General features: G+C 38.8%; 18 protein-coding genes, 3 long non-coding RNA genes, 1 other non-coding gene and 1 pseudogene across 47 annotated transcripts; 13 read left to right on the top strand and 10 right to left on the bottom strand.

Moving 5' to 3' along the window:
• The first annotated feature begins 2850 nt into the window (after positions 1–2850).
• Positions 2851–2929, top strand: LOC133727569 (small nucleolar RNA J33). The gene has a single exon (XR_009855251.1). It is a non-coding gene; the product is annotated as a small nucleolar RNA J33 (small nucleolar RNA).
• Positions 2930–15263: 12334 nt separating this feature from the next.
• Positions 15264–16355, top strand: LOC133715464 (F-box protein SKIP23-like). Its single transcript, XM_062141977.1, has one exon. The coding sequence runs from the start codon at positions 15348–15350 to the stop codon at positions 16245–16247; it is 900 nt and encodes a 299-aa protein (XP_061997961.1). The 5' UTR covers positions 15264–15347; the 3' UTR covers positions 16248–16355.
• Positions 16356–16939: 584 nt separating this feature from the next.
• Positions 16940–24306, bottom strand: LOC133715398 (uncharacterized). The gene is made up of 23 exons (XM_062141885.1): positions 24092–24306; positions 22072–22202; positions 21897–21981; positions 21735–21788; positions 21536–21627; positions 21340–21443; positions 21165–21237; positions 20702–21080; positions 20295–20621; positions 19992–20195; positions 19778–19873; positions 19626–19683; positions 19383–19507; positions 19047–19293; positions 18852–18958; positions 18659–18777; positions 18438–18561; positions 18288–18346; positions 18070–18166; positions 17776–17965; positions 17583–17684; positions 17381–17499; positions 16940–17258 (listed from the first exon to the last, which is right to left on the bottom strand). The coding sequence occupies exons 1-23, from the start codon at positions 24128–24130 to the stop codon at positions 17094–17096; spliced, it is 3096 nt and encodes a 1031-aa protein (XP_061997869.1). The 5' UTR covers positions 24131–24306; the 3' UTR covers positions 16940–17093.
• A 240-nt stretch (positions 24307–24546) lies between these two features.
• LOC133715395 (DNA (cytosine-5)-methyltransferase 1-like) lies at positions 24547–30293 on the bottom strand. The gene is made up of 3 exons (XM_062141883.1): positions 29953–30293; positions 26490–29401; positions 24547–26392 (listed from the first exon to the last, which is right to left on the bottom strand). The coding sequence occupies exons 1-3, from the start codon at positions 30044–30046 to the stop codon at positions 24695–24697; spliced, it is 4704 nt and encodes a 1567-aa protein (XP_061997867.1). The 5' UTR covers positions 30047–30293; the 3' UTR covers positions 24547–24694.
• Positions 30294–33614: 3321 nt separating this feature from the next.
• Positions 33615–38854, top strand: LOC133715404 (uncharacterized). 2 transcript variants are annotated; one of them, XM_062141900.1, is made up of 6 exons: positions 33615–33905; positions 34430–34646; positions 34959–35035; positions 35577–37292; positions 37395–37563; positions 37911–38854. In XM_062141900.1, exons 2-6 carry the CDS (start codon positions 34565–34567, stop codon positions 38540–38542), a joined length of 2676 nt encoding a protein of 891 aa, XP_061997884.1. In that variant the 5' UTR covers positions 33615–33905; positions 34430–34564; the 3' UTR covers positions 38543–38854. The 2 variants fall into 2 exon arrangements, with proteins under 2 accessions (XP_061997884.1, XP_061997876.1); XM_062141892.1 differs by having other exon boundaries at positions 33615–34081.
• A 2422-nt stretch (positions 38855–41276) lies between these two features.
• On the top strand, positions 41277–43939 carry LOC133715386 (WUSCHEL-related homeobox 8). The gene is made up of 3 exons (XM_062141875.1): positions 41277–41631; positions 42598–43137; positions 43597–43939. The coding sequence occupies exons 1-3, from the start codon at positions 41430–41432 to the stop codon at positions 43677–43679; spliced, it is 825 nt and encodes a 274-aa protein (XP_061997859.1). The 5' UTR covers positions 41277–41429; the 3' UTR covers positions 43680–43939.
• Positions 43940–46047: 2108 nt separating this feature from the next.
• On the top strand, positions 46048–49806 carry LOC133715339 (uncharacterized). Of its 8 annotated transcripts, XM_062141834.1 has the most exons (8): positions 46048–46277; positions 46538–46693; positions 47635–47735; positions 47867–48091; positions 48517–48598; positions 48712–48766; positions 48929–49067; positions 49284–49806. In XM_062141834.1, the coding sequence occupies exons 4-8, from the start codon at positions 47915–47917 to the stop codon at positions 49383–49385; spliced, it is 555 nt and encodes a 184-aa protein (XP_061997818.1). In that variant the 5' UTR covers positions 46048–46277; positions 46538–46693; positions 47635–47735; positions 47867–47914; the 3' UTR covers positions 49386–49806. The 8 variants fall into 8 exon arrangements, with proteins under 8 accessions (XP_061997818.1, XP_061997795.1, XP_061997810.1 ...); XM_062141811.1 differs by lacking the exon at positions 47635–47735; XM_062141826.1 differs by lacking the exon at positions 47635–47735 and having other exon boundaries at positions 46538–46764.
• Positions 49807–50501: 695 nt separating this feature from the next.
• Positions 50502–58222, bottom strand: LOC133715322 (DNA mismatch repair protein MLH3). 4 transcript variants are annotated; one of them, XM_062141781.1, is made up of 26 exons: positions 58064–58222; positions 57809–57941; positions 57681–57732; positions 57540–57587; positions 57258–57412; positions 57102–57159; positions 56825–56882; positions 56599–56691; positions 56343–56508; positions 56228–56243; positions 55897–56117; positions 55681–55750; positions 55446–55529; positions 53827–55329; positions 53654–53747; positions 53468–53562; positions 53270–53340; positions 52948–53145; positions 52481–52525; positions 52313–52372; positions 52127–52233; positions 51725–51773; positions 51456–51515; positions 51275–51347; positions 51010–51095; positions 50502–50912 (listed from the first exon to the last, which is right to left on the bottom strand). In XM_062141781.1, exons 2-26 carry the CDS (start codon positions 57932–57934, stop codon positions 50733–50735), a joined length of 3768 nt encoding a protein of 1255 aa, XP_061997765.1. In that variant the 5' UTR covers positions 57935–57941; positions 58064–58222; the 3' UTR covers positions 50502–50732. The 4 variants fall into 4 exon arrangements, with proteins under 4 accessions (XP_061997765.1, XP_061997783.1, XP_061997773.1 ...); XM_062141799.1 differs by having other exon boundaries at positions 51725–51752; XM_062141789.1 differs by having other exon boundaries at positions 55446–55526.
• Positions 58223–59233: 1011 nt separating this feature from the next.
• Positions 59234–61480, top strand: LOC133715313 (uncharacterized). 2 transcript variants are annotated; one of them, XM_062141760.1, is made up of 2 exons: positions 59234–59392; positions 60087–61480. In XM_062141760.1, exon 2 carries the CDS (start codon positions 60158–60160, stop codon positions 61286–61288), a length of 1131 nt encoding a protein of 376 aa, XP_061997744.1. In that variant the 5' UTR covers positions 59234–59392; positions 60087–60157; the 3' UTR covers positions 61289–61480. The 2 variants fall into 2 exon arrangements, with proteins under 2 accessions (XP_061997744.1, XP_061997753.1); XM_062141769.1 differs by lacking the exon at positions 59234–59392 and adding an exon at positions 59414–59571.
• Positions 61481–64718: 3238 nt separating this feature from the next.
• Positions 64719–68079, bottom strand: LOC133715305 (uncharacterized). The gene is made up of 4 exons (XM_062141752.1): positions 67302–68079; positions 65804–66589; positions 65455–65502; positions 64719–65372 (listed from the first exon to the last, which is right to left on the bottom strand). Exons 1-4 carry the CDS (start codon positions 67482–67484, stop codon positions 65124–65126), a joined length of 1266 nt encoding a protein of 421 aa, XP_061997736.1. The 5' UTR covers positions 67485–68079; the 3' UTR covers positions 64719–65123.
• A 7073-nt stretch (positions 68080–75152) lies between these two features.
• Positions 75153–75653, top strand: LOC133726071 (uncharacterized). Its single transcript, XR_009854638.1, has 3 exons — positions 75153–75265; positions 75362–75468; positions 75572–75653. It is a non-coding gene; the product is annotated as an uncharacterized LOC133726071 (long non-coding RNA).
• A 2189-nt stretch (positions 75654–77842) lies between these two features.
• On the bottom strand, positions 77843–79023 carry LOC133706839 (uncharacterized). Its single transcript, XR_009844744.1, has 3 exons — positions 78894–79023; positions 78759–78799; positions 77843–78063 (listed from the first exon to the last, which is right to left on the bottom strand). It is a non-coding gene; the product is annotated as an uncharacterized LOC133706839 (long non-coding RNA).
• A 5893-nt stretch (positions 79024–84916) lies between these two features.
• Positions 84917–86609, bottom strand: LOC133715297 (amino acid transporter AVT3B-like). Its single transcript, XM_062141742.1, has one exon. The coding sequence runs from the start codon at positions 86338–86340 to the stop codon at positions 85069–85071; it is 1272 nt and encodes a 423-aa protein (XP_061997726.1). The 5' UTR covers positions 86341–86609; the 3' UTR covers positions 84917–85068.
• A 1652-nt stretch (positions 86610–88261) lies between these two features.
• LOC133715287 (large ribosomal subunit protein uL11m) lies at positions 88262–88954 on the bottom strand. The gene has a single exon (XM_062141731.1). The coding sequence runs from the start codon at positions 88901–88903 to the stop codon at positions 88436–88438; it is 468 nt and encodes a 155-aa protein (XP_061997715.1). The 5' UTR covers positions 88904–88954; the 3' UTR covers positions 88262–88435.
• A 363-nt stretch (positions 88955–89317) lies between these two features.
• LOC133715279 (probable protein phosphatase 2C 47) lies at positions 89318–92643 on the bottom strand. 2 transcript variants are annotated; one of them, XM_062141727.1, is made up of 5 exons: positions 92621–92643; positions 91253–91771; positions 90630–90824; positions 90283–90488; positions 89318–90116 (listed from the first exon to the last, which is right to left on the bottom strand). In XM_062141727.1, the coding sequence occupies exons 2-5, from the start codon at positions 91475–91477 to the stop codon at positions 89561–89563; spliced, it is 1182 nt and encodes a 393-aa protein (XP_061997711.1). In that variant the 5' UTR covers positions 91478–91771; positions 92621–92643; the 3' UTR covers positions 89318–89560. The 2 variants fall into 2 exon arrangements, with proteins under 2 accessions (XP_061997711.1, XP_061997703.1); XM_062141719.1 differs by lacking the exon at positions 92621–92643 and adding an exon at positions 91939–92178.
• Positions 92644–93043: 400 nt separating this feature from the next.
• On the top strand, positions 93044–95697 carry LOC133727219 (uncharacterized). 2 transcript variants are annotated; one of them, XM_062154832.1, is made up of 3 exons: positions 93044–93375; positions 94370–94427; positions 94531–95697. In XM_062154832.1, the coding sequence occupies exons 1-3, from the start codon at positions 93188–93190 to the stop codon at positions 94594–94596; spliced, it is 312 nt and encodes a 103-aa protein (XP_062010816.1). In that variant the 5' UTR covers positions 93044–93187; the 3' UTR covers positions 94597–95697. The 2 variants fall into 2 exon arrangements, 1 of the variants encoding a protein (XP_062010816.1); XR_009855055.1 differs by lacking the exon at positions 93044–93375 and adding an exon at positions 93512–93631 and having other exon boundaries at positions 94531–94892.
• Positions 95698–105894: 10197 nt separating this feature from the next.
• Positions 105895–111709, top strand: LOC133715264 (glutamate receptor 3.6-like). Of its 3 annotated transcripts, none has more exons than XM_062141716.1 (8): positions 105895–106049; positions 106487–106726; positions 106829–107104; positions 107194–108551; positions 108629–108906; positions 109011–109042; positions 109267–109673; positions 111069–111709. In XM_062141716.1, exons 3-8 carry the CDS (start codon positions 106840–106842, stop codon positions 111495–111497), a joined length of 2769 nt encoding a protein of 922 aa, XP_061997700.1. In that variant the 5' UTR covers positions 105895–106049; positions 106487–106726; positions 106829–106839; the 3' UTR covers positions 111498–111709. The 3 variants fall into 3 exon arrangements, with proteins under 3 accessions (XP_061997700.1, XP_061997692.1, XP_061997684.1); XM_062141708.1 differs by having other exon boundaries at positions 105895–106110; XM_062141700.1 differs by having other exon boundaries at positions 105895–106343.
• A 4358-nt stretch (positions 111710–116067) lies between these two features.
• LOC133727156 (uncharacterized) lies at positions 116068–121315 on the top strand. Of its 2 annotated transcripts, XR_009855039.1 has the most exons (4): positions 116068–116191; positions 116295–116989; positions 117108–117140; positions 117226–121315. It is a non-coding gene; the product is annotated as an uncharacterized LOC133727156 (long non-coding RNA). The 2 variants fall into 2 exon arrangements; XR_009855038.1 differs by having other exon boundaries at positions 116295–117140.
• Positions 121316–142315: 21000 nt separating this feature from the next.
• On the top strand, positions 142316–147850 carry LOC133715247 (glutamate receptor 3.6-like). Of its 3 annotated transcripts, none has more exons than XM_062141688.1 (9): positions 142316–142582; positions 142794–142885; positions 143163–143646; positions 143747–144022; positions 144104–145461; positions 145538–145815; positions 145926–145957; positions 146191–146597; positions 147183–147850. In XM_062141688.1, the coding sequence occupies exons 4-9, from the start codon at positions 143758–143760 to the stop codon at positions 147612–147614; spliced, it is 2772 nt and encodes a 923-aa protein (XP_061997672.1). In that variant the 5' UTR covers positions 142316–142582; positions 142794–142885; positions 143163–143646; positions 143747–143757; the 3' UTR covers positions 147615–147850. The 3 variants fall into 3 exon arrangements, with proteins under 3 accessions (XP_061997672.1, XP_061997664.1, XP_061997655.1); XM_062141680.1 differs by having other exon boundaries at positions 143155–143646; XM_062141671.1 differs by having other exon boundaries at positions 142794–143646.
• Positions 147851–154622: 6772 nt separating this feature from the next.
• LOC133715217 (glutamate receptor 3.6-like) lies at positions 154623–159298 on the top strand. 5 transcript variants are annotated; one of them, XM_062141653.1, is made up of 8 exons: positions 154764–154846; positions 155008–155058; positions 155442–155794; positions 155993–157332; positions 157421–157701; positions 157862–157893; positions 157988–158397; positions 158570–159298. In XM_062141653.1, the coding sequence occupies exons 3-8, from the start codon at positions 155512–155514 to the stop codon at positions 159050–159052; spliced, it is 2829 nt and encodes a 942-aa protein (XP_061997637.1). In that variant the 5' UTR covers positions 154764–154846; positions 155008–155058; positions 155442–155511; the 3' UTR covers positions 159053–159298. The 5 variants fall into 5 exon arrangements, with proteins under 5 accessions (XP_061997644.1, XP_061997629.1, XP_061997637.1 ...); XM_062141660.1 differs by lacking the exons at positions 154764–154846; positions 155008–155058 and adding an exon at positions 154623–154727; XM_062141645.1 differs by lacking the exon at positions 155008–155058 and having other exon boundaries at positions 154707–154846.
• Positions 159299–191787: 32489 nt separating this feature from the next.
• LOC133715205 (glutamate receptor 3.6-like) lies at positions 191788–203205 on the top strand. 2 transcript variants are annotated; one of them, XM_062141617.1, is made up of 7 exons: positions 191788–191805; positions 199347–199699; positions 199899–201238; positions 201324–201604; positions 201760–201791; positions 201886–202295; positions 202468–203205. In XM_062141617.1, exons 2-7 carry the CDS (start codon positions 199417–199419, stop codon positions 202948–202950), a joined length of 2829 nt encoding a protein of 942 aa, XP_061997601.1. In that variant the 5' UTR covers positions 191788–191805; positions 199347–199416; the 3' UTR covers positions 202951–203205. The 2 variants fall into 2 exon arrangements, with proteins under 2 accessions (XP_061997601.1, XP_061997595.1); XM_062141611.1 differs by lacking the exon at positions 191788–191805 and adding an exon at positions 191918–192044.
• Positions 203206–213384: 10179 nt separating this feature from the next.
• LOC133715187 (serine/threonine-protein kinase/endoribonuclease IRE1a) lies at positions 213385–217588 on the bottom strand. Of its 2 annotated transcripts, none has more exons than XM_062141583.1 (7): positions 217292–217587; positions 216988–217192; positions 215366–216663; positions 215108–215279; positions 214688–214935; positions 213978–214281; positions 213385–213695 (listed from the first exon to the last, which is right to left on the bottom strand). In XM_062141583.1, exons 1-7 carry the CDS (start codon positions 217474–217476, stop codon positions 213534–213536), a joined length of 2574 nt encoding a protein of 857 aa, XP_061997567.1. In that variant the 5' UTR covers positions 217477–217587; the 3' UTR covers positions 213385–213533. The 2 variants fall into 2 exon arrangements, with proteins under 2 accessions (XP_061997567.1, XP_061997574.1); XM_062141590.1 differs by having other exon boundaries at positions 213649–213752; positions 217292–217588.
• Positions 217589–221892: 4304 nt separating this feature from the next.
• Positions 221893–223922, bottom strand: LOC133715178 (peroxiredoxin-2F, mitochondrial-like; annotated as a pseudogene).
• Between the last annotated feature and the right edge of the window lie 1835 nt (positions 223923–225757).

The following is a 225757-nucleotide window of genomic DNA, read 5'->3' as shown; positions in this document are numbered from 1 at the left end:
TCTAATACACTGTGTGGCTCATACAATTGTGTTCATTTTGGTCTTGAACAATTCTAGATTCATGAGAGTTTTAGAGAACTAAGTAATATCATACTCATAGAAGCGACCTAATTCTGCTCTCATATAGTTGATCACTAATTAGCCAGATTTCTTTTAATAACAAGATATTAGTATCATTAAATGTAATAATATACCCTTATTACAGCTGCAGAAAACACACATTGATCTTAGGAATGAGTTAGTTGTGAGTTCAACTAATTGAACCAAACCCAACCAGTTTGCCTGTTGAACTTAGACCAAGGAATCTCCAATCAACTAAGTTAGGTTTTTGTTGGGTTGATTCATTGTAGGTTGGCTTTAGCCCATTCCCCTCGATCATCAACTATCTCTCTAGTCTAACTTTTAAATAATTGGATCCATGTTACTCGGTTGATTATGAACTTATAGAAACAAATTCCAATTGAGATTAGTCGTTTATTTGAAATTTGACATTTATGTTGAGAGTTACTAGTAGTGTTGTTTAAATTGAAGACACTATATTAAGCACCCTCACATTTGAAAAGGGAATCCTTGGATTTTTGCAATGTAAATTAGATAGTAAGGTATTTCCATAGTTCTCCTCAATTAGGAGTGACTATTTGTGAAATAAATTTTGTATCGCTCTTCATGCACTTCTCCAACTTCGAGTATGTCTTTAGTCATTTTGAAGCATTCCTCAAACGTTTTTTATTACTTGGTTGAATATCCTCCTCTTACCATCAGAGTTTGTAAAATAAAAAACCAAACGATGCCTTATTTTATTGATGATCAAATAGATTTTTTTTCTTCTTCAGAAAGTGCAGCCTTAAGGGGTGTGCTACTCTTTTTAATAAGGGCATTTGAATTTATTATTCACCAATTTATGAATAAATGCTCTTTCTAATATAAAAAAGTCAGCATTAAGGGTTGATAAAGATTTTACATCAAAAGGAGTGATCGAAAATATCTAACGATTGAAATGATAAAGGATTTTGGAGTTGGAGTTTTGGACTTTTATAGAACTCATCATCAACTAGTCCTAATCGATCTTGATGCAAAAATGATGAAGCGTGACAAAGGAGGAGAGCTTGCTTTAATAGCATTTGTCATTTTACATAAGGAGTTTGGAGATTCCGGAATTTTTGTTGAGGAAGGAGATTCCCGGATTGAAGCTTTGAAAGTTACCACATATTATACATATATATTGAATGTCGTACGTCTTTGAAAAGTGGCACGCATTGTAAGACCTTATTGAACTAGACATCAACACTTTCTGCAAATTGACATTGTGAGGAGTTTTAGAGTTTCAGTTTGTAACATCAGAGTATTTAATAAAGCTTGTAATCGAAAATAGTTTTATTAATGCAGTCTGTTTTTGAATTTGAATTCAAACATGTATGGTTATTTAGATTAATCCATTCAGATAAACATAAGGAAGTTATAAGGCAGTTGCTTAATGGAAGGAACTGCCACAACAGTTTTTCTGATATAAGGAGGATTACAACGTCCTCATTTGATCCCTGCTAGAACACCAAACCTCAAACAAAATTTTGTCCCATTAACAATCTGAGATTGAGGGTGCATCTAGGAGAAGCATCAATGGATTCTGGAACTACATCCAGTTAGTATCATATACTTTTATCAGTTTTGTTTTCTAGATATAATGTTCAATATGCAGCAGATTCTTGATTCATGTTGTTCTAGAATTACAATCTTATATTTGGCATAGCCTTGTTAATAATCAAGTATTTAGATGTTCAGAAATAAATTGCATTCTAACAATTGGTATCAGAGCCTACTATGCTCAAATTAAGATTGTTAAGATATTCATGTTTCGGTTCAAGTCTCATGATCACATCTTACATATTGCTACATAACAGTTTCATGTTCTGGAATCCTTACTGTAATTCAAATTTGTTCGATTAATGCATAAATGTTGCTTATATATGTTCAATTTGTGATTTTCAATTACACTACAAGATTGATAAAATCATCATGCTTTATTTATGATACATATCTCTGCAAGTTGATTAGATGGTGTATTACAATATTCCTGAATATGTGTTTGACAGAATATAATTTCAGAAATCGCTGCATATATGATCACAACATAGTATGCTGCCAAAGTAGCCATGTATTCATGATTATATGCAAACTGAAGTGTTTTCTGGATCATGATTATGCATATATATATATCCTGCCATCAAAATGGTTGTTATGTAAATGCATAAACTGATTCATTTATCAACAGAAAACAAAAGACTAACTTATACTTAAAATTAATTTGATTCTAGTTTCCAAAGAAATTAGTATTCAAACATTTGGCTATTTGAGTAGCATATACATGTCATTAGACATTCATATGATATCAAAGAAAAGTGTGTCACAAATGACACCAAAATTCTTGAAAATACCATAGTCTGCTGATCAATGTATTTGCACTTCATTAAAATGTTGTTCAAAATTTGAATTAACATTTGGGACATATATTTCTAGTGCATAATTTCAGTTTTACAGCACTAGTATGACTGACTTAGATTGAATTGCATACAGCCATGCATTTTCTTATAAGTATCAATCAGATTCAGTTGCTCAATGAATTGAACTTAAGAAATAGAAAGGTGGAGTTGAACTGCATCTAAGAATCCAAGATTTTGATCATATGTTGAGGGAGGAACCACCTGCAAAATTAATTGTAAATAAAGCAGATGCAAGAGTCTAACATGGAGAGGATGCGTCGAGAAGGAATAGGCAATGATGATGAGATACGGACAACGATGTTGAGGGAACTCAGGCTTTGGGCATCTTAAAGAGGGCATACACTTACTCGAACTGTAAAGGGGATGATATATTATTTTTGAGCTCTTAAGATGTTGGTTTTCTGGATTCTGCATTAGAGATGGACATTCGGGAAGGTTCACAAGAAATTGGTTCTATGATGCGAGACATTGGTTTGGACGGTTTGACCTCGGAGAGGTCACATTCTTCCAGGAGTTTAAGTAGAACAAGCAGTTGTGTGAAATCATTGTACAAAGGTCATGAAGTTGGAACTGCTTTGATGAAATATATATATATATATATATATATATATATATATATATATATATATATGTATATGATTGCATGCCAGATATATGGAAAACAAAAGGCAAAGAAAGATCTCCATGCTGATGAAATTTTATATCTGATGAAAACTAAGGAAGCACTTCGAATTGCCTATATTGATGAGGTTTCAACTGGCACGAATGAGAAGGAATATTATTCTGTTCTTGTCAAAAAGTATGATAATTAATTAGAGAAAGTAGTTGAATTCTATTGCATTAAGTTGCCTAGTCCCTTAAAGCTCGGAGAGGGAAAACCAGAGAATCAAAATCATGATATTATGTTCAATCCTGTTGATATGAACCAAGACAATAACTTTGAGGAGGCATGCAAAATGCAGAATCTATTGGAAGAATACAGGCACTATCATGGTATCCGGAAGCTTACGATCTTGGGAGTTAGGGAGCATGTCTTTACTGGTTTTGTTTCACACTTGCTTGGTTTATGTCAGGTCAGGAAACAAGTTGTCATCTTAGGACAGCAGGTGTTGGTAAATCCTTTGAAAGTTCGAATGCATTATGGTCATCCAGATGTCTTTGATTGATTTTGGTTCTTGAATTGAGGTGGCATCAGTAAAACTTTCAGGGTGATTAACATCAGTGAAGACATTTTTGCTGGCTTTAATTGTACTTATTTGCATGGAGGCAACGTCACCCACCATGAATACATCCAATATTTGGACTATCTCAACTAGTGCATATTTTATTGAACATTCAGAAAAGTCAAAAATTTCAAATTCTGCAGTTCAGAACGAGGGATAAGAATTTTTAGAACTCATAGAGCAACTTGTTATAATGAGATGTTCGACCAAAGTGAAATAGAAGAAAAAAAAAAAAGAAGTTCAAGAGCAGAACATACAAACCAGAGTTTAGAAGAAATGAAATGTCTCACAGTAGCCCAACTTTTGTGAAGAGAGATGATCGATAGATGAAATTGTTTGAGCAACTGTGCAGCGAGCTATGCGCTCTAAAAGTGGCCTCTTGATATTAAGAACAAGTGATATGTCTTTTGCAAGAAGATATTTCTGAGCATCTCAAGAAATAGATTTCTCCACCAGAAGGATCAGGGTGGCGTGCTTCGATCTTTGCTACTGTCATCTTTAAATGGTCCATCTCCTGCTGTAAAAGAGTATCAAAACTTGACAATAGGTTAGAAACTCGCTGGTACTCAAGACCACCACCAAGAATCATGAACCGAGGTTTCTCCATTTGAGATGAAGAGAAGTTTTTACTCTTCGCATAAGCACTCAATGAAGGTAAGAATGAAGCTACAACACTTCCTCCTGGGCACTTCCACGAGCATAATATTTCAGCAGCAAGCCAGGATCGAGTCGGCTTTTCATTTGTTGCTTCCACAAAGAGAGGGAGAGTATATCTAACATAACCCCCAACAGCTCTATCAATCCCAATTTCTGATATCATCTTGTCAATAAATGAAATTAACTTGCAGTGGCCAAAGTCTTGGATAAAAAAATCCTTGGCAATTATTCCCTCTGGCCTGCAAAAATTATGAACTATCAACAAAGGCCATCTATCACCTCAGCAGAGAAGTTGGTCCAGCAGATTTTGTTCCTTATAGGGACCCTGAGAGAGACAGTCCAGAATTTCAAGCTGATTATATTGTGTGAAGTACTATCAGGTAATGTATCTTCTTTAGTCGATCAGTCAGTCATTTATGAAGTCATCATTTGATATCTATCATTTGAATAAAATTAAGTTTCAACATTTGGTTGCTGTATAGGTAGAACATGTACATATGCAAAACCATGTACATATAAAGAGCCTGATACTGATATACTAAATCAGTGAATATGTACATATGCAGAAAAACTTGATACTGATATGCCAAATCAGTAAGTTAATACAGCTCTTTATCTAGTTGAAATTAATTTTGGATCAAACATGTTTTACAAATCGATTACTGTAAATAAAGTAAACATGTACAAGATCATACTTGAGGTAGTTTCATGTAATTTTACTTGCTGCATTGTGATCATAGAAGACTAGTGATTTTCCAATTCATTGTAATCTTCTGTAGTTCAATGCAGTTTAGCAAAATTGTCAGGACTTTGAAAAACAGATGATGTCCTTGAACTCTTGTGCACACTTAAGAAAACAACTCAACAATGTAAGTTGATTTTGTATGATATCTAGTTCAGTGGGAGATTGTAAGACCTTATTGAACTAGACATCAACACTTTCTGCAAATTGACATTGTGAGGAGTTTTAGAGTTTCAGTTTGTAACATCAGAGTATTTAATAAAGCTTGTAATCGAAAATAGTTTTATTAATGCAGTCTGTTTTTGAATTTGAATTCAAACATGTATGGTTATTTAGATTAATCCATTCAGATAAACATAAGGAAGTTATAAGGCAGTTGCTTAATGGAAGGAACTGCCACAACAGTTTTTCTGATATAAGGAGGATTACAACGTCCTCATTTGATCCCTGCTAGAACACCAAACCTCAAACAAAATTGTCCCATTAACAATCTGAGATTGAGGGTGCATCTAGGAGAAGCATCAATGGATTCTGGAACTACATCCTGTTAGTATCATATACTTTTATCAGTTTTGTTTTCTAGATATAATGTTCAATATGCAGCAGATTCTTGATTCATGTTGTTCTAGAATTACAATCTTATATTTGGCATAGCCTTGTTAATAATCAAGTATTTAGATGTTCAGAAATAAATTGCATTCTAACACGCATGTCATAGTTTTCAAACTTAAAGAGTTAAGACCGTCAAAGAGTGAGAGTGAGAACAACCAACCATAGTTACGAAGAATTAATTATTTGGTTCTGAATTTGCAGAGTGATTCACCATGAATATAGCCTTGCTTCTGCTTTTTTCGGTTTTCTGTAATGGTTCTCATTCTAGTGGACTCATTACTAATGTCACTACAAGACCTGATGTATTGAACATTGGTTCGATGTTCACTTTCGATTCTATCAATGGGAAAATCGCAATACTTGTAATAACACTTGCGGTTGAAGTTATCAATTCCAATGATCCCAACATTCTCAATGGCACGAAGCTCTCACTCAAAATGCATAACACCAAATCGAGTGACATCCTCGGTCAGAATCGTTGAAGGTTGAAAAATCTTCAGTGTTTCAACTTGTCATGTATTAGAATGACTGCATTTTTAACTTCTCATGTTTTGTTTGCAGCTTTGCAGTTTATGGAGAGCACCGTGTCATATGATAAGCATTGGCAAAGGAAGCAGGCCAGGAGTTCCCTTACGTTACAAGGCAACAGAAACCAAAACTTTACTCTAGGTATCCGATTGTGAAAGAAACACCCTGTTAAAACAACAACTTCTGAATCGCCCATTACGACCAAACTTGAATATAAGATGGGAAAGGAAAAAAGGGGATCAGCATCACCCCTCACCCTATCCTGGACCTTTATGCGAATCTTGAATAAATTTTGGTAATGGTGTTTGGTTAAAGATGATAGACTATTTGGTCAGAATGCAATTGCAGTGAATTTTCCACAACTATTTGGAAGGCTTCTCTACTACCAAGTTTGGTGGGATATGACTAAACAACATCATCATTTTTCTCGTTTTCTTTGGTTCAATGATGAAGTGACACGTGTCCTTTAGGTATTTTGTTTCTTTATATTTTACTAGCCTCTTGACACGCACGCTGTGCGTGCCATTTGGCGGTTTATTTTTGAAAATTTATGAAAATAGATAAAGATTGAAAAACAAAAAAGAAAATAAATGGATAGTGGGTAGTTATTTTCAGTTTTATGGCTAGTATCAATTTCACCCTCTCATGATGAAAATATTGTTATTCTTCATATTAATAAACTATGGGCATTACAGATACTTCAAAAATATAATCATTCTCTACAGAATTGGCTTAATTAATAAAGATATATATAAAAAAAAGAATCACGTTGCCTAGTTTGATGAAGAGGCTTCCTACCTCCAAAGACGTCTGCATACCCCCCCCCCCCCCCCCCCCGCCCCTTTCTGTTCTGACTTCTGAATAAGCATCATCTTCGTCCTCCTTTGCGTTTTTCTGTTCTGTTCTGAATATCAGTCACTTGCCACTTTTCGTGATCAATCTAAATAATGAGGCCCCAGGTCTTTGATGATATATCGGGTAAGCAATACTCTATCAATTTCAATTTGTACCAAAAGTTTTAAAATTTCTTACTGTGATTTCAGATTGAAGAAAAGTTGAACACGTCAAGAATTTATCTCCTTGGGTTTGTTATTCATCGAGTTTCAATTACAATTTCTCAGAACCCTAATCCCCAATTTCCATCCTCCTTCATAAAGCTTCATACTTTTGATACGCTCAAAGCAAGCGCATAATTTAACCCTGAAAACATCGTTAGTAGTATAAGCAAATAGGGATCGTTCTATTCCGGGGATTGAGGGTACACCTGTCATTGTCAAACAATTAAACAATTTAAAATTAAAACAAAGTATAATATTCACACATATACATCACTATTTACGAATTCAAAGGGGAGTTTTTGGTTTTGGTTTTCGAAAAATAAACTAAGTTAAGAAAACAAATAAAACATAAGTAAACGAATGGAATGAGAAAACAAAGATCAAAACCGAAAATCATGATTAAAATCGATTCAAACTCTAACATTGTTCATCAAAGTCATGCAAGAGAAGTTGATCATGTGAAACGTTAAAAGCAAACAATTTCCCATATTTTACTTTTCAATGCTAATTAATCTAAGTGAAAGCACAAAGACTAATCCTATCAAACATGCATTCAAGCCCTAGAAAGCTAGTCAATCATAACATGTTCAACGCAATAAGCATCTAGAAAGGCTATCAACTCAAGTGTGCAACTTAGTATGAAAAAGTCCACCTAATTGCAATTCTCTTTGATTAAATCCGATTTTTGCACAAAACCTTTACTACTTTTCGATTTAAGAACACAAAACCAAAAAGTTGATTCATGTTCTTAAATTCGTAGCACCAATCATATAAAAACCCTAAAAGTTTCGAACCATTTAAGATTAAAATACAAAAGATATCTATCATGCAAATTTAATCAAACACTCACACAAAAGCAACAATGAATCGCAATATATGAATCTGAAAATTCTCAATTAATCATAAAAATTCCAGAAATAATACTTTGTTCAAACATATATGTCAACTAGTTCATAACCAACGAAATTCAAAGCAAAGGTTACAAAGGAGAATCGGATTACACCGTGGATGAAGATGAGATGGATGATTCACGTTGTGGATTCTTGAAACTCGAAAGCAAGCTTCAAGGATGGCTATGGATGGAAGTGCTCACGGCTTCTCTTCTTCTTCTTTGGCCTTGCTTGAACTCGTGGAGATGACTAAACTTGAAACTAGAGGATGGAAAGGAAAATGGAAAGGAAATGGAGAGACAAAGAAGATGGAATGGATGAAGGAATGTTTTTAGAGTGAGAGGAGAAGGTGTTTATATAGGGAAGAAAAAGAAGAGTGAAATGATAAATGGAAGAAAAATAATGAAAGTGGTTTGTAAAATATGGAAAAGATGGAGTAATGATGAAATGAAAGCAAGGCATGAAGGTGCAGAAGTATGGAAGTGATGATGATCTATTGGAGCAGAAAAATATATCCAAGGAAAAAGAGAAAAGCATCTAGCTTTCTTCATGTGGGTAGGAAACATGAACATGTGGTGTTGAGCTGTTTTTAGATCAGTTTCTGCCCCTTTATTCCTTCAATTATTTCTCCAACAGGACTTCAGATTTGGCTCTTTCCTTCTACATATGAAATGATCTACCATGAGTGTAGATCATCCTGACAAATTTTCAGAGCTTTATTCCATGCGGTTGGGCTGAAAATGCTGCTGGACCTCTTACAGGTCCAGTTTTCCAGTTTTGCTTCTGTAGAAAATTGGACTGATTGTTTGAAGGCCTTCCACTCAAAACTAGCTCTGGTACTCTTCATCAGAAATGATCCTTAGGATGTCTAGAATGGATCTGGAAAGTTTCAGCTCATTTGGAGTTCATTTGGTCAGGCGGCCGCTCCTTCTTCCTTGCTTGGCTTGGTTTCTCCTAGCCGGAGTAGGAAAATGTGTAAAATTGACCTTTTAGTACATTTCCATTTTTCTCCATCATTTATAGGTAATTATGGACCTAATGCTCATTTCATCATCATCTACTCCAATGTACCTAAAAAAATAGAAATTAAGTTAAAAATCGATTCGTTAAGGAATTAACTAAGCAAAATGTGAGGAATTAACTATTAAAATACCACATTAAAATGCTCCTATCAACTTTCTCTCAATCCCTGTAATTGAAACTCATCTCTTAGATCCCTAATCCCCAATTTCCATCCTCCTCCATAAAGCTTCATACTTTCTCTCAAACCCTGTAATTGAAACTCATCTCTCAGATCCCTAATCCCCAATTTCCATCCTCCTTAATAAAGCTTCATGCTTTCTCTCAATCCATGTTTCCCAAATCGAGGCCTACTCCTCCTCCTTTGTTCATCTGTAATTGAATTTGAAACTCAACTCTGAGATCCCTAATCCCCCAATTTTCATCCTCTCCAATAAAGCTTCATACTTGCTCTCCTCCTCAATAGATATTCAAAATTTGAGACCTCAATCCTTATTTCCAATAAAGCTTCAAACTTTTCCTCAATCCATAGTCCCCAAATCTAGGCCTCATTAATAAACATTCAAAAATAGAGTTTAATGTTTGCTCAGAAAAAAAAAAAAAAAAAAAAAATATTAACAAAGCTCTGTGATCTTCAGTCTTCAGACACCATCGTTACTTCAGTCTTCAGGCTCCTTCATTACTTCAGCTTCAGACTCCGTCGTTACCTTCTGGACCATCGACATTATCATTATCAACAATTGACAAGTCAATTGAATCATCGAAGTGGAAATAGTTATATATCTGTTGCTGAATAAATGGAATCAGTGCTTGCTGCAGCTCTGGAGGCAGCGAGGAGGCAAGAGCCGGGCTGGTTGAAGAGGAGGGGAGGGCCGGGTCGGTTGAAGTCTGCTGAATGAATGCTTGTTGTTCTGATGGAGGCAGCGAGGAGGGGAGAACCTGGCCTGTTGAAGTCTGCTGAATGATGGCTTGCTTCTGGTGGAGGCAGCGAGGAGGGGAGAACCGGGCCTGTTGAAGTCTGCTGAATGAATGCTTGCTGTTCTGGTGGAGGCAGCGAGGAGGCAAGAGTCGGATCAGTTGTAGAGGAGGTGAGAGAAGTCTGCTGACCATGGTAACTCTTGCCTCGGCTGAGCTCATACAGTTTAAAGACTGCAGCCATCACGGTATCTCTTTCGACTGTGTACCTGTCTAAAACCCATTTGTGCTGGCAGTCTCAATTGCGCGCATAGCGGAAATGTTTTTTGAATCCAATGACCTGGTTAGTATCTCCTGTGATTACTGTCTGAAATCCAATTCCTCATCGGAGTTTTTTGACCAAAGAAGTACAGCTCACTCTTCTCTTCACTGTAGCCATAAGTACCTGCAAACAAGTATACTTGTTAACTATGATGCACGGAAACGCGAAAATGGCCGCGTTTCCCGTATCGAAACGGGAAACGGGTCGGAAACGCTTGGAAACGCGTATCCGGATTTGGAAACGGTTTGGATACATCCGTATCCAATGCGGAAACTCCAGAAGTAAATAAATCGGAAACGTGGGGTAATATTGACTTTTTACTCTACAAAAATTGAAAAAAAAAAAAAAAATCGGATCGAGATAGGTCGCGTCTCTCAGCCAAGCATCCTCGTCTCTCTCGTCTCTCTTCTGCAAAAACCCAGATCGAGATTGTTTCTCACTTTCTCTTCTGCAAAAACGAGACCCGAGACCCAGATCAAGACCAAGACCCGGATCAAGACCCAGATCGAGCTTCTCCTCTTCGGGCGTTTCTCTTCGAGCGTTTCTCTCCGGGCTTCTCCTCTCCGGGGTTTCTCGTTTCTCAGCGGGGGTGGCTTCTCCTCTTCGGTCGTTCCTTCAGCTTCTCCTCTTCGGTCGTTCCTTCGGCTTCTCCTCCGCTGAGCAACTCTTCCGCTAGCCACAATAGTCCGCCAAGGTTGTCCTCTTCGTTTGCTCACTTGTGCTGACTAGCCGGATGCACACAGCCAAACCACCAAACGCAGCCATCTTCTTGATTGCAATCTACCTCTGTCTCACTGGGCACCTGCAATTAGCCCATTATGAACACCCAACATGCCTTCGATCTTCAAACTACAGCCTCCCTTAAATACCACGTATCAAGCACATATATAATATATGTCCATGCACAACTACATCTTTTTCATCCATGATATAGTTACACGTGCCCAGCACATTTATTCAATGGCACATGCAAAGGACACCTAGCTTATTCTATTCTTCTGTCAACACATAGGCTTCTCCTCTTTTTTTCTAATTTTATATATATATATATATATATATATATATATATATATATATATATATATATTTAATTGACGTTTCCTTCACGTTTCCGTTTCCTATTATATTTAAGATTTGCCGTTTCCACGTTTCCGATCGTATTGTATCCGGAAACTCGTACCCGTTTCGGTGCTTCTTAGCTTGTTACCATATTACTTCATAGTTCATATAGTGTTATACTTGATCAAACTTAAAACTGCCTAGGATGATTTGAATTATTGTGAACTTTGGTTGAATAACAAGAATCATTATCAAGTATTAATAAAACTAGCACATGCATTCCAGAATTAAAACCTATTGAAAGTGGACCACATGGTTCTCCCTCACACTTGCTCACACTTTTACCTAACAGAATGATGTGCAATTATGTGATAAAAGCATAGCTGGTTTAGAATCTGTATAAGGAGAAGCTATAAATATTGCATGAACTTTCATGTCTAGCTTAGTAGGTCTGTTATTGACTCCACACAACTAATACAAAACTTTGCAAAAATTCAAAATCCACTTTGCTCTATATATTTTGTCTTTATTATTATGTCGGTGGTGAGATAAATCGAATAAAATGTTTTTAGAATCCAGTTTTGGTACATAATAAAATGGAGCCAGAAATTTGTACCAGCATGTTTGAATTACTACTTAGCATCCGTAAGTTGCTAGTTGGAAATTAAAACCTATAATCTTAGTAGTGCTTTGCATTACTCTATTAATCCTTTTAGATATGAGGCATAGAACATGGTCACCAATCAACCTAAATGATTATGCTGCAGGTCAATTCACACTCAAGACAAGGATTTCAATAAAAGAAATGGGTCGATTCTCAAAGAAGTCTCGTCACAATCAAGATATTCCCGACGATGCTCGATAGACTCAATAGACAACGATTCCAATAAAAAAATGGGTCGATTCTTCTAGATCTATAAAAAAACGGCGTCAATTCGCCACTCAATTGTCAAATTAGGATACAGTAGCTTACTTGCGATAGATTGTGGGGTTTGGATAAACAGATCCACCCCGTCATCGATGATTTCATTCATCGGAAGAGGAATCCCCTGAACCTTCATGGACAGGAACCAAAGGTCCAAAGGATTCTAGAATCCGATGGTCGAAAGGGGTACCAGGAGGGTGGGAAAGCCAGTTGATCAGCTGCAGCCATGGAAGAGTTCGGACAAGGTTTCAGTAGGAGATGAGGGAAATGTGTATTTGTTGGATTTGTTGGCTTATATATTAAGCCTCTTATTTTCTTAAATTGTGAATGTTTTATTTTATTTTTTATTTTTTTAACTAATCTAAAACCCTAGTTACTAACATGATAATTTTTTTAACTTTAATTTCCGCACGCACCTTCTAAGTGACTTTCAAAAACCGCGTATTATTATTATTATTATTATCTTCAGTGACCTTGTCATTGTCATGATTTTGCACTTCTTACTAAAGCAAGAATAATAAGCGCGAGATAGTGAACCCAAACAAGTGGAGACTCCATTTCAAGCTCAATGCCCTAATATTGAGCCTAAAAAGAATGCCTGAAAGATGTGGTGAGCGCAAAACACCGTATAGCCTAAACCGTACTCGTGCCGCGATAAACTTGTGAAAGCCCGGCGCACACTCATATTGTCTCCTTGTGACTACATGCCTACTCAACCAAACGCTAACTGCTACCTACATTATTTTTAATTCACATTTTCACACTATGCCAAAGTGTTCTGCATACCTAAGCACATGTGAGGCTAAAATGGGACTTTACGTGTGAGTTTTTCACATTTTGTTCATTTTTCCTACCGATTATTTCATGCATTGAGGGTCAATAAATTACTATATAAAAAAAATGCTTTACTTAGGGCCAGTAAAGTTTATATTGGGGCAGTTAAATTTATTGAGGATAAGAAAAGTGAATAGTGTTTATCATGTGTTAATGAATCTTTTTGGGGGGTTAACAGTTAAGACGGAAAATAAATATCCATCATGTCCATTTAAATGATCTGATGATGACGAACAAAAAAAAAAAAAAATTAACATGTGATTGGGAATAAAATCTACTGTTTTATCATTTTGGTCCTTCTGACTCAAGTTGTTAACCTGTGCAAATGAAAATTGTCACGCCGCCAAATTCAAGGCCAATACTGTACTGAAATATGGCTCGTGAATTTGTGACGTGAGTCAAAAAAAATAAATCTTCAAAAGGTGAAAGAAATCAAAATTACGTCTGAATAGTACTTTTATTAGAAAACTAAATCATTAATATATTTACAAAACCAAAGTTAAGCAAAATTCAAATCAGTACACGTATTTGCTAGAAATAGTAGTAGAAAAATATTCTTTTATTTAGTAGGTTCATCCCATTTCCCCAAGCATCTACTCGTTACCTGAAAACAAGAAAGTGTAGCATCATGAGCAACACAAACCCAATAAGTACATAACTTACATTCTTATATTAATGTGTCTTATAAGAAATCAAATTTGAACAACCAAGTAAAAATGTACTGGAACCATTTATAGTTTATACCAATTCTTAAATATGTATATGTATACACACAACACACACATATATTCATCTCCGTAAATGTTTATGAGACTAGTAATAAATTGCATAGTCACATCTCTTTATCGAATCGACAAATATTACAGCATTAGTAGGTGAAATAACCTCAAAACAATTAATGTATGCTCAATTCTCTTTTCACTTAACACCCTAAGATATTAATAAGGGGAAATGATCATTTACCCAATTTCAGCTTGAAAATTGCCCACTTGCTCCACTAACAGTTTTTAACCCCATTTACCCAAAACACTCTAAATGGATTATTTCCCTAATACCCAATTAATTCTTTTTTAATTCTTTTTATTTATTTTTGGGACTTTTTTGCCCTCTCCTTCTTTCTCACTTAGAGAGAAGTCATCATCCACTACAATAACAAATTGGCAATTAAATCAGAAAATCCAGAGAAAGATATTCAGAAGGATTTTCTTGTTTCCACAGTCAAAATATGCGCTTCACTGTTTCAGGCAGTTTATTAGCAGATTGGATCTCCTTGTGATGTTTTAGGATTTATTTACTCTTTTCGTTTGTAAGACTATAAAAAATGTTATTTTATCTAGATCTTGGGTGCACTAAACACAAGTTATAATTTATCTTTTTCGGTTAAATAATTCAATAATGGCTCAATAACCAATTTTCTATCCTACTTTTTCACAGCTTACCAATTTGACACGACATTTTATTTAAGTCAATTTGATATTCAAGGTTTTCAAAACTAGCCAAATTACTACTCTTTCGTCAAATTTGTTTTGATTTGTCCATTCCTCCATTCAATTATTTTGAAAAGGCTACCAAATTGCTAATTTTACAAATTTAAGAAAGCAAATTGATTAATTTTGAAAGCCTAGATTAGCACATTTGACGAAATGGTAGCAAATTTGCAAAAATAAAACCTAGCCTAGTAAATTAACACTAGGGAGAAACCTACAATAGCAAATTGGCAATTTTCATCAGAAAATCTAGAGAAATATATTCAGAAAAGGATTTTCTTGCTTCTCTAAATTCATATATCCATCAATCTTCACCAAGGTGAAGAACCAGCGATGGCGGATAGAGATCTCCCAGACGAGCTGATAGAGATGATCAGAAAGCACCTTGACCTTGGAACCAACATCTATGTTACTCAGTTCCGTGCCGTCTGTCAATATTGGCGATCTTCTATCCCTTCTCTCAATCCACGCGAGCCACCACCTCAAGACCCTCTATTACCCTCTAGATTTTACATAAGGTCTGGATCTTTTACCACCATCAAGCGTAGCGTAGTCTATCATATTGCACCTCCTACTCATGACAATGATGCTAATGAAAGGAAACGGCCGGGGCTGGTTGATTCGATTGGATGCAGAACAAAAGTTACGTCCTCCATTATCGTGGAGTAATGGAGGTTTGGAGAAGCCGAGGGTAATAAACACAGTAGACTTTGGCGTACTTGAAGTGGCAAAACCTTATCTCTTGGCAAGTAATTACGACAAGAATTACCACAAGCTGGCTCTTTCCTTAAATCTCGACGTCTTCCCTGCAGTCATGCTGGTTAGGGATGGAGTTTTATACCTCGGAAAGTGGTCTGGTGGTGGTGTTGACGTTAAAGAATATTCCGTCCAACTCTCCCCGTCGAATCCTGATGATGATGATGATCCCTCATGCAGCAAAACAATTAAAGCTAATGATTATGATGATGTTATTTTTTATCATGGAAAGTTTTGTTCAGTCTCTCAGTCTGGGAAAGTTGCAGCGATGGATTCTTCCTTTAAGTGGAAAGTGATTGCGTTTCCAGTATCTACTTCAATGTGGTGGAAGAAGGAGAAGAAGAAGAACTTGGTCGAATCTCTCGGGGAGCTGCTTTTAGTCGAAAGACATGGTTCTACTTTTGTTGCAAAACATTGTTCTGTGGAAGATATGCTCAAGACTGAAGTCAAGTTCAAGGTTTACAAGTTGGATGGAGTTCGGAAGCAATGGGTTGAGATGAAGGGTTCGGATTTGGATGATCGAATATTGTTTGTGGGGGAAGACTGCTGCTTTTCAGTCTCTGCTCGAGACTTCCCGGGATGCCAAGGGAATTGCATATATTTTTCTTATGAAGTTTGGGGTAAGAATGTCATCTCTAGTAGAATTGGAGTGTTCAACTTGGATGTTGGGAGGGCGTCGCCACTAGAAGCCAGTGCTAACATCTTTCTGCCACCCCCATAAGATCTAGTAACTGAATGATGATCAGACACTGCTACTTTTGAGCTTGCAATTCAAAATCTTAAAAGTTGATATATATGTAGTTTGGTACTAATGTCTTCCTATATATTATAGTTCATTGCTGTTTAATTTGTTAGCCGTCATATATTCGAAGTACGTCTTTAATTTCTTACTGGCGTAAGTGTGGGAAGGTTATTCAGGGTTGTTGTTTTGGCACTAACTAGCATATTTTGAAGACGAATGTACAATTCAATCAGTACATGATTAATTCTAAAATGGATCGTAGTGTACTGAAAAAGTGAAAAGTAGGACTGATTCTTGGGTGCAAATCTCTGCATGCTTGTGTTTAAAAGAGGATGAGTACTAGGACAAATCCATGGTTGGTCACCCATGCTGAACCAAAATTCTCTTGACCATAAGCTGATGATTCGTAAAGCATGGTTTTTAGAATATGTTCCAATTGATCGAAGAATTTTTATTTTTTTTACTTTGAAAAATTATAAGAAAGATTTACATTGTGATTTTTAAGTTCCTTCAGTTTGAAATTTTTTTTAAAAAATTGTTAATTGAAGGTGAAAATTTTTTGGCGAGAAGAACAGTGTGTGTATAACCCATTTAAACCATTTTGATGTAATCGTTTTTCTTTTCAGTTAGAAACGAAGAAGAAAAAAATCACTTTTGTGAGCAAGCTATAATGAGGAACTGATATCAGCTCTATTACTGTTGTTTTTCTAATTTACATTCAAACCAGAAAAGAAAATGTAAGAACTTAGTGTCTTCACCAGAAACAAATGAAATGAATAAGAGTACGTAATATAATTTGAAATCGAAACGCTCCTTGTATGGTGATTATGAGGCTCGTCTATCCTGTTCAGTTCGTAACACTTGTTTTGCCAAGGATGAAAATGATCTAGCTGTGTCTTGCATCTCTGTAGTTCTCAAGTTTATCCCCTGCAACTTTCTTGTATTCTCCTGAAGCTTACTTTCTGCTATTTTAGCAGCATTTGTTGTCTCCTGCAGCCAAAAGCAAATGATGCAGTTTTAATAATAAAAGCATTCGAATATTATTCCTATTGGCTAATAACTAGTAAAAAATGTGCAATTAGTAAAGATATGTGTATATATATTGTTCTTACAGCAGACGAAAATCCGTATCTTCTCTTAATTTCATCAACAGAGCCAACCTTCTCATCCGGTTGCTCTTCCTTCGGGGGATTTTTCTCATTCTTAGACTTCATTTGTTTCAGTACTTTACCTGCAGATTGGAAAAAAGTTTAACTAAGAAACTTTGAAGATACTGATGATGACTTCATATTGATCTACGTGGTTTTAACTGACCTTTAAAGGCCATAAACTTGCTTGCCAGTTTTTCCTTATTAAGAGCTGCCAACATATTCTGCTCTTTCGGTTTTTCTCCAGGAATGTCAATCTCGATATCATCTTCAAAAAAAAAAAAATTAGTTCTATGTAAACATGGATTATCTCACAACTCCATTCATATTGAAATGACACACTTTTATGTTTAGAATACCTATATCTAACTGATCATCATCTTCACCCATGGCCTGGTTGTCTGTGTTCTCAGCATCAAATTGGAAATTAGCAGTCGAAAAGATTTTTGAAAGTTCTTCAATACTTTCTTTAGTATCTTCATTTTCCATCTCAGGGACATTCTTCCCTTTACTTCCCACAATATCTTTAAGAACAGAACTAAACATACCCTGCCAAGAAAATAAATTTAAATACTTGTGCAATTTTTCATTCTACAACAAATAGGTTGTGTAGACAGATGAAATCATGTGATCATCATTACCATACATAATACCTTTTTCTTTTCCTTTTGAATGATGCGTCCTGATGTAAGCTCTTCTTGTGAAACCATCAGATCTTTCTGGTACGTCAAGTTGAAAGAGTCTAAAAGCCTTGAATGAGGAAAGACACTGAAAAGTAAGAAAACTATGGCCTAGAAGAGCTTTCCTTTACAAATTACAATAGGAATTAGTCACTAAAAATCATTATAGAAACTTTCAAATATACATTTACCTAAAGCTTTGCTTCTGGAGTGAGAGAGAGAAGAGAAAGATTTCCTGATCACTGTTCACCTGTGCAAGGATGAGAAAATCATATGATTAAGATTTTTCTAAACCACCCCTCAAGCAACTGTTATGAAAAGGTTGGAATCTAATACTATACCATAACAAGTTCTCCTTCGGATGAAGAGCATATCGAATTGCCAGCATGTGAATTTAGTTTTGATGTGGAGTATGTGAAGCCCCTTATTGAAGTCTCCTTTATCAAAGATAAGTCATGCAAGGACCTAACATTTCATAGACAGGTTTTTAGGATATGTAATTTACTTGTGAATATATTCAAATAAAGAAAAAGAAAAAAAAAAGACTATGACATGTCACCACCTTATCTCAATTTTTCCAGTTGTAAAAACGAGTATAAGGCCAACATGAGAGGTGTAGAATGTCGATGCCCAGCAACAAGATGATTGAAATTTCTTCTTGTATATTACCTTCTTAACTCCCTGAGTTGAAAGAAAGAAATATAAGAGGACATAATCAGATTTGTAGTGCCTACATAAGATGAAGTACTAATTACCTGCATGACATGTGTAAAGGAATATATGTATGCTGCTTTTTCGGAACATAGCAATAGCAAAGACTGCTTTTGCATGGCATCCTCAACACTACTCCCTTTGCTGGAGTCTAGACCATTAATACATTTAAAAGAAAATTTCTGTGAGATTGTTTAATGTTGTCAAAATGACAAGATTCCATCCTGAGAAAAACTTACCCAAGATCTGCATAAAAAGTGCTCTAGTGGGTTTCTTGGGATGAACCAGACTAGTGCTCAATGTGTTTCCATTATCACTATCAAGAGCCAAAACAGATGAGTCCTCTGTTGCAACAGCTAAGACATTCTTGTCGAAACCATGAAAACTGCAGGTTTCAAACTGCAGAGAGATGATGCCGGTAGAAATTTCACTTGCAATGTGGCTTTTATATAATAGAGTGGGCCCTTCTATATCAATAACTGAAACCTGTGAGGAGAAGATATTCACAATCAATTAAGGGGAATAGGAGAAGACTGGTTGAGAAAGGAAATGATCACATTAGATACTAAGCTTACATGTCCTTGACTAGATCCCACAGCAAGATGTCTTGAGCTGTGATTTATATTCAGAGAAAGTACAGAACCATCAACCTTCATTAGTCTAATGCTTTGAACAATATCGTTTCCTTTCTTTGTACTTCCTGCGAAGAAGTATGTAAAAATCTTAAGACCATTTGTAATGTACTTCACTGAAGTAATAATGCAAGAAAATTTCAAGTTTTAAGGCAATGGCCTAGCAGTTGAACCAGTTTATTATACCTTGAAAGAAACTGCTGAAATTCGCATACGGTTCAGGTTTAAATCTAAAGATCCGAACCTGTAGTTCATAAATATATTAGAAACACCACACACTATCCTGAATGCAATACAATGATAATAATTCAACAAATCGAACAGAGCTGGCACTTCACCGTTCCACTTTGATCTCCAGAAACAAGAAGTCGAGAGTTTCCATCAAAAAACAAAGCTGTGAGTGCTATACCACTTAAAGAGAGATCTTCTTCACTCTGCATTTTGTTTTGAAGGGGAGGAGAATATAAGAATAGTCTTACTTAGTTGCGGCATTGACAAAGGTTACTGGCAGTTCAAAAACAACAAACGTTTCATAAATTGCAAGCATATTACCTGCTGCTTCAATGATAAAATGGGTACTAAAAGTGGCGATGACAAATCCCAAAAATTTATGCCTCCGTCACCATGTCCAGTTATGTAAAGATTTTTAACTTTCGAAAAGCCACCAAAACGGGCTGCATTTAAGTGACTTCCATCCTTTGGTTTTGTCTCGAAAGAAAGGAGAGATGGAATGCTTTTGGCCAGGAGAAGGTATTCCTATATAAAATCATAGAAATCAAATTATCACATTAACTTAAAATACTAGTAATGAACTGTAAGAAAGAATGTAATTTGGTATATAATTATATATATTACCTCGTCTGTAGAAGTTGACATGTTGGTATCATCTGTGATAAATTTTGATACAGTAATGCTTGAATCAACAAATGGAATCTTCACCATGACTTCCTTCGGCAACGAGGCTGGTGACTTAGATTGGCTCTGTAGAAGATACTTTTCAATTGAGCAATCATCATAGGCATAAAGATGTCCTGAATTACCAAGCACAAGAAAGCACTCTTGTTTATGTTTGCTTTGCTCGCTAAAGGTTGAAGAAATAATCTCCATGTCGATGCAAGGCTCAGGCAACTGAAGTCCTAATCTAATAGTGCGGACTTCAGTATGCTCATTCAACAGGATTACCTGCCTCATCAAAATCAAAATTTCAAAGTTCCGTTCAGTTATAACAGTGACACATTTCGGTAGTGATAATGTTAAAGTACCTGCAACAAGTTCGATGACACAATGTCAGATGCGCCCATAACATATATTCGACTTGCCTTCCCTTCTGCATAAATCCATCTCAATGATGCTATAGGAATTTTGTCCAACTTGTATCCAAGATTGAGTTTACATATTGGACTACTTTGCGTGCTACATTCCGATGGATTTGGGTTCGAAGGAATGCTCCAGATGAAAATCTCTCCGTTGTTGTACCCAACAACAACTTTACTCCCAAAAGGACATGCCCAGCATACAGAAGTGACTTTCTTTGTTTCATGCTGAAGTGATTGCAATGCATTTACACCAGCTGTGAATATGGATTTACTTTCTCTAATGTCCCATAACGCTATGAGACCATCTCTAAATATTACAAGAACCCTGGATTGCAACATGAGAACTAAGTAAAACCAAAATCTTGTAATGCCAATCATGAAATAGGCCAACAAGGTTTAAAGATACTACCTCCTACTTTCAGCTGTTGGCTGAGGCATTATGTGCATCACTGCAGTGTCGCCTGCAACTTCAGTCGAATTCCCTGATGAGAGCATTGATCAAGTAAGAACTGTCAACGAAAAGGATAAGAAGAGGACAGTATCTATGTAATCATAGAGTAAAATTGTATAGGAAGGCATCTGACCATGAGAAGCTGAATAAGGTATACTGTATTTCATTTGTAATATATGACATGATTCTTGCTCAAGCTTCAGAACTGAAACATTCCCAACAGAATCTCCAACATACCTGCCAAAATAGTTGTCTACCACATATAGTTACTTGCAGTAATGAACTCATTTCTCTATTTAATCTGCAGTTTGAAACTTACACACACTTACATGTAGAGACTCTGTTGCATGACCGTGAAGGAGGTAATATCTTCATGAAAAGCATGTACATGAGCCAATAGGTTCTGTTCCAAGTCCCAAACCTAAGTACAGACATAGCCAGGCAGTAAATTACTAAATTTCGACCATTCACTTGTCAAACATAAAAATAAAAATAAATAAGAATGTGAAACATAGTAGAGCAACTTACCTCAATGTGGTTCTTGGAATTTACATTTAGAAGTATACCTTGATTCTCCACAAACTGTAGATATCAAGAAGAAATATCTTTCATTAGGTCGACAGTATAACCACAGAAAAGGGGTGGGAATTGAAGAAAGCAACGTATAAACGATATAATATCATACAAAACCTGTAAGAACTTGCTTGGTACTGCATTGATAGACTCAAGTAGCACTTGAGTATTATCTTTACCAAATAACTTAATCCGGCCATCCCTGAGAATGATAAAAGGAGCATCATATATATTATGCTAGTCGACGAACACTACCATTAGTTCAATTTGAATATGCAAGAAATGGACTCACTTAGTGGAAACTGCAAGTATTTTTTGGATGGAGTCATAAGCCAAAGTGTTAGATCCTGAAGGTACTCCATTGTGGAATACTACACGCGGGTCTATATCACTACCTTTTAGACCATCAGAACTTCCTCCAGGCTACAATTGGATAAACAAACAATGTCTGTAACATTCTAAACCTAGCTGCATTTATAATAAAATTAAAATTCAGAATATTACATGCCTGGAAAAAAAAAAAAGAAAAAAAAATCCTGATTACCGGTTCCTTTTTTTTTTTTTTTTTTTTTTTTTTTTTTTTAAGGAATATTTTTCTGGTTTTTTTCAGTATCTAGCTGAGTCCTCTAAAAAAGACACAGCAAGTTAGCCAGAAGAAGCATATATGCTGTTGACTTTTACCAATTGGTTGACCTAGGGACAGGTGTAACAATGTTAGGCAACAACTCCTTAGTGGGCCCTGGACAAAGAAAAGCAAGACGCGTGGGCTCATGTTTAAATTTTGAAATGGGCCGGGCCCGCCAAATCTCATTGTAGATAAGTAACATGAATCCACCGGCCATCACATGGAAATTTTCTGACCGATATTTATTATTTTCTTTCCTATGACTATGAGCGTTGACTATAAATCCCCATCAATATCACTGAACAAATTTTAAACACAATAAGTTTAGCTACTAAGAAAAATGGGTCCCAACACATTAAGTTTATCTTGTTTTTCATTTTTCGTTTTGTTTTCTTGTCAATTTATTAACCCCTTTGGCTTTATGTATTGGTTTTTCTTTTTCTTTTTCTTTTTTCAACTTATCAAGCCTCACTAATCACAAACTGCCCCTTTTTTTTTCGTTAATGCTTGTACGTGGCAGCTATTTGCATGGGAATGATGTGTTAAAAACACCTTTAAAAATTCTTCTCAAAAAAAAAAAAACAGCTTTAAAAAATGTTTAAAGGGGCTTAGCTTAATCAAAGGTGAGACTTGACACCTACGTTTGAATTGAAAGCATTTTAAACAAATCAAAATGTGAGGTTTGCTAGGTCCCTTAAGCTTGTACGATGAACAGGTCAAAAGAAAAGAGAATGATATCAAAGACGAGTAAACCCTATGGACTAAAAGACTTTCTATTATCATAAAATCAAAATCTGAAGATGTCATACTATAACCGTTTTTTCATCAATCTTGACTCCCGATTCAATATTTAGATCATACAGAGATGTTCCCCTGGTCAGCAGCTAACCAGGGATTTTATGGTCAATCACCGTCCGATTGAAATCAGACGGTTGACAACTCTCTAACTTTTTAAAAGATGAAAGCTGTCAACCGTCCGATTTCAATCGGACGGTGATTGACCATGAAATCCCTGGTCAGCAGCTGACCAGGGGAACATGACTCTTAGATCATATTCAATTAAATGTATTGGGTAAACGAATTTTTCTACTGTACAATACAAAATTAGTAACATTCTCATCTACCAAATACAATATAGGATTATTTGCTGTCCTTTTCTGGAAAATGCAAACGCATACACCAAATCCAGTCGCACAATTGCGTGTTCATAATGCAAACTACTATTTAATTTGGTCCCATTCCTGAAAATATCGAATCTGGCAACTTTAATTAGATTGTTTTATTATTCCAAACCACTCGGTCTAATCATACAAACCACTACACCACCCACTGATCTTATAAAGCTAGCAAATACAGTAGACAACATAGGGGTACCACTACAGATGTACTGTGTATGATACCTTTGCCAAAGCTCCGATTTTGGTAAAGTCTTCTATGAATTAGAATCAAAATGATTGAAAAAAAATTAGGAATAACGTGCATCCCTGACATGCTATTATCTTAATCACCAATTTAATTCAGCATTATTACCTTTTTTTCCGACAAAAATTGTCGAAGAATTTGATCAAATCAAAGTAAAAATAGTCGGAAAAATAACCCCATTGATCTTCTCGATCTTTCACAGATGGATTGTGCAGTTTTTTTGCAGAAACAGAGAGCAGAACAGAGAAGGTGATGAGTGACTTACCTTCTTGGAAGCCTTCTCCACAAGCTTTCTCACAAACATGGTCGATGGGAGCGAACTCGGACTCAGAATCGGAGACTCGAAATCAAATCCAAGAAGAAGAAGAGGCCAAGATTTGTGCTTTGAGATACCCGACGAGGCAAAGAGAGCAAGAGAGAGAGAGAGAGAGAGAGAGAGAGAGAGAGTGAGAGAAAATGTGAAAGAAAGCCGTTGATTTCCGTTTTTGTGTTGAAGCAATGAGACAAGTTTAGTAGTTTTAAACTGACCCTCACGGTCCGGATCCCGGGACGCGGGGACACGTGGAGCGTGATTAGGCGAGTCCCATAACATTGCTCAGAAGGAAAATATTTGACCCACATGTTGACTTTGCTTTCACTCAAATGACGAAATTGACCCCTCGACACGTGGCATGAGATGACGTCATAGTAAAAATAGAAGAAAAAGAAAATGATAGTGTATGAGAATGTAATACTTCTGTGTATAATAATATGAATGTTGAAATGAAGTCTACAGGAAGTACACGAAGAAAAGTAAAAGCACAACAAAGAGAATGGGGATTTGCTTTAAGAGCAGCTAAATGAAGCAAGCAGTATGAAACCTCTGCAGCTACTCTTGTGAAGAAGAGCTCTTGCTGTCGACTGCTTCCTTGAGTTTTCGGCCGAGAGCATAAGCCAGAGTTGGAGGGACAGCGTTTCCAATCTGCCTGTGCTTGTGGAGAGTGTTGCCATAAAACTGGTAGCTATCGGGAAAGCCTTGAGAACGAGCGCATTCTCTAACTGTTATAATCCTGTCCTGGTCGGGATGGAAGCACATTCCCACCTTGCCCATTGGCTGAGGATCAGTGACGGAGGTTGGGAAGTTGCCTTCCCAGTCCAACCTTCCGAACAGGCCCTTCCACTGGTTGTGGCGTTTGGCGGTGTTGGGCAGGCACCATGGTATCAAGTCGACTACTTGACCAGTAGAGAGCGTCACTTTTTCCTCTGGAAGGTCCTTCCAGTCTGCACCAGGCCTCTTGGGAATCCTCTTGCACCGAATGAGGTTCAGCTCGTTCATTTCTTTTGAAATGTGATCAGTCAAAACAGCCATGTTCCCTCTGATTTTCTTCTGGAACCATGAGACAGGGTCACTTTCATACTCCAGATTGACCTTGGATGCTCCATTGCCTACAGCTGGGAGATCGCCGATTGTGTCTCTTACCGTTATGGGTCGGAAAGGGGCTCCGCTTGCAGTACTCCGAACAGCAGCATAATATGAATTACTGGATAAATTGATCTTCAACTCTGGCACACCAAAAACATGCATTGGCTCTGGCCATTCGGGAAGAATCTCATCTGGTGCAGCTGCCCAAATAAATGCTCGCTTTCGGGACTGGGAAACCCCGTAAGCTCCAGCTTCCAGAATACCAAACCTCACCTGATAACCCATCTCAAGAAGCGAAGCCAGAGTCAGACGGAATGTCTGTCCTTTATTAAAAGACACAAAGTTCCTCACATTCTCCAGGAGGAAGTATTTTGGCCGAAAGTAATCAGCAAAGGATAAGAAAGCCAATATCATTTCACACTGGACTTTACTCCACGTGCTGGTATTGAATCTATTCATACCAGAAAAACCCTGGCATGGAGGGCCTCCATTAATAAAGTCTACTTGCCCTGGCAAGGGCAGATCATTTTTCACCTTATCGTCTAGTGATGCAGCTAAATCATTGGCATCACTGGTTGAGATGCAATCATCCACATCTCCACATTTGTCCATGACAGCCTTCAAGATGACATTGCAATTATTGATGAACACCTTGGACTCAGGATGGTTGAGTTGGAAAGCCTGTCCAGCCGGCTCTTCATACTCGATTGCCCACTTGGTTACTGAGACACCAGCCTGATGCAACCCCTCCGATAAGCCACCACATCCAGCAAATATGTCCAAAGTGGCTAAGCGTTTGTGGTCAGAATCATCCCTCTGTTTCTGAACTTCTGGAACATCTTCTCCTTCTTTACACTTGCCCTTTCTCTTTCTAGATTCAGGATCACCACCTACTGTTGAGTACTTTACCCTGATGTTAGCCGGCAACTGCTTAATAGACCCGTTAGAAGGATCATATAGATGCTCACAGAAGAATATATGCTGAAACAATGCAGGAGCATTGCATTCTGGAAGATCACTCCTCTTTCTGACTTCACATTTTCCTTCTATGCTATCAACAGGCAAAATATGTAGTTCTTCACTGTAGTAGACCTCTCTAATATCAGAGCAGTATGCTTTCTCAACCGAAATGTCCTCTGGTCTGAAAAATCTTCGAACTTTAACCTGGGTTAACCATGGACTATATTACATTAAAAAAACTGCATTTAAAGAAAGGAAAACATTGAATAATAACACACTAACTGAGAAAATGGTGTCTAACCTGGGTAGACTTCATTTCAGATTGTTTAGATCCCTTTGCAGTAATTATCCCCAGCACTTGGCACACAACAAAAGGTTTCAACCCCAAATTCCGTCCAGCCTTGAAAAGTTCAGTTTCAATCGTTTGCACAGAAAACTGGTAGGGGCTTATGTAGACATAATCATGAACTGAGTACTCATCTCCACTGTATATAAAACCAGTCTTTGATGAATTCACTTCAAAGACTTCTTTGGCCTTCTCATCTTCATTGACTTTGCAAGAGTGGCAGAAGCCAGAGCCCAGACCAATAGTATGACGAGAAAGACTAAAGAAAGCACCTTGCTCAGGGCAATACAAGCTTCTACAGTAATATTCAGTCGGCAATCCTTTCTTCTTCCTCTCTTCTGCTCTTGCTCTATCAATTCTATTAGCATCAGCATTCTCCTTCCTATATTGATGCCCCCATGGCATTGACTTGACACCCACAACAACTGTCTGTTTCACATCCTTTAATGCCAAGTTTATGCACTCATTTGTCAAGAATAGCTCCCTCTCATTAGCAGTGTTTCCAAGAACAGTATCAGATCCTCGCTGCATCATTCTGCCATGGAACATTTTTTCTCCATCTGATGATTCATACATGTATTCTACAAAATAGATAACAGGAATTTCATCTGAACCATCAACTTCCACCAAAACAGCCCCACCCACAGAAATCTCTTCTCCACGAAGAACAGCATGCTTGTAGAGAGCTTCACCAGAACATGTTTTTCCCAAAGGCTCCTCATCCCACAAAATCTTCTTGCTGCTGGAGCATGGTTTAATTTTTCTTAAAATTGGAGAAGGCCTTTGGGCTTTTTCCATTACTGATGAATTCTCTTCTGCATCATCCTCTTCTATGTCCTCTTGGGCCTCTTCTTCAACTTCTTCCTCTTCTATTTTTTCACAAGTTGCTCCCGGGCTTGAATCTTCAGGAGAGTAATTTGAATAGTAGTCCCCCCAGATCCTGTTAATCAGCTTCGTTGTTGTAGCCTGCATCGTCTTCCTCTTGGATACCACAGGTCCCATCGATGCCCTTGGGTTCAAATTTGATTCACTCTTCTGTAAAATCTTCTTATTTACTACCCATTTAGTATGGTGCCTCTTCTCCATTTTGTCTCGAAGACCATGAACAAATGGACAATTTTTAATCTTCACATCTGGAAATTCTGTAAACAGCTGAAATATTATAGGTCCATGTACAACCACATATCTCTCAACAGATGCTGGATCAGAAGAAATGTAACCACCATCATTCTTAGGTAACTCTGACAATCTTTTAATGACATCTGCAAAAGAGAGCCGTGCTACCCGACTTTCTGCCTTAAGCATTGTGATTATACTTCTCCCAACCCTTGCTGTTTTCAGTATTGGTTCATACCACAAAGCATACTGCTTTGATGGCTTGCCAAGTCTGTACCAGGCCAGTTCTGTTCGAATTGATACTGAAATCATTGAAGCTCCCCATTCTATCACCCATTCCTTTATGGAACTCAAGTAAACTGGCATGCCATAAGCATCCTGTGCTACTGGTGCTATTGAACCACTTGAAGAAGACTGGATACTGTCAGCATCGAGATCAAACCCACAGCTTCCATCATCTTCACTCATAACCCCAGAACCAAAAATTGTAACATCAATATCAGCACAAGCCTTCATTGGAAGAAGCTCCAGTGAAATCAGTCTCGAGTCTGAATTGTATAGACACCAGTTGTGAAGCATGTGTGTGGGAAGATCACCATCCTCACCGTCGACCACTATAAATTCATCTGTCTCTTCAATAGCAGTCTTATAATAGGCAGGTAAAGGATAATCATTAGCAATTTCATCTTCATTAATTTTGATGTAGAATTTCTTGGACGTGGAGGCAGCAACCTGACGTTTTCTTTGTTTCATAGACTTGAAGTATTCTTCTTCTTGAAATAGTCTAGCCAACTTGGCATCTTCATCTTCCTCAGCTTCAACAATGGATGAACCATTCCGTCCATCTCCGATATCTGAAGCAATCTTTAATGTACCACTTGAAGCTGCTGGTTTTGAGGGCACATAATATCCATGCTTTATACACTCCTCTCTGAGGGCAGCGAGAACAGGCAGCTGTGCCAATATTCGATCATTCCTAGTTGATGACTCCTCCAAACCTTCCAATTGATTATAGATAAACACACCTTGAGATAGGATAAATTCTTTGATAGAAGCACTGCCATCATAGAACTTGTTTCCACTCATTGATCGAGCGATGCCAGCAAGTAATTCATCAAGACTGCAGTCAGAGTTGCATTTTGACAGTACTTTGTAGACCTCTATGCAAGCACGCGCCTTCTCACAGAAATTATCATAGTGTTTCTTGTAGCTGCTTGCAGGTTTAACACACCAATAATCAGCAACATCAGTTGTAAGCCATATTATTGGATATCCCTCATCATAACCAGAGATGTCCCATGCTTCTATTCGGCCAAAACCTTCACATTTGATACCCCTGTCCTTGACTTTGCCCTTGTCAGAACTTTCATTAAAAGGCAATAGAGTGCCAGTAATAAACAGATCACCATGTTGCACCATCTCAAGTGGCTGTGCAATACCATCTTCATTATGCAAGATAAACTGAGTCAGTCTTCTGTTTGGCTTGTCATCATCTGGATCCTGTCCACAAGTCAAGCCTACGGCAAGACTTTCATCTGACACAATCTGTTCCTCCTTGCTTGCGATGAAATCAGACTTTTCAGAAAGACGAACAGACCTCTCCTTAAAGTCTTTACATGCAGCAGCACGCTTGGGCATTTTGCGGGACTGGGATTGCTCTTCACCGCTCGGAGGCGAATTTCGCTTCTTACCTCTACCACTGGTAGGCGCTTCCTTTTGGGAAGCTTTTTTACCCTTCTTTTTTGTCATTCCTATCGCATAATCTCAGGAAATTAGGCAAACAATTAACAAAGTAAAGATAACTATGATTCTAATTCAACTCCCACACATAAAGCATCAACGTACTTTCATCCAATTCAACGTATGACTCCTCTAAATAGGTTAATGAAATGGACAGAATTCAAGACAAACCAAGATTTAACCAAACAAATCCATGAGAATTCAGGTAATTCGAAAGAGGACTTTCAAATCCTCATAGAGAAAGGACATCATTAATTTAAAAACGATAACCGTTAATCCATAATCACATATTCATAATCCAATAAAACAGCACTCGAAATACTCAACCCGAAAACCCACTAACCCAAAGCTCATCATAACAAAACAACAATTCCACAGCAAAATAAAAGCATAACCAAAACCTACAGATCCCTAATCACAAACTCATACTAGTCAAAACCCGATCACCATTATCCAAGTTCATAATTCCACAAGTGAAAACAACAACCAAATCCCTAATTCAAGAAATTCACAACACCATATTAGATCGAACACATAATGAGACTGAGGGGATCCGGATTACCTGAGGAAGACGAAGAAGAGGTCGATTTGGGCTCGTTTTTGGGTGCGGTGGTCTTCGAAACAGCGGCGGCTTCTGCGGCCGCGGCGGATCCCATTTCTTTCCAAATCGGCAGCGAAACCCTAGAAATGGGGGTTGGTGGTGTCGGAGTGAGACGATGAGACTGTGGGCTCTTGGACTTTGTCTCTCTATCTCTATTTATTGTGGTTTTCAATGACACGTATAGGCGGGAAATCCTTATTTTCGGACAAGTATTGGCGCCCGTTGCAAAATTTGCTAGGAGGGAATGCCTTTGATTTTCAGTTCAAAGATTTCAAGATTTCATTTTTTGAAATTGTTTCAAAATTTCATTTCTAAGATTTTCCTTTTTCCTTTTCCCTTTTTGTTGTTGTTTGACTGAATTTGTTGGTGGGAGAAGAGAAAAAAAATAATAATAAATAAAGATCACGCCGGTCTTTTCTGCTTAGTGTATTGAGTTTGACGCGATATTTGTATCAATTTTGTTTGTAATGATCATCATAAAGTTTAGTATTTGCAACTTATCAAGAGATGATTGAATTTGTGAGTTTTTTAACCGTCTGCGATGCAAGAGAATATGTCAATAAAAACTCAGAAATAGTCTCTGGTTTTTCAGAGCATCTCCGGCAAGATCTTAAATGAGGAATAACTAATTTTAACGAATTTTTAAAAATTAAAGTAGAGCCAATATGGAAAGCCGAGGATGTGGTTTAGCCAATACACAATGGGCAAATGTCCATACATATGCAAAACATAGATCCAATTTGTATATTATTCTCAACTAATGTGGAAAGTGACAAAAATGAGCTCCACCCAATATAGAAGATGATGAACTTCAATCGCGATATGGAATGTGATAAATGGGGTTTAGTATGTCGTCTATGATACATTTATAAATACGAGTCCATATAAAAAATGTTCAAGTGTTCAAATCGATCATTTAAAGAATTTTCCATAATAATATTATTTAACTCTAGATTGATATTTTACGCACAAGAATTTCTTATAAAGAATTCAAACCGTTAGTTTTTAAATTTTCAAATTCATATCTCAATCATAATACACTCAAACTTTAATCTTGTCAAAAGACGTGCATGTCATTAAAATTACTACTACAAAACACTATAAACCAGCAGGTAAAACTAGCTAGAAACTGATTCGACTTATTCTCAAGATGATCTACGATTGTATGAAGCCAGTCTAGCAAGACTGCAAAAGTCAGGAAGCTAGTTTATCATTGATGTACCAATACGGGTAGACCGTAGACTAACAAATTGGAGACGGTCAATCTGTATTGGGTTGCATACATTGGCCCATTATAACACCTATGTATCATTACTCGGCCCACAACCTGAGGCTCAACAACAACTGAACCTGTAATTACCGGGCCTTGGGTTTGCATGACCCGGCCGGCCGTAATCATAAACAAAGCTGTGACAGAAAACCCGACCCCACTGTCCTTCCACCACCCGTACAACTGGATCTGTGCCGTCTGAGTGGCCCAGTTCCGGCAGCAGAAAGGTACCACACCATAATAATAGCCTTCCCGGACTTTAGTACCCAACACGTGCCCCGAATCCCAATCCGCCAGGTGGGTCTGGTTTGAAAGCTGCCCTAGAACCTTTGGTCCCTCCAAAAAGCTATAATGGAGTTCATCATCACGAACAGATGGAGCTAGCTAGGGTTTAGCTTTGGAGCACATGACAGAGCGTTCTGGGCATCATTGTGAATGGAAGGGTATGGCATTGGGAAACCCGGCTGAGACTGCCCCACTTAATTAGGTTAGCTAAACCATGATCGAATGAGTTGTACGGGATAGGGTTTATGAACTTTTGAGATTTGCTTTTACATGGGTGCAGAAAAATAGGTTATCTTGTTGTTTGATAATTTTGTCATGTGGGTCGTAAACGGTCCAGGGAGAATTCTGCACACTGTCACTGTGTGTTAAAGGAATCAAGGACTGTGTTTTTCTCCCAGAGAGGACATGCGTATAGAACAAGGTCATCAACTCGATCGTGTCTATTTGTAACCCTCAATCTATTACAATTTGAACATCACCCTGATTGACGGACTTGACATATAGATGAGACGTGTGAAAAAGAAGTAAAAGAAAGAACAATTTTTAAGCACGTTCGAACTAAATATTTTATCCAAGATGTAACTTTCAAAAATTATTGAACGTGGCAATATAACTATCCGAAAGTGACCACAAAATATAAAACACGAAAAACCTACAAGACACCAATAATGTCACGCACAAGTCGCAACTTCTTTTCACCAATTCAACAATACGTATAGAAAAATTCATCTCATGATGGAAACGATAGAACCCTTGCCAAAAAGTCCCAACAAGCAGCTCTTCGTGAATCATCACGGACCCGAATCCTCACGGATTCGAATTGCATTGGAAGCGTGTGTAGACTTCGGCGCACCTGTGTGCTGTAGAGGGCAGCGAAGAAGAAAGATATAAAAATGGAGGGAGGCACACAACTTCTTCTTGTTGTTGATGACTTGATGGTTGATCCTAACTTGATAAGGCGCCAAATGGAGGTGTCGTGCGCAAAAGCAACTGTCATTGAGCTGTTCGTTACGTGCTACTACAAACCTTACAACCAATCACCATCCATTCTCTTTATTTTAATTTTATTGGATCATGACCATATAATATTCACTTCCATTTTTATTTATTTTTTATTTTAGTACCCAATGACCAACGGTGACCATTTGGAACAACCAAATAAGTAATAAATTACAAAGAAGGGAGAAAAGAAATAATATATTGAATTGAAGAAACCGATCCACCTTCCATTCTGTTGGGATTTTTTCCTAAACATTCTATTGGGCATCAAGCCTAAGTATTATATACATTGATATTTCCTCAGCAATAATCCTGCAAGAGACTTGGTCACTATTGGTAATAACTAATAAGTAGGACAACTTAATAATTGCCACATTCAATTTTGTAGCAATTATTAAGAGGACACCTATGATAAAGTTGAGCAATAGAATAGATAGGATACAGACACATGGTTAACGTGTAATTAGGAGTGCCTTTTATTTTGGAGGTGTCTATCTAGGAAGTTTGACTAGTTCTGAAGGGCGCATTTGAGATGTTGTTTTGTTTCATGTAAACTTCAAAGGAATGCTTGATGCAAATTTGCTGAATTGACGCACAAAATACCGCTACGTTTCTAATCGTACAACTTTTTTTTTTTTTTTTTTTTTTTAATTTATTTTAAAAGAGGATCAAAGGGTTTCACTCTTGCCCTTATGGTAACTCGAACACATGACTTCGTACATAGGTAGTGGGTGTTTCTAATCGTACAACTATTCACATTGATATCATGATTATGTGTTTAGCAATGTTAAAAAAAATACTGAAAGCAAAGTACAAACTCACTTTGCCACAAAGTTTAATTTTATCAAAGATAAAACATAAATTGTACATAATCAAGATTTGAGAATCTCATGATAATGACCAAATGTTCTTAAAGTTGATAACTTTTCTGGCTTTCAGTCATTTTCTCTAATGATATGAGTTGAAGTTTTGGTTAGTTATTTTCATCTTGCAGTAGATTTTGAATGAAAAGCAAGTAAGAAAAGATCTGTGGAATAAAGAGAGTAGAGTAGGAGTGGGAGGAGATGGAAGCCTTGGCTCCAGGGTCGTGTATTCTTTCCAGGCCATACCAAAAGCGGCAGTAGCTTTCTGTGTTCCACATTTATTATTGAAGATATTTTTATCATTATTCTATTCAACGATCCAATCGTACTCAAATTCCTTGTAGCTTTGAAATCTCTCTCATTCATTCACTTAACTTTATCTCCATCCTTAACCTACCTCATCATCCCATAATTGAGTTTGAAACTGACACTCTTGGTTGGCTCCTCTGAAACTAACCCAGAAGACAGTGAGATAAAAAGCTTAAAGCTTTTCTTGGGTTAGTCAGGCTTTTCTGTTTACTTTTATTCATTGCATTCTTCTCAGAGTTTGAAAATGTTACTGGGTTTTGAGTTCGATGAGATTCTGTTTGTGGGTTTAGTCAAACTGAATTGGTTTGGTTGCTAAGAAACAAGATCAGGAACACAGTGAGATAAAGCTCCAAGCTTTTTTTGGGTTAGTCAGAATTTTTTGTTTACTTTCTTTTTTCCATTGCATTTTACTTTTAATCCTTCTCAAAATTCAAAACAGTTTCTGGGTTTTGTAACTTGATGAATTCTGTTTATGGGGTTAGGCAAACTGAATTGGTTGGTGGGGAATTCACAACAAATCAATGACTTTGTTTGCTGGATTGGCCCCTCAATCTTTTGGTTTGTAGTCTGCTTTTTGTTATGCAAAAGAAAGAACTCATGTGGTGGACCATGTTTGTTGGAAATGTAAATTATTGAGTAGGTGTGCTAGATACTCATTGTCTAATGTGTTCTGCTCATCAAACTGAATTCTGGGCTTGCTTTGGTTTTGCAGGTTAAATTCGATTACGCGAGTTGTCGGAGAATTGTTTTGGTGGATGAAGGACATTTAGATTGGGTACTTGATGGGATAAAGAGACATAAAGCAGTGCATAGGGAATGATATCCTTCTGGTAGATCCCGGGACTGCATGGGAGGCTTATTGCACCTTTTTGATTTCAATCAGGGCAGCATGGCCAGGAAGCTTTTTCTGCATAAGAAACATGATGGTGGTGAGTTCTATTGTTCTTTCAATACAACATGAAATACTGAAAGTCCGGTTTGGGGTCCGATAATTGATTGGATATGATTTATATCTGAAATGGGAAAAACTACTGGTTATAGTTATAGAGATTTCTTGGTTGGATCAGAAAATAAATTTGTATTGATTTGTATTTTGACAAATCTGTACCTATTAATCATGGAGGTCTTAATATGGACACAGTGATTGTCTTTTAGAGAAATCATTGCTGGAATAGGTTTTAATCTTTATCAGGAGGAATGTGAATAACTTGATATAGTAAGATGTTTTGAACACCTTGCAGGCCTTGATGCTCCACGAAATAGCTTGGAGCTGCAAATAGAGACTTCTCAGAGCTATAATGATGTGGGAGATTTGCCGGTAATGTGTCTTCATATGCTTTATTGTAGCTTATCATGTGGCTTAGAGTGATTTGATTCTGTGGAGGCTCATTCTTGTGAATCTTCCAAATCCTCAAAAAATGTGATACATGGTGCATTGTGAGTCTTGGGTGTGAAGCTTTACATATTTTTGAATCAGGACTATTTTGGTTTGTCAACCTCGTCAAACTCCTGCTACTTGATTTGGTAAAAACAGTTCTGTCTTAAGGACGGACTTTATGTTTGTTTTCATTGTCTGGGTGCATATATTTAATCTGATTGTTTCTTGCAAATGCATCATGCATCTTCCCTTATTAATTTAACCTTTTTCCTTACTGTGTTTTCTTCTACTAAATCGGGTCATGTCAGACTTTCTGAGAAAAATTCAGGCCAAAAGATGACTTTTTGAATAAAGTTTCAATTCCAGATACTTACTCCCACTATTAATTAGTATATCCCTCTGTAAAATTTTGGTCATAGTGCTCCCTCTCTGTAGTCACATTTGATTAGATTTTTGTGCTGATCTTTGGTAGTTGTATCAGGTGAAAGAAGTTGGTCCCAAAAAGAATTATCCACTTGAAAGTTCAATGAAGAAATTGATCAATGAGGAAATATCCAAACGCTCAAGTACCAGACACACTGGACCAAGCATTGTGGCACGGCTTATGGGGATGGATATGTTGCCAATGGATACAAAATCAGCAGTTCAGCCAATTGAGGACAAACATGAATATAGGAGAACGAAGTCTTCAAAGAAGGAAATGAATGGAAGGAGCTCAGTTGATCGCGTCTCTTCCAACTCAAATTCCTCCAGAGAGTTAGATCTTGATTCCTTTTATCAAAATAATGGCACAAAGGACACTGGATGGAGTGAAGATCAGAAAATTGGAAAACCAAGGCGTGAAGAACATCCTCAAGAGGAGGAACTACAGAAGTTCAAGAAAGAATTTGAAGCATGGCAAGCTGCCAGGTTTAGGGAATGTTCAAGGATTGTCGAAAATGACAACAATCAAGGTGAGTTGCTTGCTCAAGAGCACCTCAACAAGGAAAAGACGGCAGTTTCTGCAAAATCCAAGCAAACAACAATTGAGAAGACTATGGAAAGAATAGATCACACAGTAAAAGAAATCTCACATGGAAGAGGTGTTTCGTCACATCGTGTAGATACAATGGATTTATTCCCACCTGAGTACACGAGATCTTTATCTTCAAAAAGCAGAACCAAGAGCTTAGACTTTGAGCAATCCTCCCTGATGAATTCCAGGAAGAGAGTGAACATATCTTCTGCTCCTACTAGGATAGTTATCTTAAAACCTGGTCCTGATAGCTTTTGCAACCATGAAGAGACTTGGATCAATTCCCCAAGCACTTCAGAGCAGAGGGGTAGTATAGAAGATTTTCTTGAGGAGGTGAAGGATCGACTGAGATGTGAACTCCAAGGGAAGGTGCATAAAAGGGGTTCAGTTGTCCGAGGAAGTGGAATTGAGACCCCATTTAGTGAACAGCCATCAGATCCAAAGCAAATTGCTCGTCACATTGCAAACCAGGTCAGAGAAAGTGTGACTAGGGATCTTGGAGTGAATTTGCTTCGATCAGAATCAACAAGATCATACAGAAGTGAAATTCAATATAATGGAGCAGGTTCCCCAGAATTCATACATAGAGATACTAGAAGATTCCTGTTAGAGAGACTAAGAAATGTTTCAGAAAGAGAGACAGAACTTAATTCTCCTGTATTAACTTCTGGCAGCTATAGGTCATCTGCACTAGACTATGAGAGGGTCAGATTAAAACAGGTGGGACATACTTTGGAAGCTCAAAAAGATATGAGTTTCTGGGGAAGAGGAATGGTGAAAGATGACCATGTAAAAACCAGATCATTCAGGCATGGACCAGATGACGATAAGTTGCTCGATCGAGAGTTGTCCCCTAGAAATCTCGTTAGGTCCTTATCTGCCCCAGTATCCGGAACATCATTTGGGAAGCTTCTTCTGGAGAACCGCCACATTTTGACTGGTGCTCACATTCAGAGGAAGCATGAAGCCATTGAACATGTGTCCTTGGATATGAAGAGTCAGAAGAAAGAAAGGTTTAATTTCAAAGAAAAGGTTTCCAATTTCAAATACAGTTTTACTCTTAGGGGCAGACTGTTTGGAAAAAGAATTCAATCAGCAACTGAATCACGTCGTACTGAACGTTACCCTATGAATGACATCAGGAGTGGCCCAACAGTTATTACCAACTCTAGAGAGAGACATGTAAGAGATACATTTATTTTCCCTATGATGTTTACTTATTATTCTAGGATTCAATAGGCTCAATTAGTTTCTTAATGTCATTATCTTCTGTTCTGGTCTTAGGATAATTTCACCGAGGTGCCTCCTAGTCCTGCATCTGTGTGCAGCACTGCTCAGGACGATTTCTGCAGGACAGCTGATTGTCTTAGTCCAATATCAACTCCAAATGCAACTCCAAGAGAAGATAGACTTGTGCCACAGGCATTCAGAGACATCAGCGATAATCTAAGTGGTACGAGTGTTTCTTTCTACACATTTTTGGTTCTGATATGACAAATTTGGCGGTCGGTATGAATGTGACACATGCTTATTGACAGTACTCCGAGTTTATTTAGCGCACGCTTGCGTTTGTGTGTGGTGTGTATGTTTAATCTGCCTGTGTTTATGCATGGGTGCTCCATGCATGACTGTTACGGTATTAATGTGTCCCTATTCTGATAAGATGCATCTGGTTCCAATGTAACACTTCTAAGATCAACCAGGTTAACATATTTGGCCATCCTTATCAAATCAAGAGATAACTAATATGCTTTTCTATGTAACACTTGAGATGTGAATCATCTTCTATTGATTTTACAGAACTGAGAAGGCAACTGAATCAACTCGAGTCTGATGAGCCGGATGATGCATCTGTTGAACAGGAAGTGATTGAATCTGAAATGTCTGGACTAGACAACCCGGCAGAGGTTTACATACGAGATTTGCTTGTTGCTTCTGGTCTGTATGATGGATCATTTGAGAAATACTTTTCGAGATGGGACACGTTTGGGAAGCCCATCAGCCTCTCCGTGTTCAAAGAAGTGGAGGAATCTTATAAAAAGCTGGCCAATGATCACGATAGCTCAACCAAAGATCACAATGGGAAGGCAAATCACAAGTTGCTACTTGATTTGTTGAACGAAGCTCTTTCAACTGTTCTTGGACCTCCATTAAACATTTCTAAATTCAGAAGAAAAGCTATCAACTCCTCTGACCTGCCACCTTTACGTGGTAAGAAGCTGTTGGATTCTGTTTGGGAGAGTATATGTCATTATCTATACCCTCCAAACGATAGACACTATCACTCCCTCGATGAAATAGTTTCCCGGGATCTGGGATCCTCACCGTGGTCGGAACTGGTGGAGGAAGACATTAATGTTCTCGGAAGAGAGATTGAAACTCTGATTATGAGAGATCTTGTTACAGAAGTTTTGGATGATGTGAAGTTTTGATGGAGTGCAAGGTTGAAACTTTTTTTTTCAGTATTAGGAAGAGTGGCGTATATAATGAAATGAAAGAAAGTAAATACAAGATGTACATGGGTATCCAAAACTCTGGATTTCCCATGTTTGTTTGATATAGCTGAGACTTGAGAGTGTGCATGTATATATGTTCATCTGCGTGGTTTGCTGATATAGATAGGAAATGGGTTTGATTAGTTGAAGTTATACATAGTGTACATTTGGTACATGTATTTTACTTTTCCACTTTTGACAGTAAAAAAGAATTCTTCCCCAATATATTGGGGCAGTTGGTTTGTTTCACTGATAATTGACAGTAGAGTTTCCTATAGTTTTAACAAGAAGCAGAGAATTGAGTTGTCTATTGCTTCCACAGTTGCTTGTTTAGGGTCTTTGTATCATTTCTAGCTTTTCTTCTTCTTTTTTGGATCATCTTAGCTAGGAGTTAAAATCCAAGATTCGAAAATGGCATGCAATATTCAAATGATTGAAATTCTGAAGAAAAAAAAATATTTGGATTAACTTTATATGTGAGATACACAATAAATGATGAGTGATCTTAAAATTTACTTCCGTGAAATTTTAATATTCTGAAATACTGTAGAACTTTCGATGAATTGCCTAATAAACCAATCATCGTCAAGTTTCAACCAGCATGCTAAACTCAAGTTTCACACTGCTCCCTCTCAGATCGTTTAGGTCATGGTTGAAAATGAGTCAACCAATTTGGGCCCAAACATTGTACAAATTTGGCACCAATAACATAGTTTTCATTGTGGATAGCCTCAATTTTTTGACTCGGTGGTAGCGGTGGAGGTGGAGGTGCACATGTCATGTCCCCCTTATGAATCGAATTGTCACATTAACAATTCAAATAGTGTGACATTTAGCCCTAATCACGTACCATGATCATTTCCACGCCTTCAAGTCCAATTGCGTGTACCAAACTCAAGAAACCCATTTCATCAATCACATTCTCTAAGTCAAGATTATAGGTCACAAAGCAATAGAAGACATGAACCCCCACAATGCATGCATTTGGTCCCAAACCCAATTTTATGAAACAAAAAAGGAGGCATCAAATATCAAACCACGGATTATGTCCCAAATACACTTCATCTTGAAATTTCCCCTTCATAAAATTTGCCATGTCACACATGAATTTGTTGTTCACATGCATATGTGACAAAAACACAGAATATATATAAGTTTGACAGGCAAAATTTGCACAAAGATTCTTGGTAGTTACTTACTTTATAAGTAAGTTAATTAGTTGGACTATTTCAGCAAATATATAAACACATTTGAATATAAAATATTTGAGGGTTCTAGCTAAGTCCAAGAAAAGGTACAAAGTTAATGTGCAAGTACAGTATAAGTGCTTTGTTTCCAAAACATCCAGTTTCTCTGACAGAAAAGAAGTCAGGTAATGTAAGGAAGTGGCAGTTGGCAGTTGCTGCTCTGGTGCTCCAAGGCCAATTCTTAGGTGCGGGTAGCCGCACCACGTGTACGGTGCGGCTGCCCAATCAAATTTAAGAAATTTTTGTCTTTGTTCCGAAATTGTCCCTGATTTTTAAATGTGAAATACCCAAAATACCCCTGATAGGGGAATGATTGGCCTGCCGCACCACGTGGCGGTGCGGCTGCCCCACGCAAGAATCACTCGTGCTCCAAACCAATCTAATCTAATCTATTCAATCTGAACCAGAGTTGTGTCATTGTCAGAGGTCGGGTACACTCTATTCCTTACTCTGTTGCCATTGATAATCGATCATGGTACAATCATGTGCGTCTGGTGTTTTTGGGAACTGAGAAATAATGTGGGAGGATAAATTCTCCATTTTTCGAGAAGGAGAAATACTAACAACAAATTCCTTATTTATTAATTTGATCGAAACTCAAATATTCTTTTTTATCGTATAACAACAGCAAACAATAAACGATTTTGAGAATTGAATTTATGATCTTCTATTTTGAAAAGAAACATAAGTTCAATTGAAGACAAACGCATTCTCGGATAACATTTTTTGAAAAGTTCAATTCTCTAAACGCATTCTTTGATAACAATTGAAGATAGAGAGTATCACTATCCAAAGAGATTATAGGATCATTTTGTGTAAAATGTACTTGCTAGTTATGTGCTTGACCTTGAGAAAAAAAAACAAGTGGAAAGATTTTTGGCTGTCTAATTATTGAGCCACCCACACCATCAACATTGAGTGAAGGATAACCTATTAATAATGCAGTCTGCCTGATAAGGAACCCTAATAAATTCCTAGATGTCAATGTACAACCAATTAACTCCTAAACTAATTCTAAAGAAAAAATGTTATCAGAGAATTAAACTAATGATCCTATAATCTCTTTGGATAATGATACTCTCTATCTTCTTGATCTCCTTCTATTTTCACAGCCGTAATATCTTGGTTACAATTAATACCGGTTACAATTAATACTTAGTAGGATTTTAGTACCTTAAAGAGAAAGTAATCTTCACTCAAAGATCTCTCAAAGATAAGATCTTTGAAAATGACACATCTTATTAATGTTACCAACTTACCATGACCCAAAGATCCTTATTCAACAAAAGAAAGAAAAAGAAAAAGAAAGAGAAAGAGAAAAAAAAAAAAAAAAAAAAAGAGAAGAAAGGGAAGGTAGGGAATGGTATAGCAACCTCACAGGGGAATACTACCACTAACCAAATTCCAATTTATTCATTCAATAAGTCTTTGGTCTTTTCTACAATTTCTCTGCCTCTTTGTCTGTTTGTTTACTTTCTAGTCATCATTGTCCTAGTAATTCTTGCTTTCTTTACCCTCTGGTCTTTGCGCTTGCAAAGACTCTGAGACTGGAAACAGAAAGAAAGAAAGAGAGGATTATGATGGAGTGGGATAAGCAGCACCAGCAAAAAGAGCAAGAGATTGAAGGGAATGGGAATGGGAATGGAGGAGTAGGGTTTGTGAAGGTTATGACTGATGAGCAATTGGAGACTCTCAGAAAGCAAATTGCTGTTTATGCTACCATTTGCGAGCAACTTGTGGAGATGCATAAGAACCTCACTGCCCAGCAAGATCTTGCAGGTTCGTTTTTCTCTTCAATTTTTGGTTAAACTTTGAAGTGCTTGTGGTTGCATTTGGTAGAGATGAACTCAAATGGGTTGATTGATTGGTTTTCTGTGATGGGTTTTTTTTCTCTCAAATTGTTCTAGTCCTTTTTTCTTCTATCATTTTTGTTGAAGTTTGGAACTTTACTCTTTGCGAGTGGTTGCATTTAGTGGAAATGAAATTCACATGGCTTCATTTATTGGTTTTCTGTGCTGGGTTGTTCTCTGTTTTCCAAAAGGAGGAAAAATCAGTTTCTTTTTTGATAGTTTCTCCCAATTGTTTTGTTTTGGTTTGAATTTCATGTGATACCCTCCTTTGAGACTTGAAGGTTGAGGCTTTTGTCTGTTTCTCAGCTTCATTGGTCTCACTTGGGGGGTAATCTTTGTTAACATTGATCTGTATTCTCATTGGGTTGTTGAAAAGCCGCTAATATGATAGGTTGTTTTTTGGGTTCCTTAATGACGTTTTATGAGTAAAATTCCAGTGAGACTATGTATATTAGTTCATTCTCATCCGAATTGATCAACCTTTTGTTTTAAAAGCAACCATTACCAATGAATGGAGAGAGTATTTGTTTTGTCAATTGAATTTTGGATATGGGTTTGAACTCCTTCTCTCCCTTTTAATTGGGTTTATACACACATTCTGAAAGGTTTTGTTTTGATTTCAGATCAGTTGGTCATTCCTTCAGCCAATTTGTGGTTGCTTTTCCTTGGAAGGAAGAACAAACACAATAGCTTTACTAAGCATACATGGGTTAGGAAGCTATTTTCATTTTGATTAGCTCTTTCTAAACGAAACTGATCTCAAAGTCCATTAATTCTACTGATGACATTAATAAGATACCAAATGTGAATTTGCTTTTACTAACTTTTAGTTACTTGTATGTGTAAAGACGCCATATTTTCTTTGAACAAAACTTGTGCACTTTCTCTCTTTCAGGAGTCAGGATGGGTAATCTGTACTGTGATCCACTGATGACATCTATTGGCCACAAAATCACCGCCAGACAGCGGTGGACTCCAACACCGGTGCAGCTACAGATTCTGGAGCAATTGTTCGATCAAGGGAATGGAACTCCAAGCAAACAAAAGATCAAGGAGATAACCTCTGAACTGAGCCAGCACGGTCAAATTTCTGAAACCAATGTTTACAATTGGTTCCAGAATAGGCGTGCTCGATCAAAGAGGAAGCAACAGAATGCAACATCCAACAATGCTGAATCAGAAGTGGAGACTGAAGTTGACTCTCCCAAGGACAAGAAAAAAGGACCTCTGGATCAACTGTTACAGTCCCAACAGAACACATCAGCTCAAAGGGCTGAAGACTTGTGCTTTCAGAACCCTGAGATGAGTTCTGACCTGCATTTCTTGGATCCACAGGGCATTAAAGAAGACAAAATGTTTGCATCCAGCAGCGATTTAAGGCCTTCCAGAGGTTTAGGCCCTATGTCATACTATGATGAAGTGCTCTCAAGCTCAAGTAAGTTACTATATAACATCATACACAGAAATTTCTCAGAGTTTCTGCTGTAAATATCATATACTTGACTGATCTGAACAATGCCTTACTATTATTAATTGGGGCTCATCTGTTACATTTCTTTGTGTACGGTCAATCTTCTGCTGAAGTAACGGCCATTCTGATACTTCTAAATTTCATTCTTTCCTAACGTCAACTTGTTCAATAGCCAATACCCTTTACACATTTCGTAGGGAAGTAGATACCTACTTTTTTTTTCTCTGCACAAAAGTATATATTAACTCCTTTTCAAAAAAAAAAAAAAAAGTATATATTAACTCATTTAATACCCTTCAATACATCTTGTAATCGAGTATATATCTACTTTTTGTGATTCTGCACAGAAAGTAGCGTATCTATTATAATTTTGCCATTGTTTCCATATGGGTTTTTATTTACCTCCAAACTTCATTTTTGTAGGAGGAAATGAGCTGATGACAGGAAAGATGGAAGTGGGAGGGAGCTATAATCTTTTCCAGCAGGCAGAAGACTACAGCATGTGACAAGTTATATTTTTTTATGAAGAGAGAGCCCTGATTGAGTTTGATGTTTGGTTATGCCTAACCTTAGCAGAGTTATGGCTCCATCTGAGTTGGAGGGTAGATAGATATAGTGTTATATAGCATGGGGGATATATGAGAATTTGCCATTTGGGTTTTGTGTTTTGACTGATCTGTCTTTAGGTGCCTTTTGCTTTTGTTAACAGAAATAATATGTACTGAAGTATTTGAGTCTATTTTGATGGTATCTTTGTTAGCAAGAAAAGGTTCAAGTATTACATTTACATTTGCATCTAGGAATCAAATTACGGGAAACTTTGGTTTTAAAAAAAGTGTTCCATCAATCATTGCATTCACTAGCATGAGTTGTTGGCGCAATTATGAAAAGGTCACAAGTAGTGACTTATATGATTCATTTGCTGTGATTTTGTTGATTTCAAAGGTAAAATGTGACTGCCTTTGGACCCCTCTGGTTGGTTGCTAGTGCAGCATTCTTGATAAATGATTGAAAGGCTTTGTACTATGTGTTTATGTTCATTCAAATTCCTAAACGTGGTAAAAGGTATATTTTCTTGATTCACATTGTAAAACATTAAACACCTTAACATGTGTAAGTTCTAATTCATTTTTGAGTTTCCTTTTCTTAAGCTCAATCCAAGAGTGCGGTGGCCCCAAGACTTCTTACCTTCCAAATAGACCGGCTAAATAACTTGTTATATTTTTATGTTGGTTAATCAACTTGTACTATGCAATCAATCACTCGTTATTGATAAGTTATAAATGACGTAAACATGGATATTATGTGCTACAAATTAAGACGACAATTACAAGTTCACAACGAATTAGAAGTCAAAATCTCAAACCGAATTTAATTACACTTTATTACCCCAAGCTCTTTTCACTTTTTTGGACTGTTTGATTAGTTCATTAAACCATCAAAACCCAACTTTTGCCAACTCTATTTACTTTAATATTATTATTTAGGGTCCTTGACCAAAAGCACCAAAATGAACAAAAATTATCCCACTTACCCCAGCAACAGATTTTTAATCCCACTTACCCAATTTAAAATGAAAAGACAAAATTGCCCTCAGCCTAATTAATAAATTACTGACATGCCACACTGTCTCTCAAGCACGATATTCTCTCTCTCTCTCTCTCGGCTTTCTCTCTCTCCCCCGGTCGCCCTTCATCGACGACGTTGTCACCGGCGGTCTCTGCAGGCACGATATTCTCTCTCTCTCTCTCTCTCTCTCTCTCTCTCTCTCTCTCTCTCTCTCGGCGTTCTCTCTCTCCCCCCGTCGCCCTTCATCGACGACGTTGTCACCGGCACGGCTTCCCGGAGATCTGGCATGGAGGCACCAAAACCAAACTGTGGCCTCGCTCGGCTACGGACTGTCGCACCGGATCTTCAAGGCTTCGGCGACATCGACCTGTCCAGATGCACTTGCCTTCATGTGGTGGGAGATCTCATCGCCGGCGACCAGGAGAAGGTGTTCGTGGCCAGCTTCCACCTCCGCCGGACTATCTGCCGGACTCGGACCAGACTCGAGTGATTTGGTCCAGCTGCTGCGTGGGTGCCCAGAGCATTTCTCTGGGTGCTGAAATCAACTTCTTCTTCTTTTTTTTTTTTTTTTTTTTTTTCTTTTTGTAAACTTAGGGCATAAATCCGAGAAGGAAATAGAGAGAGACATCTATTGGGGGCAGAATTCTGGCGATCGAAAGTTATATTGGGGGGCAATAGACGTCTATTGGGGAGCAATACATGGCTGATAGAGGTCTATTGGGGGGCAATACATGGCTGATAGTCATCTATTGGGGGGCAATACATGGCTGATAGTCATTTATTGGGGGGCAATACATGGCTGAATAGTCACCTATTAGGGGCAATAGACGTCTATTAGGGGGCAATAGATGTCTATTGGGTGCAAAAAAACTTTCCGGTGAGATTTTCAACAAATTCCGGTGGGCGGTAGCCGGTGACCGTTGACCGGAATCCGGTGAAAGTTGACCGGAATCCGGCGAAAGTTGGCCGGAATCCGGCGGCCGGTGACCGGAATCCGGCGAAAGTTGGCCGGAATCCGGCGGCCGGTGACCGGCTCCGGCGAAGTCTCCTATGGTTTCTCTCTCTTCCATTTTCACTCTCTCTCTCTCTCTCTCTAAGTAACAAAGAGGTTGGGGGTAGAATGGTATTAAAAAAAAATTAAAAACAAAAAAAAAATCTTAATGGGGTAAGAGAGAATTAAAAAAACTTAATGGGGTTAGTGGGAAAAAAATCCCTAGAAATGGGGTAAATGGACAAAAACCCTATTATTTAATGTAATTTGTATTATGTAAAAGAGAATTATTACATAGTTACTATACAAAAAAAATGAAACGCAACAGAGTGAACCAAACTGGTTGTGCTCGATCACAAGAGACACCGTGGCGCAAACCCTAATCACGACGACGACCACCTTCGTTGGTTCTGGCTGCTCATTACTCTCACACACTCTGCAATTGAATTGGGTCTTGCAGAAAACAGAGGAAGACGACCAAGATTCGAGAAGCTTGAGGGGCTTCATCGATCGCCGTTGAGCTCGAACCAGGTCTCCGTCTCAGGTATTTTTATATTTAGGGCACACCATGCATTTCAATTCAATCTCAATTAACCCGTTTGATTTGGGATTGCAAAATAAAATCCGAGCCAAGCTTACATTTTTACCGATTATGGAATTTGGGTTCGTGTTTGATTTTTAATTGGTTCATGGAAATGTGGAAAAAATCAATACTTTATATGTTAGAAATGCTTATATGATTGCTCAGTTGTAGAATTATGGCTAAAGCATTGTAATTTGGGGCTCAGTAGCAATTTTTGGTAGCTTGAAATCAAGCTTTGCAGTGTTTAGCTTGAAATCAAGCTCAAGCCCAACTCGCCAACTCGATTGGAGACTTGGAGGTCTCCCGACTCGGCAAGAGTGCAAGGCTAGAACCAGCAACCCATCTCCGGTCTCCGTGCTCCGCGCCTCTGCCTCCAGGTATCTCACCATCTCCGTCTTCTTCTCCTCCTCTGCGACGGCCGACGCTCCTCCAGTCCTCCTCTTGATCTGTAAATAATCAATTTCCAATCAGTAAATAATAGATTTCCATTTTATCTTGTTGGTTTTTAACTAAGGTAATGCCGTAATGGTATAGTTGAAAACTTGAAATGGGTAATGGGTTCGATTTCGGATTTGCATTTGATGTTGATGGGACAGTCAAAAGACTCAAAATGATATATAATTGCAATGCTGTTTGCAATTAGGATAGGATGCTTGTGTTTTGCTGTGAATCTGATAGCATAATTGATACCAATCTGATAGCATGTTTGTGTTTTAGGCATCCAAATGACCAAATTATAAACTCTAGTTGTTCTATTACTCAAACAGGAATTTGATAGCTTCTTTGACTCATAATGCATATTCAAAACCGGCCAGTTCAAAAGAAGTTGGCCAAAAATCTAAATAGTTTTTACTTCAGTTTGGGGATAGACAAAAAAATATATATTATTATTCTTCACCATTACATTTTCTAAAATGATACCTTTTTTCTTCCCCCCCCCCCCTCTCAAATTGATCTTTTCCTGTACATTAATCTCAAGAGGAACAAAACCACCAACCCGAAGTTTATCTTCCCTTCTTTTAAGTCTTTCTCTGTAATCTTTTACTTGCATAAAGCAATCATGTAGCTGCAGATAATAAAACAACATGCATTAACTTTAGGCAATGTTCCAGAGAGTTTACTATCTAGCAATCTGATCGAAAACACCTTGGACAACTGCATCTTCTGGTGTGAAGTGTTCTTGTTTGCATTTACCAATGCATCCTCCAGCTTCTGTCCCAGTGAGACTAAATTATACCTTTGGTTTTACGTCATATTAGGTCTAGGCATCCAAATGACCAAATTATAAACTGTAGTTGTTTCAATTTGTTTTGCACAGGTTGTTAAATTGGTTCTGTTACATTTGATTAAATTGGGGGTTTAGATTGTCCACCATAATCTTTTTTTCTCCCTTCGTTAAGAAGTTCAAGCCCCACCAAGGTTGTAATCCTGGATCCGCCCCTGAACATAGATAAGCCCTTTTCATGTTGAAGCTAATGTATAGTATATAATCTTGAATCAGAGTCCTTCCCTTTTGTAGTTGTAGTGATTGGTTGTTTTGTGAAATGCAGATGAAGGTATAAGGAAACAAATATATATGACATTCTGAGTTTGGGGGAATGGTGGGTTCTTGTATAAGTAATTTGAGATATACATACATACATGGCTCCAAATGGCCTAACGAGGCGGTTGACGTGCACCAAATCATTGTTAAAAAGAGTGGTGCAAAGGGTTTCTTAGTCTACTTCTTTGCTCTCATTATTCTAGCAAACGCCTTCCATCTTTTCTTAGTTAAGGTATGCCTTATTTCCTCGTATTTTACATATTTTTGTGTAAGGCTTTTTATTTGACTCTGCTGTTTAGATCTTTATTCCTGAGGTCTTACTTTGTATAGCCTACCAATTATGTGGTCAACATCAAGCTTAAGCTCAGGAGTGTAGGAACATGAATTAGTTTAGTGAGAGTAACTTATTGTTGCTATTTCCCATTGTACAGTTTCCTATTGTTTTATTGGAAAAACTTGTTCTTCAAAGAAATTTATGTCACGTATGCTGGTTTTATTAGAATGAATACAGTATCTGAAATTACAGTACAATATGCAGAAACCAGTAAACTTTTGTGGTATACCAGTGTTCTAAAGTTCCATTGTACATGTGTATGTATATATTGTTTTTGAAGTATAACTGACACCATCTTGACATGATGAACTTACAAACAACAGGGAGGTTCAGTTATCATTCTTTTATGGAGTTTCCTTTTAGATGCATTCCTTGTAAAGTTGCTTTGGAAGAGTGTTACAAAAGGTAAATTTGCGGGGCTTTTGGTTATTTGAACTGGTACTGGTGTGTTTTTGCAATTACAAGAAGGTTTGCTATATCATGTCATGTTTTCACCTCATCTAGTGTATTAATGACAGAGTCCGTTGTGGTTATGCCAGCCTTTGGAGTTCAACTTGAAACTCATTATAAGAGGTAGCTTTTTATACAATGTTTGTTAGTTACATTCTATATACGAGTTCAATTTGGTGGAACTGCATACTTAATAGTAGTAATATTAACTTAATATCAAGTTTATAACTCTGTATAATCAGAGATGCTTTCCTAATTGTCTTTTTTTCATTTTCCTCCATATAGTGGAAGAGTTTCTCGTCGCTTTGTTCCTATTGACAAGATTTTGAAACCTGTGCTACTAGAATGTGTGACTCCTGTTACTTGTTACTGGAGCCTGTCTTTCATTGTACATGGAGAAGCGGATTTGGTGCTAGTTTTTAAGGTACGCTACATATTCTTAGAAACTTTAAGAAGCTATTAGGAGGCATAAATGTGATGAAACTGCAGATATAAGTTCTAGGGAACTAACTAATGGAAGGTGATTATGAACTTAGAAAAATAATAGTATGTGAAAAATTGTGATTGACTAAAGGACCTATCCTTTTCTTTTAGGTTCATTCATTTTATTTGGCTTGTGAAAGTTGAATTCATTTTCCAGGAATTACGTCCCCCTATGAAAATGTTGGCCCCCATCTGGAAGGCCTTGTGTGCTGCTACTGGTAGTAAAGAAAGCTTAGACACATGTAAGGAAGATGGATGATGAAGATCATCAAGTTTGCATTCGAAGTTTGGTGCGCTCAAGCAACTAGAACAATCTATAGATCAATTAGCTCCCTAAGATTCCAACCGGTACAACTTCTATTTCCAGTCAGCAGATGAGGAGGATGATCGAAGAGATTGTGATTTGTACAAGACTAGAGGCGACTCCTTTTTTCAATCAGTTACAGAAGTCACACTGTACAATTTGCTGATCTGATCTAATTGTAGGTGAAATCAATGTAAATTCAAGTTTTGGTAATGCCACACTGGGGCATAGCAATCTAAACAGTGCTCGAGTTAATCTCATTTTTGAACCGGAAACTGTTCCCCCATCTCTTCTGTCTTTTGTTTCTTTCGCTGTCGTTATAACTCGAGTACTTTACTGATGCTACTTGCTCTATGGATGACTCAGTTGCATTAGACATTCTTACTTGGTAGATCTGCTAAATGATTTCTTAGTTTTGTATGTTAAGGTGCTATAACTGAAAAAAAAAAAAAAAAAAAAAAAAAGAATAACATGATTAAAATGGAAACAGAGCAGGTTAAACCAGATTGGTAATGAGCATGTGATCTGTCTCATTCACATAATTGGTAAATCGCATATTAATTTACTCTAAACAGTGGTTGGTAAGCTGTGATTACTGATTAACACTGGGATCAAAGTCATAAGCGGAACTTCACAATTGGTCGGTAACATATAGTTTTCTTTTTTTCCTTTGCAACGAAATTTCGTCGGCAACATTGCTCCGTTTTTTTTTTTTTTTTTTAAAATTCCAAAATGATCTTTTTTTTTTTTGGACCCAAAATGATCTTTATCGATGGAATTTTGTCAGCAAAAGTCTTCTTTCCTATTTTCAAAAAATATAAATGCAAATATAAAAATATAAACATCGCCCAGTACCACTAGACCAAAAGTCTCCTCTTTGTAAGTGGGAGGTTGTGAGTTCGACTCACAAAAGACTAGTTGTTAATATGATAAAAAAAAATTTTAAAAAATAAACATCTGAAAATTATTCTTATTTTCGACAAAAAGGAAAATTGCAACCGACGAAAGGCATAATAGGCAGATTGAAATCCTGGTTTATCAAATGCATGCCTTGACAGTTGACACCAAAGATAGAATAACCACGCACCATCAACTGTACTGATGATTAGGTCATTTGATTTAAAACCGCCCATTACCGGAAACTATACATGATCAACAATCGCTATTGTTTTTCTTATTTATTTGTTCGGAAGGAAGCTATACATTTGGTACAAAAAAAATGTGAGCAGCAAGTGAACGTGTCCATTGTAGACATGTAGGGACATTACAATTTTGAAAGAACGCTGGAAGATTCTCATCATTCTAGCTTGTAGCCGAGTTTAAACGTTGTTCTGCACGTGCAAGACTAAGCTCATGTCGATGTAACCCATGCCACACCTGATCTGCACCATTGTTCTGATTCAAAGATGCAATCTTAGCTATTTGCTTGTGCAACGCTTCCAAATTTACTAGTGGGGCAGTTGTTGGTCGACCATGAGCACACTTCAAAACAAATCAAGTTGTTTTAGAATTCAGAATATAATAAGCCTGCCTCTTTCTCTCTCTTTGACATGTCTAGTAGCCTGAAAAGATGACTTACTTGGAAACACAATGAGGTCTGCTTTAGCTCATCAACGATGAGGGAACACTCTGAAGGTAGCAAGGAATCCCCAAACATAATTGCACCTGAGCAAGAAAAGCAAGGAAAACGCTTGAAGAAGAATGAAAGAAAACCATTTACATACAAATTACCAATGTAAATGTACGCTAAATGGTTCAGATAATTTACAATATGATTAAGCCCGGCTTAAAATTCATAATCCCAATCATTGAACAAAACTGAGAGTACGAGATTTGCCATTTACCTCTACATGCTTTAGAATTTAGGATTCGAAGAACAGATGGTGGCATTGTTGATGATCCATCTGTATCAGAGAGCTAAAGATCGAACAGAAAGCTGTGTCATTATGAGGGGAATACACGGATACAAAATAAGAGGAAAAAAGAAAAACTATAAAAAGAGGCAGTGCTGTATATATGTATTACCTGCTGAAGAAATTCCATAAGATCTACATCAGATAAATTGACACCTAAGATGCAGGGAACCTGAATGTCATTTATACAACAGATTATATTAATAACTTTTGGAGGCAGCTTCATTATAGTATTTAAAGTGACTGATTTCACAATAATTTTCAACCAATGACTGTGTGTTAAACAAAACAATAGAGATAGGTTAATGATCCTACTTCGCCAGGTTTGAGCTCAAAGAGGGTGAATGGAAAAATTAAAGAAGACAAGGGATGGTAATTCACCGCAATAAGTGTGATGACGGTTGGCTGCCTGTGAAGGATATTCAAATTCCTGTTAAATGTCAATTGCAATAAAATCAGGCTAACAGAAGTTCTCTCAGAAAATAATGTAAAATATGTAGAGTTGATCTATAACAAGTCTCCAAATTATCATCATTTTGCAAGGCCATGCATGGAACAACAAAATCAACTAAAAGGAGCAATTAAGTTAGACGAGTTTATCATCTTCTATGGTGTCAAACAACAGTAAGAATATGCCAGACACTAGTTCAGGCCCTGAACCACAAATCAGCAATAAAGAAGTCTAGCAAGTAATTGTGTTAATGTTCATAATGCTGGATGCTGACACCAATATCAAATTGACAAATTCTTTGATAAGTATACCAGGCAGGACAAGTAAAGTACCTCTTGAAAGACCCTGAATCTTGAGCACGTATGTTGCAGCGCCAACCCCACTCTTCTATTGTTTTAGCATAATTATGCAGTAACTGGTAACCAATCTCTGGCAGCACCTGTATATAATAATAAGAACCAAAGGGTCATTAGAAGTTAGCCATTGAAACTTTAAGGAGCATAAAATACACAACATACCAGCTCTTGTTCAAAATCCAGAAAAGTAACGGTCTTTGCTTCTCCATCTCCAGACAAAACCTACGTATTCAACTAATTGAGTAAGCCACAAAAAAAAAAAAAAAAAAAAAAACACACACACACACACGTGTATCATTTCCAAGAGATCTAACAGAAAAAAATTGAGACCTTGTGACGCAGCTCCTCCAATCGGATCCTTTCATCTGCAGCATGCTGTAGAAAAAAAGTTTCTGCCGAAGTCAGAACTCTGCCTGCACTTTTGTGCTTGTGAGCATCACTAGTTTGAAGGTGTCTCGATCAGTATGTGAATGCAAGTTTGTTTCTTTAACAGCTGCATGTACTAGTATATATACACGTGGGAATCTACTTGCAAGACTGACAGTTCTATCTTATTGTGATAAAATTTTTGAGCAAGTAAGATATCCTATAAACTTCTATCCAATTTCTTACTCTCATTCTCTGTTAAGGCCACTTTTCGGAGACTAAAACTATTCGATTAGATGCATGAAAGCTCTATTGTAACCTTGTAATCTATAAGTGAAGTGAACTGCTTCCCTTGGTAACAAGAAACTTACTGATGTGCTTTCTAAAGCATAATCCCATTCAAACTTGAAAAAGATATCCAAGAGACGGACCTGGTCAATAACAGCAAGTGTTTGGCCGGCCATGACTGGAATAAATTTCTTATCCACCTGCTGAAGAACTCTGCAATGCTTGAGACAGTTCTTATTGAGAGATTCAGGAACTAATGAGTCAGCAGCAAGATGCAAGAATCCGGAAGATATGTCAAGTATATCATTTCCATCTTGAACACCGTGCATTTTACTTGTGCTCTGCATCACATATTATATTCACAATTATAAGTAGATTGAAAGAATCCAACTTTATAATTTTTGGCAAGATGGTACAGCAATTAACTCATGTTTTGTATCAGACCTTCAAAAACATATTACTTACTGTAATTTGGGGACAACAATTCCGCCATTTGGTCCCGCAATTCAGCGAATCTTGATTCATGAATATAATTTCTGAAAATGACTAGGATTAGGGCCAACATTTGACCACTAAATGCTAAAGATGTAATCTTATAATAACCAATGAGCCCAAGCTCAATCAAATGTTGATTACACTTCTTAAATAAGGAAAATAAGATACCCTTAATTGGAGCTGTGGCTTGAACCTCAGACCTTTTAGATTGTTCAAACATTTCCAATTTTTGCATCTTGCTTGCACCAGCGTTAATATCTGGTCTAAAAGAAAATTTGGTAAAGTTGGAATTAAAGTCTGCCCCTTGAAAGCAAATATAGTATGAGTGGTACAAAATACTTGAAGGTCAAGTACCTGGTGTCTAACAATAAATCCTCCACAGAAGTTGTCTTCAAATTTTGATGACTACCATTAGGAGGTTGACAGAGATCCTTCACTGTGCCAGCTTCTGCACATTAAGAAGTGTATTAGCTAGCTGGCATCTGCATAAGCTGCCAATTCTGAAAGGGCAACTCACATCACAATACCTGGATAAGTAGCTGAATCATGGAAGGTTTGTGCATCATGTTTGCCTGCTGTTGTCGCAGGATGATTTAAAGTGAAGTACTTCTTCTTGCTTCTAGGAAATGGTGGAGCTGAGTGGCTTCGTATCAATCTTCTGTTTAAAACACGACTCTTGAGACAATCCTGATATTTTGACTGCTCCTCATGTCTATTATGCATGTCAATACAAATGTTATCTTTGCTGCGTGAATGCCAACTTAACCAATCTGTCTCATAAGCTAATTTACCTCGGCGTCCAGTAGAAAACTCTCTATCTATATTGTCTTGGTGAAGGAATTTTCTAGAACCAGCATTGTCATTATAACCTAGTCCACAGTCTATATCTGTAATGCAGTGTTCTTTGATCTTTGACACTATATCCAATCCAAAGCTGCATTCAAATTCTTCAGCATCAACAAAATATTTGTCAGTATTTCTCTTATCATATTTATATCTGTAATGCCCTTCAACTGAATCTTCATTAGAGAAAGGTTCAAAATCCATATAGGTACTTTGGGATGACGGATTGGATGTCACAGAGTACCATTCAGTTTTTAAGGTCTGATTGCACGAACCAATATACTCTTCACTCATGTCTAAACTTGCCTCATCTAAACGGCCCTTACAGGATGGAATTGAATTCAAACTAGCTCTTGACAGAGGGTCAAACTCTGCAAACGGGTCAAAATTTGATCTAACTCTGGGATAGGGCTGAGCACTAGAAACCATCCCTGGGGATGAAGTCATTGACGAGATATCTGGAACTTCTACACTGTTATACGAACCACTCCGAATTCTCTTGCTGCCGCCATCAATTTCTGAAAAGTCTACAGTGTTGTAAGACCCATCCTGCATTCTCTTGCTCCCAAAGTAATCATTTTGACATTTAATCCCACTTTCTGTAAGCAAATCCCTCTCAGATGGAAGCCTTCCTCGGGAGGAACAACTATTGAGGAAAGGTTGTCTTAAATCACAGGTGACCTCTACATTGCTACTGAAATCATGATGTGATACTCCAGTATCTGCTGAACCCTTGCTAACACTAGCACAGAGTTTAAAGGGCTGATCTTGCCATGCTGAGGTAAACATATTATCTTCCAAATTACTGGATCTTTTGGCAGCAGAGTAGCCACTATCCATCATATAATCTTCATCAGGTGAAAAATTGATATCAGACATCCAACTATGATTTTCCCTCTTCAGAGTTGTTGCGACCATACATTTAGCAAGATTCTGATCCCGTGGTTGAAATGAATAGTCAGTATCATGACGAAAATCAATCTCACTATCTCGATCTTTGAAGCCTTTGACATCATCAGTATTTTCATGCAAGTAGTCAAATGGAATTCTGATATATTTCCTCTGAGATACATCGCTGCCCTCTTTACTTAGAATCTTCATAATGTCAGGAGAAGTCTCAAGATCTTGTATCCTGCTCCTCTTTTTCCTTATTGGAGACATTTCTGACAAATCTACATCCAGCAAACCTAGCATTTTTAAAGAGGAAAGAAAAAAGGATATAAGCCAAGGGAAAGTGAACCAAGATAGTCAGATTCAATTCACACCGTTATCAAATGAAAATGTGACAAAACCTATTTCTTACTTTCATCTACAGATACAGTGTTGTCACGTTCCTCCCACATTTGACCTTCTCTTCGTATATCAGCTCCATGACAAACAGATTCTACTAGAAATGTAATAGAGGTTAATACCTCTCTATGCCACCAAACATATTATATATATATATATATATATATATATATATATATATATATATATATAAAAGAAAGGAAAAAGAGAGTGAAGCTCCCAGCTAGAAGCCACAGATAAAGGCATACCATAGGATATCTTTTCCTTCCAGAAGCTTTGAATGGCCTTATCAATAAAGTTGAGTACAGGACCCCAATCCTGGCCAAAAAAATCATTGAGAAATAAGTATATTATCTTTTAAACACTAAACCTCTTGTCTACACATTTACAGTAACCCCTGTATTTGACTTGCAGACTATATATGACCTGCATAGCAAGATTTAATGTCAAATAAGAAAAATTACCTTGAACTCAGCATATGTCTTCGATGGTTCAAAGTTTAAATCATAGAATGATTGGGGACAACTTAAATTCAAGACATAAACTGGGAATGCTTGAGGTCTACTTCTCTTCCTGTTGCGGGATCCAACAACAGCTGTCCCTGGGTCCCAGCATTCGAAGCTAGAGGCCAATTGATTAAGCAATTTGTGAATTGGTCCTTTGCAAATGAACCGTGAATTAATATCTGTACTGGTGAAGGACAAAAACAAAAGAAAAAAATATAGATCCTCTCAGAACAAAAGATCCCCCTATTGACAACATTGTTTATAAATAAAAATGAGCAGAGAAGGATACAGAAATATTGGATGGCCTGCCAAAAAAAAAAATGTTTGGAAAATTAGAACAAGGATACTCATAATAGTGGAAGTAGATAGTTAATCACCTAAACAATTAATACCAATCTTCCTACCTTAATGGCGAGACTATTGCAAGGAGTAGATATGTATCCAGAAAGCTCTAATTTGCCATCACTTATGTTCAATTCGTGAAGTGCATCAGAGACCTCGCTCCCAAAAGCACTTTCCAATAATGTCATGGGAGAAGGAGAAGGAATGGTACGAAGAAGCTCATCCTCACTACACAGAGTCAAATATGTAAATCAAAAAAGAAATAAATAAATAACAGCAACCACAAATTCTTCACCTAGAAATTATGTTAGAAGGCACCTCTCCACATCAACAACTTTGAAGGAAACCATTGAGTGCACCAGTGCGATCCTGTGTACACATTTCTTGACAGTGTCCAATACCTTCTTCGGGCTTCCAGAATGCAAGTCACAAAGCAGTTTAAGTCAGTTTCATTCATTGCATGATCTTGTTTCAGGCAGTTGAGAGAAAATCTTGTATATAGTTATAAACCAGATAAAAAGTTAAAATGATCCAAGAGTGGAACCTGGATCGCATGCACTTCCTCCGAACTGGTTGATTGTAAAACAAATCACGAACAACAACTGCAAGCAGAAGCAGGTGATTAAACAACTTATTCCAGATAGAATTAGTGGAAAGACATTGTGAACAAGCATTTATTAGGGCATAATGTAATGGAATTCACCAATAAAAGGTTGTTTTATGATTAGCTTAGCGGAAATCCATTTTCGTAAACCAAGATGTAATAACGAACAACTTCACAAGCTCAACTGAAGACAACAGGAATCATGACAGGTCCCTACCTGTTGTGCCGACATCCTTCCTATCATCATCTACCCCAAGATACAAACATTTGAAGCCCTGAGAAAAATAGAGGAAAGTCAACCTGAGCCAAGCCTACATTAAAGCAAAGAAATTCTGTTACAAACAGAAAACCCAGAACAGTAACGAAACCACACCTTCATCACTTTGCGATACCCATTTGGCCTCCCAGAAGCTTTCGTTACAACTTCAAGCAGTGCCACATCAGAAATCGAAGCCAGTGCTTCCCCTCTGGAACCAAAGCTCACACTTGCAGCATCAGGCTCAGTAAATTGTTCAAACTTTGACGTGGCTGCTCACACATTAAATATAGCATCTTATGAACAACAACCAAATCCACACAACATAATGTAAACTAGGCTCACACTGCCACTCAGTCAGTTACTACCCAGAATTACAAGAGAAAACGAGAAATTTACCATATCTTTCTCCCAACAACACCAATCCATCACGAGTAATCCCACATCCTACAAGTAAAAACAAGATTAAATGCACATAATTAAGCTATGAAAACTGAAACCAAGTTAGATTTTAACCCAATTGAGACAATTAGTACTGACCATCATCAACTACTTTCACATAACAAGTCCCAATTCCTACGAAAACTGACACCTGCAACAACAAAATTAACATTTTACCAAACTAATCAACTCTTTTACCATTAACCAAAACCCCCAAAAGTTACTACCTTTCTTGCGCCAGCGTCCAAGCTATTAAAGACGAGCTCCTCCACAACCCTAGCCACGTCATACAGAATCACCCCAGACCGAATCGAGCTCCGAACTGCCTCCGGCAACCGCTTCAAGCTCCTCATCGGAACCCTAAAAATCAAACCCAAAAAGATTTCACCTTCTTCAAAATCCCAAAATTCCGCGGCAAACCAATCAAAGAAAACGTCTTTAGTCAAAACGCATCGGCGAATCGAAATGGGTCTTTCGCTCACCTGCGAATTCGATTTAGGGCTCTTCGGCTTAGGCTTAGGCTTAGGGTTTAGGGGGGCTTAGCTGAAAACGACGACGTTTGAGCGGTTCAGAGCTCCGGTTTTCAAAAAGGGGAGAGAGAGAAAAAAGGGCGGTTAGAGTTTCTCAGTCTGGTCTGTACTAATAACTGGGGGGAAGTTTTTTAACTGCCACCGTTTGTTGTGAGGTTTGATAAACTCACAACGCGCGGTCCAAGGGTGAGTTACAGGTGGAAGGCCGTGATTGGGCGGTGCTTTGGAACCCTCACACGTCGTGGCGGAGCCGCTTTTTATCTTTCCTGAGATCTGATTGGTCGCTGAAGCAACTTGTCCAAATTCCCCGCGGGGTAAAGTAAATTTTAAGTCGTTATCCGTTTCGCTTGATGACGCGGATTATGGAGAGAGAGCCATCAGCCATGTCCTAATGTCCTTTCTTGGTCTATTTTTTTTATCCAAATAGGATGTCTTCCTTCCCTAAATTACCAATCTACCCATGCCAATTTTTCATACTTAGGGCTGATCTCATCCCAACCTTCGGCTATAGTAAAAAGGTTTAGGGTCAAACAAGCTTAGGATGATTGTATTGAGGATCTGATTCAGCTGTAAAACATGTTTCATTAAATACGCAAGAAATATCACTAGCCAACAAGTTAGTTCGTTGATTTCAGATGATACGTAGACCTGATTACATTTGTCGTCTGACTCTGAAACAGAATCTAAAACTGAATATACGAGTAATTATGTAGTTCGTTAGTAAGACGGTTTGCGTCAAACAATCCAAAATGATCATTCAATTGCACCCAATCTTGAACCATCACATACTATAAAAACAAACGTACTAAAATGTGAACAATTATTAGAAACTTTTGCATGCCCTACATGATCTACATCCAACTAAACTCTAAACCCCATATTTATTTCTTCAATGTCCAAGTTAGTTAAACAATTCCCATTTCTAAAATAAGAAGAAAATACATGCACATCCATAAATAAATCAAAATTTGGAAAAAAAAAATTCAAAAGGATTGTAATGCCATGGTAAAAAAAAAAAAGGGAGGGGGGGGTGTAAAAGATTAAATTTTATATGGGATTTGGGGTTCTAGAACCAGAACCAGAACCAATCGAAATTCTTTCCGACACAGAAAAAAAAAAAAAAAAAAGGAAAAAAAAATATAAAAATACAAACAACAAACTCCATCTTCCATTTCTCACCACCCTGATTTTTTTCTGTTCTCTCTTCTTCCCCTGAAACCCTAATTCACACTTGTCCGTGTGTATCTCGGGCTGTCCAAATTTCCCACCCTAAAGGATCAGGTAAGTTTCCCTCTTGCCATCTCTCCTCTGTTTTGATCGCTCTGTCAAAATTTTCCGAAATGACGGTTAAACTTCAGCAATGATTTGTGGGAATTGCGGTCAATTTTTGAGTGTCTGGGATTGCGGATTGGTGCTGATTCTGATTCATTGAATTCTCGGCTGCGGCCGATCTTTGTTTGGTGGGTTAATTTGGGTTGGAATTTGAATTGTGTTCTGTAATTTCCGATGCTTGAGATTCAGCTGTGTTTGGATTTCTGTTTGTTGCAATTCAGTTGATTTGGTGGATGTTGGTGTGAATTTGTTTGCTTTTCGGAAAGTTTTCAAGGGTTTGGATAAGGGGAGATAATTTGTGGTTTTGTGATGTTGGTTGGTTTTGTTAGTATAAAGATCGAGAAAGGAGAAAGGAAACTCAGTTTAGTTATGTGATTACTAGGGATTTAGTTAGGTTATTGGTTTTTAGAGTTAGCCGAAATCAAAGGCGTCCAAAACCTAGATTTGGAGTAAGCATAAGCATCTGTCTTTGTTGATCTGATTGACAATGGTTTTGAATTGATTTTGGATTTGGATTTGGATTTACCGATTTAGTATGTGGATTTTTTTTTTTTTTTCTAGGGCTTTCCTAATCAGTTATATATTTCATTTCTTGTGTGAATGAAAACCTGATGCTAAAGGTTTAATTGTTACTGTTATGTAGATGGAATGGTCATTTTCTCTGTGTGGAGAGTGATTGTCATTTCGGTGTAGTTCTTTTTCGGAAGCAGACCTATGGAGGGTAACTTATGTGATGTCAACCATTTGGATGCTGATGTCCTTTTACCTCCGAGAAAGCGTCTGCTTGCTGGGTTGAAGAAACAGAGTCCGGAGGGTGATAGTAGTTCATGGCTGTCTCTAGTGTCAGCAACAGCTTCGGCTTCGGCTTCTGCTTCTTCTTCTTCATCGCCTTCTTCAAGTGAACTCAACACACGTTTAAACAGAATATTGACTTCTCATGATCCTAATCTTTCACCCGAGGAGTTGGTAGAGGTCTCAAAATCGGCTGCTACTGCTGCAGTTAAGGCTGCAGAAGATGCGAGAGCTGCAGCTGAAGAGAAAGCTGCAATAGCTGCAAAGGCAGTGGCCGCAGCCAAGAGTGCTTTAGATTTGGTTGCCTCTTTCTCGGACGAAATAGCCAGCAAGGAGAAACACCTGAAAAAGAACAAGCTCAAGAAACATGTCCCAGTTCAGCTCTTGTACAAAAAATATCAGCCAATTGAGAATTTTAAGAAAGATGAAGAGTTGGCCCGGAAGTTGCATAGAGCTATTAATAGCTCACCACGAATCTCAAAGAATCCATCAGGTTCTGACTCTAAGGGTCACAAACACAAGAAGCCTAAAATCTCACAGAGTTCTGAGGTAGCTAGGGTTTCCAATGGAAGTACAGTATTGGATCAAGACCCTGCATCTGCTTGCAATGGTCATGCTGCGGCAGGTAAGCTCGATTTTGAAGACACCATCCTTGACATGTACAAAAATAAAGCAGCTGAAAAAGCATATAGAAATGATAAATCTGGTCGATCGGAGATGGATAATGGGGAAGCAGAATCAAGTCAAACAAAAGAGAAAAATTGGGACGATATGCCTACTAGTGGTAAAAAAAGGGGCCGAGTGAAGCTAAAAAAGTTGCCTTTAAGTGTTTGCACTTTTAGGGATCAGACAAATCCTAAAGAAGATGTGGGTGCAAGAAGCTCCCCACTAACTGATATGAACATGGGAAATCCGACTGCTGGAAACAAGCCTTTGTTTCCTGCGGAGTCTTCTGCTGATAGTATGCTGCCTATTGAGCCCACACCGGTGTGGAAATGCCAGGAGTTCAAGGCACCTGCATGTGTGAAGCAAAATAAAGTCATGCAATCATGATGTTGAAATAAAATTGTGGCAACAGGTGAGATAGGATTGGATAGCTGAGGTAGGATTCATCATGTTCTTCACTTATAGAAACGGCTTGTTTCGTTTTTATCTTTCTTCTTCTTCTTTTTTTGTGCTTATTTTGGCTTTGTTGTAATCAACTTGAACTGACTACATGTAAATTTAGATGTTACATTTCTTGCATCCCATTCGTGCTTTACAGTCCGAATTTTCCCGGAGCTCTTTTGACAGCAGAGCTTGAATTGAGGTAATAGGGATGCATTCATTTGGGTAGTGTTTGTTGATATGTTGCAAACAATAATTTCTGCGCTTGTGCTGATGATGATGATGATGATGATGATAGATGTAATAACAATGTCAATTTCCTTGGTAAATCATATTCTTTCGCAAATTTTGTTCTTCACTCTCAGATTCTCATTCGCATTGAAGTTCTTTAAATTCTTCTGGTATGAGATAATGATGGTTCACTGGTTATATAATTGAGCCAATCCATGAATTAATAATAAGCAGCCGATCTTGGAGATCTTGCCGGCAATAAAAAGCTGCATCAATGATTGTCCTTCCTTAACACACTATGATTGAGCTGTTTATTCAGAGATCTACAATTCTACATCATGGTTCAGTCGTATGAAACTGGAATTGATCTGCTGTAATTGTTTGGCCTTATGCTCTTGTCAGTACACATGCTAAAGTTTATTTGTTTCGCGTTTCCGAATCTTTAACTGAAATTCATTCGAGTAAAGAAACGGACTTTATCATGTTTCGGAGCATATGATATGATGCTTTTTTTTTTTTTTTTTTTGGCAAAGCATATGATATGATGCTTGAAACCAAAAATGAGATGAATAAGAAATGCCGGCTCTTTATTTTCTGGGATTAAAGTAAGAGGTGCAACAGTCATTGGGATCTGCGCTGGGAGCAAATCTTAATTGAAAATTACAGAAGGCAGCCGAGAATGTGGTGTAAAGTAAATACGCGTCGTCTCCGTAAACTACGATGAGTTTGGTCGGTAATTAATTATTTATGGTCCATGGATCACCCCCGTCTAGTTGTTATCATTTACTTTTGGCATGTAGCTTTTTCCATGTAGCTATATGAGTTTACCATATGCTCGATATTACTTTAATTTTTAATCGAAAGTCAAAAAAATATAATATAGAGAATATAATAAAGATGTCGGATTTGCTAGAGAATTGAGATTCTATATCATAACACCAGGGTTACTTAATCGACCTGATTTACTACATAACAATTATAGTCCTTAAAAGACGAAGTATTGCTATACAATAGCACTGAAACTCTGGAGTCGAGAGTCGTTAAATTAGTCACTAATTTTTATAGTCTTCATTCAATAAGTTAATCCAACGGCTCACGGTCCGAAATTTCAATATTTCAAAACACAAAAATTATAGGGAAAATGTTCGTTTACCCAAATTTGAGCTACATTAACCCCACTTACCCAAACATCTTATGAGATTTCCTACTTACCCAATAAATTACATATTTTTTGCCGTAATACCTAATTAAGTATTTTCTATTGTTTTTTATTTATTTGTAGGACAATTTTGTCCTCTCCTTCTTTGTCACTTAGAGAGAGAGAAGCCATCGAAAACTTCGTCGGACTCTGGTGACCGGCCACCAGATTTCTGTGATAGGAGACCGGAATCCCCCGATAGGCCGCCGGATTCCCGCGACCAGAGTCCAGTTTTATTGCCCTCAAATAATACCCAATAAACATTTTATTGCCCCTAATAAATTTTTTATTACCCCTCAATAAACTTTTTATTGAGGGGTAATAAAAAATTTATTGGGGGCCAATAATCAATGAAAAATGAAGATTATTCTTGATGTTAAAAATTGTAGTAACTCAAATCGTATTGAAAAATAAAAACAAGTAATTTCATTAGAACTTGCATTAGAGATTAGTTTACAAAATAAACCAAGAAATAAATAGATTAGTTTACCCTGTACAAATCTAGAGAAATATAAGTCAATGACCTCAACTTGGCATATCCATCTTGGTAACGTGCTGGACCATCCTCATCAACAAAACAACTACTTTGTTTTTTCTCTTATTTTAGAGACTTGCAGTGAATACTACGATAGTGTTAAAAGAAAACAATTGCTCACAACTGCAACCCATTCATTCATAACTAGACTTAGCGCACATACTGTGAATTTGCATTCCATGATCAGCAATGCCCAAGATCTTACGATTAGTTGAAAAAGAGAGATAATGACCCTTTAGCATTGTCACTGTTTACGTAGCCACACATGAAAAGCTGTCCAGGAAACCACATTTCTCTCCGACATTCTATTAAACACCTCACGTGCACTTCCCAATTTACCACATTTACTATACATATCTATAAGGTCATTGTTCAACATCAATCAGACCCTAGTCCCATTCTCAAATCGAGTAGTATGAAATTAAGTTAAAAGAATACTACGATAGGATACCAATTAAACACTCGATCCCTTGCATTCATTCTTTCTGAGTTCCATCGAAGCCACAGTCGTACGTAGATAGAGGGAGAGTCTAAGAGAATGAGACTTCACGGTTTGCTAAATCCTACATATTAGGGGATTTCGCCGGAGAGAGAGAGAGAGAGAATGAAGCAGAAAGGTGGTCCGCGCTTCTGGTTCTGCAGAATCCGATTCGGATCCTCTCGGTTCGAATCCGATCACTATCACTACCGGAGGCTGACCTTCTCCGAAAGTCACCAAAAAATCGTGGCCTCACCGCTTCGTCATAGAGGGATTTGAGAAAGAGAGGGGCCGTCGTCGGCGTCCACGATAAGAGATCGAAGAGAGAGAGTGGCGTGCTTGTAATTTGATAATTGAGTTTTGTCTAAAATAGTCTTTTAGCTATTAAATGGGTTAGTAGTGGGATCATGTTACATCAAATTTAGGCATTTAATCAAGACTCCAAAATTATATAGTCAGGAAAAAAATTTATAATGTCATTCAGTATTAAAAGTCCGAAACTGGAAGTCGTTAATTTAGTCATTGTATTAAGTCTAGTATGATAATCATGCAGCACTATGTACATGGGCCCACTTATTTATGGAGTAGTGACCACACTAACGTTATCAGTTAGTTGAGCACTTGAGCAGGTCGTATATGCCACTTCACTTTCAGATTAAACTCATTCGTCCATTGATTTGTTACACATCAATTAATCATTATTGTCGAGGACCACTTGCCACCTTTAAAGGGTAGGCTGGGTAGCCCTTTTAAGGTAGTCTTATAAACACCCTAAAACTTGGTCTAATAATGCTCCGAAGCATTGAAACGTCAATGCATTTAATATGCCCTCTACAATAAGCTACTCGAACAATTCACGTTTTCAGGATTTCAATACTGTAGAACACTATAAAACACCGAGCATAAGAAAGGAAACATGAAAAAGAGAAAAAGAGAACAAATAAAGTCATTCAATCAATATCAGTATAAAAAAATGTGGATAACACAGATGGGTACTGTTTTCTGGTCAGCTATAGTTTACAAGCCACCAGGGCATACATTTTATGACAGTCAAATTCTCTATCTGAATTATGACGTCATTTTGCTCACAAAAATCATTACTAATTTACATCTCTTATAGTTATAGTTAATAAAAAAAATAATCAAGAATCTTATTAGAATCGTACAAACAAAATTAAACCACAAAATCAATGGTCAAACGGGGCGGTTGAGGTGGCGGCGTCAAAACAGTGTGGTAGATGTAACCTCCTCTCCTTCATTCCCTTCTTCACTTGCCAACCTCATTCTGTAGGTTGCTCATCCCAACATTTACCTTTTCCACATTTCATGTGTTTTTCACCTAGCCCTGAGTCGTAGTAATGCAATTGAGCCACGGATGTTGAAGGCACTGCTGAGCGGTTGGCCGCTTCTCTGGTGCAAAGTCGAAAATGGGACAGAGGAACTCCGCAAACTCCCGAGCATCAGTCTCGGAAAAGTTGTATCTATCGATCAGTAATTTATGAAGTGGCCAAAATTTCAGCCTCCGAATTCTCTTTAGATCGCCATGTCTGTCGAAATAATCCTTGGAACGAGCTCCTCCAATGGCTACCTGCAAACCCAGCCATGAGAGACAAATTGAATTAGATGAAGTTATTAGAGAAGAACTGTGGGAGTGCAACGATGGATCTCACCTTTCGAGGCATCTTTCCAAGGACCTCCATCATCAAAGCAAGGTGATCCTGAAATCAATCCAATCGCTATATCAATTGCAAAGCAGTCAGGAAGAAGGGAAGAAGGGTTTTGCCGTTTTGGAACCATAACTTGGCCAATTTACACAAACGAACTAGATTAAATATCAAATAACAATAGGAATTAAAGACAATCTGATACCATAAATTCAGAGAGAAAGTCCTCTACTTGCAGATTAAATTTTCAGTGTCAGAAATGAAGGGTATACTTTGGCTTTCTATTGTCATATTTGAAAAGAAAGAGTATGATTATGACTACTAATCAGAATGATATATAAAGTTGAAAATATACCTCATCCTCACTAAAGCCTTGTCCCATCTTCGGAGCAAACAACATGTCACCTGTCGCAAGCTCAAAGGCTGTGCAAGCGAATGACCACATATCCACTGAGTAGGTATAACCAGATCGGAGAATAACCTCAGGAGCTCTATACTGCCTCGTTTGTATCTCTTCTGCAAGCTGCTTGTCAGCCCAACATGCATTCCCAAAATCGACAACCTTGCACCTTACATCAACCCCATCCATGTTTCTTTCAGACTTGGGAGCTTCACCTCCTCCCATAGATTCCCTTCTCAAGGAAATCTTAGCAACTGCTCTCCTTGCCCTCCTTTTGAGTTTTTTCTCAATTAGGCTCATGGTGACTCCACCATTCAGGTTTCCTTCAGGCCTTTCAAGAATTGGGGTGAATTTAGACCTGACGGGATCTTTGGTGGGATCAATGGTGTTAAAGAGAAGAATATTTTCTGGTTTTAAGTCAGTGTGGATTATACCAAGTTCTCTATGCAAATAATCCAGACCCATCAATATACATTTGCAGATCTCCCTAACATTATTCAACTTAAGACCTTTATACCGGTTGTACTTGATCAGCCGAAGTAAGCTATCACCAAGGAACTCAAGGACCATGCATAAATGCTGCCCATTTGGGCCTGCATGCTTAAAATGGTCAATCAGTCGTACAACACACTTTGAATTCGAGGAGTCACCTTCCGCAATAGCCGTAAGAATTTGAATCTCATGGAGAGCAGCTTGAGCAAATTGAGCTGCACTTTTTTGAATCTTAAGAGCAACGTACGTCTAAAGAAACACAAAAGCATAATAAGATGATGCAAACATTTGGGAACCAAAGTAAATGCATTGAGAAAAGAAAAAAACCAAAACGCTGGTCCATGAAACATATTACCAAACAGATTCTTCCCACATAGATAATGGGATAGATAATGGGTTGCTACGTAAACATCCAGACGGCTAAATTGTATTAACTGACATCCCCCTAGAAGTAGAACACCCTTTATCTTTACAGTGACCTAAAATTTTCTGTCCTGCTGAATGGGACTATTGTTCCTTTTACTGAAATGGGGGTAATCCTAGTCACAAACTGAACGCAAACAAGCACCAAAATAGACATTGACCACAGAATGTTAGATATTGCAAAATCTCTGCGCCCACATACCGAAATAAATAGGACACTTGACAACTATAATACACAAACATACAAAACTGATGCACAATCATTAGTGCATATAAACACAGAATCAGCATCACATATCCAACACATGAAACGCTAATGCAATATGGAATGAACTAAAGACAGAAACTTTCATCAATGAACCGCTAATTCAGAAACAAAAGAAGATCTTGGATAAACAAAACAAGTATCAGAATCCACAGAAACAAACAAAACAGAATCATTTCAAGTCAATAAATGATAAAAGATTGAGAACCAATAAATGATAAAGATTGAGCACATATTAAAAAAAAATGAAAGGCAAAGATGAAAATGGCGTACAGAGTTGGTGGTGTCGTATGCGAGCCAGACGGTGGAGAACTGACCCCAACCCAGTTTTCTCTGAGCAACATATCGGCCGCCGGCGAACTGATCGCCGATCCTGACGGCGTGGTACCCTCCTTTTCTGTAAGAGTCGATACCCTCATCGTCCTCCTCCGACCCCGATGAAGAGGAGCACGACATGTCGCTGATCCGAACTGGGTTTTGAGGATTGTGATCTAATGTGAATCGGGTGCTTTGAATTTGAAACCCCAATTGAAAAAAGGAGCAACCTTTAGTGGATTTAGAGGAGAAACAGGAGTTGGGTATGAGCTAAAATTGGATTTGAAACTCAAAGTTTGGAGCTTTATGAAGATTGGTGAAATGGGGGTTTGGGATTGGATTTGAGAAATTGAGGAGACTCTCTTTTACTCTCTGTTTTTGTTTGTTAAATTGGGGATTTGTTGTGTGGCCTTCAAACACAAAAGCCTCTGAATCTCAAGTCTCTCCCACCTTTTTCTCTTTTTCTTTTTTGCTATTGCAACTTTGCTATTGCTGGACTTTTTCCCTGTGAAGCTGCAAGTGGTGGGTCTTAGTTTTTCTGATGAGGAGAAATGGCTAGCTTCTTGTAATTTCCGAGGAAAATGGCTTGTTGCTTCTCATTTTTGGCCCTTTTGAGATGTTACAAATTTGGTTTTGGAAATTAGGAGAAGATTGAATTAGAATGTGTGAGGTGGCTGTGGTATGGGGATTGGGAGGTTTGTGTCATTAGGTGGAGTTAAGTGATCAATTTTATCATGGAGTTGATGGATGATGGGTGTTAGCCACCTGCCAATGCCATCTTTAAATTCTTTAGAGGTTTTTTGTGTAATAATGTCTAACCCACTAAGCTAAAGCTTAGTTAGAAGTCATTATCTGCTTTTATGGGCCTAAACAAGAAATAGAAGAACCTCACACTTTGCTTTTAATTTCTTTGGTGGATGAGTGTATGAGCAAGTCAAAATATAGGCACAAGTCTCATGTTTTTGTCTAGAGGTCAAAGAGAGGTCTATTTAATCAAGGGGTTTTGTCCATTTACACCATTTTTAGAGATTTTTTTCTCACTTACCCAATTAAGTTTTTTTAATTATCTCTTACCCAAAACACTCTAAAGAGGTCTTCCCTAATACCCCATTAAGATTTTTTTTTTGTTTTTTAATTTTTTTAAATACAATTTTACCCTTACCCCTTTGTTACTTAGAGAGAGAGAGAGAGAAAATGGAAGAGAGAGAAACCATGGGAGACTTCGCCGGATTCTGGTCAACTTTCGCCGGATTCCGGTCACTGGCGACCGGCCACCGGAATTTGCTGAAAATTTAACCGGAAAGTTTTTTTTGCCCCCAATAGACATCTATTGCCCCCTAATAGAGGGGCAATAAGTTTTTTTTGCCCCCCAATAGACGACTATCAACCATGTATTGCCTCCCAATAGATGACTATCAGCCATGTATTGCCCCCCAATAGAGGGACAATAGACCTTTATTGCCCCCCAATAGTCGTCTATTGCTCCCAATAGACGACTATCAGCCATGTATTGCCCCCCAATAGATGACTATCAGCCATGTATTGCCCCCCAATAGACGTCTATTGCCATCCAATAGAACTTTCGGTCGCCGGAATTGGAACTAATTTTCTTAAATTTAGACAAATAAAATGTTGATTAAAGAAAAAAACGATGAGATAATATCAATTGAAAATATCTATTGCCCCCCAATAGACGTCTATTGCCCCCTAATAGACATTTAATATACCTCTATTGCCCCAATAGAACTTTCTTTTTAAGCCAATAACAAAAAAATCATGCTTCTGAACTTTTTTTTTTTTTTAAACCAAGCTTCTGATACAACATTCAATAACAAAAAACCAAATGTCCAAAATCGAATCCTAATTCAAAACTCTGTCAAATCCAATCTATCCAGAAATGAATAAGCCTTAGAATCCAATAACAGTCTGATCCTAAAATCAAGAACTATAACCAAAACCACACAAATCGAAAAGAAAAATTGAAATTCAGGTATTGAGAAGAGCCTGACTGATCCAAATTTGCGAAAAATCAATCGAACAAGGCGACCTCCAACTCCTTGGCCCCACCTCTCCTCCCCATGAACAGCGCCATCTCCTGCCACCTCAGCAGGTCTTGGATCGGGCGGTCTGTAATCACCACGGGGACGCACTCGAACCTCAGAGCCTCTCTGATCCCGGACAGGTCGTCGTCGTTGTACTCGAAGATACAGAACTTGCTGCTGGAGAGCCTCTGTGCATAGATCTGCGGCGTCGACGGCTCCGATTCGATCAGGAACTTCGGGTTGGAGCGTAACCCATTGACTATGGCAGAATCATTCACCTAATTCGAACTGACGTAGCCCCGATCTGACTCGGGTCTGGGCCGTGATCTGATGCGGTCCGATATACTTGAGCGCCAGACGGCCTGGGACTTTGTCGGAGCCGGAGGTCAATGAGAGAGAGAGAGAGAGAGAGAGAGAGAGAGAGAGAGAGAGAGAGAGAGAGAGAGAGAGAGAGAGAGAGAGAGTGAACGGGATGAGAGAGACTTCAGAGTAGTGTGGTTGTAATTTTTTAATTGAGTTGAGGGTAAAATGGTCATTTGCTATTAGATTGTGTATGTGGGAACAAAAATCTATTGCTGGGGTAAGTGGGATAAATTTTGCCAATTTTGGTGCTTTGGGTCAAGGACCCTTTAATCAAAGCCTAATTGTGTTTGTCTTGTGGTAAATTAGTTTTTAAATCTAATTTAAAACTTTTTTTTTTTAGAAGAATCTAATTTAAAACTTGCTCATACACTAATGGCACCAAAGAAATTAAAAGCAAAGTGTGAGGTTCTTCTAGTTCTTATTTAGGCATTTAGGCCCATAAAAGCAGACAATGACTTCTAAAGACTAGTTTGAGATTGTTGTGACTTAAAAAAAAAAACTATTTGCTACTGTGTTGTGAGAATAATCAGCCAGTGATCTATAATTTTCAATTAAAGCGGTTTTTTATTTTTTTTACCAAACACAATAAAATCTAAAATTTTAAATAAAAGCTGATTTTTTTAAAAAAATAAAGCAATCCCAAACGAGGCCTAGCTAAGCTTTAGCTTGATGAGTTAGACATTAATTGAAGTCTAATTGTGTTTGTCTTGTGGTAAATTAGTTTTTAAATCTAAATTTAACATGAGCATAATTCTCGTGCCGTACATAACTCTCTTAGAATTTCGGCTAATATAAGCACATTTGTGCGCATGTCATATAATAATGACTAATATAAGGACATTCGAATATCTAACATTCTTTAGGAGTATTGATGATTAATATTACTTATTTTGTTAGAATTCTGAAAACCTACTTTTACATTGAAAAGAATTAAATATATATATATATATATTTGAAATTAATCAAATGAACAATTCATACAAAGACCTTTATGTGATATTACGACAAAAGAAAGCAGATCATGCCTTTTTTTTTTTTTTTTTTGAGAGGAAGACGACAAACTTTATTAAGTGAAACTAAAAGTACATGGAGCGATGCAAAAGCATCGAAAATAAAGCAATGAACCAAAACAGGATGCACAAGCGCATCTATTGTTGAAAAGTAACCAGGGTATGACTAAGTGCGTTTCGAACATGACTAAAAGCCGAAAAGCCAAGAACTGCACTGCATATATCAATTCAGCAGGGAAACTGTAGTAGTAACCGTAACCAGGATCGTAACCATAGCTTGGGAGATACACCTCAAGAGTCAAGAGAGCAAGGTGAGGCTCCCGAGAGGACGAAGGCGACCAAGGGTGTCAAAAACTCGGACGTTAGCAATCGAACTCTCATGAACAAGAACCATGAAACCGAGGCTCCAATCCAAAATTGAACTAGAGCCCAGATTAAGCAGCACCAACCCCCTGGGTCCCATACACAAGCCCACGAGTGCGTAGGCCTAGAGAAAGCCCACTCACTTGTAGAGCCCCACCAACAAGCCCAGACCCAGGCCCAATTGAACTTACTTTGGGCACCCAAGCCTCCCAAGCCCATAATCCCAATCTTTCGCCGGCGCCACCCGACCCGCGCTGCTGAATCTCCGGAGGAAGAGAGACGTCCACTGCCAGAAGAACGAGCGGCCCGCCGGAATGACACAGCACACCATTCCGAGGCCATTCGCCGAAGTCCACGAGCCCAGACAAACCTAGCAAGCCGGATCAGATCCAACCTCCCGCCAACAACGAAAGCCTTTAGTCGCCGTCCTCCTCCGTCTCCGGAACAATCAAGGCAACTCTTCCTGCCCTGAAGAAGAGAAGAGACAGGTCCAGGGTCCTAAATGCGAATCGCCTCACTCAAACCCAGATCTGAGAAAAGCCTCCTCCGACGAGAGATTTTCAAGCCCAGACCAGACTCCCCTCGAACACCGCCGCAATTCGAAGGGCAATTCAACATGGAACGAATGCCACTACCCATAGGTTGAACAGAGAGGAAGAACGACCTCGAGGAGGGCGACATACATGCTTCACGAGGAGTAGGAAACTCATCGGAGGCATTAAAATTCAACGAGCAAAACCCTAGAACTAGGGTCTGACACCGCCAGGCAAGAGAGAGGAGAGCTCTCGTCATTCTATTATCATTCTTTAATTGCTAAATAAAAATAAAGCAGATCATGCCTTATGAGGTTCGCAACACATAAACGCAAACCTTATTTGTTTACCGGTCATATTTGCATGATAATGTTATTTACATATATCTTGCTGTGCATGCAATGTGATTATATACGAAGAAAAATTTTGATTGTAAATTTGAGATGTTGGAGAAAATTCAAAAGTATAATTTGATCATGGATTTGTATAGGAAAAATTTAAGAAATTAAGAGTTCAGAGAAAGGATCAAATTAGATTTTTGCTAATAAGACATAGCTGAGTTGACAATGGTACAGCCCACCATTACAACTCACAAGAAACTATAGCTCAAATGCCATGGAGTCTCACAGGACGTAGAAGCACTGTTGTAAAACATGTGCAGCAACCGCAACTAAGGCCATCCCAGATTGTGAAGTACATGGATACAACCAGAGTAGAAATTTTAACATCATTTGAGTCGTGGTAGTTGAAGGAGGCTTTCTATTGTTTAGCTGATAATGAAAATCCGTAGGATTGAATTATTTGAGAAGCTTTGTTTCATAACAAATCGCAGAATCATTTATTAAAACTTATAAATGAAATTCTTTGCAACATTATATAGGTAAATGAGTTTGAAAAAATAGTTTACTTGAATTGTGAAAATCAAACCGTTCTAAATTGATTATTAGAATTTAGATTAATGATTTATAATCATGTTTATTGAATTTAGGACTCTAACTTGGGCAGATGTACACACAAAATGTTGTTTCTATTAAAAAAACAAATTTACCCTTATTTTAAATAAAATAGTAAATTAATATTAGTTTGTTACAATTCAATTTCAATACGACACATATCTTTGATTCATTCCTTTCAATTCTCTACCCACATAGCCTATGCCGTATATCTTGTACAAGAAATCAAGAATGACCAGACAAAAAGGCTGTACAAGACTGAAAAATCAAAAGGAACCACAACACGAAAAGAAAGTTCTCTATTAGCTAGAACATTATGCCTTACAAATGGTTCAAACAATCAACCAAGTAATGCACTATAGTACAATTGACACAGCAATCATACTTCAATTGACTGACTGCTTCAAAATCCTCAAGCTTTGGGTGCAACAATCTCTGCTATTGAAGACCCAAGTTCCAGAGACTCCAATAATCACCCACAATAGTCCCATACAAAACCATCCCATGCCACCCCAACTCTTCCTTGAACACCATAAAATGGAGCAAAGCAGGAAACACAAACCCTAAAGCCACACACACTCTGCTCCCAACCAGTGACAAAAATTCTGCAAAATTAGGCACTGTAAGAGCCACCAGGCTGACCCCAAACACCATAACCCACCTCAGCCACAAGCAGTACCCCCCATCCCAAAATAACCTCCTCTCCACAACCTCAAAAACCGGGTTCATCATCAATGGTAGAGTAAGGAACAAGTTTATGCACAGACCCAACTGGACTAGAGTGCTCACCAAGCCTAACTGAAATGAACAGTGAAATCGACTATGCTTTACATTATTGTAGAATTTGTGCACGTGTCACGTCACAATAGTTTTCTTAAAATGTTTTCGTCTTAGTATTACCCACGCAGTCAAGTTTAATATCAAAATTCAGATACTTAACATTATTTAAAAGTTCGGATGACCGATAACACTGATTGTGTGTATTATAATAGAAAAGTCAAAGTGAATTAGAATAACATCTGTGGTCGTAGAAACCTAATTAGACATGCAGTTGAATGAACTTTACTAAAAAAAAAAAAAAAAATTCGAGAGAGAGAGAGATAATAAAGAAAAGAAAAAAGATCACACCTTTTGAAGTTCACCACATATGCATACAAAATATATTTTGCTTACGGCAGTCATATTTGCATGATAATAATCTTCATATATTTTGGTGAATGTTGACGTGCACGAGGAAAAGAGTTATTCAGTTATTCTTTTAAATTTGAGGTGCGGAGAAAACCAAAAGATCATATTTTAAATGTGAGGAATAGCAACTAATAAGAAATTTATAAGTCTAAAGTGATCTAAAAACTCTTGCAAGAGGAGCGACAGGAAAAAAGTCATATGCTGATAATGAAAAATCATAGAACTGAATTATTTAAGTTGCCTCTATCCATAATTACTTGCGAATCCACTTATTAATAGTAATGAAATTGTGCATAAGATTTCTAGGTAGTTGATCTTGTAAAATTAGTGTACATGAATTGTTTAAGTTTTACGTTTTCTCATTGTCACCTTATTATGATAAAAGAGGTCATTTTAAAGTATCTTATAATAATCCAATCACCACAAATGTCCCCATGATAATTAAGGTCATCTATTAACACCCTACCACTAAAGTTAAGTTTAATTACCAAAGCTGCCACTGGCAGCTCTCTCTCTCTCTCTCTCTTTTCCCTTGTCGTTACCCAAGCCCGTCTGAATCCATTCGGACTCGACCCTTACCAAAATCTCTCTCTCTCTCCCCCCCCATGGCGTCCAGTAGGTCCGGTCCCCTACGACGTCGTTTCTGCATTCTTTGCCGGAGCGGGAGCTTTGAATCGGCTCTGTGGATTTGGAGAGATTTGGTAGCGGCAGAGCGTATTTCCGGGAGTTGCTTCGGGAGTTCCTCAGGTTCGGGTTCGTTTTTGAGCTTTTCATTTTTGAGCTCAAATTTTCTCTCTCTTTTAATCAGAAAGCTTGCTGATCACTATCTCAACCATTTTCTATCTTCAAATCCCTCCAAGAAAACGGTATTGTTATTTTCAATCTCTTTGCTGATCGTCTTCTCGTCACTGTTTGTAAGCTTCTGAATAATTTTGGTTTTCTGTAAACATTTCCATCATCATCGTTAATTTTCTTGCTCCGATCATCCTCAAACTTTGTGGAGTTTTCGATTCTATGTTGTTTCCCAGCGTTGGTTTTGTAGAGTTGAATTCAGGAACTGTATAAATAAGAGTCATTTTCATCTATCAAAGTTAGCAACTTTTGAATTTTGTTGCACTGATTGTTCTTGAACTTTGTTGGGTTTTCGATTCCATGTGAATTGCAGGCTTTTTCTTTGGATAATTGAATTCATGGAATGGATTCTAGCTTAAATAGATATGTTTTCTGAATGAAGAATCACTTTTATCAACCAAACTTAGCAACTTGTGTAGAATATTTTAGCTCTTTTGGCAGGGTTTCTTTGAACTTGGTATTCGATATTCTATTGTTTTCTTTGACATTTTTTGGCTTGGTTAGGTTGATGGATACAAACAGTGGGAGTCCTCCTCAAGGTGGAGAGCCTGCAATGGATGCAGGAGATTGGAGGTGCCAATTGCAGGTGGATTCGCGGCAAAGAATTGTCATTAAGATGTTAGTATGCTGAAATTTCGAGTTCATTGGTGGCTTCATCTTGAATTCGCTTTTGTTGTATGTTAATAATGGCTTTTGAATTTGTTGTATGTGAAGAATGGATACATTGAAGAGGCATATTCCTTACTCGATCTAGTGAAGATGAACTCAAGAAAATTGCTGTTAGGTTTGAGGAAAAGATTTATGTGGCTGCCACAAGTCAGGTACATATTCTGTATGCAGTGACTTAGATATCTATTGTTTGTTGGTGTGCACTGTGCAGGTAGCAATGTGATCTAACTTTTGTTTCGACCTCTCGGTTTCTAGTCAGATTATCTACGGAAAATTTCTCTAAAGATGCTCACTATGGACACCAAGTCTCAGAACACAATGGTGAATTCTTTACAATATATCCAACTATGCTGGTAATACCTATGAAACATATGCTAGTAATTCATGCAATCCCATGCGTCTTATTGTTTTCCTTATATATATATATATATATATATATATATATATATATATATATATATATGTTTTTATACCTTTTTCTATTATGTGTTTGTAAGTTTTATACTTGTGTATTGAGTAGGGTCTTCTGGTATACAACTCCTATCAGAGAACATTCAGAATAACATTCCACCTGCTGGGTTTGCCTAATAAGCCACTGGAGTTGCCTATATTTCCATTGGTTCTGGGTATGCGTATACAACAACTAACGATATATTCTATATGTTCTGTTTTTCTTTCCCTCTTTTAAAATCACAGTCACTATAAAGTCTAAAATAAACTTGTTCAATTGCAAATTCCATGTTCTTTCTACTGAGAATAAAGATAGGTCATTAAGTTGCTTGCCAAGGTTTTCTTAAGGTATATATAAAGCATGAACTAATGCTCAAAAGGATCAAATTGTCATGTTTTTAGGGAGGAAGCTCGTTGGTGGAAGCGACATTGGAGGGATAAAAGAGACGCAGGAGATGCTTGACTTTTGTGCCAAACACAATATTACCTCCGAAATCGAGCTAATTAAAATGGACTACATTAACACAGCTATGGAGCGACTTGCCAAATCAGATGTCAGGTATCGGTTTGTGATCGATGTGGGGAACTCCTTGTCTCACTAGACTTGGCTTTCATGCCTCAGCTGCTACCTGCACATGCTTGATTTGAGACTGAACTGCATTAAATAAGCAAGTGTTTAATTATGGTCTGTAATATGGGAGTTTCTGGGGGAGTTTCTTTACAGGCTTAAGATAATGAAGGCCAAGGAGTTCGGTTTGCCTTGGAGATTCCGGAGGAAGATAGTTTTCTTTGTTTCCAATGAATGTTGTTATAGGAGAACGTTTTGGCAAGACTTTGTCTTCTGATTTTGTGTTATGTATTTGCTACTTTAGCTATACTAAAGCTGTAAACAGAGTTGCTAATTATTATGTTAGTCTTTCTTAAGCATAAACCAATATCATGTCTTTGTGTTCATGTTATGTGGTTGAAAAAAAACAAAAAAAGTGACTTGAGGTTAACAGTGATTTGGCCAGTGACCTCACTAACTACTTGGGTCATTGGCCAGTGACATGTATAACAGTGACATGGTCATTGACATGAAAAGTGACCTGTGACATGGTCAGTTACTTGGTTAGTAACATGGTCAGTTACCTGGTTAGTGACATGTGATTAACAGTGACATAGCTATTAACTTGTGACTTGGCTATTGACAGCTACTTGGTTAGTGACATGGTCAGTTACTTAGTTAGTGACATGTGATTAACAGTGACTTGGCTATTAACTTGTGACTTGGCTACTGACAGTTACTTGGTTAGTGACATGGTCAGTTACTTAGTTAGTGACATGTGATTAACAGTGACTTGGCTATTAACTTGTGACTTGGCTACTGACAGTTACTTGGTTAGTGACATGGTCAGTTACTTGGTTAGTGACATGTGATTAACAGTGACTTGGCTATTAACTTGTGACTTGGCTACTGACAGTTACTTGGTTAGTGACATGATCAGTTACTTAGTTAGTGACATGTGATTAACAGTGACTTGGCTATTAACTTGTGACTTGGCTACTGACAGTTACTTGGTTAGTGACATGGTCAGTTACTTGGTTAGTGACATGTGATTAACAGTGACTTGGTTACTGACAGTTACTTGGTTAGTGACATTGTCAGTTACTTGGTTAGTGACATGGTCAGTTACTTGGTTAGTGACATGTGATTAACAGTGACTTAGCTATTAACTTGTGACTTGGCTACTGAGAGTTACTTGGTTAGTGACATGGTCAGTTACTTAGGTAGTGACATGTGATTAACAGTGACTTGACTATTAACTTGTGACTTGGCTACTGACAGTTACTTGGTTAGTGACATGGTCAGTTACTTAGTTAGTGACATGTGATTAACAGTGACTTTGCTATTAACTTGTGACTTGGCTATTGACAGTTACTTAATTAGTGACATAGTCAGTTACTTGGTTAGTGACATGTGATTAACAGTGACAATGACTTGGTAAATTCAAAAGATGCCTAAAACTCGAATTGACACAAAAGATATATAAAAGTAATGTTGCATTAAGAAGATATAATAGTGACACCATAAAAAGATATAAAAAAACTAATTGATTTAGTAACCTAGAGTTTACAATTGGCCAAGTCACTATCCTAAGCCCTAAACAAATTTCTAAAATTTCGTATGTCCTTGCTACTCTTCTTCATATCCTTTTTCTTCCTCGTTGGAATTTTTGCTTCTTCTTCATAATCTTCTTTTTCACTTTCTTCCCTATGTTTTCTTTAACCCGCCCCATGTCTTCTGTCTGTAGATCCTGTACAAAATTGTGAAAATGAGAAAATCGTCAGTGACTTTGACAGTTACATGATCAGTTACATGTTCATGATTGTGACATGGCCAGTGACTTAACCAGTGCCCTGAATTGGATGTAACTGACATGAATATCTCAGCCTATATGCATATTTCAGCATCAAACCTAGTATATATTTAGTGTCTACTCAATACATCAATAACGAAAAAAAAAATGCAAAATAAGGGCTGGTTACGGCAAAGAGGGTTATTTGAAGGTGTGGTCATTCAAATACTCAATTACTGAAAACAAGAATGAATACTTTGTCTAAACAACAAATTGGACCATAGAGCCCCTGACTACCCAAGATTAATCGTGCACACAATACTATATGAAACAGCAAGAGAACTTTGAAGTGAAAGCTAAGTGTACAACTACTGTTGTAGAGAATTTAACTAAACAAGTCCAGCAGTTGCAAGTTTCATCTAATCAACCCCTTATCTAGCAGTGCAATTATATTTCTATTTAAAATAATTTGAACCATTCTATTAACGAAAGGATGTCATGGCAATGATGATTTGTAGTAATGGGGACACAAGATTTAAGATCCAAATGTCGGTACCTAGGAATTGGTTTCACGAGAAAGTAAAAGGTTCACACTAATGCAACTACACTAACGCAACTAAATAGTAATCCTTTCTTAAGGAAACCTGTCAAACCTTGATACTCAAGAAGATTCCAATAGATTCTGGATGTCTTTCTGCACATACAAAAGAAATATAGGTGAGCTATTATCATCAGAACCATATTGGCTCAAACCAAAACGGTAAAATAAAATAAAAAAAACAACTGACCTCAATTTTGAGAGGTGCTGTCACGGGAGCATATCTCTCCACAACCTTCCCTTCTTTGTTTACCAAAAACTTGGTAAAGTTCCATTTGATGCCATTTCCAAAGAGACCACCTTTCTCCAATTTTAAGACCTTGTAAAAGGGAGCCTCATCCTATATGAGCAACATATGATAATAGCTCATTAACTACGCTTCTCCATACGAATGCAAGAATCTTTCGGAGAAGTGTTCATAGTACTCTGTTTTGTTTCTAAAAGAGTGAGAACAAATGTTGGCTCTCTAACACCGTGATGCATGAACTATAAACCAAAGGACTGTAGATCCTCTCCTTCATTACCTTTGTGTCAGCAGTGGCTCCATGGGCCAAAGAAAGTCTAGGGAACAAGAGAAGAGTGAGGACAATAGTAAGTTTCAGGATATAACCAGAAACCATAATGATCAAATGATCGAAATCAGAGTACTGAATCGTAAGGATTTTATGCCGGTTGCATTCTCATTTTATAGCTCAAACAAAGCATATATGGAGCCGCCGGCTTTTTATGGATGTTTCGTTAAAGTATGCTCATAATCTTCACACAACCAGAATTATAAATGTTAGAGCCGGCTTTTGTTGCTTCTATGAGAAAACTTCAAAAATGACCCAGAAGGGCCAAAGACATGGTCAGTTTTGGACAATGGTGCAGGGCAATTGAATTTTGTTTTAGAAATTCGTACCTGTTAGGAGACTATAATAGAAGAATTACTACGTATATGCTTAAACAAACTCAATTAAATGTGGTTCTCATACAACACAACAACAGTTAGATCCAATAGAGACGAGGGTATAGTGATTATGTCTTACAAATGTCACTACTTTCCCACATAGTGATGATGAAACAATGATAAACAAAATAGAAAAACAAACATAGCTGAAACATTACAAGTAGCGAGCTTAACTGGGACGATATGATATAGCTGTAAAGCTCAACGTTTGAATTCATAGGCCAGCCATATAGCTTAGCATGACCTGATTCAGAAATTAGGGGAAAAAGAGAGCTAAAATGGAGAGGGAGTCGTCAAATCATATACTATTGAGAAGCACTTCATTGGGAAGGTAATATACTGTCCCTTGGAGAAATGGTATAGAAATATATAAAATTTGAGGGTCGCCATACCCATTATGCGAGGAATGGGCATATTTTGCCCAGCCTCAAAAGTTTCTTTCCATTTTGGGGGAGCGGAGGGGAAAAAAAAGATCTCTGTATGACTCAACAGCCTAGATCTATACAGGAGAATCAGAGGCACATCCAATCCTGAAATACACAACATGCATCATGAATCTATCCATTAAAATACACATGAAGAACTGATAAACAGTCATCGAGGGAAGTAACACAAGACAAAGCACTTGTAATCTAACCAGATAATGGTTGGTCAACTACTGTTTCGAGAAGCTACCAATGTGAGCGACAAACATTATTTGATGTATCAACACTTGATAAAATATATGTTAAACTGTACTTTACAGAAGTTGAAAAGAAGCAACTCGATATCAAACACCAATATTTCCATTTCAATACAGAAAAAGGGAAGTCATATCACCTTCCACATTGAAGAATCGAAAACACTCACAATCTCCGTGAACCTGTCAAGCTTTCCAAGGATCTAACTGATCGATGGCTCTACCTCTCCAGATCCTGCAACGCTCATCTCGAACTCTTCCCTCTGTGCCATCTCCGAGTCTGAGACATCTCAAAATCAAAATCAAAACGCAAACCAATAACAACATCCAACAATTTCTTAATCCATATACCGGCATAATCTTTAGAGGTAGCAGCCCTAATTCAAAATTGGCTGGAATAACAAAAATTTCAAATGCATACCAGAACCACAGAGATAAAGATCTAGCAAAGAGTGGAACAAAATTAAAGAGAAGAAAAACAAGAAAGAAATCGAATGCGATGCGGAGAGATAAGGATAGAGGAGGAGCTGAAGAACACAAACCTTTGGTGGCGGAGAAGATCGGCGAGGGGAGGAGTTCTTGAGCGAGACTGACTTTTCCGTGGGCCATCATCAACGAATCAATTGCAGAAATTTGATTGAATTGAAATCAAAATTAGCTTTCTGCAAGCGAACACTTGCAGATTATGAGAATGGCGAAGGGGAGAGAGAGAGAGAGAGATTTCTAGGGTTTCGGGAAATGCAGGGTTTGCAAAATGAGAGACAAGGAGGGAGAGCGTGAGGGTTTAGGTTGGTGAATCTATGTACATAAGTCTTCCAGGGCAGAATCGGAATCAAAAAAACTAAAAATTAACCTTTTTTAACATTACCTTATTACTCATAAGGACTAAATTAATATTATTAACAATTCATTATGGATCTTTTTATCAAGTGGGAAACTAGGTGACTTTTTTATCATTTCATTCTCTAAAGTGACCTTTTCCATCATTTCCCTTTAAATTTATACAATACTTTAATTCTGCCTATATACATATAACAATACTAAAGCGGTATTTATTGAATAGTAATTGTTGTATCAAATTTTACGCTTATTTTAAGTAAAATAGTATTTTTGATATAAACTCCATCAATTTCATACAATTCAATTTCAATACGGTGCATAACCTTGATTCATTTCTTTCAATTCTCTACCAGTCTACCACATACATAGGCTATCCATATAACTTGTACAAGAATGACCATAATTCTCATGCCGTACATAGCTCTCTTAAAATTTTAAGCTAATATAAGAATATTTGTGCATGGGTCAGGTTACGATGGCTAATACAAGAACATTCGAATCATTCTTTAGGAGTCTAGATGATTAATATTACTTAATCTGTTATAATTCTGTAAACTCATTTTACATAAAAAGAATTTAAAGAAAAATAAAAATTATTTGAAATTAATTAAATAAAGGGCCAAATACTGATTACTACCCTGTAGTTTGATTCCAAAATCAATTCAGTCCCTGAACTTCTGATTTCATCAAGAACACCTTTGCACTTTCAATTTTCATCTAATAGGTCCAATTTATTAGTCTTCCGACAATTGAGTCATTTAACTTGTCGACGTGGCTCATATATGGCCTATGTTTTATGATGTAGTGTTGAGGTGACATGCATAGTCAATTTAGGAGTGAGTCTCACTATTAGAAATCTATCAAATAAATAGTTTTTCAACAAATAATCCAACTATAACTTGAACCTATAACAGAATATTAACGAATTGGACCTATTAGATCAAAATTGAAAGTAAATGGGTGTTTTTGATGAAATTAGAAGTCCAGGGACTGAATTAATTTTGGACATAAACCACAGGGTAGTAACCAGTATTTAGCCCTTAAATAAACAATTCATGCAAAGACCTTTATTTGATAGTACAACAAAAGAAAGAAGATCATGCATTCTGAGGTTCGCAACATATACACACAAAACTTATTTGTTTACCGGTCATATTTGCATAATGTTTGTTTATACAAATGCAAAATGTTATCTTTCTGTGCATACAATGTAATTATATGTGAAGAAAAAATTTGTTCGTAAATTTGAGATGTTAGAGAAAATCAAAGATTATAGTTTTATCGTGGGTAAATAGAAAAAGTTTTAAGATATTAAGAGTCCACACAAAAGATTAAATTAGTTTTTTTGCTAATAACACACATGCTGAATATAATCATTAACCTAAAAACCCTTACGAGATGAGCACTAAGAAAAAATAGCACATCCTATTAATGAAAATTCGTAAGATTGGATTATTTGAGAAGCTTGTTATCTAACAAATCGCAGAGCCATTTATTAATAGTAATGAAGCTTATAAATGAAACTCTGCCCAACATTTCTAGGTAGATGAGTTTGAAAAAATAGTCTACTTGGATTGTGAAAATCAAACCTTTCTAAACTGAGAGTTAGAATTCGGATTAATGATTTATAATCATGTTTATTGAATTTAGGACTCTAATTCAGATGGATGTACACACAAAATGTCATTTTTATTAAAAAACAAATTCACCCTTTTTAAAATAAAATAGTAAATTTATATTAGTTTGTTTTTTTTTTTTTTTTTGATAGAAAGAGGTCAGCCCATTATATATATTCAGCAAGCAGTACAAAAACGAAACACCCCTAAGGGGTCGACAGAAAGAATCGTTCCTTAGGGAACCCTAAACACCTATTCTATGACAAGAACAAGCCCCAGGCCACCCCGAGTACACCCACCTTTTAAGGAAAATAACGCACCTTTATTTCAAACAAAGATCAACAATCTCCGAAGCAAAGAGTAAAATGAACCCTCAGAGAATGTGAACTTTGCGACCTATTAAAGAAACTAAATGCTAGGAATGGAAGGTGACAAATCACCTTCCATTCCTTCCAAAATTAAACAATCCCAGCAGGCCCACCAAACCCGGAAATGGGACAAAAGCCAAATAACCCACTTCCAGGCCCAACCAAAACACCTAGGACAAACCCTAGATGAGATTGCTGTCAAACCACAGCCGCCATACATCACTCGCCGGAGTTTGATACCTGCACGACCACCATCACTGATAGCATCATCCTGTAGACCACCACCCATACCAGGAAGAAACCCGAGCAGAAATGGATCACATGCACATTGAAGAATACAAACCCCACCACCATACTCGAAGCCCACTTCCAGTCCGACATCCACTGCCGGCGAAGGAGAGACGAGAGCACCTCCGATCCCACTGTCCTTCAACAGGAACGACCGATCCTAGCCACGCCAGAGAGTGCCACCATCGAACTGAAAACCCATCCTCTTGCAATCCATCCAAACAGATCCATCAGTTCTCCAACGCGAACCCGACGTTGCAGCCCTGGACGGCTACAGCCACCAAGCGCCGCCAGTCGCTTCACCCACGAGGACACCTCTGTAGATCCGATCAAACATCAGATCCCCTTCAATTCCGCCATCAGGAGCTTGAAAGAGAATTGTAGGCATGTTTCGACGGAGAAACCCGTCTTCACCACCACATATTGAACCAGAGAAGGAGACAACTCCATCCTTCCAGATCGAACGGACACTACCTCCGCCAGCGAAGAGAGGAGGCGGAGGAGAGAGCTCTCTCTCGAGAGGCAGAAACTTTGTCATCATTCTAGCATATTAGTTTGTTTGATACAATTCAATTTCAATTTGACACATCTTTGATTCATTTGTTTCAATTCTCTGCCCATAGGCTATCCATATAACTTCATAATAAATCAAGAATGAACAAACAAAAAAGGCTTTTAAATATTATTTTCGTGGAATCGGCGTCAGAGGGTGGCGCAGTGCTGGAAGCTAGGGCAGGGGCTGGGTCGCCTTTGAGGACGGTGGGCGCTGGTTGGGAAGCCCCGACCTTTTCTGCGGGAAACCCTAATTTTGAATTAGGGTTGACCGCTGAAGGGTTGACCGAAACTGGGCCTTTAACTTCCGGGCTGCTAACTTATGGGCTGAAATTTAGGCCTAAACCTGGGCTTCTTTTTGCTGGGGGGCAAGCAATGGTTTTGGGTGTGCGCAAGCTTCGCGAAGATGATCGGCCAGTGACTGGGAAGCGTCTTTGCTTAGCTGAGTTACCTTTGCCAGAAACTTTTGTTGAGGGGCTTGTGGAGGTCCCCATTACTACTGTTGGGAAGGTGCCAAAGAAAAAAGTTCGCCCTCGTGGTCGTCGGAACAAACCCAAGCTTGCAAAGGTAGCGGGTGTGGGCCTTACTGTGGAGGAGTCGGAGGAGAATACCCTTTCCCATGAGGGCTAGGGTAATAGGCCTACACTATCCTAGGCAGAGGTTTGTGCTGTGATGTTGCTGAGATGTACACCATGAGGGTCTTAGGTGTCAATACTTCATGTCAGTTGCTTTGCTTGGGTTGGGTGTAGGTTTTTTGTTTGGTTTCTTAGTTTGGTTTTTTGCTTTTGAATAATTCTAGTTGGGCATTGAGATGTATTATGAGGGATTCTTGGATCTCTCTAGTTTGATCGAGTGACATCGTCGATTTATAATGGAACCTCATTCCGTTCCCTCAAAAAAAGGCTTTACAAGACTGAAAAATCAAAAGAACAACACCACAAAAAGAAAGTTCTCTATTAGCTCGAACATTATGCCTTACAAATGGTTCAAAGTTCACACAATTAACAAAGTAATGCACCATAGTACAATTGACACAGCAATCAAACTTCAATTGATTAGCGGCTTCAAAATCCTCAAGCTTTGGGTGCAACAATCTCTGCTATTGAAGACCAAGTTCCAGAGACTCCAATAATCACCCCAATAACCACAATAGTCCCATCCAAAACCATCCCATGACACCCCAACTCTTCCTTGAACACCATCAAATGGAACAAAGCAGGAAACACAAACCCTAAAGCCACACAAACACTGCTCCCCACCAGTGACAAAAAGTCTGCAAAATTAGGCACTGTAAGAGCCACCAAGCAGACCCCAAACACCATAACCCACCTCAGCCACAAGCAGTACCCCCCATCCCAAAACCTCCTCTCCACAACCTCGAAAACCGGGTGCATCATCAATGGTAGAGTAAAGAACAAGTTTATGCAGAGACCCAACTGGACTAGAGTGCTCACCAAGCCTTGCCCGAAGTTGGTAGTGATTATGTCTTTAGTCTCTTCCCCAAAAGCAAAGTAACCCAGGACCCCAAAGCTTCCATACAACAAAGCAATGAAGGCCATAACCAAAGCCAACACTTTGCCAAACTTGTCCTTGTCTCTGGCCTCAGATTCCAATGGCAATATCATCCCAATCCCTTCAAATGCATAAACAGCCACACCAAGACCATAGAAGAAAACCGAAAAGCCCCCAAATGCTTGCAAAGCAGGCCGATTCTGCAGAAAAATCATTACGTCCTCAACCATAACAACTCCCATAGCTCCAAGATCAACCACATCAGCAAAAATACTCAAAGGAGCCAAATGGGTCAGTGTGGGAATCGAATTCAACCCCAATTGAAATGGAAAACACCCCCAAAGATACAAGCTTTTCGGACTCATACCCAGAACTCGATCCGGGCCAGAATAGTTGAACACATATGCCAAACTATTCGATATGAAAATCATGTAACTAACACAGAACCCAGCCTGAGCCAGCACGATGCTGACATCAACCGCAAATCGCCCAACTGGGCCGCAAACGGCAAAGGCCAGATCGCCGAAAGAGTTGACCTTGGAGAGAGCCATATCGGACTCGAGCCTCCGGCGGGTTTTGACCAGAAGCATCATACAGTGGTAGGTAAGAAAAGCTACAGAGAAGAGCATAACAGAGCCGAAAACCCATCCGGTTTTCTTGAAGGTGTAAGGGAGGCCCAGCACGCCGGAGCCGACGATGGCGATGAAGACGTTGGCGAATGTCTTGGACTGTGAGGAGAGATGGGAGCGTTTTCCGAGGAGAGGCGTGTCCTCGCGTGGGAAAGGAGGGAGGGTTTGGGAGGATGAGGTTGCGTCCTTGTCGAACACCACCATGGTTTTTGATCTTCTGGTTCTTAATGATGTTTTGAGGTAGGAGATAATGGAGTTTTGGGAAAGTGGGGAAGATGGAAGATTATTTGAGCTCGAGGGGGTGGAAATGGAGGGTGGAAAAAGCCAATTGGGAATAAAAATCAATTATTTGAATATAAATAATTAGTTCTTATCTCTCTCTCTTTGTTTTCTTGGAGCTGAAAACAAAATTTGGTACAGGATTATATTGTTCTGAATAAATAAAGAAATCTGTGGTTAGATTTTGATTTTGGGCTGTGGTTTGTAACATGTGTTTGAGAAAGTGATGATCTTTATTGTGCTAATCAAAAGATCTAATCCTAGTTTTTTCTTTTCTTTTCTTTTTTTGATAAGTTTTTCTTTGAAATCTTTGCCTGTATCACTAGAATACTTATTTTCCGGACCACTTTGTTTGACCGGCAACACAAGAAAAAGAAGAGTCGAAGAGCGTGTTGACCTTGTGATCTGCTAGCGTCGGCATACTCATAATTAAATCAAAATTAATTTGTGTAACAACAAAAATATTGATAAGCTATCAGCCTATCACTAGGGACTAGGTAAAACTTCCATGTGTTCTAACGTGGACAGAAAGGGACGGCTGTCTGAAACTCAGCCGTAGAAGTAACAAGGACCCTCCTAAATGATCATGGACAGATTTCATTCGTCTAGTATTTGCATTGAGGTAGGTATTAAGGTACAGAGTACCTCTTCCAAGCTTCATATATGGTTGCTCTAATCATTGCACAATGAACATCAAATATTGACAGAAGCAAAGGCTAACCACAACTGGCGATCACCTCATTCATAAGCAAAAGGCGTTCCCAGTTTCATATCATTAACCAGCGCAGAAGCCCAATCAGACATCAGCAACACCAATTGCAAAAAGAAACTAAACATTTCTTCACCAAAGTTGGTATCCAAACATTATATATTCAAACTTCATAACTGAAATTTCACAAAGGGACCGATAACAAATTTGATTTCATTCGAACATGGGATCCATAATGAACGATATGTAAGAGTGCAAGACTTTTACAGTCATAATGAACATGAATTTTCAACACAATTCCATCTATACCTCATCAATTATCCCCTTTCAAACTGATATGCAGTTGGGTGCTTTGCAGTCTTATTACTTCTTTAAGAAAACATTCTGGACTTAGAATCTCAATGTGATTAACTGAGAATTAAAATGGAACAAAAACATTCTTATATAGCCAGCAATAAGCACAAGATTACTATTTTTCATAATTGACAATTGAGCCCTGCATACACAGCAGAAATACTGTGCACAATTTGCACAACCAAAAGCTCCCCCAAACGGCCATTTCCCATTAAGATTAATTTATAAAGTTCTAAATTCCAACAATTGTTATGCACACAGATAGACCACACGACACACTAAAAGTTTAGAACAGGTGAAAGTCAATCAATTTCTCTTATTTTCTTTCCACAGGTTGGAAGGGAAGCTCTGACCACGGTGTTCTGGATATATAGAGCCCTCATTCTTCATTCGTCCTAGACATTTTAGGAAAAGGAGATTTGATATTTCAGCCTCACTCACATACCTAGAATTTCCCTTCCCCTCGCCCAACCATGTATTCTCAATGCATCACCACCAACTGTGGTGAAACCTCAAATGCTTCCTTCCAAAAACTTTCCTTGTACACACAATCTAAGCCACTACCTAAGACCTAGAATTACCAACGTATCGTTGTCATATCATTATGAACTCATCCCAGACTTTCTACTCAATACAAGAACTCAATCTAGTAAAATCGCAACAGTTTTCATGTAACAAGTTAAAAGGGTCCAATCAGACACCAGTGAGAACAAAATGTACTAAGCTTCTCAACTTGGCCAAATTAACATGTAAAATGAAATCAACAAGGAACAAGCAAGCGAATTAAAGTGAAAATCAAATCCATCCTCATTTCCTCATTCAAATCCAAAAAACTACAACTATCACAGCAACAAAGCTAAGCTATTCAGTTATTACAAAGACACAATCTTTTTCTTCAAACCAAGAAACAAGCAAACAAACCTAGGGTTTCCAATTGCAATTCCGCCCCCAAAATCATCACTCCAAGTCCTTCACCACCTGAATCCCCATCGTGTTCGCCGTCCCAATAATCGACTTGCAAATCGACTCCAGCGGCATATACTGGCAGTACGGATCCGACTGCTTCACCTTCGCAATCTCATACACGTGCCTCACCGACAGCGTCGACGCCACCGCGTGCCCCGGCCGGCCGCTCCCGGACTCAATCCCCGCCGCCTTCTTCAAATACCACGTCACCGACGGCGACTTGACGGTGAACTCGAAAGTGTTGTCCTTGAACGCCGTGATGGTCACCGCCATGGGAGTGTCGGGTTTGTACTTCTGCGTTCGGGCGTTGAAGTCTTTGCAGAATGCCATCAGGTTGAGGCGGTATTGACCTAGAGCCGGACCCACCGGAGGTGCGGGTCGGGCCCCGCCCGCCGGAACGGTGAGGCGGATCGTCGCCGCGACTGGGCGGCGCGTTAGGATTTCCTTGAGGGTTGCCATGGGGGAAAACTAGTCTCTCTGCTCTGCTCTGTTTGGATTTTCGAAGACTGAGAACTGAGAAGAGTAGAAATGGGGCACTGAAGAGTTGGGCCGGGTGAACAAGCCCAAGCCCATGATTATCAATTTTTTTTTTTTAAATTTCTCGAAAAATATGTGACTAATCACATAGAAAGAATGTTCTGTTTTGTACTTTGGAATCAGGATTGGAGAAATTAGTGATCACGTAGAAGCAAAACCAAAGGCAATAAACGAAAGTGTTACCGAATGAGAGACTTGAAGTGTTCGATAAATATACTTGTGATCGAAACAATGAAATTTTTTTGACAGCTAGTTTCTTGATCATTGTGGTTTAAAGAGGGAATGTCCATGTCCATAATATGACTTATGTACAACATCAAGCCACTAAAGCAGAAGGAGGAAAAACTTAGGACTACCTTTTTAAGAGCTTTCTTTCTATTCAAGTCCTAAAACCAAGCTGACTGGTTACAGCAACTTATATGGTACTAAAATTTGAAAATTTTCTGATTAAAAGCTTCAAAGTTGAGTAGTATTGCAAATTGTACAGGATGTATAGTTAAAGAAAAAATCAGTAATCTTCAGCCGCAACAGGGCAGATGAGAGGCTCAGAAAAATTCCCAACTTGAAGCAGTTTGTTTTTCAAATGCTGCTCAAGACACCCTTGAGAAGGTCCAACCCTTCAGCTGAAATGCTCCTCCTCTTGTGGGATTTAGGAATTTCGGTCTTAGGAGGAGGGTCTTCGGAGAAACACACCACCACGACAGTCAGGTTGTCACATGTGTTTCGTTGGAGCGCCTCCTTGACAAGTACTTTCGAACATCTCTCAGGATCATTATGCTGCATGAGCTCCTTTCTTACCATTGTGACAGCACACTGGCTGCTCATCACATCCCACAAGCCATCACATCCCATTATCAAGAATTCATCCTCCTCGGTTAGGACAATTTCCTCCAACTCTGGCTCAGAGCTTAAGGGGCAGTTTGAACCTTTAGAACCCTTGATATGCCAGTCTCCAAGAGCACGCGCCACTGATAGTTGGCCATTGAGGTATCCATCATAGATGACACCACCCAGCTTCTCGATTCTTAATCTTTCAGAGGTGCAATTAGGTTTGTGATCTTTAGATAGTTCAATTGCTCTTCCGCGCTTCCCCAATACAGCTCGACAATCTCCAGCATTAGCGATTAGCATGTTCCTGCATTAGTAGTACATCATTGTACAACATGAGTAAACATTGCAGACACAATCTTTTCATAAATGTTGCATCAACTTCAGTGATCGGTCAGTTCCAACAAACATGAATTTTATCAGACATGAATAATCAAAGATAGATATGACTTATGCGTAGTGCAAATCCTCACCTTCCTAAGATAAGGGCAGTCAAAGCAGTAGTACCAGAGGACTTATCAAGAGAGGTAGCATCTGCAAATGCATGATCAGCCTTCACAAAAGCGCTCCTAATTGCTTTTTTAGGGCCATTTGGGAAATGAGTGTCTTGAACAATGAAATTAAGGAGATTCTTTTTTATGAATGATGCTGCATCAACACCACCGTGTCCATCAAAGACCTGTAGAAGTCCACAAACAAAGCAAGCAGATAAGATGGCCGTTTGGTCACATCATATCGAAAAATTGATTGGAATAAGTGAGCGGTTGTCACAGCAAAACCATCCCAGTCAAAAAGAAATAAACAAGAGCAAGCCACATACCCCATAAAATGCCCCATGAGAAGGCAAGTTTACTGAAGCACCAAGATGTTCCTCAAGATCATCTACACAAATATACTCATCTTCCATATACTGTTTAGGTCCTTTTTCAGAACAGCTTCCCGAACGGAATACAGAAACAAACTCGGATGTCTCAATTGAAGGCGACTTCAAGCCAAAATTTCCAAGATCTGAATCCTAGGAGAAAAATGTCATAGAGGAATAAGGAGTCAATCTTAAGGATTTTCAGGGGGTACTCCAAATTAAGGTTCACTCATACACTAATCAAACCTCTTTGTATCAAATAAGTAGTAGTGATAAAAATATTAAAGAGAACTTGATCTACTTAATTGCATCCAAAAGATCAATAATGCTCTAAAAGCTAGGAATACTAATTTACAAGTAGATCAAGTTTAACATATTGAAAAATGGTTCCCTTCATACTCATTTAAGGTACTACCGCTCAAATTCCTCCACAATGCCTCATCTACTACTTCCAAGTTCTAAGGTCTTAATGAAGAAATTAATCCTTTCATGGTACACATTCTGTTATTGTATCTTGTGCATTGTGCACAATAATTCACAGAAGATGAGATCAAGAAGAACAAAGGATTCATTTGGCTTACTGATTCACACAAGAATGCAGAGCTAGTGCAATGCCTCATAACCGAAATGTTCCGCGGAGGCTTTCCAATAGCAACTTGATTGGAATTGACCAAAGTATCACCATTGTGATCTTCCATGGCAGGGGGAGGGGTAGGGGCAGGGGCAGACATTGCAGCAGTGTCCTTTAAGCACCCATTAACAAATCCGGTCACCTGAGGGGAGATTTCAAATCCTGAAGCCATCATTTCTTTTCCTAACCCATCAAACTCTTAAGACCAATTAATTAATTCAATCCACCATAACTGCTAACAACACCACCTCAAGTCCCCAACCAAATGTGCTTAAGCTAAAAGCCAAGAAAAACTGTTAGAAAAAGCACATTGCCTCACATACAACCTATGTTCTAGACAAAAAAACCCAGCTGTCCAAAACTACCAAGCAGTCAATCCAAGTTGCATAGATCACAACACAAAGCTCATTCCTTAACAGCTTTTGCAAATCTCAACAATGGCCTGCCTCCTCTGTTTTCTATCTGACAACTGAGATTGAACTTCAGAAACCCAGATGGGAAATTGGAAATTCAAAAGCCAAAACTGAAGAAACCGAAAAGATAGATATAGAGATTGAGAAGAAGCGGGATGATGACATGAAGAATAGGGTTGATGGAGGTAAAGGGACCATAGCATAGTAGTAGGAAAGGGGGAACCTTTGGTTGGTTAGTAATGTGGGTGCCTTTGGTTGACTGGCAATTCCAGGTTTTCCGATCGACATTGTAGCGCCATGAAAGGAAGTTGGGATACTGACACGTGTATGACCTTTCTAATTGTGGAGGCTGGTACTTCCATCTTGGATCTCTGAGTTAACTTAAATTATCATTGTTTTTTTTTATTTTTTTATTATTCAAAATTCTTAACCCAATTTTCATTACAAGAACCTTTTTTTTTTTTTTTTTTTGGCACCAATCAACACCAAGAAACATAACCCAGCAAAGAGCATAGCTTTTCGGTGAAGACAAAGACCCATCAACGCAATCTTCTTTCTTCTCTTCAAACTTGAGAAGGGTGATGTTTTCCTTTTCTTTTCAAGAAAGACGATCTGGGAAAAGAGAATAATGGAGAAGAAAGGGCGACTACGGGAAGAAGGGCAACTATAGGGAATTGGGAAAAAGAAAGAAAAAAAAAAATTTAAGAGGTCGTCGGCGGTGTCGAGGTCGGACCTTTTCTCCAAAGGAGATGGTGGTGGCCTGTTTCATAGATTGAAAATTAAAACTACAGGAAATAAGGAACCCAACAAGATCCTGATTCTTCTTTAATGGGTTCAAATCAAATTAATGATACCACAGAAATTTTGAGTTGAGAAGTTACTGGATCGGGGTAGTCAAGATCAACCTATAGACGACGGCTTTCTTCTTTGATCGACGGCCGTTTTTGAGTTGAGAAGTTACTAGAAGAACCCCAGATTAGATGGTGATAATGGTGAATGATAGTTTTTTTGATAATGGTGAATGATAATAGAGAAAATTTTTCAGACAGTACCTCAACTAAAGTTCATTCATCATTTTGATACCTCAAATTTCAAAACTATCACATTGGTACCTCAACATTTAAACTTAACATAATTTTCATGTTTTTCATCCATAACGATGTTAACTCTATTGCCACGTGACTTATTACGATGGACAATTTCGTCTCTCTCTCTAATCCACTATTTCCCCCCCTTCTCCCACTCAACATGGCTGCAATCTCATCATAAACAGTACTTTCTCTCTCTTAACGCGACAAAAGAAGCTTCACACCTCTTCTTCTGGAGAGTCTTCAGTACACGGCCGTTTATGTACACGGCCCATGTGCTGGACACGTGATGTCCAAATTGATGGACGGCGTTAGTGAATAGGGGTTAGTGCGCGGAATACCAAAAACTGGGAACGCAGTAAATCAAAGTTTTACCATAACCAAATGTTCCTCCATACCTTCGAATTCGATCTGGACCCTCTCTCTCTCAAAGAACAACAGTCATTTGCTTCCTCCAGAATCCTCAAGCGCTCTCCACTTCTCGCGCATCAACCCTCTCCTCCCCAACTTCATCATTGTCAGCGGAGTTCCCAACTCCGATTCGTGGCAGCTCGGTCCTCCTCTCCCTCTCGGTAACCCCGACAACCCCAATATCATAGAAAGGTTCCAAGTTCCTGGTCCTGGCGTTAATTTGGTATTCAATTTTACGATTTAATTCGAAATTGGGTGTTTCGATCATTTATGTGTTTTCAAATTTTCAGTTGGATCCGGACAACTACGACATAGTAGTGGGGATAACAACGGTGGCTCGTAGCCTTGAATGGTGCGGTGACGGTCATCGAGCTTCTGCAGCAGCCTTTTAAGGAAGAATTTGGAGATGAATATCAGGTCAGCTTTTAGTCATTGTCTACTATTACAACCTGAGTAGCCTACATACTATTTGATTCGTTGGCTAATGTGGAGATGAATTGAATTGGCATCTTTTTTTTTTTATTCCAGATCTTCAGAGTATCATGGACCATGATGAATTAGCAATAGTGTTTGTCTGGGAGTTATACACCATTGTAATAAAATAACACCATAGGATACAACACTCAAATATACAATTTCATAACACTTGAAAAAAATGCAGTTCCCTATCTTTCTTGTTCAACAATGAAACATTACACTTGCGGAAAAAACTAAATGGATGTGGAAGTATAAATTTTTTGATCAATCTAATTTTCCTGCGACTTCTACATTTATAGCTCGGTATGACTTGGTCATTGCTCAAGGTTAATGCTTCTAGTCCATTTAGTCTGTTTTCTGTCAAGTATGGTCCATGTTTTTCTTCTCAGAAAGTTGACATCCATACAGTATCATGCTCATAACTTAAACAAAATTTAGAATATTGTATAGGCTAATATTTACACTCAGTTGGAGCTTTGTATTTGCAGCAGTGACTGACCATAACTTCTACAAAATTTTGCACATGTATCTGATGCGCTGTAGTGTTAGATAATCTAATAGGAAAACACTGACCTTGAGGACTTGGTGTCAATTTATGCTCTTACAGAATCAGCCCACTTGTTGTCATTAATTATGAATTTGTTTACCTCATTCAATGGATGTATCTTTCTGACACAGGAAAATGGTTACTCCTGAGGCAAAGGTTAAATGTAGAAGGTTGATGCCGGATAATCTGGTACGTTTAATAATTGAAGTTGATGCCGGATAATTAGACTTGCGTATGTTTTGATCTGTTTAGTGGATGACTCATGACTGTAGCTTAAACTGATTTTGTGCAGGTTAAATTTGGTGATTCAGTCCTTAGGCATGAGTTTAAAGTGAACGTTGGTGGGAAGTTCCCATAATGTGGCAGAACAGGGTGGGCTGACTATACGAGCTGGCTGCAATCCGAAAGATTTCAAAGAAACAGTTTTAGGTTTGTCAAATGCAAAGCCAAATGCAATTGATGAAATGGGATTTGGCCCAGTGCAGAGGCTAGGGTGCACCAAACTTAACCGTGAGATATGCCAAATATTGTAAAGTTTAAGTTCTTGATTACAAGCTCAATCCTAGTATAGAAATCTTGTATGTACTGTGAATTTTTGTATAAAATGGGAATCCTGTTGTTGATGAATTCCTTGTGTGGAAATAGAAATTGTGTATCAGTTGCTTGTATCCTGTATAAATTACTTCCTTGCATAGAGATCCTGTATAAATGGAACCCTTATATAGAATTTAATAGTTTGACCATAGTTCATAGTTGAACTGGCACACCAAAACAGAGTGAGCTATATGCTATTCGATCAGGACTTGATCTCCTGCAGTCTCTACAGTTACAACATGTTATTGAAAATGATTGTATTGACGCAATTGCTGAAGACTCATGCTTAGACCATAGTCTCCTTGCAAATGGAGGTCTGATGGATGACATCAAATGTGCCATGGCATTAATTCCTTGAGTGCAGCCTTGCTATGCACCTCGTTTGTGCAAAATGTGCTGGCATAGGCTTTGAAGCCAATCATACTTCGGTGTGGCTAGACCAGACTCCAGAATGTATTCTTGATGTTATCAATTATGATTGTAACCACCTCACTTGAGGTTCTATCTAATGAAATTTCTTTCTTGATTAAAAAAAAATAGTTTAACTTGCACTCTTGCAGATAATATGTAAAGCATTTGTTGGTAAGAACATCATTTGTAGTACATGTTAAATATAAACATTGTCCATAAAGGAAAGCTGTTTTTTAGTCCACAAAAGTTACAAGAGGAGTTCCAACCAGTCACATTGGTTACACTCATCTAGAGGCAGCATCTTGTTACCCATGGTTCCTTGTTCAGCTCCAACTCCAACAACTTCTGTGCTCTTACCCAGCACAAGAATAACCTGATCATATACACAGAAGCACGAATGATAAGACTGAAAATAAAACATTTCATACCTCAAGGCATACAAGAAAACAGAGAGTCTGCAACAATTCTATACAAGTTTCCTCAAGGTCTTCTATAAAATGACAACATCATGTATTAGTTTCTTATAGCTCGTTTGTATAGGAAGATCACAATTTTCAGAATACAAATATGGTAGACCAGTAATCAGGCATTACCCAAAGGTTCACTAGAATAGACCAACCAAACCAAAATTGGCCTAGCATTATAGACCAAAACCAATCAAACCAACCCTAACCATGCTAGAAATTTATGCAGTATATCAGGAATTAAAAGTATAAATTAGAGATTTATCATTAAGATACCTAATGAATAATCTGAAAAGCTGTGAACTAGAAATGCTTATGGAGACCCTTGAGCATAACAATTATACTGCCATCTCAGGCTCCATAAAAACTTGCTTGACAACCGAAAATGAAAGTTAGCCAACATATAATCCATCTAATATATGTAAAAATATAACATACTGTCAATGGAAATATGTAAAATTAAACAGTCATATGACTAAGAAGACAAACCTAAATGCACCATGGGAAAATTTTACAGTATTCCATAGCTACAAATTCAGTGCATCCTCAGATCGCTTGACAGCTGCAAGGAATTGATAGCTGAGTCAGGACATGAAGAAAAAAAAAAAAAACTATTTCTAGCAAGCTTTGACAACAGAACAACAATATAGTTCATATTACAAATAGGGATATTCATAAACACATTGGGCTTCTCCCAACCTACTACAAAATCCCTCTATAATATCTTATACTCTTCAGATAGCTTTATCAAAATCAGACATTCAAAATCCATAGACACAACTGATATACACCATTTCAGGTTATTAGAAGAAAAGAGAAGCTCAAACCTTACTCTTCGACACTTCCAGCTACACTCTTGCCAAGTGCAATAACTACTTTCTTCGAGATAACTTCAGCTTTCCACGGCCTTAGATCACAAAAAGAAAAAAGAAATAAAATATAAATTATCTAAAACCACCCACCTAGATTGAACAAGATCCAATTATACAAAACAGCAACAAAAAAAAAATCAATTTGAGTTCAACAAAAACTGATAGTCAGATTGAATACCGGAAGTCCTTGAAGTTTAACTGTATTGAATCGAGCACAAGAAGAGGAAGTTTCTGCTGTGTGCAGGAATCCAGGGCGATTGCTTCGTCTGTGATTGAGAGATGAGAGTATGGATTAGAAGGGGTAACGGATTTGGATCACGGTGGTGACTGGTGAGGGTTTTGTTTGCGATTGGGATGGGCGTCTAGGTCTAGGTCGGGAAGAAGAAGACCACAAAGAAAGAAGAAAGTTAAAATTGAAGAAATAAAAGAAGAAGACCACTCTTTCTCGAAATCTGCTTAGCGGCAACATTGAAATATTCCCCAAAAATTTTAGCGGCAAAATTGAAATATTCTGAAAATTTAAATTAAAATATCTCTACTAAAACCCAATACCTAGATTTTTCAAAGAGAAACTAAATAGGAAAAATTCTTCTATTCATCGACAGTGCAAGTGAACTAGCAAATCTAATAGATCTTAGTTGTTGATATATATATATATATATAGAAAATATTTTTTTAATAATAAAAATATATACTTAATGTTTTCTAACCGTCTATTTTTGTTGGTATAAGTGCATGTCAATGTACTGAATACTCTCTCACGAACTGCTCGAAAATCAAAGTGGCAGTGAATCCGTTATAATTGTTTTAATAAAATTATATTTTAGTAGATAAGAGTTGATAACTCTAAGATCTAAATAAACAACGACTGAGGTCAATTTTTTAATTTTTTTTCACATAGTATATATTATTACATGTTACATCGAATGTAGTTTTTTCGTTTTGTGGGAATGCAGTTTGTCCCCCATTCTCGTAAAATTGAGCTCTATGAGTTATGGTTCAATTACTCTTATATAATAGTAAATATGGTTGATCACCATGGCCATGGCCGAAACCACGACGAATAGGGTTACTTTTTTGACATAGTGCATGTTATAAGGAGGTAAATACATTGAACCTTCATTTAAGTTGCATAAAAATTTGACATGCCTAGTAATGTGGTTTAACTTGTCAATTTATCATATACAAGTTATACACCAACAATATTGAGGAAACGTATCAGACGTGACCAATGCAGGGAAAAATGACAATGTTAACATCAGTACTCTTTGGTCATAATTTTGGTCTTGATTCACATTATCCTAACATATCTAATATGCTCTAACTTGTCTATTGGTCATATAAATGTATACATTTTAAGATGAACAAGGTAGAGGAAACATAAATTGGCTAATTTGACTGTGATAGCAACTATTGCATTGATGAATAGCTATGGTACAAAAATTACCTTATTTGTTCATCGTTTCCGTGTCAATCCATGTGGAACTATATATATACCCATCAAATGACATGCTCATAACTGCTCATTCGCAACTTCTTTTTCCGATCTGTCAGCTCTCCCACTCTGGTGGGTATGAGCTATATCAGCTAATGTAAAAATTTCAGGAAGTTTATCTCCTCGTGGTTCAGCTTCCTGTAGGAAGTAGAAGTGTATAAAAAGTTGACCGCTTTATTTAATGTCGAAATTATGGCAAATCGGGTTAATTTTTTTACAAACCTATAAATATGCTATAAATAGATGGATAATGTCAAATTTATCGATTTTCAATTTTGATTATTTGAATCACACAAAATCCTTATATGTCTACTAATGTGATCTAACTTATTTATTAGTTGTATCAAATAGTATACCTTCCATGAGGAACAATGTAGAGGAAATAAACTTTATCAAAATCGACCGTTGGATGTTATCATGATAAAAATATATGATTATGATCAAAATTTCAGCTATTTTCATCGTTGTTTGGGTCTTGATCTACTAGATCAACCATAAACCCTAACTATCACATAAAATTAATATGCTCATAACCGCTCATTTGCAACTTATTTTTTAAAAAATATGTCAGCTCTCACACTCTCGTGGGTATGAGCTATATCAGCTAATGTAAAAATTTTGGGAAGTTTATCTCCTCGTGCTTCAGCTCCCCTTAGAGAAGTAGAAGCGTATAAAGGGTTGACCGCTTTATTTAATGTATAAATGAAGGCGAATCGGGTTAATTTTTTTACGAAATACCTACTAATATGCTATAAATAGATGAGTAATGTCAAATTTATCGATTTCCAATTTCGATTCACACAAATCAAATTTATCGATTTCCAATTCCAATGTCAAATTTTTTTTAAAAAAAGAACTAAATCAAATTACGATTTAATTAGAAAATTTTAATTTTAATATATTTTAGTTTGTTTATTGATATAAATTAAATGTGAGATCGGTAATGTCACAGCCGTCCATCGGTAAAATAATTTTAATATATTTTAGTTTGTTTATTGATATAAATTATTGATATAATTAAATTACGATTTAAGTATAAATTTTACTTATTAATATGTTATAAATAGATCGGTAATTTCAAATTTATCGATTTTCAATTTCGATTATTTGGATCACACAAAATCTTTATATGTTTACTAATGTGGTCTAACTTGTTTATTAGTTGTATCAAATAATTTACATTCCATGAGAAACAATTTAGAGGAAATATATTTTATTAAAATCGACCGTTGGATGTTATCATGATAATAATATATGATTATGGTCAAAATTTCAGCTATTTTCACTGTTGTTTGGGTCTCGATCTATCAGGTCAATCCCAAACCCTAAATAACACATAAAATTAATATGCTCATAACCGCTCATTCGCAACTTATTTTTTTGATCTGTCAGCTCTCACACTCTCCTGGGTATGAGCTATATCAGCTAATGTAAAAATTTTGGAAAGTTTATCTCCTCGTGGTTCAACTCCCCTCAGGGAAGTAGAAGCGTATAAAGGGTTGACCGCTTTATTTAATGACGAAATGAAGGCGAATCAGGTTAATTTTTTTACAAAATACTTATTAATATGCTACAAATAGATGGGCAATGTCAAATTTATCGATTTCCAATTTCGATTATTTGGATCGCACAAAATCTTTGTATGTCTATTAATGTGGTCTAACTTGATTATTAGTTGTATCAAATAGTATACCTTCCATGAGGAACAATGTAGAGGAAATATATTTTATTAAAATCGACCATTGGATGTTATCATGATAAGAATATATGATTATGGTCAAAATTTCAGCTATTTTCATCGTTGTTTGGGTCTTGATCTACTAGGTCAACCCTAAGTACCACATAAAACTAATATGCTCATAACCGCTCATTCACAACTTTTTTTTTCGATTTTTCAGCTCTCACACTCTCATGGGCATAAGCTATATCGACCAATGTAAAAAAATTTCAAAGTTTATACTCTCATGATTCAGCTCCCTTTAGGGAAGTATAAGCATATAAATAGATGGGTATTGTCTAATTTATCCATGTCCAATTTTTATTTTTTGGGTTCGCACTATGTACACAAATTACTTTTTTATTTTATTACAAATATTTCAATGACCACTTTGTCGCCACTCTTATTGATGCATTGTTCAACCCCGCACTCTCGTATGCCTAAACTATATCACTGATGCAAAATAAGTTGTGAAAATGACTTTAATCATTAAAACATTGAATTAAATGTAAATAAACTTCAAATATTTTCAATTATCATATGTTTTTATTTATACTATTATTAAGAGAAGAGACTTGTTCGCTAAAGCTAAATTTTTACTCTAACTAGTAAGTAATTAACATACCTTGCTTTGAGATCTAGTTTTTTTGGTGTGATAGATCTTCCTTCGGTTCTAGTCAAGTATGGTAGCTTGATCAGGATAAATGGAAAATGAGAATTGAAGAATTCATACTAGCATTTTTGATGTGCGGTTATGCGCAAAAAGATTATGCCTAAACCTTCCTGCGCCCTCTATCTTTTATATATTTATCTAATTGTCACGAATAAAAGTATCAAAATTTAAATAAATAATTTACAAAATATATATTATTTTATAGAAATTACGTACTCACTTCTAGACTGTTGACCACCCACTTCTACACAGTTTCCAGTGTTTATTAAAATGGCTATGCAAAACAACGCTCTTAATCATTAATTTCCAGAATTTAATTAACAAACGACCAATTCGGGTTAATAAAATTTAACTTTAATTAAATAAATTTCGTACTGACATTCAATGTCCATAAACTAAAAATATTTTCAATTCTCATGCATTCTTTCGCTCAAAAACCGAAAACTTCTCATGTGTTCTTCTTTTCATAATAGTTGGGCCCATATCCAAGCCTAAACCAATGGTCAGCTCTAGACCCGGCCCAAACAAAGGCCCAAAACCCGCTCCAACCATCCAATCACTCCCGGTACCTTTCCCAGACCTGTGTTGCTTCCCGTCCGGCCGCACGCCGTGTTGGGCCGTTTGAGCCAATCGCTGGTGCCTCTTCGCCTTCCTCATGTTGTTCTTCAACACCTCGAACCTGTAGTCCTGCTCCTCATCGCTCGCGTACGACTTGCAGAATTTGCGCTTCAACAGCGAGAAGTGGTGCTTGGCTCTGTGCATCCGCTCGCCGTCGTGACCGTGGTGGTGGCCTTCATTGTCGCCGTCCACGACTTGACGGATCAATGGATTCCCGCCGACCACTTCAGCACGAGCGAGGAAGACGAGGAGAGAGAAGAACAGGAAGAGAGAGAGAGAGTTTGATCCATCCTTCTATTCTTCCCAACTTTCACAATCGCTCCGACTTCCAAAACCAAAGAAGACCAAGAGGCACAAGAACCAGAATCGATGAGCCAACCCTCCAGATTCTGGTCGCAATAGAGTACATTAGTACTCACTTCTCAGGGTCTGAGCAACAGGGTCGGATTGCCCATTTAGCTCTTTGGTTTTTACCATCTACAATTTTTTACCTGCAGAGTTTTTTGTTCACAGTCCACGTTGACTGTCAAAAGAAAAGTCATTTTAATCAATGACCCAGATGACTTAAGTGCTGACCCCACGTATTGTACGTCTCAGATTGAACCACGTGTCTATCAAGATTGTATGTGCAGTTCCACCACCGTGCACTGAAGAATTTTCGCTCTTCTTCCTCTCTGAGCTGTTCTTTCTCCCCCTCTCATAATTCATAATTCTTAACTCACAAGTCCACTCACAACAGCCACTTTTCTGGGTTTTCAAGGAGACTAAGATGCAGAGGTGAAGTTGAGGAGGGAGAAATAAAATGGGATCTGAAGTTCTCCTCCTATGTCGTTGGACTTTTGAACACCTCCATCAGTGAGTTCGCCAGCCTTCGATTAGCGAAGCCTAGTGGGTGATTAGTTTGATTACAGATCAATCTCACTGGTACCTTCAATCTCCAATCTCACATGTATTCATTGTTGAGGAAGTAAATGAGTTCAACCATAAAATAGCATATCAAAAGAGGAGGAGTAGTCTGGGTTTCTTTCATTCTTAATTCTCATATTTGATTTCTTGATTGTAATTCAATTCCTTACCACTCTCCAAATTCATGAAATATGAGCTTTGCATTTAAATCTTGTTTGCCGAGTTCATGAAATATACATGGCTTATTAAAGAGATTATGGCTTGTGAGATCTGTTTCTTTCGTTTGAATTACTATTTTGTTTTCTGGTTCTTGATATGGCATGGATGAGGTGTGTGTGTGTGAGAGAGAGAGAGAGAGAGGGAGAGAGAGATAGAGAGAGAGTGTGTGATTGGGAGAGGAAGAAGAACAGAAATAAAAAAATATAAAAAAATTCAAGCATCGAAGAGACAGAATTGCTCTTGAAATAACTGACATGGTAATAGAGTTGACGTCGTTATAACTGGAGGGTATGAAAATTGTATCGGGTTTGAATGTTGAGGTACCAATGTGATGGTTTTCAAGTTTGAGGTACTAAAATGATGAATGGACTTTATTTAAGGTACTATTTGTAAAATTTTCTCTAAAATATAAGATAATTAAACCATGGTTATCTAGAATTATGTTTTATAACACACGGCAGGTTTATATTGAGTGGTGGTATCACCACTAAAGTGTTGATGGTGAGCAAATTTAACTCTCTCTGAGTCTCAGTTGAGACCAGACAAGAGCAAGAAATGGATTAATCAGGAGAACGACAGATTAACCAGTGTCGTTACAACTAGACGGTGATGCATTCCAATTAGGTTTTTAAAGGGGCCTTTCATGCCACATAAATATGACAACTTTATTCATTCAAAAGTTGGGTTGGATGGAAATAAGACGGAGCTCTAAGTTTATGCATTTGGATTCCATGAATTTCAGTCGTGATAAAAACCTTACTTATCTATCTTGCTTACACATGTCATCTATTAGCTCCTACTTATGGTGCACGGTAGGTACTAGACTAAAGTTTCAAGCTTTTTGGGTTGATGGAAGTTGGAACAACTAATGACATTATGATTTATTAAGTCTCGACTTTAAATTCTTAGCTGATTGATCCAGTTTTGGCGGTAAAATGAGGAGTTGTTGATATCTGTTTGGTCGGAATGCTTTTTGATCCGCATAAATATTCCATCTCTCTTAGTCTTTAAGCATAATCAGTGAAGATAATCGTTCTCACTCAAATTTAATCTCTTCATAGAATAATGTTGAGTTCATTTGTCTTGCTCTTGTCTTTATGAAAGTAATGAAAGAAACTTTTATTAAGATGTATAAAGTACGACACTTGTTGAGATAGCCGGTGAGAGTCTAGATTAAAGAGTACAATGAATATTAATTGTCTCAAAGAAGTTCAAATGAGAAAAATTAAATAAATTAACATGCAAGCTTGGGTTAAGGCTAGGGCTTAGAACTTAAACGTTTAGAGCTTTTTCTTCTTCTTCAGCATGTCTAGATCAACCTTTACCTTCTCTATCAAGATTTTTACTTTATTCTGTGAGTCGGTGATACTGAAAGTGCAACTTTAGGGTGGCTTTAATAAATGTAATTGAATTCGTTTTTCTTTTAGAAAAGTGGCTTTGTATAATCACATATCCATGTCTCAAAATATCTCTAGAATCCAGTTAATGGGAAGTGGATATTTTATAGGATAGCTTGCTACATGATTGGCTGTGAATCTGTGATCATTGATCATATATACGTATAATTATTAGATAAATAATTAGGCACTCAAAAAGGAATTTCTTGACTTGAATTCATTTAACTATTGCTCCTATTGCTCGACCACGTACTGCTTACTAACTTTATAATTTTCTAATGCATATTAATTTTATAATTTTCTAATCTAACCATTTATGTTGTATAACGTAATATAAATTTTTTTATATTTTTTGGTAAAGAGAGAGATAGAAGAGGAGGAATCCTCTCCATCACTCCATGAGATTAAAGGAAAAAAGAATACAAAGGAGGGGGACCAAAAACCAAAACCTCCCAATCCAAAAAACAAGCATAATGAAATTCTAGCTAGTTAACGAAAACGAAATTGAGGAAGACCCAACCTATCATTCTCATAGTGCGAGAGGATAAAAGGAGGAGAATCCCACCACACCATGTCGGAAGAAGATGAACCATAGTTTGCTAAAGTATCAGCTACTTTATTCCCTTCACGGAAGATGTGAGAAGACCGAAATGTCATCATAAAGACCTTGAACAAACAATTATTCCACCTAACTCGAAGATTCCAAGGCACAAGAGAAGGATTACGAAAATAATCAAGTACCAAGGAGGAGTCAACTTCTAGCCAAATATGCTTCCACTCATGAACCCAAGCTATCTCAATTGCCTTGATAACCGCCATAACCTCTGCCGCCACAGAGCTAGGAATGTCAATATTAGCAGCAAAAGCTCCAAGAAAGCCACCTCTATAATCCCTGAAAATTGCTCCATAACCCCCCTTATTGCCTGTCTCATGCTTCCATGCACCGTCACTATTGATCTTGACCCACCCAATTATAGGAGGATGCCAAAAATCAATACAAAAATTAGCTCTGTAAAAAATCAATCAAATTGAAGACCTTTTAGTTATTCATTTCTATGAAATACATGGACAGTTCATCATAATAGTAATAAGTGTTGTTAGAACCATCCATTTGTTTGATTCAATTGGATAATTAAACAATTTTCGATTCGATTGATTTTTTTACAGAGAGATGATATTTAAAGGCTAATTTAAGATATGAACCGTTGGATTGTAAATTTATAAGTAAAAATATGTTAATCGACAATAGGGATGAATATGCTCGTTCACCCTAGAGATGAAACCTAAGAATTGTCCCTATTTATAAGCCGTTGATTTCTGCAGAAAATGTTAGCACATAAGAGCAACCTTGATGATATTGAATCATTGATCATCTGGGTGGACTGCAAATCACTCAACTCGACAACGAAAAGGGATCGAAGAAAGATGATTAATTGACATATCAAATACTGCATGTGAAAGTGTGAATTGATGATCAGTTTGTCGATCTCAGTCGAAGTTTTTGTAGTCCGGCAGTCCAATATGTATAGGCTAGATTCAGTACTAATAATGAAGATTTACGCAGGAGCAAAAACCCAGTAATGATTAGTACTCCATATGCAGAAAGTACTCATATATGCAATAGTTGGTGCACGCTATTTACATGTCTTGATGTTTAATCCTTTGGTATCAAATCTTTGACTAAAGCAGTGGTGCATGCTTCATGTATTCCATTATTGGTTGAATGATTAGATTGATGCTGCTCCTCTATGTTATTCTACAGTGCTCTAATGCACTACTGTTATTGCTAGTCTGCTAATGCCTTAGAAATTCTTAGTTTCATAGAAATTACACAACTGAGACCTATATATTGCTCCAAATACTATTTGGTCTAGTGACATAAGTCTTTTTTTTGTAATTGGGAAGTCGTGAGTTTGACTCACAATAGGGTAGTTGCTGTATATGAGTAGTTGATTTGATAAAAAAGAAAATAAAAAAAAAAAATCTGAGACCTATTGCTCTTGCCCTAAACCATCACGTGTCCATTATCAGATCATTAAGATCATAGAGTTTATCCTGCTCTTAAATCGAAAATGTTGGGCGGATAAGTGTCAAACTGAGAATATATGTTTCTTTTAGATATAAGCACAATATAGACACAAAAACATAAAAATGATAAATTCTTTTGATAATGCGTCACTATCTCCATCATGAAAATGGTAGATTGTCGAGTAATGCTGCATGTATCACACAAGCCCACTATATGTACTAGCCCACACAAGACTTTTTAACACCAAATTCTTCTAATTAACCTCCTATTATGCCAAGTTTCGTGTTTGATGACTTTAATCCACCTCTTTCCCTCCACTTTCTCGTGTTCTTGCTCCCCCACCACTGCCTGTCTCCGATCAATTCAACAGGAAATCAATCTTCGATACTGAGTTTCAGCGCCGGATGTGAGAAGGCGTATGAACCCTAGTATATTTTAGTCAAGTTGAGATCATGCACCCGTAAACAATCAACCACAGTTAATATTTTCTTATCTGTGAGAGTGGCCATCAAGTCAATTCAATTTGTTTTGCTATTGATTGCAATCGCTATTAGAAAGAGTTGTTAATAATCCACTATACGAAATTTGGAAGAGATGTGCTCATGCGCTTAAGCTTTATTAGCTGATGAGAAATGAGACGCTACATGCATATTTTGTAATGCAATCCTTAATATAATCCCATTACCAAAAGGAGGCATTTCCAAACACTTGTAAGAAGGCCCGTTACATGACCAAGATAACTTAGTTAATTAAGGATTTTCTTCATGTTGTGGAGATCCCATAATGATGTCGTTCATGTTGAAATAAGGTTTGTCTTACACTTTGTGTTTTCTGTGTTTAAAACCGTGTACAGGACAATCACGCCGCGGTGGACTTCAAGTCTTCGATCAAGATTATTGGGCAGCACTTCTTTACCAGTATTGCTGCACTATGTTGGTGCTTATATAATGACCAAGTTTGTTCATTGTGCATAACACATCCAGCCCTGGACTTACATACATGTAAAACACAAGAATTACACTATTTGATTCCAACTCCATCCTCTAGTTTCATCCCCTTTTGTGGAGATCTTATACGTTTGGATTGAGACCATGTAAGCTTTATTCATCTTTTCGATCTTTTATGTCATTTAGCAATGTGAATTTTTTGCCAATTTTTTTTTATGTACTAAGCTGATTTGGTTCTGAATTTGCAGAGTGATTCACCATGAATATAGCCTTGCTTCTGCTTTTTTTGGTTTTCTGTAAGGGTTCTCATACTAGTGGACTCATTACTAATGTCACTACAAGACCTGATGTATTGAACATTGGTTCGATGTTCACTTTCGATTCTGTCATTGGGAAAATTGCAAAACTTGCCATAACACTTGCGGTTGAAGATGTCAATTCCAATCCCAACATTCTCAATGGCACAAAGCTCTCACTCAAAATGCATAACACCAAATCGAGTGACTTCCTCGGAATCGTTGAAGGTACGTATGACAAATATTCTTTAGTCTTTCAACTTGTCATGTATTAGAATGACTGCATATATGTTTAACTTCTCATGTTTTGTTTGCAGCTTTGCAGTTTATGGAGAATGACACAGTGGCCATAATTGGCCCCCAATTCTCAGCTACAGCTCACGTTATCTCACACATAGCAAATGAGCTCCAAGTGCCTTTGTTATCATTTGCAGCAACAGATCCTACTCTATCTTCTGTTCAGTTCCCTTTCTTGGTTCGAACAACGCGAAGCGATCTCTTTCAGATGACAGCAGTGGTAGACCTTGTTGTTCACTACGAGTGGAGAGATGTCATAGCAATATATGTAGATGACGATTTTGGAAGAAATGCTATTGCTTCCTTGGGTGATAAGCTAGCCGAAAAGCGCTGCAAGATTTCATACAAAGTGCCTTTGACTCCCACAGCAACAAAAGATGAGATCAGAAAGGCACTGATCAGTGTGTCTACAATGGAGTCTAGGATTCTGATCCTGCACATTTATACTAGTTGGGGTCTGCAAGTACTTGAAGAAGCGCAGGAGCAGAAGATGATGGATAGTGGATATGTGTGGATTGCTACTGATTGGTTCTCCACCATTTTAGATACAGATCCTTCTCTCCCTCTAGTGCAAACAAACAACATCCAAGGCGTTCTCACATTGCGAATGTACACACCTGATTCACAACTGAAGACTGAATTCAAGTCGAGATGGAGCAACTTGACTAGGGCAAGAAGATTACTCAATAACACTTCTTGTGGGTTAAATACATATGGCCTATACGCGTATGATTCGGTGTTGCTTCTTGCTCAAGCAATCGAATCATTTTTCGCTAATGGGAGGAATATTTCCTTTTCAAATGACACAAATTTGAGGGAGTTAAGTGGTGGGAAGTTGAATCTTGATGCTTTGAACATTTTCAATGGAGGCAGGCAATTGCTCAAAAGCATTTTAGAGGTTAACACGACTGGCTTAACAGGGCCAATTAAGTTTGATGCAGATGGGAACTTACTCAATCCTGCATTTGAAGTCATCAATGTGATTGGCACAGGGACTAGAACTATTGGCTATTGGTCTAACTCCTCTGGTTTAAATGTTCTTCCTCCAGAAAAGCTCCAAATGAAGATGCAGACTAATGGCTCCAGCGCCGGTGCTCAAAATCTGTACAGTGTGATCTGGCCTGGACAAACAACTGAGAAGCCTCGCGGATGGGTTTTCCCTTACAATGGCAGAAAGCTCAAGATTGGAGTCCCCCGTCGAGTCAGCTACCGCGAGTTTGTGGGTATACAAGGCACTGATTTCACTGGTTACTGCATTGAGGTCTTTCAAGCTGCGCTAAATGAGTTACCATATGGTGTACCATACAAGTATGTCCCTTTTGGAGATGGTATCACAAACCCAGAAAACAATGACCTTCTGCACAGAATCCAAATTGGGGTCAGTATAAATAGTACTTAGACTTTTTGCTTAACATGGTATGTTTCTTTTAACTCGATTTTCATATCTTTGTGCAGGAGTTTGATGGTGTAGTAGGAGATATTACAATCACTACTAACAGAACAAAGATGGTGGATTTTACTCAACCTTATATTGAGTCTGGGCTAGTTGTGGTTGCTCCAATAAGGAAGATGAACTCAAGTGCTTGGGCTTTTCTGAGACCCTTTACTCCAATGATGTGGGGTGTTACTGGTGTTTTCTTCCTAGTTGTGGGAGCAGTTATTTGGATTTTGGAGCGCAGGACTAATGAGGATTTTAGGGGGCATCCAAGAAGACAATTTGTGACAATTGTTTGGTAAGTGGTTAAGTCCATGCCCAAATACAACATGTCAGATGCAAATCTTGGGTTTTGTGAACTTGAATCTTTCTAATTCTTGTTTTTCTTCTGGGCTTTTGCAGGTTTAGCTTTTCAACTTTGTTCTTCTCCCAGAGTAAGTGAAATGGCTTGTACTATAGTTAATTATGTAGCCATACCACTTGATTCGTTTAATGTTTTCTTTCCAGATATTCGACATCAAATTATATTCTGAGATTGTCAATCTGTCAATTTATCACATAATTATAGATTGACAGTTTAGACGGTCTGGCAACAGAACATTTTGTATATGCGTGAATCTCGTTTATATAACTTCCTTTTTTCATGGTGTTTATGCAGAAGAGAAAACTGGCAGCACACTTGGTCGCTTTGTGCTGATCATATGGCTATTTGTGGTACTAATACTCAACTCCAGCTACACTGCAAGCTTGACTTCGATCCTCACAGTGGAGCAACTTTCGTCACCTGTGAAAGGGATTGAAAGTTTAGCAACAGGCACTGAGCCCATTGGTTATCTAAGGGGTTCCTTTGCTGAAGCTTACTTAACCGACGAGCTGAACATACATCATAACAGACTCTTTCCCCTTAACTCGCCGGAAGAGTATGAGAAGGCCTTGAAGAAAGGTCCTAGTGCAGGTGGTGTTGCTGCAGTGATTGATGAGCGTGCTTACATGGAGCTCTTCCTCTCTAGTCGATGTGGATATAGTATTGTTGGTCAAGAGTTCACTAAAATGGGTTGGGGATTTGTAAGTATCTTCATATAACCCTTCATGTGCTTTGTTAATATTATTGCTTATCAAACAATAAATTTTTGTTACAAAAATACCAGTATTTTTAGTAAAATTTAAGCCTTAAAAAAATGTTTCTATAACTCATAAAACACTTTCAACTATTTTTATTAAATTTTTCAAAAAACGCAAATAATACTTTTAAAAGCCACTATCAAACAATCTTTATAGACAATTATCCTTAGAGGAGTTTTAAATACACACTCCTATTTTCTTAATACACACCCCATACTCAATACACCACATATTTAATTTTTCATTCTAATATTAGACTAAATACACAACCCAAATGACCTAAAATACCCTTAATCTCTAAAACCATGAAATATCCTATTATTTGACTGTATTAAGATTATTATTTAATATGAGTATTATATATTAGTATATTGAGATTTCATAATCTTCTTTTACATATTTTCTTCTATTTTTTGCTGGAAATACTCATATTAAATCTCAATATAATTAGAATGTTTGCATATGAGTATCAAGCATAGAAGAAAATACTAATATAAGATTATTATTTAAAAATATAAGATTTCGAACATTTGCAAGTCCTTCAAAATTTAAACTTTCAATATTGTCTGCAAAATTTACACTTTCATGCACTACATGTTCAGTATGTTTATGCAAGATGAAAACTAAAAACTAATAGGAAAAAAAAAAAAAAAAAACCAAATGCTTTGCTTTCTTACTCTACTCACTCTCACAACTTACTGGCTACCACCTCCAAAACGACGGTGGATCTCAATGAGATAGCTCTTGAGATCACGTTGAATTGTATTCAATACAAGATGAAGAATACATATCTCAACTAAAGATTGTTGAACGAGGTCTTCAAATTCATGTCCATAGTCGAAATTCAGGTGATGAAGTGCGGAGAAGAAAGATGTATATTTAGAAAAAGAGATATAGAAATGTGCGATTCAATTTTTTTTCTTCTTCTAATACATAGATGTCTATTTTGGTCATTTAATTTACTTATAAAATCTAATTTGAAATATAAAATAATAGGGATGTGTATTAAGTAGTTACGGGTGTGTATTTAAAATTTCTCTTATCCTTATAACCTAAAGAAAAGATAGAGTCTTTGTAGCCAAGATTAAAATAGAAAATGCATATTTGAAGCTCATGGTAACTATGTTGTATTTTTCCTTAGGCCCTTTATGACACAGGAAAACTAGGAATGCCCCATTTGTAATTCGTGTCTTAAGCTTTATTTGTGATACAGCGATCATGGTGCTATACATTGTCTAACTAAATTTTTAGTTGTATAATCAGATTATCTCGGAAGAAAACATTACCCATATTTTTGTGAGAATGCTAGATTGAACGCATGTTTTTGGTTTTCATTAGGCCTTTCCAAGGGACTCGCCGTTGGCAATCGACATGTCGACCGCCATATTGAAGCTATCGGAGAACGGAAACCTGCAAAAGATTCATGACAAGTGGCTAATGAAAAGTGCTTGCAGTGCAGAAGGAGCAAAGCAAGCAGTAGACCGCCTTCAGCTAAAGAGCTTTTGGGGCCTCTTTCTACTAAGCGGCATTGCTTGCTTTCTTGCTCTTCTTCTTCATGTTCTTCGCATGGTTCGACAGTACTACCGGCATGCAGATTCCGACATCGAGAGCTCGCAATCTACAGGACGACTGAAGTCGTTTGTTTCGTTTGTAAATAAGAGGGAACAAGAAGTGAAAAGCAGTTCCAAGAGGAGGACTGATAATAAAGCCTCAAATAAGATAGTGCATGATCAAGAATGCAGTAGCGATGGTTTCGATGAAAGTTAAGCTTGACTAGCTAGACGAGTTCTCTACGTACCGCTTAGCAGTCAAGTCCGATCCGAATATGTATACCTTAAATTTCATGCAACTTCTATCAAACAGTCAGGTGATCACAGAATAATATATAGTTGGCCTTTGGGTGGATGTAATCATATGTGAAATACAAAACTAATTAGCTGATATTGTTATCTAAATGAAATCTTAATCTATGTTAATTAGGGTTAAGTACCATGTAATTTCTATGTTGATCTCCTAGTCTCCTACACTTCTAACTTAAACACATCAAAACAAACCCTTAGGGGCCAACAAGCAGACACCTACGGTATGTGACTGACCTATGCATTTGGAGTATTGGACTGGACTTTGGGAACGGATATATGGACTATTGGGTTGGGCTTTAGACGTGGACAATATGAACTTGATTGGGCTATTGGATGTTGAAAGAAAGTCTGAAACAACTAATTCAAACAAGAGCTTTTTACCAATAACTACAATTGACTATAGTTTCTTCCCACAAGCAAGATTTATAATTTGTAACACATGCGGTGATAACACAGTAATGGCCCATTTGCACAATAATAAAACTGCACAGCAAGTTCTAATTAATTATGACAATTACCAAAACCTTCATTTTTGTTGTCTCCCAAAACCAAACCCGTCAAATCTATTTCTCCCAAAATCAAAACCTCTCTTCCATTTCGAAGAAGAAAGACGGTGAAACTAGGCCTCTCGAAGCTCGACGGTGAGGGTCGTCGATGAAGCTGGGTGACAAACCTAGGCACGACGAGGGCGAGACTAGAGTCTGAAGATCAGTTGCTATTGAGGGTAAGTAGCTTAGATTGATGCCTTAAAGGTCAGTAGCTTAAGAAATTTCTAGTTACTGAGGGTCAGTAGCTATAGTATCTAATTTTAGTGCTTTTTTTATTGAATTTTGTAGATCTCTTGTATAAGGATTAGCAGAGCGACCACACGTTCACCATCACTACCTACAGAGTCCCATTGGAGTGGTTAGTTCTTTATCTCTTTTGCTCATGTGATCTGTAGAAAGTTAGGGTTTCAAATCTCGATTGATGATTATTTTAGCTCGTATACTAATCCTTGTGATTTGTTATCATATTCCAGTCTTGAATTGCGTTTATCATCTAATTATCTGGTGAAAATTGTAGCACCGAGTGTATTTTTTGTCCTAGGGATGCATATATGGAACTAATCCTATTAAGGGTCAGTATCCTATTCAGAGTCATTTTTTTTATATATAAATTACTCTAGATTGTATGATTTTCTGTTGTGGTACTTCTACTATTAAGGACCATTTGTTGCGGCCATTTGATTGGTTTTACTAGATTTTGTGGAATTTACAAAATTTCATAAAGTTTCTAGCCGAACTACTCGATGCATTAGCTCATTCATTTTATAAATGGTTGATGTGAGGTGCTATGTGATTTCTCTTTTGCTTGTGCATAGTAGCCCAACCATGTAGTCTCTACTACTACTTTCTCTTATTGCTTGATATGAGGTGCTATGTTATATTGAGAAAAAAATTCAGTTTACTCTCCTGAACTTTAAGCTTAAAATCAGACTGGTCCTTAAACTTTTTTTTTAATCAGACTGGTCCTTGTACTCTCAAACAACATCACCCGAGTCCAAAATTTGAATCCGGGTCCAAAAATGACGTCACTTGCTGAGTTGGAGCCGACATGTGGGCTCACACAACTGATTTTTAAACCCTAAAGGAGGGCAGAATGCACATTCTTACAATAAAAAAATTAAAAAAAAAAAAAAAACTCAGAGGATTTCGTTCTTCTTCTTCTTGTTCTTCTGAACCCATCCAATTCCCTTTCTTTCTTCTTCTTCCACGCCATTATGAACCCATCAACACCCAAACTCAAACCCAATTGCTATCAGATTCAAATCCAAAACCCAACTGCTATCAAATTCAAATCCAAAACCTAAACTCAAATCCAGTTGCTATCAAATTCAAATCCACTGTCTTCAATCTCACCCTTGATGGCCATGAGCGGAGACTTCTTGGGATCGGAGCCGACGTACTGCTTCAGCTCCTGGGCGGTGATCTCTCCAATGACGAGGCGGAAGTGGACATAGAGGGAGAGGATGGAGGAGAGAGAAGGTGAGGAGAGAGAGAGGGAGCCGAAGAAGAAGAAGCGGGACTTGGTGGATCTGCACCTCAACGCCCGAACCCACAAAGCCCGCTCCGAGCCCAGCACCTCAACGCTCCCGGATAAGCGCCTCGACGACCCGGCCGGCCCTACCCCACGACCCGTTTCTGACTGAGCTTCCCAACCCCATCGATTAGGTCCTGATGATTTGTGTTTCTAGGTTCTGATGATTTGTGTTTCTAGGCTCTGAAGCCCAGCCGTGAGAGACGACCACCACCGCCTCTGCCTCCCTCAAATTCAACCTCACCTTCTTGATTTCGTGATCGATTCTCAAAGGCGGAGTAGGGGCTTTGATTTCAAACACAGAGAGAGAGAGAGGGAGAGAGAGAAATTGAGAGAGAGGAGAAACCAATGTCGTAGATTCGTCCTCCAACGGCACAGCGGCAACGCAACCTTAGTCGTCCCACCTCAATTCCAATTCGCAAGTCTCCACCGCCGCCCGATCGGCCTCCTCGGTGGTCGCCGATATAGAGAAGATGAGAGAGAGAGAGAGAGAGAGAGAGAGAGAGAGAGAGAGAGAGAGAGAGAGAGAGAGAGAGAGAGAGAGAGAGAGAGAGAGAGAGAGAGAGAGAGAGAGAGAGTATAGAGAAAAAAAATAGAAATTATATTAAATTAGAAATGTCCATTTTGCCCTCCTTCAGGTTTTAAAAAGCTGAAGTGTGGGCCCCCATGTCGGCTCCAACTCAGCAAGTGACGTCATTTTTGGACCCGGATTCAAATTTTGGACTCGGGTGATGTTGTTTGAGAGTACAAGGACCAGTCTGATTAAAAAAAAAGTTTAAGGACAAGTCTGATTTTAGGCCCAAAGTTCAGGGGGGTAAACTGAATTTAATCCTTATATTGAAATGATTTCTGGTGTTTTTGGATTCTTCATTTGTTGATTTAATGTTAGGTACATTATGGAGTGGACAATGCTCTGTAACAATGAATTTTGACAAGCATTCCATCTTTCTTGATGAATTATCAGGCTTTATTGTGCTTTTCTATTTCTCAAGAAGTTGAGGGCCGAATTATTGCCCAAGAAGTTCTCTTTCAAAAACAAAGGCACCAAAAAAACTGAGCTCAAAGAGAAGGTGAAGGAGAAGAGCCGGAGAAATTGGAATTCTATTTTCATTTTTCAGTAAATTCAATTCGTAGAGAACAGACTGGGTGTAGAGCGAAATCTTTGGGTGTCCAAAGCAATTGCTAGTTGCATACCAATTTTGTTTTGTTTTGTTTTTTTTTCATCGTCCTTGAATAGACAGATTTACCCTTGAAAATATGCCCGATGGCATACCCATTAACGGAGTCATTAATGGTAAGTACCAAAATTGTGTCGGGTTTGTAAGTCCAGGTACCATTGTTATAGTTTTGAAACTTCAAGTATATTAATTCTCAGTGAACAATAGTTCATGTACTGTTCATGAAAATTTTGCCTTATCAATTCATTGAGATTATGGAGTTTACCTTGCTCCTGAATCGAAAAATGTTTGACGAATTGAGTATAAAACTGAGAATATGAGTCGTTTACATATAAGCACAATATCAATACAAAAACATAAAAGATGAAAAATTCTTTTGATAAGATGTTACCAACCCCATCATGAAAATGGTTGATTGTCTAGTAATGCTACATGTATCACACAATATGCACTAGGTTATTGTCTTCTAATTAACCTCCTATTATGCCTAGTTTCGTGTTTAATGACTTAATCCACCTCTTCCCCTCCACTTTCTCATGTTCTTGCTCCCCGGCCCACCACTGCCTATCTCTGATCAATTCAACAGGAAATCGATCTTCGATACGAGTGTGCCGGATGTGAGAAAGCGTATGAACCCTAGTATAATTTTAGTCAAGTTAAGATCATGCACCCGTAAACAATCAACCACACTTAATACTTTCTTATCTGTGAGAGTGGCCATCAAAGTCAAGTTGAGATCATGCCCCCGTAAACAATCAACCACACTTAATACTTCCAAAGTCAATTTGTTTTGCTATTGATCGATTGCAATAGCTATTGGAAAGAGTTGTTAATAATCCACTACACGATTTTTGGAAGAGATGTGCCCACTTAAGCTTTATTTTTTATTCGACGTACGAGAAATGAGAGGGGACTCGCAAACCTTGTAATGCAATTAATATAATCCCATTTCCAAACACATGTAAGAAGGCCATTTATATGAACAAGATAAACTATTAGTTAAGGATTTTCTTCATGTTGTGGAGATTGTGGAGATCCCATTATGATGTCGTTCATCTTGAAATGAAGTTTGACTTGCACTTCGTGATTTCTGTGTTTAAAACCGTGTACAGACAATCACGCCGCGGCGGGCTTCAAGTCTTCCATCAAGATTATTGCGCAGCTCTTCTTTACCAATATTGCTGAAATATATTGGTGCTTATATAATGACCAAGTGTGGCTAACACATCCACCTCTGGACTTACATAGATGTAAAACACCAGAATTACAGTATTTGATTCCAACTGCAACGTTTAGTTTCATCCCCTTTTGTGGAGATCTTGTACGTTTGGTTTGAGACCATGTAAGCTTTTATTCATCTTTTCGATCTTCTATGTCATTTAGCAATGTGAATTTTTTGCCCAAATTTTTTTATGTACTAAGCTGATTTGGTTCTGAATTTGCAGAGTGCATGATTCACCTTGAATATAGCCTTTCTTCTGCTTTTTTTGGTTTTCTGTAATGGTTCTCATTCTAGTGGACTCATTACTAATGTCATTACAAGACCTGATTGTATTGAACATCGGTTCGATGTTCACATTCGATCCTGTCATTGGCAAAATTGGAAAACTTGCCATAACGTACACTTGCGGTTGAAGATGTCAATTCCAATCCCAACATTCTCAATGGCACAAAGCTCTCACTCAAAATGCAAAACACCAAATCGAATATATGGCTTCCTCGGAATCGTTGAAGGTATGAGAAATATTCTCTAGTCTTTCAACTTGTCATGTATTAGAAGCTTTGCAGTTTATGGAGAATGACACAGTGGCCATAATTGGCCCCCAATTCTCAGCTACAGCTCATGTTATCTCACACATAGCAAATTTGCTATGAAGGAGCTATATGATAAAATGCTGAAATCTGCGATGTGAGCTCGTCGGTATCGTAAGCCCTCTTTCCATTCATCTCCAAACCCTAAGTCCAAGTCCAATCAATCAAACCAATTGTTCTGGATTTATAGGTATAAGCATCGGAAAGGCAGGGTATCACCAAGGCTGCGACGGGCCGGTGGAGAGATCGGAAATCAGGGATTGAAGAAGAACCTCCTCAATGAAAGTGAAGGCTTTGGAACCCCCGAAGAGCGGTCACGAGGTTGAAGGTGCGTGAATTTCACTCTGTTTTTCTTTGTGCTTTTCTGGAATCGTTTTGATTGCATTGGATTGAAATTGATTGCGATTCTGTTTGTACATTACACTGTTTGATTTGAGCGGCGAAAGGGGGTACGCCTTTGAAGTTCACTCTAGGAAAAGGTGAGGGAATGTTTGGCCTTTCACTTGTATTCTAATAACTTAATTAAGTTGTGAGCTGATTGGATGTGATTTGTGGTTGTTGTAGGTGAACTGTTGAATTGAGCATCTGACTGGAGTCGATGCTACCCTACCACACTTTCCATCACTCACCGCAGTTACGGTTGGCTTCCAGAAGGTGATTTCATTTACTCAATTTGTGTGCTTTTGTAATACCCCGAAAAATCCAAATTAATTTCCGTGGATTTTTAGAAATGATTTCACAATAGTGGGAGCGAGTACGAGGCTCGGAGAAGTTGTGGAATTAGTTCGAACGATTAATTTTCGAAAACGAACGTTATTTAGGGGCACGCGAAAATCGACTTTTTATACATACAGAATTTGGGAAAACTTCCTTCATGAAAGTTGTAGAGCTCGTCGATACGATCTCGTGCATATGTAGAACACATTATTCGGAGTTCGTATGAATAAGTTATGATATATCGAAAAAGTTTCCAATTTAGTATATAAGCTTTCTTTTTGGGAAATATTCAAAATTAGATGTCAGTTTCCAAAATGGGAAACCGACACTTTCTCTCTCTGGTGTGCGTCCGAGCCCGAAGAAACAGAGCAACGCTTCCGGCCAACGTTTCTCAACCTTCCGACCACCAATCCACACCAAACCACCTCCCTTGCCTTCGACTCGACGCCGCCTACCAGCTAGACGTGACCTTGTCCACCGGAACGGCCTCAAATCCGGCAGATCGGAGCTGCAAAGTTTGAAACCGAAAACGGTCAACGCCGGTTTTCTCCTAGCTCCGGCCACCAAAACTCACGATCCTTAGCTCCCTGAACTCACCTCAGGATTCTGAACTAGCTTTACGAAGGATCGGGACAAGTTGTTGAAGTTTCACCTTCGTCGGAGCTCGATATTTTCTTGATCGGAAAACCACCTTCGAATCCGATTTTCTCGAGTTATAGACCACCTTTTCTTGTGATTCTTGGCCTGGTGAGTTCACCTTGAGATTATTAACAACTCTCAAAAAGGGATCGAGGCCTGAGGTTGAAGTTTTTACGTCGGAATTCAAGCTCGCCGGATTCTGGAAAATTTCCGACCACAAAGACTTTCGATCAAGATATATCGAGTTGTAGAGCGTCGTTTTGAGTAATTCTTGATCCAGTGAGTTCGCCTAGATGTTCTTAACAACTCTCCAGAAGGGATCGAAGCCTGAAATTGAAGTTTTGACGTCGAAATCGAACCTCGCCGGATTCTGCAAATTTTCGCCGGATTCTGGAAATTTTCCGGCCACCTCGACTGTTCTAGGTAATTTCCGACCACTTCCTTTCGTTTTCAGACTTCATGCTAGTTATGAAAGTGGATCAACTCGTCATTTTGAACAAGTTTGTAGTTGACAACTTTTGCATCGGAGGTGGTTGACCGTCGTTGACCGCCGCGTTGACCACCCACTGACCGCCGCTTGTGGCGGCGTATTCGACCATATTTCGAGTTTTTATTATCTAGGTGATGATCTACGCATCCTTACGAGCGTTTTGATATATTACAAGGTCATTTTAGAAAACGTTGATAAATAGTGGATTTATGTTTTGACGTTACTATTTAACGTTTTTACGTTTTATCTTCGGTTTACGATCCGCTAAGATCCGACCGTCAGATTTACTTCAAATTTGAATATGTTGATCGTATGACTGTCCCGATGACTTTGTGTGGTCACGGGCGAAGATCCCACCATTGGATCTTCGTATAATTGTGAAATAGTGATTCGGAAGGCGATTCGTGAGAATCTGACCGTCGGATTTTCGTATAATTTTGAGGAGATGTTTGTTAGAGTGATTCAAGAAGATCTGACCGTTGGATCTTCGTGATAATTTTGGAGGATGATCCGAAGGGCGATCCGTGAGGATCCGACCGTTGGATCATCATATAAATTCGATCTGGCCGTTGGATCATCATTAAATTAGAATCCGACCGTTGGATTTCCGTATATGTGTGGTTTATGAATGATTGCTAAGTTAAGATCGTATCTGACTAGGTGATTGACGGTTTGAGTTAGTGGACGATTGTGGATCGTATTTTGAGCGGAATTGAAGACGCAGCGGGATTATCGATGTGAGTAAACCTCACGTGGTTCATATTACGAACCGAGTACTTTTAATTAATTTATTTTTTTGTCGTCATTGTATTGTGTGAACTATAGTTGGTATTAATGGACATTCCTGTGTGAATGTCTATCTATATATATATATTATTTATGTGAAATAATATGTATTGTTGAAATTGTGAGATATTATGTACTGTTATGGTTGTGTTGAGTTTATTGTTGAAAAGCAACAATATTGTGAGAGGTATTAAATTTATTGTTGAGAAACAATAAATTGTTGATTTGTTGAGATATATTGATCTGTGGAGATCAATAGGTCACGGGGGTGACCATGGCATCTATTAGTGAACCACGCCCTTGTACCGGGTAGGTGGAAACTAATAGCATTAAATCGTGAACCACGCCCTCGCGCCGGGTAGGTGGAAACGATCAGTTAGAGCTCTAGTCTGTCTGCCAAATGTTGAGTGACCTTATGAGGGTAACGGGGAGTGACTCATAAGTGTATAATATTTATATATATATATATATTTATATATATATGAGAGTGAGAAAGTGAAGTGGTTTTGTGGTGATCATTGTAATTGTGATGTTTCTACATTTCTATACTTGAGTTAAAGGAAATGTATTTTATTAAATCAACAGTTCATTCTTGTTTACTCATACGAGCTGTCAAAAGCTTACCGGGTTTTGTGTTGTTGCAATCCCGGTACACTATTCAAATTGTGTAGCGGGTACTACTACAGGTCAGGAAAATCAGGAAGGTGATCGAGCTGCGTAGAGTAGCTGCAAGTGTGTTATTCTGATTTTCTATTGTGAGGTTTGTTATGCTCATTTAGAGCTTTACAATTTTACTTGTGAGAGTGAATTTGTAATAATAAACTCGAGGTCTTCGAGATTTTATATTTGAGTGGCGAGTGGTGTGTTTGTTCTGAGAAAAAAAAAAATTCAGAACGTTTATTTGATTAAGTTGTTAAATTCATGTTTCGGATTTGAATTTGTTATTCAAAATTCAGGGCGTGACAGCTTTAGATTTATGTTGGAATGAGTGATTGTTCTGGTGGTGATGAATGTTATTGTTCCAGAATCCAGAGCAATAGTGGTGCCTTCTGGATTCTTTAATTTGTCTTGCTTGTCTGGTAAAGTCCACATAGTTAGTCTGGATTTGTCTGGTAAAGCCACTTTTCCAGTTAACGTACAATTTATCCATCCTAATACTATACTTATTTTCACTTTGTTGAGATGTACTACTTAACATCCCTCAGGGACGGAATGAAATCTTGTCAGTTATGAATATGTGGCATTGCCAAGATGCAAAGAAAGGGGTCCTTATCCTTAGTGAGGTAATAACTATAAACTTAATTTCATGGTTCCTCCTTTTTCTTCTCATATTTTGAATTGATTTTGAGTTCTATTTGGCAAAAAAGAAAGAAGATACAGATCACTACTCAAATAAGCTTGAGATTCTGAAATTATGATAATTGGTTATGTAAAAGTGTCTCTTGATTCTGTATAGAAAGAGTTAAACTTGTATCTGATGCCATGGTTGTTGCTCACTTGATATCCAAGCGAATGAATAGTCAAGTATCATATCATTCAGTACTTTTCAGGTCTGACTTATCACTTAGCTTTTGTCCCCATTTGGGGAACTATGAGTTACCCTTTCTTCGTTTATGGATTTACATGGCTTGAATATGAAAAGGAGAAGATTAGAGGCTAGCAGTCCTGATCACTTGCTGACCAGGGATCATTTGCTCAATCACCGTCCGATTTCAATCGGACGGTGAGTGAGCAAAAATTTCATGGTCAGCAGCTGACCATTGGAACGGGATCGTAGAGGCTAGAACTGAAAATTGTCAATACGTGAAACCTTTTAGAAATGGTATGGAACTTTAGTATGAGAAATCTATTGCAATGAAGGACTTGAAAAGTAGAAAGCCATCTGTATTATCTCCGTTGCAATTTAAATATCATCAGAAGATGCAACTCTGAACTTGATTTTTTTAATTTAAAAAGTTTCTCATTTTTTCAATTGCAATGAGTGCATTTTGTTATCAACGCTGAACCATATTAAGCTTTCAGTTATCAAGTGGTTAACCTAAGATCTTGTCAAGCTTTCGTTTTGTAAAGCTTTCAATTGTACCATCAAATTATGTAATGTTTATTTATTAACAATTATAATGTTTATTTAATTTTGATGAAGAGTTTCTTTTACATTTGGTATGTTGCACTTCTATTTTGTTTCAGTAAATGTCTGGACATGATATGGCTAATGGCTGCAATATTGGGGTGACCCTGGAACAACTGGACATGATATGGCTAATGGGTGCACTGTTGGTGTGACCCTGGAACAATTGCAATATTACTTTGTCTAAACTTAGTTTATCTGGTAATAATTCGGGGGTTTTTCGTGCAGGACAATAAGCGTAGATGAGTAGTCTAGTTTTGCTCGGAAGAGAATGAGAGCTTGCATTTTGAATTTATGAGGTATTTGATATGACTGCTTTTGATATCTCCTTTTGTTTTGGCACTGATCCAGCATCTTCATCACATTAGTTACTTGATATATATAGTTTCATAATTGCAGGGGTTAATTGAGGAGTGGCTCCAATGTTGACAGCAATAGGTTTGGCTCCATCATTTCTGGCAACAGATTGAGTTCATATGTTTGTTTTAGTGAATAGGTTGAAAGCTGGAATGCAGTTTTCTATAGATTAGGATCAATATGCCGGTATTGTTAATTTGTTATTATATATGTATTCTTACACTTCAAATAGTTTTGTAATTGAAGTGGATTATTAACATTCAATGAAGTGTTTCTTTTTTGTTCTACTCTTAGTTCTGTTATACATGTTTTCCTGGACGGAAATGAATTGATATTTGTTATTTTAATTTTTTTTTTTTTTTGAAATCAGAATGACATTTACAGCGTGCAATGCGTGTCGTCAATTCAGCTTATTTACGACGTGCAAAATGAGCGTCGTCAATTTAGCTTATTTACGACGTGCAAAATGCACGCCATAAATTTTTGCACGTCGTAAATTAAAAGTATCATTTACGACGCGGTCTTTAAGGGCTTGTTTTTGCACGCCGTGAAATGTCATTTACGGTATGTTTTGCGCGCCGTAAATGACTTTTTTTCCTATAGTGAAATGAGCTCCAAGTTCCTTTGTTATCATTTGCATGCAGCAACAGATCCTACTCTATCTCCTGTTCAGTTCCCTTTCTTGGTTCGAACAACGCGAAGCGATCTCTCTCAGATGACAGCAGTGGTACGTACTATGAGTGGAGAGATGTCATAGCAATATATGTAGATGACGATTTTGGTAGAAATGCTATTGCTATGACATCTACGTAGACCTTGTTGTTTACTATGAGTGGAGAGATGTCATAGCAATATATGTAGATGACGATTTTGGTAGAAATGCTATTGCTTCCTTGGGTGATAAGCTAGCCGAAAAGCGCTGCAAGATTTCATACAAAGTGCCTTTGACTCCCACAGCAACAAAAGATGAGATCAGAAAGGCACTGATCAGTGTGTCTACAATGGTGTCTAGGATTCTGATCCTGCACATTTATACTAGTTGGGGTCTGCAAGTACTTGAAGAAGCGCAGGAGCAGAAGATGATGGATAGTGGATATGTGTGGATTGCTACTGATTGCACTATGTCAATAACCTCATCAGACGACAGGGCTCAGACGACAGAATGGTTGCTTTCTGTTGTCTGAATAACTTTAACGACAGAATAAAAAAATTATGTTGTCTGAATATAGTGATATACCATGGTAAATTGATTTTGAGAAAAATGTTTTGTTTCAGACAACAGTTTTCTGTTGTGTGTGTAATGGAGACTTGCTTAGTTTTGAAAGTTTTTTTTTTTTTTTTTTGGAAAGGACTGTTTGGTTTTTTGGTACCACATAAATGAAATTAGATCAAACAACTTAATCAAATCTGGCCCGATGGATTTCTCAGACACTGAAAACGCCCCTCTTTCAAACTTCTCTTTTCTTCACAGCACATCTCTCAAACCAAAACCACTGAACTGAAAAATCCAGCGCCAAGTCCAACATCAATCTCTTCTATTCGTTCACTATACTGCTGGTAAGCCATTCGATTAAGTGTTTATAGATTTAGGGTTTTTGTTGGATTGGGAATTTAGGGTTTTTTCGATTAACTGTTCAGCTCACTTTGCCTAGGCGAAGACGGAGGCTAGGTGGAAGACGGAGGTACAGTCCAACGACTTCGTCTTCATTCTCTCAAGTCTGATTGTCTCAACTAACTTCTGAAAACCCAAACCTCCTCAAAACCTTCAACCCAGTCTCTGTGACGGTCGACGGCAGCGGCACGACGACCTCGTCTTGTTCTCGCGACATCACTCTGTCAGTCTCGGTCTGTCCCTCTCTCAGATTCAATCTGATTTACCTTTTTGTTAAGAGATTGCTTGATAATTCGGTTTGATTTACTTTTCTCTAAAAAAGATAGCTTGATTTGATCTGCAAGCTTGAAATTTTATGTACTTGTTGCAGCTTTTGGTGGCGGAGCAGAAGAAAGAAAAGAAAAAAATCAGAAGGGGTCGGGAAAGAGAGGAGAAAGAAGAGAATAGGGATGTTAAGAAATATAGAGAAGAAAAGAAGAAGAAATAGGAAGAGGGAAGAAGAAGATGTTTATCTTCCGGAGGGTTGCTTTCTAAGGGAGAGGAGATCATAAACGAGAGAGAAGGAGAGAGACGAGTTTGTTTGAAGTTAAAAGGCAAGAACATGGTTTTGGGTTCAGTTTCTTTTTGTTGAGTGGCTTCTATTTTCCGGATTGTGTTTGTTTCTTGAGATTATGTTCTTGTTGGTTATTCTTTGATTAATAGCATGTTATTGATTTGGGTTAGTTCAATTGTGCTAGTTTTCCATCTTATTCCTGAATTTCATAGAAGTTTGAGAATTGAGCAAAAATACTTGAGCTTTGTTTCAATTCTATTTTTATTCCGTTTAGGATTTGAGGTGAGTGACTGACTTCCTTAATTACTTGATTTCATTGGGGAATTTTGGGTTTAATGCAATTTTGGATTTTCCGTTTGGTTTTCTTTCAATTTTTGCAGGTGATATATGAGAAATTTATGAATGCTATACGTGAAAGTTGGTGTCTACTAATATTGGTTCCAGGTAGTAATTCAGTCTCATCTGTTCCTTTTGTCTTCAAGTAATCAATTTGTATGAAATTTGATTGGGAAGCAAGTGCTTCAATCTCATAGTTTTTGTTTTTGTTTTTCATCACTATCAAGCAGAGTAGGTATTATTTGAGATTAGGATTAAAACTCTACTGCACCCAAGAAGCAAAGGAGCATGCAGTGGTAAATCCTTTTCATTAGTTCTAGGGATACTAGTGAATTGCAATGGTACTATTAGTTGTATCAGTAATCTACTTTTTTTTTTCCTGTTTTGTTTTTTATTTGGTGCATAAGGGCAGCTTTGAGGTTTTCTTTCTTTGATCTCTTTAAGGTCAGAAAAGCCTCAATTTATTCCTTTTGTATTTGTTTGCTAACATTTTCTTTGAGAGTTTAATATACCCGCCGGAGTTCGATCGTGAGTATTAGTACTATTTCAATGTCTGTGTCTTCTTAATTAAAGTTTTTGTGATTGAATTGGGTTGGTGCAGGTTCCCCTTCTTGGTGGAGCATTCTGCGCATGTACTTGGCATTTCTTTTATAACACCGAGTCTCTTGAGGTAAGATCATGTTTATAGTTTATAGTCTCTCGGTGGAGCATTCTGCGCATGTACTTGGCATTTCTTTTATAACACCGAGTCTCTTGAGGTAAGATCATCTTTTTGTGTTGATAGTTTATTTTTGTTGCTGAGATCATCTTTTTTGTTGATAGTTTATCTTCTTTGGCAGTGTCAAGTTCTACTGGCATGGTAGCTTTAGCTAGTCATGTTAAGTGCTTGAAGCTATGGAAGTGATTTAGTCCATCTTTATCTATCACCTGCATCACACATCCTGAAATAGTCTACTACAACATGCTTTTGTCATTTCTGTATATTGGGTTATAGTATGTCATAGTAAGTACATAAGAGGGTTTTTAGATCTTAACAGTCCCAATTTACCCCATAGATGAGCTTACTGCAATGTCAGTAACAAAGGCGGGTTGTGTTTTTTCGTCTGAACTAAATTATGGAAAATTCGTCTAGCATTTTGGTATTATTTGGATGGAAATTGTTTAATTAGTATACATAAAATACTTATACTTGCATTCATACTCCCACAAATATGTAGCTCTGCTGTTAGGAATATCTTTTGGCATTTCAGGTTATTAAGCCATGCCTTGTATTTGCAATTGACTATTTTATGAATAAAAAGTAATTGAGCAATGAGTACATGATCTCTAACTCTTTGTTTGTACTTGCAGTTTTTGCCCTTGGAAAGTTAATGAATAAAAATGAAGATCAGAGCTAGCTTTCTGCAATTGCAAGGTATTGTGGAACATAATATATTTATTTCCAGGGTGCTGCTCTTCATTAACAATTTTGTGCATGCAGGCAAGGTTCAGGCAGTGCTTCAGAGGAGACTTGAAAGTGCCAAACATATATCAGCTTTATTTAGCAAAGGTATTGGATTATGTGGCTGGTTGAGAGCTTAAGAAAGATGAAGTGTGGCTGGTCGAGAGAGCAGTTTAGAGCACTAGATGATCTGGTATTTTCATATTATGTGGATTTAACTTGTAGAATTACAGTTTGATTGATTGATGTAATGGGATCTGGATACTTGTACATTTTCAAATGAAATTAATTATAATGTTAATTTGATTGAAGTGCTTCTCTTTCATAAATTACAACTAAATTTTGCCGACCAGATTTCTTAATATGGTGTTGTGCAACTGCTCTTGCTAAGACATACAAACCAAATAAAGCTGACATCCAAACCAATATCAAACAACAGAATTCAAGCAAATGTCTGTTGTTAACAGTCTCATACATTGACATATAATTGTGGTTTCTAATTGAATCACACAACAGAAAAACACAAGAAAGTACAAGCTTTTATATATTCGGACGACATATTTCTGTCATTTTAATAAAAAAGAAACAACAGAACATGAAAAATATATGTTGTCTACAATTGATTCACACAACAGAAAAAATCCAAGATAGTTCAAATCTCTATATATTCACACAACAGATTTCTGTCGTCTTAATGAAATACAAACGATAGAGATTTATGAAAATATGTTATGTAGAATCCTTTATAACAACATATAACCGTCGTTTCATTACATCTTCAACTACAGAAAGTCATAATTTGACATATCTCGACATAATCAGACAACAGATTATTGGTCGGCCTCTGTTGTTTGAGTGAAATATAGATCACGGGTAATATCTGTCGTCTGAAGGCCTAAGAGATATCAGGCTACTAGACAACAGAAATTTTATGAATCAGACAACAGCCCTCGGCTGTTGTCTGATGAGGTTATTGACATAGTGTTGGTTCTCCACCATTTTAGATACCGATCCTTCTCTCCCTCTAGTGCAAACAAACAACATCCAAGGCGTTCTTACATTGCGAATGTACACACCTGATTCACAACTCAAGACGGAATTCAAGTCGATATGGAGCAACTTGACTAGGGCAAGAAGATTACTCAATAACACTTCTTTGGGTTAAATACATATGGCCTATACACGTATGATTCGGTGTTGCTTCTTGCTCAAGCAATTGAATCATTTTTTGCTAATGGGTGGAACATTTCCTTTTCAAATGACACAGAATTGAGGGAGTTAATGTAACATCCCAACCCGAAGTAATAAAAAATAATCAGAATTTGAGGTGAATTGGAATTATGCTTACCACGATCTATCTCTTATAAACACCAATTGAAAAAAAACAATAACTTCACTATCGTCTAGATCTCAGCACCCTTTCATTCTCGTCCTATGAACTTAAAAAAAACTATCTCCTCCCTTGAAGAAGATTGGAGATGATGTTAAAGATGACCCTAACGGGGAGGTATGATCGGAGAAGAGTGACAAGACTGATGAGAGAGAGAAGTATGGGTTTTGGTGACGCATCAGTCAGAGGAAAGAGACGTGATTCCAGTTCCCCACCCCCACCCCCCCACCCGAAGCGAGAGGAAGCTTCTTTTCCCTTGTCTATCTCTCTTGCTCTAGAACTTCCCCTCCCTCCTTTTCTTTCTCTCTTTTTCTTTTTGCCTCCCCGAAGCCTCTGGTTCTCTCTAGATTTGCTACGTGTCAACAAAAAAATAATAGCTCGTGTAGGCTTAGAGACCTACATATATTTGTTATATGAAGATAGAATTTATTTAACTTTCTTTGAATACGCATTGATAAAATTAATAGTAGTCAATTTCTTCATTTACTAGAAATAACTAATTTATATTCGATTCTTTTATTCACTTCTCAAATCTATTGAGATAATAAGAAAATATTTATTGTTTAAGGAAAATAGGATGCAAAGAGATTGTAGAGAGAATTGTCTGTATTCATTGATAATAGGAGCCCTATTACAAAGTACATAATCTTGGTGTACAAGGATTCATATTCTAACTCGGAGTAGGAAACCTCTCCTATTACAACTATAGAACTAATCCTAGTTTGAGAAGGCACACTAAATGTCAACATTCTTCAACACTCCCCCTTGGGCCGCTCAAACTTGGTGATGACGCTTCAAACGTTGCCTCGTTAAAAACCTTGCTCGAGTAATAAAAACCTTGTGGGACAAAAACAACCTCGAGGAGGAGAAAAAGAGTACAACACGTCCTTCACTCTTCGAGATCGAACATGTAGACATCATACCACCCCCTGATGTCGACATCTCCCCCTGATTGCTACAATCATGGGAGTTCAGATAACTTTTTCTCAATCTGATGCTCTTCACATGTTTCTCGAAGGTGGATTTAGGTAACGACTTAGTGAATAAGTCCACTACATTATCCTCTGATCGGATTTGATTCACTTCAATCTTTAGAAGTGATTGTTGTTGCTGATTATAAAAGAACTTAGGCGATATATGCTTGGTGTTGTCGGCCTTGATGAAACCTAACTTCATTTGTTCAATACAAGCTGCTTTATCCTCATAAATGCATGTAGGTTCATCTATGGTAGACTTCAAACCACAAGTTCCTCGAATATGCCTAATTACAGACCTTAGCCATATGCATTCACGCACAGCTTCATGTAGAGCAATAATCTCTGCATGATTCGAGGAAGTAGCAACAAGAGTCTGTTTTGTAGACCTCCAAGATATCGCAGTGCTTCCCATGGTAAAGACATAACCCGTTTGGGAGCAACCTTTGTGAGGGTCAAAGAGGTACCCTGCATCAGCAAAACCCATCAAAACATCATCGTTATTTTGATGGAGGGAAGGAGGAGGACGCCGACCACCATGGACAACGGCGGCAACATGGCCGGCGACCATACTTTGGACTGCGCCACTTTGGCTAATGAGGTCCGATCTCATTCTTCCGTCATTCCTTTTCTCTCTGTAGGGATAAAACAAGCCCATATAAATTCTACCTTTTAAGTATCGAAAGATTGTCTTTACACCAATTAAATGGCATCGCGTTGGCGCAAGGCTATATCTAGCCAACAAGTTCATAACAAATGAGGTGTCCAGCCTTGTATTGTGTTAAGTATAATAATGCGCCTATTGTACTTAGGTAAGGCACTTCTGCCAATTAACACGTCTTCGTCATCATCCCTGGGACGAAACGTATCCCTCTTAGGGTCAAGACTACGGACGGCCATGGGAGTGCATGTTGACTTTATCAAAATGCCAAAGCATTCATTGACACTGTATACAAGTTCTAAATCTAGACAAAACCATGTTCTCCCAAGGTCCTTCATCTCAAACTCGGATTTCAGGTGTTCAGCGGTTTCCCTTAACTCTCAAGGGTTCTAATTATGTTTATCAACATAAACTGCGACAATTGCAAACCCAGAACTTATCATGGAAACTCGCGGGCATAGTTCATCATATCCTTTCCCAATCAAGTAGTCACTTTAGTGAGTGTTTCAACTTCATTGCAAACGCGCTCAGTGGTCTAGAGCCACTTGACTTGGGTAAATGAAGTTCACAAGAACCTTCATTATATTCCGTATCTAAATCCCTATAAAGATACATAGTGACCATATTCGTAAGCTGCATGTTCAGTTATTCGGAAACTACCAAACTGACAAGGTAGTGGAGTGCAATGACATCCATTATGAGAGAATATGTCTTCTCGTAGTCGATTTCAGGGCGTTTTGTGAGAAGCTTTGCGCCATAAGGCGAGATTACCATATCTTTTCTCTCATCACGCTACCTAACGAAGACCTATTAATTTCAACATGTTTTATGTTAGGAGGTGTTGGCATCTCAGGCCCGAAATCCTTCATCTTCGTTAATAAATCTAATTCAGCCTGGAACATATCTTTCCATTTAGGCCAATTTTCTCTATGTTGGCATTCTTCAACGAAGCAAGGTTCGATGTCATTGGTCTCAATAATCTCACGTCCTCATGTACACTAGTGTAGTTTGTAGAGATCTCTATATTCACAGGAATTGGTTCTAACGTTGAGGCGTCTCCCAACGATGTCTCTTGGACATAACCACAATCCAGAATATTCTCATCAGACGGATTTTGAGTATCAATGATCAATGGATCAAGTTGTGCCAAACTTGCTCTCTTCCTAGGGAGAGAATCCATCGGACCTATGGGTCTCCTACACTCTCTAGCAGAACCCATGGCCTTTGACGCCATTATGCCACCTTGTGGCGTCACTATACCACCATCTATGGTGGTGGTACCGTGCCCATCTATTCTGGGTGGCGCCATGTCCTCTTGTGGGGACATCAATCCTTGTAGGCGTGTTTGCAGCAGGTATATGTGATCTCGTCAATTTTAGGGGATCGAGATGAGACATAGTGGGGACAGACCACAACAATTCTTGTCGTTCCTGTTGAACGTTGACGTTCTAATCTCCCCCTAACGACTGGAAGACTGTCTCATCAAAGTGACAATCCGCAAATCTAGCGGAAAAGAGATCGCCTGTCAAGGGTTCTACATAGCAGACTGATAGTTGGAGATTTATATCCAACACAAATATATATAAATGCATTCGTTGCAATGACCCATTTTGATGCCCTGTGGCGACGCAATTGGCACATAAACCTCACACTCAAATATGCATAAGTACGAGATATTAGACTCGCACCCAGTCACTAGCTGTAACGCAAATAAAAGTTGAGTGGCTATGAGTCGTAGATGAATTAGCATAGTTGCATGCGATATTGCATAACCCTAAGCGAAAATATTGGTGCGCATAACCAATGTCTAGGCTACCATCGTAGTCGTTTAATGGTGGCTTTTCCGCGAGACCATTGGGGTGTGTACATGGGAATATGATGCCTAATATCAATCCCCAATGATATGCAATAGTCATCGAAAATTTTCGATGTAAACTCTCTAGCATTATCAAGTCGAATTGACTGAATGAGATGATCCGGGTAGTGAACCCATAGCCATATGATCTGGGCTAGAAGTTTATCATAAGCAGCATTACGAGTGGACGATAGTGCGACACGTGACCAGCGTGTCCGCACATCAACCAACACCATAAAACATCTAAGTAGTCCGCAAGTTGGTTGAATCGATCTACAGAATCCCCTTGGATTCTATGTAAGAATGAAATTATTTGCTTAGTATCCTTTGCATAGGATTGTCTCGATCCTAAAAAGCAGGCTTTACAGAACAAAAGATGGGCATTAGAAGCAACCAAGGAGGATGTTGGTTGAGCCATGAAGTCACAATGGACTTTAGAAGTAAAAAAAAGGAGGTGAATTGGGGTTCTTGGCGTCAAAGCCAAGTCATGGCTGCAGGGCGTAGGCGGTGCCGGCCATTGGTGGCCGGTCTAGCATGGTGGTGGCGCCGTGAGGAGCAGGAGCGTGCCATGCTTCTCCTCGAATCAATTTTTGATTCTTACTTCTCTTTGTTCTGAAGAATGGATGTCCGTGTGAAGTCTTTAATAGACGGATCATCATGTCATGACCTGGGTGTCCCAAACGGTCATGCCAAAGCCTATATGTGTCAGAAACCCATAAGTCATCTCTCATGACATGGTTTGATTCAATGATTCGAATAGTGGTTACATACAACCCACTAGAACGACACATAAGTTTCTCTAAGACTCGTTTATGTCCGTAGTCATTAGAGGTGATGCAAAGGAACTCTTGTCCATTCTCATAATGTGTTTCCACATGAAAACCATTGGCTCCTATATCTTTAAAGTAATAAAGTTTGAATGAAGATATGTCCAAGACATAAAATAAAATAAATCTAGACTTTATTAATAATAGTTAATGATTACATCAGAGTTTCTTGACCAAAATCTAATCCAACATTAAAATCAAACTTAGACAAAATGTAGTCACTCTATCCGTTCGGTAACTCCAATTTGGTTGTGACCAGGTAAGGTAAGGCGAGATTTTGGTGGAGCTATGCTCTCTTTTAAAACCATTCTCTCAGTTCAAACCTTTCCTAGACATCACAATTAATTTTGGATGAGCCTAGTGAGAAAGAGTTAAGACAAAATGTCATTTTATTGATTAAGGCATAATTGCCATTACATAATTCTTGGAAAATAAAGACTATACTAAAAAAAATCTGCGGCATTTTATCTTCATCACTAGATTTAAAGTCTTCTTGAACTCGATGTCTTGATCACCATGAGGCGGCTACCTTCTTAGGTACATTGCAAACTCAGGTCCATTGATCAGACGTTCCATCTCAGAAATAGACACCATGAAGAGGATTCTCCCTTGATTGAGGCGCATTGGCGCAATGTGCATGGTCCCTAGGACCGGTGGAGTTGGAAAATTATGACCATGGCCAACGTTGGCTCCATGGTTTCCAACCCTTCGTCCCTCAATGTCATGCCTCCTATGGTTGTGAGATTGTCGCCTTGGGCGATTACCTTCATGAGCATTTCGATCGTATGGATCATGACGTCGATGGCGAATTTCTCTAGCCATGGGACGATGCTCTTGATGGCTATCCCGAAGCCTATCAATTTCTCTTCTCACAAGCTTGTTGCCATGTCTTTCAACATTGGCCATAGCTTCAATAAGCTGTTGAAAACTTGTGATCCGTCTTGCGTTTACATGAGTCTGGAATAAATCAGAGGACCTCATAACATAGACAGGGAAGGTATTGAGGGTTTTCTCAATCAATTGTTCTTCTGTGATCGTCTTTCCACAGAGACGCATCATTGCTTTGATGCGAAGAGTTTCCGAATAAAATTGCATGACTGTATCAAAGTTAGAGAAGCGAAGCTCATTCCATTCTGCTTCTAAATTTGGAAGGATGGAGTCACGAACATTGCCATAACGTTCACGAAGCGCTTGCCATAGCTTTATGGCGCTATCCTCATTCATGAACTCAAACTGGAGGTCCCTATCCATGTGACGCATCATCAGGGCAAGTGCCCTGGAATTTTCGATCTCAGTTTGAGGGTTTGGAGCAGTTCCTTTAGAACAGAGCTCTTGGATTGTGTGCAATAAATCACGGGCAATAAGGTGAAGCTCAACATCTTGAGCCCATATTAGGTATCTTTTGCCTGCATAATCCAATGGAACAAAATCGAGTTTGTTCGAGTTTGACATCCTGAAAAAGATGAAACAAGAATGAATTAGTTTCGGAGTCAATGCTTCCACGAAAACTAATAATAATAAGATTTCTGAGCTAAGCTACCAAGAAATTGATTCTTTGGATTAGACCGAAACAATGATGTTTGTATGGTCAAAATCGACGCTTACGGACGCTCTTAGTCCGAAGTCTTACGAACGCTCTTAGTTCGTATAAATCGATGCTTACGGGCGCTCTTAATTAGTCCGAAGTCTACGAACGCTCTTAGTTAGTATAGCGTAAATCCCCACGATTCCACTTTTATAGAATCGAATCCATATTACAGAAAGGTGGGATGTAGAAGATGGGAGGCTGCAAGTCCCTGAAGAAAAGAAAGAAAATAAAAGACAAGAACGTGGGAACTTTAATCTTAAATACTTACTTGGTTAATCGGAGCTTGAAACCTTGAAAACTTGGACTTTGGAGTTGATTTGGTGTTGCTTGGCCGGAACCGGGAAGATGGGCCGAAGGTGCAGAGAACTTGGCCGAGATGGGTGGCAGATATGGCCGGCTGCTAGGCTAGTGCTAGGCGGGGTCGGACAGCAGCTGCTTTGGCTGGCTGGGCTGAAGTTTCAAGCTTTTTGGGTTTATGGAACCAGCTAATGACATTATGATTTATCAAGTCTCTACTTTAAATTCTTAGCTGATTGATCGAGTTTTGGTGGTTTAGAATTAATGAGGAGTTGTTGACATCTATTTGGTCGATCGAAATGCTTTTCGATCCGCATGATTCTATCTCTTTTAATTATCCAAGAATAATCAGTGAAGATAATCGTTCTCACTCAGATTTAATTAAGTCTCTTCATAAATTAACATGCAAGCTTAGGATTAAGGCTAGGGTTTAGAACTTTAGATAAACGTTTAGAGCTTCTTCTTCTCCTTCAGCATGTCTAGATCAACCTTTACCTTCTCGATCAAGATTTTTACTTTGCCCTGTGAGTCGGTGATAAGGAAAGAGCAACTTCAGGGTGGCTTTAATAAATGGCTAAATACTAGTTACTACCCTGTAGTTTAGGTCTGAAATCAATTTAGTCCATGTAGTTTCAATTTCATCAAAAACACCCCTGCAGTATCAAATCTCATCTAATAACTCATTCCGTTAATCATCTGTCAATAGGAGCCGTTAGTACCTGACGTGGCATGCCAACTCAGCAGCAGTGGGGCCCACTTGGAAGGGAAATTTTCAAAATTTTCCTTGGCTCATATCTGACCTAGATTACTGCCAAAAACCCATTACGCGTCCCATTTCCCGACCTTCCTCCTAAAATTGTCCCGAATCCAAAAAAAATTAGAGAAAGCAAGAATCCTCACTCTCTTGCTTTGAAACCGAAAGAATGGAGAAGGCTGATTGAAGGCGGGAAGAAACGAATGCGTGTGGCTTGATTCGAAGAAGATTTCGACATGGCCGGCAATGAGATCGACATTTGGATACCCAGAAAAACGAATGGTGGAGATGAAATTCCTCATTACGGTGAGTTTGGTGTTTAGGGTTTTGGATTACTGTTTAAAATCTTCTAAATCGGGTTTGGGGTTTTGAAATTTCGAAATTGCGGAAAAAGGGTTTGATGTGTTGGGTTTCAAGTCTTCGATATTGGGATTAAAGGGTTTTGGGTGTAGGGTTTGTTTGAGGTATAGGGTTTGAAATTTATGATTCGAAACTTTGATCTGGGAAAAAAAAAAGATTTGGGTTTAGGGTTTCATATCTTCTGGGGTTAGGAAGTGGGTTTTGCGTTTTCTAGGTTTCATATCTTCTGGGGTTAGGACCTGGGTCTATGTTTGCTATTCTTCACTCTCTACTCTATTCTAAGGAAGCAACCCAGTAACGCTGGTTTATGCACCACGCTCTGTTACTGCCAAAGAAGCACCAACTGAATCAAATGGCTTCAATTTCGATAGACTGCTGCCCACTGCGGGTTGGGTGAGACGGGCATGGTAGCCTTCTGAAGATCAGCTCTTGTCTGTCACCAGTTTGGATGTTGTGGTGTTCATGTGCATTTTCATCTTCAAGTTCGTAATGGAGGGACTAGTAGTGTTGAAGGGTATATTGAATTTCAGTTTGATTTTGAATTGTGTTTAGTTTTTTATTTTATATTTTATTTGTTTTGGTGTGTGTGCAGTTTGAGGGTGTTTGGGTTTGCTGGGATTATTGGGGTTTTTATTCTTCTGCCAATAAATTTTCTAGGGACCCAGCTGGAGGTGGATTTTTCGGATTTGCCCAACAAGTCTTTGGACTCATTTAGTATTTCGAATGTGGATGATGGCTCAAACTGGTATGTATTTGGTTCTTATGACATGGTGGTTGAAAATTGTGGAAAATACTGAGACGAAATTGCAATGTTGAACACTGGGTGTTGTAGTCTTTGATAGTTGCATTAGCTACACTGGGTTGAGGGTCATTTATAAGCTGCATCATGTCCAATTCATGGCATTTATAAGTCGGTGAATCTTTTGGTTAAGTAAGAGTTGGTTGATTAATGAGAGGTTTGGGCTGCTTGAGCTTAGGTTGAGATTTGGGTGTAGGTCTGTGGTGAAACTTCTACTTCCACTGGCAGATTATATAGCTTATATAAATAGGATGTGCAACTCCGTGCTTGGCACCTTACTTAGAGTTTCACTTATCTATTGTGTCTGAACATTCTTAGACTCGGAGGATATTGAATTACCTGCTTGCAGATTAGTTGATCTTTACTTCAGCGTGTTCCCTTCAATGGAGTTGTGGCCGGATATATCCAAGTTCATTTTATGTTTATCATAATTATAGTAGGCATATGGTAAACCTATTATGAGGAGACCCTGACTGTTAATTTTGGTGCCCAAGGTTATGGGTTCATTTTTGTGCAGCATATATTTTCAGTGCAGTCGTCTGATGTGTTCATGAAAAAGTAGGTTGCAGATTTGGACTTTGGTGCATCTGTTGTCTTTTAATAGTTTCAAAGTTTGGATTATGGTATTGATGTGTTCATGAAAAAGTAGGTTGCAGATTTGAATTTTGGTGCGTATGAGTTGTCATTTAATAGTTTGAAACTTTGGACTATGGTATTGATGTGTTCATGAATAGGTAGGTTGAAGGTTTGGATTTTGGTGCATATGTGTTGTCATTTAAGAGTTTGAAAGTTTGGATTTTGTTACTGATCTATTCATGAAAAAGTAGGTTGAAAGTTTGGATTTGGGTGCATATATGCTGATTAATAAGTGGTCTGATGCATATTTTTGGTCATTGTTTATGTGAGTGTATAAGAAGATGGCTGAATTGAAGGCATCAAGGAAACAAGGAGCCAAAGCTACTGCTGCCACAACTGCACCAAAATCCAAAGCTGCTGCCACATTTACCTCAACAAGCACAAGGCCTCCGGCCTCAACTAAAGCATCAAAGGGCCAAGCTCCGATAGCTTCCAGATCATCTCAGAGGATCAGGGACAATTCCAAACAAGCGAGAAAATAGGAAAGAGGAACTAGAATGTCACATTAGCCCTACCATTTTTTTTTCCAACCATGTTTTGTGCAACTCGGTTGGTAGCTCTAATGCCCTTTTTGTTAATATGATTAGAGCTATTTGAAATGAAAACTTTTCAAATGTTGCAAACACATTTGGGCTGCTAAGTCTTTTGAAAATTTAAGAAATTTTCATGTTTTGTATGAATAATTGAATATTGTTTAATTTAGGGCTCTTAATTCTAAGTTCAGATGTGTTCCCTTTTACAAGTTGTGAGTTTTGAGAAGTTGTCTTCAAAAGAAAATGTTTGATGCTAAGCCATATTATAATCAAGTACATTTCAATTATGGAGTTTTATTTTTTTCAAGTGTTTGGCGGGAAAATTAAAAAAAAAATTGAAATAGGGGCTGTAATAGGGTTTCTAGGTTAGAATAGAGGCAGGGGCAATTTTGGATTTTTGCCGGATAGGTGGGGCCCACCTGATCTGACATGGCATGCCACATATGCGAGTTAACGGCTCCAATTGACGGATGCTTAACGGAATGAGCTATTAGACAAGATTTGATACCGCAGGGGTGTTTTTGATAAAATTGAAACTACAGGAACTGAATTGATTTCAAACTATAGGGTAGTAACCAGTATTTAGCCCTTTAATAAATGTATCTGAATTCTTTTTTCTTTTAGAAAAGTGGCTTCTGTGACTATACAATCCATGTCTCAAAATATCTCTAGAATCCAGATTGGATTCTAATGGGAAGTGGATATTTTTATAGGATAGCTTGCTACATGACTGGCTGTGAGCCTGTGATCATTGATCATATACATACGCATAATTATTAGATAAATAATTAGGTACTCAAAAAGGAATTTCTTGACTGAAATGCATTTAACTATTGCTCAACCACTGCTTATTATTTATAAGCTGTTGATTTCTGCAGAAAATGCTAGCTCATAAGAGCAACCTTGATGATATTGATAATCTGGGTGGACTACAAAACCACTCAACTCGACAACGAAAAGGGATCGAAGAAAGATGATTGACATATCAAATACTGCATGTGAAAGTGTGAATTGATGACCAGTTTGTCGATCTCAGTCGAAGTTTTTGTAGTCCGGCAGTCCAATATGTATAGGCTAGATGTAGTACTAATAATGAAGATTTACGCAGGAGCAAAAACCATAAATGATTAGTACTCCATATGCAGAAAGTCATATATGCAATGGTTGATGCCTCATGTGTTCCAATATTGGATGAATGATTAGATTGATGCTGCTCTCTATGCTATTCTACAGTGCTCTAATACATTATTGCTACCCTGCTAAGGCCTTAGAATTTCTTGGTTTCATAGAAATTACCCAACTGAGACCTATTGCTCTTGACCCTAAACCATCATGTGTCCATTATCAATTCATTCAGATAATAGAGTTTACCCTGCTCCTAACTAAAAAAGGTTTTATTTTACTTTTTTTTTTTTTTTTTGAGGAGATAAAGAAATTACAAAACAAAGCCCCTTGGACAGCCAAGGTTAACAGTATCTAGAAGTAAGGTGGACGAAGCCGCAGCCGGAACAGCACCAAACCAAATTTTGGGACAAGTGAGAGCATGACCCGTTGAGGCAATGGCATCCGCCACAAAGTTGGCCTCGCGAAAGACATGGGAGAAGGAAATGGTCTCGAACTTCGCAGCCAGACTAAAAATGTCTTGGATGAGGGACTTGAGTTTCCAAGGAGGGGTACAAACTTTTTTTATGCAGTTGGTAATGAGAAGAGAATCACCCTCAACTTGAATTCTTGAGACATTATGCAAAAGAGCCTGAATTCAACCATCTTTGAGCTCACAACCTTCAGCAACAGGAACTGTAGTAGCACCAAGCCGGCAGCTCCCGCCAAGAGAGGGCTACCATAAGAATCTCTGATGATGAACCGCGCAACTGCAGGGTTGCAATTCTTGACCGAACCATCAAAGTTGAGTTTGAAATAACTAGCCGGAGGAGAATTCCAATGAATAGAAGTCGTGGAGGAAGAGACTTTCTTTGCAGTGGACTGATTGTTACTCCTGAAGTTTGAACCAATAGAGGCCGCAGCAAGAGAGATGTTGTTTGGGGAAGCAGGAGTATTGTTGAAGACTAAGTTGTTCCTTGCCCCCCAAATTTGCCAACAGATTAATAAGCAGTCTTCAATTGTTGCAGGAGCTTCCTTGGTAAAGAGAGAAATGATCCAATCAGAGATATTAGAGAAGGTAGCTGGAGCAGGAAGATTAGGGACGGAGCTCCAGACACTGTTAGTGTTGTCAATTTTAATTTAGTACTCGCAAGTGCACGAATCAATTGTAGAATAAATGTGCAAGCACGAGGTCATTCCCTCAAGGACTGATTGAAACAATTTTGTTAAGACAAATGTGTTATGCTTAAGTGAAACAAACTAATTTTTATGATGTGATTGAATTTTAAATAGAAAATTAAAGAAAGAAAAACTAAAATTAAAGACAAGAATGAGCAATGAGATTCCTTAGAGTTTAAGAACATATATGAAGATGCTAAAGCATTGAATCCACCACCTAATACTCCTACCCTATCCTCTAGTTGATAACAATTGAACACCTAGATTTCATGCTAAAGATTTCCGTACATAAGCCTTATTGATCCCAGACATATGCCAAAGTTCTTCTAACCTATGAATTCCAACTTATTGATCCTGTATAGAACTCAAGTAGCCAAACTATAATTTACTCCACTTAATGATCAGGTTCAAGCAAACATGTTCAACTCCATTAAGCACAAAAGAACTAGGAAATCATGCAAACAAGAATATCGACTATGATCAAGCACTTGTATTCTCAATTCACAACTCTTTAATCACAGGATTGAATTATCTTTTGGCACCCTAGAAAATATCTACTCTTTGATCAAGCCTCATGTTCTCCAACCAAATAACTAATAAACAAAACCTAGGTCTTATTGATCCCGAGCAAAGATTTTGAATAAAAGTTCTATTGAAATGGTGATTAAGAGTTTAACATAGAAATCCAGAAATTCAATAGCAAACCAACTAAACAAATAGAATAGTCATACTAGGGGCTTCATCTCAGCCCTAGCTTAGAAGTTTAGCAATCCATAACTATGAAAAACATTACTAAAATCAAAGAAAACATGAAATAGACAATGGAAAAATTGAGGAACTCAGGTCCAGCGATGGTGAGAGCTTCTCTTCTTCTTGTTCTCTGCGGAATATGCTGCCTCTTGTGTCTCTAGACGTCTTAGGTTTCTGTCTTGTATGTCTCTTTCAATTCCTACTTGACTTGGGCTTCTTAGGTCTTCTAGTCCAACTTGGAATAGATTTCTTCTCTTCAAAGAAACTCAAGGTTATTATAGTCAACGCAAGAAATTACTCCAAATATGCCAGACACGTTCAGTCTTGTTCCATTCGAGTGCTAAGAACAACGGACTTGGGCCTCACAAGTCAGATTCCGAAAAGATATGCAAAATCCGTCAGAATCTGCCTTCTCGAACTAGGTTCACTTAAATCATCATAACTTCCTCCAGAAGAATGCGAATCCACTTCTGTAAAATTCCTCAGAAAGCTAACATCCGTATCTTTCCAGTGGTATAAGGCTCGTCTGCTAGTTCCTTGTGAGAAGGTACAGTTTAATCCTCAAAGTTGACGCACAGCAGAGACAATTCTGGACACTCAGGATAGCAAGCACCCTTTCAATCCTACGTTTGACTTTAAGCTCCAAATATTTCTTTTCTCCAATTTAACCAACAAAACACAAATACAAAGTAAATGACTCAAAAATCACAAGAACTAAGCCTAGAATTCTACATTTAAGGGTATAAAAACGTATGAAATTATAAGTCTATAAGTTAGCACAGGAACAGGAATGGAACAAATGGTTGCAATCTCCCAAATCTGTTCCACAGAAAGCACAAGAAGAGACAATAGAGTGATTATAACGAGCAATGAAAGCCCTAGTTTTCAATCTCCCCCGCCAAGCAAAAATTTTTACTTTTGGGGGAAGATTAAGTTTCCATAATTTATTCAAGAAAGTGGACTGGCTATGAAAATTAGGACTACACTGGAGCCAAGTAGCAGATTTTATGGAAAAGGCACCATCTGATGCAGGACCCCAAACAAATTCATCTTCTAATTCAGAAACAGGAATATGAATGCTAATTATATGATCAATAATATTCTGATCCAGAACTCTTGTTCCAAGATTCATTCAAATCCACAATAGCCTTAACATTATCATCCAAAAGATGGTATAAAGGGAAATCGAAAACCCAATTAAAAGTCCAGAATTTAACATCCTTACCAAAGCCAATTATCCATCGCATTCCCTGAAGGATAAGAGCACGAGAATCAAGAATACCTTTCTAGGCCATCGAATATTAGCTTCTTAAGATAAAAAAAAAAAAAAAAAAGAGTGATTTCTTAAATATTTTTTCCTAACCAAATGAACCCACCAATTTTCTTTGTCAGTTAATAATTTCCAACCAAGCTTAGCAAGAGCAGCGTTATTGAAAAAAGCAGAAGGTCTTTCAGATATAAAACAAAGAATATGCTGTCTTTTTGATATAAACACAATATCAATACAAAAACATAAAAGATGATAAATTCTTTTGATAAGACGTTATCGTCCCTATAATGAAAATGGTTGATTGTCGAGTAATGCTACATGTATCACTCAAGCCCACTATATGTAGTTATGTACTAGCCCACACAAGACTTCCATTATCACCAAAGTCTTCTAATTAACCTCCTATTATGCTTAGTTTCGTGTTTACCTCTTTCCCTCCACTTCCTCATGTTCTTGCTCCCCCACCACTGCCTGTCTCCGATAAATTCAACAGGAAATTGATCTTCCATACTGAGTCTCAGTGCCGGATGTGAGAAAGCGTATGAACCCTAGTATATTTTAGTCAAGTTGAGATCATGCACCCGTAAACAATTAACCAAACTTAATACTTTCTTATCTGTGAGAGTGGCCATCAAGTCAAGTCAAGTCAATTGAATTGTGTTGGTATTGATCGATTGCAATCGCTATTGGAAAGAGTTGTTACTAATCCACTACACGATTTTTGGAAGAGATGTGCCCGCTTAAGCTTTATTAGCTGGGAAGTGTATTCCATGCACCGTCAGTGCATGGGTACTTACAATATGAATGGATGTAATTTTTTTGATATTAAAATATATAAAGGAGTAGATTAGATGAGTGACTGTTATTTTTTTAGAGATTAAAATAACTGACAGTGCACTTGCACTGTCGGTGCATACAATCCTCTTCCTATTAGCTGATGAGAAATGAGAGGGGACTTGCATACTTTGTAATGCAATTAATATAATCCCATTTCCAAACACTTGTAAGAAGGCCATTTATATGAACAAGATAACTTAGTTAAGGATTTTCTTCATGTTGTGGAGATCCCATAATGATGTCATTCATGTTGAAATGAAGTTTGTCTTACACTTTGTGTTTTCTGTGTTTAAAACCGTGTAGAGGCCAATCAAATCATGTCGAGGCAGACTTCAAGTCTTCGATCAACACTACCAGAAAAAACCCGCCCAATGCACACAAATGAGAAATGACATTCACACATATTAGATTTTGTATGAGTAAACCGGTGATACAGACAGATTTTTGTATGAAAACAACATTCACACAGAAATCCGTGTGAAATATATTCTAAAAATGAGCCTGCGAAAATTCACACAGATTTTCGGATGAAACTCACACAGATTTCCATTATGAATTATAATAATACATAGACGTCTGTGTGCGTATGTTTCAAAAACTCACACTGATGTCCGCGTGAAAATTTATTTCCTCTACTTTTTTAAATTTTTCATAATTATCAAAATTTATCATTTAATTGTATACACCAAAATCCGTTTGAATGTTTACTTCAAAATAAAACAAAAACAAATAAATAAAATAAAATTTAATAAACTTATTATATTTGGGATATTATCTCCGGCAAACATTTTGTTTCACACAGATAACAGTGAAGTGTTTTCGATAAGTCCAATATCCTCTTCATTATCTCAAAAACACTTGCCTCTCTCTCTCTCTCTCAGACTAATCTGACATTGGAGGGAGCAATCCAAACCCAGAAGCCGCTTCCGGTTCCGCCATCGCCGGAATGAGCAGCGGTGGGGTGATTCAATGGAGGCACCACAGGAACGAGTCCAGAGAGAACCAGTGCACTTCGGCTCTGGTCAGGCATGTCAAAGCCCCTGTGCATCTGGTAAGTCTTTCTCTCCGAATTGGTTGATTGGGTTGTGGGTGGTGTTGATTTGTTTGACTTTTGTTGAAGATAGTATTTTTGGGTTGTGGTTGAGTTTTGTTGAGATCTGGGTGATTGGAGATTGTTTTGAGCAAGTTTTGATTCTCTTTCATGGTTTTGTTTCTGGGTTTTGTTTGTTGTGGCTGACTAGGCTCAGTTTTTGTTCCCTCAGTTAAATGCAGATCTGGCCAAGAAGGAGATGGCCTTATTAATCAGTGTGTGTTGAACGCAGATCAGCATCTTACCTCAGCTAATTGTTCATGGGTCAATTCACTTCCTTCTTAGATTGATTTGCTAATCTTACTGGGATTGTCTTGTAGGAATTCATTAGATGCAAACAAAGACTCAATCTCTACATAACGCAAGTTGGATCTCAAGATTATTCCTTTAAGATCTGCAGAATCACCATGAAGCTAGAACATAAAGAATAACTATGACTATAATTGGAAATAAACGGAGGGATTTAAAAATAAATATCTAAATATGAATAATACAATTCTGAAAAATAAAAGATTAATTAATTGATGGGACAGGAAAGCAGCTGCTCAGACAAGAGTGGGACCCGCATGTATCTTCACACGGACTCACTTGGTCGTTGGAATGGAGCATTGGCTACTCACTTGGTCGTTGGACACTTGGTCGTTGGAATGGAGCATTGGTGACTCACTTGGAGCATTCGCGACTCACTTGGTCGTCGGAATGGAGCATCGGCTACGCTCCGTATTACGTACGAAATTAGACAATTCACACGGTTTTCCGTATGTAATGCGCACAGAATTGCATCCGTCCGTGTGTGTTGGCTATTTTTTCTAGTAGTGCAAGATTATTGGGCAGCACTTCTTTACCAGTATTGCTGCAATATGTTGGTTCTTATATAATGACCAAGTTTGTTCATTGTGCATAACACATCCAGCTCTGGACCTGCATAGATGTAAAACACCAAAATTACACTATTTGATTCCAACTTCATCTCGTTTAGTTTCGTCCCCTTTTGTGGAGATCTTATACGTTTGGATTGAGACCATGTAAGCTTCATTCATCTTTTCGATCTTTTATGTCATTTAGCAATGTGAATTTTTTGCCAATTTTTTTATGTACTAAGCTGATTTGGTTCTGAATTTGCAGAGTGATTCACCATGAATATAGCCTTGCTTCTGCTTTTTTTGGTTTTCTGTAAGGGTTCTCATACGAGTGGACTCATTACTAATGTCACTACAAGACCTGATGTATTGAACATTGGTTCGATGTTCACTTTCGATTCTGTCATTGGGAAAATTGCAAAACTTGCCATAACACTTGCGGTTGAAGATGTCAATTCCAATCCCAACATTCTCAGTGGCACAAAGCTCTCACTCAAAATGCGTAACACCAAATCGAGTGACTTCCTCGGAATCGTTGAAGGTATGACATATATTCTTTAGTCTTTCAACTTGTCATGTATTAGAATGACTGCATGTTTAACTTCTCATGTTTTGTTTGCAGCTTTGCAGTTTATGGAGAATGACACAGTGGCCATAATTGGCCCCCAATTCTCAGCTACAGCTCATGTTATCTCACACATAGCAAATGAGCTCCAAGTGCCTTTGTTATCATTTGCAGCAACAGATCCTACTCTATCTCCTGTTCAGTTCCCTTTCTTGGTTCGAACAACGCGAAGCGATCTATTTCAGATGACAGCAGTGGTAGACCTTGTTGTTCACTTCGAGTGGAAAGATGTCATAGCAATATATGTAGATGACGATTTTGGGAGAAATGCTATTGCTTCCTTGGGTGATAAGCTAGCCGAAAAGCGCTGCAAGATTTCATACAAAGTGCCTTTGACTCCGACAGCAACAAAAGATGAGATAAGAAAGGCACTGATCAGTGTGTCTACAATGGAGTCTAGGATTCTGATCCTGCACATTTATACTAGTTGGGGTCTGCAAGTACTTGAAGAAGCGCAGGAGCAGAAGATGATGGATAGTGGATATGTGTGGATTGCTACTGATTGGTTCTCCACCATTTTAGATACAGATCCTTCTCTCCCTCTAGTGCAAACAAACAACATCCAAGGCGTTCTCACTTTCCGAATGTACACACCCGATTCACAACTCAAGACGGAATTCAAGCCGAGATGGAGCAACTTGACTAGGGCAAGAAAATTACTTAATAACACTTCTTTTGGGTTAAATACATATGGCCTATACGCGTATGATTCGGTGTTGCTTCTTGCTCAAGCAATCGAATCATTTTTCGCTAATGGGTGGAACATTTCCTTTTCAAATCACACAAATTTGAGGGAGTTAAGTGGTGGAAAGTTGAATCTTGATGCTTTGAACATTTTCAATGGAGGCAGGCAATTGCTCAAAAGCATTTTAGAGGTTAACACGACTGGCTTAACAGGGCCAATTAAGTTTGATGCAGATGGGAACTTACTCAATCCTGCATTTGAAGTCATCAATGTGATTGGCACAGGGACTAGAACTATTGGCTATTGGTCTAATTCCTCTGGCTTAAATGTTCTTCCTCCAGAAAAGCTCCAAATGAACATGCAAACTAATGGCTCCAGCGCCGGTACTCAAAAACTGTACAGTGTGATCTGGCCTGGACAAACAACTGAGAAGCCTCGCGGATGGGTTTTCCCTTACAATGGCAGAAAGCTCAGGATTGGAGTCCCCCATCGAGTCAGCTACCCCGAGTTTGTGGGTATAAAAGGCACTGATTTCACTGGTTACTGCATTGAGGTCTTTCAAGCTGCATTAAATGAGTTACCATATGGTGTACCATACAAGTATGTCCCTTTTGGAGATGGTACCCAAAACCCAGAAAACAATGACCTTCTGCACAGAATCCAAATTGGGGTCAGTATAAATAGTACTTGGACTTTTTGCTTAACATGGTATGTTCTTTTAATTCGATTTTCATATCTTTGTGCAGGAGTTTGATGCTGTAGTAGGAGATATTACAATCACTACTAACAGAACAAAGATGGTGGATTTTACTCAACCTTATATTGAGTCTGGGCTAGTTGTGGTTGCTCCAATAAGGAAGATGAACTCTAGTGCTTGGGCTTTTCTGAGACCCTTTACTCCAATGATGTGGGGTGTTACTGGTGTTTTCTTCCTAGTTGTGGGAGCAGTTGTTTGGATTTTGGAGCGCAGGACTAATGAGGATTTTAGGGGGCCTCCCAGAAGACAATTTGTCACAATTATTTGGTAAGTGGTTAAGTCCATATATCCAAATACAAAATATCAAATGCAATTTAGGATTTTGTAAGCTTGAATTATCTAATTCTTGCTCTTTTTTTTTTTTTTGGGTTTTTCAGGTTTAGCTTTTCGACTTTGTTCTTCTCCCAGAGTAAGTGAAATGGCTTGTACTATAGTTAATTATGTAGCCATACCACTTGATTCGAATAATGTTTTCTTTCCAGATATTCGACATCAAATTATATTGTGAGATTGTCAATCTGCCAATTTGTCACATAATTAATCGATGGTTAGATTGATAGTTTAGACGGTCTGGCAACAAAACATTTTGTATATGGGTGAATCTTGTTTATATAACTTCCCTTTTTCATGGTGTTTATGCAGAAGAGAAAATGGGCAGCACACTTGGTCGCTTTGTGCTAATCATATGGCTATTTGTAGTACTAATACTCAACTCCAGCTACACTGCAAGCTTGACTTCGATACTCACAGTGGAGCAACTTTCTTCCCCTGTGAAAGGGATTGAAAGTTTAGCAATTGGCAGTGATCCAATTGGTTTTCTAAAGAATTCCTTTTCTGAAGCTTACTTAACCGACGAGCTAAACATACATCATAGCAGACTTGTTCCCCTTAACTCGCCGGAAGATTATGAGAAGGCCTTGAAGAAAGGTCCTAGTGCAGGTGGTGTTGCTGCAGTGATTGATGAGCGTGCTTACATGGAGCTCTTCCTCTCTAGTCGATGTGGATATAGTATTGTTGGTCAAGAGTTCACTAAAATGGGTTGGGGATTTGTAAGTATCTTCATGTAACCTTTCATGTTCTTTGTTAATTTTATTTAAATTTCTTATCAAACCTCGTAGGTAGGTAGTGGTTTTAAGTGAAGCGATTTTGTCCAATGCACCAACAAATTTTTGTTATAAAAAATACTAAATGGATTTTGAAGCGTCTGTCTTATTAAACCATAAAAAATGCTTCTATAACTCATAAAACACTTTTAACTATTTTTGTCAAATTTTTCAAAAAACTCCTCTAATACTTCTAAAAGCCACTATCAAACAACTTTTATGAACAATAATTCTTATAACCTGAAGAAAACATAGTGTATTTGTATTTGAGAGCCAAGATTAAAATAGAAAATGCATCTTTGAAGCTCATGGGAACTATGTTGTACCCTTAGGCCCCTTTTGACCCAAAAAACTAGGAATGCCTCATTTGTAATTCTTGTCTTTAAGTTTCATTTGTGATAAACCGATCTTGGTTCTACACATTGTGTATCTAAATCTTTAGTCATATAATAATCAAATTATCTCGGAAGAGAATATTACCCGTATTTTTCTAAAAATGCTAGATTGAATGCATGTTTTTGGTTTCATTAGGCCTTTTCAAGGGACTCGCCATTGGCAATCGACATGTCGACCGCCATATTGAAGCTATCGGAGAACGGAAACCTCCAAAAGATTCATGACAAGTGGCTAATGAAAAGTGCATGCAGTGCAGAAGGATCAAAACAAGCAGTAGACCGCCTTCAGCTAAAGAGCTTTTGGGGCCTCTTTCTACTAAGCGGCATTGCTTGCTTTCTTGCTCTTCTTCTTCATGTTCTTCGCATGGTTCGACAGTACTACCGGCATGCAGATTCCGACATCGAGAGCTCGCAATCCACAGGACGACTGAAGTCGTTTGTTTCTTTTGTAAATCAGAGGGAACAAGAAGTGAAGAGCCGTTCCAAGAGAAGAAGGACTGATAATAAAGCCTCAAATAAGATAGCGCATGATCAAGAATGCAGTAGCGATGGTTTGGATGAAAGTTAAGCTTGACTAGGTAGACGAGTTCTTTACTGCTTAGCAGTAAAGCCTGAATATGTATACCTCAAATTTCATGCATATGTACGTACTATACCTTAAATTTCATGCAACTTTTATCACAGAATAATATATAGTTTGGCCTTTGGGTAGATGTAATCATATGTGAAATACAAAACTAATCACCTGATGTTGTTATCTAAATGAAATCTTAATCTATGTCAATCAGGGTTAAGTACCATGTGTGTAGAAGTAATTTCTGTGTTAAACTGTTAATCTCTTGGCCGGTCTCCTACACTTATAATCTCAACACGTTGAAACAAATCCTTCGTGGGCAACAAGTCACCTATGGGCTATGGAATGGACTGACCTATGCATTTGGAGTATTGGACTGGACTTTGGGAACGGATAGGAAGTGGACAATATGAACTGGATTGGACTATTGGATCCAAAACTAATTCAAACAATACCCAACTAAGAAGAAGGACAAACTTTAACACATTACCTACTATTTCAAAACTGTACTTTTGCTAGTGCTACCATCGGATCCTGAGCTGATGAAATTACATACTTTCTGTACGCACAATCCTTCGCAACGATGTGGTTGCATGATTAGGGAAGTCGTCTGAGCAAGTTTCGAACCGCTATAAACTCTTGTGAGAAGTTTAATTGGTGTCGAAAAATAGTTTTGTCTTTCACTAGATCTCATTCATATCATGTCATCAATAATATTGATTCGTACATCTAAGATCCCATTTCAATATAACTGAACAATCCAAAAAAGAATTATACCAACCAACCCATTTGGCAAGCCTTGAAAATGACTAAATTGGCACATATTTACGGTCAAGAATATTCTAAACTATATCCATGGTAATAACACATCCATATCTGTGTATGTACAACATTCGATGTACCCATTCATGGTTTATAGTTGCTATCTTACCAAATAAGTTATGTCCTATATTGAAACAAGTCGCTATACAAAACGGGCCCTATGGACCCCTATGCCCTATGGCTTCCAGGAAAATCCAATTGAAATGAAAACACACCCCATTATATGGTGCACAATTCTAAAGTGGTCCTAGTTCGTCCGATCATGGACCACCAATGGTCATTGAGTTATATATGAACCGTTCGACGCTTAACTCATCATGTTTTCAAAAATATCATTTAACTCACTCACTTTTAAATTCGTCTTTCACTTAACTCACTTTTGTTAAATCTACAATTAGAAGTAGTTAAAGTTAAGGGAATATTTGTCTAAATACTAAAAAATGCATTTCCAACTTCAAATTTTTTTAATCTGAAGAAAAAAATGACAAATATTTTTTTTTTTCAAAATAAATTTCAATATTTTTAACAAAATTCTTTTTTTCATTAGAAATTTTCATAATTATAAAAAAGTTGAAAAAAAAATCTAATGTTTTTATAAAAAAAAAATTTCAAGTTGGAAATGTATTTTTAAGTGTTTATACAAATATACCTTCAACTTTAACGGCTTCTAACATGAGATTTAATGACAATGAGTTAAGTTTAAAATACTGTTAAATGTGAGTGAGTTCAGTGATATTTTTGCAAAGTCAGTAAATTAAGTATCGAACATGTCAAAATTTAGTGATTATTCGTGATTTTTCTCCCTCTATAAATCTTTTTTTTTTGGGGGGTGGGGGGAAAGCTCTGGCTATACAGATTTAAAAACGTGCCCTGTGGACCATTTCTTTTGGTCCCTAAGGTCATCTTCAATAAGGAGGTCCAAGGGGCCAACTCCTAAAATATAGCATTTTTTTCATCTCCAATAACAAATTATAAAAGGGCTATAGGGCTGCTAAGGCCATCTCCAACCCTGGGCTAAGGGGTTGGTATAGCCCAAAAAACACCATTTTCCATCTCCAACCCAAGGCTATGCTATAACAAAAACTGATTTGGGGGGCTAAAAGGGCTAAGGGCTGGGCTAAACATAGCCCTTTGTTTAGCCCTTGGGCTTCTTCTTCGTGGGGACCACGCTGGTGGCCCAAAATTCTGATCAACAAAACCAATGGCTGAGATTAAAGGACAAACAATAAAATAACATGATATTTAAACTTATAGCCCTAAGGGTTGGAGATGGTAGAAATTATAGCCCTTACTATTTACATGAATAGTGATTATCGGGGGCTGAAATTTAGCCGGGGGGCTATTTAAGCCCCCCACAGCTGGAGATGGCCTAAGAGGGCCAAGTTTAGCCCTTTGGCTAGCCCAGTCCAAACTGGTGGTCCCACCATCTACCAAAACGTGGAGAATTATGGGCTGATAGAGGAAGACCAGAAAATGACCATGTGGCAGCTTGCCATTGGTTGAAATGGAACCAATTTGATTCCCAACGGTCAAATGTGCTTCAATGGTTATCAATTAAACCTTGATTCACATAATTGCAAATCAATAGCGAATATTATATGGCTGTTATTTACACAACGGTTAGTTGCTTTTTTATTTTTTATTTTTTCAAATGTGCATCAATGGCTATCAATAACATAGATACCTCATCCAAATATATACTTTAAAAAAATTAATTTTTGTCTCACAAATTAATTTTGGTCTAAATTAAAATATTATTATAATACAATAAAATGATAAATTTGAAAAACATAATTTAAAACTATAAAATAATTGCAAGGGCTAAAATTTAGCCCTGCCTTACTGGAGATGGTTCACTATTTCATGAATAAACCGTGACCACTTACCCAATTTTAGCCCAAAAATTGCCCACTTACTCCACAAAGAGTTTTTTAACCCCATTTACTCAATCTAACAGTGTTTGACAGTTTTGCCCCCTATTATTTAACTCTCTCCTCCCCCTTCGTCTTCAATCTATTGCACTTTCCTCCCCCTTCACCGATTTCAGTCTCAGTCTCTCTCTCTCAACTCATCTCAGTCTCTCTCTCTCTCTCCATGTCTGCAGATCGGAAAATGGGTTTGGTTTGTCAAAATCGAGGGAGAGCCAAGCAGATTAGCGGCGAGCGTTTTTCCTATGCTTGCTGCCTTTCTCGCTCTGTCTTGTTCAGTACGGCTTCAAATTCGAAATCAAGCAGCCGCAGTCCAGTTCGACGACGGTGGAAGAGATCAAGTCGGGTCGCCGACGGCGGAGGGTCTGCTAGAGCAAGATCTAATGGAGGTATTCCTAGGCGGCGACGGAGGAATTTTACGCCGGTGGCAGGGATGGCTGCAAACAATGTGTGGCGGTGGCCGGCTGGGTAGATTTGGTGACCTGTTTTGGGTGCCCAGAGTAATCTGGGTTACCCGGATGGCTCGGTGTTGGGCTGATGTCATCAAGATAGTTTCTGGGCTGTTTTTTTTTTTTTTTTTGGAAAATTTGGCAGAAGGATATAAGGAAAGAAGAAAGAAGAATGGAAAAAAAACTTCATTGAGTAGTTATACATGTCTATTGCGGGGCAATAATATGAGTATTGGGGGGCAATAATATGCGTATAAATTGATCAATTGTGACTGTAGTGTATTCATTTTGGTTTTGGGAGTTTATGCAATTCACTGGAGGGCAATAATATGATTAATGGAGGCAATAATATGATTATTGGGAGGTAATAATATGATTATTGGGAGGCAATAATATGGTTACTGGGGAGCAATAATATGGTTACTGAGGGGCAATAATATGGTTACTGAGTATTATTATGGGGCAATAAATTCAGACGCCGGAATCCGGTCACTAGTTCGGTAGCCGGATTCCGGTGACCGGTCGCCGAATTCCGGTCATCGGTTGCCGGAGTCCGGTCACAGGACGCCGGAGTCCGGTCACCGGTCCCCGGAGACCACGGCAGGCCACTGGTCACTGGAGCACAGCAAGGTGGAGGATGACTTCTCTCTCTAAGTGAGAAAGAAGGAGAGGGCAAAAAAGTCCCAAAAAAAATAAAAAGAATTAAATGGGTATTAGGGAAATAATCCCTTAGAGTGTTTTAGGTAAATGTGGTTAAAAAACTGTTAGTGGATCAAGTGGGCAATTTTTAAGCTAAAATTGGGTAAATGATCATTTCCCTTAAAAAATAATATTTCTGGGGCTAAATTATAGCCCTGGCCCCAGTATAGCCCTCTCCTACTGGAGATGGCCTAAAGTCCTACGGACCTTAGAGCAAGTCCACCGGTCTTGCTTTTCCCGGGCTCCAGCAAGGAAAACTAATGTGGTGACCAGCCACAAGGAATTTTGACCTTCCACCAGTCTTGCTTTGCCCGGGCTCCAGCAAGGAAAACTGATGTGGTGACCAGCCACAAGGAATTTTGACCTTCCACCGGTCTTGCTTTGCCCAGCCAATTGTTGGCTTTTCTTGACTGAGGCAAAAAAAAAGGCAACAGCTTGACTTTTTTCTTGACTGGGTTTGAGGGGCTGCCAGCTCAGCCCAAGGATTCACGTGGGCGACGTCATCACAGCACCCTCCACTGAGACGCCGTGAAGGCAGTGACTGGCTCACGAACGCATGACGCGTGGAGCCGCAAAGGCAGCTCGACTGACGCCACAGAGCAGCCGGACGATTTGCTCCGCTGGGTTGCTTCGATCTCGACCTGGGGGTAGCGTCTGGGCGGGCTGACTCCACAGAGCGACCGGACGAGGTGAGGCGACCTCGGGGGAGCCGGGTCCGTGGACGGAGGACGCCGGAGGAGGGAGAAAAAGGCGGGTCGGGTCTGACGAAACCCGCCCGGTCTGGGGCGTGCGAGAGAGAGAGAACCGGAGGGGGGAAATGAAAAAAAGAAAAAATTTCGTCCTTTGAGGCAAAACAGAATTTTTTTTTTTGCTATTTATAGAAAATTTTCAGATTTTAAAAATTCATAATAAATTCATACGAACTCCGAATATTGCGTTCCATATAAACACAAGATTGTATCGACAAGCTCTACAACTTTCATGAATGAAGTTTTTCCAAATTCCGAACGTATAAAAAGTCAATTTTCACGACCCCCTAAATAACGTTTGTTTCGAAAATAAAAATCGATTAGAAACCGAATTTCTCGTACAACAACTAAATAACGTTGTATTGTACTTATTCCTAGTTTTTTATTTATGTAAGAAAAAATCGATGAACAGTGAAAAATGAACAGTCTTGACTGGTCAAGAAAAAAAAAACGGGTGGAAACTCATGTCCAGTGGCAGTGAACAGTTACTTGACTGGTCGACGCCTTGACTTAATTTTCGATCTTGACATTTCTTGACTACGGGTGAACTTGCTCTTATAGCCTTACTGCAATGACCACAGACGCTAACACCGGGTGCACTTCTGAAGTGGTCCTAGTGCGTCCGTACACCACTTCCAGAGTGAATAAAATCAAACCAAAGTTAGACAACACATTTGCTCCATTGGGCACCAGTCCTATATATTTAGCTCAATTTCAGTTGGAGTTGCTCAAAGCTGGCAGTTGGACAGTTCCACTAGCCTATTGGATTGGACCACTGCTCCTTTCTTGTCCCTTTCCTCAACACCCATGTCGATAATTAGAAAAAAAAATATACACTAGACTTGTACATCGAATTTGATTGTAAGTTCGGTTCGGTTTGGTTTAGCTCGTTTGCTCAAACTCATTTAAAATGGGTAAAATGTTTTTTAATAAAGAATTTTTGATGTAACCAGAAAGTAAAAGGTAATGTAGTAACTAGTAAGTACCAAGTAGTATTCTGTTTTTGCTCCCGACAAAATACTAAGTGATAGATTCTTGTAGGCTTCTGTTCCTTAAATGCCAAAGAATATTTAAGAAGAAAAAATAAAATGTCAGAGTAACAATCATTTCATCCATTTGGAATAAATTCAGGAACATCAAACTCGATATACTAGAGTGTGTTATATGGTAACAATTGTCACAAACATGTAAAATCAACCAAAAGGCCAAACAACTCAATCCACTCCTATTGAACAACTCAATACATCCCCATCGATTGACCAGAAAAGCATGAATAAATCTAAAATGCAGATCCCCAAATTCGAGGGATGAAAAACAAGCCCAGATAAGGAGAATAAAATCAACCAAAAGTAATCAAACAAATTGAAGGATCTCAAATCTCACACTGGAAATCGCCCAAACCAAAACCAACCAAAGCGTCGACGGTGAACTTGTTGCAACTGAAAATTGTGCGACGGTCTAAGCTGCAAGTTTGGGTCGTGAGAGTGAAGAACAGTAGAGATAGAGGGAAGGAAAAGAGGAGCTGTAGACCATTAGATGTAAGTTGGACACGTGTCGTCATCTAGTAGAAAGCTCAGGTAGCTCAGGTGTTTAATGTGCTCAAAAGATGATCCTCTCCTAACTGAATAACTGTAGAAAAATGGTACCGACCAACTCATTTGGTACGCTTTGAAAATGACTAAACTGACACTTATTTACGGTCGAGAACATGATGTGCAATTTATTTCATTCTAAATTACTTTAATGGTAATAACTCACCCATGTCTGTGTATGCTATAGGGCAAAGATGTACTCATTCATGGTTATAGTATGCAATTTATTTCTCTCTGAACTACACACCATGGATGTTCTCATTCATGGTTTATAGTTGCTGGCTTACCACCTAAGCTGTGTCCTACTTTGAAACAAATGGCCATACATGCATATTAAAAAAAACGTGCCCTATGGACCATTTCTTTTGGTCCCTAAAGTCCTACGGACCTTATAGCCTTACTGCAATGATAACAAAAACGAATAGAAGTGGGTCCTAGTGCGTCCGTACACCACAGAATTTTCGGTGAATAAAATCAAACCGAAAATAGACAGCACATTTGCTCCATTGGGCACCAGTCCTATGTATTGGCTCCCTTTCAGTTGGAATTACTCAAACTCATTTAAAATAGCTAAAATGTTTTTTAATAAAGAGTTTTTGATGTAACCAGAAAGTAAAAAGTAAAAAGTAACGTAGTAACTAGCAAGTACCAAGTAGTGTTCTGTTTTTGCTCCCGACAAAATACTCAATCTCGACTCTTGTAGGGCTTTTGTTTTGTTCCTTAAATGCCAAGGAATATTTAAGAAGAAAATGTCAAGTGTAACAATCATTTCATCCATTTAGTGATGAGAGAAGTCTGCACCTCTCAACTTGGGTGCTCATCTTCATCTCATGGAACCAGATACTCTAAAAAGAGTGTCTCTTTCTGGGTATTTATCATATTAATTTCCCAGCACATATTAAACGCATGGCAGTTATTGTATTGTTAAGAATCTTTCATCCTCATCATACTTGACCAATTCCCAAACTCTCTAGTATTATTGCTCAGGTGGGCGTGTGAAAGCATGAACTCTTTAATGGATGCTTCTAAATTCTAGCTTTTTGCTTTTATAAATTCCCTACTTTTTGCCTTATGAGATATTGTCATCCTCTTTAGGAGACCCGGCTGTTTGCCAATTTCTGATTCGAATTAATTGGCCTTGGTTTTAGGGAATGAGTTTTCTTCTACTGGGTTTTGAGTTCAAGTCCCAGTTTGCTCTGGTACTATAAAGCTTCTCACTACTTATTTTCCTGTTCAATGAGTTTTTTACCCTTTTCTTGATCCTCTTTTACTGTTCAACCTCTATTCATTTTCCCCAAAAAAATCTCTTTCCTCAGTGGCCGCTATTTCCTTATAATATTGATTGATTGATTGTTTTGTCTTCTCCATTTGGCTCTTCTGAGCTCAACCCACCAATTGCTATTTTGCTATCTCTTTATCTGTGTTTCATGAATAGAGATTTTCATTCTCTGTGAACCCTTTTATTTCTCTACTTCTTGTGGAGTTTATGTTGGATAAAATTCCTTGGAGCCATTTGTTTCTTTCATATGGGTGAAATTTTGAAGTTGCTTGCTTATTTTGAGTTGTTTCTTAACTCTGGCAGGGCTTGGATTTAAAGCTCAGTTGAATCTATCACTGTCTGGGAAGCTGGGTTGGTGAAAGTTGGGGAGTTCATGAGTGGACAATTCACCATGAATATAGCTTGGCTCCTGCTGTTGATGGTTTTCTTTAATGGGTTTGCCTCACATGGAGCTACCACCAACATCTCTACAAGACCAGAAGAAGTAAATGTTGGGGCTATGCTTGCTTTGAATACCATTGTTGGCAAAGTTGCCAAGGTGGCAATAGAAGCTGCTGTTGAAGATGTGAATTCTGATCCTTCTGTTCTCAATGGAACCAAGATGAGAGTTACAATGCAGAATTCAAATTACAGTGGATTTCTGGGCATAATTGAGGGTATGTATGACTTTATTTTTCAACTTTTTTCTTTGATGTATCATATAGAATGATTGGATAGATTAATAAAGTTTGGTTCTTATTCATATGAGCGTATGCATGACTTTGTTTTCGTACCTTTTTCTTTGATGTATCATATAGAATGAGGGATAGATTAATAAAGTTGAATTGGTTCTTTGTTCATATGATTCACTACAGCTTTACGATTCATGGAGAAGGACACAGTGGCCATAATTGGACCCCAGAATACTGTAACGGCTCATGCAGTATCTCACATTGCAAATGAACTGCAAACTCCTCTGTTGTCATTTGCAGTAACAGATCCCGCCCTGTCTTCACTTCAGTTCCCATATTTTGTTAGGACTACTCAGAACGATTTGTTTCAGATGGCTGCAATAGCCGATATGGTTGAGCACTATGAATGGAGTGAGGTAATTGCAATCTATGTTGATGATGATTTAGGGAGAAATGGGATTGCAGCATTAGGGGATTTGCTTGCTGAGAAACGTTCTAAGATCTCATACAAAGCACCTCTGGTTCTTGATCCTACTCGGAATAACATCACTGATGTACTGATTAAAGTGTCTTTAACTGAGTCTAGGATTATTGTTCTTCATGTTTATCCAGGTTGGGGCCCTGAGGTGCTTAGTGTGGCCAATTATCTTGGCATGATGGGAACAGGGTTTGTTTGGATAGCTACTCATTGGCTTTCTAGTTATATAGATTCCACCATTCCCCTCCCTATGAGTACTTTGGATAATATGCAAGGAGTTCTAACATTGCGCATGTACACGCCAGATACAGAACAGAAAAGAAAATTTGTTTCGAGGTGGAGCAACTTGACTAGTGGTAACCAAATTGGGTTGAATGCTTTCGGTCTCTATGCTTATGACTCTGTATGGTTGCTTGCTCATGCACTTGATGCCTTTTTTGATCAAGGGGGAAACATTTCATTCTCAAATGATTCAAGGTTGACTCAGATGCCCAGAGGGGACCTAAATCTTGAATATCTGAATATATTTGATGGAGGGAGCTTGTTACTTCGTAACATATTTGGAGTTAATATGACTGGCACAACTGGCTCGTTTAAGTATACTCCAGATAGGGACCTCATTCGTCCTGCTTATGAAATCATAAATGTGATTGGCACTGGGGTTAGGAGGATTGGTTATTGGTCTAACCATTCTGGTTTATCAGTTAAGCCTCCAGAAACATTTTACACAACCCCACCAAATCGTTCTAGTCCGAACCAAAGCCTTTACAGTGTGATTTGGCCTGGAGAGACGGCACAGAAGCCTCGTGGTTGGGTTTTCCCAAACAATGGAAAGCATTTGAAGATTGCAGTCCCAAACCGTGCTAGTTTCCGTGAATTTGTATCATATACACGAAGCAATGACATACCCACTGGGTACTGCATTGATGTTTTTACTGCTGCATTGAGCTTGTTGCCCTATGCTATTCCCTACAAATTTTTTCCTATTGGTGATGGTAAAAGAAATCCAAGTGGCACTGACCTTGTGCACACAATCCAAACGGGTGTGAGTATCACATACAGAGAACAACATTTCTTTATAAATTTCTGAAGGTGAATGCTTTTTCTGATTCCCCGTTTCTTGTTCTATATAGGAATATGATGCAGTAGTAGGTGATATTGTAATCACCACCAACAGAACCAGGATGGCAGATTTTACGCAGCCATACATCGAATCTGGGCTAGTAGTAGTTGCACCTGTTAAGACGACATTGAATTCAAATCCTTGGGCATTTCTGAGGCCATTCAATAAAATGATGTGGGCTGTCACTGCTGCCTTCTTTCTCATTGTTGGAACAGTTGTTTGGATATTAGAGCATCGACTGAATGATGAATTTCGGGGCCCTCCTAGAAGACAACTCGTCACTATTCTTTGGTGAGTAACTATGCTTATTGATTGGATGTTGACAACTTCTCAATTTTTACCTTGCCCAAATGCATCTAGATAATAATGTCTTTCAATTGGTGTAACTACTCTGATAATGTCTGTTTGTGGTCAAAATCCCACAACCATTGTGCTTTCATTTAATTTGCAGGTTTAGCTTTTCAACTTGGTTCTTTGCCCATAGTAAGTCAATTTTCACCAAGTTCAGTCTTTTGGTTTATAACTGTATAAGACCTTCGGTTGATGCTTAGCACTTTATTATGGTTGTGGTATGTAGGAGAAAATACAGTCAGCACCCTGGGTCGCCTAGTACTAATCATATGGCTATTTGTGGTTCTTATCATCAACTCAAGCTATACTGCAAGTTTGACCTCAATCCTAACGGTGCAAAAGCTTTCTTCCTCCATCAAAGGCATTGAAACTTTGCTCGAAAACAAGGACCCCATTGGTTACCAACAGGGTTCATTTGCCAGGTATTATCTCATTGAGGAACTCCACATTGACAGTTCCAGACTCGTGCCACTCGTCATGCCCGAAGATTATGTGAGAGCCTTAAAAGCTGGTCCGCATAAAGAAGGTGGTGTTGCCGCAGTGATTGATGAGCGTGCATACATGGAGCTATTCCTCTCAAGCCGATGCGATTTCAGCATTGTAGGTCAAGAATTTACCAAAACCGGATGGGGATTTGTAAGTTTCTCCATTGTGTATGACTATTAATCTAGACTGCATAATAAATGATTCAGCACTGACAGTTAGTTACATTATATGTAAGACCGTCTGTTTATCTTCACAGACCTGATACCTAACTATCAGATTCTTAATTCTCATAGTTTATAACATCATGTTCATTCGAAATCAGGCTTTCCCAAGGGACTCGCCTCTATCAGTGGACCTGTCAACTGCTCTGTTGAAGCTGTCGGATAATGGGGATCTACAGAGGATCCATGACAAATGGCTTCTCAGAAGTCCTTGTACTTTACAAGGAGCAAAGCTAGAAGTGGACAGGCTTGAACTTAGAAGCTTCTCGGCCCTTTTTATTATCTGTGGCGGAGCTTGTTTGGTTGCTCTCATTATATATTTCAGCATGATGTGTTACCAGTTCACCAAGCGGTACACTGACAGTTTGTCTTCTTCCGGGAGCTCCACATCTCGGCGTCTTCAGACCTTTCTCACATTTGTTGACGAGAAGGAAGAAGTACAAAGCCGATCCAAAAGGAGGAGCATGGAGAAGATGTCAAACCGAAGTGCGGGTGAAGATGACTCGTCAAACAGTTCCAAAAGAAGACATATAGATCAGTACTCATGTGCAAGCAGAAGTTTTGAAGATAGTAACAATGCCTGATCAGGACAATCCCAATTCCCAATAACTTCATGCGTCTTTTGCTATTGATGAGTTAGGTTAGAAGCATATGCATACACAGCTCATGTCATTATATTGATGCTGCATTACTTTAGGGGAATGCTCTGGCAAGCTCTGTAGTAAAGTTGGTGCAAAATGGCATGACATTCAGTAACTTATTTATACGAACATCAAAGTCACTAATTACTTTTGTTACTAATGTATTAGTATACAATTGTTTTATATTAACTGCCGAGGCATCTCCAGCCCCTCTCAGATGGACTCAGAACATGATCGATTAACAGGGCTAACTAAATAAATCAAATCAGGATTAACAAGTATCCAACACGAACTTGAAACAGCACACCCTAATATGACAGTGATTTGATGAAAGCATTTATAAGGATCATGGGATGTGAATTATTTACAGACATCTACACATACAAGGGCACCCCTACACACAAGCATTATTTATTTCAACATAACTTGGGCAATTAGAGGCCCGAGGACTCATTGGCAGTGCTTTTGAAATGCTTCTGAAACCATTCCTCTTCTGTACAATGTTTGCACCCAAACTTTGTATACTTGAATCAGCAGTTTTAAGAACCGACTTGCAAAGTAGCCATGATATCCTTCGGGCCTACTAGGACCAGTTTCCTGAAACAGCCACCATAAAACAAGAGTTAAAATCACTCATAACGACACATAAAAATAAGGGCAAAATACTGTTTAGTCCTTGAAGTATGCATTCGTCCTCGTTTCAGTCAGTGCCTTTCTAATTTAATCCCAAAAGTCCCTGAACTCAAAATTTTTAGTCTAACCGGTCCATTCCCTCCATTTCCTCCGGTTGCTCGATGACGTGTTAGTTATGTACTTGCCAGCTCAGCGCCACGTAAGACACGGAACTTGTAAAATGACGAGAATGCCCCTCTCTCTCTCTCTCTCTCTCTCTCTCTCTCTCTCTCTCTCTCTCTCTCTCTCTCTCTCTCTCTCTCTCTCTCTCTCTCTCTCTCTCTAGCCGGTCTCTACCTCTCTCCACAGACGCCGGCTTTCTCTCTCACCGGTCTCTCTAGTCTTCTTCGTCAACGACGTTCTCACTGGTGATAGTGACGGCGATGAGAGCCTCCTAACCGGTGCCTTCTTCTGCAACCGGACGACGGGGAGCCAGCGACAACTCAAACCCCGCAGCTTCTCAAGATTGAAGAGCAGATTGGTAAGGCTTTAAGGCGGTGGAAAGACGAGTGCTCCATGAATCACCATCCATGATTTTATATCTAAGAATTTTATCTGGATTTTTTGAATTGCTTTGCTCCGATCTCTCGGATTCAGAAAGCCAAAAAAATTCAATTTAGGTACTTGCGAGTTTATTAAATCATCAACGAATTTGTGAAATGAGTGATTTTTGGTTTATGTATTAGGGTATTTGCGAGGAAGAAGAAATGTGTGGTGAAATGGGCAGAGTGAAAGCAAAAGGTTACTGGGGGCAATAGGAATTTTACAGCTCTTTCTCTTTGTTTGTTATTCTGTCTCAAAAGGCCGATGTCCCTTTTTTTTTTTTTGGTAAAATGGGGCAAAAGGCCCAGAAGGAAAGAAAAAAGAAACAAAATAAGAAGATTTTACCAGGGGCAATAGACGTCTATTGAGGGACAATAGACATCTGTAAAAGGTCTATTGATGGACAATGGATGTCTATTGGGGGGCAATAAATGTTCTGAATAGATGTAATCTCTTCTTTTCTTTCTTTAATCAAAATTTTATTTGTCTAATCTTATAGAGATTAGTTTCCATTTCGGTGACCGAAAGTTCTATTGGAGGGCAATAGATGTGTATTGGGGGGGCAATACATGTTTATTCAGGGGGGGACAGTAAATATTTCCGGTCCCATATGAGACCTCCAACAACCTCTTTAGAGACTTCTGGCGAGGTTTCATAAACCTCTATTGCCCCCAAATAAACCTCTATTGGGGGGCAATAGAGGTCTATTTGGGGGCAATAAACATTTTTGGAGACCTATGAGATCTCCGACGACCTCTTTGGGACCTCCGGTGAGGTTTTCAGAGAAATCTGGTGGGTGGTGGCAGGTTGGGGGGGAGGGACAGTAAATATTTCCGGTCCCATATGAGATCTCCGACAACCTCTTTAGAGACTTCCGGCGAGGTTTCATAAACCTCTATTGCCCCCAAATAAACCTCTATTGGGGGGAAATAGAGGTCTATTTGGGGGCAATAAACATTTTTGGAGACCTATGAGATATCCGACGACCTCTTTGGGACCTCCGGTGAGGTTTTCAGAGAAATCTGGTGGGTGGCGGCAGGTGACCGGATTTTGCGGCCGGTGACCGAACTACGGCGAAGTCTCTTATGGCTTCTCTCTTTCTCTCTCAGGTTTTCAGAGAAATCTGGTGGGTGGCGGCAGGTGACCGGACTCTGACCGGATTCCGCGGCCAGTGACCGGACTCTGGCGAAGTCTCCTATGGCTTCTCTCTCTCTCAGGTTTTCAGTAGCTGCAGGTGACCGGATTCCGCGGCCGGTGACTGGACTCCGACGAAGTCTCCTATGGCTTCTCTCTCTCTGTTTTTCTTGTTGTACATTCTTCTCCAGTTGCAGGAGATAACTTTTCAATCCCAAAGGACCCAAACAAATCTTGTTTTGATAACAGCCATCAGATTCCACCCCTAGACCCCAACTGCACCAGCCCCTCGCTCATCAGCCAAAGTTTCCAAACTTTGCGCAATCAATTCCAAACTTTTCTGATTTAAGGAAAGAAAATACATAACCCTCTTCTGGAGTTAGCAAAGTAGCCACTGGCAAAATAGCTACTTGCTCACAGGTCAGAAGCTATTCCCGCAACAAGAGTAGTAGTGAAGAGACAGTAATGTTCCAAGGATTCATAATTGGAAAACCATTCGTAATTGAAAAACCATTCACAATTGGAAAACCATTCACTCTTCTTCTTCGGGGTTTAGTCTCCTTCTTGCTTCTGGGTCCAATCCCAAACTTCGGGGTTAAAAGTCGACAACGCTCGGTGCCATATTTCTGGTCCCATCTGAGATCTCCGACAACCTCTTTAGAGACTTTCGGCGAGGTTTCATAAACCTCTATTGCCCCCAAATAAACCTCTATTGGGGGGAAATAGAGGTCTATTTGGGGGCAATAAATTTTTTTGGAGACCTATGAGATCTCCGACGACCTCTTTGGGACCTCCGGCGAGGTTTTCAGAGAAATCTGGTGGGTGGCGGCAGGTGATCGGATTTTGGGGCCGGTGACCGGACTCCGGCGAAGTCTCCTATGGCTTATCTCTTTCTCTCTAAGGTTTTCAGAGAAATCTGGTGGGTGGCGGCAGGTGACCGAACTCTGACCGGATTCCGCGGGTAGTGACCGGACTCTGGCGAAGTCTCCTATGGCTTCTCTCTCTCTCAGGTTTTCAGAGAAATCTGATGGGTAGCGGCAGTTGACCGGATTCCGCGGCCGGTGACCGGACTCCGACGAAGTCTCCTATGGCTTCTCTCTCTTTGTTTTTCTTGTTGTACGTTCTTCTCTAGTTGCAGGAGATAACTTTTCAATCCCAAAGGACCCAAACAAATCTTGTTTTGACAACAGCCATTAGATTCCACCCCTGGACCCCAACTGCACCAGCCCCTCGCTCATCAGCTAAAGTTTCCAACCTTAGTTCAGGACGTCGAAGAATAGAATCTGATAATCCTCTTGCGCAATCAGTTCCAAACTTTTTTGATTTAAGGAAAGAAAATACATAGCCCTCTTCTGGAGTTAGCAAAGTAGCCACTGGCAAAATAGCTACTCGCTCACATGTCAGAAGCTATTCCCGCAGCAAGAGTAGTAGTGAAGAGACAGTAATGTTCAAGGATTCATAATTGGAAAACCATTCATAATTGAAAAACCATTCACTCTTCTTCTTCGGGGTTTAGTCTCCTTCTTGCTTCTGGGTCCAAACCCAAACTTCGGGGTTAAAAGTCGACAACGCTCGGTGCCATAGCCGACACCTCTTCTCTGTTTCTTCATCTGTTGTGGATATGGAATTTATTGTAGGTCAATTGCCTGAGAAGATGAGAAAATGCAGAACTGGAAAAGGAAAGAGAAAGAAGCACTGTGGGGAAAGAAGAGAGACGAGAGAGAAGGAAGAGAAAGAAATAATTATTAAAAAAAAAAAGACAGATTGAGTTTGTTCTGTCAAATTTGACAGCCCATCTCCATATGTCATTTACACGTAGGATAAGACCAATGGGTTGGAGTTATTTCATATGTCTTTTGTTACCAGTAGAAGCCTCCACGTGGATTTGACATATCCATTGGAGATTGTCTTAGAGTTTTCATGGGTAAGGGGGAATTAAAAAAGACTTAATGGGGTAAGTGGGAAAAAAAAATCCCTAGATTTAGGGTAAATTGACAAAAACCCTTAACATAAACCCACTATTTCAAAATTGTAACAATTTCTATTTTCACCCTTGCTCCGTCAGACCCTTAGCCGATGAAATTACATACTTTCTGTAAGTAGTTAACAGGGCCGGCCCTGAGGGCTACCGCCTGAGGCAGCCGTCTCAGGCCACTGGCTCCCGGGGGCCTCTAGAGCTTATATATATATATATATATATATATATATATATATATATATATATATATATATATATATATATATATATATGAAAATGTTCTGAAGAGGACGTCCGCAACCCAGAAAAAGTGCGGATGTCGCTCTTCCGGCCTCGATCGAGCGGCGACGGCGCGGCATGGCTTGCCGGAGGGACGCTGGGGGTCGTGCGGAGGGGTCTGCGGTCCGGTGGAGTCGCCGGCGACGGTTCTGCTGTGCTGCACAGAACCTGCAACTGCAGGTGAGGTGGCTGCCCAGAAACCGGCAAGCCCGACCTCCTCCGACCTCGAACGCCGCCCAGAAGAGGTCTGGGACGCCTCCGGCTAGCCCCGCGCTGCCGCCGCCGCCTACTGCATCGACGTCCGCACTTTAGCGAAGTGCGGACGTCCGCTTCAGAACCGGCCTCTATATATATATATATATATATATATTGTTTGTTGATACGAATAAGAAATAGCGCGTTTCTCCAGCGGAATTGAAGGCAGTCCGCGTCCATAAGAATGACTATTCTCTTTCCTTCTCCATATGGAAAACTGACCCAAATTAAACTTGATTATGACAACATTATTTGTACTTTCGCAGCTAAAAATGCGCGACAAGCAAGATTTCAGTGATGCTTTATAAATTTAGAGGCGTGATGGCCTAGCCTCTCACTAGGTTCTAGTCGTAAAAAAAAATTTATGTTTAACTAGTTTTGCAATTCAGAAATTTATGTAGGGATAAATATTCATATACTTTTGTTTAGTTATTAATTTCATATTTAATTTTTCAAAATACATGATTTTGTACTGTTATTTGGCGCAAAGAAAGAAAAATACATGTATATATATGTATATGGGAGGTCACATTTTAATTCTTAGCCTCAAGCCGTTAGAATCTCATAACCGGCCCTGGTAGTTAAGTACAACCCTTTGCAATGATGTGGTTGCATGGTCAAGGAACTCGCCTGAGCAAGTTTTGAACCACTGTAAACTCTTGAGAGAGGTTATAATGGTGTTGGACAAAAAATTGTTGTTTGATTTAATGATTCCATTCATGTCATCCATAATGTTGAACAGTACATCCAAAGATTCTAGTTCAAAGAAACTGAATAACTGTAGAAAAATGGTATCAACCAACTCATTTGGTACGCTTAGAAAATGACTAAACTGACACATATTTACAGTCGAGAACATGATGTGCAATTTATTTCACTCTGAATTACTTTAATGGTAATAACTCACCCATGTCTGTGTATGCTATAGGGCAAAGATGTACTCATTCATGGTTATATGTTTAAGTAAAATAGATTCGAGAGAGAATTGTCAAATTTATTATTGAGAATAGGAGCCCTATATATAGGGATTACAAAGTACATATTATAATGTTACAAGGAATACTAATCCATCTATGATTAGGAATTCTACAACCTTCTCTCCTATTACTACTCCTAGTTTGATAAGGCACACTAAGTCAATTTTCCTTCAACACTCCCCCTTGTGCCGCTTCAAACTTGGTGGTGACGCTTCATTCGTTGCCTCGTTAAAAACCTTGCCAGGTAACAAAAACCCTGTGGGACAAAAATAACTCTGGTCGAAGGACAAAAAGAGCACAACACGTCCTTCACTCTTCGAGATCGAACATGTTGACATCATAACTCCCCCTGATATCGATATCTCCCCCTGATTGCTACAATCGTGGGAGTTCGGATAACTTTCTCAATCCGATGTTCTTCACATGTTTCTCGAAGGTGGATTTAGGTAACGACTTAGTGAATAAGTCCGCTACATTATCCTCTGATCGGATTTGATTCACTTCAATCTTTAGAAGTGATTGTTGTTGCTGATTATAGAAGAACTTAGGCGATATGTGCTTGGTGTTGTCGCATTTGATGAAACCTAACTTCATTTGTGTAATACCCGCAATTTTCTTTTTCGTCTCATGAAATTGTACGAAGTGAATAAAGTGCTTTTGCATGAATATTGCTCGAACAAATTCATTCTTTTGAATTATCGAAGTTTCGAAATATTCGTTTTAACAAAAAGCTCGAAATTATTCGATTCAAGAAATCGACTTTTTATACTTACGGAATTTGGGAAAACTTCCTTCATTAAAGTTGTAGATCTCGTCGATACGATCGCGTGCATATGCGGAACGCAAAAATCGGAGTTCGTATGAATTAGTTATGATTTTTTGAAAAAGTTTCCAAATTAGTATAAAGCTTCCTTTTTGGGAAATTTTCAAAAAAACGAAAATCAGTTTCCATTTTTGGAAACTGTCGGTCTGCTCTCTCTCCCCGAGCCTCCATTCGGCCACCAAACTTCGCCGGCCGAGTTCTCCACCCTCCGGCCACCAATCGACGCCAAACCACCTCCCTTGCCTTCGCCTCAACGCCGGCTACCTGCTAGACGTGACCGTTTCCACCGGAACGGCCTCAAATCCGGCAGATCGGAGCTGCAACCTTTGAACCAAAAACGGTCAACCCCGGTTTTCTCCTAGCTCCGGCCACCACAACCCAAGATCCATAGCTCCATGAACTCGCCTCAACCTGCTGATCATCATCCCAGAAGGATCGCACCTAGAGTGACTAGATTCACGTTCGTCGGAGCTCGACCGATTTTAAATCGGAAACCACCTTCAAATCCGGACATCTCGAGCTACAGACCACCTCTTCCTGTGATTCTTGGCCTGGTGAGTTCGCCTTGAGGTTCTTAACTACTCTCCAGAAGGGATCGAGGCCTGAGGTTGAAGTTTTTACGTCAGAACTCAAGCTCACCGGATTCTGGAATTTTTCCGGCCACCGAAACTTTCGATCAAGATATCTCGAGCTGTAGAGCTTCGTTTTGAGTGATTCTTGAACCAGTGAGTTCGTCTTTAAGTTCTGAACAAGTCTCCTGAAGGAATCGAAGCGAAAGGAGGACATTTTTACGTTGATCGGAGCTTCGCCGGTTTCTGAAAATTCTCACCGGTTTCTGGAAAAATTCCGGCCACCTCGACTGTTCGAGGTAATTTCGACCCCTTCCGGTCATTTTCAGCTTACATGATAGTTAGGAAAGTCATTAGGCTTGATGAGATGAAGAGGAGCAGCCTGGCCCCGACACCATTGGCGGTGGTCGGCGGCGGCTCTGCCCTAACTCCGGCGGCCCTTTTCCGGCCACCTCCGGGGGTCAAAAATGTGATTTCTTTATATTTTTAGATTCTACATTTCAATACGATCGTTTACATATATAATTCATAAATTTTGGATATTGTATGATTAAGTTATGAATTCTTAAGTTTCGATCGATTTCGATCATTAGATTTGTGATCTGTGAAGTTAGGACCGTCAGATGGACTTGTAGTTTTGATATGTTGATCTTATGACTGTCCCAGTGGCTTTGTGTGGTCATGGGCGAAGATCCGACCGTTGGATCTTCGTATAATTGCTAAACAGTGATTAGGGAGGCGATTCGTGAGAATCTGTCCGTTGGATTTTCGTATAAATTAGCGGAGATGTTAGTAAGGACGATTCAGGAAGATCCGACCGTTGGATCTTCGTGATGATTTTTGGAGGATGAGGATGATCCTAAAGGCGATCTGTAAGGATCCGACCGTTGGATCATCATTTAATTTCGATCCGACCGTTGGATTGTCGTTTGAGTATGTTTTTGAATTATTGGCTAAGTGAAGGTCATGTTTGATTAGGTGATTGACGGTCATACTTGGGTGAGCAAGTTCGGTTGTGAATTGTGTTAAATTGAAGACGCAGCGGGAATATCGAGGTGAGTAAAACTCACGTGGTTCATATTACGAACCAAGTACTCTTAATTACTTTATTTTTGTCGTAATTGTGTGAAAATATTTATGGAATAAATATTTGTTTTAAATCATATGGACTTGATCAACTACGGTCCATAGGTAAGTAAAACGATTTTAATTATACAAAATGAATTTCACGTTTTTCTTGTGTGAACTATAGTTGGTATTAGTGGTCATTCCTGAGTGGGTGATTACGTATATATATATTTACGTGATTATACGTGGAATGGTGTGACATTGAAGAGTGTGGAATTGTGATGATTTAATTATTATGGATTGAGATATGATTTACCATATTTATATGTGATGATGATGATTGATGAGTTCATGTTGATATTCATGGTTGACATTGTGGGATGTATAGAGGTGGAGAATGTAGTGCTCTGAGGACAAGGGAAAAGTCCGAAGAACGCCGGTTAAATAATAACCGAGATGTAGTGCTCTGAGGACATGGGAAAAGTCCGAAGAACGCCGGTTAAATAATAACCGAGATGTAGTGCTCTGAGGACAGGGGAAAAGTCCGAAGAACGCCGGTTAAATAATAACCGAGATGTAGTGCTCTGAGGACAGGGGAAAAGTCCGAAGAACGCCGGTTAAATAATAACCGAGATGTATACCGTTTACTTGAACCTTGGCCGAGGTGACAGGTAACGACGTAGTTAGAGCTCTAACGTGTTGTTGGGATGGACCAAAGTGGTGATTTAGGGGGTTGAGTGATTGTAGGACCAAAGTGGTGATATTGTGGTTAGAGAATTGTGGAAATGTATTCGTTGTGGATTTTCCGTGTGCTGTTAGATGTTTCCTTGCAGATGTTGAGATTGTTGGTTGTTTACTTGAGTTAAAGGAATAGTAATTTAATAAATCAACAGTTCATTCTTGTTTACTCATACGGGCTGTCAAAAGCTTACCGGGTTTTGTGTTGTTGCAATCCCGGTACACTATTCAAACTGTGTAGCGGATCATCCTACAGGTGAGGAAAATCAGGAAGGTGATCGAGCTGCGTAGAGTAGCTGCATTTGTGTGAATCTGATTTTCTTTTGTGAGGTGTGTTATGCTAATTTGAGCTATATTTATATTTGGAGAGAGTGTGCTGTAATCAATAAACTCCTTGAGGATTTGGTTATGTAATATTGGGTGGTGTGAGGTGTGTTTGTTGTGAGAAAAAAAAAAGAATTCAGGACATTTATTCTATTAAGTTGTATAATTCATGCTTCGGATTTGAATTTATTTATTCAAATTCCGGGGCGTGACAATTTGTTCAATACAAGCTGCATTATCCTCATAAATGCATGTAGGTTCATCTGTGGTAGACTTCAAACCACAACTTCCTCGAATATGTCTTATTACAGACCTTAGCCATATACATTCTCGTACGGCTTCATGTAGAGCAATAATCTCTGCATGATTTGAGGAAGTAGCAACAAAGGTCTGTTTTGTAGACCTCCAAGATATCGCAGTGCTTCCCATGGTAAAGACATAACCCGTTTGGGAGCGACCTTTGTGAGGGTCAGAGAGGTACCCTGCATCAGCAAAACCCATCAAAACATCATTGTCGTTTTGATGGAGGGGGATAGGGTGAGGCCGGCCACCCTTGGTGGTGGTGGTGGCGTTGGCGGCAATATGGCCGGCCAAGTTGTCATGGTGGATTGTGGCTCCTTGCCTAATGGGGTCCGATCCCATTCTTCCGTCATTCCTCTTCTCTCTGTAGGGATAAAATAGGCCCATATCACTCGTACCTCTTAGGTATCGAAAGATTGTTTTTACACCAATCCAATGGCGGCGTGTTAGCGCAGAGCTATGTCGAGCTAACAAGTTCACTGCAAATGAGATATCTGGTCTTGTGCATTGAGCTAAGTACAATAATACGCCTATTGCACTTAAATAGGGCACTTCGGCCTCTAATGGTTCTTCGTCCTCATCCTTTGGACGAAACGGATCTTTTCCGGGCTCAAGACTACGACCGATCATGGGAGTACTCACAGGCTTTGCTTTATCTTCATTAAAGCGCTTTAGGATTTTCTGAGTATATGCAGACTGATGGATCAAAATCCCATCACTACGGTGCTCGAGTTCTAAACCGAGACAAAACTGTGTTTTCCCAAGATCTTTCATCTCAAATTCGGATTTCAAATATTTAGCAGTTTCCTTTAACTCATCTAGAGTTCCAATTAGGTTCATGTCATCGACATAAACTGCTACGATTGCAAATCTTGAACTTGTTCTTTTAATGAACACGCATGGGCATATTTCATTATTAATATATCCTTTCCCAATCAAGTAGTCACTTAGACGGTTATACCACATCCGTCCGGATTGTTTTAATCCATATAGTGAGCATTTTAATCTTATTGAAAACGTGCTCCGTGGTTTAGAGCAACTTGATTTGGGTAATTAAAGTCCATCTGGAACCTTCATATATATCTCTGAATCTAGATCCCCATAGAGATATGCTGTAACCACATTCATAAGCTGCATGTCAAGTTTTTGGGAAACTACCAAACTGACAAGGTAGCGGAACGTTATAACGTCCATTACGGGAGAATACGTCTCCTCGTATAGTCGATTCCAGGGCGTTGTGAGAAACCTTGCGCCACAAGGCGGGCTTTATATCTTACCACCTCATTTTTCTCATTACGCTTTCTCACAAAGACCCATTTATGGCCAAAAGGCTTTACATTTGGGGGTGTCTGCGTTACAGGCCCAAATACCTGTCTCTTTGTTAGTGAATCCAATTCAACCTGGATCGCATCTTTCCATTTAGGCCAATCTGCTCTTCGTTGACATTCTTCAACAGAGCGAGGTTCGATATCATCATATTCTATAATTCCTTTTGCAATGTGATATGCAAATGCATCATCAATCGCCATAGAATTTCTATCCATCATCTCATGTACACTAGTGTAATTCATGGAGATCTCTCTATTCTCTGGAATTGGTTCTGACATTGGAGCGTCCCCCAATGATGTCTCTTGGACATAACCATAATCCGAAATATTCTCATGAGATGGATTATTTACATCGATGATTAATGGATTATTTTGTGCCAAACTCGCTTTCTTTCTTGGGCGAGAATCCATCGAACCTATGGGCCTCCTGCGCTTCCTAGCAGGAGCCATGGGCCTAGCCACAACGTCACCATCACTGTGAGAGGGGACGTTGGCGCCATGCTCAATTTCCCTTGAGATGGCGTCATGTCCTCTGATTTTAGGGACATCAATCCTTACAGGCACGTTTGCAGCAGGTATGTGTGATCTTGTCACTTTTGCGATATCAGAAAACGCATCAGGCATCGATTCTGCTACGTTCTGAAGATCGAGAATTCTCCGCACTTCAATTTCGGACTGTGCGGTTCGGGGATCAAGATGAGACAGAGTGGGGACAGACCACGACAATTCCTGTCGTTCCTGTTGAACATTGATGTTCTTATCTCCCCCTAACGACGGGAAGACTGTCTCATCGAAGTGACAATCCGCAAATCTAGCGGTAAAGAGATCGCCTGTCAAGGGTTCTATGTAGCGGACAATCGTTGGAGAATCATATCCAACATAAACGCCTAATCGTCGTTGAGGACTCATTTTGGTGCGCTGTGGCGGCGCAATTGGCACATAAACTGCACACCCAAATATGCGTAAGTGTGAGACATTAGGTTCATACCCAGTCACCATCTGGGATGCAAAGAAGGGTTGAGTGGCAGTGGGCCTCAGACGAATAAGCACAGCTGCATGCAATATTGCATAGCCCCAAGCAGAAATAGGGGGATTGGTGCGCATTACCAATGCCCTAGCGACCATTTGTAGCCGTTTAATGGCGGCTTTTGCGAGACCATTTTGGGTGTGAACATGAGAAACTGGATGTTCAACTTCAATCCCAATGGACATGCAATAATCATCAAAAGTTTTTGATGTAAACTCCCCAGCATTGTCTATCCTTATAGACTTTATAGGATGATCAGGGTGGTGAGCCCGTAACTTAATAATCTGGGCTAGGAGTTTAGCAAATGCAGCGTTCCTAGTGGACAATAGTATGACATGGGACCAGCGTGTCGATGCATCAACCAACACCATAAAATATCTAAATGGTCCGCATGGTGGTTGAATAGGTCCCCAAATATCACCTTGGATTCTTTGCAAGAATGGTATATTTTCTTTAGTGTCCTTTGCATAGGATGGTCTCGATCCTAATTTTGCTAAAGAGCAGGCTTTGCAGAACGAGTGATGGGCTTTAGAAACAACCAATGAGGATTTTGGTTGAGCCATGAAGTCACAATGGACTTTAGAAGTAAAATTTGGAGACAAAGGAGCCTTGGTGGCGTCAATGCCACCCTGAGGCCGCAGGGGGATGGCGGCGCCGGCCAAGGATGGCCGGATTTGGGGGTGAACGGCGCCGTGAGGGGCAGGGGCTCCTTCGGTGTCCAAAAACCGAGTTTTACTTCTTTTCGTTCTGAAAAATGGATGTCCGTGTGAAGTTTTTAATATACGGATCATCATATCACAACCTGGATGTCCCAAACGGTCGTGCCAAAGCCGATATGTGTCAGAATCTCATAAATCATCTCTCATAACATGATTGGATTCAATTATTCGAATAGTGGTTGCATACAACCCACTAGATCGACACATAAGTTTCTCTAATACTCGTTTATGTCCGTAGTCATTAGAGGTGATGCAAAGGAACTCTTGTCCATTCTCACAATGCGTTTCCGCATGAAAACCATTGGCTCTTATATATTTGAAGTAATAAAGTTTGAAAAATATGTCTACGACATGAGATAAAATAAATCGATACTTTATTAATAATAACCAATGATTACATCAAAGTTTCGTGACCATAATCTAATCCAAAGTAAAATCAAACATTAGAAAAATTGTAGTCACTCAATTCGTTCGGTAATTCCAATTAAATATGACCAGGGAAGTAGAGAGAGATGTCGGTGGAGCAAAGCTCTCTTAAGTACCACTAATCTCAATTACTTTTCTAGACATCATACTTAATTGAGTACGCCTAGAGGAAAAGAGATAATCCAATAAGTCATTTTATTGATTAAGGCATAATTGTCATTACATAATTCTTGGATATTAAAAGACTATTCTAAATAAAAATCTGCGGCATTCTATCTTCATCGCCAGATTTAAAGTCTTTTATAGCTCGATATCTTGATTACCATTGATCAGGTACTCCATAAAATACCATGAAGATGATGCTCTCTTGATTGAGATGTATTGACACAATACATATGGTCCCTAGGACCAATGGCGTTGGAAATAGTGCTACCATGGCCAAAAGTGGCGCCATGGTGTCCAACCTTATACCCTCAACGTCATGACTCCTATGGTCATGTTAGAGTTTTCTCAATCAATTTGTTCTTTTGTGTTTTTCACAATCATGCATCAATAATATGATGCAAAGAGCCTCCGAACAATATTCATAACTCTTTCAAAGTTTAGAGAAGCGGATATTATTCCATCATGCTTCTAAGTTCGGAAAATTGTGAATGTTACTAAAACGTTCACGAGGCGCAACCCAAAGGTTGTTAGTGTTATCCTCATTCATGTACTCAAACTGGAAGGCCATCTTCATGTGGCGCTTCATTAGGGTAAATGCCCTGGAATTATCTATCTCAGTTTAAGGGCCTTGAGTGGTTCTTTTAGAACAAGACTCCTGGATTGTAGGTAATCAATCAAGGGCAATTAGGTGGAGCTCAACATTATGAGCCCACATGAAAATTTCGTGCCCGTAGAATCCAATGGAGTAAAATCGAGCTTGTTCAAGTCTTACATCCTGAAAAGGAAAGCAAGAACGTATTAGTTTCGGAGTCAATGCTTCCACGAAAACTAATATAAGATTTCTGAGTCTTAATGCTACCAAGAAATTGATTTCCAAGAATATTTGGATTAGACCGAAACAATGATGTTTAGATGGTCATAAATCGATGCTTACGGACGCTCTTAGTCCGAAGTCTTACGAACGCTCTTAGTTCGTTAATAGCGTGAATCCCCACGATTCCGCTTTCTCAAAGAATCGAACCCACGTTACAGAAAGGTGGGATGTAGAAGAAGGGAAGTTGCAAGTCCTCGAAGAAAAAGGAGAAATTAAAATTCGGAAAGCAGGAACTTTAATTTAAAAACTTACTTGTTGAAATTCGGAACAGATTTTGTTCTGAACAGCTTGCACTTCAATTGGTGTATAGGTCTCAAAACAACTCCGATAAGGCTGAAATTCTGAGGTTAGATGGGAAAGACAGAGACGAACAACTTTGATGAAGAAAGGATTTTGATCTGAGGTTCTGAACTAGACGTTTCGGGGCTTGCAAGCAGACAGACGTGCACAGGAAAGGTGAAGGATGCAGTTGGTGTGCGTTGGTGCTGCAGGGGCAGCAGACGTGCAGCGGTGCTGCAGGGGCAGCAGGGATACGTGCGCAGGGGCGCGTATGTGCTACAGGGGCAGGCGCGCAGGTGAGGCTAGCGTGGGCTAGGAGCTGCGGTGATGAAGAAGATTTTTGGGTTTTTGGTTTTTGGTTTGTGGTTAAAGCTCGTGCTGATAACGTGTTTAAGTAAAATAGATTCGAGAGAGAATTGATGAGAGAATTGTCAAACTTATTATTGAGAATAGGAGCCCTATATATAGGGATTACAAAGTACATATTCTAATGTTACAAGGAATACTAATCCATCTATGATTAGGAATTCTAGAACTTTCTCTCCTATTACTACTCCTAGTTTGATAAGGCACACTAAGTCGATTTTCCTTCAACAGTATGCAATTTATTTCTCTCTGAACTATACACCATGGATGTACTCATTCATGGTTTATAGTCGCTGGCTTACCACCTAAGTTGTGTCCTACTTTGAAACAAATGGCTATACAGATTTAAAAACCGTGCCCTATGGACCATTTCTTTTGGTCCCTAAAGTCCTACGAGTCAAATAAGACACGATTGAGAGAATGAATTTTTCTGATATACGATTACACCCATTCTGTGGTGTATATAAACAGATTACAATCGTACTACAACTATTGTGTACTACTGTACTACACAACATATACAAGGTAAGTAGTTACAACAATATATTCCCTTGTTAGTCTATTCCTAATAAGGAACGACTATGACTCACACTAACACTCCCCCTCAAGTTGGCGCATATACATCAACCATGCCCAACTTGCTTAGTGAGTCATAAAATACCTTCCTGGAAACTCCTTTGGTAAGTACATCTGCAAGTTTCTCTTCAGTTGGAACAAAAGGAAAACTAATAATTTTGGCATCTAGCTTCTCCTTTATAAAGTGACGATCAACCTCCACATGCTTAGTACGATCACGTTGTACTGGATTCTGTGATATGTCAATGGCTGCCTTGTTGTCACAATACAACTACATGGTACTCTTGAGTTTGAAACCCAAATCACGTAACAAATTTCTCAGCCACAACAATTTACACACTCCGTGAGCCATACCCCTATACTCAGCCTCAACACTAGATCGTGCCACAACTTTCTGTTTCTTACTCTTCCATGTAACCAAATTACCTCCCACAAAGGTAAAGTAACCTGATGTTGACCTCCTGTCTGTAATGTTTCCAGCCCAATCTGCATCTGTGATGCCACAAACCTCAAGAATGTTGTTGTGTTTAGAAAACAGTACTCCCCTTCCTGGAGCTGACTTTAAGTACTTCAAAATTCGCATAACAGCATCCATGTGACTCTCACTCGGGTTATGCATGAACTGACTCACCACACTCACTGCATATGCAACATCTGGTCTAGTATGAGCTAAATAAATCAAGTGCCCAACCAACCTCTGATAGCGAGCTCGATCAGTAGGTATCTGATCTGGATACTCAGCTAAACAATGGTTCTGCTCAATAGGAGTATCAACAGGTCTGCAATCCAACAAACCTGTCTCTGTCAGCAAGTCAAGAACGTACTTCCTCTGGCACAGATAGATTTCTTCTCTCCCCCTGGCTACCTCAATTCCTAAGAAGTACTTAAGTTCACCCAAGTCCTTCATCTCAAACTCAGAGGCTAGCTGTCTCTGCAGTCTATCTATCTCAACAGTATCATTGCCAGTGATTACCATATCATCCACATAAATAATTAGAGCTGTTACCTTCCCTTGTTAATGCTTAAGGAACAAGGTATGGTCTGAGTTACTCTGTCTGTAACCAACCTTCCGCATGAACTATGAAAATCTTCCAAACCAAGCACGAGGTGACTGTTTAAGACCATACAGAGATTTTCTCAATCTGCATACAAAATCACCAGGAGAAGCAACTACATACCCAGGTGAAAGGCTCATATACACTTCCTCGGCTAACTCTCCATGAAGAAATGCATTCTTGACATCAAACTGTTGGAATGGCCAGTTTAAACTAGCAGCGAATGAGAGCAGAACCCGAATAGTGTTCATCTTGGCAACAGGAGCAAACGTTTCATCGTAGTCTATACCATACGTCTGAGTAAACCCCTTTGCTACAAGGCGTGCTTTGTACCGATTCACTGATCCATCTGCATTATGCTTCACGGTAAACACCCAACGACAACCTACATCCTTCTTGCCTTGTGGTGGAGGCACAAGTTGCCAAGTATTGCTCTTCTGCAACGCCTCCATTTCCTTCCTCCACTTTGAATCCCCCAATGCATCCTGCACTTTGTTAGGTACTGATACAGCAGATATTTGATTCACAAAAGATTCATATGACTTAGACAACCTCCTAGTGGACATATAATTGGCTACTGGGTATTTTGATTTGGCAGTAAGAGTAGGTTCATATCTTTTGGCTGATTGACCCCGATTGGTCCTATTTGGCAACACATATTGCCCAACATTAGACTCATTACTACTAGTACTAGTGGGTGGACATACCTCAAATGAGTGATCTTCAGTACCAGGAAGCTGTGGGTCAGGGGTAGAAGCAATGGTAGGAGGGACAGTTGTGTCTTCAACATCATTTTCAGCCATAGAGACTGGTGCTTGGATGTTTGGAGTTGTATCTTCAACATCATTTTCGGCCATAGTGTTGGATCATAATTCATATACATATTTGTCCCCTAAAACATGGAAATTACTTGTTCTAAAGTCCAAATTTAATGTTGACTAATCCAATTTCATTATTTCCCTAATCTTGTACTTTTGCTTAACCTTTGTGTTTATTTATATATATTTATTATGTTTTCCTTATCATGCTAGAAAATGATGGAGAAAAATGGAAATGCACTAAAAATGTCAACTTTACACATTTTCCTACTCCGGCTAGGAGAAACCAAGCCAAGCAAGGAAGAAGGAGACCACATGACCAAATGAACTTCAAATGAGCTGAAACCTTCCAGATCCATTCTAGACATCCTAAGAAACATTTCTTATGAAGAGTGCAAGAGCCAAATAGAAGTGGAAGACCTTCAAACAGTCAGCCCAATTTTATGCAGAAGCAAAACTGGAAAACTGGACCTGTAAGGAGTCCAGCAGCGATTTCGGCCCAATGGCATGGAAATAAATTCTGAAAATTTGATACAATGATCTACACTCATGGTGGATCATTTCATATGAATAAGTCACGGGCAAAATCTGAAGTCTTGGTAGAGAATTAATTGAAGGAAAAATGAGTAGAAAGTGACTCAAACCTAACAAATTCCATTAGTGTTTAAATATTCAAACCTAACAAATTCCATCAATGTTTAAATGCTCAAACCTAACCCATCATCATTTGTTTAAAGCCAAATAGTTTTGCTTGGTAGCCTATAAATAGAGGCTACAACAAAGAAGAAAATGACCAATTCCTTCATCCATTACATCTTCTTTCTCTCTTCATCTCCTTCACAAAACCTCCATCTCCACCTCCCAAAATCCAAACTCATACTATCCATACTACTCGATCTCCTCCATCACCACCACCATTTCTTATCCTCTACCTCCATTAACACCATCACTACTACATCATTTCTCCACTCTCTTTTCTATCATCATTTTCTCCATCTAGTCCACCTATTCACACAATACATAATACAAGCTTCACTATCTTTTATCATCAAATCTTCAAGAGCAAGAAGGAGAGGGAATCACCACCACCACCATCACCACCAAGACGTGAGCTTGGGGACCATCCAACACACCACTAAGCCAACTCTATCCCTTTTACTCTAGATTATATTTTGGTGTTTAATTTGATTATGAAGTTAGTATATGTAATTATGAGTGAGTAGTACTTTGTTGGGGCTAGGGTTGAAAGCCCTAGCCAATCTTGTATGAATTGATGTTTTAATTTACATTTGATGTTATTTATGATTTTCATCTTCATATGCTAATTCAAGAAGTGAATGCATTCATTCAAACTTAACTATTTTGAATGTGTTGTGTTTGTCATCTCATGAAAAAATGTTTAGGGAGTAGTTAACCTTGAACATTAATAGCATGATAGCATCCTCTATGTGCATGTGAAGGTTGTGAGTTAAAATCACCTAGATCTAGGATTGGTTTGCTTGCATGATTATCTAAACTCAAAGCTTTATGCATCTAGGAACAATGAATTGAGACTTAACCGGTAATAGGAATTGTTCTTAGGTAGTTAATTCTAGACTTATCCGGTTAGAATTAATAACATTAAAGGAGTTTAAGCCTTTGTAGTCTTATCCGGATGCAAAGAGGGTAATTGGGAAATTAGAATAGCATCACTTGTATTTGAACTTCAATATTTGCAAGGGAGCTTAGTGGTAGACAATCCAACCCCTAACTTCATCCATTATATCACTATTTTAGTTTAGAGTAATTTAGTTTACATTTGAGCTAATTGTTTTCAATTCAAAACTATCTTCAAAAACCAAAAACAATTTCACTATCACCACAATGCACATACTCACCATAAGCCTAGATTTCCTTGTAAATTTAGGTTTGTGATTGTACATTTGTATATTCTAGCTGTCCTTAGGTTCACACCCTAGCTAGTGAAAGGAATCCAATCCTCGTGGGTTCGACAACCTTTCTTAAATCCCTATACTATTACTTGTACCCCTTATACTTGAGGGTGGCTATTTGGCTAACACATAGAAACTGGTGCTTGGATGTTTGGAGCTTCTGCTTCTGGAGGTGGCGAGCTAATGGTCTCAACTGGATCCGTCAAAATACCACCTGCTTCTTCTCCTCCTTCTGATTCCTCCCCCTCTCCATGATACAGCTCTTCAAAAAATGAATTCTCCCCCTGAAGAGCTGTATCTGAAGAGGTAAAATAACTCATGTCCTCAAAGAAAGTAACATCCATAGTGACATAGTACTTCCTGGTAGGTGGATGAAAGCACTTGTACCCTTTCTGATACCCTCTGTAGCCAACAAACACACACTTAAGTGCCCGGGCATCCAATTTAGACCTCTGGTTCTTAGGAACATGAACAAAAGCAACAAAACCAAAGACACGAGCTGGAAGATTATGAAATGAAGATAAGGAGACATGAGATGCAAGAACCTCAAATGGAATTTTTCCCTGAAGGACACTAGAAGGAAGACGATTGATAAGATGGGAGGTATTTGGACCCAAAATGAGCATTTTGGCCTGACAAGGCACGTCTTGGAGAAATTGAGCCAATGTCAGTGGCTCAAGCTATATATTGTCGACAAGTTCGAAATATATATTTAGAGGCTAAATAAAGCCTACTATGGAAGCATGGAAGCATGAAAAGTCAACTTTAGCACATTTTCCTACTTCGGCTAGGAGAAACCGAGCTAAACAAGGAAGGAGGGGCGGCAGACTAACCAAAAAAAATCCAAATGAGCTAAAACTTTCCAGATTAAATCTAGAAAACCCAAGGATCATTTCTTATGAAGAGTGCCAGAGCTATTTTTGAGTGGAAGGCCTTCAAACAATCAGTCCAATTTTCTGCAGAATCAAAACTGGAAAACTGGACCTGTAAGAGGTCTAGCAACTTTTTCGGCCCAACCACTATACCAAAAGCTCTGAAATTTTACCAGGATGATCTACACTCATAGTGGAACATTTGTTATGAAGAAGTCAACGTCAAAATCGGAATTCTTGATGGAGATATAATTGAAGGAATAAAGAAGCCGAAAGTGCTTCCTTATCTCCAAAATTCATCATTCCTTATCTCCAAAATTCATCATTTCTTATCTCCAATTATGCTTCCTTATCTCCTTATCTCCGAAATTCATCATTCATTATCTCCAATTATGCTTCCTTATCTCCAAAACTCATCATTCCTTATCTCTACTATCAGTTGTTTAAGAATAAACACTTTGGCATGGTAGCCTATAAATAGAGGTTACAATGAAACACTTCAACACACAATTCATCAATCAATCTCTTTGATCATCCAAGCCTCTCTAGAGCAACCCCTCTCTAAGAGAAACTCATCTCTTTCTCTTACCGGTGATCACATTCCAGTCCTAGTCTTCTCAAGAGCCGACTGTTAGCGCCACCAAACCCTCTGTCAACGTGCTTCGGTCCTAGTCTCCTCAGGAGCCGACTGTAGTACCGCGACCACAACGGTTATGGAACTAGCTAAGCAAGGGTAACGCCCTCGCAAACCAGCTAAGCTAAAGTCACGCTTTGGCAAGTTCTCTCTACTTCCCAGTGATTTCGCTCTGCACAACCTACCACGTTGAGTATCGACTTGGTGATACAAGACAAAGTCCTCACCACGAGGCACAAAGAATCCCACGACGAGGTTGGTGCTCTCCTCGTCCACAATCGCTTGATAGAAGTCAGGTCAAGGGACACCCCCGACGACCGCACCCGACGATGCTGGCACGCCCGCACAGAAAAGAGACTGTTGACCAGCTCAAGGAAAACTGGAGCCAAACAGGAGGAAGCATATACAGCATCGCCCCAAAGATACTTAGGCATATGGGCACTAAAGAGGAGGGCACGAGCCATATCAAGTAAATGACGGTTTTTCCTTTCAAACACTCCATTTTGTTCAGGTGTTTGTGGACATGTGGTTTGGTGAACAATCCCATGGGTGTTAAAAAACTCTTGGAAAACATGATTAACATATTCCCTCCCCCCCCCCCCCCCCCCCATTGTCAGAACGAAGGACTTTAATGGTGCTATGGTACTGTGTTTGAACAAGAGTACGAAAAGTTTGGAAAGCTGGAAAGACTTCATCTTTGGTTTTAAGAAGGGCAACCCATGACAATCTCGTACAATCATCAATAAACAACACAAAATATCTCATACCCGATACAGTGGGCTCTCTAGAAGGTCCCCAAACATCAAAATGAATCAACTCAAAAGGAATAACACATTTATTAGACACTCTAGGAGAATAAGTAGCACAATGACTCTTGGCCAAAACACATGTTTCACAACGTAAAGCAGACTCATTCACACCAATAAACAGAGTACGCATGGTTGTTTTCATAAGACTAAAAGAAGGATGCCCTAAACGGCGATGCCACAACCAAATTTCACTTATCTTGTCAGAATTTGAAGTCAAAGCGACTCGGGATTGTGCTCCTGGTTTCTCTCCTGCGTATGTCTGATCCAAATAGAACAACCTGCCCCTCAGATACCCCCAACCGACTATCTCCCTGGTGAGAAGATCCTGAAAAATCACATACATAGGATAAAAGGTTACGGAGCATTTAGACTCAGTATTCAACTGTGGAACAGATATCAAGTGATGAGACAAGTCAGGTACATATAACACATTATGAAGCTCTAAAGTAGGAGTAATACGCACTGACCCTGACCCTAACACAGGAAAAGCCTCACCATTGGCATTGGTGACATAGGACACTGGTGGGGAAGACAAGTCAGTAAAATACGATTTATCATAAGTCATATGATCGGAGGCACCAGAATCAATAATCCATGTATCAGAACCAACAAAGTTAGAAACCTTTAAAGCCATACCAATCTTACCACAACCAGCTATAGAGGCCGTAGGAGCAGCCCTACCTGCAGTATGATGATCATGTCCTACTACGCCATAGAAGTCGGGTTCTTGAATTAACTGAACCACAACTGCCTTTGCCTTAGGATGATAACCTTTCTTTTTGGGGTACTCATTCAGCTTCCAACAAGTCTCCTGAACATGTCCCAGGTCATTGCAATAAGAGCATTGAGGACGAGGGCGGTTGGTGAAGCCTGGTACAGGACCTGGCTGATGCATGGGGAGTGAACTCTGCCGCTGAAGGAAAGGTGCAGGCAACTTGGCCTTTGTACCATTAAGTTTCGTATCCCCAAAAGAACCTCCATCTGAACTTCGCACAGACACCTCAACCTTCTGGACATCATTGACCTTGGTACTCTGACCTTTACTGTCACCACCACCCATTGCAATAATACAATAGAGAAAAAACACACAAATCTCAAGGTACGCAACGGAAATAAGAAGAATAGGCGACTCCAATTTTTATTTTTTTTTAATATCTTATAGAGTTGACTGGTCTGAACGGGTTGACCGAGTGAGGCTAGCTGAAGTCGACCGAGTTGAGGCGAGTTGACTGGGAGATCGAGTTGAGGCGAGTTAACCGAGTTGAGGTCTGGTCGATCTGTGGGAGGCGACTAAGTGCAGAATCTGGTCGATCTTTGGAGAGCGATGAGGAGCGACGGCGGCCTGGGATCGACAAAGAAGAGCGACGGCGGTCTGGGATCAACGACAAGGAGCGACGTCGGTCTGGGCAGGGCAGCAAAGTGACGCAGACGGCGGCGACACAGAGAATCGATCGATGCACGATCTGGTGTGATATGAACGGGTCTAGGGGCACGGTCGGGCACTGCAGCTGGCTAGACAGGCTGATCTTTAGCGCTGGAGGAAGACGAATGCAGTCTGGGGAGACGAGGCCGGTCTGAACGATGTCCAAGAAGAAGATGCACTGATAGTTCTTGGATGGACGGTGACGCTAGGAAGATAACGACAGAATCCCAATAGCGCCGTTAAGAGATTCAATAACCCTAACAATGGGGTTTTTTAATTAATTCCTCAAATTAAAGAATTAGAAAATAAGAGGCAAAGTCCTCTCGGATCTTTGCTCTGATACCAAGTCAAATAAGACACGATTGAGAGAATAAATTTTTCTGATATACGATTACACTCATTCTGTGGTGTATATAAACAGATTACAATCGTACTACAACTATTGTGTACTACTGTACTACACAACATATACAAGGTAAGTAGTTACAACAATATATTCCCTTGTTAGTCTATTCCTAATAGGGAACGACTATGACTCACACTAACACTACGGACCTTATAGCCTTACTGCAATGATAACAAAAACGAATAGAAGTGGTCATAGTGCGGTCCGTACACCACTTTGGGGTGGATAAAATCAAACCGAAAATAGACAGCACATTTGCTCCATTGGGCACGAGTCCTATATATTGGCTCACTTTCAGTTGGAATTACTCAAAGCTGGCAGTTGGACTAGTGGAAAGTAGCCTATTGGACTGGACCACTGCTTCCTTCTTGTCCCTTTCCTCAACTCCAATGTCGATAATTATAACAAAATACTACCCTTGTACGTCGAATTTGATTGTAACTTCGGTTCGGTTTGATTTAGCTAGTTCAAGCTTGAATCATAAATGAAATAAATTAAACTTGAGTTCTAGCATGCTCGGCTTATTAAACTCGTGAGCAGCTCATATTAATTCATGATGTTGTAGGAGAATGGAATTGTGTTTATTATTGATAATAGGAGCCCTTTAAATAGGGAGTTTCAAGGTACCAAAAAGGTAATAGAATCTGATTACAATTGAATACCTAGAACACATTCCTATTACAACTCTAAACCCTAGTTTGTAGAGGTACACATTATGTCGACATCCTTCAACACTCCCCCTTGTGCCGCTCAAACTTGGTGATGACGCTTTGATTGTTGCCTCGTTAAAAACCTTGCCAGGTAACAAAAACCCTGTGGGACAAAAATAACTCTAGTCGAAGGACAAAAAGAGCACAACACGTCCTTCACAACACGTCCTTCACTCTTTGAGGTCGAACATGTAGACATCATGTCTCCCCCTGATGTCAATATCTCCCCCTGATTGCTACAATCATGGGGGTTCGGATAACTTTCTCAATCCGATGCTCTTCACATGTTTCTGGAAGGTGGATTTTGGTAACGACTTAGTAAATAAGTCCGCTACCTTATCCTCTGATCGGATTTGGTTCACTTCAATATTTAGAAGTGCTTGTTGTCATTTTGATGGAGGGGAGGAGGAGTACGGAAGGTGGCATTTTGCCTTGTGGGATCCGATCCCACACTTCCGTCATTTCTTTTTTCTCTGTAGGGATAGAACAAGCTCATATCAATCGTACCTCTCAATATCGAAATATTGTCTTTATACCAATCTAATGGCGTTGCGTTGGCGCAGGGCTATATCTAGCCAACAAGTTCATAATAATTGAGGTGTCCGGTCTTGTATTGTGCTAAGTACAATAATGCGCCTATTGTACATAAGTAAGCACTTCTACTATTAACACGTCTTCATCATCATCCCTGGGACGAAACGGATCCCTTTTAGGGCCAAGACTACAGACGACCATAGGAGTGCATTTTTGACATTATCAAAATGTCTAAGCATCTATTGACACGGTATACAAGTTCTGAATCTAGACAAAACCGTGTTATCCCAAGGTCCTTCCTCTCAAACTCGGATTTCAGGTGTTCAGCGGTTTCCCTTAACTCTCAAGGGTTCCAATTATGTTTATTAACATAAACCGGGACAATTGCAAATCCGAAACTTGTCATGGAAACGCGTGGGCATAGTTCATCATATCCCTTCCCAATCAAGTAGTCATTTTAGTGAGCATTTCAACCTCGTTGCAAATACGCTCCGTGTTCTAGAGCCACTTGACTTGGGTAAATGAAGTCCATAAGAACCTTCATTATATTTTGTATCTAGATCCCCATAGAGATACGTAGTGACCACATTCGTAAGCTGCATGTTCAGTTATTTGGAAACTACCAAACTGACAAGGTAGTGGAGTGTAATGACATCCATTACGAGAGAATATGTCTTCTCGTAGTCGATTCCAGGGCATTGTGAGAAACCTTGCGCCATAAGGCGAGATTACCATATCTTTTTTCTCATCACGCTATTTAACGAAGACCTATTAATGTCAATAGGTTTTATGTTAGGAGGTGTTGGCATCTCAGGCCCGAAATCCTTCCTCTTTGTTAGTGAATCCAATTCAACCTGGATCGCATCTTTCCATTTAGACCAATTTTCTCTACGTTGGCCTTCTTCAACGGAGTAAGGTTCGATGTCATTGTTCTCAACAATTCCACGTCCTCATGTACACTAGTATAGTTAGTAGAGATCTCTATATTCTCAGGAATTGGTTCTAACATTGAGGCGTCCCCCAACGATGTCTCCTGGACATAACCACAATCCAAAATATTCTCATGAGACGGATTTTGAGTATCAATGATCAATGGATCAAGTTGCGCCAAATTCGCTCTCTTCTTAGGGCGAGAATCCATCGAACCTATGGGTCTCCTACGCTCTCTAGCGGAACCCATGGCCTATGACGCTATTATGCCACCTTGTGGCGTCACCATCCCACCATCCATGGTGGTGGTGCCATACCCATCTTCTCTGGGTGGCACCATATCCTCTTATGGGGACATCAATCCTTGCAGGCATGTTTGTAGCAGGTATATGTGATCTCGTCACTTTTAGGGGATCAAGATGAGACATAGTGGGGACAGACTACGACAATTCCTGTCGTTCCTGTTGAACATTGACGTTCTAATCTCCCCCTAACGATGGGAAGACTGTCTCATCAAAGTGACAATTCGCAAGTCCAGCGAAATAGAGATCGCCTGTCAAGGGTTCTACGTAGAAGACTTATAGTTGGAGGCTTATGTCCAACACAAATATATATATGCATTCGTTGCAATGACTCATGTTGATGCTCTGTGGCGGCGCAATTGGCACATAAACCGCACACTCAAATATGCATAAGTACGAGATATTAGACTCGAACCCAGTCACTAGCTGTAACGCAAATAAAAGTTGAGTGACTGCTATGAGTCGTAGACGAATTAGCATAGCTGCATGCGATATTGCATAACCCAAGCGGAAATATTGGTGCGCATTACCAAAGTCTGGGCTACCATCGTAGTCTTTTAATAGTAGCTTTTCCGCCAGACCAATTGGGTGTGTACATGGGAATATGATACTTGATATCAATACCCAATGATATGCAATAGTCATCGAAAATTTTCGATGTAAACTCTCTAGCATTATCAAGTCAAATTGACTGAATGGGATGATCTGGATAGTGAGCCCGTAGCCATAGGTTATGTGCTAGGAGTGTAGTATAAGCAGCATTACGAGTGGATAATGGCACAACACGTGACCAGCGTGTTTGCGTATCAACCAACGCCATAAAACATCTATACGGTCCGCAAGTTGGTTGATCCAATCCACAGAATTCCCTTAGATTCTTTGTAAGAATGGAATTATTTTCTCAATCTCCTTTGCATAGGATGGTCTCAATCCTAAAGAACATGCTTTACAGAACGAAACATGGGCCTTATAATCAACCAATGAAGGTTTTGGTTAAGAGACAATGTCAAAATGGACTTGAGAAGTAGAGAGAGGAGTTTATGGCGTCAATGCCATGTATTTGCCGCAGGGGGTAGGCGGCGCCAGCCATGTGTGGCCGGTCTTGCACAATCATGGCGCCATGAGGCGCATGTGCAGCTCCTCGAACCAATTCTTGGTTCTTACTTTTCTTCGTTCTAAAAATGGATGTCCGTGTGAAGTCTTGTAATACACGGATCATCATGTCACGACTTGGGTGTCCCAAACGGTCATGCCAAAGCCTATATGTGTCAGAATCCCATCTGTCGTCTCTCATGACATGGTTGGATTCAATAACTCGAATAGTGGTTGCATACAACCCACTAGAGCGACACATAAGTTTCTCTAATACTCGTTTATGTCCGTAGTCATTAGAGGTAATGCAAAGGAACTCTGTCCATTCTCATAATGTGTTTCCACATGAAAACCATTGGCTCTTATGTAATAAAGTTCGAATTAAATAAGATATGTCCAAGACATTAAGTAAAAGAATCGACACTTTATTAATAGCCAATGATTACATCAAAGTTTCCAAAGTCTAATCCATAATAAAAATCAAACTTAGACAAATCGTAGTCACTCAATCCGTTTGGTAACTTCAATCAAATATGACCAGGGAATTAGAGAGAGATGTTGGTGGAGCGAGGCTCTCTTAAGTACCACATCCTCAATTACTTTCCTAGACATCATACTTCATTGGATGTGCCACATGAGAAAGAGTTAATGCAATTGTCATTTATTGACTAAGGCATATTGCCATTACATATTTCTTGGAAAATAAAACACTATTCAAAATAAAAATCTGTGGCATTTTGTCTTCATCGCCATATTTAAAGTCTTTTTGAACTCGATGTCTTGATCACCATGATGCGGCTACCTTCTTAGGTACATTGCAAATTCGGGTCCATTGATCAGACGTTCCATATCAGAAATAGACACCATAAAGAGGATTTTCCCTTGATTGAGGCGCATTGGCGCAATTTGCATGGTTCCTAGGACCAGTGGCGTTGGAAAGTGATGACTATGGCCAACGTTGGCTCCATGGTTTCCAACCCTTCTTCCCTCAAAATCACGGCTCCTACGGTCGCGTGATTGTCGCCTTGAGCGATTACCTTCTCGAGCATTTCGATCGTATGGATCATGACGTCGATGGCGACCTTCTCTAGCCATGGGACGATGCTCTTGATGGCCATCTTGAGGCCTATCAATAAGCTCTTGATCGTATGGTTCATAGCTTCAATAAGCTGTTGAAAACTTGTGATCCGTCTTGCATTTATATGAGTCCGAAATAAATCACAGGATCTCATAGCATAGACAGGGAAGGTATTGAGGGTTTTCTCAATCAATTGTTCTTCTGTGATCGTCTTGCCACAGAAGTGCATCATTGCTCTGATGCGGAGGGCTTCCGAATAAAATTGCATGACTATGTCAAATTTAGAGAAGCGAAGATCTTTCCATTCTGCTTTTGTATTCGGAAGGATGGAGTCACGAACATTGCCATATCATTCGCGAAGCGCTTGCCAAAGCTTTATAGCGCTATCCTCATTTATGAACTCAAACTGGAGGTCACTATCCATGTGACGTTTCATGAAGGCAAGTGCCCTGGAAATATCTTTCTCAGTTTGAGGGTCTGGAGCTGTTTCTATAGGATAAAGCTCTTGGATTGTATGCAATAAGTCACGGGCAATAAGGTGGAGCTCAACATCCTGAGCCCACGTTAGGTATCTTTTGCCTGCATAATCCAATGGAACAAAATCGAGTATGTTCGAGTTTGACATCCTGAAAAAGTGTGAAACAAGAACGAATTAGTTTCGGAGCTAAACTTCCACGAAAACTAACAATAATAAGATTTCCGAGCTATGCTACCAAGAAATCGTTTTCCAAGAATATTTGGATTAGACCGAAACATTGATGTTTTAATATGGTCACAATTTGATGCTTACGGACGCTCTTAGTCCAAACATTATGAACACTCTTAGTTCATACAAACGCTCTTAGTTCGCTTAATTATGAACACTCTTAGTTCATGCGAACACTCTTAGTTCGTTAAGCGTGAATCCCCACAATTCCGCTTTGTTAAATACTCAAAAACCATTGGGCAACATATATTCCAATATTTGCATAAAATAAAAGGAATTTAAATACAAGAAAGCAACAACCTTAATTATAAAAACTTACGTGATTGTTCTTGGCTTGAAGACACGCTCGTGTTGATGCAGGCGTGTAACTAAATTAGGATTGCCGGAATCTGGTCGGAAATTGGCAGTTGGTGGGCTGCCCTTCTCCCTTCTTTTTTTTTCTTTTTTTTCTCTTTCTTCTTTTTTTTTCTTTTTTTTTTCTTTTTTTTCTTTTTTTTCTCTTTCTTCTTTTTTTTTTTTTTTCCTGGGCCCACTCCTTCCCCTTCTTCTTCTATGCATCTTCTTCCTTTCGTTTTCTGTTTTTTCTTTTTTCGCAAGGCAGGCGGGCTTGCAGGGACGCAGGCAGGCAGCTTTGGCAGTAGGTGCGTTGCAAGGTGGCTGACTGGTGGACTGGGCTGGCTGGTGTGCAGGCAGCAGCGGACTGGTGCAGGTTGCAGGGGTGCACGCGGATGTGCAGGCTGCAGCGCGGGCTGCTGTAGGTTGGCATGCTGCGGTGCTTGGGCTGCAGGAAGGGTTTACGGTAGGGAGCTGCGCGGGCTGGTGCAGGGACGTGTGCGGGCTGGTGCGGGGACGTGTGCGGGCTGGTGCGCAGGTTGCAACTGTGCGGCAGGAGGCAGGCGTCGGCAAGAGGGCTGCAAGGGAGGGCTGCGGCAGATTTTGGTGTTTAGGGTTTTTAGGTTTTTTTTCTTTTTCGGCTAGGGTTAGAACTCGTGCTGATAACATGTTGTAGGAGAATGGAATTGTGTTTATGATTGATAATAGGAGCCCTTTAAATAGGGAGTTACAAGGTATCAAAAAGGTAATAGAATCCGATTACAATTGAATACCTAAAACACATTTCTATTACAACTCTAAACCCTAGTTTGTAGAGGCACACATTATGTCGACATCCTTCAACACATGAGACAATTTGAATTAAACTTAAGCTAGTTAAGCTTTGCTCACTTACTCAAACTCATTTAAAATAGCTAAAATGTTTTTGATGTAACCAGAAAGTAAAAAGTAATGTAGTAACTAGTAAGTCCCAAGTAGTGTTCTGTTTTTGCTCCCGACAAAATACTCAATCTCGACTCTGGATAGATTCTTGTAGGCTTATGTTCCTTAAATGCAAAGGAATATTTAAGAAGAAAAAGTAAAATGTCGAGTGTAACAATCATTTCATCCATTTAGCGATGAGAGAAGTCTGCACCTCTCCACCTGGGTACATTCTGTTAGGTTCCAGCCCATGAGTATTTCCTAAGACAATTGTCTTAGAGTATGAGAATTGTTTACCCAGTAGGTTTTGGATTCCTACTGATGAATGGAGTTCCAATGAGGAAGGAAAAGCCTTATTGATGTTGGATTACCTGTAATCCTTGTTGATTACAGAGAAGGAGAAAGCATAATTGCCTACCACCAATAGGAATAGGTTTCCTAATCGGTGAAGAAAGCTGATATCCTTATGGCTATATAAGGAGGGGTTCTGCTCTAGGTTTTTCATCACAAAGACAGAGAGCAAAGTGTATTCCATTCTCGGAGTTAGAGAGTGAGAGAGGGCAAAGAAGGGAGAGATAGGAAGAGAAGAGAGAGTCCTTGTTTTCTTATTCTTTCTGGTTGTACCCATTATAAATATAGTGGAAGATCGTTTTCTGCCCGGTGGACGTAGGCAAAAGTTTTGCTGAACCACCTTAAATCTGTGTTCTTGTGCTCGTATCTTTGTGGTTGTTTCTCTTGGTGTGCTGTGCTTATTTGTGGTTTTTCGACTTCACATATTGACCGATTCTCAACAAGTGGTATCAGAGCTCAGGCTCGTCTGGGAAATTCAAGGTTTGAATCGGTAGGTTCGGTGTTGTCAGAATGGAAGGAACAAATAGCACAATGATCAAACTCACCCACTCAAATTGGGTGACGTGGACGCCAAGAATGAAGGAAAGTTGGGAAACTTTCATGGTGACCGTAAGTAATTCTGCGTCTGATGGAGTATTGTCTATGGATACCGTTAAGGATAACATGCTTAAGGAAGAAACAAGAAGGAAAGCTGTGGGTATAGACAATGGACAAGGAAAGCTTCTTGTCACAATGGGTAAAGACAAGAATTCAGGTCGAGGGTTTAGTGGCAAGTGTCACTATTGTGGCAATACGGGCCACATGAAGCGGATGTGTCGAAAGTGGAAACAGGACAAAAAGAAAGGCAACTACTAAAATAATGGAGATGCTGACATTATCTCAGGAGATGTTCTTACAGTTCAAGAATGTCTATATGTTGGTGACAAGGGTCACGATTGGTTCGTGGATACCGGTGCAAGTTGTCATGTTACTTCCAACTTGGAGTTTTTTTCTACATACGAAGCACGCAACTTTGGGATGTTAAAGATGGGCAATACAAGCTACTCCAAGATTTCAGGAATGGGAAATATCTGCATCGAGACTAATCTTGGTTACCAAATGACATTGAAGGATGTGAAGCACGTTTCTGATTTGCGTGTCAACATATTGTCTTCAAGTGCTCTTGATAGACAAGGTTTCCACCAATATATTGGTGATGGAAAGTGGACGCTTACAAACGGGTCGTTGGATGTTGCTAAAGGAGAACTTTGTCATTCCCTGTACAAGACACATAGCTTGGTATGCAGAGATGACTTGAGTGCAATGGGTGATACTTCTTTACACATATGGCGCCACAGCGAAGGCCATATAAGGAAGAAAGGTGATCTGGAAAAGAAGTCCCTAATTTCCTTTTCCAATGATGAGTTTTCTGACCAGGAAGAAGATGGTCAAGAGTTGTTCCACCAGGAGGGACATGGTGATGGGTTATTCGATCAGGGGGAGCCTGGTCAGGGGGAGCTACATGCTCCAAACATGAAGTTCTGCATCAAGTCAGCTCGGGCGGACTCCCAGTAATGGAGTCACGCTGGTATTCCTCCCTCATGGTCTGGAGGGGGAGATTGTTGGGTTCCAGCCCATGAGTATTTCCTAAGACAATTGTCTTAGAGTATGAGAATTGTTTACCCAGTAGGTTTTGGATTCCTACTGATGAATGGAGTTCCAATGAGGAAGGAAAATCCTTATTGATGTTGGATTACATGTAATCCTTGTTGATTACAGAGAAGGAGAAAGCATAATTGCCTACCACCAATAGGAATAGGTTTCCTAATCGGTGAAGAAAGCTGATATCCTTATGGCTATATAAGGAGGGGTTCTGCTCTAGGTTTTTCATCACAAAGACAGAGAGCAAAGTGTATTCCATTCTCAGAGTTAGAGAGTGAGAGAGGGCAAAGAAGGGAGAGATAGGAAGAGAAGAGAGAGTCCTTGTTTTCTTATTCTTTCTGGTTGTACCCATTATAAATATAGTGGAAGATCGTTTTCTGCCCGGTGGACGTAGGCAAAAGTTTTGCTGAACCACCTTAAATCTGTGTTCTTGTGCTCGTATCTTTGTGGTTGTTTCTCTTGGTGTGCTGTGCTTATTTGTGGTTTTTCGACTTCACATATTGACCGATTCTCAACACATTCAAGTGGGTGCTCATCTTCATCTCATGGAACAAATCAAATTCTATCATCAGATACTATAAAAAGAGTGTCTCTTTCTGGGTATTTATTACTCATTAATATGATTAATTTCCCAGCACATATTAAATTCATGGCAATTATTGTATTGTTAAGAATCTTTCATCCTCATCATACTTGACCGATTCCCAAACTCTCTAGTATTATTGTTCAGGTGGGTGTGTGAAAGCATGGCAATTTTATGCTAGTTTTAGCCTATAACCATGAACTCTTTAATGGATGCTTCTAAATTCTAGCTTTTTGCTTTTATAAATTCCCTACTTTTTGCCTTATGAGATATTGTCATCCTCTTTAGGATCCGGCTGTTTGCCAATTTCTGATTCGAATTGGCCTTGGTTTTAGGGAATGAGTTTTCTTCTACTGGGTTTTGAGTTCAAGTCCCAGTTTGCTCTGGTACTATAAAGCTTCTCACTACTTATTTTCCTGTTCAATGAGTTTTTTGTTGTAAATCATTATGACTATATCATGTATAATAAGTGTAATGGAATGCATTAGGTGAAATGGAATATAATAGGTGTAATGGAATGCATTAGGTATTGTGGAATGTGGTAGGTGTAATAGGATTGCTCCATGTTTTGTAGCCTATATAAAGAGACTTCAAAGAAGTAATGAGAACACACATCTCACACTTCATTCTATGCAGCTAACTCTCTCTCTCTCTCTCTCTCTCTCTCTCTCTCTCTCTCTCTCTCTCTCTCTCTCTCTCTCTCTCTCTCTCTCTCTCTCTCTCTCTCTCTCTCTCTCAAGTTCTTGAAAGCAAAGCTCTCTTCATTTTCTGAAACAGTTTTTATGTTCGTTTTACAACACGTTATCAGCACGAATAGCTCTACGATTTGGATTGCAGATTGACAAGAGGAGAGGTGAATAACTCTTGGATTGTAGAGAAGAGGCAGTTCATCATTCAATCAACTTCACTCTACCAGCTCTACAACCAAGTAGGTTTTTCCAAACAAAAAACCGATTTTGCTGTTTCATTTTACCTTCTGTTCTCTGTGTTCCAGTATTTATTTGAAATAGTAAATCAACTTCAAAACTCACCAAATTTTGTATGCTGGAGCCCCTATGTGTTTACTGTATCTCTGTAAATTTTCATATTTTTCTGGGTAGTTTTGCTTAGTGTTTCAGTTCGTCTTTCGACTGTTGTTCAGTAGGAACTGCAGTCATGATTTATGACTTTTGTTGAAGCATCTAGTTTAACCTAATCCTCTATGAGAGACACTTATTTCTCTTGCACTATAATTGGCATAATTGAATGAGAAAAAGGAAAATCAGTAGCTTTTAATTTAGCTATCAACTTCTTCAGTTCATGTATATTGTGGCAAATATTTATATATACTTGTTTGGACTTTGTGATAATGATACATCTTTCCTTCATTATTTATTATGATAATGTTTTGTGGTGTTACCTGCTCATATTAAATTTAAATATTTTACCCGCTTAAATTCTTTGCATTAGAATATATATGTGCGGAATGCAGGTACTTAATGAACCAGAAGTTCACACATAAATATTGAACCAGAAGTTCATACATAAATATTGAACCAGAAGTTCACACGTATCGAACCCGTAGTTTCGATAACATTGAAAGGTTATGAATCTTTCCAAGTAGGCGCACCCAATTCGATGCGATGTCTAGGCAAGATACAATGAGGCTGTGTACTTAAGAGAGCCTCGCTCCACCCAAACCTCATACTCTTACCTGGTCGTATTTAATTGGAGTTACCAAAAGGGTTGAGTAATAACTTTTCATTCCTTGGCAGACCAGCTTGAGCCCAGCATGCCCACTCTCTCTCTGCGGGACCTAGCAGCCCAGCAGGCGTCACACACCATTTGAATTACGCATGAAAGGCCGGGTCACAAGCCCGCAGACTAAGCCCGATAGGCTTCACTATCAAGCCCACTCCTTTGGTCCAGCAGAATCAAATAAAAGGAAAAATGATTTGAAATTGTAAATAGATTCACCATATTTAATGTGTAATTAATTGCCAGAAGCATTTATTCATATAATTGTGTGATAATTAATATGATATATTACTAGCATGCAATTAATATCTCAATTGATTTGTGATTTCCATTTATTCAATTTGTGAGATATTATTTCAATTTGCTCTATTCAATATTATTGTGTTACTTGTCTAAATTTTCGCACTAGAATATATGTGTAGAAAATGCAGGTACCTAATCAACTAGAAGTTCTAAATGAACCAGTAGTTCATTCACATATCGAACCTGTAGTTTCGATAATGCCATTTAAGAAACTTGAAGTTTCCTTCATAAATTCACCACACATGATAAAACCAGTAGATTTTACATGTTTAATCCGATTTTCCATACCATGTTATAGAACCTGAAATTCCTATTAGTTGCTTATGAACGATACTACCCAAAGCACTAAGATTATTTGTTCCTTTCCTGTAAGAAATGCCAAATCTCAACAAACTTGACTTTGTTGCTTTGGAGGTTTCCAGAAGAAACTATCTAAAGTGGACTCAAGATGTGATAATTCATCTAACTTCAAAGAAGATGAGATCAATAATCAATGTTGACAATGTCACCCGAGAGGCTTTTAAGGCGAGTGCCGTAATTTTCATAAAGAAACATATGGAGAAAGCAGTCCAAGCTGAGTATCCGATCAAGATGATGCACAGACTCTCTGGGTCGCTCTGGAAGAGCGCTTTAACCATCAAATGACCATTTTCTTGCCTGAAGCAAGACATGATTGGCAGAAAGAAAATAACCCACATGACCGTCAGTCAGGTGGCCAAGGCCCAAGAGGCCAAGGAGCACGTAATCCAGCTCCACATGGCCAAGACCCATGTGGTGAGAATTGTGATGCCCTAGCTCACCAAGCCCGAGTTGAAAGGAACACTAGTCTGGCTCGTCGCCACCAAAATTAGCATGATCTTTGTCATCGATGTGGAGGAATTGACTGTTGGTCCCGCACCTGCTGTGCGATAGCCGAAGCAGTAGATGAGTATTACGCCAGTCGTGGAACTCGAAATACCAACTTTATTGAAGAGTCATTTTTCATCGATTCCACACTAGAGATCATGGATTTTCAGGCAGTTACTAAACATACCGAGAATTAGAACTCGAAGACATGGATATAATTGGCCCCTTGTGCCATATTTTCATCTTAATGAATGAAACATCTTCAGATTTTGGTGATTTATGTTTTCAATTATTTTGGATTATAGAAATGTGGTTATGTTCGAATATATTTAATTCAATAAATTTATTTATACATGTGATCCATTGAATTAAATAAATTAATAGGCATATTCTATGGAGAAGTTTGTTGTCTGGCTAACAGTGCTATTATGCACACCATACTCCCAAATCGGAGATATTTTCAAACTTATTGCCTATTCATACCTCTGTGACAACTGCATCAGGACAATCCAACCTGATAGAGGGCTATGGCATAGTCCACTTTATGTTGTCCAATGGTATTGAATTTACCATTAATAAAGTCTTATATTCTCCACGTTCCAGAAGAACGTTATTGAGTTTTAAGGATATTCGAGCCAACGGTTATCATGTTGAAACCATTGAGAAAAATGAGTGTAATATCTTTGCATAACCTTTGAATATGCGGCCAGAAGCGTATATTGGAGAAATTGAAATCTGTTAGCTAGAAGCTAACTTATTCGAGCAACTACTTGCTATAACATGACCATTTGAGACACCCTAGGTCAAAGTATGATGCACTGTATCGTCAACTTATCACACGGGCATCCCCTTCTGAATAAGGGTCTTGTGTTTAGTAACACATTATGCCAAACTTGCTCGATCGTTAGGAATGTTAAACTCTAGACCATCATGTGCAAAGACTAGTATATATACACACCATTTTTCTGCACAGAATGCAAGGAAAATTTGTGGACCTATCCAACCACCATGCGGACCATTTAAATATTTCATGGTTTTGGTTGATGTATCGACAAAGTGATCACATGTTACACTATTGTCCACAAGAAAATGCTGCTTTTGCTAAACTCTCGCCCAGATCATGAAATTGTGGCTCACCACTCGGATTATCCCATAAAGTCCATAAGACTTGATAATGCCGGAGAGTTTACATCGAAGTCTTTCGATGATTATTGCATATCCCTTGGGATTGATGTTGAACATACAGTTTCCTATGTTCACACCCAAGATGGTCTCGTAAATAGAATCTTGGTAATGAACACCAAGCTTCAAGTTTTTGCGTGGGGCTATGCAATTTTGCATGCAGCCATGTTGGTCCGACTGAGGCCCATTGCCACCCAACCCTATTCCGCGTTACAGTTGGTGACTGGGTACGAACCTGATGTTTCGCACTTACGTGTATTTAGGTGTGCAGTTTTCGTGCCAATTGCGCCGCCACAACGTACAAAAATGGGTCCTCAACGAAGGATGGGCATATATGTCGGTTATGAATCCCCATCCATTATACGCTTTTTAGAGCCCTTGACAGGCGATCTCTTTACCGCTAGATTTGCGGATTGTCACTTTGATGAGACAGTCTTCCCGCCGTTAGGGGGAGATAAGAACGTTATCGTTCCTGATGAACGACGTGAATTGACATGGAATGTCCCCACTATGTCTCATCTTGATCCCCGAACCGCACAATGCGATAATGAAGTGCGGAGAATTCTAGATCTACAGAGTATAGCCCAAAATATGCCAGACGCTTTCTCTGATCTAGCTAAAGTGACCAGATCACATATACCTGCTGCAAATATGCCTGTAAGGATAGACGTCCCCGTATGACATGTCGTCCCAGATGGACGAGGTACGACCATGGCGGCTAACCAGTCATATGTCCCTGCCCAGAAGTGAGGTAGACCATTAGGTTCGAAAGATTCTTATCCCCAGAAGAGGGTAAACTCGGCACAAATGAATCTTCTTGACATCGCAATCTCAAACTGATTCATCTCACGAGATAAATCCGGATTATGGGTCCGTCCTAGAAGAGACGACGTTGGGGGACGCTCTAACATTTGAACCCACTCCCGAGAATAGAGAAATCTCGGTAAATTTTGTGAGATTTGGAATTGGAATGAGATTATCATCGATGATGTGTTTGTATTTGCGGTGGCCACCGAAACTAAAACAAGAGATGAAATCGAACCTTGCTCCGTTGATGAATGTCAACGAAGAAACAACTGGCCAAAAAGGAAATAAGCAATCCAGGTCAAATTAGATTCCTTGACAAAGAGAAAGGTGTTTTGGACCTGTTGTTCCTACACCTCCCCATGTTAAACCTGTAGAATTTAAATGGGTATTTATAAGGAAGCGTAATGAGAAAAATGAGATTGTGATACACAAAGCTCTTCTAGTGGCGCAAGAATTTTCTCAACGCCCTGTGATTGATTACGAGGAGGCGTATTCTCCCGTAATGAACGTCATAACGTTCCACTACCTTATCAATTTGGTAGTTTCCGAAAAACTGAATATGCAGCTTATGAATGTGGTCATAACTTATCTCTAGGGGGATCATAATACAGAGATATACCTGAAAGTTCTTGAAGGACTTAAGGTACCCAATGCAAATAGTTCTAGACCACGGAACGTGTTCTCCATTAGTTTTGAGGTGTTCACTTTATGAATTAAAACAATCTAGATGGAAGTGGTATAACCGTCTAAGTGAATATTTGATCGGGATGGGATATGTGAATAATAAACTACGCCTATGCGTGTTTATTAAGGAGACAAATTCCGGGTTTGCAATTATGGTGGTCTATGTCAAAGACATGAATTTGATTGATATTCCTGAAGAGATCAAGGAAACTGCAAAGCACCTGAAGTCGGAATTTGAGAAGAAATGCCTTGGAAGAACAAATTATTGTCTCGACCTGGAGCCCGATCAAAGTGCAGATGAAATTTTGGTCCATCAACCAAATTACATCCAGAAGATGTTAATATGCTTTAATAAGGATAAAAGCAAGCACACCCATGGTCGTCCGAAGTCTATAGAGAACCGTATCGTTCTGCTGGTGATAACAAAGAGATATTGGTGCCAGAAGTCCCATATCTAAGTGCAATAGGCGCATTATTGTACTTGGCTCAATGCCCTAGACAGGACATCTCTTTCGATGTGAACTTGTTAGCTAGATATAGCTCTGCGCCAACACACCGCCACTGGAATGGTATAAAAGACATTTTTCGTTATCTTAGAGGCTATTTATCAGACCCACACAAGGCACGTTCCCAAACTGGTTATGTCTTTACCATTGGGAATACCGCAATTTCTTGGAGATCTACAAAACAGACCCTTGTTGCTACCTCTTCGAATCATGCTGAGATTCTAGCTCTTCACGAAGCAGTACGTGAATGTATATGGTTGAGAGCCATCACAAAGCATGTTCAAAGCACATGTGGGCTGCATTCCACCACTGATGAACCAACCACTATCCACGAGGATAATGCTGCTTGCATAGAGCAAATGAAGACGGGTTTCATCAAAGGAGACAACACCAAACATATTGCACCAAAATTCTTCTTCAATCAGCAACAATAGGAGCATCAGAAGATTGAGGTCAAGCAGATTCGATCTGAAGACAATCGTGCAGACCTCTTCACTAAGTCACTACCAAAGTCTACATTCCAGAAGCATGTACAAGGTATTGGTCTACGTAAGTTATCTGAATTACCTAACATGTAATTTTCAGGGGGAGTTGAAATCAAGGGGAGTATCCAGAAGCATACCCACTTGACCATCGTGTACTCTTTTTGTCCTTCGTCTAGGGTTATTTTGTCCCACTGGGTTTTGTTACCTGGCAAGGTTTTAACGAGGCACATCTCTAACATGGTCACCCCACTTACATTACATCCTGAAGATGTTTTGATTCGACATATATGCATTTGCTCATCTTTTTCCTTCGACCACGGGTTTTTCCCACTGGGTTTACCGGGCAAGGTTTTGGTGCAGCAATCTTAAATGCATCCCTCCCGTAGACATACTATCTACTTATGATGCTGATAATAAGACTTCACCTATCTCCAAGGTTTTTGATGAGGCAACTTAGAAGCGCACAACCTAAGCAACACTATTGACATGAAATATCCAAGGGGGAGTGTTGTAAATCATTATGACTATATCATGTATAATAAGTGTAATGGAATGCATTAGGTGAAATGGAATATAATAGGTGTAATGGAATGCATTAGGTATTGTGGAATGTGGTAGGTGTAATAGGATTGCTCCATGTTTTGTAGCCTATATAAAGAGACTTCAAAGAAGTAATGAGAACACACATCTCACACTTCATTCTATGCAGCTAACTCTCTCTCTCTCTCTCTCTCTCTCTCTCTCTCTCTCTCAAGTTCTTGAAAGCAAAGCTCTCTTCATTTTCTGAAACAGTTTTTATCTTCGTTTTACAACATTTTTTACCCTTTTCTTGATCCTCTTTTACTGTTCAACCTCTATTCATTTTTCCCAAAAAAAAAATCTCTTTCCTCAGTGGCCGCTATTTCCTTATAATATTGATTGATTGTTTTGTCTTCTCCATTTGGCTCTTCTGAGCTCAACCCACCAATTGCTATTTTGCTATCTCTTTATCTGTGTTTCATGAATAGAGATTTTCATTTCTTGTGAACCCTTTTATTTCTCTACTTCTTATGGAGTTTATGTTGGATAAAATTCCTTGGAGCCATTTGTTTCTTTCATATGGGTGAAATTTTGAAGTTGCTTGTCTTAACTACGGCAGTGCTTGGATTTAAAGCTCAGTTGAATCTATCACTGTCTGGGAAGCTGGGTTGGTGAAAGTTGTGGGGTTCATGAGTGAACAATTCACCATGAATATAGCTTGGCTCCTGCTGTTGATGGTTTTCTTTAATGGGTTTGCCTCACATGGAGCTACCACCAACATCTCTACAAGACCAGAAGAAGTAAATGTTGGGGCTATGCTTGCTTTCAATTCCATTGTTGGCAAAGTTGCCAAAGTGGCAATACAAGCTGCTGTTGAAGATGTGAATTCTGACCCTTCTGTTCTCAATGGAACCAAGATGAAAGTTACAATGCAGAATTCAAATTACAGTGGATTTCTGGGCATAATTGAGGGTATGTATGACTTTATTTTTGAACTTTTTTCTTTGATTTATCACATAGAATGATTGGATAGATTAATAAAGTTTGGTTCTTTATTCATATGAGCGTATGCATGCATGACCTTGTTTTCGAACCTTTTTCTTTAATGTATATTATAGAATGAGGGATAGATTAATAAAGTTTGGTTCTTTATTCATATGATTCACTACAGCTTTACGATTCATGGAGAACGACACAGTGGCCATAATTGGACCCCAGAATGCTGTAACGGCTCATGCAGTATCTCACATTGCAAATGAGCTGCACACTCCTCTGTTGTCATTTGCAGTAACAGATCCCACCCTGTCTTCACTTCAGTTCCCATATTTTGTTAGGACTACTCAGAACGATTTGTTTCAGATGGCTGCAATAGCCGATATGGTTGAGTATTATGGATGGAGAGAGGTAATTGCAATATATGTTGATGATGATTTAGGGAGAAATGGGATTGCAGCATTAGGGGATTTGCTTGCTGAGAAACGTTCTAAGATCTCATACAAAGCACCTCTGGTTCTTGATCCTACTCGGAATAACATCACTGATGTACTGATTAAAGTGTCTTTAACTGAGTCTAGGATTATCGTTCTTCATGTTTATCCAGGTTGGGGCCCTGAGGTGCTTAGTGTGGCCAATTATCTTGGCATGATGGGAACAGGGTTTGTTTGGATAGCTACTCATTGGCTTTCTAGTTATATAGATTCCACCATTCCCCTCCCTATGAGTACTTTGGATAATATGCAAGGAGTTCTAACATTGCGCATGTACACGCCAGATACAGAACAGAAAAGAAAATTTGTTTCGAGGTGGAGCAACTTGACTAGTGGTAACCAAATTGGGTTGAATGCTTTCGGTCTCTATGCTTATGACTCTGTATGGTTGCTTGCTCATGCACTTGATGCCTTTTTTGATCAAGGGGGAAACATTTCATTCTCAAATGATTCAAGGTTGACTCAGATGCCCAGAGGGGACCTAAATCTTGAATATCTGAATATATTTGATGGAGGGAGCTTGTTACTTCGTAACATATTTGGAGTTAATATGACTGGCACAACTGGCTCGTTTAAGTATACTCCAGATAGGGACCTCATTCGTCCTGCTTATGAAATCATAAATGTGATTGGCACTGGGGTTAGGAGGATTGGTTATTGGTCTAACCATTCTGGTTTATCAGTTAAGCCTCCAGAAACATTTTACACAACCCCACCAAATCGTTCTAGTCCGAACCAAAGCCTTTACAGTGTGATTTGGCCTGGAGAGACGGCACAGAAGCCTCGTGGTTGGGTTTTCCCAAACAATGGAAGGCATTTGAAGATTGCAGTCCCAAACCGTGCTAGTTTCCGTGAATTTGTATCATATACACGAAGCAATGACATGTTCACTGGGTACTGCATTGATGTTTTTACTGCTGCATTGAACTTGTTGCCCTATGCTGTTCCCTACAAACTTTTTCATATTGGTGATGGTAAAAGAAATCCAAGGAGCACTGATCTTGTGCACACAATCCAAACGGGTGTGAGTATCACATACAGAATAACATTTCTTATAAATTTCTGAAGGTGAATGCTTTATCTGATTCCCCGTTTCTTGTTCTATATAGGAATATGATGCAGTAGTAGGTGATATTGCAATCACCACCAACAGAACCAGGATGGCAGATTTTACGCAGCCATACATCGAATCTGGGCTAGTAGTAGTTGCACCTGTTAAGACGACATTGAATTCAAATCCTTGGGCATTTCTGAGGCCATTCAATAAAATGATGTGGGCTGTCACTGCTGCCTTCTTTCTCATTGTTGGAACAGTTGTTTGGATATTAGAGCATCGACTGAATGATGAATTTCGGGGCCCTCCTAGAAGACAACTCGTCACTATTCTTTGGTGAGTAACTATGCTTATTGATTGGATGATGACAACTTCTCAATTTTTACCTTGCCCAAATGCATCTAGATAATAATGTCTTTCAATTGGTGTAACTACTCTGATAATGTCTGTTTGTGGTCAAAATCCCACAACCATTGTGCTTTCATTTGCAGGTTTAGCTTTTCAACTTGGTTCTTTGCCCATAGTAAGTCAATTTTCACCAAGTTCAGTCTTTTGGTTTATAACTGTATAAGACCTTCGGTTGATGCTTAGCACTTTATTATGGTTGTGGTATGTAGGAGAAAATACAGTCAGCACCCTGGGTCGCCTAGTACTAATCATATGGCTATTTGTGGTTCTTATCATCAACTCAAGCTATACTGCAAGTTTGACCTCAATCCTAACGGTGCAAAAGCTTTCTTCCTCCATCAAAGGCATTGAAACTTTGCTCGAAAGCAAGGACCCCATTGGTTACCAACAGGGTTCATTTGCCGAGTATTATCTCATTGAGGAACTCCACATTGACAGTTCCAGACTCGTGCCACTCGTCATGCCAGAAGATTATGTGAGAGCCTTAAAAGCTGGTCCACATAAAGAAGGTGGTGTTGCCGCAGTTATTGATGAGCGTGCATACATGGAGCTATTCCTCTCAAGCCGATGCGATTTCAGCATTGTAGGGCAAGAATTTACCAAAACCGGATGGGGATTTGTAAGTTTCTCCATTGTGTATGACTATTAATCTAGACTGCATAATAAATGATTCAGCACTGACAGTTAGTTACATTATATGTAAGACCGTCTGTTTATCTTCACAGACCTGATACCTAACTATCAGATTCTTAATTCTCATAGTTTATAACATCATGTTCATTTGAAATCAGGCTTTTGCAAGGGACTCGCCTCTATCAGTGGACCTGTCAACTGCTCTGTTGAAGCTGTCGGAGAATGGGGATCTACAGAGGATCCATGACAAATGGCTTCTCAGAAGTCCTTGTACTTTACAAGGAGCAAAGCTAGAAGTGGACAGGCTTGAACTTAGAAGCTTCTCGGCCCTTTTTATTATCTGTGGCGGAGCTTGTTTGGTTGCTCTCATTATATATTTCAGCATGATGTGTTACCAGTTCACCAAGCGGTACACTGACAGTTTGTCTTCTTCCGGGAGCTCCACATCTCGGCGTCTTCAGACCTTTCTCACATTTGTTGACGAGAAGGAAGAAGTACAAAGCCGATCCAAAAGGAGAAGCATGGAGAAGATGTCAAACCGAAGTGTGGGTGAAGATGACTCGTCAAACAGTTCCAAAAGAAGACATATAGATCAGTACTCATGTGCAAGCAGAAGTTTTGAAGATAGTAACAATGCCTGATCAGGACTATCCCAATTCCCAATAACTTCATGGGTCTTTTGCTATTGATGAGTTAGGTTAGAAGCATATGTATACACAGCTCATGTCATTATATTAATGCTGCATTACTCTTTTAGGGGAATGCTCTGGCAAGCTCTGTACTAAAGTTGGTGCAAAATGGCATGACATTCAGTAACTTATTTATACAAGGGCACCCCTACACACAAGCAGTATTTATTTCAACATAACTTGGGCAATTAGAGGCCCGAGGACTCATTGGCAGTGCTTTTGAAATGCTTCTGAAACCATTCCTCTTCTGTTCAATGTTTGCGCTCAAACTTTGTATACTTGAATCAGAAGGTATGGGAACCGACTAGCAAAGTAGCCATCATATCCTTCGGGCACTGGTCCTATAGGAGTTCCTGAAACAGCCACCATAAATCAAGAGTTAAAATCACTGATAACGACACCTAAAAAACATAAGAGCTGGCATGCTTAAGAGTTAAGACTGATGATTGATATCTTTAATTTGAAACACTTTTCAGTACTGATAATTCATCATCAATGTACAAAACAAAACAATTACATCTTTGAATTCTAGTTTACCGACACAGTTTACATTGATGCCTCATCCAATAATTTCTTCAGTCATAAGTTAGGGATTGTCCCAGTTGAGCAAGTTGACAATTAATTTACAATAGCCTCTGTTAATGGCTCGCCGGCTTCCACAGTTGGCATCGGATATCGGCACAAGGAAGTGAAGGAACAAATGTGATTGATTTCCAGGAACAGGACAATGCAATCGACATGATAATGGTGTTTACAGGGCAAACAAGTGATCAGTCTTTCAACAAATTCTGCAAAGTCCTGAAGACTGATGACACATGTTGGAGTCTCTCTAATAACAGCTTCTTCCAAACTACCAAGTCTTAATTTCTTCAAACCATAAATGAATGATCTAGTTGCAGGAGTAAGATTTGGCTTAGATGATGCAATGGTTTCCTCTATAACCCTATCCTCAACTCCTCTAAACCGATGGCCCAAATACACGAAGGTTTCTCTTGCAAGCCAATCAATGACATCACGATAGTCAGCACTAGCCAATAAGGACACGTACAGTACGTGATGTCCAATATTAACACAGTAATAGGCGTATGACTAGGGACGTCAGACACCACAGAAAGTTTCCGAACAAAGCTTCTCAGTAATAGCTGGCACTTCTTCTGGGACAGGCAGAAGCAAAAAAAAAAAACCAACTTAGGTATACTAATCTTCAGCGTTTAAAGAATTGATGTCAATGGAGTAACTTGTAGTAGTTGTGAGGCTAAAGGAAGAGCGCGCTCTTGCGAGTCTTCACCAAAACGCCTTGAGGCTAGCTCTAAAAGTAATTTTTTATTTTTTACATGAAGATGATATATATATATATATATATATATATATATATATATATATATGTTGTAAAACGATAGTAGAATCATTTGAGAGAGAGAGAGAGAGAGTTTAGACGCAGAGAATGGAGTGTGTCTATTCATCTCACCATGAGGAGGTTTATATAGGAGTACATGATGTATACAAAAAGGCAATGTTTAATAGCAACGTCATTTACTCCTACATACAATTCTATCAATCACCAATCTATAGGGATAGACACCTATTACTCAACATCTATTTACATGATTTATCCATAATTATTTACAACACTCCCCCTTCGATATTTCATGTCAATAGTGTTGCGTAGGCTGTGCGCTTCTAAGTTGCCTCGTCAAAAGCCTAGCCAAGTAATAAAAACCCTGTGGGAAAAAAACAACCTTGGTCGAAGGAGAAAAAGAGCACAACGCGCTTGAGTGTGGAGTAGCAGTATCACAGCTTTAGAGATAGGTGAAGTCTTCTTATCAACACCATAAGTAGGTAGTATGTCTACGAGAGGGATGCATTAGAGTTGCTACACCAAAACCTTGCCCGGTAAACCCAGTGGGAGAAACCCGTGGTCGAAGGGAAAAGATGAGCAAATGCATATATATGTCGAATCAAAGCATCTTTAGGATGTAGTATAAGTGGGGTGACCATGATAAAGATGTGCCTCGTTAAAACCTTGTCAGGTAACAAAACCCAGTGGGACAAAATAACCTTGGACGAATGACAAAAAGAGTACACAACGGTCAAATGACTATGCTTCAGGATACTCCCCCTGATTTCGACTCCCCCTGAAAATTACATGTTAGGTAATTCAGATAGTTTACGTAGACCAATACCTTGGACATGCTTCTGGAAAGTAGACTTTGGTAGTGACTTGGTGAAGAGGTCTGCACGATTGTCTTCAGATCAAATCTGCTTAACTTCAATCTTCTGAGGCTCCTGTTGTTGCTGATTGAAGGAGAACTTCGGTGCAATATGTTTGGTGTTGTCTCCTTTGATGAAACTCGTCTTTATCTGCTCTATGTAAGCAGCATTATCCTCGTAGATAATGGTCGGTTCATCAGTGGTGGAATGCAGTCCACATGTGCTTCGAACATGCTTTGTAACGGCTCTTAGCCATGTACATTCATGATAGCTAAAGTTTATAAGCTATTGATTTTCCTTATTCACACTTAAGATTGTCAATTGTAGCAAGGGTAAACAAGGGTCTTTCCCGCAGAGGACTAAGGTTATAACTACTCAAAACAATGTCACAAAAGTGACCACTGTTCCTAGCGAACAGCAGTCGAAAACCTAATTAAAAACCTAATCTAAACTACTCAGAAAATTACGAAAATTTACAGAGATACACTAGACACACAGGGTGTCTTGCATACAAAATTTGGTATTATTCGGATATCGTTTACTATATAAAATAATTACAAAAATATAGAGGACAGAAAGTAACGAAAACAGATTTTAAGATGGTTTGAAAACAATATGATAAAGATAGTTAGGGAAGATGCATCCACCCCCGACAAGCACACACAAGATAATTTGTTCAATTCTAATTCAATTAATCTAGATGAAGATGCTCAGGTTGGCTCGGTACGCTTGAACACAACCTATTACCCTTTCTTACTTCGTACGCTAGGCAGGAAGTGCTCTACACCTAGACTATTCCCAAGCAATGCAACCTAAAGGTACACTTATTAGATTTAACATGTAGAGATCATTAAGTTTGAAAAGAGTTTGAGCAATCACTAGGCATCGCAATAAACTTAGTGCCTTGCTAAACCTAGGACTTAGTTTACTTGATAGTGAAAACTAACAATTGCTTCTCTAGAAGGTTTGAGGAGTCCAACTATTGACACAGGCATCAAACAATCAAAGCGGTAGAACCCTAACATGCATACTAAGCGTGCACTCAAAGCATACAAGCAAGCATTCATCAATGGAAAAGTAGTAAACAAAAGTCTCATCTTGGATTAAAAGAAAATAACATCAAAAGTCAAATCATCTTGTAGTTCATGTCTAGGGGCTTCAAGCAGTCCCCTAACTAATAAAAACTAGTTAAACATAGAAGAAACAAAACAAACTAAAGAAGGGGAGGAAGAGAGAGAGAGAGCTGCTGCAGATTGATCTCCTTTTATATGCTTAGAGGTTAGGAAATCCAAAACATAAAAGAATTAGGGTTCACGTGCTTAGGTGGAGTTTTCCTATTGGCTCTTGAACTTGATGACTCATTCCAACCATTCACATCATGCCATTTGTCTATATTAAGCTGAAATATGAAGCACAAACTCGTCCTCGGGCTTCTCGGTGTGATTTGGGCCTCGAAATATAAATTCCCGTCCAACCTCAGATTCACGCGCAGCCTGACCTTCTTGTACTAAATTGGCCATAACTTCATCTAGAAAAATGTTATTGATGAGCCGTAAAAATATTCGGAAACTAGACATCCGAGGCTATCCATCAATATAAAGATCATCCTCTGGATCGTTCTGAGATGGTCTCAGTGCTCTGTCGAAGTTAACTGATCTGCACAGGCAGATTTCCCGATTTTGTTTTTCAATCCCTCTTTTACTTCTTTTCTCCTTCTTTGCTCCAAAATACCTATAAAACAAATAAACAACGTAAATAACGAGAAAATATACTAAACTAACAAAGAAAGTATAAAGATTAACGCTATTAATATCGCATAATTATGCTCCTATCAATTCACATACTGCTTCGTGAAAAGCTAGTATCTCAGCATGATTCGAAGAGGTAGCAACAAGTGTCTATTTCGTAGACCTCCAAGAAATTGCAGTATTCCCAATGGTAAAGACATAACCAGTTTGGGAACGCGCATTGTGCGGGTCTGATAGATAGTCTATATCAGCATATCCAACAAGGCGAGCATCATTCCAAGGATCAAGGGGGTTTGATCCATTCCTTGATGCGTAGGGATAGAATAAACCCATATCCGCCGTACCTCTAAGGTAGCGAAAAATGTCTTTTATGCCATTCCAATGGCGGCATGTTGGCGCAGAGCTATATCTAGCTAACAAGTTCACATCGAATGAGATGTCCTGTCTAGGGCATTGAGCCAAGTACAATAATACACCTATTGCACTTAGATATGAGACTTCTGGCACCAATATCTCTTCGTTATCATCTGCAGGACGATGCGGTTCTCTCTAGACTTCGGACGACCATGGGTGTGCTTGTTTTTATCCTCATTAAAGCATCTTAACATCTTCTGGATATAATTTGGTTGATGGACCAAAATTTCATCTGCACTGTGCTCGGGCTCCAGGTCGAGACAATAATTTGTTCTCCTAAGGCCTTTCATCTCAAATTCCGACTTCAGTTGCTTTGCGGTTTTCTTGATCTCTTCAGGAGTATCAATCAAATTTATGTCATTGACATAGACCGCCACAATTGCAAACCCTGAACTTGTTTCCTTAATAAACACGCATGGGCATAGTTTATTCTTCACATATTTCATCCCGATCAAATATTCACTTAGACGGTTATACCACCTCCTTCTAAATTGTTTCAATCCATCAAGTGAACGCCGCAAAACTAATGAAGAGCGTGTTCCGTGGTCCAGAACTGTTGGATCATATATATATATATATATTTGTGCCCTAAAACATGGAAATTCCTTGTTCTAAACTCCAATTTAATGTTGACTAATCAAATTCCACGTTTTGTAGAAAATCTTGACCAAAGGAGGCAAAAGTGAAATTTCGGCAAATTTTCCGTGCACCACCACTTTTGGCGGCACAAGAAGCGGCGCACCACCACTCACAGTGGTGCCATGTATTTTCCGGCCACATTCATGGAGGAGCAAGGAGGATGAGTACGTACCATAGCATCTATTCCATTACATTCATTCACCATCATTCTATTTCAACCAAATTCCAACCCTTTTGGTTCAAATTCAACTAAACACTCTCTATTATCCAAGAGTCCATCATCATCAACACTCCAATATCTATCATGTTTTAGGCTTAATCACCATCCCTCACTCATCATTTCCTACTCCAACCTAGCTACACCATCACTCCCATGCCATTTTCTCTTAATTTTGGGATCTATTACCACTTTTCTACTCCACCTCCATGCTTCTTGGAAGTTGTGAGCTACTCTCTTTTTCTTCTCAACACCATTTCACACCCCTCTCTCTATCTATTTAAGCACCCATTCTCTCAAGGAAGAGGCAACACCCACACTTAGCCACTACATCAATTTCTCTCTCTATTCTCTGCACAATCCACCACCATCTCCTCCACAAAACCTTCATCTTCACCACTTCATTTTCCAACTACATCCCTACTCATAACATCTTACATATACCAAGCATCATCACCATCTCAAGTCTTGAAGAAGGAGTTCAAGGAAGAAGCTAGAGCACAAGAGGAGTCACCACATCATCTCCATGACAAAGTTTCCATGATCAACCACGTCATCATCATTCACTTGTGATCATCCCTGGTCATTTCTAAACTCTATCTTTTGATAGCTTAATGTTTTCCATTATGTTGATGCTAGTTTATGTAGATATGTGTGAGTAGTATATTGTTGGGGCTAGGGTTGAAAACCTTTCAACCCTAGCCAAACTTGTAATGAATTGATGTTTGAATCTTATTTGATGCAATTTCCATGATCATCTTCATATGCTAATTCAAGAATCGAATGCTTGTATTTGAATCTAGCTAATTTGAATACTTTGCATTTGTCATTACATGACAATGTTTAGAGAGTAGCTAGCTTTGAACATTAATAGCATAATAGCACACTAGGTGTGTGTGTGAGGGTAGTGAGTTAAAATCACCTAGACTTAGGATTGGTTTGCTTGCTTAATTATCTAAACTCAAACCTTAATTTATCCATCTAGGAGCAAAGAATTTATACTTATCCGGTAATATAACTTGTTCTTGGGTAGTTTGTTTCGCACTTATCCGGTGGAAATTGATAAAATCAAATGAGTTTAGGCCTTAGTAGTCTTATCCGGATGCTAAGAGGGTAATTAGATACTTGGGATTGCATTACTTAGAGTTTGAGCATCAATGCATGCAAAGGAGGCTATGGTGAACAACCTAAAGCTCTAACTTCCATCCATTCTATCACATCTAGTTTAGCATTGCCTAGTTTACATTTCAAGTTTTTATCTTGTGTTAATTTGAGTTGAAACCATCTCCAAAGCCAAAATCAAACCACTACACCATCTTGCATATAGTCACCATGAACTTTGGTTCACTTGTGAGAAAGGTTGTGATTTGTACATTTGCATATTCATCTAGCACCCTTTAGGTTTTCCCTAGCTCGAGTGGGTTTTCCAATCCCTTGGGTACGATATCCCCTACTCATAATCCCTACACTATAACTTGGCCCTTATACTTGAAGGTGGCTATTTGGCTAACAAGAACTTATTTGCATCGAGTATATTAAGTCCTTCAGGAACTTTTATGTATATCTCTGTATCATGATCCCCATAGAGATAAGCTGTGACCACATTCATAAGCTGCATATTCAGTTTTTCGGAAACTACCAAACTATTAAGGTAGCAGAACGTTATGACGTCCACTACGAGAGAATACGCCTCCTCGTAATCAATCACAGGGCATTGAGAAAATCCTTGCGCCACTAGACGAGCCTTGTGTGTCACAATCTCGTTTTTCTCATTACGCTTCCTTACAAATGCCCATTTAAATCCTACAGGTTTAACATGGGGAGGTGTAGGAACAACAGGCTCAAACACCTTTCTCTTTGTCAAGGAATCCAATTCAACCTGGATTGCTTATTTCCTTTTTAGTCAGTAGTCTCTTAGTTGATATTCATCAAACAAAGCAAGGTTCGAGGTTATCGCTTATTATAATTTCGGTGGCCACCGCAAATACTAATATATTATCGATGATAATCTCATTCCGATTCCAAACCTCACTAAATTTACCGAGATTTCTCTATTCTCGGGAGTGGGTTCAAATGTTGGAGCGTCCCCCAACATGATCTTTTCTAGGACGTACCCATAATCCGGATTTATCTCGTGAGATGAATCGGTTTGAGATTGCGATGTCAAGAGGATTCGTTTGTGCCAAGTTTACCCTCTTCTGGGGATAAGAATCCTTCGAACCTAATGGTCTACCTCACTTCTAGGCAGGGACATATGACTGGTTAGCCACCATGGTCGTACCTCGTCCATCTGGGACGACATGTCCTACGGGGACGTCTATCCTTGCAGGCACATTTGCAGTAGGTATATGTGATCTCGTCACTTTAGCTAGATCAGAGAAACTGTCAGGCATATTGTATTCTATACTCTATAGATCTAGAATTATCCGCACTTCAGTATTTTCGTGCGGTTATGACTATAGTTGTAGAATAAAGCTGCCTGAAGACCATCCCTGAGAGCAGTTGCTTCTGCTATAAGCACATTTGTAGAACCAATTCTTTTAGAGGCTGCAAAAAGTGGATTCCCATCACTGTTTTTTATTACATATCCAATAGTAGCACTTCCATTCCGAACAGAGCCATCAAAATTGAGCTTGACCAAGCCGTAGTAAAGAGGTTGCCATTTAATATGAAAGTACTTGGAAACTTTAATAGAGGAGACTTGGAAGTGAGAGGAGGATGGAGCTTGGGTGTACAAAGTACTTTTCTGGGTGTGTCGTTACGGTGAGGCCGGTGTGCTTCAAAGCTGCTTGATGTTGGCGGTACTTGTTACCGTTGACCTCAATCAAGGCATTAAGCGTTGATGATGATCGAAGAGCAACCAAAGCATGATCGAAGAGCAGCCAAAGCATAGAAAGTTGGGTGCCCTGAGTAGACTTTTGGGTGTCCAACTTGCTCCTCAAGTGTTTTTGGTACGGGCCTGCTTTTCCGCTGACGAGCTCAGTTCAAAATTTTTATTATTATTTTTTTTTTTTTTTTGTGAGGGGTGCAGCGTGGACCATTTTTGAGTTGGCATTTACCAGCTATTGACCAGCCTTGTTCGGCGTTGACTGGCCCTGATGGGCGTTGACCAACCAGAAGGGCGTTGATCGAGCGTTGACTTGACGCTAACGGGCCAAAGTTCATGGTACATGACGAAGCCTTTATGTTGGCTTCCCACAGACGGCGCTAATGTTAATGTAGGTGACCGAGGGATCTAATTAACGTTAAAGAAAGAGAGAGAGAGAAGACAAGATGTATAGTGGTTCGTTTCCCGCCTTAGCGGGAAACTACATCCACTTGAAGTGTTGCACTATATGGGTTTGGGCCTTGTGGCCCAAAGGGATTACAAAGTGTGTAATGGGATGTGGAGTAAGTGGGAATGAGTCTTCTTTTATAAGGAAGGGAGGCTCCTTCCTTTACATTTTCTTCAATGTAGGACAAGAAGTCCCCATTCTAGTCTAGAAAACCATATTGTGAAGACAATTGGCAAGGCCAGGTTGGTGGCTTCCCGGCCAGGTCTTGGCCGCTTCCGACTATCACTGTGTAGCTTGGACATCGGGCTACGGGATGCATATCACGGTTGGGTCCCACCATGGCTTGTGGGCCCACTAAGAGGGTGTTACTTATGCTTGGTGAGATAGCAAATTAGTCATGCTAGTGAGAGGTATCTACACTTACCTCTAATTAAATTCCAAGCAAAGATCTTTACCTTTGGAGGCATATTCAACTTCCACATCTTATTTAAAAGAGGAGCTTTAGCATGAGCAGGAATATTAGTAGATTGTAACCAAGTAGCACTTTTTATAGAATAAATTATGAATCTTTTCTAGCCCTAAATCAACCAGTAGTAAAAGCAACCTCGAATAAACAGTAATTATCCAAATGAAAAACTATACATAAAAATCGGCTTAATATAAAAGTGATATTCTAAAACTACAACAGTAAATAAAAAGTAGAACAGGTTAACTCATGGTCGATCTATAAAAAATTTCGACTAAAAAGATGTTAAAACAAAACACAACTTCGGACAAGACCCCTTTAATTTTGGTTTTGATTGGATTTGTTTTTTGGGATTGTTCTGGCAACGGCTATTCGGTACTCATCACTTCGATTCAGCACTTTTCGCATCCTCTTGGCTTCTGGCGGCGACAGCGGCAGCGACTGCAGCAACGGTTGTGCGGAAGAGTTTGGGCGGCGGCTGCTGTGCTAGTGTAGGAGTTGATGTTTATTTTAATTTTTAGGGTTACACTCTTTTGCCCTATTCATGTGGATTATGATTGAGTTGTAATTTTCCTTATTGGGTTTATTTATACTTGGGCCTTGTTTTGGGCACCTTCCATTGAGTTTACTCTCATTGATAATTATTAATGAAATTTCATTAATATCCAAAAAAAAAAACTTCTGACAAGACCCCGGAGCAGCACAAGCAAGGTAGAGCACTTCAAACAATAACTCAAAGACACTAGGTAGTGAAGGTGTACACCAAGAGACCTGAACTGATTGCCACAACATAACCCTATATTCCTATAATCATCAAGTGACAAAGTGTAAAAAAAAGAACAAGATGGAGGGAGGAAGATAGAAGAAAAATATTTATAGGAACTAATATGGAATCTTAGGAGTAAGCTTTCCATATCCCCTAGAAGCACTATTGGACATTTGGACCTAGTGGATCAATAATCTTCACGGCCTCACCACCCTTGTCACTTTGTCAGGGGCCAACGTAAACTTCGTCCTTAATTAGGAGCTTGAACAACCATCTCTTCATGCACCAACAATCTCAACTGCTGCTTGAGATACATTTTCTTCCTCCAAAACTTCCTTGTTTTCCATGTATCAAGGGTCACGCATTCATCAATTCCACCATCTCCATGAGGTTGGGCCGGCAAAGAAGAAATCGCCTTGACCAATTTCAGTCCTGCATATCGTCAGAGAAAAAACACCACGCGTATAGCCCATATCAGCAACCTCACTAGATCTGAGTGGAACTAGATCACCCCAACCTCGAAACAGTCCCGAACAACAGTGATTCATGTTGATTTATTCGTTATCAACATTCGTGGCACCAAACATGAATCTTTTATATTTTGTGTGAAAATGAATCACACAACTTTGGCAAATGAAACATGACAGTGATTGGACGATGAAACCATTAATAAGATTATGAGTCTATTTTTAATAAGATTATGAGAGTCTATTTTATACATATTAATATTTACAGGCATCTACACATATAAACTAAGCACCTTACACAGCAGTATTTATTTCAGCATAACTTAAAGCAACTAGAGTCCCGAGGACTCATTGGCAGTGCTTTTGAAATACTTCTGAAACCATTCCTCTTCTCTACAATGTTTGCACGCAACTTTGTATACTTCAATCAGAAGTTTTGGGAACCGACTTGCAAAGTAGTGATCATATCCTTCGGGCACTGGACCTAGGAGTTCCTGAAACAGCCACCATAAATCAATAGTTAAAATCACTCATTCTGGACCTAGGAGTTCCTGAAACATAAGAGCTGGCGTCTTAAGACTATGATAACTGGTATCTCTGAAACACTTTTCAGTGATGATTCTAGCTTCACTTTTGAATAACAAAATAACATTCTAGTTTACCGACACAGTTCAAGTTGATGCTTAAGCTCAGATTTTTCTTGTTTCTGATCCATATATTATTATTTTATTACATATTTTTTTAGTCAGAGAAAAAATTTGGAAGGAAAAAACAACCTGGATTTCCTTTGGGAGCTCTCTATAGTGATTAAATTTGTTCCGCATGACTCGCAGTAAGTCTCGAACACTGTCAAACTTATAACGCCTGTAATGGCCAATGTTAGTGAGGAATGCAGGATCCATCTTTTCATTCCATTTCCCACCCAAAGCCACGGGCGCGGTACTTTCTAGGGCTTTCAGAAGATCAGAGTTAGCCTGTCTATCTTCCAGTTCTACCCTGTCACTATAGTCTCGCAGGAATGAGAGTCTCAACTCAGAGCTCCAGAAAAGAGGATGGTGCAACACCTCCAAAGCCTTTGGCCTGAAAACAATTAAGAAGACATTAATCATTAAAAAATAATTAGAGATGTCATTAAATCAAATTTGCTAGCAAACTTTGTACCCAAAAAAAAAAAAAAAAATTGCTGGCGAACTAAGAAACCAATATTTCTCTCCTGATGAAAAATCATGCAATGACAATACGTTCCAAGATCCAATATGGTAACACCTCCTGCTACCAAGTAGCCCTTAAGAAACCAGGGCATGATGTAGCTGATTTACTATATCTATATGTGCCTCACCACTCATAAGTCATAAACTAGCTTAATTAAAACGCAGCATAAGATTAAATGAAAGCGGTGATTACAGCATTACAGGAGGAACATCCTTTGCATAATATGTTAATCTTGCTCATTATCATTAGAATAAACTAATGCTCACGGTCTTACCTCAATTCAGGGTCACGATTTAACAATCGAGATATAAGATCCAAAGCTTCCGGAATATACTCCACCAAGAAGAGATCCATTTGGTTCTTCACAATATTTATATCACGTTCGAGGCGATCACCAAATGGATGTCTACCACCAGTGATGCAAAAGAAGAGGACACAACCTAAACTAAACAAATCCACTGCACGTGTTTGCCGCCCGTGAAGAAGCTGTTCAGGTGCTTGCCAACCCGAACTACCAGAACCTGCAATGATGTCAACAAATTTTACCCATGATTAATGGAAGTTGACATAACTAATTTGAATTGTGAATGATAGGATTGCGTGATGGATGCCATTAACTTCGCATGTTGGATAAAAAAGGTAGGGCGTTTTAAACTTTAAAGTTCGCAAGTGAGACAAGTAAAGAGTACTTTCCAGTAGAATGATGACCCAAAGAAGACATGTCCCCAATAAGTCGCTTGCTGATGCCCATGTCAGAAAGCTTTGCACAAAATGAACTTTCTTTAATTAACAAAACATTTTGAGGCTTTAAGTCCCTATGAATTATCCCCAATTCATGTAAATGCACAAGCCCACAGACGACATCCCTGAGTTACACATGCAAAAAAGAAGGTCAATATGATGCTAAGTGAAATAATAAATAACAAGGCATATGAGATAAATGTTAACTAACCTCATCAATTTCAACAGTAGGGGGGACAATAGACCATTTTCTTTCCACAAATTAACGTTCGGCATAAGATTCTTTACCGTTGACAAGCGAACTTTATTTTGAATCATAGCATATTCCTCACCAGCTACAGGATTTTCACCGGAATTTGAGTAAATTTGTATCAAATCATCCAAGTTGCAAATACAACGCTCCAGAGAGAGATAGACAAAATCTCGATCGTACTCCACACCGTACCATCGGACTATGTTCTGATGTTGGTCAGATGCAATAAGATTCTGAATTTCTTTAAAAGCCACGTCATGATGAGCTAGAACAAGGCGTTTGACTGCAACAGGTCGACCTTCATAAACTCCCTCCAGGACAATGGTGCCATTGCTTCCCTTGGCGATCTCTGTATTTGATACAAGTAGTTTACCAATCCTGCGACCGACTGCAGCACCATAAAATAGTTTATCAAGGAACAATGTTTTGTTATCACCCTCAGAGTGTGCTAAAGCTTCCTCATCCTGAGATGATACATGTTTCTCCTTTTCTTCACCAATGCCACTAGCATTCTTTTCTGATTTCCGACTCTTCCTTCTCTTGGAAGGTGCAGTATTTGAATCAGAATTACTGAGCTGTTGCCTTTTAACTACATAAGTATGGCAGTATATAACAAAGCCCATGAGGATGACAAAGGAGAAAGTGAGAGTCAAAACTCGTGACCAATCAAAAAGCATGACTAACATGCCTTTAGGAGATTTTCTCACAACATGCATTGCATTTGAAGTGGGATCTGAGAGGATCTTATCTGTGCTATGTTCCTCTAACAATCTGCCATGTCTAGATGGTTCAATCGATATACGATTTTGATGGCGGACTCTTATTTTTGATTGACATGATAACGGTAAAACAATATCACTGCCTGCTTCAGAACCAAAGGCCCCACTAACCGGACTCTCAATATCTGAACAAAATGAAATAACTCCAATTTCAGAATATGTCAAATTCCATGAGACTTCATTTGAATGTGGAAAGTATGCCTTCAAGGAATACTCTGTCACCGTGACATATAGTAGCGCCTTAGCAGCATTTGGATTGGTTGGAACAGGCTTGATCCATTGCTTAATGCCTTTAATAAAACCAGGGTACAGAACACCCTGCTCCTCTCCACGAGATGAAGTGTATGTGTGAATTGTCCTTCCGGTCATCGGATCAATCACAAAGGTAGTGGTCTTCTTCGATCCAAGTGTAACTGATCCATCCTCTAATGTATAAGGCGTCTTGTGGACAAACTCTGATATTGGAATATGCAGGTTCTGCAAGCAAGTCAATAATTAATTGTACAATACAATCCCCGGGATGTACAAGTAACAAAATCCATCCATATCAGTAAAAATTCTAATGCATTACAGCTATGAGCCGGGAGTGTTTCACCTCCCAAATAATGAGAAATTCCACAAACACCAGTAATTTTTCGTCTCCGATACCAATATGCAAAATGTTCTAGTTCCATCCTATTTGTTGTCATTATCAATACAATGTCTGCACTAATATAATCGTTTTTGGAACCCTTAGGCACACATTAACTTCCATAACAACAAAAAATTGAAGATAAAAGACAGCGGCATTGTATGACATACCTGTTTGATATCATTACTGACCAAACAGACCTCGCCATCTTCATCAACATCTACGTGGAACCTATTGTTATCTTTGCCTTGAGGAGCCTGGTATGAACTGTACAGCGGCGCCCCTAAATCCACAGTATAAATTACTGCACCGGAATCAGTGTCCACTAACCGTAACTTCCCCTCCGGCACCGCCACAAATTGAGTGCTACGCTTACTGTCAAAATCAAAATCAAAATCAAACCAAACGGTAAAAACTACTTAGTTACTGGATAGAGTTAACAAAATCGGTGAAATTCGAGGTTAAAATACTGACGGCGGTGGATGGGAGAGGAGCGATCGGCTGGGAGAGCGAGAGAGGCCGGCGTTGTGGTTCGGCTGTGATCGCTGAAGCGCGGAGGCCGAAACGGCGGCGTTTGGGCCTGTGGAGCCGAGGATGAGGAGGAGGAGGAGTATGATGAGTTTCCAGGTGGCGGCATGGTGCTGGTGGTGGTGCTTCATCTGTGAGAGAGAATTGAAGGCGTTCCCCCAGAGAGCTGTGAGGGATTTGGGGTTGGGGGGGGGTCAATATGGTCAACAAAGACGGAGGTGGAAGAAATAGTGAGGCGTGGGGTTTAGGAGACTAAGCGGAAGCGTCGAGGACTAGAAGATTCGAAGGTGTTTCCGACCCGGCACGGTTCGGATCTCCGACTCCGGAAGTTTATCGGGTTGTCTTGCTGTTACTATCGGTTTTCTTTCGGTTTTTTCAAAAACGTGGGCTGTAAATAAGTCTTTGCCTGCATTCAGTAAACGCGGGAAAAGCCCAACTACACCCAAAAACATCGTACAGGAGTCTTTTTTTTTTTTTTTTTGGTCTAGTCCGTACAGGAGTCTAAATCCTATTAAAAACAAAAAGTTACATGGTCTTTCTCTATGAGAATGTTTCTTGACATAAAATTGAGAAGGGATTTATGAGACTTAGTCGTTAAGGTGTCTGAATTAGATTCCAATTACAATGCATAATCAATCAAGAATTCATTTTAATGAGCAACGCATTTGAATTATAATTTAAGTGTAACTAAGCGTGTTGTTAATGATCTAATGAAACATACTAAGAATCAACTGATAACTACAAATGGGCACTGGAACTTTGGGTTTAGTGGACATGTGGCTAGGTCTTGGCTTTTGGGTTCGTATGCTCTCAGTTTTTTTTATTTTGTTTTACTTGAGCTAAAGAGTATAGACTCTTCATTTGTATAAGGCAATATAGACTCTTCATTTGTATAAGGCAATGTCATAAATTAATATTGTGTCTCGAGTCCAATTTGTTTATCGTTTAGAAAATGTAAAGTTTATTTGTAATGAATCATACTATGATGTGTTTTAAGTTCATTGGCGTATCTGTCACTAAATATTTTAATTGGTTGACATCTTTTCTCTTAGAGAAAAAAAAAATAATGAAGTTCAGTTTCTAATTGAAGTATATATTTGAATCCTATCTCTCCTTGGTCACCTTTTTTTTTTCTCGATGAAACAAAGAAATTACAGTCTAAACCCTCTAATACAACAACCCCGAAATTGTCAAAATAAAAAGGCAAAACTAGCATACAAGGGTAATGAATTAGTCCAAGATTGTGCTACCATTGTATGATCAATTTTTGCAATTGCATACGATATGAAATTGGCTTCACGCTTGACATGTTTGAAAGAAACCGAATGAAGTTTGGATGCTAGAGCCTTGATATTAGAGATGATGAATCTGATTCTCCAAGGAGCTTGGCAGGTCTCCCTTGGTCTCATTTAGGGATGGCAAAAATCTCCAGCGGGGCGGAGCTTCATTGCATACCCGCCCCTAATTGGGGGAGAATTCGGGGACAAATGGGGAATGGGGAATGGGGATGGGGATCCCCAATCCCCGCTATCTAAGATTGGGGATGGGGCGGGGATGATATTGTGATCCCCATCCCCAAACCCGCCCCAATAATATATATATATATATATATATATATATATATATAAATCACAAATATATACATTTATTACTTTACTTTAATGGCTACACTTTTACTTTAATAGTTTTTTTTTTTACTTTTGCACTCACTAAATTATGATTTATGAATTTAATCATGTTTTAATTTTATTTGTTGTAGATTTTGATTTTAAAAAAGACAATATGAGAAAAAAATTATTTTATTTATTAAATTCTTATTGGGGATTTGGGGCGGGTTTGGAGGCTTCGTCCCCAATGGGGATGGGGACGGGGAATCCCCAGTATATTTTTATTGGGGATTGGGGCGGGGATGGGGGTGGAAAATGATCTCGGGGATGGAGATGGTATTGTGATCCCCATCCCCAACCCGCCCCATTGTCATCCCTAGTCTCATTGGAAAAAGTCGTACCCAGTACTTATCAACGGGGAAGTCTAAGGTGTGTTGATGTTTGTCATACATCAACTTTTTAATAAATATATATTAAATTAAATTAGTTGGTGAAACCTGTTGTACAGGTCAACAGGTTATCCACTTATAATTTGACATGTGTATTTTAAAAAAAAAAAATTTACCATACTAAGTACTCATTAATTATTTTATACGTAAATCGTTCAAAATTTTGTAATAAAGATTGTAAATATAGTAATTACTTCAATTACAACTATAAGTATCACTAAATACGTAAAATATGGTGGTTTGTTGTAAAGTATCTCATCGATGATATAATTTACAAAAAATAGGACTCTAGTTACACAAAGAACAACTGGATTATAAGAATAAGGACTTGAGAAGTTTTAGGTCTAATATGATTATTTACCATATCGACAAAACATTTGTTGTAACATTGGTAAAGTGATCGTTTGTTTTGTAAATGGAATCATATTTCAAGTAATTATCATAAAAACGACCAGAATTACCACTTTACACCTCAATTGTTGTCATTTATAGTAAAATGTGTTGTCAAACAAGTAATTATCTCATGGATGATGAGATTTACACAAGAAAAGTATTAGTTACAAAATAGAGAACTTTATTACACAATTAAGGACTCGCGCCTCATTTACTGTATATACATAAAGTTTTACCACTTTAACAGCAATTGGTTGTCACATTAGTAAAATGGTTCTCAAACTTGTAATATAAAAAATTACCACAACTAAGAGCTTGATTACTACTTCTACAACAATTTATTGTCTCATTAGTAAAATGATTCTCAAACTTGTAATTTTGAAGAATTACCACAAATACAACCTTGATTACTACTTTGTACCTCAATTGTCGTAAAATCAGGAAAAAAAAAGTTGTCAAATAAGTAAATAATTCCTAAAGGACAGTAGTTACAAAATAGACAACCTCATTACATCATAAAGGACTCACCACAAATTTACTTAAATAAAATTCATATTACCAGTATAGCAACACATTCGTTGTTTTATTAGTAAAGTGGTTCTGAAAACTTGTAATAGTGAAGTATTAACACTTATTACAACTAGATTACCACATTTTACCACAATTCGTTGTTTTATTGGTAAAACGGTTCTGAAACTTGTAATAGTAAAATATTAACACTAATTACAACTTGATTACCACTTTTTACCATAATTACCACATTTTACCACAATTCGTTGTTTTATTGGTAAAACGGTTCTGAAACTTGTAATAGTAAAATATTAACACTAATTACAACTTGATTACCACTTTTTACCATAATTCATTATGTCATCAATTTTATGACTTAGGTTTCCTTTCCCTTTCTTTCATCTTCCTTCTTCTTCCATAGTTGAAATTCTGTAAACCCTAACCCCTCAACCTAACCCTAAACTCTAAATTTTCCAAAATTTTTCGAAACCGTAAACCCTAAACCCTAAAATTTTATATATTCATTATTAAGATCCTCCTCGGCGAGATATTCCCACCTAGATAAGATATATTCTCCTCGATAAGATATTTCTTCCTCGACAATATATCTGCTCCTCGATAAGATATTTCTTCATCGACAATATATCTGCTCCTCGATAAGATATTTCTTCCTCGACGAGATATCTCCTTCCCAACGACATCTCTTCCTCAACAAGATATCTCTTTCCGACGAGATATCTCTTCCCAATGACATATCCCCTCCTCGACAAGATAGATATCTGCTTCTTGATAAGATATTTGTTCCACGACGATATATCTCCTTCCCGACGACATATCTCCTCCTCGCCAAGATATCTGCTTCTGGACAACATATATCCTCCTCAACAAGATATCTTGTCCTGTTTTTCACGATTGAGTTCTTTCATTGCACAGAAAGCTGACCAAGTGGCTACTAGTTTTGTCTACATAGTTCACTTGTACATTGCATTACGATATATAGTACACATTTCAATTGTGCAGACAATTTAAAAAAATCCTTGATAAAAATAGAAGAAAAAGAAGCCTTTACTTAAAAATAAAAATAAAAAGTCACTCGCGTCATCCTCTGGAATGAATTGAACGCCGAAGCTCCCAGGTCATCCTCTGCCTCGGCTCCTCGAGCTTTTCAAGGGAGCGCGTGAGGATGGAGACTTTGGCACCCTCGGAGGCAGCACGGTGGGCAAGGGCGAGGCTGATGCCGTTGGATATGCCGGTGATTATTATTTTGATACCCTCCGTTTGGATTGTTCGCAATATCTCAAAGGCTTCCTAGGCTCAGACATTGTTGTTTTGTCTTTGTAACACTATTGACATCGTTTTCCTTCTAAATACTTCTAGGTGAGCCAAGTTTTTAGTACCACATACATCACCGCTTATGTGGTAGCTAACGTAGCACACAAAACCTAACCTATTTATTGATGAAATTCTCTTATAGGTTAGGCTTTGGTGCTACGTACATCAGCTTCATTGTTAAAACTCAAAAGTTTCATTTGGCCAGTATGTAAATTGTCACCAAGACAGTTGCACGGGAAACCTTGGTAGCATGGTAAAAACTCAACTTCATAAGTTTATTTGGAAGCATCATATTTTGAAGAAGCACAAATATAGTCCAGGAGTAATTTTTAGCATACAAGATGTTCAAGTTATTAGTACATGATGTAAACAGATGACATGTCTCATAAGCATTCATGTAAACTGTCTCTCTAGATCTGTCCCAAAATGACATCCCCACCAGAGACCTTGATGGCTGATGCGGTTTCCTCATCATTTAGAACTTTAACCTTCCCGTCAACTACATATGCCGACCATCTGCAGAAAGAGAGCAACAATGTCTTCAAGACTGACAAACTTCTGGATATAGTAAATCACAAATAGACTGATAATAAAACTGACCGAGGGTGGCTCTATCCCATTAATAGTAGGGAAAAGAGGATAAGGAGGGAATTTTTCAATAAATTATGGATAGAACGATTCCAAGACCATCTAATGCAACCAAGTTCTAACAACAAACGAACCGGACTAGTTATTTTACCTCTGAGAGCGAGGTCCAAGCAAAGCAACAGAAAGTTCAAGCTTTTGTGGAAGCTCCCATGAAAGTCCCCGTAGAACTCAATCTATTAACGAAAGATTCAACGAAGTCAAACGATGCTGCTCTAGTTTAAACGGAAGCAATAAATTAACTCATGCATCAGAGGAAAAATTGAATCGCACCATTGCTACACTTTGGAAGAGTTGTGCGTTATGTACAAGTTATGTTATTTCCTTAATTTACTTTACAGTGACGAACAAAATTTGAAACATGAACAGAAACTATGAACACGCAAAAGCTAATAGCTTTAGGACTCAAGTTACCTTCAAGAGTGACTGGTAATATAATTCAATACCCTGCCAAATACCTTTTTTTTTTTTTTTTTTTTTTTTTTGAGAATGTGCAAAGTAAGATTTTGGAACTTTGTATGGAAGGAAAAACTGAATCACACTATTGCTACACTTTGAATTGCTCATTATGGACGAGTTACCTTATTTCCTAAGTACTTAACACAAATTTAAAAAAAAATAATTATAAAAAAGTACATATGGAGGAAAACTAATCCTCTAGAACTCATTCAATCTCAAGTCTTCCTCGTAATATAATTCTCACTACAATGCAATATACGAGTTTGAAATTGAATGATCCAATAGTGGCTACACTTGTACAGTAAATAATTCAGACATCAACTTAACTACTTTTCCAACTAAAATAACAGTGAATAGAGAGTATAAGGGAATTCATATTAGTACAAAAGAAGCATAGGATTGCAAATTGAGAAAACATATTTATCTCTGCAAATCAGAAGAGATGGAACAACAGTTAAATATTCACTTACGGAATCTTTAGCTTGAAGTATCTGCCCATCTATTCAAAACAAACGGATCATTAACCGCTACACAAATCACAGAATCAATCCCTTTATATAGCCTTAAACTTATCAATGTTGTTCTTGTAACTAGGCACATGCTGCTGGAAACAAAAGTCCGTATATGCACCCTGACATACGCAAATAACAATACCTATTTATATAAATCCCTTGCAAACTTAAAACACTCACGGATTCAATGTTTCTCATTCATGTTCATCTAATATTTCATTTTGTCACTAAACCTCACGAAAAACATAAACCATTACACTAGAGAGGGAGAGAGAGCAACTTACAGGGAGGCCAAAGATGACGACTTTCTTGTCCTGAAAACACAAAATTCACCAAAATTGAGTGCCCAAAATGATGAGAATTACATGTAAAGAAAGTTAATGGAGAAGAAAGACAAAAGGGTCGACGACCTTGAAAAATGTCTTTGAGAGGAGTGGTGGCGAACTTGGAGGAGACGCCGCTGTCCCAGCTCCGAGCTTTCTGGAGGGAAACATCCGGTACGGCGGAGACTAGCACCGTCCCGACTGTGACCACCGCGTAGGCTCGTGAGGAGGCTCCGATTGGATGATCTCTGACGGCCAATTTAGGGTTTTCCCCAAGCAAATACGTAAATTTGTTGCAGAACAAAAACTGAACGGCTTTTCTCAGCGCACTTCCTCCTCCCTCTGTCTTCTCCTCTTCAATTTAGGGTTTTCTGAAAGTCGCTCAAAGTTTATTAGTACTATGATATTGAGAATTTAGCTAAAAATAAAAAAGATTATACAGGCTAACGGATGAGCAGGTAACCACAATCAAATATTCTAAACCGTTAGATTTATTCCACATTTTAATTATATCCGATGGCTTAAAATATTCAAAAAAGTTAGTGTATGTCATACATTAACATACACTAGAATTTTCCCTTATCAACAACTCAAATCAAATTATTATTCAATAAAATTTAAAATTGAAAAAAAAAATCCAGTATGTTCGTTTAAGAAATATATCATTGTATTTAAATTGGAATGAACTACTATACCATGTGTTTGAAATTTTTTTATTTTCATACATTTTTTCTAAAAAGTTTTTTTTTTTTTTTTTTTTTGAAACGAGGCTGGTGCGGCTGCCGTCAAGCCTTGATTAATGAAACTGCAAAATACAAGGAGGGGACGTAGAGCCTGAACCCCAAATTATAATAAGCATAGAGAGAATATCCTAAAATACAGCCGTGTTCCCCTGGTCAGCAGCTGACCATGGGAAATTTGGTCACTCACCGTCCGATTGAAATCGGACGGTTGACAGCTAAGTGATGAAATCTGAGATGAGAGCTGTCAACCGTCCGATTTCAATCGGACGGTGAGTGACTAAATTTCCCATGGTCAGCTGCTGACTAAGGGAACACTACTGTCCTAAAATAATATCAAGAGTCTCTACAAAATCTATGTATTCTAACATGCACCAATTAGCAAAGAGTGCACGAATGGCTACTCTATTTGCTTTGACATAGCGGTGACATACCTGAAAGATAACTCTATGACGAAGAAGCATCAGTACAAATAGCGCAGCTTTCTCACTATGTTGTCGCACGGAAACAAATCCGACGACACTTCGTTTCATTCTACCACTAGGAGGTTGCGTCCATTTGATTAAACAAATAGCTCGCCACCTCCCTAGGCCTGACAAGGCACACTGAGTATGCATACTGGGACAAAGCCCATATCGCCCTACCCAAAAGAGATAGGGAATTATTGCTGGCATGGAGCCATAGCTAATTAAAATTAAATGAAAATAAGTCAAAACAAAACATAGAACCGAGTCAAGGGTCAAAGCCCAGACCCACAATCCAACAGGCCCACGCAGTCCCAACCCCGGCAGCACCGCCACCGCAACCTTCCTCGAGCCATCTAGCCTCGCCACCCCTCCTCAAATCAGAGCCAAACCGCCCAAACCAAATCGGGTCAAACCGATCCGATTTGAAACCAGTGCCTCTTGTCGCGCGGCCATCTCCAACGCCTCGAATCCGAACTGAACTCGTGGATCTCCGGAAACATGCGAACAATTCGAAGTCATCAGGTCTTTCGCGCTCCTCCCTAGGGCAAGGCGACGATGACCCTGCCTTCCAATCATCACCCTGCCTCGGTCCGGCGCCGTCAAAACCTCCAACCGCCCGGGACAGCAACATCATCATCCCGCAACCAAAACTTCGACCGGACCAAATAACACCGGACAAAGGGTCCCTTCTAGCCCGTCCGACGACGCCGCCGCAAGGGCATGCCGTCGGACCGGGCATCCAAACTTGCCGGACGACTAGATGCGGCTCCTCGTTTTTTGAGAGAAAAAGTCTTATGGTGTGTTTGTCGTCATCCCGGAGTTTAAATACCTAGAAGTTTTTTCTAAAAAGTTTTAGTTGCATACATGTGAGATGTGACAATATAGTTTTATGATTTCAATAATTCGTATTTAAATCAACAATTAAAGATCTTTTATGCAACAGATCATCAAATGAAATGATCTATAACTCATTCT

Source organism: Rosa rugosa, chromosome 1, assembly GCF_958449725.1.
Source record: "Rosa rugosa chromosome 1, drRosRugo1.1, whole genome shotgun sequence".
In the NCBI taxonomy this organism is placed as follows: domain Eukaryota; kingdom Viridiplantae; phylum Streptophyta; class Magnoliopsida; order Rosales; family Rosaceae; genus Rosa; species Rosa rugosa.
The sequence above is the reverse complement of the archived record's forward strand: the minus strand, read 5'-3'. Positions and strand labels throughout refer to the sequence as shown.

Excerpts from the sequence above, each read along its gene's own strand:
- LOC133715398 (XM_062141885.1), bottom strand. The coding sequence starts at position 24,130 with ATGTTTGTGAGAAAGCTTGTGGAGAAGGCTTCCAAGAAG. Across the intron at positions 21,444-21,535 it reads ATGCAACAGAGTCTCTACAT|GTATGTTGGAGATTCTGTTG; the intron begins GTAAGTGTGTGT and ends CTATTTTGGCAG. Across the intron at positions 18,167-18,287 it reads CTCCAGAAGCAAAGCTTTAG|GCTTTTAGACTCTTTCAACT; the intron begins GTAAATGTATAT and ends TCCTCATTCAAG.
- LOC133715464 (XM_062141977.1), top strand. The coding sequence starts at position 15,348 with ATGACAATGATGCTAATGAAAGGAAACGGCCGGGGCTGGTTGATTCGA.
- LOC133715313 (XM_062141760.1), top strand. The coding sequence starts at position 60,158 with ATGGAGGGTAACTTATGTGATGTCAACCATTTGGATGCTGATGTCCTT.
- LOC133715279 (XM_062141727.1), bottom strand. The coding sequence starts at position 91,477 with ATGATGGCTTCAGGATTTGAAATCTCCCCTCAGGTGACCGGATTTGTT. Across the intron at positions 90,825-91,252 it reads CTGCATTCTTGTGTGAATCA|GATTCAGATCTTGGAAATTT; the intron begins GTAAGCCAAATG and ends TTTTTCTCCTAG. Across the intron at positions 90,489-90,629 it reads CTCATGGGGCATTTTATGGG|GTCTTTGATGGACACGGTGG; the intron begins GTATGTGGCTTG and ends GGACTTCTACAG.
- LOC133715339 (XM_062141858.1), top strand. The coding sequence starts at position 47,915 with ATGGTGGGTTCTTGTATAAGTAATTTGAGATATACATACATACATGGC. Across the intron at positions 48,767-48,928 it reads CTTGAAACTCATTATAAGAG|TGGAAGAGTTTCTCGTCGCT; the intron begins GTAGCTTTTTAT and ends TCCTCCATATAG. Across the intron at positions 49,068-49,283 it reads ATTTGGTGCTAGTTTTTAAG|GAATTACGTCCCCCTATGAA; the intron begins GTACGCTACATA and ends TTCATTTTCCAG.
- LOC133715264 (XM_062141716.1), top strand. The coding sequence starts at position 106,840 with ATGAATATAGCCTTGCTTCTGCTTTTTTTGGTTTTCTGTAAGGGTTCT. Across the intron at positions 107,105-107,193 it reads CTTCCTCGGAATCGTTGAAG|CTTTGCAGTTTATGGAGAAT; the intron begins GTACGTATGACA and ends TTTTGTTTGCAG. Across the intron at positions 109,043-109,266 it reads AACTTTGTTCTTCTCCCAGA|AAGAGAAAACTGGCAGCACA; the intron begins GTAAGTGAAATG and ends GTGTTTATGCAG.
- LOC133715187 (XM_062141583.1), bottom strand. The coding sequence starts at position 217,476 with ATGAAGCACCACCACCAGCACCATGCCGCCACCTGGAAACTCATCATA. Across the intron at positions 217,193-217,291 it reads CTCCTCTCCCATCCACCGCC|TAAGCGTAGCACTCAATTTG; the intron begins GTCAGTATTTTA and ends TGATTTTGACAG. Across the intron at positions 214,282-214,687 it reads AATCGTGACCCTGAATTGAG|GCCAAAGGCTTTGGAGGTGT; the intron begins GTAAGACCGTGA and ends AATTGTTTTCAG.
- LOC133715322 (XM_062141781.1), bottom strand. The coding sequence starts at position 57,934 with ATGAGGAGCTTGAAGCGGTTGCCGGAGGCAGTTCGGAGCTCGATTCGG. Across the intron at positions 57,588-57,680 it reads TGTGAAAGTAGTTGATGATG|GATGTGGGATTACTCGTGAT; the intron begins GTCAGTACTAAT and ends TTTTACTTGTAG. Across the intron at positions 52,526-52,947 it reads CACTTGCTGTTATTGACCAG|CATGCTGCAGATGAAAGGAT; the intron begins GTCCGTCTCTTG and ends TTTTTTCTACAG.
- LOC133715217 (XM_062141660.1), top strand. The coding sequence starts at position 155,512 with ATGAGTGGACAATTCACCATGAATATAGCTTGGCTCCTGCTGTTGATG. Across the intron at positions 157,333-157,420 it reads TGCACACAATCCAAACGGGT|GAATATGATGCAGTAGTAGG; the intron begins GTGAGTATCACA and ends TGTTCTATATAG. Across the intron at positions 157,894-157,987 it reads AACTTGGTTCTTTGCCCATA|GAGAAAATACAGTCAGCACC; the intron begins GTAAGTCAATTT and ends TGTGGTATGTAG.
- LOC133715395 (XM_062141883.1), bottom strand. The coding sequence starts at position 30,046 with ATGGGATCCGCCGCGGCCGCAGAAGCCGCCGCTGTTTCGAAGACCACC. Across the intron at positions 29,402-29,952 it reads CTCTTCTTCGTCTTCCTCAG|GAATGACAAAAAAGAAGGGT; the intron begins GTAATCCGGATC and ends ATTATGCGATAG. Across the intron at positions 26,393-26,489 it reads CTGAAATGAAGTCTACCCAG|GTTAAAGTTCGAAGATTTTT; the intron begins GTTAGACACCAT and ends TGGTTAACCCAG.
- LOC133715297 (XM_062141742.1), bottom strand. The coding sequence starts at position 86,340 with ATGGTGGTGTTCGACAAGGACGCAACCTCATCCTCCCAAACCCTCCCT.
- LOC133727219 (XM_062154832.1), top strand. The coding sequence starts at position 93,188 with ATGTTCCTCCATACCTTCGAATTCGATCTGGACCCTCTCTCTCTCAAA. Across the intron at positions 93,376-94,369 it reads CGGTCCTCCTCTCCCTCTCG|GAAAATGGTTACTCCTGAGG; the intron begins GTAACCCCGACA and ends TTTCTGACACAG. Across the intron at positions 94,428-94,530 it reads GGTTGATGCCGGATAATCTG|GTTAAATTTGGTGATTCAGT; the intron begins GTACGTTTAATA and ends GATTTTGTGCAG.
- LOC133715205 (XM_062141617.1), top strand. The coding sequence starts at position 199,417 with ATGAGTGAACAATTCACCATGAATATAGCTTGGCTCCTGCTGTTGATG. Across the intron at positions 199,700-199,898 it reads ATTTCTGGGCATAATTGAGG|CTTTACGATTCATGGAGAAC; the intron begins GTATGTATGACT and ends GATTCACTACAG. Across the intron at positions 202,296-202,467 it reads CCAAAACCGGATGGGGATTT|GCTTTTGCAAGGGACTCGCC; the intron begins GTAAGTTTCTCC and ends ATTTGAAATCAG.
- LOC133715247 (XM_062141688.1), top strand. The coding sequence starts at position 143,758 with ATGAATATAGCCTTGCTTCTGCTTTTTTTGGTTTTCTGTAAGGGTTCT. Across the intron at positions 145,958-146,190 it reads GACTTTGTTCTTCTCCCAGA|AAGAGAAAATGGGCAGCACA; the intron begins GTAAGTGAAATG and ends GTGTTTATGCAG. Across the intron at positions 146,598-147,182 it reads CTAAAATGGGTTGGGGATTT|GCCTTTTCAAGGGACTCGCC; the intron begins GTAAGTATCTTC and ends TGGTTTCATTAG.
- LOC133715305 (XM_062141752.1), bottom strand. The coding sequence starts at position 67,484 with ATGTCGTGCTCCTCTTCATCGGGGTCGGAGGAGGACGATGAGGGTATC. Across the intron at positions 66,590-67,301 it reads CATACGACACCACCAACTCT|ACGTACGTTGCTCTTAAGAT; the intron begins GTACGCCATTTT and ends GTGTTTCTTTAG. Across the intron at positions 65,373-65,454 it reads TTGGAAAGATGCCTCGAAAG|GTAGCCATTGGAGGAGCTCG; the intron begins GTGAGATCCATC and ends CTGGGTTTGCAG.
- LOC133715287 (XM_062141731.1), bottom strand. The coding sequence starts at position 88,903 with ATGGCAACCCTCAAGGAAATCCTAACGCGCCGCCCAGTCGCGGCGACG.
- LOC133715386 (XM_062141875.1), top strand. The coding sequence starts at position 41,430 with ATGATGGAGTGGGATAAGCAGCACCAGCAAAAAGAGCAAGAGATTGAA. Across the intron at positions 41,632-42,597 it reads TGCCCAGCAAGATCTTGCAG|GAGTCAGGATGGGTAATCTG; the intron begins GTTCGTTTTTCT and ends TCTCTCTTTCAG. Across the intron at positions 43,138-43,596 it reads TGAAGTGCTCTCAAGCTCAA|GAGGAAATGAGCTGATGACA; the intron begins GTAAGTTACTAT and ends TCATTTTTGTAG.
- LOC133715404 (XM_062141900.1), top strand. The coding sequence starts at position 34,565 with ATGGGAGGCTTATTGCACCTTTTTGATTTCAATCAGGGCAGCATGGCC. Across the intron at positions 34,647-34,958 it reads GCATAAGAAACATGATGGTG|GCCTTGATGCTCCACGAAAT; the intron begins GTGAGTTCTATT and ends AACACCTTGCAG. Across the intron at positions 35,036-35,576 it reads ATGATGTGGGAGATTTGCCG|GTGAAAGAAGTTGGTCCCAA; the intron begins GTAATGTGTCTT and ends TAGTTGTATCAG.